At 44.6% G+C, this 252,240-nt stretch overlaps 1 long non-coding RNA gene and 1 pseudogene across 1 annotated transcript; one reads left to right on the top strand and one right to left on the bottom strand.

Moving 5' to 3' along the window:
• Window positions 1-49,488: 49,488 nt before the first annotated feature.
• On the bottom strand, window positions 49,489-174,651 carry LOC102947693 (annotated as a pseudogene).
• A 34,422-nt stretch (window positions 174,652-209,073) lies between these two features.
• On the top strand, window positions 209,074-210,423 carry LOC122466355. The gene is made up of 2 exons (XR_006291780.1): window positions 209,074-209,136; window positions 209,984-210,423. It is a non-coding gene; the product is annotated as an uncharacterized LOC122466355 (long non-coding RNA).
• Window positions 210,424-252,240: the final 41,817 nt, after the last annotated feature.

A 252,240-nucleotide genomic window follows, 5' to 3' on the forward strand; every position in this document is an offset into this window, starting at 1 on the left:
TCTATAAGGTCCCACAGGGATCGGTTCTTGGACTTGCATTATTTAATATTTTTAGCAATGAGCCAATAGGAAGCAAAATCATCACTGATAAAATGTATAGATGACACAAAAATTGGGGAGTGGTAAATAACGAACAGACTAGGTCACTGAAACAGAGCGATCTTGATTACTTGCTAAGCTGGGTGCAAACAAACAATGTGCATTTCAGTATGGCTAAATGTAAATATATACCTCTAGGAACAAAGAACATAGGAACTACTTATGGACTCATAGACTCACAGATATTAAGGTCAGAAGGGACCATTATGATCATCTAGTCTGACCTCCTGCACAACGCAGGCCACCAAATCTCACCCACCCACTCCTGCAATAAACCTCTTACCTATGCCTGAGCTATTGAAGTCCTCAAATCATGGTTTAAAGACTTCAAGGTGCAGAGAATCCTCCAGCAAGTGACCCGTGCCCCATGCTACAGAGGAAGGCGAAAACCCCCCAAGGCCTCTGCCAATCTGCCCTGGAGGAAAATTCCTTCCCGACCCCAAATATGGCGATCAGCTGACCACTGAGCATGCGGGGGTGGAGGACTTTACCCTGGGAAGCAGTGACCCTCAAAAACGGTTGGGAGTCTTTGCGGATAATCTGAAATATGAGCTTCCCGCGTGATTCTGTGGCCAAGGCGTTACTGTGGTCATGGGATGCCTGAACAGCGGACGAGAAGTAGCAGTAGAGAAGTTATTTTATCTCTGCATCTGGCCCTGGTATGATCAGTGCTCTAATACAGTGTCATGTTCTGGTGACCACAATTCAACAAAGATGTTGATACATTGGAGAGGGCTCAGAGAAGACCCACGAGAATGCTGCTTAAAGGATTGGAAAAATATCTCCTATAATGATAGACTCAATGAGCTCCATGTATTTAACTTAACAAAGAGAAGGTTAAGGGGTGATTTGATTACAATCTACAAGTACCTATCCAGGGACCAAATATATTGCCCAATGGCTGGAAGTTGAAGCTAGAAAAATTCAGACTGGAAATAAGTTTTTAACAGTGAGGATAACTAATCATTAGAACAACTTACCAAGACTCGTGGTGGATTCTCCATCACTGACAATTTTTAAATTAAGACTGGATGTTTTTTTCTGAAAGATCTGCTGTAGACTTTATTTTGGGGAAGTTCTATGCTCTGTGTTATACAGGAGGTCAGAATAAATGACCACAATGGTCCCTTTTGGCTTTGGTATCCATGCATGCATCTGTTAATTCAAATGATTTTCTGGTGCTGCAGAGATGCATTATTCATAATAACCAGAGGCAGGGCTTAGGAGTCAGGGAGTCACCTCTTCATTTCTTAACAAACCCCTGATCCCATACCCCGCCCCCCCCTTCCTCCTCATATTACGCTTGCAGGAATAATCTACAAATAGAAGATAACTGCAAAGCCAGAACTGGGGAAGACTGACTAGAGGCTCCTGCTAATGCTACTTTTGCAACTTTAATGTGAGTCTTTTTGGAGTTGGGGACATTTATGCTAGTTTTCTGCCTGCAGACAGAATTAAATGCTATAGATCTACGTAATTATAGAGCAACAATCGTACTGCTGGTCTTTGGGAGAGGTCATAGAATGTGATATTTTTGTATATAGACATTAAATGAGCTAGTACATCATGCATATGTGTTAACTTGGTCTTTTTTAATTGGAATTGATACTAATGGAAGAAGCTGTTTTTCTTCAGTTAGTTTCCCATGGAAGTGCTGGTAAAATGCATAGTATGCCCCACTTCTAGCCTGTCTTCTATTTCATTGTGTGAAGGAAAATCTAGTAGGCCTAAACTTCTAGGACTACATTTTTGGTCAAGCTAACTGTGTGTAGAAGCATAAGAAGAAAGTGAGGAAAATTCCATTAAGGGGCAAATTGCAAACAGCACAGCTTAAGAAATGTAACCATAACTGCCAGAAGTTAGAAAAACCATTAACCACAAAGGAAACACCTGTCAATAACAGGAAAAGTTTGCTTTTGCTAAACTCCAAGTAAGGGAAGGCTACTGTTGAAGCTTGCACTATATGCCAAATAAGAAAAATGCTGTTGAAGGAAGTGAGTTTAACAAATTGTGGTTTTCAGCAATATAATCTCCTGTATTTTCTGTTTACACCAGAGCAGCTCCGGTTGACTCTCCCTGTATGCGCATGCTTGAATAAAGTAACCTCAGGTTTGTTCTGATCCAAACACAACATGTGGTTAATTTTCCACGACAATTGACATTTCACTATAAATGCTAGTAAATTATTCCAAATTCCCTTGAAGAGAAGTAAAAAGCTGGAGCAGAGAGATGTGATCTCATATGTGGGACCCTCCCTCCAGATGATGCCATGGTATGAGGATACCCCTCTTGGGGAAGGAACCCCAGTTATTAAGGACAGGAAATACTAATGGGGAATTTGATTATTAGAAATATAGATAGTTGGGTTTGTGATGACCAGGAGAAGGGCATGGTGAATTGCCGGCCAAGTGACAAGATTAGGGACCTTTTCAGACATCTAGCTAGACTTAGGTGCAATATTAGGGAGGAGCTGGTGGTTGTGGTACAGGAAGGTACCACTGACATTGGGAAAGGTACAAGAGAGGTTCTGGAGGCCAAATTTAGGTTGCTAGGTAAGTGATTAAAGTCCAGCTGCACGGCCCTGTCCAATGTTGAGGGTTGGTGCTGGCACACCCATACGTTCTCCACCTTGCAAGAACTGTTCTAGGATCACCGCATGCATCACTTCCTCCACCCCCTGGCTCCCTGGTCACAAGCAGTGAGTGGCCCAGTCTGACAGCCACTGTGCACATGCTCTGGGACTCACTCCCTCCATCCATGTTACCTACATTTCTGGAAATACCTCTCTGCTGGCTCTCATCCTATCTGCGATGGTTGCCTTGACTGCATCAGAGTCCTGGGCGTGTTCTTCACTTGGGGATGCGTAGGCATTCAACTACCTGAGAGGTGGTTCCAAAGAGGATGGTTCTAGACTATTCTCAGTGGTAGAAGAGGACAGGACAAGGAGTAATGGTCTCAAGTTGCAGTGGGGGAGGTTTAGGTTGGATATTAGGAAAAACTTTTTCACTAGGAGGGTGGTGAAACACTGGAATGCATTACCTAGGGAGGTGGTAGAATCTCCTTCCTTAGAAGTTTTTAAGGTCAGGCTTGACAAAGCCCTGGCTGGGATGATTTAATTGGGGATTGGTCCTGCTTTGAGCAAGGGGTTGGACTAGATGACCTCCTGAGGTCCCTTCCAATCCTGATATTCTATGATTCTAGGCTGCTTTCAGATGGGGAGCCGTTCGCAGAGCCCGTGAAGCCTTATCCCAGCTGGAATCTAGAGCCACCCTTTCCAAAGTTCAAAGAAAAGCCTTGGGTCAGCTGTCAGAGCCACTTTATGCAGGCCGATTCCTTGGGCTCCACTGCTGGCCCCGGCCGCGGGAGTCGCCACACCCTGCAGCATCGGGTGCTCTACCACCGTTGGTTCCTTGGTCAAGTCTTGGAAAGCTATCTGGGGCTCTGCCTGCCACACCTTCTGCTCTGCTTCTAGGACAGTTGCAGCTCCACAATCCATTTCCAGATTTCTTCCAGTTCCTGGACCAGCGGCCCTCACACGGGTTCCCTCTCTGGCTTCCCACATGGATGAGAGACACTGCTCCCAGATAAGCCCCCACATGTGTCCTGGGGTGGTCCTCTCTGAGTCTTTCTCACCTTAAGTACAGATCGTTCACTCCAGGCCATCTTCACCACCACTGTGTTGTGCTGCTCTCCTAGCAGGCTGCGATGCTATTTACAAGTCCCAGCCAGCTCTCCCCTTGCTTCTGAGGGGAAGGGAGCAGTACTAGCAGCCGCCAGCTCTGCCTTACTTCCAGCTCTTCCTCCCTTCCAGGGCTTCCTTCCTCTCTATTTATCTCCTCCCAGCCAGCTGCTGCGGTTGCTTGCCCCTCTAGCTAGTCCATCAGCGGTGGCCCTACTTTTCACTGAACCTCTGTTTAGGCCCCAAACGACAGAGGCCTGAGTGACAGGCACTGAGTCAGCTCCTGACTCCGAACCCCACCACCCACCCCAATTTACAACATCTTTTCTTCCCCCAGACCTAACACTAATGCCCTCAGAACAAGAACAACAATTTATTAAACCACACTACAGGGTTTGGGAATGAAACGAAATGAGAAGCAGAAGGGACAAACTTCATTGTGCACCTTCCCAGGGAGGAGACCCTCAGGACCAACTTTTCAGCCAATCTCACATCAATCTCCAGTTCTGGGAGCATAAATTGGGGATCCTGACATTAGGCCTTTGCTAGAACACTTCTCTACTGACACTTAACTTCAAAACCCGTCTCCTTGTCATTGTAGGAGAGGTGCAGATACCATGGTAATGGACACAGTTTAATAATTCCTCAGTCTAATATAGTGATTTTCATCCGTAGATCTCAAAGCATTTTAAAAGGGCAGGGCCATTATCCCCATTTTACAGATGGAGAAACTGAGGCACAAGGAGGGGAAGGGACTTGCCTAAGTTCACCCAGCAGTGCACTGGCAAGACAGTAAATAAAGCCCACTTCTCCCATTTATCACTGTGGGTGGGTTGGTTTTTACTCAAGCTCATTGAAATGTTTCATTTGAAAAACATTTCTGTCAGCAAATGTGGTTTCATCAGAACGGACTGTTTTTCTGTGAAATATTTCTATTTTGAAGAAATGTTTCAATGTCCTGATTGAAAAGAATGAAACAAAAACATGTGTTGGATTGTCACTGTGATGTGAGAGGAAAATTCCCTTTCCATTTCTACCTAAAATGTCACTGTGTTGCCTTTTTTGAAGACAAAATTGGTTTCTCATTTTCCTGTGGGGGCATTTTTGCACCTCCCCCACCCCAATACTTTCTGAAAAGCCCTGAAAATCCACTTCACATGCACACAAACTCCTTCTTTTCCTGGGGGGAGTAAAAGGGGACGGGGATGGTAAGAAAGTGTACAAAAGTATGACCCCCCCCATAACACTTTTCATGATTTGTTGCTGGTCTCCTATTGGAAATGTAGCACAGGAGAACTGATGATGGTCTGACCAGCTCTGCTTTTTACCTGCACTCACTCACTGGAGGCAAGGTGCAGTAAGTCCTTCCCTGCTAGCACTGACCAAACACAATTCTGAAATGAAGCAGACAAAAATTTCCTCCTTCACGTAGGGCCCCACCCATGCTAGGAGGCTTTTTCTAGACCACCCATGATGCTTGTTCGCTGCGTGGGCAGCCTGCACTCCCCTCTCTGTGGGATGAAAGGCAGAAGAGCCCAGAAAATCCACTTCACACACACAGACTCCCGCCCCGGGATGGTGCTATTTTATCAACACTGAAAATGGCTTCATTATTAATAGAACACAAGAGAAGCTTTTTAATCAGGCCTGAGCCACTGGACCTATGCTGAGGAATCACAGAGAGGACAGGCAGGCAGACCTCCTTCATCGCGGCTGAGAAAAACGCCAGTTAATTGCAATTCCTCTAGGGACTCTGAATACATCTTCCCACAAACTAAGACCTCCTTTGCTTGCTAATGAACCAGGGGTCTGTGGAGAACGTGAATTACAGCTGCAGAGTGTGTGCTGGACCCTGCAAGGTGCTGAGCAGCCTTAGTTCCTCCTGTCTCCTGGGGGCGGGAATAACTTGGCATCCTCCAGGGTCAAGCCCGCATGGTGCCCGTCAGAGGAACTTCGCTGGAGCAGCCTGATTCCATTTTAACAAGCCGTCTTTAAAGTTCAGGTGAATGATCTTATCTCCCTCTTCCCATAGTCTGTGTTTCAACATTTAAAAGGCCATTATGTGACTGGAAATTCTCTGAACAATTAAGCACTCATGTTTTCCAATGTAAAAGCATAATGAATATGGATGGTGTGGCTGTCGTCAGTTTGCAGCATGTTAATACTAAATTATCAAAAGATTTTGAAAGTTGCTAGAACTGTGACTAGACGAGATGGTTAGCCAAAGAGAGCTGCAGTAATGAGGAGACTACTGCAAAATGATTTATGCTTGGCAGGGTGCGGGGGGGGGGTGGGGGATTGCTGTGTATTGTATTTTGCATAATACTTGAAAGTTTTCCAATCTTTTCTGCTGAGTTTCAAATGCTTAATCATTCAATTCATACTTCAGTTCATTTGTCTCGTTTCCATATGTATTCTTAATATTTAAATTTCAGGATTATAATAGAATCATTGAAATGTAAGATTGGAAGGGGCCTTGATAAATTATCTAGTCCAGTCCCCCACAGTGAGTATTATGTAGATCATCCCTGGCAGGTGTATGTCTAACCTGTTCGTAAAAACTTCCAAAGATGGAGATTCCACAGCCTCCCATGGTAATTTCTTCCAGTGTTTAACTACCCTCACAGTTAGGAAGTTTTTTTTTTCCTAATGTCCAACCTAAACCTCCCTTGCTGCAATTTAAGCCCATTGCTGCTTGCCCTGTGCTTAGTGGTTAAGGAGAACAATTTATCACCCACATCTTTATAACAACTTGTCATTTACTTGGAGTCTTACCACGTGCTCTGCTCAGTCTTCTCTTCTCCAGACTAAACAAACCCTATGATATTGTTAGCTTGTATTTAGTTTGTGATCCACTATAACCCACAGACCCTTTATGTAATGCAGCTTTTCCACTCGATCTCCACAAGGTATTTTCTATGCATCTGTGGTTTATTCAGAGATCTGGGGGATTTTAATCACCAAATGGTGAGTCCGAAGAGAAGGGAGAGCAGGATGAAGAGAAGCAGCAGTCAATAACTTTAGAGATTATGATGTATGCAACATACATTCTACATAAAAATGTTAAAACTAAAATGCCTCCATGCTGGCTAATAGGATTCTATGTTTCCAAAACTAAACTGGCTCATTTTTAAGAGAACTATACCCTGAGATGCTGTAACTGCAGCTGGCATTCCAGCCATGTGCACACAGACTAAATTCCCAGCATCTTCTCCAAACCTGTGCTCCTCCCTCCAAGTTCCATGCGACTGAGAGAAGGCTATTTAAACTACCACAGCCTCAGGGGAGCTGTGTCTCTGGCACTGTCAATTTACATATTTGTTTCTATTATTTACTACTAAAGATTCTCTTCTCTCCTTGCTTGGCAGAAATGTTTTCCATTAACTTGAACACTCATGTTTGTGGTTTGATGCTAAGCTATTTGCCTGCATACACACTTACTGTGATACCTGCTAGATTATGTAGTATTGAACTACAGACCCCTAAACTGCTTTATTATGAATGAAAACAATAAGATAAGTATTGTCATCATTTCGGGAAATACTCAGGCTTTGGCTAGACACACAAAGTTTCCAATGAAAATACCAATGTGTGTTATAAAAAATTTCTAGAAATATGTTCTTAAAATGTGTTTGGCAAGCAATGCATACGCACAGCCTGCCTTAGACAAAGGAAGGTGTATTTGCTTGTCTGACCGGCCTGGTCATCTGGCAGAGACAACGAAGGTCCATTTACACATAAATTAAACAAAGCTATCAAGCTAACCAGCAGGAAAGAAGACAGCATGGTGTCTGCACCCCAACAGGAGAGGGAAAATGTATCAGTGCAAAGGTTTACCGGTCTATAAAGACAGCGGGGTCTGAACCTCAAGTGATAAGCAATTGAATCAATTGATTGTATGCAATATTACTGTACTATCAAAGTGTATTGAGTATGGTCTTTTATGAAAGTCTGTTCCACACTGGTGATTAATACAATTGTGAAATGCATGCATTAACACCCTGTGAGGAAATATGGATGCTCACTGATAGTACCCTTTAAAGTCTGGGACCAAACACAGGGAGAAAAAGGTTCTACCCCAGACAGGAGGGAAGGCAGCTATCCAACTGTCTCCAATGTAAATTAAGCGTTATGAAATCAAACCAAGGGAAGCCTCATTTACATGCAAATCAGAAGGGGGCTGGGGAATTGTGATGCACTAGGGAGCAGGGTGGATTGACCTGGGAATGTCGCAGGGGAGTTTTACTGGGACTGTCTGCACTGGGGATGGGTTAGCAGGGCGTGACTTTACTTGAGGGACAATACCTGAGCCTGTAACCCGAGCCAGGAGGGGGGTTGGAGCCAGGTGACACCTTTGCCCGGGAAACTGGACAAAGGCTGGAGGAGGAGCCAGGGGGAGGGTGATGTGAGACGGCTGGAGGGGGTTTCAGTTTGGAGTGGTCTGGGGAAACGGAGGGAGCCCCAGGGCTGAGGTCTAAGCTCCCTGCCCCCCAGAGAGACCTGACTGAGGGGTCCTGTTTGTACCTACAAGCTGTGTTTGGGACTGTGTTCCTGTCATCCAATAAACCTTCCATTTTACTGGCTGGCTGAGAGTCACGGGGAATCGCAGGAAGAGGGGGGTGCAGGGCCCTGACTCCCCCACACTCCGTGACAGGAGTCCACAAGAATGGACGAAGAGCAGGAAGTCTTCTTACCTCTTGTAACGGGGCAATGAACACTGGGGTGATATAAGGGAGACAAAAGACACTTGAGTTGTCCATCGTTTGTGGGATTCCAGGGACCAGACCTCTTGAAATTAACTACTTCAGCCAAAGGGGTTGAAGTCCCTGGAACTGAGTTTTGGTGAGAAATGTGCCTAGGCAAAGATTGTAACTTGCTGAGATTAAGTTTTAGTCTTAGAAGGGTATTTTCACTCTTGTTTGCTCAGGGCTGGCCTACAACATTTTGGCACCTGAGGCAGGAAGCTCAAATGATGCCCCCATACTCCCTCACTTGGGCCAAAACTTTGAAAGGTCTCAATTCTGCCTTCTTCGTGTTCTACTCGTCTCGTGGTCCTGCTCTGCTACCTACCCCGATAAGGGAGAACTAACAACTTAAAATGCGTTGTTCAAAAATTTTAAGTAACACTTCACTTTCAAACTCCTGAACAGCAAACGTAACTGTTCTTGTCTGCATAGTAAACACCGGCATTTTCATCTGTTTGAATAATCAAAGTGGGGCTTTCCGTGCCTTCTTGGTTGCAAAGATTTGAACTGCTTCCTGCTGAAGGTCCACAGTCTGGGCCAGCTCATGCTCTATTGAGATAGTTGCAAGGCCGACCAGCCTCTCCTGTGTCACTGTGGAGCGTAGATGTGTTTTTTTTAACGTCAGCTTGGAGAAGCTGCGTTCTCCACTGGCAACTGGGTCAGGAAGTGTTAGAAGTACTAGAAGTATGTGTGCTTCCTGTGACAAGACCAAAAGGGATGGATGCAGCTGGCGTCCGGGCTTCCCTGGTTTAGAGACTTCCCTTAGAAGATTTTGTCACTTTAGGTTTTATTGCGGCTGCTACTCACCGTCCACTCTCCATCTGCTCTTCCTGGCAGTGCCGAGGCCCAGCGAAGAGTAGGAGTCAGGTTCAAGGATCCTGTATGCGTCCCCATGGCGACCCAGCACATGTCTGAGCAGCAGCTAATGAGCCCCGAAGGAGAATTGCTCCCTCTGGGTCCCTGGCTTAGGAGCTAGATGGGGAAGGGAAGTGAGGGCTGAGAGCAGAGAAATCAGAGATGCTGCTGGGCTGGTGATCACGAGTGGGGTGTGGAAGAGCCAGTGATACTGAAGGACAAGAAAAGAGCAGCTCAGAGGCCGTGCTGGGGAAAGAGGAGGGTCTGGCAAAGGCCAGGCCAGGGGGACACATGGGAGAGTCAGTGCAGAGGGGAGAACATTGCCGGAGGGTAAGGAGAGAAAGCGAGAGGCCACAGAGGATGAGAGCAGGAGACTGAGCCGAAAGAAGAAAGAGAGCCAGGCAAAGTCAGGGAGCCATGACGATCAGTGTTATACGCACCTGATGTCAGCCAGCCAGCCAGCCTCACGCTCCTCGCTGCTTCTCTCCCCGTCACTCCCCCGGTCATGTGGAGGGGCCAAGGGGGGCAGCGGGAAGCGCAGCTCTGCTGGCCGCATGGAACAACTTTTGCAAGTAACCAGGTCTCTGTCTGCCCCGCTGCTGCCTTGCTCCAGCCTGCATGGAGTGGATCCACGGGGGATGCTGAACGCAGTAGAGCCCTTCCCGTATCTACTCCCAGCCTGAATCCACACCGGGTCTCGCGGTACCTGCGGGGCATGGCCATGGCTCAGGTATTTCAATATCTGCACACTGCTCATTGGATGTCAGCTCCGTTGGATGGGAAGGAGCTGAACATGTGCTCAGTGCTGTGCTGGGAAACAGCAGCTAGCAGACAAGGCAGCGGAGTTCACGGTGAGCATCGTGACTTACAAACAAAGCATTACCGCCCGTTCCCCAGTCACCTGGCAGCTCCATTCCTTCAGAATCAACTCTCAGGGATCGACCGGGGATGATCCCACGCTAAGCCAGGAACAATTAGCAATGATCTTAAGGAAATATTGGTTATTCCTCTTTGAGGCCATCCCAAACTGACTGACACCTGTCAGGGTTTCAAGTCTTCTTTGTCCTAGTTTCCAAGCTGAATTGAATAAGTTAATATGAGGTGTCAAGCAAAGGCAGAGGGATAGATTGCTATGTATTGTGTAGGCAATGTGTGCTCGAGCCCACTGGGCAAATAACATGCTGTTCTCTCTCTTTAACAAACTCAAAGTCTGCCTCCAAAGTTGCGGCATGCACGATAACATCACAGCCCAGACTGTCCCTGGCAGAACAGTGGGCTGCTCGTCCCCATCTGCAGAGTACAAAGCAGAGAAAGGGGAGCAGGCTGCACAATCCCTAGAGATAGAGCAGTGAACGTACCCCTGGGTGTCCAGGAGACACTGCTGCAGAGCCTGCGTGAATCAGGAGCGTGCGCCATACCACAGTCTATCCATGTGTGAGGACTGTGCTGTGTCATGAACTGTACAACTGCCCCACAGGTATCCGTAACCTTTCCACTCATGAACTGAAATGCTATCTAGAAATGCTCAGTTGTTACAGGACCGCATATTGTACAGGACCACAAGATGTCAGCTCTGAGGACCTATTTTTAATTCTCAGCCTGTCAGTATCCAAGTTCTTCTTCTTCTTCATTATCCATATCACCATAGTTCCTGGAAGGCCTAGCCCAGATCACGGCACCATTCTGCTCAGTGCTGTGCAAACACACAGGGCCCGATCCAAGTGCCACTGTAACCAATGGGGCTCTGTCCAAGACCTTTAATGGGAGTTGGACCGTACTCACCTGGAGAGAGAGAGTCCCTGCCCCAAAACACTTGTCGAGACAGACCAAGGAAATCTTACAGATGAGCAGCTGTGGTACAGAAATACAGACTGGCTGGCTCATGGCCCCACGGGGATCTGATAGCAAGGCCAGGAACTGAGCTCAGCTCTCCTGCGTGCCTAGCCCGTGCCCGAACCACAAGACTATCCGTGCTTTCATCAAGTAGCTTGAGAGCCGTGGACCGGTTCTCTGATGATGCACTCGGTTCGCATTCGAGGTAGCCAAACTGATTTTTTTTTTTAATTTACCTTGTATTCCCTTCAATATTTCTAACTGTCTTATTTAAAAGTCTGGCATGAAAACCTGAAAATTAGGGCTGATAAATATCTTATCTTCTTTGCAGTGCAGTCGATCTTGGTAACATTCAAAAGTGGGGTGAGAATAAACTAATTAAAATGTTATCTGCCACATGGAAACTTTGAACTTGATAACACTTGGAAAGATAAAATTACTGCAGAAGACGAATGGAAATAGAAAAGTTTCAGAACTATCAAACTTATTAATTTTTTCTATGCCCAGCTTTTTCAAAGCCCTATATGGTAGGCAAGGGGGTGCAATATGCAAGTGGGAAGTAAGCTGTATGTAGTTTTTCATCACTGTAAACTCAAGTATTTGCTTCCTTGCATTTACTGAGATGTGTGCATTACTGTCAAGACCAAATGGCACCACTCATAAATAAATTAATAAACAAAAACAAATAAACTTTGGGAAGATATGATGCTGAGCTGCAAGACTGAGCCAGTAAGAGTGAGTTATGGTATAAATGATACCAACTAATGAGCTCCATGCACCCAGTGCAGACTCCCACTGCCATGAGTGGGGATGCGCTAATGCAGACAGACGGGTGCTTTATACGGAGCTCAGGATGTGAATCGTGTTTTCGACAAGCACTTTGTTGCAGGTTCTGTTTCATTCCACATGGAGAAGGTCTGTGGGTTTAGAGATGGAGGGCCCAGGTTCTATTCCCAGGTCAGACATGTGTGTGATTTAGGAGGAGAAGGAGTCCATTGTGCAGATGGAAGCACTGAAGAAAAATGCCCAGATTTTTTTTGAAACTGCAAAGTTTGAAGAAAGTCGGCCAAGAGTTTTGGAGATGCAGGTGAATAGAAACTATTCTGTCCTGTACTGTCTGTATCTTGCCCCTCACTACAGGGGCTCTAGCTATGAATAGCACATTATTCACACCTCGTACTTTCCATATGGAAGTCACTCAATAGCAAGCAATGTCCATCACAAACTCTAATTTTGTCTCCCTTATCATTTTGCACTGGTAAACTGTTCTCCACTAAAAATACTGTAATTGCTTTCAGGATACAGGAGAATTATTTCTAAGTTTGAAGGTCAAAGGTCCAAGTCTTTTAAAATGAGAGATGCTTGAAAATTACACTTTTCAAAAACTTTACCTGGAGTTACTTTTTCAGAAGGAATGTAGAGAGAGGTGGTGACTGCTAATTAAAGAAGGGTCCTGTTTAACTTTATGTAAAGTGATACAAACACTATTATCATTTTGTTCATGGTTTAATCGATAGATAGATAGATAGATAGATAGATAGATAGATAGATAGATAGATAGATAGACAGACTATGTGCCTCTGGGAAGACGGATAAAGGAGTTTGAGGTACAAGTTGTGTTCTCGTCCATCCTCCCTGTTGAAGGAAAAGGCGAGGCTAGGGACCATCGAATTCTGGAGGTAAATGCGTGGTTGTGCAGGTGGTGTTGGAGAGGGCTTTGGATTCTTCGACCACAAGATGTTGTCCTAGGAAGGAGGATTGCTAGAAAGAGATGGGATCCACCTAACAAAGAGAGGGAAGAGTATCTTCACAGGCAGGCTTGCTAACCTGGTGAGGAGGGCTTTAAACTAGGTTGACTGGGGGATGGTGATCCTAAGCCAGGAGCTAAGTGGGGAAGTGGGATACCGAGAGGAAACACATGGACGAGGGTGCAACAGAAGAGGCCTCCTGATTCATGCTGAAAAAGTAGGGCAATTGGCTAGTTATTTTAGGTGCCTGTACACGAACACAAGAAGCCTGGGAAACAAGCAGGAAGAATTGGAAGTCCTGGCACAGTCAAGGAACTATGATGTGACTGGAATAACAGAGAGTTGGTGGGGTAACTCACATGACTGGAGCACTGTCATGGATGGATATAAACTTTTCAGGAAGGTCGGAGGTGTGGGGGAGAAAAGGTGAAGGAGTTGCACTGTATGTAAGAGAGCAGTATGATTGTTCAGAGCTCCAGTGTGAAACTAGAGAAAAGCCTGCTGAGAGTCTTTGGGTTAAGTTTAGAGGTGAGAGCAACAAGGGTGATGCCGTGGTGGGCGTTTGCTATACACCACCAGACCAGGAGGATGAGGTAGACGAGGCTTTCTTCGGACAACTAACAGAAGTTTCCAGATCACATGTTCTCATGGGAGACTTCAATCACCCTGACATTTGCTGGGAGAACAATACAGCAGTGCACAGACAATCCAGGAAGTTTTTACAGAGTGTTGTGGACAACTTCCTGGGGCATGTGCTGGAGTCCATGAGATGGTCGAGTTCAGGATCCTGACACAAGGAAGAAAGGAAAGCAGCAGAATATGGACCCGGGGCTTCAGAAACGCAGACTTTGACTCCCTCGGAGAACTGATGGGCAAGATCTCCTGGGAGGCTAATATGAGGGGGAAAGGAGTCCAGGAAAGCTGGTTGTATTTTAAAGAAGCCTTATTGAGGGCGCAGGAACAAACCATCCCGATGTGTAGAAAAAATAGTAAATATGGCAGGCAACCAGCTTGGCTTAACAGTGAAATCTTCAGTGAGCTTAAAAATAAAAAGGAAACTTACCAGAAGTGGAAACTCGGACAGATGACTATGGAGGAGCATAAAAATATTGCTCGAGCATGCAGGGGTGTAATCAGGAAGGCCAAGGCACAACTGGAGTTGCAGCTAGCAAGGGATGTGAAGGGTAACAAGAAGGGTTTCTACAGGTATGTTACAACAAGTAGGGTGAACAGACAACAAGTGTGAAAAATTGGGAAAGGGAATGGGGGTTAATAGGAGCCTGTATAAGAAAAGGATCCCAAAATTGGGACTGTCCCTATAAAATCGGGACATCTGGTCACCCTAGCAACAAGAAGGTGATCAGGGAAAGCGTGGGACCTTTACTGAATGGGGGAGACAACCTAGTGACAGATGATGTGGAAAAAGCTGAAGTACCCAATGCTTTTTTTGCCTCGGTCTTCACAGACAAGGTCAGCTCCCAGACTGCTGCACTGGGCAGCACAGCATGGGGAGGAGGTGAGCATCACTCAGCAGTGAAAGAACAGGTTAAGGACTGTCAGGGTTCCCTCCCCACTCTGAACTTTAGGGTACAGATGTGGGGACCCACATGAAAGACCCCCTAAGCTTATTTCTACCAGCTTAGGTTAAAAAATCACCAGGCACAAATTTCCCCTTGTACTTTGGGTTTAAGTAACGCTGCCACCATCAAGTGGTTTAACAAAGAACCAGGGGAAAGGACCACTGGGAGTTCCTCTTCCCCCAGCAATCCCCCCAAGCCCTTACACCCCCTTTCCTGGGGAGGCTTGAGAATAATATCCTAACCAATTGGTTACAAAAATGATCAAAGACCCAAACCCCTGGGTCTTGGAACAACGGAAAAATCAGTCCGGTTCTTAAAAGAAGGATTTTATTTAAAGAAAAGGTAAAAGAATCACCTCTATAAAATCATGATGGTAAATACTTTACAGGGTAATCAGATTCCAAATACAGAGGATTCCCCTCTAGGCAAAACTTTAAAGTTACAAAAAACACGAGATAAACCTCCCTCTAGCAAAGGGAAGGTTCACAAGTTGAAAACAAAAGGTAACCTAAAGCGCCTTGCCTTATTTACTTACTCTTTGTAATAGCAGAGACTTGTACAGGATGGTTTATAGGAGAAGGAGTTTTTTTGACCTGATGCTTCTCTGCTTTCCCCAGAGAACACACCACAAAGCCTCCTCTCCCCCCCACCCCCAGATTTGAAAGTATCTTCTTTCCCCATTGGTCCCTTTGGTCAGGTGCCAACCAGGTTATTTGAGCTTCTTATCCCCTTACAGGTAAGGAGGAATTCTAAGCTACCCTTAGCTGTATGGTTATGACAAAGACTATTTAGAAAACCAGTCCATGCACAAGTCCATGGGTCCAGATCTAATACATCCGAGGGTGCTGACGGAGTTGGCTGATATGATTGCAGAGCCATTAGCCATTATCTTTGAAAACTCGTGGTGATCAGGGGAGGTCCCGGAAAATTGGAAAAAGACAAATAAAGTGCCCATCTTTAAAGAAGGGAAGAAGGAGAATCCAGGGAACTACAGACTGGTCAGCCTCACCTTAGTCCCTGGAAAAATCATGGAGCAAGTCCTGAAGGAATCCATTGTGAAGCACTTGGAGGAGAGGAAGGTGATCAGGAACAGTCAGCATGGATTCACCAAGGGCAAGTCATGCCTGACCAACCTGAATGCCTTCGATGATGAGATAACTGGCTCTGTGGATAGGGGGAAAGCGATGGATGTGATATACCTTGACTTTAGCAAAGATTTGATATGGTCTCCCACAGTATTCTTGCCAGCAAGTTAAAGAAGTATGGATTGGATGAATGAACTATAAGGTGGATAGAAAGCTGGCTATATTTTTGGGCTCAGCGAGTAGTGATCAACAGCTTGATGTCTAGTTGGCAGCAGGTATCAAGCAGAGTGCCCCAGGGGTCGGTCCTGGGGCCGATTTTGTTCAACATCTTCATTAATGATCTCGATGATGGGATGGATTGTACCCTCAGCAAGTTCGAAAATTTCACTAAGCTGGATGGAAAGGTAGATATGCTGGAGGGTAGGGATAAGGTCCAGAGGGACCTAGACAAATTGGAGGATTGGGCCAAAAAAAATCTGATGAGGTTCAACAAGGACAAGTGCAGAGTCCTGCACTTAGGACGGAAGAATCCCATGCACCGCTACAGACTGGGGACTGACTGGCTAAGCAGCATTTCTGCAGAAAAGGACCTGGGAATTACAGTGGATGAGAAGCTAGATATGAGTCAACACTGTGCCCTTGTTGCTAAGAAAGCTAATGGCACACTGGGCTGCATTAGTAGGAGAATTGCCAGCAGACCGAGGGAAGTGATTATTCCCCTCTATGCAGCACTGGTGAGGCCACATGTGGAGTACTGCATCCAATTTTGGCCCCCCACTACAGAAAGGATGTGGACAAATGGGAGAGAGTCCAGAAGAGGGCAGCGAAAAGGACTGGGGGGCTGGAGCACACGATTTATGAGGAGAGGCTGAGGGAACTGGGCTTATATAGTCTGCAGAAGAAAAGAGTGAGGGGAGATTTGATAGCAGCCTTAACTACCTGAAGTGGGGTTCCAAAGAGGATGGAGCTCAGCTGTTCTCAGTGTCACCAGATGACAGAACAAGGAGTAATGGTCTCAAGTTGCAGTGGGGGAGGTCTAGTTTGGATATCACGAAACACTATTTCACTAGGAGGGTGAAGCACTGGAATGCGTTACCTAGGGAGGCGGTAGAATCTCCATCCTTAGAGGTTTTAAGGCCCGGCTTGACAAAGCCCTGGCTGGGATTATTTAGTCGGGGATCGGTCCTGCTTTGAGCAGGGGGTTGGATTTGATGACCTCCTGAGGTCTCTTCCAACCCTAATCTTCTATGAGTCTATGATATAACCTATTTACAGAAATTGGCATGTATGCTATGATATAGCAATGCATGCCTTACCAATGTGCATGGGCCTACCCAGTGTTTTATAATGCCTACTCATATTTTGGGGAGAAGAATGAGTGAAAGGAGAGAGAGTGACAGGAACCCAAGGCATCTTTGAATTTCAGAGCTCAACAGGACAAAGCAGTGGGAAGCCAGGCACTACCCATGAAATTAGTGGTTTGCACTATGTCTTGGCAACAGCTCGGCAATTCTAACATGCTCGTGTCTTCCTAATTTCCCAAGTAATACTTACTGTACGATGAGCTATTTCTTTAAGAAGAATAGAAAATAAATATAGAAAATTACTGGAATATAAAGACAGTGGTTTGGAAATGGAAATGTTTTCAAAGGTCTCCAGGAGAACCCAGCAGCTCTTCAAGACTGACGTTAGTTTAAACTATGCTGGGTTCAGGACAGGTGCCCTTTTAATTGAGAGAAGCCTTCAGAAATATAATTTACTGAGGAATTCTGCATACTGCAGAGTGTCTTATTATCCATCCATTCAGTCCTCCAAATAATGATCTCAGTTAGAAATGCTAAGTCTCTCTTTAGAAGTTACACCTGCCAGTTTAAAATCTATCCACTCCTACTCTGATGGTCCCTGAAGAGCAGACTGCTACCGTGCTGGGTGAGAAATCATGAGGAGACAGATTTTTAAATGACAGTTCTAAAGATCCCCAGGATTTTACTGTAAAGGATGGAAGGTAAGGGTGAGGTATTTTGTTTTTCTCTCACTAAAGCTCTCCAGTTTCCTGAAGTGTCTTTCTCAGAGAAAAGGTGATCCTGGGAAGCTACATGGTCAGAGGCTTGTATCATAAGTAAAATAAATTTAAAAAGTCACAGCCAAATAAAAGAAGTCAGAGGTGATTCTCATGAGCAAGCAGAGGGCTATGTTTGTCTTTGTTATGCGTGTCTGAATCTTGTTTTTTACAGTTCAGATCTTTGATGAAAAGTTCATTACAACTCACATACGATACACTTGTTGCCCCTCTTCTACATGAAGACAGTGAATACACACAGAAAGAGGCAGATTCTTAAAGAAGAAACAGGAAAGCATGGCCACATTTTGATTTTTTAAAAGCCTTGCTTGAGACCTTCGTTTTTCACGCACACCATCAAAACCACCCCCAGGTTTGGAAGCAGCCTAGAGGAATATGGAATATTTTATTCTCTCCAGGGTGAGCAAGTTCCCTAATCACAGACTCAGACTAAAATAATCTCCTGCCCACTTTAATTGTTTCCCTAAATCTAAGGGGATTGAAATCAAACACATGCAAATCCAGCATTGGCCATATATACACAGGGATGTACAGCAAACCAGCCCATTAGCCCACTCCTCCTTAAAGTCTGAGGAGTCTAAAGCAGGAGGTGGTGGAGTCAGAGTATGATCTGGCTGTCAGGATCCTAGTTGATCACTCTAGCCGATGTAACTCAGAGTGACCCTTAGGCTGTTCTACATTAGGGGAGCAGGAATGTTGCTTCGATCCACTGTCCCCCAACACAGCTGGACCTGGGGATCCAATGTCAAGTTTAATAGTCAAACTTTCCCCTGTATATGTGTGTGTGTGGTGATTTAGTGCTGGTGAAACAGGCTGTTTTACACCTCACACAGGGATGTTGACGGGCTAACAATGTATCATGAGATGTTTGTTATACAGGTTGGGCTTTATTAATGCAGAAACTGAACAGTTGTCACAGGAGATACCCGGAGATATTACAAATTTTACTCCAATAGCTTGTGATAATTGTATTTTAGCCCGGAGAACAAAATACTACTTTTGCTTGTACATCACACCCAGGGGGGCCCCATCATGAACATTCGCTTGTTTGCACGCCGTCTGTAAACTCAGTATAAAAGATCCCCGGCATACATTTCAGACACTGAAATGGCTACAACATTTACCAGTGATCAGGAAACTGATCATGGAGAAATTTAAAAGGCCACATCAAAGAAGAGAGCCAGGATACATTTTGACCCCAGGAACCTCTCACGTTGCAGCTTGGTGTGTGCAGTAGAGTTATAACAGCAGCCAGGAAAATATCAGTGAAGATATTTTAAAAGCTCTAATGAGGGAACAACACACACATCTAGCTGAGAAAGCTAACAAGGATAGCAGAGAGGTGCTGAAGTGCTGACCGCCCATCATCACAATTAAGTAGAAAGAAAAGGAGTACTTGTGGCACCTTAGAGTCTAACCAATTTATTTGAGCATAAGCTGTAGCTCACGAAAGCTTATGCTCAAATAAATTGGTTAGTCTCTCTAAGGTGCCACAAGTCCTCCTTTTCTTTTTGCGAATACAGACTAACACGGCTGTTACTGTGAAACAATTAAGTAGGTTTGGGTTTGAAGAGACATAGAAGTGGATTGGAGCCTTGTAGAAATTATCAGCTAACTCACTTAACATCCTTCCCCCAACAGCCTGCGGCCTCTAAACCCATGTGTTAGAAGTACTGAACACGGGCGTATTTTCAGCTCTAATTTTCAGAGCTGAGGGGAAACAGGGTGTTCTTTAAAAGAGTGTTATTGGGATGGAGGGCAGGGTATCCTCCTGTGACATGGAAAACATAGAGGCATTTATCACCCAATATTATAGCTTACAAAATATTTGCTATACGGTGTACGTAGGAAATAAATTGTGCACAGCCCTTTTTGGCTGTATGTACGGGGAGGATGTCACCCTATTCAGACAGAGGACAATGAACACAACACTGGGATGGAGTGCTGAGAGAGAACCTAAGACAGAAGAATTTGCCTTTTATTTTTAAAGTTAAATATGTCAGCTTTGCATAAGAAATTACAAGTTCAAATGTTTCTTGGAGGTTTTTTCTGCAGTTTTACATATGGAGAACAATTCTCTTCAGATCCTCCATGGCCTCCTTTGAGAAACTGTCATTAGGAATGTAACTAGAAACGGTTGGGAAATTTTTGCTGAGTTTGTTTTGTCAAAAATGCTGATTTATTGAAATTGAAACTGTTTATGAATCAGGGCTGGTTATGATGAATTTTCCAGCTTGGGGGAAATAAAGTTGAAAACAAAAATTTTGAAATTGTTTAAATTAAAAATTCAGGGTTTTTTAATCCAAAATGTTTTTTCCCTTAGAAATGTAACCTGATTAAACTAAAATCCTTTAAAAAAAAAAAAAAGAAGGAAAGGAAAGGAAAGGAAAGGAAAGGAAAGGAAAGGTCAAAATCAAAAACCAATGTTTCAATGTTCAGTGTGATGGGGCATGCGCCTCTCATCACTGCTTCCTGTCCACTGAGTGTGGAGCTGCAATCTTTTCTGCTCCCGGCACCCGCTGTTGATCTCACTAGATGGGTTTTCAGTGACACAGTTAATAGGTGAACGGATAAACCCCTCCTGGGGTAACAAAACTCAACAAATGGTCGGCCCTCACCAGGGTTTTCAGCCCCATCTCTGGGTCTGTTTAAATTCCAGCCCCTTTCTTGGGCTTTTAGTAAAAAGTCTTGTCCCCTTTTCTGGACTTAGGTCACTTCCCCGGTGGCTGGTGAGAGGACCCAGGCCCACCCACTACTCTGGATCCCAACTCAGGGACCCTTTACACAGCAGTCACATACCACTTCCCTTAATATTTGCTGCTGCTGTCTTCCCTGGACTGCTTCCCAGTTGGTCCCATCACCTTCACCCATTACTTTAGGGTCCCAGTCCTGGGGTTCTCTCTCATACCCCTGCTTGAGCTGGGTCTCTCCCAGCTCTCCTTGCTCGGAGTGTTTCACCGTATTCCAGCCCTTTCTTACCCTTCTGGTCCCAGCCAGCAACTGACCTACTCAATCCCTGTAGCTCCTTTTAACTAGTCCTGCTGGACTCTGATTGGCTGATTCCTTCCAGCCTCTCTAGGCAGGCCTGGAGGACCCACCTTCACTGCTCCTTTGCTAGGGCACGATGTGGTTGGACTGCAAAGCCTCCAGCAGGGGGCCTCAAATAGCCTACGACACCCTGTCCTGGCCAAATTTCAGGTTTTCAATTCATGAATATTTTTGAGATTTTGAATTTTTGTTCTGATTCAAAGCAAAAAAAAAAAAAAAAAGTTTTGCACTCTCAAAAATATTCCAGGGATGGGAAAACCGTTTCCCACCCCTCACTCGGCAGACACAGACTCTCTTGCCAGAAGTCTAGCATGCATCCTTGGAACAATCAGCTGGCATACAGAGACACCTGGGATACCTGTATATCGAGTAGGGAAAAATAAGCTAGAGACAAAGAGCAGAGATACCTAAGCATGGGAGATGCTGGAAACTTTTTCAGAATATGATACACTCAGTGAGAGAAATTAATTCTGCTCCCATTTATGTCAGTGTAACCTGACTGACACCAGGAGAGTTACTGCTTTACACGGGCATATATGAGAGGAGAATCAAGTCCTCGTTATTTTCACAACACCTGTGTCATTGCTAAGGCTCTGGCCTAGCGACCTCAATGACCTTTGTTTTGTTTTGGTTTCCATCTCCTGGCTAAATCTTTTCCATTCTCCCCTTGAAATAAAGATGAAAAACAAAGCCTGGGAAAATGTAATGGCAGCTAACAGACTTCTGAATCTCAGCTGTCATTTCACTAGCAGCTGGGATGTAATCTGAGCCCAGGTTGGAGAGCACGCCTGGCAGAGAGTAACTGGAGTGGACATGCTTCTGCAGAGCTACAGATAAGACTGCAAGGCCCTGAGAAACACGGGAGGCCATGTAAGAATCATATACTAAGGCTGTGACAGAGTGATCCTAGTTCTTGACCTTTATTGTTGAATGGAAGGAAGACATTACTGATGGTGGCAGGTTCTTGATGTACTTCTGAATCTCAGGGATCATTTTTCTGGAGATGTAAAGTGAACCAGATTGCAATGAGCCCTGAGGGGTGGATCATCCATACAGAGTGAAGCTAGTATTGATGCAGCTAAGCAGAGCCATGAATACAACTCCAATGAACCTACAAAAACTGTAGGGAAGAGCTTAGGTGGGGACAATCGAGCCCCTTGGCAAAGTTACCGACAGGGTTCCATTGTGCAAGGGGGGTGCTGGGTGCCGAGGGGCCCATGCAGGGGTGCTGGTCTTATTCTGCTGCGTGAAACCTAGCTCCAGGCAAGGTCACTGCTCTGCAGTGTGGCGGGAACAGGAAGGGGTGGGAGATGGTCAGGATAGTGTAATGGCTGAGGTGGGGATTGAGAACCTACTTTTACCCAGATCCGCCCATCTTTACCACTGCAATGGGAATGGGCAGGGTGGCGGATAAGAGCACACGGAAGCTACTTAACCCAACAGCGAAGGCAGCATTCTCTGAACAGCTCTGCAACCTCCCCATAGTCTAGGGAGGGGAAGGAAGAAGGGTTCCTCCCCTCTGTGCATCTGCCCAGCTCCTCGCAGCTCCTCAGCAGCTCACCTGCTGTATTGATAGGGAGAAGGGAGCTCAGAAGTCCTGGGTCCCATGTACTCAGATGCACAATGTCTCAGCAATCTGGCCTCTCTTGCTCTGGGGCAGCCTATGGGGAGGAATGCCCCGGGGCCAGGGTTCCATCCCCTTGTGTGGAGAATTCCAAATGTTTGATTTTCTTTCCAAATCAGAATGAAACCAAATGTTGAAAAGTCAAAAATCCTCTGCAAAATGGAATTACTTTTTCCTCTCATAAGAATATTGCTGAGAAGCTGAATGATTTCTTTGTAACATTCTTAACCGATGAGGATGGTGGGGAGAGTTCTACCTTGGTAAGACAGATGAGGATCTTTAAGAGAGTGAGGTGTTAGAAGAAGAGGTCAAGCAGAAAACTAAAATGCAATGTCACCCGGTCCAGATGATCCATCCCAGATTTTGGAGCTAGATCAGGAAGTGGCTGAGCTGCTAACACAAACATTCAATCTGTCAAATTAAAAAACCAGTCACTGGTCCAGAAAATTGGGGAGAAGAAAGGCTGTTTCTGTGTTTAGGAAAGGCTCTCGGCGTGATCTGGGAAATTACAGACCAGTGAGCCTTACGGCTTTATCTGGCAAATTGGTTGTAATGACAATTAAAAACAGAATATAAAACCAAACAATGTGTGGAAGATTGTGATTTGATAAGGTCTGACTAGTATGGATCCTGTAAAGAAACTCGTGTCTCACTAATCTATTAGAATGCTTTGAACATGTTAATAAGTAAGGCTCAGATTTTGTCATGGATATTTTTAGTAAAAATCACCGACAGGTCACGGACAATAAACAAAATTCATGGAGGCCTGTGACCTGTCAGTGATTTTTACTAAAAATATCCCTAAGAACATGGGGAGGGAGGAGGGTCCAGTACTCACAGCGGTTGAGGGCTCTGGGGTTCCCCTGCCACCCACCACGGCTGGGCACCTGCGTGGTCCTCCCCCTGCTGCCTGCAGTGAATGGGAGCTCTGGGAGACCCCCACCACCCATGGGGGCTGGGAGCTCCGGGGTCCCCGTGCTGCCCGGAGGCTAGGAGCTGCCTGGGGCTCACTGCCAGCAGTGGCTGAGAGCTGTGGGGCTGCCTGCTGACAGCTCCAGCTCTGGGGCAGAAAATGTCACAGAGGTCTCGGGAAGGCATGGATTCCATGACTTTTGTGACCTCTGTGTGACATAACTGTAGCTTCATTAATAAGTAGTGGATAAAGGAGAACTGGTTGATAAACTTTATTTATATTTCCAAAAAAGCCTTTGACGAGGTCCCACACAAAGGACTACTACAGAACCGAAGCAGTCATAGGGAGAGAGACCAAGCATTGCCTTGGAGAGGGGAAACAAAGGGGAGGGTTAACTGGTCAACTCTGGTTCAGGCAATAGGGGAACAGCAGGGGTCTCAAGGTTCTGTGCTAGGTCCAGTGTTGTTTAATATATTTACTAATGTTTTGGAAAGTGGGATGGAGGGTAAATGAGTCCCTGCCTCCATTCAGGGTCTGAGAAGCTCCAGAGGATGGGAGCTGGTGGGGAGGGAAGTAAGGCACTGTGGTTGTACTGGGAGTTCTGGACTTTGTGGGGAGCCTGGACGATTGGCTTTGAAAAGTGGCCTTGAACCCCTCAGAAATGACTCCAGCCCCCCAATTTGGGGTTACAGGTGAGCCTATAGAAGGCTGCTGACAACCAGACCTAGAAAAGTCACAGGGACTCGCACCCTTCTTCCAGGACAATATGAACCAACACAACCAGCTCCCCCTAATCATAGCCTGATCCCCCGGCCCATCCTCCTGTGGAACGCTCTGTACACACTGCGCGCCTCCCAGGGTTGCATGAGGTAATTGTAGAACGTTGCTTCACGGAGCCAAGAAATTCTCCACAGAGCAACAGGACAGAGACCTGCATTTTCTTATGGTAAGTTCTTAAACATCCCCCTTTCACATGGCTGCCGATGTTCGATCATTGGGCACTTGCTATCACTGTGAACTTCATTTCTATGGGCAAAATTTCAGGGCTAGGAATGAGGCACTTGTCTGAAGCCATTATTCTTAGTTATACACCAATATCCAAACATCAATTGTCGCTGAATTATGTCAGCAATTAATCAGTACCCTGAGCGGAAGAAGAGCAGACATCTACAGCAATGCTGTCATTTAGCAGTAATTGCAGGGTATTTTGCATAGAATCCAACTACTGTACAGCAGATGTAATTAAATTCCAATTGTTATTAAACTTGGGCAAACGTAAGTACATGATAATGTCTAATAAAAGCAACTAATTATAAAGCATCGTTATAGAGGCATTGCTCATGCTGTTGTAGTTAGGAGTCTGTCTATACTTCCACTACCAGCCCCTCTTACACATTATTATCAAAGCGTTTCTAAACACCGCTCTAAAGGATCCACTGGAGGCTGCTATTTTAGTGTCCTGTTTTCACATAACAGCCTCATGGAAACTTTGGGAGAAGCTCTCTGTTTGGGATGAAATTGTCCAGCCTGAGTCCAGTGTTCATGCATTTACTGAACTGGAGTAAAATCCTCCAGCCAATGTCAAATTATGCCCGGGTGGGAGGTATGTTGCCCGGGCTAGTCACATTGTGACCTGGACCATGTCTAGTTCAAACACACTACACCTGGCTTTCCCTACTGGCTGGATTTCTGAGAACCGGCTGGTCCTTTTCCCACCTATCACCATGTTCTATCAGTACTTCCTTAGCTTGTCTCCGGTTCTTAGGGAATTGAGAACTGCTAATATTACACTTTCCTACCCCCACCAGCTTAATTTCCCATCCCACTGCCCACGGACATTAACAAGCCTCATCCTGTCACAAGTCCATGAGGCAAGGACAGGAGGTGCCACCCCAACCGCCACTGTATCTTTGCAGCAGAAAGAAGAGCAAACACATCAATCCCAAGCTGGTTGGGTCTCTGCCCCTCTTCCTTTAGGCTGGAGGTAGAAACAAAGGGAAGAAATAGCCTCTCAATGAGCCCTTCTCCCAATTTCCTTGAACTATTCCAGCAGGTGATTTGGTGTTTGAGCCCTTTAGCATTCCGGACACTAGTTTCATCTAAATACAACCCAGAATTCCAATCCCATGCTCAACAATGATACCAAGGAGCTTCTTTACACGTCTCCTTCTGCCAGCCAGCACTGCTCTGTCTTGAGAGAAGTGCTTTAAATGTGCTGGTCAGTAGCTGTGTAATAAACTGGCGATTGATTAAAATGACTTGTAAACCTATTTGCAGGAGGTAAGTCATTATTTTGCTTGAAAGACCTCAGTTTTCATCTCGTATTTTCCAAAGCAGATATTTATTATAATACAGGTTATAAAACAGCAACATTTACCTTGTCTTGAGACAATTTAGCATTTTTAAAGGCTCATAAATGCTTTATTGTGCATGATTCTGAATAAATATTAGATTGCTACAGCAGATCCATATTCAGTTCACCAGAATTTATAGTACTGCCAAAAGCAAAGAATGATCTTGGCTGGTTTGGATGGTCACATTAGGACCCAGGGGAAACTTTCAATGGAGCTGTCACCTTTCTGTGGACAGCACCTGTCAGGGAAGGGACATCTTAAAATCTGTCCTATTAACGTGAATTATTATGCACTAAACACCATAGTATAAACATTATCCAATACTGCTTCACTATATTCAGCTCTGAATCAGAAAAGCACTTTAGCATGTCCTTACGTGTGGTGCTTAGTAGGGCTGTTTTGCTGAATTGGGGACTACATGACCCCAGGAATATTCTGGGGGACAAGAAACTCCTTTCCAGTAGCCACTGCACCTCTCAACAAATGCCAGCAGGCAGCACAACCCGCCCATGTAATGGGCAAGAAGCAGCACTCAGGGGTGCCAGGAGAGAATAAACAACTCTTTAAAAATTTGCTGCCCAAGCTCCCTGCCCATCTGACTGTGCTAAGGCTTTGGGGAACGTCTTGTGCAAAGTGTTGTATTTCCACTCTTAACAGATAGCTAGCAGCGCCCCTCTCGCTGATCTTACACCCATCACAAGACAGAGGGGAGCTGGTGGCAGAGGACAGCACTCTGAAGAGTTTTCAGCCATGGGGGGAGCGAATTGTTCAATTCCATCTGTAGCTTGCAAGGCCTCTGGATTCCCCGCTAGCACTAAGCTTTCATGTAGCAGCATCCATGAGTTCTATCAACTCCGGCTGGCTTGGAGATTCTGCCCCATCCTGTCGGACGATGACCTATTCTCCGTTATTCATGCCTTTGTCACCTTCCATCTGCCCTACAGCAACGTGACATCCCTGGGCATGAAGCCTTCAGCACTTAGGAAATGCCAAATGGTACAAAACGCTGCAGCACGTCCCCTCAGCAACAATGGCTACTGCGAACAACCAAACCTGCTCTGTCCTCTCTACCCTGGCTTCCCAGAGAATATCAAATACAGTTCCAGGTCTTCATCCCTACCTAGGGGTGCCCAATGGCCTGGACCAGAGAATCTAAATGATCAACTAAAGCTCCAGGATGAAGGCTGCAGTTGACAGCTTTGCTCCTCTGGCACCAAGGTGATCTCTACCATATCTGTGCAGGAGGCAGCGGCCAGACTATGGAATGAAATCCCCAGGGACTAAGGACCATTGCAAACTTTGCCCCCTTCTGCTCCAAGTGCAAGGTACAAAGTTTTTTGGCCGGTTTTCCTCTAACTAATACACACACACACACACACACACACACACACACACACACACACACAGAGTATTCCAAAACAAGACACTCCACTGCACACACTGCTCCTGGTAACAGGATGAGAGAACAGAGTTGCGTAACGAGCTAATGAGGTGTTCAGATACCAGGGTGATGAGCACGGTCTGAGAACACAAATAGAATAGATCTTCTCATTGTTCCCATACTAGTCACTGGGTACCTATCCTTACAAAAGGGATTGATCATGTTACTAGGACCTCTCTCTGTGGAAAGGGGGCAACAGACTTTTCTTTTTGCCTTTTTTTTTCCACCCAAGGAATAAGGATGCAGTATTTACTAGCTGACTTCCCCAACCAGAGTAACTTACTCTCTAAAGTTTCAAGAGAACCATTTTATTTTTCCAGCTTCTTACTTGGTGTGCTCTGTTGGAATGAATCACATTGAACAGGTCATTTGTAGCACATGATGTAGTGTTATAAATAAAGGTAACATTTCACCTAAGGTGGTGATAAATCAGAAGTGAATGAAGAGGTAGGGTTTGCTTTTTTAAAACATGACTTTTAAATTGGTTTCAAACAGTCCTTGTTTCCCAGGTATAAAAAATTGAATCCACTATTTACAAGAAAAGGTTTCCAGAGGAAACATGCATTATATAAGACTCCAGAAAAACACAGAACTTTGCTCCATAGCCAGGCTGTTTTCTAGCTTCCTTCAAGAAATATGCAGCCATATTTGTAACCAGCCATAGTTGTAACCATGAGCAAAGCCAGAGAGGAATGCTTGTTTAATGTGAAGGTCACAGTTGAACAGGACTCCCCTTTCATTAGTGTTCAGGACGATATGCCAAAGGCAGAGCGATAGACAAAGCAGCCAAGATACATCTCTAGTCACCTTTTCTCTTGGAATCACTAACCCTGTGTTTCTGTGACTCTTTCTGTTCCCCTGCAGAAACATCAGTGCTACAACATATCTCTGGGTTGGGCACTGGGTCCCTTTGTATTTAAAAGGAAGTTGACATCTGAACCTATATCAGGTGAACAGCCTTCTAAATGCCTGCATTGTTTTCTCACTGCTTCCATCCTCTCTGAGAGGAACATGACACATTAGATTATAATGAGCCTGTCTCATAGGGAATTTCCATAAGCACTGGCTTGAGGCAAGTTTGAAAGTTCCCCATTGTCTTTGACCTAGCCACCAGGACACCCACACTGAAGAACTGGTGCTGATTTATAAAAGAGGATTCAGGGTGGAGAGATGGGCCATCATGTGACCAAACTGGGTTTCATCCCATGTTCTCTTCTTGTTTTAATTCATAATTAAAAACAGTGAGACATGGCACAGATAATACAAACAATCAATAATACTAGAAGTGCAGACAGAATGGAGAATGTGAACAACAACACCAGCTCTGGCTACAGTTATTTATTGCTTGTCTTTGTCCACAGTAAATCAAATAGCCCCTGTGTTTAGGAGGAATGACATGTACTGAACACGGGATGCTATGATGAGCATATTTGAACTGTTCTTTGTCATGTGACTATTTCTGTGTTTTGCTCGTTCTTGACGACCGTTCTTTTTCTAGCAAGGACATTCTCTGTCTGTAAAGGGGAATAGTAAAGAAGAGCATTTGTATTCTTACACGGTGCCAGATCACGACGCTGTCTAGGAGAGAGAACTTGCTGCCTGACCATCTCTTCCCCTCCTGAAGCCTGTTGTGATGCCATGCCCCCGTCAGACAGCAGGGGTCAGGATCCACTGACACTAGAAGCGAATCTTTTGTACCCCCCCAGCCCATTTCACGTGACTGGGGCCAGGAGATACAGAGCAATCTCTTCCCAGCACTGCAATGAGTGGCTGTCTAGATATGGCAGAGAACTGGGGAAGGTTGTTGCAGGTCTTTTCCCAGAAGCAAGTGGCATTGCACAGAAAGCAGAGAGGGTGGGATCCTGTCTCTGGCAGGTCCCAGAAATCTGCAGTCCTACCTGAGAGCCGTCTCTCTCCCCTCACCTTATCACTCTCGTTACAGTGTGTATGGTAACACCCATTGTTTCATGTTCTCTGTGTATATAAATCTCCCCACTGTATTTTCCACTGAATGCATCCGATGAAGTGAGCTGTAGCTCACGAAAGCTTATGCTCAAAGAAATTTGTTAGTCTCTAAGGTGCCGCAAGTCCTCCTTTTCTTCTTACTGCCATGGTGGCTTTCAGTGGAAATGCTGATGTTAGACCCTCCTTAATATATAAGTGAGGGTGCTCTTGAAAGGGCCCTGGAAACCTCTCCCACCCCAGTCCAAAATAGCCCAGATTTGATTTGTTTCAGCGCATGCTGCATGGTCCATTTGTTTTTTCTGGCCCTTGGAGAAGGCTGGGTGGACTGAGATACAGACCAATGCCTGGGGGCACTAGTATCTGAGTATGAGCTGCGGCTTGGTGGGAGGGGTGAGCTGACTGTATTGCATTTTGGTTTTGTAATTTTAACTAACTGGCAGGGTGCCCAGAGCATGGGGATGGGAGCATTTTATTTATGCTAAATAAAATAAAATATCCAGAAAGTGCATGAATGGGACTGAAGCCTGTTCGATGTCAAGAGAACTGTGATCCACACAATAAAGCCACTAGGGAAAGACGCTCCCCCCCCCCCCCCCCCAGGAAACCAGTGGCTGCCAAATGAGACCATTGTCCATTCATATATTACAGACTTGCTAAATCATGTGAAATTAGAAGTTAACAGATGGACTAATCACAGAAGGAGTTATTTGATAACCAGGTCAAAGCAGGATTATTGTGAACCCTGGACTTGACTATGCAAAGAACATTGGGTATAATCAAAGCTAATGAAACATTCATCCCAAAGGACAGTGTTAATGAGTAGTAAATAAACTCAAATGTATCTAATTAAAAATGCATGCCAAGGCACAATAAATGGATACAACAAATGCCAGGACCAGATTTCTTTGCCATGTGTGTGAAAACCGTTGTAGGATAGCACAACTCTGCTGTGTCTGTAGTATCATGCATATAATAGAAACAATCATTTTCCAAGAAGGCATTGCTCTCTGCTCAGATTACAAAGAAATGGAAAAAATGCAGCAAAACATTTCTGGAGAATTGCATCAGGGAAAATGCAAAACAAAGTTTTTGTTGGGTATCTAAATAAATGTACAAAGTAAGATTGGTTTGTGAGACTGGCAATGAAAAAGCTCCTGGAGCTCAGTACAGAGTACACACAGAACGCATGGACAGAAACAATACCAACTGCTGATGATCAAATAAAACGAAGCTTGTTTCTTAGAGCAGCCCCAAAATGAGCCCATGTGGCAAAGTCATGTTGGTGTGTGGTGTAATGATGAGAGGCAACACCCAGTGCTGGAAGCAGCAGATAGGAAGTCCTGTGAGGGCTGGGGTGGAAGAGGAGTGTAGTGTGCAGATGCCATCCTGAGCCCCAGTTTTATTTTCAGCTATTGGCGGGAATGTCCTTATTGTGTAGTCAACAACCAGTGGTTCTTCTGAAAAGAGTTTGCACCTCTCCCTTCCTAATGTGAGCTAATCAAGCTGAAATTTAGGGAAAGAAAGTAGGTTAAGTGCTGGTCAGAACCATCAAATTTTATCCTTCTCCAAAGGATTGCAGTTATAACATATATTAATGTCCTTCCTGCACACATAGGTGGCTTTCTGCATTTTCGCTGCTGCCTTCAGCATGAACCGAAAGTTTGGGGGATAATTTTGTTGAAATTCCAGGTTCATTGTTATTCAACCACTTTACATCCCTTCATGATGAGTGTAACGACAAGAACAAAGGATATGAATCCATTCCTCAGACAGTGCCTTAATTGGGAGTAAGCAGGATACTCGTCCTCTCTGCATCATTGTCCATCAACTTGTGATGAGATAGGGAGCATGTTGCAGGTGCCTGGCACCAGTTTCTCAAAATGTGGTGAAAATATGGGGTGTGTTTACCACATGGTTCTTTTCAGGAAGCTTAGAGGGAGGGCCCAGTGCTCTCCTTGATAGAATAACAGGCTCAGGCAGTCCCTCCCTCTCTGTCTCTCTATGAACAGCAGAGCCCGAGGCCCTGAGGCCCACCCAATTCTATAATTGGTTGACTTGGGGGTAACCCATAGGCAGCAGCTATCCCTGAGAAAATGATGCAGTCAGAGAGAGGCTCAGGTGGAACAGCGTTAAAGGGTGACACATTTGGGTTTAAAAAAAACTCAAGTAAGCACCCTCTTCTCTGCCTGGAAATTAACCCCTTAGGACAATTGACTGAGGGATTTGGTAAATCCGTCACCTATTGGTGTCATTAAATCTAGATGTGATGTCTGTCTGAAATATTCCTCCTTGTAACCGGACTGGAGAGCATCCAATTATGCGGCAGGGGTGGCTAATTCCCTCTGCTGGAGCGGGAGTCTCTGGCCTGTGTGATACAGCAGGTCAGACTAGGTGACCACAATGGTCCCTTCCGGGTTTGGACTCTCTGAGTTCCATCACTGGTAACGATAACAGCTGATGTCAAGCGCGAACTCTTCTGCATTCAGGGAAGCAGACCAGCAGGATCCGAGGCATTAGGTCCATCCATGGTCTGCTGACTGTGAATTTTATAAAAAATTGTGATTTTATAGTACAAAGTGAAATGTTCACCCCGTTAATACTCTCCTTTTGCAGCTGGGATCAGGGAGAGTACCTCAAACTCCCTGTGGTAAAAGAAGGGTGGGGGAGGGGGTAGCTCCCTGTTATGGACACCCAAGCCAGCCAGTGAGCTACAAAATCCTTCTTGGTAGCTGTTCTCTACTTGCTTTACCTGTAAAGGGTTAAACAGTCTCACTGCTATGCATAGGTAAAAGGAAGTGAGTAGGTATCTGGACAAAAGAGCCAATGGGAAGGCTAGAACTTTTAAAAATTGAAACAAGACTCCCCTTTTGTCTGTCTGTTGTTGTTCTCTGGAGAAAGGAGACACAGAGCAGCAATACTGTAAGAAGCTTTAAAACAGGTATGAAAAATCATCAAATCATACCTAGAATTTATTTATCTGAAACCCCAGATATGTAAATAGATCAGAGAATGTTTAGGAAGACGTGACTAGGTTTATCTCTTTTATTTCTTTGTGGCTTGTGGACTCCTCTGTGCTAACCCCCAAATGCTCTTGTTTTCTTCGTAACCATGAAGCTGGACCTCAAGAAAACCATTCTTGATGCTTGATTATTATATTTTCTCTTTTAAAATCTAGCAATAGCCTAAGTTCCAGATGTATTTTCTTTCTTTTTGTTTTTAATAAAACTAACCTTTTTTAAGAACAGGATGGGGGGTTTTGTGTCCTAAGAGGTTTGTGCATAAAGTGTTTAATTAGCTGGTGGCAAGAGCTGATTTTCCTTGTTTTATTTCTCAGCTCTTCCCCCGAGGGGGGCGTGAAAGGACTTGAGGGTGCCCACAGGGAGGAATTCCAAAGTGCTCGTGCCTGAGTCAAAACGGGTTTTTTGTACATGGGTGGTAGCAACATCTGCCCATCCAAGGTCAGAGAAAAGCTGTAACCTTGGGAGTTTAATACCAGCCTGGAGTGGCCAGTATTAATTTTTAGAATCCTTGTGGGCCCACCACCTTCTGCACTCAAAGTGCCAGAGTGGGGAATCAGCCTTGACACCCCCACAGAAGATCCTCTCAGAGTTATCACCTCAAAACTCAAACTCTTGTGTAATGTCAGGCAAACACCGCTTTTCATCCCCCCAGTGATCTGAATGAAAGTCATTTATCAAGTATTCTTTCCTCAGTACTATCAGCTTTGTCTTCGCCACCTCCCCCATACCAGTACATACAGATCAGGGAGAAAAAGAAGAAAAAAACCCACATAAAACAGAAGACTTCCTTCACTGTGACATTTATGGAATATATGTCAAAAGTTTTTTCTGTAAGATGATTGCCTATAAATCACTCTTTAGCTTTATATACACTGTCCTCCTGAGAAGACAAGGCCTTTGTCCCTAAAGACTGCAACTAACTCTTCACTGTTCTTTTGGAAGAAGTTTCCTTCAATATATCATTCGGTTTAACATGCCCATACTTTCAAATACAAGTAAATATGATAGAGTTTTCAGCTACTGATCATGAAGTCATGCATCATATGTGATACCCAGGGGCTACTTTTCAGCAGACATCTCATAAACAAGAATGCTTTTAGTGATCCAAAAATGTTATAGACCTAGAATTCCAAATCGTTACAAATAACAAATTAGCAAGATTGCAATATTGAAGAATAGTATTTAACAAATTTCATTATTGATTATTTCTTGGCATTTCTGTGTGGTAGTGGCACCAAACTGGGCATCTGCTCAATTCAAGTGTGATTCACTCATTTGCAGAGAGGTAGCACAAGATTTGTGTACCACGGACCTGCTTTCTCCCACTGGCCCTGTGCAGAGGGATGAATTTTGCTCCTCGTGAATAGAGAGAACAGCAAGACAGCCACGGGCATTCAGTCCATTTGCAAATTTTCCCTGAGAACTTTTGCACCCTCTTTACGGAATGTGCTTTCACTCCAGAAGCTCACAGCTTCCACCTGTATTTCATTTCATTTCCTAGTGATCAACACAAGGCGAGATCCCACTTCAAACATACTTTATGTGAAGGGATTACTTAGGGAAAGTACCAAATAGACCACCATCGAGACAGGAACGTTGGAGGCAGCAGGGCAGGGCAGGTTTCCACACGCTGCACTACCCATGAGCCTTAGCGCTGACCTGAACTGGGAATCTTTGGGAGTTAGAGGATAATTAATTCTCTGTGCTCCTTTGTATCCTTGGCCTCCCTGCTGAAACTATCAACTATCAACTGGCCCAGCTAGGGTGACCAGATAGCAAGTGTGAAAAATCGGGACAGGGGGTGAGGGGTAATAATGGCTCTATAAGAAAAAGCCCCGAATATCGGGACTGTCCCTATCAAATTGGGACATCTGGTCACCCTGGGCCCAGCCCACCTGTGCTCAATGCCGGGCCCAAGGCAGTGGGGCTGGGGGGAGTGATTTGGACAAAGGTGGCTGTATGCAGCCTTTATTCCTCTCCAAATCCAGGGCTCAGCTTGGCTCTTAGCACAAGTTAGAGCAGCCTCAGGGTTACATCAAGAGCCTCTTACATTGTGCAATCTCTTGCATCCATCCTGTTTTGTTCAGCTTGAAGCCCAGGGGAGAATCCCATTTGCCAGTTTGTACGTGTGAAACATAGCTGCTTGTTCAGTTTTTTCTTTGAGCTGTCAAAACATTTAGCGTAGTTGCCCTTCAGCAGTATTTGACTGGAATTAAGTTAAAAGGGCTTTTGAGTCTTTTCATGAATTAAAAGTCCAAACCCTAACCTGCCTAAAACCTTGCATGACATGGAGTTAGTTAAATACACTTCTAGCTCGGCATCTATGAAAAGACACTGGTCCCCGACATTATTTGGGCTGATGGCAGGTATAAAAGTTCACTGCATGTTTTATTTTGGATCAATCAGTAGCCATGATCACAGAACTTGGAGTGAACAGTTTTGATGAAATGGGTGCAGACTCTCCATCAAATGCAACCAAATCATCAGAGTTGGGTTAGACACCAAAATCCAGGTCTCAGGTTCTTAAATGCTGGTTGCTGAGCACCTCAGGCTGCACTGAAGTGGGGTGGGACAAGGTCGAGCCCCTCCTCCGCCACTCTGCAATCCACGGTGCTGACCTGGCCCACAAGGCAACCAAACCTGATTGACTTAAAACCTTGCAGGTGGACTGGCATGTGTTGGAGTGGCACTCCCCCCCAGCCAATGAACACACAGGGGGTGGGGAGGGCAAGAAGGAAGTGTGAAGTTTGGAGAGAAAGAAGGAGAAGCCCATGGCAACAAGGAGCAGAGGGACACCTCAATACAGTGGTGGGAAGTCAGAACTCAGGGCTGCCAGTGGGAGACCCAGCTGCTGCAGCGACGAATGCAAAGGGGACTCCTCCTGACTCGCGGTCTGGAGCCAACTGGACAGCAGAGAACATGCAGCAGGACCCCCCCGTCTGAGCACATGGGCCCCTTGGCCTGACCCATGGCGGGTTGCACTGATGGGGAGCAGCGAGTCTGCGTGTGCCTTCGTTTGTGCTAGGCACTGTGCCATGGGCCAGGGAGTCTGAGTGACCAGAGATCCCCCCCGGGTTTGTTCTGTACACTGTACTGGGGCCAGGGAGTCTGGATAGATCCTTCTCTGGCTTACTCCTGGCTGTTGGCTGTGGGGCTTGTTCCGGGGTTAACTCTGGCCCCTCTAGCAGGGAGGGTTGATGTTTGTGCAGAGGTACGTGGCTGGCACCTAGGACCCCTTCCCCAACCCTGGGACTCCTCCACAGGACAGCAGGATAGCAGGGCATTTATTTAGGTGCTCAAGTTTGAAAAATACATTGCGAGAGAGAGAAAGGGCGCACCCATGCTGTTGTTGGGAGCGGATTTTATCAGCACATTACTGTGGATGACTTTCCCCATTCTCAGAGTGGTAGCTGTGTTCGTCTGAATCAGCAAAAACAACAAGGAGTCCTTGTGGCACCTTAGAGACTAACAAATGTATTTGGGCATAAGCTTTCGTGTGCTAAAATCCACTTCATCAGATGCATGGAGTGGAAAATACAGTAGCAGGTATATATACACAGTACATGAAAAGATGGGAGTTGCCTTACCAAGTGGGAGGTCAGTGCTAACGAGACAATTCAATTAAAGTGGGCTATTCTCAACAGTAGCATACCAAGGGAGGAAAAATACTTTTGTAGTGGTAATGAGGGTGGCCCATTTTAAAAAGTTGACAAGAAGGTGTGAGTAATAGTAGGGGAAAATTAGTATGGGGAAATTAGTTTTTGTAATAACCCATCCACTCATAGTCTTTATTCAGGCCTAATTTGATGGTGTCCAGTTTGAAAATTAATTCCAGTTCTGCAGTTTCTGACTGGAGTCTGTTTTTAAAGTTTTTTTGTTGAAGAAATTGCCAATTTTAAGTCTATTACTGAGTGACCAGGGAGATTGAAGTGTTCTCCTATTGGTTTTTGAATGTTATAATTACTGATGTCAGATTTGTGTCCATTTATTCGTTTGCGTAGAGACTGTCCGGTTTGGCCAATGTACATGGCAGAGGGGCATTGCTGGCACATGATGGCATATATCACATTGGTAGATGTACAGGTGAACGAGCCCCTGATGGTGTGGCTGATGTGGTTAGGTCCTGTGATTGTGTCCCTTGAATAGATACGCGGACAGAGTTGGCACCGGGGTTTGTTGCAGGGTTTGGTTCCTAGGTTAGTGTTTTTGTTGTGTGGTGTGTAGTTGCTGGTGAGTATTTGCTTCAGGTTGGGGGGCTGTCTGTCTAATTTCCCCATACTAATTTTCCCCTACTGTTACTCACACCTTCTTGTCAACTGTTTGAAATGCGTCACCCTCAATACCACTATAAAAGTATTTTTTCTCCCTTGGTATTCTACTGTCGAGAATAGCCCACTTCAATTGAATTGTCTCGTTAGCACTGACCTCCCACTTGGTAAGGCAACTCCCATCTTTTCATGTACTGTGCATATATACCTGCTACTGTATTTTCCACTCCATGCATCTGATGAAGTGGGTTCTAGCCTACGAAAGCTTATGCCCAAATAAATTTGTTAGTCTCTAAGGTGCCACAAGGACTCCTCGTTGTTTTCCCTATTCTGTTCTCTTCAAAGGAGCCTTCCCTTCATCACAATGACACACACACTGGCTCCACTTTTCCCATAAGCCCCCATGAACAACAGAAGCAACAGAAGGAGAGAGAGACACAGAGGAAATTAAAATCTTTTAACAGAGCTGTTCCCTAAGCAGAGTCCTGACTCCAGCGGGGGAGAAGTGCCAGAGCCTCCAGGAAGCCTACTAGGAACTTCACAGTTGCTATGGATTTTTCATGAAATGCTCTCAGATACCACGGTGATGGGCAGCAACAGAAAACCCTGAGAGAGAGAGAGAGACTCTCCTCATCATGAGCAGCCCGGCCACCCCAACCGAGTGACAAACACTCCAGAGGTTGGGCACGTGCCTCAGATGCTGCAAGAAGAAAAAGGAAGGTAGGGACATTTTAAAAACGTTCTTAACAATTGCACTCGCTATTTTTCACACCCCTCTATCTGGAAAGAGAGTGACATTAGTTACCTGGAGATCAACTGTACAAGTCACAGAGGGAACCATAGAGAACCCCCAAAATAGCTAGGCTAGCTTTCCCATGCATGCAATGCCATGGTTTCCCATACGGAAATATCCAATCCTCATGTATGGCATGTATTAAATACTTATGGCGAGATCTACATCAGTGTGTGTGTATATGTATGTCTTAGAGCTGGTCAAAAATGGAGATTTCGTACTTTCCTGACTATACATTCGCAGTGTGACGAGACAAGTCAAATGGAGCCGCTTTTCACAGAACTCAGAAGTGCCCAAGTCTCCTTGTGACATCCCACATGAAGAGCTCTCTTCCAAATCATGCCCTGCAACTGCTCGTGTCAGTTTGCCAACCCCAAAATGGTACTTCCATTCCACTTAGACTATACGCTCTCCAGGGCAGAGACAGTGGGCTCAGTCCCCGCACAATGGGGCTCCGGTCTCTCCTCTCACATCCACTCCGGTAACAATCATTCCCTAGTGGTGAATGTGTCTGTGTAATTATTTGTATTGTTTTAAACAAAGCCTTTATTGGAAAGGCGCTGAGTCTAAAGAACATGTATTCTGTAATTAGTTGTATAGTGTTTATTACAAGAGTTGAAAACATGAAACAAAGTGATGAATGTCTTGAATAATAGAATCTTGATAAACCTGCATCCTGCAAATTTGGCTCACCATTCCCATTATGATCCAGCACCTGCAGCTGTAGGTTCTGCTTCACATAAATCATTTAGGCACCTGCGTGAGTACACTACTTCCCTTTGACTTGACACACTGCAGGCCTCCAGACTCCCACAGCCCAGCCCCAAATAGTTCTATTATGATGAGTTTGATATGTAGGTTATTTGACTTTTGCAGGGTTTTCTGTGAAAAACTGATCATCTAGGGAGGGTTTTTTTTTCAACGAACAGCACCATATTTTCACGTTATTCCTTAGCTTTCTGTAGCGTCTCAACAACGAAGAATACGTGTCCTAACAATGTAAACAAGAATAAAGAGCAAATCAACCAAACGTTGGCAGGCTGCCACCACTCCCATTCTGAGCCTACGCTAACACATTCACTTCATATTAGGGAGAAGAAAAAGGCACAATTTTATGTGAAACAGAACTTAGCATTTTATACTGCACATCGGATGGGCACAGGCCAGATATATGTTGCTATCAGTAAGTCCACCAGATTCACCAAGATAAAAAGATTCAACCCCACTAGACACAGTAGGCGAAATAATAACAAACAATGCATACAATAAATACACCAGCAGAACAATATTTTTTTCCAATTAACATCAATCAACTCGAAGCCTCAGCCATCATCAGGGCCCCATTGTGCTGGTTAGACCTGAATGAAATTTTTCAGCCAAAACTTTTTTCAGCGAAAAAGACATTCCGTGACACCAAAACTTTTGGTGACTTTGTGTTAGTTTTATCAAATTGTTTTATTTAAAAATAAAATTATAAAATGCAAGTTACAAAAAGATCAGAATGTTTTGTTTTTACATTTTTTAAATGAAATGTGTCATTTTTTTCCAGTTTGAAATGACTTTTTATTTCAAAATGCCCTTTATTATTATTTTTAAAACCAGAAACATTGAAAAATGGTCAGAACCTAAATGAAATGTTTCCTTTTTGTTAAGATCATCGCGTCATAGAATTCTATGATCTATGATCTTAACAGAACATTGTGCTTGACCTGAAATGATTTTTACATAATGATTTTTCTAAATTGCTATGAATCTGTTATTCACACAGCTGTAGTGCTAGGTGTATTACAAAGACACAGTGAGAGAATGTTCCTGCCCCAAAGAATGTCGTGTTTAAGTCCCAGATCTGCAAAGACTTATGCACATGTTTAGCTGTATGCATTGATTTGAATGGAACTATTCACTGTGGGTAAAGTTAAACACGTGCATAAGACTTTGCAGGATCAGGTCCGGTGCTTAATTTGTGTCTTCTTCCATTCTGTCCACTCTCCACAGAGGAGGGAAATTTAAAGTGTGACTAGGACAATGGGCTCTTGCACCTGGAATGCTTTGCTTGTGTGCTGTGTCCCATTCCCAGACATTTGTCGGGCTTTGCCTTTTGGACTGCAACAATACTAAGATAATACACACCGGGGCAAGGGTGGGGTCCTCCTCTGTGTTTGGAACATGCCTAAGGCAGTAGTAAGTAGCACTCCTCCCCATAGCCCCGTGACACAGGGAAATGACCAAGTGTCCGGCTCCCCATTACATTGAGGATACAGACACACTCACCTGAAAGCACACAAGTTAGTGGAAGAAACCTGACTGACACTCAACGTTCTGGGTCCTACTGAGATGTCTCTGTTTGTTTCTCCTGTGCCTCTCTCTCCCCCTTCTCCTTTTATCACAGTCACCCTGTATTCATAAAGTCATAGAATCATAGGACTGGAAGGGACCTTGAGAGGTCATCTAGTCCAGTCCCCTGCACTCATGGCAGGGCTAAGTATTATCTAAATCATCCCTGACACGTGTTGTCTAACCTACTCTTAAAAACCTCCAGTGATGGAGATTTCACAACCTCTCTATTTAATTTATTCCAGTGCTTACCTACACTTATGGTCAGGAAGTTTTCCTATGTCCGTCCTAAACCTCTCTTGCTGCAATTTAAGTCCATTGCATCTTGTTCTGCTGCCAGTTGTTAAGAAGAACAATTTCTCACCCTCCTCTTTTTAACAAGCTTTTTTCTTACTTGAAGAATGTTATCATGTCCGACCTCCGTCTTCTCTTCTCCAGACTAAACAAACCCACTTGTTTTCAATCTTTCCTGATAAGTCATGTTTTCTAGACCTTTACTATTTTTTTGCTCTTCTCTGGACTTTCTCCCATTTGTACACATCTTTCCCAAGCGTGGTGTCTACATCTGGACACAGAACTCCAGTTGAGGCCTAATCAGGACTGGCTAATAAACTTACACTGGTCAGGCTTCTGACAAGGTCTGCGGTGCCAGGGGAGAACTGGCTGGTGCCTTTCTCTGTATGAGTCACGAGTGGCTCTGGGAGCATTCATGCAATCTAGCTGGGTGTGGGGCAACATGCAATCTAGCTGGGTGATAACAGCACCCGGAGGGGTTTGCTGCTGGTCACTAGCAAAGCATTGTGAGAGACAGCCCAGGCTGGAGAGAGTTAAGGGGGAACAGCAATATCCCAGTTCCAGGTTGCACCCTGGGGATCCTGTCACGGAAGTCTTATCAGCGCTGAATCGAGTGGAATAATTATTTCTCATGTCTTGCTTACAACTCTCCTGCTAATACATCCCAGAAAGATGGTCTTTTATTTTTTTTTGCAACAGTACCAGATGGTTGACTCGTATTTAGTTTGTGATCCACTATGACACCCAAATCCTTCCTAACACTACTCCTTCCTAGACAGTCATTTCCCATTTTGTATGTGTGCATTTGATTCTTCCATCCTAAGAGGAGTACTTTGTATTGTTCTTATTGAATTTCATCCTGCTTACTTCAAACCATTTCTCCAGTTTATCCAGATCATTTTGAATTCTAATCCTGACCACCAAAGTGCTTCAGACCCCTCCCAGTTTGGTATTGTTAACAAACTTTATTCATGTATGCTCTATGCCATTATCCACATCATTTATGAAGGTATTGAATAGAACTGGACCCAGGACAGATCTCTGAAGGACCCCATTCAATATGCCTTTCCTGCTTGGTGAACCACCGATAACTACTCTCTAAGCAGGCTTTTCCAACCAGTTGTGTACTCACCTTACAGTAGGTTCATCTATGCTATATTTCTCTAGTTTGCTTATGAGATGGTACAAAAGCCTTACTAAAGTCAGGATATATCACTTCTACTTAGGGTGACCATACGTCCCGTTTTGGCTGAGAAAGTCCCTTTTTTTAAGCCCTGTCCTGACTTTTTTGGCAAAACTGGGCATTTGTTCCATTTGCCAGCGGTAACTTGAACTCACACTCTAAAGAGACCCAGCTCAGAGTTGAATGTAGAACCCACAATGTAGAGCTGGGCAAAACACACTCTCCTGTCCCAGCAGCAGCATATCACAATCCTCCCTGTGCCTCACAACTGTAGTGGAGTACAAATGCAAAGGTGACAAGTCGTGTGTACACATGTGGCTCAGAACACCTAGAACCACACTCAGCAAACTGGAATGTTTCTCCTGTTTAGACAATATTACCCTAATTGCATCTGTGATGGGTTGATCATAGATACCCCCTGGGGGCTGCCACCTGACGTGCCAAGACTACTTCTGTCCTTGCTTTCCTGCCCTGGCACTTGGGACTTCAGCGCCCTGCCTGGTTTGAGCCAAACCTGCTAGCCTGCTGCAAACCCAGACCCAGGTCTGAACCATGCCCCCTAACAGCTGTAGGCTTAAACTGAGAGCAACTTAAGAAGTGTTCCTGTCTTTAACACTCAGATGCCCAACTCCCAATGGGGTCCAAACCCCAAATAAATCCATTTTACCTTGCATAAAGCTTATACAGGGTAAACTCATACATTTTTCTCCCTCTATAACACTGATAGAGAGATATGCACAGATGTTTGCGTTCGCCCCCCCCCCCCAGGTATTAATACATACTCTGGGTTAATTAATACGTAAAAAGTGATTTTATTAAATACAGAAAGTAGGATTTAAGTGGTTCCAAGTAGTAATAGACAGAACAAGGTGAATTACCAAACAAAATAAAATAGAACACGCAAGTCTATGGCTAATACACTGCGAAAACTGAATACAGACAAAAACCTCACCCTCAGAGGAATTCCAGTAAGATTCCTTTTACAGACTAGTCTCTTTCTAGTCTGGGTCCAGCAATCACTCACACCCCCGGTAGTTACTGTCCTTTGTTCCAGTTTTTTTTTCAGATATCCTTGGAGAGGCTCTCTCTTGAACCAGCTGAAGAAAAAATGGAGGGGTCTCCCAAGGGTTTAAATAGACTTTCTCTTGTGGGTGGAGACCCCTCCTCTCTCCTATGCAAAGCCCAGCTCCAAGATGGAGTTTTGGAGTCACATGGGCAAGTCACATGTCCATGCATGACATAGTTTTTACAGGCAGCAGCCATTGTCCACATGCTACCTTGAATGTCCTCATGTAGACATCTTATGTGGATTGGAGCCTTCCAAGATCTATTGTCCATTTTTCAGTAATTAGGTGTAAGTAGTTAGGTATTTGGGACATTAGCTTCTATTCATTTTGGGATTGCTCTTTTTATTTTGTTTATTTTTGGTAAGGTAACAAGTTGGTTTCAACATTCTCTCTCATATCGCTGGGATGTTATTTTAGACCAGATCACTCTTCTATGGTTCACATGGAGCACGATCTCATCTTGTGCAACTTGTTCTTCCTGGTGTACATATTTTTAATTTGATTTTATTTTCAGTGTTTGATTTTAATTAATAATCTATAATTTCCCTAATTTATTTATGTACCTATGGATTTGGCATCTTCTTCTTTTATGGTGTTTCAAGCAATTTTATCTTTATTTTAAAAAAATACTTTTAATGGTGTTTGAAAGTCCTAAAGTTGTTAGCAATCGTATACGTACATCATGATGAAAACTGAAAGGATGTACAACTTTTATAGCTATATATTTTTATATATAAATTCTGCAGCAAATGACCTGTTAACAGCAATGACATAGTGCTGGCTCTGCTTTCTTCAATGCCCACAAATCAAACTTCATCTCCAAGAGATGATTAACAGCACAGTGCCTGGCTAGACAGTCTGTGAGTGAAGAGCAATGTCTGGAACTCAACTTTCTCTACCCTGCTCTGCAAATCAGCAGACACAGGTTCATGGTGACATACACTCCCACTCCCCTGAGAACCAAATGATGTGATGCCGTAGCTCTTTGTAATATCTTGGACCCCCCCCCCCACACACACAGAAAGTACACACCAATTTCTGACCTTGGTGTTAAGTGTGGAACTTTAAATAAAAGTGCAAACCCACTGTTGGTCAGCAGCAAACCCTTTGTTTGCTGGGTTCTACACAGAGAAAGACGTAAACTAGTTGGTGCTGTCCAATCCTTTCTCAAGTAGGTTGATAAAGGTGGACAAGTCATTTTCCATAAAGAGTGAAGTTCGCTCTAGGGCAGAGCCACCAGTTCTATGCAGCATTAAAGCCTCAGAGTCCCACTCGCATCCTGTGTCCCAAAATCCCATTAGAGACTATGTTACTATTTAACTGCTGCTCAGTAATGGGAGTAGAGAAAACAACACCCAGGAGAATGGTTGGCCGTTGGCTGACAGAAAATGGTCTGGGACAAACTTATGCTGTCGTCATGATAAATCCAGTGGGGAAATATTTTGCCACATTGATGCCTTTTCCCACCATGCTGACAAGACCAACGCCATGTTTTCCGAGCCAAAAAACTTGGTAAACTCCCAGAGCCTTAAAGCTTCTTGTAGGAAGAATATATTGCAAGAAACAACCCTCAGTCTAAGCACTGAACGGCTGTCCTAGAAGTTATTCCTCTCATTTATTGAATTTATGTAAAAGCAAATTGTGTTGTGTGTAATGGGGAAGTTCATGCTGTGCAAGAGACTGCCGTATAAATGAGAAATGCTCCGCTGGTGCGACTGCCCTAAGCCATGCTGGAGCTGTCAGGTGACGGCTCTTCTTGCCAGCTTCTAGCCTGTACAATGTGCTGTGTCGCAAAGCTCTCACATCCAGATGCTGATTGTTAATTTTATCAAGAACGGGGGTGGGGAAGAAAGTTTATTTTTATATCAGATAAAAACCAGAAATCGCCAGGTGTGCAGTGCCTAGACGAACCGCAGCATTTCAGCATTAGCCTGAACAGCGGGTGGTAATGAGCCACGGTTACTGCTCTCAGGGTGTGCAGGGTAATCTGTGCTCAGGTGTGCATGCACGTGGAGACTGAGTGTGTCTGGGAGAAAGGATAAGCCCTGGGCAGAGTCCTCCACCTGCTTGGAAGTGCCCAGGGTGAGAGAGAAGCTGGGCATGGCCAGAGATGAGCATCCCTGAGGAGACGTGGGGTTGAGTGTTATCCTCATTGTATTATTGAGTTCCCAATGCATGGAATGACTCTCATTTTCTTTAATTGGCACAGGACCAAGCACTTAGCCCTGGCTCGTGGTATGGGGTAGGAATACACTGGTGGCCCAGCAGCCGTGGTGTCATTAATGCACACCTGGTCTCCTCTATCATCTCTGTCTCTCTCTAGTTTATCGCTTTTTCCTTTCACTCCTGCATGCTGCGCTCCCTACCCTATAGCTACTGTCGACTCTTCTAGCCCACTCATCACCGCAGGCTCTCAGAACCTGCACTGTGCAGAATCCGAGCCCTAATGATGCCTTCCTCACTGGGACTGTACCAGCCGTACAAACCAGTGGGACCCTGAAGGCTGGGGCCCTATGGGGAGGTGGTGCTCCCATTGCAGTGAGAGTTGGGATGCAGCCCCTGTAAGCTCCCATCCCGGAGCAGGCAGGCCTGGCCTTCTGTCTGCAGCTGGGTGCTACATGTTCAGGAAGCTTCCAAAGGGAGCAGGGGAACATACCCTGGAATCAGCAGGCTCTGAGCAACCCTGGGATGTGTCTCATTGTGACAAGCAAGCCCCCAACTAAAACCTCTCCAACGCATCATCAAGGATCTACAATCTATCCTGAAGGACGACCCATCACTCTCACAGATCTTGGGAGACAGGCCAGTCCTTGCCTACAGACAGCCCCCCAACCTGAAGCAAATACTCACCAGCAACCACACACCACACAACAAAAACAGTAACCCAGGAACCTATCCTTGCAACAAAGCCCATTGCCAACTGTGCCCACATATCTATTCAGGGGACACCATCACAGGGCCTAATAACATCAGCCACACTATCAGAGGCTCGTTCACCTGCACATCCACCAATGTGATACATGCCATCATGTGCCAGCAACGCCCCTCTGCCATGTACATTGGCCAAACTGAACAGTCTCTACGTAAAAGAATAAATGGACACAAATCAGACGTCAAGAATTATAACATTCAAAAACCAGTCAGAGAACACTTCAATCTCTCTGGTCACGCGATTACAGACCTAAAAGTCGCAATATTACAACAAAAAGACTTCATAAACAGACTCCAACGAGAGACTGCTGAATTGGAATTCATTTGCAAACCGGATACAATTAACTTAGGCTTGAATAGAGACTGGGAGTGGATGGATCATTACACAAAGAAAAACTATTTCTGCATGTTCCCCCCACCCCCTACACTGTTCCTCAGACATTCTTGTCAACTGCTGGACATGGCCCACCTTGATTACCACTACAAAACCCCCCCCCCCCCCCCCCCCTCCCCCGAGCTCTCCTGCTGGTATTATCTCATCTTAAGTGATCACTCTCCTTACAGTGTGTAAGGTAACACCCATTGTTTCATGTTCTCTGTGTATATAAATCTCTCCACTGTATTTTTCCACTGAATGCATCCGATGAAGTGAGCTGTAGCTCATGAAAGCTTATGCTCAAATAAATTGGTTAGTCTCTAAGGTGCCACAAGTCCTCCTTTTCTTTTTGTGGATACAGACTAACACGGCTGTTACTCTGAAACTTGGAAGTAGGTGGCTGCAGCTCGCAGGCCAGCAGAGTGCCGGTTCTCTGGAAGAAGCCTGCAGCAGCCAGGGCAGGAGCTGACTGCAGTGAAGCCCCAGCCTGCATGGGAGAGGCTCAACTCAGACTCGGAGTCAGAGCAGTTCATTCAAATGGTGCAGCTGCAGCCGGCTTCCGATGGCAGCCCCGGCTCCTAGCTGACAAAGGGAGTCGGATTCATTTCAGCACTTTGTCTCCGGAGAGGCGTTCGCCGATCAACTGATGACCCTTCTACAGCGGGTGCTGCGGGCAGCGAATGTCCCTTCTGTGGTGCTGGCGACATGGCCTCTCTGCGCACTGGGCCTTGGCTTGTGGGATGAAGATTCCTCTTAGCTTTGCTTTCATGGAAGCCGCAGCAAGAGTGCAGGAAATGCACTACGGCTGCAGGCAGCCCCAGCATGCTGCAGCCCTGGTCCAGGGCCGTATTAACAGACTGGCCTACAGGGCCCAGAGCCATAGGCCTCTGAAGGCGAGGGGGCCCTTAGTTATGATCTTACAGATCTTCCTTTTTTTTTTTTTATTTACAGAGCCCTAAAACATATATCTGTCCTGCATACATCTCTGTAAATGTAGGAAATACTGTTCCTCCTTTTACATTTTAATTTAACAACATTTGACACCCTCCTCCCTTGACAAATAGTTTGAGTGTTTTTGACACGGAACCTGGTTGTTTTTAGACAAACACCAATGTGCTTGAATTGCAACCTGAATATAAAAATGAATGTGTGTACGGCTCTGTGTCTGCTCATGAGTGACAAATTTTAACTGCTCCTGACATGCTCGCTTGCAAATCAGGGCTTTGTATACCCGTCTCAGGTGGCGGTACTACAGGGAAACAAACCAACCAAAATGTTTAAAAGAATCAGATTTATTAGAAAAAAATCCACACGTTTAAGCTTGGCGTGTTTTGTCAAAAACCCAGAGAAGCCCCTACAAGAGAGTTGTGAAGTGGCTTAAAAAAACCCAACCCAGTACGTCGGGAGCTGGCAATGCTGGAAATTTGCAAGCAGAATTAAAGGCGGTAGCAACACAGCCGGGTATTCCTGCATCCCAAGGTGTGTGAGAAGAAAAGACACAAGGATCTGTCACTGACCAAGTTCCTACAGATCCTGCACTGTGGCGAAATGTGATGAAAACAACAGGCAGTTTGGGGTTCCTAAAGGTTCAGCTGCATGTAGGAGGATGGATGTAGAAAAATTCCTGACTTCTGCATCAGTGATTGCAGGGAAGAGATCAGTGCTTAATTTGTGCCAGGACTTGCCAGGGTTGAGCCCCAGCACCTCTGGGCTTGCCCCATCAGTTATGAAAGTGAAACACTATTGCTTGAGCCCTGGCACCTCTTTCATTACAAATTAAGCAGTGGAAGAGAGACCTGTTTTCTAAAGAACATTTTTTATTTTATCTGCACAATGGTGAAATTGTTGCATGAGATTAGCTTATTTACTCTCCATCTACTGGAAATGTTTACTGCTTTGCATATAAACTTCACTCCAGTAGATCACATGCTTTTATAGAAGGATTTAGCAATGAGAAACATCCCGAATGACACGTTCTTCCGTGCGTGGGACAGTTATAAAGTTTTCATGTGCTCGCGGGCATGGTGGAGTATTAGGATCGAAAAGCAATGGAAATGATTTGGAGATTTTGGAGCCAATATCACAGTTTGATCCATTTCTGGCTGACCACCTGTTTAAATCTGGACAGAAGAGGAAAGGTAAACTTTCCTACCTGTCCTCAGCTATATGTGATGAATTCATTGCATTGATGGGAAAGAAAATTTAAAATACCACAGATTTCAGAGTAGCAGCCGTGTTAGTCTGTATCTGCAAAAAAGAACAGGAGTCCTTGTGCCACCTCAGAGACGAACAAATTTACTAGAGCATAAGCTTTCGTGGGCTACAGCTCACTTCATCGATGCATAGAATGGAACAGAGTAAGAAGAGATATATATATATATATATACACACACATACAGAGAACATGAAAAGGTGGAGTAAGAGGCTAATTAATTAAGATGAGCTATTATCAGCAGGAGAAAAAAAACTTTTGTCGTGATAATCAAGGTGGCCCATTCAGACTGTTGACAAGAAGGTGTGAGGCTACTTAACATGGGGAAATAGATTTAATACGTGCAATGACCCGGCCACAGCAAGCCAAATAGTTCTAATTAATTGTTGATTCAGCACTTGGTGTCAGGAATATAGACCACCTCATATCTTCCGACTTGTCAGTTCAGAGGGGTAAATAACTGATTGATTTTTCTGCTTGGAGCTGGTTGAGAACCACACGGGTGCAAGCCTGGCTGAAGCTGTGCGGGCGATGATACATAACCTAGGTTTGGATGTGCCTAACTGCTGGGGACAATTGAATGATAATGGTAATAACACAGCTGGCCGTTACACTAGTCTGCAGGCCCCTCTGTCATGGGAAAGCCGACTAATACAGTCTGTGCCCCGCACGGAACCCTCCTTACATGTAGTTGGAGTCAGCAGTTGCTCAGATGCAGTAGATTTGGGGGGCTTATGGAACCCTGTGCTCTCTCTGCTCTGTGTTGACATATCAGGGAAGTCTGTTTTCCACAGTGAAAACACGGACATTAGCCAGAGATTGAGACTCTCTGAAGTTTGTCAGACGTGCCCTTTCTACCAAGGCTAAACTACAGTGCGATTCCACAAGCCGGGGAAGATTCTGTCACAGATGAAAATCCGGCCCCTGGGGCTCGTTTAAATGCAGCGTCTCTTCAGAAGAAAATGGAGTAACTGCAGGCAGTTTTCATGATACACTTACATCACTTTACTTCAGTGGTTCAAACTGACCAGCATCCAACCACAGAAAACAGTCCAAGCCCGGGTCTATAGACGTTATACACTGATATTTCCTCTTCCAAGTTTTTAAATGGTCTTTCTGTACCTTCCTGCCAGGCAGTGAATCCATCACACTCTACTCAAATGTTGACTTTTGGTGATCAAACCATGGCACTCTGTGTTTCTGTGCAGTGGCACTTGCTTCTGTAACCGCTGTCTCAAAAGCAGAGAACTCCACAGAGGTTTTCAGCAGAACTCAAACACTGCAGCAGCCACTGACCTATGAATTGTAAAAGCGAGGAAGAAAAAGAAGACTAAGTTGCAGAAATATTGTCGCGTGAGCAATAACAATCTCATCCATGGGTAATCAGTGCCTGCCCAGATGTGTGGATTACCAAGGCAACAGACAACAGCAGAAGATTGGGTAGGTGTTTGTAAGCAGAATTCAGATGTGAAACCCAAGCACACAAAATAGTCATATTTGAATACCTTGTAATTGTCATGGAGAAAAATATATTTCATTTCCAATGTACATGAATGTACAAATCCGAGATTAATCAGATGAGTCTGATTGTTCTTCTCGCTAGCTGATCCTCTGAACTTGGACTCAGGCTATTGGATTTCATTTCAATAAGCATTCACTCTACCATATGAGGAATAATGGAAACCACAGGTGGCCAACCAGCTTCACAGGACATTTGGTGTGGGTCACTCGGCACACATAACACAGTGGTGCTATACCAGCTGGTACGTGAGACCTTCAGTTTCGCACTCCAGCAGTGAGTTTCTTTTTTTCTTTTAGAACATTTTCCAAACACGTGTACTAGTAACATAATACAGTTCAGGAATTAACAATCCAGGCTGTGCTCTGGAGTTTCCCTGTGCAATAACAGTGCACAGGGACTTTTTCCTTCAAGTCTCACTAACAACATTCACAAAGAATTTTTAGCAGCTGGAGGAACGTCAGAGAGAGATTAATGTTGGGATTATTTTTGTTTGTGAGATAGATAATGACTCTCTGCTGCAGTGCTCATGAGCACAACGGAAAGAAGAAAGGAGGAAAGCAGCAGTGTCCCCAAAGTTTCTAGGAGTTGCCATCTTATTCAGGAGAGAATCACGTTTTACCCTTATGTATAAAATTAAATTAAATTAAGAAAGAGGTGATTGGCGAAGGTCAAGAAGAGGCTAAGCATCAAGTGATGTAAAGAAATGATTGCCCTCCTGCCTTTTCCCACTAGATTACAGAGCCATGTAGTACCTGTGATTTTCTCCCCATGAAGGTAATGGCACATTGTAGTCAAGTAACCTTGTGATCTCATTCATAAACTAAGCAGATTGAGCTCTGTAAGTTTCTCACAGTAAGACATTTTCTCCAGCCCCCAAATCATTTCTGTGGCTGCTTCTCTGCTTTCTCTCCAATTTTTCAACAACATTTTTAAAATGTGGACACCAGAACTAGACACAGTATTCCAGAATCAGGGTCCTCAAAACCATCAGACCATGGGGGACTTTCAGGATCTTCATCCTCTTTTGTGTGGGATGGGATCTTCTCTTTCTATGCCTTTGAAGCTGCGGAGCGGCCTGCCTTCCCTTTGCCTTTCACTCGACTGGGTGCTATGGTAGCCTTTAGCTGGGATTTGGCATTTTCTTTTCTTTCCTCTCTGACTTGGATTTCTTGGCCACTGTTTTATTCTTCTTTTTTGAACTGCTGTAGTCACTATGATCATCATCTTCCATGAGGAAGTCTTCATCACTTCATCTCCTGGAATGGTGTCTCCTCGTCTTCCTCCTCACTGCCCACATCATCCAAATGCATCTCTCTTTGCTTGGAAGCTGCTTTGGATGCTGCCTGCTGTTGGTGACCTGTTTTTGGTGGTCTTCTTTCTCATCTTCACTGTCCTCTTCAGCCCTTTTCCTGGATTTGGAGACTGTCTTGTTCTTTCAGGTTTGGCTTTTTTTCCCCTTTCAAGCGAGAGGTAGCTGTGCTGAAATACAGTTTGGAATTACTGGAGGTGAATTTTAAAGACCCAATGCCTCTAGGGTGAAGTGCCATAATAATAAAAGCAGCCTGTTTCTGCTCCTTTATATGGTATAAAGATGGCGTCAGAGACTTTAAAAACCCCACACCTACTTTTTCCTACCTTTCTTTTCCCAGTAAAACCCGTCTCCTTGCCCAAACTTTTCCCTAATAGTAACTTCACCCATGCTTTTAAATAAATAGTAATAAATCAAGCCTGTCTATTGCCTGCAAGGAGAGAAGCGAATGTGATCATTTGCTGTCCTTTTTAATCATGGGAGGTGTTCAGTTATTACCGCGATGAGTGCCAATATAAGAATTAGATGGATCTTAGAAATATCAACTCCAGAGGATGCTTTGGAAGTCTAGTAAAGTAACATCAAAGAAGGCAACAGCTATCCAGAGCCTCAAGTGGACTCAACGAGACACCCCTTCTTCCTCACTTGGGGCCTGGAGGTACCATAGCTCAGTTTTCAGCCTCTTTCTACACTAGCTCACCTTCCCAGCTTCCAAAGATTGCCAGAGTCATTTAGGAATAAATAGAAGTCAAGATATTTCAACTCCAGTAGCGTTACTAGGTCTCCTGAGATAAATGTGGGTGGGCTGGAAAGATGCAATATTTTTTCCTATTCATCGCTTTCCAGTCATAAAGGGAGGGTGAGTTTGTGGTCCGGATAGCAGGAGGCCTGCAGAAACAGGTGCTGGGTGAGTGCTACTGGTACTGTCCACTCACTGAGACTCTGTTGTGTGTTTTATTCTTGGGTTCTCTGTTCAGGTACCAATGTGGGGTTGAAGGTGTTAACTTATCCAAAAGAAGATCAAGATGTAATTTGATTACGGTGTATACATGAATTCAAGGGGGAAAATCCTAGGTATCAATGAGCTCCTTAATCTAGCAGAGAAAGGCATAACAAGAACCAACGGCTGGACATTAAAGAGAGACAAATTCAAGTTAGAAATAAGGCATACATTTTAACAGTGAGGGCGATTAACCTTTAGAACAAACTACCAAGGGAAGTGGTAGAGTCTCCATCACTTGATGAATTTCTGGAAGATGTTCTGGCCAAACATAAGTTACTGCTCACAAAACAGGAGTAACTGGATGATATTCTTTGGCCTGTGATATACAGGACATCAGAATAATTGATCCAGCAGTCCGTTCTGACCATCAAGTCTATCGCTCCATACTTTAGCTGAACTGGATGAACCTTTGTTTATTCAAAGGATGCTTTTTTTGTGACGATGCTGTATTTCCATTTTGTGTTCTGTTCAAAACGCCTCCAAATAAAGAGCAAAGGCACCACAGCGAGAGCACGGACTCATGAGGATAAATAGTTTGTGAAAAGTCAATCAAACTTTATTGAACCCTCTAAAAGACTGACTTTGTCTTTGAGTCAAAGGTTTAGTTGGGTTCTTGTTGGATCATATTAAAGAAGTTCTGTATTAAAATCACAAATGAGTTTGAGTCCCCATAGTTTAAATTCCAGGGTATTACTAATTAAGAGGTCTCTTGGTTTTTGGTCTCTTGTTTTTACTGTTTCTCTCCCTCTCTGTGTGAAACTTGCAAGCTGCTAATTGTGTTCGTACATCCTAAGACAGAGTCTGTTCTCAAAGCAATACTTTGTAACAACAGAAACAGCACACAGAGACGCCCCACCCTTTTGTTGTATTTATCTCGCTTTGTTAACAATTGTGATTAAAATAGAGATAGAGGATGTATGTGGATGGGTGTTTGGTGTGCATAATAAATGAACGATCAGGGAGGTGCCAGCCTAAGAATCCAGCCTAGATCGGCTGAAGAAGGCGTCAAGTGGAAATAACCAGAGGACCCCTGGGGGGCAGACTGGAATCCACCCAACAGCCTCAAGGATGGGAGAACTGAAGAACAAGATGACATCTGGAAGCACAGAGCCGTCAGGAATGTGCCATCTGTTGATAGATTCAGCAACAGCATGATGAAGCAATTCCCATAGACTGGCATAGGAAGAAATTCCTATAAAAATGGACTCTAGAAAGTGAGAACTTTGGGGTCTGATTCTGCAAACCAACTTCCAGGAGCATCAGATGTGCATCTGACAAGGCCCTGCTCCCTCATGTCCAGGCCATCTGGCCAGTGGCTTGGCATGAGCAACTCTAAGGCTGGTAACTATGATAACAACCTTGCAGAACCTGTGTGTGTGTGTATGAATGAATGTGTGAATAAATATGAAATTGAATTGAACATTATAGCTATAACTAACTGCTTTCTATGATTCCTTCTGTATTCACAATATATGCATTTTGCCTTATCCCCTTTAATCAGATCCTGCTGGTTTTTATTTTATTGTATAACATTCTTATTTTGTTCCAACTGGTTTGCCATTCCTATGGTCTGAATTTGCAGCCCTTTTTTCACTTTGGACACATAGTCCCATGACTATATTTGGGAAGAAGTTGATTATTTTAGACTATTGGGGGCATAAATTTCATACAACTTTTGTAGGTGAAAGTCACAGATAGTGTGTCTAGTTTGAATTGTTACTTCATGAACTGGGAGAAGACACTATATAAGACTAAGAGTAATACTGGAGAAACTAGAAATATTAGATTTCTAGGGAACTAGTTGTAAGAGTTGGTGCAAGCCAACATAGCCAAGGGTGGCAGGCTCAGGGCCTTAATTAGTCAGCTCATTTGAATACATAATCATTTAGGGAAAGTAATATATGACATGAAAGTAATGAACATGCATGGCTGATAACATTAATATACCACGAACACTTAATAGCCATGTTTGATGGTTTATTGAGCACATTAAAGATTGTAGCTTCTGTGCAATGAGGGTGGTGTGCGCTTTTGAAGTCACCTTTTACTTCTGATGAACTGAACTAGCAAATTAGACAAATTAAGTGTCCATTATCTGGTGGAACTACTCACACACTGTACTGTATATTCTTCATGTGTGATTCAGCTGGGTGATGCAACTGGTGAGTTAATATTGGAGGATCATGAACTGCTGGTGAGTGCCATATTTGCTTTGGTAGTAGCTGTCTTAAAATCTTGAATTGTATATTAGATTGAAATATACACAATTCAGAAGGTGTTGGTTAGTGAACAAGGCTGAACCAAAAGTCACTTTCAAATTTGAAAGGATATTCTGAGATTATTTTCCATGCCTCATGCAGCTCTGCTTCTACTAATGAGTTTGCCCACTGACGCTGATCAAATAAATAGATTGGTATCAAAATATCCAAGATATTCGTAGGTCACTAAATACCTCCTTGTTCAGTGTTGCCCAGGTCTCTGAGAAGGAGTATTAATAATATCTCAAGCTAAATATAGTTGGACTATAGCAATGCTGTGTCAGATTATTGCCATGGTTATAATTGGCCATTATTAAGCATTCTGCCACCTTAATTGGTATTGTTCATTGAAGGCAAATCCTCTTAGCAAACTGAAAGCCTTTTGGGCATGCATATATAATGAAGGGGCCTATACTCCAGGGAAATTAGTGCCTATGAATTTGGGGAAAAGTGGCTGGTATAATCTCAAATTGCAGGAAATACTTCTCATAGTACCCAATTTGTAATCTACAATGAAACACGCAGGTTAGACTCACTTTTATTTTTTTTTCTTCCTTGACACTTCCCTGTTACCTTTCTATAGACAGTAAAACCTCAAAGATACGAACACCAGAGTTTCGCACTGACAGGTCAACCGGACACCATGTGGAACAGGAAGTAAGCAGCCAGGCAGCAGCGGAGATAAAAAACAAAAACAAAACCAGCAAATACCGTTCTGTGCCTGTCCCTACCCCTACCCCCACCCCCTACTCACCACACGGCGGGCAGCCACTTACCCAGCATCCTCGCCTCCTACCTGTATCTGGCTGGTGAGTCTTGCCCACATGCTCAGGGTTCAGCTGATCGCCATATTTGGGGTCAGGAAGGAATTTTTCTCCAGGGCAGATTGGAAGAGGCCATGGGGGGTTTTCACCTTCCTCTGAAGCATGGGGCACGGGTCACTTGCTGGAGGATTCTCTGCACCGTGAAGTCTTTAAACCATGATTTGAGGACTTCAGTAGCTCAGACATAGGTGAGAGGTTTATTGCAGACGTGGATGAGTGAGATTCTGTGGCCTGCATTGTGCAGGAGGTCGGACTAGATGATCGTAATGGTCCCTTCTGACCTTAAAGTCTATGAGTTTCACAGGCAGAGCTGTGATCCCCTGAGCAGGCAGAGCAGGAGCAGTTCTGGGATCTGCAGCTTTCCTGGGAGCCACAAGCAGAGTTCTCCTGCTCACCCCCCTCCGGGAAGGAAATTTCCCAAGCTCCTGCTGGAACCTGTCCCAGAGTGTTTGCTGCTGGAGCTGGAGTCCAAGCTCCTGCCTGCACGCTGCACTCTGGAGGAGCAGCTCAGTTTTAAAGGGCCACAGGGTGTCTCACTCATCATCCTTGCCACCAAGGGGCTAGAACCAGCTGCCTGTCCCCACTCCCACTCACCGGGCAGCCACTTACAGATAGGAGGTGAAGACGCTGAAGTTTGCAGGCACAGCTTTGAGCAGTCTGCCCTGAGGAGCATCCCATAACGTCCTGTTCAGAGTTACGCACATTTCAGAGTTACGAACAGCCTCCATTCCTGAGGTGTCCGTAACTCTGTATAATGGTTTAGTGGTCCAGTCTTAGCCAGGAACAATAAAGTAATGAAACAGGGGTGTGATGCTGTGTATAAGAAAGGTGATCATTTATATCACCGTTGTCACTGTTATACAATTACCATAAATCTTGTACAAAGTGTATCATGTAAGAAAAGTTGTGAATTGCTAAGTATAATTATCTTGTTTATATGCATGTGTCATCTTTGTATCTGAAGTTATGAATATTGTCTATGTATTTGTACCTTAAACATACGTTTTATTCCTGGCTGACACACACCAGATAGATTTACATTAAGGCTGGACAGTTGTGTTGATGGCCCGTTAATGACACTCCACTCTGACAAGGGGCCATCAAAGAATCTCATCCCATCCAGTAGACCAGGGGTAGTCAATAGGCAGACCGTGGGCCAAATCCAGACTGCCATAGGCTTTTGGTCAGACCGTGAAACTCTGGGAGGCTGTAGTCAGTTAGTGCAAGTGGGGCTAGTGCGCGTAGAGGAGTGACTGGCTTCCTACTGGCAGGTTTGGGGGAGATGGAGTCCAGGGCTGACTTGTAACTGAGGGGGCAAGTATCCCCCCCAGCCTCCCAAAATAGAGCCCAGCCAGGCATGGTGGGGATCTGAGCCTCAGCACCTGCTGGACATGCCAGGCTTGGGTTTTCAGTTGAAACCCCAAACCCCAAGCAACTTCACAGGGCTGAAGCCCCACACCCCAGCTCCATTTAGGAACGGTGTGGGGGACACCTGTCCCTCCAGAGTTATGAATCAGCCCTGGGAGCCTGCTGGGCTCATGCTGTCAGTCCCGCGGGGGTGGGGAGCGTGGGGACCAGCTCTCCCAAGCCCACCAGCATGCAGCCAGTCACTCCTCTACCTAGACTAGCCCACCCCACACTACTGTCCACAGCCCTGCAGAGTTTTGCAGTCCAATCAAGAGCCACTAGCCGTCTGGATTTGGCCCACGATTCACCTACTGACTGCCCCTGCAATAGGCCCTGAACACGGCACCTTATGTGTTCATTGAACCGGGGCACTTGCGATGTGAAAAATGTTTCTCTGGAGTCTGGACCTTGACCAAGAAATCTGGACCTTGACAAAAATAACTGACTACCCCTGCAGTTGAGCTTTCCTGGGCATGCCTTAGACGGCAAGGAGCCAGTGACCACCCCCTGTGATTCAGCAAAACGTGTGAGATGCTCAAGTGATCCTGGTCTCCATCTTGGGCCAGTAACTTCCCATACACAGGGGCTGTGGGCTTTGTTTGGGACAGTAAATTTCCCTCCACATGGCAAAGGATATAAAAAACACCCAAGACAACTCCATTTTGCCTTTTCCTGCTCCAACTTCTCTGGACTGTGCATTTACAACTAAAAAGGATTATTTGAACTTTGGACTGAGGACCTTCCAATCTTTTGGAAGTTACCAGAGAGACTTTTGCAAGGCCGCAGTCTATCCCATCACTGCTATAAACCTGATAATAAGGACTTTGCAATCATTTATATGTATGCGATCTATTAACCATGTATAACTCTCTTCTTTTTTTTGATTAATAAATCTTTAGTTAGTTTACTAAGGATTGGCTGACAGCGTGATATTTGGTTAAGATCTGAAATATATATTGAGCTAGAGGTAAGTGTCCGATCCTTTGGACTGGCATAACTTTAAATATGGTGAAATGAGTTTTCAGTAACCTCTCACTATATTAGACCTGTTTGTCTGGATGGGGGACAAGGGCTGGAATGTTTAATGGGGACTGTGTTTGGCTTCTGGTTAACCAGTGTGGTACTGCAGAACCTTGGTGAATCTAATTATAGAATAAACCACCAGTTTTTGGGGATTGTCTGCCCTGATTCTTGCAGTCTTCCCTGACTGCAGACTTTCCAGTGTGGTCCATCCCAGGCACTCAGTCACAAGGGGTTGTCAAACTTGTTTGCCTTATTAATAAAGTTGTCTTCACTATTTAAGAATAGCACATAACAAGGAGAGGTATACAATACTCAATCTTTTTGGAACTGAAACTTGCAGCTGATGACTAGAATGACAGTCTGGTCACAGTACTGTCTGGTATGATTAATAAATCAGTTTTACAGTCTTTTATAGCCAGTCTCTTGACAATCTGTAAATTCCCTTTTTGCACATGTGACAAATGTACATATCCCCTTTTGTTCGGTACATGCTGAAAATTTCCAAGCACATATTACAATATTTAAACTACCCATATTAATATGGTTAGTGCATTTTGTGATTAGAACACTTGTTCTGTTAACTAGGACACTACGCTAAACTTTAGGCAACTAAACTTTCCATTCCCCCTAGATAAAATTTTCCATTCTTAAGTTATGTAACTTTTATTAACACTCTTATTACAAATTATTCTTAAAGCTTGCTAGGTGTTTGGTTCTCTTGTCTCAGGTTTTTACTTAACAATGGATCCTTTGGCCTAGTGGTCAATATCCCTATTCAGGGTCAATGACTTTTATAGCCTTTCTCCAAATCTCATGATTGTAGGTTTAACTGTGATGCAAACTGAGCTAAGGCCCGCTGATATCCGGTCCATGTACCAAGTGTTTATTCTCCCCCTTGGTCATCTTCCATGCATCATTGCAAGGTCCATCCCATCAATATAGCTCAGGTCTCCACTGAACATATCCATCCCAGTGCAACTTAGCCTCCCTCAACTTGTCTTCATCTGGGACAACTCACATTAGATCCCTCACAACCTCATTTTTCCCTATCATGGAGAGTCCAATCATTTGACCATCTCAACATCTTTGTTCCGTGGTGGAGAGCATCCTGATTTCTTCTCTTGTGACTGGTCGGATTTCTGTTCCATACATGAAGATTGGTTGAATTTCAGGTTTATACCGTAGCCCTTTATTTTATTTAAATTTAATTTAGTGATTTTGTATTACACCACCGTGGGTTCAGCTCCGGTTGCTACAGTTTCAAGCTCAACCGAGTGAAAATCACCTTTGGTACTTGTGTCAGATTTGGAGACTCTAGGAACATTAGAAGTCCAAGGAGAGTGATCGCTGACACAATCATAAGTAAAAAGTCTTCTCTGTCCTACAAGTTTTATTAAAGTAATAAGTAAAATGATAATTAACAACGCACATATAAATCCTATAAAACCCAGGCAAGAATTCATAATTCATAATCACATCTTCAAAGAGATTCTAGAGTCAGATGGATCTTTCACCAGATAATCATCAGTAGAGAGATGATTCCTGTTGGGGCTTTCTATGGGTCTTCCCTTTGGTCTTCCCACTCTTACCCAACAAGGGAACCTCTTTTTATATTGTAATTTTTGACCACATCTAACACCTTATGCGTATGCATGAAGATTTCAACTCTCTTTTCTTTATCTGTGCTTCCACACCCCTTGAATATTGGGGTACCCTGTTTTTCATAGGTTGTTTCTTAGTTCCTCTTATTCTCATTAGCATCTATGCACAACCTGTGATCAAGACAGAAAAGTCAAAGATTTTACAATTGGGTGTCTTTTGGTCTTGGACAATACATTGTGGTCTATTGCAATCTATTTTTCTGTAACATCACCTATTGGCACGTCTGTTACAGTAATCTTGTGATTTACTGGCATAGGGTTATTTCTCAGTCACTGACTCAAGTCAAGTGTTCTTAAGCTCATGGCCTAGTCTGGCCAAGTTAAAATCTTACAGGTCTCAGCCTGTAGGCCCTGTGTTCCAGTCATGCTTTACTTATATAACTAATACATACTCCACACTCTAAATATTTGTCAATCTTATACTTCTATAATCCTATCTCTTAAAGCTATTTAGCATATATTGATTATATAATAGCTATGAATTGGCCATAACACCACATAACACAATGATAAATGGGTGATAAAATGAACTAAGTGGTTACAATACACTCTACCTTTTAATTCTACTGGCATCATTTAATCACAGAGAATTGGGGTCAGCCCCCACCATTTGTAGCACACAGTTCTGGTATGATGCCAGGCATCATTCAGGAGGGCAACCATTGGTCCTAGGTATTTAAACTCTTTCACTCTTCTAAGCTCTCTCCCTGTAATATCATTTATGGTGAGTCCTCCTTGGCCTCAGTTATCATAGTCTCAGTCGAACCACCATTCGCTCTAAGTCCCGTCTGCTCAAAATGGTGTTGCCACCATTCAAAGCTGGTTTGCAGGGTTCCACAATCTTCTGCACGTATCATTAGCCATCAGCACACAGCATATTCCAAGGTTGCTCTATTCGCATATCCTCACATATCCCTTCCAAGGCAACCACACACACTTGTACGTTTGGTTTATAAAAACTAGGTGTATTCTTCAGAAGAATTTTCTCCAAAGTTAAATGACTTCCTTGCCATTCAGTTGTATAAAATCTACTCATCCCAGAACTCACTGCATTTAGAAACCCTAAAAGGCAGGACTGAATTTGATCATATATAAAACTTTGATTATCTTAAAAGCAAGGGGGAAAAGATGATGTATAACGGAAGAAATAGAACTGCATCAATTGTCGATAATTCTCCGACTGAAAGTTTCTTTTCTACAGATGGCAGCAGTGGAAGTGACAGTGCTGCACTCTGGGATAATCATAGCAACCCTTGAAACATGTAATCCAGGGGAGTTATTTTTTTTTCTGATATTAAATTTTAATATCCTGAATATATATATTTAACACTGTGTCACAAGAAACGGAGCATTATGCTCACACTTAGACCAACGTACGCCGGGGCTATTTCCATCCGCAGCAGAAAAGGAAAACAAAAGAGGTTTGCAATCATAAGAACATAGGAATTGCTGAACTGGCTCAGACTTGAGGCCTGTCTAGCCCGTATCCTGTCTCTGACACTGGCTAGCACCAGATGGTTTAGAGGAAGGGGGAAGAATCCCACAATAGCAGATGTAGGATAATCTGCCCCTTACATTAAGTCTCATCCTGGTCTCTAATAGTTAAAGACTAGTTTAAGATCTGAGGAATAAGGGTTAATAACCCTTCCAAAATTTAACTTTTATAACTCTGGATATTCTTGATATCCATATAAATGTCCAGTTTCTTACAGAATCTTGCTGAAGTCTTGACCTCAAATACTACCCATGGTAATGAGTTCTGCAGTCCAATGACTAATTAGTATGAACAAATATTTCCTCTCATGAATTTTGAATTTGTGATAATTCATTTCATTTAATGTCCCCCTCACCCCATTTTTGTGTTACGAGATGGAGGGAAAACAGAAGCTCCTGCTTTACCTTTTGTAGACCATTCACTATTTGATATCTTTGTATCATGTTCCCTCTTGTCTTCTTTCTAAATTAAACAAACAATCTCATTCATTTCAATCTTTTTTCAAAGGGGAGTTTTCCAGGCCCTTGAACATTGTCATCATGCTTCTCTGGACCCCATCTATTTCTGCAATTGCTTTTTGAGATGCAGTGACCAGCACTGCACACAGTAGACTGGCTGCCTATGCAATGCATTGTGGGAGATAGGCATGTCGGAATGGGATCCACAAAAGCCAGCTCTCTGAGCAGGGGGCCACCTAAACCAGCCAGTAGCAGCTGGATCTCAGGTGCCTAAACCCAACATTTAAGCACCACTAAGTCTGTTTGTGGATCTGGGCCCTTGTCATCCCTGTGCTGGCCACAATTTGGGATCACACTGTTGCAGAATCATTCAAATTGTTTCTGGTTTCTTGGTGAAAGAATGTTTTGTTTTTCACTTCTGGCAATTCAAGAGATGTTTACTTTCGTGGGTGGCACATAATGGAGGCTTGGGGAGGCTAAGCCTTCCCAAACCTCTGCTAATGCTCCCCACTGTGGACTGGAGCTGGGCTGTGGCTGGCCGCAGAGCTCCTCTAGGTGGCCAGAGTTTGGGGCTCCTTCAGGCAGCCAGGGCTCGGGGTAGCTCAGGATGGTGGGCCGAGTCTTAGGGCTGCTTGGACAGGCCAGTTGGGGTCTTCCAGCTGCAGTGGTGGGCTCGGGGCTCCTCTGGCCCCAGTGGGCAAGAGTGGGCACAAGGGGCAGAGTGGGGCGGAGCCTCAGGTGGAAGGGGCGGGGACTCAGGCAGAAGGGGCAGGGCCTCGGCAGAAGGGGCGGGCCAGGGCCTCGGCAGAAGGGGCAGGGCAGGAGCAAGCCTCCTCCAACGAGGCATTCACATGCTTCCCGTGTCTAGCTTCCAGTTAGAACTGTTTAAATGTATATCTCAGTATCACTTACTATGCTCCTTCAAGAACTAAAAGTTTAGTGAGTTCTCTGCTTCAATCGCCAATTAACAAAACAAACATAACTCACATAACAAAGCCATCATATGCTTGTTTACTGGAGTCATTCGGTAAATGCAGACCTACTAAAATCCTTAGTGTTTCGTTATTGTCTTCTCACAATTCAACCACCGGCCTGATACTTCTTTCAAAACGCCTTATGTGCAGAATATGTTGCTTCAGATAAGTTGACTATTTACAGGATACTGAATCTATTACAGGGCTGTAGTTTTAACAACAAATAATTTCTGAAAATAACATAAATCAAGGTTTGAAAAGTAACAAAGGACGTCTGATGTAAATCAACCTTTGTGCCTAGTTATTTTTCTTATTCTTCTAGACTCTGTATTTTCCTTCAATCAATTGTGCTAGTAAATTTTGCAGTGATACACTGTGGCTGCAGTGCTGTTATTGCTTGAATGTGGATAAAAATAACTAGTAGGGAATCGAGCTCTGAGATGCAGAATGCAAATCTTGTTTTGCTCTTGAAATCTGTAAATACAACTGATGCTGCATCAGCATGTCAGCTTCAACATAAAAAGAGCTTGATAAATAACATGCAAGGAAAGAGAAAATAAAGTTATAGACAATCTCTCAGCTGTGAGGTCTCCTTATAGCTCCCAGTGTGGGAGAATATTTATTTGTGGAGATGGAGAACTAGGGACCCAAAATATGGAGCTTTTATAAAGAGGATGAGAAGAGTATGGGGGTGGGAGACAGGTATATTTGCAAATACAGCAAAAGCAAAGAAATCAAGGGATAAAACACCTACCTAAGGTGCCCTGCTCTGATGTATGAAACACGGTTAAAGCAGCGAGGGGTGAGTATGAGGAAGTGGTACTGTGCTGGGAATGGGCAACAGGGGATGGATCACTCAATAATTGCCCTGTTTTGTTCATTCTCTCTGAAGCACCCGGCAAAATCAAGGAAAGGCTGAAACTGGCTCCACTGAGTGAAGAACAGGAATGTAATAAATGCCAGTCACATGGTTTTGTGTGAAATAGACTTTGTCAAACAAACTTGATATATTTTTTTGGATGAAATTACAAGTTTGGTTGATAAAGATAACTGCACTTAAAGCCGTTTGACTCAGCACCACCTGAAATACTGACGAAAGTTAGCACTGTACAGAATCAATGTGACCCACATCAAATGGATTAAAAACTTGTTAACTGATAGATCAATCCTATTCACTATCTTATCAATTATTTAGAAGAAAATATAGAAAGCTTGTCAGTAATGACAGGTTTCAGAGTAACAGCCGTGTTAGTCTGTATTCGCAAAAAGAAAAGGAGTACTTGTGGCACCTTAGAGACTAACCAATTTATCTGAGCATGAGCGTTCGTGAGCTACAGCTCACTTCATTGGATGCATAGCATATCGTGGAAACTGCAGAAGACATTATATACACACAGAGACCATGAAACAATACCTCCTCCCACCCCACTCTCCTGCTGGTAATAACTTATCTAAAGTGATCATCAAGTTGGGCCATTTCCAGCACAAATCCAGGTTTTCTCACCCTCTGCCCCCCCCCCCCCCCACACACACACAAACTCACTCTCCTGCTGGTAATAGCCCATCCAAAGTGACCACTCTCTTCACAATGTGTATGATAATCAAGTTGGGCCATTTCCAGCACAAATCCAGGTTTTCTCACCCCCCCCCCCTTTCCCAAAAACCACACACACAAACTCACTCTCCTGCTGGTAATAGCCTATCCAAAGTGACCACTCTCCTTACAACGTGCATGAAAATGAAGGTGGGCCATTTCCAGCACAAATACAGGTTTTCTCACCCCCCAACCCCCATACTCACACAAACTCACTCTCCTGCTGGTAATAGCCCATCCAAAGTGACCACTCTCTTCACAATGTGTATGATAATCAAGTTGGGCCATTTCCAGCACAAATCCAGGTTTTCTCACCCCCCCCCCTTTCCCAAAAACCACACACACAAACTCACTCTCCTGCTGGTAATAGCCTATCCAAAGTGACCACTCTCCTTACAACGTGCATGAAAATGAAGGTGGGCCATTTCCAGCACAAATACAGGTTTTCTCACCCCCCCCAACACACACACAAACTCACTCTCCTGCTGGCAATAGCTCATCCAAACTGACCAGTCTCCCCACAATGTGCATGACAATCAAGGTGGGCCATTTCCAGCATAAATCCAAGTTTAACCAGAACGTCTGGGGGAGGAGGGGTAGGAAAAAACAAGGGGAAACAGGCTACCTTGAATAATGACTTAGCCACTCCCAGTCTCTATTTAAGCCTAAATTAATAGTATCCAATTTGCAAATGAATTCCAATTCAGCAGTTTCTCGCTGGAGTCTGGATTTGAAGTTTTTTTGTTGTAAGATAGCGACCTTCATGTCTGTGATTGCGTGACCAGAGAGATTGAAGTGTTCTCCGACTGGTTTATGAATGTTATAATTCTTGACATCTGATTTGTGTCCATTTATTCTTTTACGTAGAGACTGTCCAGTTTGACCAATGTACATGGCAGAGGGGCATTGCTGGCACACGATGGCATATATCACACTGGTGGATGTGCAGGTGAACGAGCCTCTGATAGTGTGGCTGATGTGATTAGGCCCTGTGATGTGACCAGAGAGATTGAACACTTCAATCTCTCTGGTCACGCAATCACAGACATGAAGGTCGCTATCTTACAACAAAAAAACTTCAAATCCAGACTCCAGCGAGAAACTGCTGAATTGGAATTCATTTGCAAATTGGATACTATTAATTTAGGCTTAAAAAGAGACTGGGAGTGGCTAAGTCATTATGCAAGGTAGCCTATTTCCCCTTGTTTTTTCCTACCCCCCCCCCCCCCCAGACGTTCTGGTTAAACTTGGATTTATGCTGGAAATGGCCCACATTGATTGTCATGCACATTGTGGGGAGAGTGGTCAGTTTGGATGAGCTATTGCCAGCAGGAGAGTGAGTTTGTGTGTGTGTTGGGGGGTAGGGTGAGAAAACCTGGATTTGTGCTGGAAATGGCCCACCTTGATTATCATGCACATTAAAGGGAGAGTGGTTACTTTGGATGAGTTATTACCAGCAGGAGAGTGAGTTTGTGTGTGTATGGGGGTGCGGGGGGGTGAGAAAACCTGGATTTGTGCTGGAAATGGCCCACCTTGATTATCATGCACATTGTAGGGAGAGTGGTCACTTTGGATAAGCTATTACCAGCAGGAGAGTGAGTTTGTGTGTGTGGTTTTTGGAGGGGGGTGAGGGGGTGAGAGAACCTGGATTTGTGCAGGAAATGGCCCACCTTGATTATCATACACATTGTGAAGAGAGTGGTCACTTTGGATGGGCTATTACCAGCAGGAGAGTGAGTTTGGGGGGGGGGGGGCGGAGGGTGAGAAAACCTGGATTTGTGCTGGAAATGGCCCAACTTGATGATCACTTTAGATAAGCTATTACCAGCAGGAGAGTGGGGTGGGAGGAGGTATTGTTTCATGGTCTCTGTGTATATAATGTCTTCTGCAGTTTCCACAGTATGCATCCGATGAAGTGAGCTGTAGCTCACGAAAGCTCATGCTCAAATAAATTGGTTAGTCTCTAAGGTGCCACAAGTCCTCCTTTTCTTCTTGTCAGTAATGTTTGCAGAAGATAGAGATTGGTGAAGTGGTAAATAATGATGAGGACAGGTAGTTTATCCAGACATATCTGGATTGCTTGGTAAACAAGTCTTTTAATGCAGCCAAATGTCAGAGCACACATTTAAGAAAAGAGAATGCAGGTTATACTTACAGAATGGAGGACAGGATCAAGAAAGCAGCGACTCTGAGCTCCCAGCATAATGCGGCAGCTAAGGGGGCTCGCTCTATATCTGTGTGTACAAATAGGGGCAAACGGAGTAGCGCAGGGAGGCAGCATGAGCTCTGTGTGCAGCATTAGTGAGACCATTACTGTGGTACTTGGTCCAGCCCTGGGGTCCACAACTGAGCAACTGGAAAGGTTTCAGAAAAGAGCTGCAAGAATAATTTGATTTCTGGAAACCGGTCCTTATAGTAGGAAACTAAAGAAGATCAATCTATTTATTTATCCAAGGGAAGGTTTAGAAGTGACTTAAAAACAGTGTGTGTCTACCAGCACAGGGAGGTTTCTAATTATGGAGGGATCCTTGATATAACACAAAACAGCAAAACAAGATGGCTGACACATTCAGACTGAAAACAAGTGCATAGAACATTGAAGGTAATTTGCTATGGAAGCAATTTACCCAGGGTTGTGGTGAATTCTCCATCTCTGGAAATCTTTAAATCAGGACTCGCTGTTTCTCCAAAAAAGAGGCTCTTCTTCTATCACCAGGTATTAGGCTGGAGACAGCAATTACGGAGTGAAATTCTGTGTCCTGTATTATGCAGGATATGATTGTACTATTCCCTTCTGACCTTAAAAACCAAATAATTCTATATTAAATGAGGTGAGATGGTTAAAAAACCCTCTTGAAATTATATCCATTTTTATCAACTTCTTAAGACTTTCCAACATCTAACTTATTCAAAATTAGAAGATTCTGTGTATGTGCTCATTTCATCCTCTGAGCACTTTTCCCATAAATTAAAGCACAGTATAAAGCCAATAATTTAAACACTTGACCATACCCTTGTGCACATTTACATAGAAAGCTACTAGTCCTAAAGGGTTAAAGTGCCCTGAAGAGGGGGAAACATTGTAATCACCAGATTATTCTTTTGCTTTAAGTTTCCTTTTCTCTCCCCTTTGCACATTCATTACTGAAAAAGTTTCCCCTCACTCAATAAGCTCTGCATTTTCTTTCAGGGATGTTTACCACTGAACAAACTCTAAGTAATTAAACAATTCATTATACTGTTTTTAGAGAACATCTTTTTTTCTTTAGTGCTCGTTAGCCTGAAGAAATAGGCAAATCAATAATGTGTGTTTTCCTTTTAATGTAATATTTTTAGATACTGCTTTTAATTCCTCGTGGACTCATAGTCCCTTCTGGCCTTAATGTCCATCATGATCATCTAGTCTACTGATTCTCAAACTTTTGTACTGGTGACCCCTTTCCCATAGGAAGCCTCTGAGTGCGACCCCCCCTTATAAATTAAAAACACGTTTAAATATATTTAACACCATTATAAATGCTGGAGGCAAAGCGGGGTTGGGGTGGAGGCTGACAGCTCGCGACCCTCCACATAATAACCTCATGACCCCCTGAGGGGACCCGACCCACAGTTTGAGAACCCCTAATCTAGTCTTGTGGCACCTTAGAGACTAACCAATTTATTTGAGCATGAGCTTTCGTGAGCTACAGCTCACTTCATCGGATGCATACTGTGGAAATCGCAGAAGACATTTTATACACAGACACCATGAAACAATGCCTCCTCCCACCCCACTCTCCTGCTGGTAATAGCTTATCTATCACTTTAGATAGAGGAGGCATTGTTTCATGGTGTCTGTGTATAAAATGTCTTCTGCGATTTCCACAGTATGCATCCGATGAAGTGAGCTGTAGCTCACGAAAGCTTATGCTCAAATAAATGTGTTAGTCTCTAAGGTGCCACAAGTCCTCCTTTTCTTTTTGCGAATACAGACTAACACGGCTACTACTCTGAAACCTAATCTAGTCAGTTCTCCTGCAGATCGCAGGCCACAGAACCTCACCCACCCACTCCTGTCATAGGCCCATAACCTCTGGCTGAGTTACTGAAGTCCTCAAATCATGGCTTAAAGGCTTCAAATTACAGGGAATCCGCCATTTACTCTAGTTCAAACAAGCAAGTGACCTGCCATACTGCAGATGAAGGAAAACAAACAAACAAAAAAAACAGGGTCTCTGGCAATTTTCCCAGAAGGGAAAATTCCTTTCCAGCTCCAAATATGGTGATCAGTTAGACATTGAGCATGTGGGCGAGACCCATGACCCATAAAACTGGGAACGAATTCTCTGTAGTACCTCGAAGCCCGCCCCATCTATTGTCCCATCGCCAGCTGTTGGAGGTAGTTGCTAATAGCAGTTGAATATTGGGCCATACGTCATTATAGGCAGTCCCATCGTACCCTCCCCTCTACAAACTTATCAAACTCAGTCTTGAAACAAATTAGGTCTTCTGCCCCCACTGGTCCCCTTGGGAGGCTGTTCCAGAGCTTCACTCCTCTGATGGTTAGAAACCTTCATCTAATTTCAAACCTAAACCTGTTGATGGACAATTTATATTCATTTGTTCCTGTGCCTACATTGGACCTTAGTTTAAATAACTCCTCTCCCTCCCTCACGTTTATCCCTCTGATGTATTTATAGAGAGCTATCGAATCCCCCCTCAGCCTTTGTTTGGTTAGACTAAACAAGCCAAACTCGTTAAGTCTCCTCTCGTACAGTAAGTTCCCCATTCCTCTGATCATTCTAGTAGCCCTTCTCTGAACCTGTTCCCGTGTGAATTCATCTTTCCTAAACATGGGAGACCGGAACTGCACGCAGTATTCCAGATGAGTCTTTTGAGTCTTGCAGCATGTCTGTTACAGTAATAACATTTGTTATGATCACTTTTCTGCCCTTTCTTATATGTAGGTACTATATATGCAATTCTCTTGTCATCGGGTACAATCCCCGAGTTTACAGAGTCCTTAAAAATCCTTGCTATTGAGTTTGCAATTTCACTTGCCAGTTCCTTTAATATTCTTGGATGGAGATGATCTGGGGCCCCCAATTTGGTCCCATTTAGCTGCTTGAGTTTGGCTTCCACCTCAGATGTGGTAATTTATACCTCCGTATCTGCGTTCCCATTAGCCACCCTGTCACTGTCACCAAGCTCCTCTTTAAATAACCGAAGCCAAGTATTTGTTAAAGTGTTGGGCCAGGCCTAGATTATCTTTATTCTCCACCCCATTCTCAGTGCTTAGTGGTTACACTTCTTCTCTCCTTGTTTTCTTTGTATATGTACAGCTAAAGAGCTTTTTAACTATTGGTTTTAATTTTGAAGGCCCAGCTCCGCTTGGCTTTTGCCTATTCACCAATACAAGGAGCCTGGGAACCAAACAGGAGAAATTGGAATTGCTTATCTAGGAGCATAAATTCAACCTAGTTGGTGTTACTGTGACCTGGTGGAATCATTCGTGCTATCGGGAATAAACTGCTTAGGAAGGATCGAGTGTGCAAAAGGGGAGGAGGAGCAGCACGCTACATCGAAGCTAGCATTACCCATTTAAGGTCTCTGTTTCTCTTCATGTCTTTGGTTCTCAACATCTCAATTTCTTATCAATGCTGAGTACAGGGGCAGAATTACTTCTCGTGTCTTGCTTACAATACTCCTGCTAATACATCCCAGAATGTTGTTCGCTTTTTTGTAACTGTTGACTCATATTTAATTTGTGATACACTATAACCTCTATATGGTTTTCCGCAGTACTCCTTCCTAGTCAGCCATTTCTTATATTGTGTTGGCACAATTGATTATTTCTTCCTAAGTGGAGTACTTTACATTTGTGCTTATTGAATTTCATTCTATTTATTTCAGACCATCGATCCAATTTGTTAAGAACATTTTGAATTGTAATCCTGTCCTACAAAGCACTTGCAACCCCTCTTGTCTTGGTATTGTCCACAGACTTTGGAAATGCTCTCTCTATGCCATTATCCAAATCACTTATGGAGATATCGAATAGAACCGGATGTAGGACAGATCCATGCGGGACCCCACCTGACTTGCCCTTTCATTCTGTGAACCGTTGATAACCATTCCCTGAATACGGTTTTCCAACCAGTTGTGCACCACTTTACAGTAGTCTATATCTCCCGCATTTGCTTATGAGGGAAAATATATCCTAGAAGGCACACCATCCGTTTGTCTTCCTATCCCTTGCAGAATGTTATTTTGATTATTCTGACTATTGACACCCCAGCCAGCAAGGATTGTCTGTCTCCCTTGAACAGTTGGAGATCTCTTTTGGAGCAAAGCTTGGTTTACTTAACAGTTGGGACAAACACTTTTGGTTTTCAAGTTTGTGCTGAAAACTCAAAAATGTTTGTGGAAAACTTGGATGAAAACCAGTTTGTTTTTACTGTTGTTGTTGTTATGGGAGCTGTTTGTTTGGATTTATTTGTTATTTTGCAAACTTCTATGGGAAAAAAAACATTTGTGGATGAGCTCTACTTCTTATGTGTTTTCCCCATTCACACATGACAGAGTGGATGCCAGGCAGAGTGAAGCAGGCATATGATAATTAGGTCGATAAACTCCCCCACATCACCAGGAACAAGAAATATAAATAAGAACTGGAGAAAGTCTTAACTAAATTGCACATATATAAAGAGAGAAGGCTTTTGGTCGTCCTGAAACCATGTTCTTCTATGTTACAAAAATATGCTATAGAAACCAATTATCCACTGCACTGGCCAGTGTCACTGAAATCAGATATGTAGCAAATAAAGGTATTTTGACTAAGGCAACAAAACCAGCAGATTCTCAGACTACCAATTAAGGAAGTAATAGGCATCTGAAGTGGAAAGGAAAATAAAACATTTTAAGTAAAAGAAGACATTTAAACCATTTCTGCCTCGTTTGCTGTGTTTTACTAAAATTCTGTGCAGAAGAACAGGATAAATCAGAGAACATTGTCAAAATAACCTCAAAAGCAGCAGAAAGATAAACACAAGTAGAAAGCTGAAATCCCTAGCAAAACGTTGCACAATTGACATTACTACACAGTCACTTAAGAGACATTGTACAAAGCTATTAGGGATAGAATGATAACCTTATTAAAATGAATTTTAAAGGTGCACTCTCCATTCATTCTTCAAATGAGTTATAGACTTCATAGATAGTAATTGCTTAATTGGAAGACTGCCACTATATCAGTCTTTGCGAGGGAAGGACAAACAAGATGGGCATGTGACCCCTTTTTACTATTATTTCCTTGTACTGCGGTAGCACCTACAGGACCCAGCTGACACCAGGGCTCATGGCTCTCTTGTGCAAGGTGCTGTACATGCCCATACTAACAGACAGTACCTACCCCAAGGAGCTCACCATCTAAACAGACAAATTACATATTGTTATCTCCATTTTACAGATGGAGAATGGAGACACAAAGATTATGACTCTCACTCAACAAAGCAGTTAGGTGTGAGTAGTCCCGTTGGCTTAGAGTGCTTGTGTGCTTAATTGCTTTGCTGAACTGAGGCCTAAGTGACTTGACCAGTGTCACAGGAAGTCTGTGGTAGCACCAGGAACTGAATCTAAGTTCCTGAGTCCCATTCTGGTGCTTTATTCACAGGGCCCCGCCCCCTTCAAATAACAGAGCTATCTGAAATGATGAAGCATTATGGCTTGATTACTGATACTCTGCTGAAATGACATAACTCGAGAACCCGTCTGAGGGTGGCAAACTATGCAGTGGTAGGCAGAGACCCAGTAATGCTTCCAAATCGAATCCTCCAGAGAGCTAGGAGGAATTCTGGAGGAGACAGACAGAATGTCACGAGGCACCTGCTGCAAAGGTATCCTCTGCAAATCCCCCTCCCTGGACTCAGGCCATTTTGAACTTCTAGGCCCATGCGCCCTTGCAGAGAAATTGCAACAAACATTTCTTAACTCATTTCAGTCCAAAGTAGAAAGTGTTTGCACAGCACTGATTATGATTAAATATTCTGACATGCCACCCCTGCATAACAATATCCTCCTCAAATCGGAGCACGGCGCCATGGTACTTCCTCATCTCTTCTGGGAATCACCTGGGAACATCTTGGGAGATATCCAAGTCCCGGGGCTGCCTGAGAAATTTTCTTGTAGGCCTGTTCATGCTTGAACATCTGAGTTCTTCAGGAAAACTGGAGCAGATAAGAAGAGCTAATCCAAGTGAATTTCTGATATACCGCTTATCATGGCAGTACAGTATGTGTGCTTCCATTACCCCAGACTCCCTGAGCCTCATTGTGTTTTCTTGCTTTGTGCAACTAACAACATCTTCATTGGGCTAAACGTTGTCCATCAACCCACGTGCAGGCGTCCAGGGCCTGGAGGCCTGCAGCACCAGCTCTGTTACGCTTTGCACAGGGCCAGGCTTTGGAGAAGCCTCTCTGGGGAACTGGGTGTGTCCCATGGAGGCAGCTGGGCAAAATTTTTCATGGAAAACCTATTTATGTCCAAAATTGCTGATGTGGGTTGACCAAAACAAATGACATATTTGGGTCAAATTCCCTCAGTCAAACTACGAAACAAAATGAAAAAACAAAACAGGGAAGAGAAAGAAAATCTGTTTTGTTTTGACATTTTAGAAACAAAATGTGTTACGATTTTTCAATTCAAAATGCCTTTTCTCTTAGGATTTTACTGCAAATTTGTTTTTAAAAAAGTGAACCTCTCCTCCCCCAATTAAAAACAAAACCAAATGTTCAAACCGAAAAATTTAAAAAGGTTAAAAATATCATTTTAGGTTGACCTGAAACATTTAACAGTTCCTTTCCCTGCTCCCTGGTTTGTTTGGTTTGGCTATTAACCCTTGTGCTGCTCCATCTCCATGAGTCACAGCAGTGCTGTGGCCTCGATGATACAAGAGGTCAGACAAGATGATCACAATGGTCCCGTCTGGCCTTGGAATCTACGAATAAGGGGATTAGAGGATGGCCATTGCAGGGACCAACACACCAAAATGTGCGCACGCAGCCGGCTACACCTCGTAGTTCAATCCTGCGCTAGGCAACCATTGTCGTCCTGCACTTTGCCTCTGGGATGGAGAGAATAGTCTGTCCCTTCAGCACCTAGTCTCCCAAAACTCATGTAACTTGGACTTTAAATGGGAGGAGATGGGAGGCTGGGAAACATTTACTCCTGTAACTTCTCCATATTTTGTTTACCTATAAAAAAAATTAACTATCGAGTTGACATGTTCTGCAGTAACACAACATTGTACGTTGTTGAACAAATGCCAGAACTAAAATGTCAAACCGCATTTGGTACCATTGGCTTTATTTAAGACTTTTTTCCTGTCAAAACATTTTTAATAATTACTCTCTTTTTCCACCCTCCCTCTATGTAAATATGCCTATTGCTGGCACTTGTGAAGTAATCAAAATCTCATTAGCTGTGACTCCACAGTGTGTTACTGTGAAAAAAAATGGTGGAATTATACATAAACATCTGTGAAAGTCTCTGTTTTCCAATACCCAAACCAACCTGTGTGGGAAAATGCAAAAATGTGTATGAGAAGATTCCTCATTGTCCCACTCTCTCACAGCTCCTACACAGGAGAAGTGTGTGAATCCTGACATTACGCTCAGGTCAGTCCAGTCGCAGCCAAGTGATAATATGGTGTTAGTGATCATCATTTGGATGGGGAAAGGATTGTTTTGTTCATCTTGCTGATACACGGTCACTTGGGGACAGATATTCTGCTCTGTTAATGTGAGAGGCAAAGAGCCAAGTGAAACTAATTCTCTATAATTGATTTCATTACAGAACTAGCATGTAACTAGCACAGCTGTTGCAAGCTTTTACTTTTTGTAAAGTGCATCTTAATTGTAAGGAACGCAGGCATAATCTTTGCTAGTATATTGATACATATACAGTGCTACACATATTCATATACATTACCTTTTTTGTAAAGGAGGCCATATAATGCTCTAAGTGGTAAATTAGAGTGGGGTTTTGTATGATGTCTACATTTACAGAATGCCTTTTGGCACAATTTGTGTGGTCTCATGTAGGAGCTACTGCAATCTGTCCTGCCTTTTGTACAGTTATTCTGCTAAAATGGGCACTGCTGAATTCAGAGATCAGGCTTCGTCTCTGATTCTGTAATTCAAATATGTAAATAGTTCCGGCAAGTTGCTGTCCTACCCCACAGCTCCATGTGAAGGGAATGGGGGATAGAAAGGGGCGGTGATAACTTGAGGATAGCACCTCGAGATTAAAGACCAGGATGTGGGAACAACCCCAGGCTTTGGAACCAGTGACTTAATGGGGTTCTGTGTGGAGATCACTGCAAACATGGAAGAAGACACGGTCCCTGCCGTGAAGAGATCACAGGCTGGCTAGAGACAAGATGGAAAAAGTGAGAGTAACAAATAAATGGCACTCCCATAGCATGGTGATGGGTCCAGCGTACGACACAAGAGAAGAGAAGAGAAGAGAAGAGGGTTAGATTTACAATAATAATATGCAGGCTAACAATATGCACAGCTGAGTCTTAGGGGCTCTCAATCTGGCAGTTGTTGTGACCATCAGAAGGTTATTAAGACCAAGGGGCCTTTGGAAGCTAGACATGGGGGAATGTCCCAGAGGTGATGAGAGGACAATAGGTCTTGTATGAGGGACAAAGACTTTAGCTTAGGCTGGGCTCCCATGGGACGACCTTGTGAGGCTGGGCTCAACAGGAAGTCCCACCCATCAGGACCAGAGTGGCAGCCCCTCACATGCCTCTGATTGGCCGATACCAGTATATAAACCAGGAAGCCACGAAGGGGAGCTGTCTGAGCAACAGCACTCCAGACCCTGCCTGCTTGCGATAGACCCTAGACTTGGCTTCCGACCCTGGTTTGTCCTCGACTTCGCTATTCGATCACTGTAACCTGGTGCCTGACCCCAATCTCCTGGTAAGCTGACCCAGCCTGTCGTCTGCCTCTCGGTTCCCCCCCGGCTCACCTCGGATTCTGACCTCGGACCGACGCTCGCTCTGACACCAGGTCTGACCACCCTTGTCCTGGCTGTGACACAGAGGCTCTAAGGTAAGAGCCAGGAAAGTTTGGGTTGCTGAATTTTCTGGTGTAGGGGACAGATACGGGGAAGGGACTACTCAGCCTGCACAGAGGGAAGAGTCTGTGAGGTTTTTGATTCAGTTTGTTTAAAAAGGCTTGAAATAAAACAACTAACCCTGCTGGAAACTGCTTCCCTGAATTCTGTGAGAGCTTCACACAGAATTACCCCAGGGGTGACCTGGCTCAGCAAGAGCAACACCTGGTCAGGGAGGAGGAGGGTATTATAAGAGAGGCCCAAATCCTTCACAAGGACGAATGGCACTGATTAGTGAAACATACCTCACAGATACACGTTGTTCATTAGCAATTCACAAGATCAGAAAAAGAAATATATAATTTTAACAGTACAGATGCCATGGAAAAGCACTCTGGGAATCAGGTGCTATATTCAGAAAAAAATCCATTTTTTTTCTCACGTCTTATTTTCCCATATTGCATTTTAGGTTGTTTTCTGCACACATCCCCCTCGTCCTCATTTTAAAATATTAAATTATTTAGGAGGCAGTACAAATAATGGAGAAAAAATATAATTGTATCGTTTACAGAAATATGTTCCAAACTCTTGGCATCGCAGGACGTCACAATGGCTGTGAGGCTGTTTATTCCTTAACACTGCTTTAAAATTAAAAATGTGGATTTTGAAAATGGGATCAGCTGTAAAATGGGACTTGCTACTCTATATTTCAATGCTCATTTATTCCATTCCTCCTTTGCACTCATGTGTTGGTATTTACTCCTGCGTCCGTATTAGTCAATTTTCTTTGTTTCTCAGAGTGGCTTTTAAGATAGCTGTCAAAGCAATAGTAATGGGCAATGGACTGGCAGCAATCCAGGAGATGGAGGAGGGCAGTCAGATGGCCATGAAATCTCACATACATTTGAAAAGTAAACCTTTTATTTAGATTGCATGGACGTTAAAAGGGTATTTGTGGTACAAGTCACCATTGGCAGGTTGCGCACAGTAAACAAATCACTGAAACCCCTTGTGTGCAAGGCATTGATTAGCCATCTCAGACCTGGGATTCACTCAATTCTCTTGAAATCAGTTCCTGACCTCTAATAAGGGGAGCCATGCTACAGAGGTTTCCCTCCATGTAGCAGCTTCATTTCTTCACGTTCATTTTCCTGAGGAAACTCAAATGAGACACTAAGCCAAATTCATTGGTAGATAAATAAAAGGGATGCAGGGCCCTATTCAACATCCTCCTCCATTGTTGAACCACGTTTGTCATCTGTATTCCCAGTACATCTGGGCACCTGCTTAGCCTTTCTAAATTAGAGCAGCCTTGGGTTGGCTCTAATTTACACCCCGGGGGTCCATGCTACCCAGGAACTGTGAACAGCTGAGTGCATTGCAGTTGGGCCACACTCCTTCTCGCTTCCCCAAGCTTTGGTAGGTGCCTCACAGACCAATTACAGAGAGACGACCCTTGCTCCAAACAGATTGCAACCGGAAATCAGAGCAGACATGATGAAGGACTCAGGGAGAGTAGTGAGGGATGTGGGAGGGCAAGGCCAGGGTCAGGGGAGTCAGAGAATACTGAAGGCTGAAGCACTACATGGGTGGAGTCAAGAATTTTTTAAAGTCATAAAATAATGTTTTTAAGTTAAGTATAAACCAACTAGAATGGTTGAAAAAAATGGAACAATTTCTCTCTCTCGCTAAGTGGCCTCATGAAGATTTTTTCATTAAAAAGAAAGAATGGGTTTATATGATGGAAAGGAAAAGAAAAAAAAGAAAGAAATGACCGCATTTCAGTTTTCACTTTTTGCTTTTTCCTCTTGCTGCCCCTCAGTGCCCACCCATTTCTCAGAGGTAAAATTGAAAGAGAAAAAAACAGGAGATAAGGGAGGGTTTGGTGGGCCCGGGGGACAAAGAGAATAAACTGATAATTGTTTGTTGCACAGTAATTTTAATAAATGAAAAATCATCCCCTTCCAAAACCTGCACAATGAAAATTATGGATCAATTTTTAAAAAAGTTTCACTAAAAATCCTCATCAACACCAACAATAACCAGCTTTGAACCAGCTCTAAATACTAACAACATTGGCATGAAGCAAAATCCACAGACAACTCCCTAAAAGGTACCTAAATACCAGAAATGCACAGAACGTCCTTTAATATAGGCAAGGCCGGCAGTGACATGCTGCTGCCCCTTTCCCAGGGCACTCTGCAGCCTTCTTGGTGTTTGCTGCTAGGACACATGAGCAGTTACTTAGGGGTCATAGCACCACCCTCTTCATTTCCACCACAACCCACCGCCTCCAGAATTAAAAGCAGTGGCTGTGTCTCCATTCCACCCCGTTCCCCTCACCAATCGTTCTATTGCTAGGAAAAGTCACAATTCTCGCAAACATGCTGCTTAAACAATGTGCTCTGTGCAAATCGGAATGAAATGGCAGCATCTCCAATGCAGAGATCAGCACTCGATGCCAGACCCTGCAGTCGAAGCAAAATGCTATTGCGTGGGGAGTTACCCTGCTGAAGCATCATTCTACACCCAGAAAGGGGCCCATTACTGCACATCATATAGTGTTTAATGCACAAGCATATGGAAAAAGAACAGACAATGATTTGTACAACTGTAGCTAAAGCGCCATGACTACATTTTATCAGACGGACATAAACAGATTGAAACCATTTCCCTAAGTAACAAACCCATTGCATTACTGAACGATCAAAGGCACAACACTGACATTCAATTCAAGAAGAGTAGTATGTTTCTCTAAAGTTTTGCCAGTCTTTTCTGGGCATACTTTTCATTTAGTAACATCCTCGTGGCCACAACTATGGGAGAAACTTGCCTTCCCTACGCAAAGCTCAACTACAGAGGAAGAGAACCATGGGTTCCATGCTCTCCCCACCTCCCTCATGGACTCATTGCAGGAACATCATCTCCACATCCTGTGTAGGACCAAAAACGAGATGCCACTCCAGGGTTTTTACTGAGCCCAGTTCATCCTGCTTGGACAGGAGTATGGGAGCTTACTCAGTGTTGTGAGAAGACTGCTACTGTTCCAACATGGTCAATAAAGCTCATAGTTTATGTTCCTCACTATCACTGAAGGCCAAAACTATACCAGCTCCAAAAAAAAAGAACTAGATAAGTTCATGGAGGATAGGTCCATCGATGGCTATTAGCTGGGATGGGTAGGGATGCAATACCATGCTCTGAGTGTCCCTAGCCTCTGCTTGTCAAAAGCTGGGAATGGGCAACAGGGGATAATGTTTCCCTGTTATGTTCATTCCCTCTGGGCACCTGGCATTGGCCACTGTCGGAAGACAGGATACTGGGCTAGACGGACCTTTGGTCTGACCCATCTGGCCGTTCGTATGTTCTTAGCTCAGCTCTCAGTGCTTGGATAAACCAGCACATCCTTTCTGCAGCGCAGGGTATGGAAAGATTTAGTAGCCCAACTACCCACCCCAGAGCCTTTTCTGTGCCAGCCTATTTGGAGTTGGCACACAATGCTTTTCTGTGCCATGCAGAAAATGTGAAGCTCATGTATCCACACCTTCCCCCCAGGCAGAGATAACATGGGGTCTAAGCAGTGAGAGATCTACAGGGAGGACCTCTTAATTTCACACCAGGGGCTCAGATCCAAAGGCCCCTAACATCAGAAGAAAAAGACTCCCATTGGCTTCAGTGGGTTTTGGATCAATCCTTATGTCTTAAAATCCCATTGATTCCATGGAAATTCTGCAGGCAGAAAAGCTACAAGACTGAGCCATAAGAGTGACAATTTGGGGCTGAGGTTACTGCCTCGGCATTGTGGGGATGTCCGCTAGCAAAAACTAGATATTTTAAAATGTTTAAAAAGTATATTACGTTGATTCTGATGACCAAGCTTAACGCAGCCAATGGCCTAAGACAATAATCTTTCAGTCTCGGTGCTGATACACTGCAGCTAATGGAGAAATACATTTTTGAAGACCTCTTATATTGAATGTAAGTACTTTACCAAAGTTATTGTGACCCTGTTTACTACAGATATTTTCAATGTCAGGTTACAATTCTGGGAAATAAATAAAGCTTTTGTCTGGAGTTTGAAGACAAAAGCAAAATGCTTTCATTGTCTTATACGTTTTCTCTGATGTTCAGAAGACTTTTCTACCTTCCTGGGTTGTTGTGGATTTTTGTATGTTTGTAACCCACAGAACAACAGAAGTAGAAGAAAAACATTGACAGTCAAGCTAAGAAGCCGAACTCTTCAGCACTTCACAGACATTAGTTTGTTAGAACACTTTATTTAGAACAGAGCTTGAAAATCGAGTGACAAAAGAAAACTGCAGCATCTGCCTTTCCTCAGCCTGTTCCTGTTTTCCCATTCGTGCACCTGCTTTGCACAGTGTATGTTCCTGGTGAATGTGAAATATTCTCTCTTCCCTAGTACTGCCAGTGATTGCACTGGTATCTTTAACTGACAGTCTCTGACATGCTCAGGTTTCAAGGTCATTTCTCCTCTGTCTGTGTCTGGCAACAGAGTACCAATGACCTTTCTGCAGGCTAGACAGGGTCTCTTGCCAATACTCCTGGTGCCACTTGGGAGGTGGAGAAGGAGTTTGGATTAAAGGCCTGGTGGGAGGGTTTGATCTGTGAGACAGATATTGCAACCCCATGCAGAGTCATTGAGCACCATATTGTATTACATTTCTGAATGGTCTATGTATCACTGAGGGCCAGGGATTGTATGACACTCCAGAAGTGAGGGTTACCACAGGTCCACCAGGAATTAATCACAGTGGTGAGTAACTAAAGTGAATCACATAGTTACAATCCCCTCCAGAGAGGTGCCATCCCCTGGGGCAGCTTGCACATGTGGATTGAAAGTCATAAAATAATGTTTTTAAGTTAGGTATAAACCAGCTAGAATGGTTGAAAAAAACGGAACAATTTCTCTCTCTCGCTAAGTGGCCTCATGAAGATTTTTTCATTAAAAAGAAAAAATGGGTTTATTTGATGGAAAGGAAAAGAAAAAAAAAGAAAGAAATGACTGCATTTCAGTTTTCACTTTTTGCTTTTTCCTCTTGCTGCCCCTCAGTGCCCCTCAGCTTGCACATATGGATTGAAACTGGGTTTTCCAGAGATCAAGAGACAACAAAAGGGCTTTTGGATAAACTGCCCCAGGGCCTTCTTTCTGTTCCAGCAAATGGACAGGACCTTCTCATCAAAGGGGCCCCAACGTTTGTGGAAGGGTGGGAAAGACTTTGGGCTAGTAGGGCCCTAAGATTGATAGGTGAGTTCTGGTGAGCGTTTAGCATGTGTACAGGGTCCTCTGTTGTTTTTATAGGTTTCCTTTGTAATGCTTTTACCCTAAGAATAAATGTGCTTGCTTAGAAAGAGCTGTGTGGTCACTTGTAATGGCTGGCAATACGCTGGTCAGAGCCCTTCGAGAGAAAGCAAAGTGCAGCCTGGTTTCCTGAGAGTATCAAAGTGTAAGGCCAGGAGCTGTGCAGCCTTAAAACCCCCGGTCAGGAGGGAATGGGACATGGGTCCCTGCCCAGGAGAGGTGATGGCTGGCAGTCAGAGAGTGTGAGTGGGTGCCCTGGAATGAGCATGTACAGAGAATACCTGAAACTCTGCATCCCAGAGTTCTTCCCAGACAACCACATGGCTTTTCTCCCCTTTGAATCCATCAGAAGCATAAAATCATTCAGGAATGGGACTCTTCGGCTTACCAGCTGGGGAACCCCCAGGAGAAGTCCTGAGTTTTTCTGGCTATGAAAGCCTTCCATGTAATGGCAGACATTTTACTGTTTGCTAGAAAGGCCTTGGAGGTGGATAAGGTTTGATGCAGGATGTAGAGCTCAGGGCCATGACAGAAGCCGAGGAGCAAAGGAAGTAAGTTTGACTTGGCTCTTGGCACGCAGGGACTGGGAAAAGCGTTGGAATTAATTTAAACAAATGTCTCCTCATGAGAGGGGTTTAGTTTCTCATTGTGTCATGGGAGTCTGTCTAAGGTACTTGTATGACCCCATTTTCATGGTACCTGAGCACCTCAGAGTCTGTATGTATTGACCCTCACAGCACCTCTGTGAGGCAGGGCAGAGCTATGAGCTCCATTGCACAGATTGGAAACAGAGGCACTGAGATGCTAAGTGACATGCCCAAGGTCACATGGGAAGTCTGGCCAAGTGGGGAAATTAAGCTGGGTCTCCCAAGACCTAGGTTAGGGCTCTAACCACTGGACCACACTCCTGCCCTCCATACACCCGTTACAACCTTTGCTCTTCTACTCTGTGTTTTATGGTGAATAGCTCCTGATACCTGTTTTTCACCAACCTGGCATGAAAAGGAGAATGCTGACCTGGCTGGCTGCGCAGAACCAATCCACGTGTGGCAAGAGGGAGGGCCAGGGTCTGTGCTGCATGGCCAGAAAAATTAAACCACCACCACAAGAGGGACCTTGGTTTAAAATAGGGGTGTGTGGGTGTGCATGCACAAAGGGCTGGGAATCAGAGTAGAAAAGAGAGTGAGGAGTGCCCAGTGATGGGAGACAGGAGTCTGATTGCTGAGTGGAAGCAGTCACTCAGCCCACTCAGATATCGGCTAGAGAAACAAAAATCAAGCGGCCAGCAGCACAACACTGAGCAAAGGTTGGAATGACAATTTGAGCAAACAAGCCAGTGGAAGAATTCCTGCGCACGGTCACAGAAGAGCAAGAAAACCATCTGCTTGTTGAGACCTGAGAATTAACAGGGCTTATGGAGGCTGATCTGTAAGAACTGATGCATACTTCATGAGAAGGGACAACGTTCTTTAAGCCCGCGCTAAGAGTCAAGGGTTCAAGTCATTCTGCAGGCTGACAATATCATCTTATCTGCCAGCTAGTTTCTGTAGATAGACTGGCACACAGAATTTCACTGGCTATACGAGGCTCAAAGGGGATCTCAACCTTCTTGGATTGCTTTAGAGAAGCTGTCTGAGGCTCCATATGAATTCACAACTGACTGTTGTCCTAGGAAGACTTCAGTGCAGGAGGAACCTGGGGAGCAGGAGAGTAAATATGGCAAGCGACCAGCTTGGCTTAACTGTGAAATCCTTGCGGATCTTAAACATAAAAAAGAAGCTTACAAGAAGTGGAAGATTGGACAAATGACCAGGGAAGAGTATAAAAATATTGCTCGGGCATGTAGGAATGAAATCAGGAGGGCCAAATCATACCTGGAGCTGCAGCTAGCAAGAGATGTTAAGAGTAACAGGAAGGGTTTCTTCAGGTATGCTGGCAACAAGAAGAAAGCCAAGGAAAGTGTGGGCCCCTTACTGAATGAGGGAGGCAAGCTAGTGACAGAGGATGTGGAAAAAGCTAATGTGCTCAATGCTTTCTTTGCCTCTGTCTTCACGAACAAGGTCAGCTCCCAGACTGCTGCGCTGGGCATCACAGCATGGGGAGTAGGTGGCCAGCCCTCTGTGGAGAAAGAAGTGGTTAGGGACTATTTAGAAAAGCTGGACGTGCACAAGTCCATGGGGCCGGACGCGTTGCATCCGAGAGTGCTAAAGGAATTGGCGGCTGTCATTGCAGAGCCATTGGCCATTATCTTTGAAAACTCATGGCGATCGGGGGAAGTCCCGGATGACTGGAAAAAGGCTAATGTAGTGCCAATCTTTAAAAAAGGGAAGAAGGAGGATTCTGGGAACTACAGGCCAGTCAGCCTCACCTCAGTCCCCGGAAAAATCATGGAGCAGGTCCTCAAGGAATCAATCCTGAAGCACTTACATGAGAGGAAAGTGATCAGGAACAGTCAGCATGGATTCACCAAGGGTAGGTCATGCATGACTAATCTAATCGCCTTCTATGATGAGATTACTGGTTCTGTGGATGAAGGGAAAGCAGTGGATGTATTGTTTCTTGACTTTAGCAAAGCTTTTGACACTGTCTCCCACAGTATTCTTGTCAGCAAGTTAAAGAAGTATGGGCTGGATGAATGCACTATAAGGTGGGTAGAAAGTTGGCTACATTGTCAGGCTCAACGGGTAGTGATCAATGGCTCCATGTCTAGTTGGCAGCCGGTATCAAGTGGAGTGCCCCAAGGGTCGGTCCTGGGGCCGGATTTGTTCAATATCTTCATAAATGATCTGGAGGATGGTGTGGATTGCACTCTCAGCAAATTTGTGGATGACACTAAACTAGGAGGAGTGGTAGATACGCTGGAGGGCAGGGATAAGATACAGAGAGACCTAGACAAATTGGAGGATTGGGCCAAAAGAAATCTGATGAGGTTCAACAAGGATAAGTGCAGGGTCCTGCACTTAGGACGGAAGAACCCAATGCACCCCTACAGACTAGGGACCGAATGGCTAGGCAGCAGTTCTGCAGAAAAGGACCTAGGAGTGACAGTGGAGGTGAAGCTGGATATGAGTCAACAGTGTGCCCTTGTTGCCAAGAAGGCCAATGGCATTTTGGGATGTATAAGTAGGGGCATTGCCAGCAGATCGAGGGACGTGATCGTTTCCCCTGTATTCGACATTGGTGAGGCCTCATCTGGAGTACTGTGTCCAGTTTTGGGCCCCACACTACAAGAAGGATGTGGATAAATTGGAGAGAGTCCAGCGAAGGGCAACAAAAATGATTAGGGGTCTGGAACACATGGCTTCTGAGGAGAGGCTCAGGGAACTGGGATTGTTTAGTCTGCAGAAGAGAAGAATGAGGGGGGATTTGATAGCTGCTTTCAACTACCTGAGAGGTGGTTCCAAAGAGAATGGTTCTAGACTATTCTCAGTGATAGAAGAGGACAGGACAAGGAGTAGTGGTCTCAAGTTGCAGTGGGGGAGGTTTAGGTTGGATATTAGGAAAAAACTTTTTCACTAGGAGGGTGGTGAAACACTGGAATGCGTTACCTAGGGAGGTGGTAGAATCTCCTTCCTTAGAGGTTTTTAAGGTCAGGCTTGACAAAGCCCTGGCTGGGATGATTTGATTGGGGATTGGTCCTGCTTTGAGCAGGGGGTTGGACTAGATGACCTCTTGAGGTCCCTTCCAACCCTGATATTCTATGATTCTATGATTCTATGAGAACAAATATATGGGATTTTTTTTTCAGCTAAATGAAAGGAGTGGTATTATTTAAATGGAACTGTCACATAGCACAGCAATGAATTAGAACATGCTTTGTCCTGAAGGCTCAGACAATTATAAAGGGTACAATCTTCCATACCCCACCAAAAGGTAGACAGTCTGCAATGCAACGTCACGCATCAAACAGAAGGGGTGGGGCAGGCCCCTCTCTGCTGAAAGATGCTGTGGGACTGCCAATGTATACGCAAAAGGATCCAGGCTTTTGAGATGATCAGGGAATAGATCCCCACACAGACAATCTGATTACCATGCAATTTACTACCAGAGAATGACCCTGCCAGAATTTGAACCTATGGTCCTAGGTTTCTTAAACATCCCAAATCTAAGCATGGAGCACTAACCTCCTGGGAATGCCAGAGGTACAGGATGGGGAGGAAAGAAGGCTCAGCAAGCAGGATGCTAAACACAGTGGTAGTCTGCAGCTGTAGCCAGATATTAGAGTTGAACAAACCATGGGATTTGTACATCTATCTTATAGTGAGATCAAATAATCTCTCTGCAGATATCAGTACTTCCAAAATCAGGGTTTTTTTACATTTTGCGGACTTTCCATTCTTTGGTAAATTTCAGAATCACTCCACTCGATGGCACAGGATCCGGTTTGTGCAACATAGCAAGAGCTCTCTGTAAATGACCCACAGAGAGTGACAAAATGAACGACATTTACTTTGTGTCTGAGCTGCCTCCTTGTTAATTAAGATGTTTTCAGGGCTCAAATCCCTTCTCAAAAATAAACACATTAATTTTAAAAAATCCTACATTTTTCATGAAAATATCTTAGGTACGTTAAGTGGTCGGACACCTCAGAGCTGGTCACAATATAAGTGCCTGGAACAGCACAGAATAGAAAAAATATCATTATAGATTCTGATGCCTTTAGTTGTCTGAGTACCGCCTTGTTATGTGACTGTTTTCATTGACTTCCGTGGTGTTATTGCCTGACGTAAGGTACCAATCACTATCTCATCATGTACCAGTTTTCTAACATAAGAGGAAATGTATCTTACAGCAACACTATGACAAAAGCCTGAATAAATCAATTATGTTTTATTTTGCATTGTTTTATCCCTGTTCTCACACAGAGATATTGCCTTTATATGTGTGGAGGTATGAGTTAAACAGGTTAGGTGCTGTGATCCTGGTACAAAATTATGTCAAGCATCTGTTCTTGTGAGTTCCACCACACTTGAAGCCCTAAGCTTACAGAATGTTAAAGATGATGCTCAGATTTCATGCACACTATATTTCTTGGCTCAGAAGCTGATTGTGTGAAGACAAAAGTGCTTTGATTTTAATAGTACCTTAAATCTGTGTGCACTTGAAGATGCCTATGGGCAAATGTATGAAATACAGAACCATCATTCCTGACGCTAAAGGATGTTTGATGCATTTTTAAGGCTTCAGAATGTCAACCTCTGAATCTAAATGTGCCCATTCCTCAAGGTGCATCATGTGAACCGCTCCCTAGTGAATCATTCCTCAGCAGTTTTGCAGCATCTGCTGGGACTGAGACTGAGTCCAGCTTCTGAGAACCACCTTGGTCAGACATGCCATCCGAGAGTGCTAAAGGAATTGGCGGATGTGATTGCAGAGCCATTGGCCATTATCTTTGAAAACTCGTGGCGAACGGGGGAAGTCCCAGATGACTGGAAAAAGGCTAATGTAGTGCCAATCTTTAAAAAAGGGAAGAAGGAGGATCCTGGGAACTACAGGCCAGTCAGCAACACATCAGTCCCCGGAAAAATCATGGAGCAGGTCCTCAAGGAATCAATCCTGAAGCACTTACACGAGAGGAAAGTGATCAGGAACAGTCAGCATGGATTCACCAAGGGTAGGTCATGCATGACTAATCTAATCGCCTTCTATGATGAGATTACTGATTCTGTGGATGAAGGGAAAGCAGTGGATATATTGTTTCTTGACTTTAGCAAAGCTTTTGACACGGTCTCCCACTGTATTCTTGTCAGCAAGTTAAAGAAGTATGGGCTGGATGAATGCACTATAAGGTGGGTAGAAAGTTGGCTAGATTGTCAGGCTCAACGGGTAGTGATCAATGGCTCCATGTCTAGTTGGCAGCCGGTGTCAAGTGGAGTGCCCCAGGGGTCGGTCCTGGGGCTGGTTTTGTTCAATATCTTCATAAATGATCTGGAGGATGGTGTGGATTGCACTCTCAGCAAATTTGCAGATGATACTAAACTGGGAGGAGTGGTAGATACGGTGGCAGGTAGGGATAGGATACAGAGGGACCTAGACAAATTGGAGGATTGGGCCAAAAGGAACCTGATGCGGTTCAATAAGGATAAGGGCAGGGTCCTGCACTTAGGACGGAAGAACCCAATGCACAGCTACAGACTAGGGACCGAATGGCTAGGCAGCAGTTCTGCGGAAAAGGACCTAGGGGTTACAGTGGACGAGAAGCTGGATATGAGTCAGCAGTGTGCCCTTGTTGCCAAGAAAGCCAATGGCATTTTGGGATGTATAAGTAGGGGCATAGCGAGCAGATCGAGGGACGTGATCGTTCCCCTCTATTCGACACTGGTGAGGCCTCATCTGGAGTACTGTGTCCAGTTTTGGGCCCCACACTACAAGAAGGATGTGGATAAATTGGAGAGAGTCCAGCGAAGGGTAACAAAAATGATTAGGGGTCTGGAACACATGACTTATGAGGAGAGGCTGAGGGAACTGGGATTGTTTAGTCTGTGGAAGAGAAGAATGAGGGGGGATTTGATAGCTGCTTTCAACTACCTGAGAGGCGGTTCCAGAGAGGATGGTTCTAGACTATTCTCAGTGGTAGAAGAGGACTGGACAAGGAGTAATGGTCTCAAGTTGCAGTGGGGGAGGTTTAGGTTGGATATTAGGAAAAACTTTTTCACTAGGAGGGTGGTGAAACACCGGAATGCGTTACCTAGGGAGGTGGTAGAATCTCCTTCCTTAGAGGTTTTTAAGGTCAGGCTTGACAAAGCCCTGGCTGGGATGATTTGATTGGGGATTGGTCCTGCTTTGAGCAGGGAGTTGGACTAGATGACCTTCTGGGGTCCCTTCCCACCCTGATATTCTATGATTCTATGATTCTATGCCTGGGGGTAATGGGTTTGGAGAATAGGCTAATATAGATATTTTGTTCCCGTTCCTGTACCTCAGCTTACCTCTCTGCTGTGGTACAGACCAGAGCTTGTATATACAGGAAAGGGAACAAAGTATCGATATTACCCTATTCTCCTATATAAATCTCAGAGAGAATGGGAATGACACAATCTCTAAAGGAAAATTTTCATTAAATCTCTATATAAAAATGAATGACAGTTTACTTGTAATCCATGAACTAGCTAAATATTGTTAACACCTCTTGTAAAGACAACACTTTCAGGGAGGTTTTCCTTAAGTTTTATTATTTGTTACTACCGGGCTCAAAGGTAGTTTCAGCACATCAGGTGACAGTCCCAAGGGGGTTTCTATGACCGAACCCGTCGCAGTGGCGTAGTTGAGCAGGATCTGTGCACAGCTGACTGCTTTGAGACACTGATCGTGATTTTAAGTGAGTTTTAAGTGTGGTGGCTGGAGAATACTTTTTATACTTAATAAAATCACTTTTGTTTATTAAAGAACGCAGAGTAAGTGGTTAATACCTGGGGGAGCAAACAGCTGTGCATCTCTCTATCAGTGTTAGAGGGTCGACAATTTATGAGTTTACCCCGTATACACTTTATACAGAGTAAAACGGATTTATTTGGGGTTTGGATCCCATTGGGAGCTGGGTGCCTGGGTGCTGGAGACAGGAGTGCTTGCTGAGCTGTTTTCAGTTAAGTCTGCAGCTTTGGGAGCGTGGTTCAGACCCTGGGTCTCTCTTGCAGCAGGCTGGCGTGTCTGGCTCAACAAGGCAGGGTTCTGGAGTCCCAGGCCCACAGGGAAAATGGGCTCAGAGGTAGTTTCAGCACATCAGGTGACAATCCCAAGGGGGTCTCTGTGACTGAACCCATCACAAGCCCCACAGTCTCCTTGAAACTCCCTTTGAGTCTTTGCAATGACACTCGGCAATTTGCACAGCCTGCAGCAGCTCGAGTCCCCGTCTTCTCCAGCGGGGCAGGGAGCTTGCGGTCTAAATCCAACAAGCTGGCCCAGTCCCTGCAACACAATCCTCGCAGCGGAGCCCCCGGGCCCTGCACCGCTGCACGGCTGGGTTCTGTCAGTCTGAGAGTGACTCCTGCTCCTCCCTATTTATCAACTCCTCCCACCCCTTGAATTCCCATTGGTCCCATTCTCAGACAGTGACTTTAGGAGTGTCCGACTAGGCTGTTGACCTCAGTGGAAATCACCCAAGTTGCTTCAAACAGCTAATGGGCACACCTAGTTCCTGTGACACCCTATTTGCGGATGATTCAGGCACATGCACCCCACCCAGCTCTGGCAAATCTGCAGGCACAGAGAGTCCCCAAAACAGACACGAGAAACTGGGCATCCTGCCCACTTCCTTACACCACTAACGGCTGCAATGCAAGCATGTGGAGAGCACACACGCAACTGTACCCCAAGAAAGACACGAGCAAAGACAAGGCCCTCGGGACTGAACCTGATACCTGCCTTCAACACAGCCTGAGTCACTACTCAGCTCCCTCCCGTCATGTGACTTATTTACATCCTGTGACTGGTCTCAATAGCACCTCAACTCATGGACCACCCTCCCCTCAACTGGCCCTCCTGGGCTCTTCTCCTACCACTCTTTGTCTACAGCTACGTCCTCCATCACCAGAGCATGCAAGCACCTCACAAGCATCAATGGCTCTATTCCGACTGCCCCCCTGCGAGGCAGGGCAGAGCTATTGTTCTCGTTGGACAGATGGGGAACTAAGGCACAGACAGGCTAAGTGACATGACCAAGGACCGAGACCAGATCTCCGGAGTCCCAGGCCAGTGCCTTGACTATGAAACCATTCTTCTTCCCAGAATGTTTCCTGCCATGCAACTGGTCTGACATGGGCCTTAGATACCACAGCATTTCCTCTACGTGGTACAGGAATTACAAGAGTTTCTCTGTTAAGGCTATGTGGGAACTGAGAGTACATAGTCACATTTTAATGGTGTGCGTGTATATATGCACAGGCGTTGTGTATGTTCAGAGAGAGAGGGGCGGGGGGTGGTCTGGAGCAACCTGCCTGATTATAGTTATGGCCAAATATGATTCTTCTGTTATTTTTCAGACGGTGCCATAATACTCCCCTAGCAGAATACAATAAATACAGAACATATTCTCTCAAAACAATAAAAAACCTAGAGCAATATCCTGGAATCAGGTGTTTATTTTAGAACAGCCAGTAACTTCATAGAAAGCAATCTCCAGCAGTCTCCTCCTGGTAATATTTGCTTCTTAGTTTATTTAGAATTCAGTCCAACTCATAACCTGTGCGTGAGCTCCCTGCACTACTCACCCCACACTCCCATTGAAAGAGGCTGCTTGTGGCCTTCGTTAGCTGTAATAATCAAACAGCAAACGAAGATGTTCTGGTGCTAGTGTCATAGATTTTTATCAGACTTCATTAGCAGGCTTTGCTCTATCCAGCTAAAATTACACATATAAAGTACAACTGTAGAGATTAAGAGCCTAAAAGGACCTGATTCCGTGCCCAAGAAAACCAGTTCTTCACTGGTGTAACTCTGTAATGACATCAGTGAAGTTACTCCGATTTTCATCAGTATTCATGAGAGGAATCAAATTTGTCATTGAAGAAAAGGGAAGGGTCCTCCAATTACTGCAGAACCGTGTTTTCCGCACCCCAGAGCACAGAGCAGGTGAATGGCTTTTGCTTTTTCTAAAATAGTGACTATTTTTGAGCTACGTTCATGCCTACAAGCCCCAACTGAGATCATAGTCCCACTGAGCCAGGTGCTGTACATACCGGGTAAGAGACAGAGCTTACCATCTAAATCAATTAGAATTTTTTTAAAATAGCAAAATAGAAGGGGCCTAATAATTCTGTTTTTAATATTTCTGCCTTAGTTTGGACTCTTTTATTCTTCATCTACATGTGAGGATGACTTGAAAGGCAGTTCTGAACTTCCAAACAGCTGTTGACACTGCACACACAGCCAGCTCTGCAATAAGGTAGGTGTAAAATAAATGAAGTACAAAATACCTTTGACACTAAAAAGTAACTCCTGCCCCTTGCACTGAGTTTAAAGATGCTCTTGATCATTTCCATGTAGGTGGACAGACTCTTTATTGATTTCTCTCTAAAATCATCAGCAGATAACAAACAAGACAGGAACTGAGATCAAACTCAGAGGGGCTCTGGGATTCTCTCTGGATCAGTTCACATTTGGTTTAAATTGGGATATGTTTAAAGGGAGATGGAGTCTCAGACAGTACCACAGCTTTTCCACTCTTAGACAAGTCATTTAGTTATAAATACACCAGGTAAAACTGGGGAAGCAACTTCGAAAATAAATGAAAAACTACCCATTGGAACTGATGTGCTAAAACCAGAGGACAAACCAAACACACAAACAAAGGAGTGATGAACAAAGAGTAATATTTTCCTTGTCATTTTAAAATAGTTATTGAGGGTCCTAATTTTAAACAGAAATTCCAGGATCCAAGTTTTGCAGGTAGAAATACAAAAGTTATATAGCCTCAACTGAGAAATTGTGATTGGCAACTTTGTTTGCTCTGTGAGCCACAAGCATGTACCAAGTGCAGGATGGACTGACTTCTCCTTTGGTGTGATCTGAAGTGTGTGCGCATCTGCAGGACAAGCTCCCTGACATGTTAAGTAGTCTTGGTGTGGTGCTTACAGAAGGAAACAAGGATTTTGTAAAGGGAAATCATGCCTCATTAATTTATTCTCATTCTTTAAGGGGGTCAAAAAATTTGTGGACAAGCTCACGAAAGCTTATGCTCAAATAATTTTGTTAGTCTCTAAGGTGCCACACGTCCTCCTGTTCTTTTTGCAGATACAGACTAACATGGCTGCTACTCTGAAACCAGTGGATACAGTGTACTTGGACTTCCAGAAAACTTTTGACAAGTTCCCTCACCAAAGGCTCTTAAGCAAAGTTAGGGGAAAAGAGAGAAGGTCCTGTAACTCAGTAAATAGTTAAAAGAGAGAAAACAAAAGTAAATAACAGAGTCCCCAAAGGATCCGTACTGGGCCCAGTGCTGTTCAGCATATTCATAAATGATCATGGGAAAACGGATACACAATGAGGTGGCAAAGTTTGAAGACAATACAAAGTTACCCAAGATAGTTAAGTCCAAAGCTGACTGCTAAGGGTTACAAAAGGATCTCTCAAACTGGATGACTGAGCAAGAAAATGGCATATGAAATTCAATGTTGATAAATGAAAAGTAATGCACATTGGAACACATAATTCCAAATATACATACAAAATGATGGGGTCTACATTAGCTGATACCACTCAAGAAAGATTTGGAAACATTATTCTTTGGATAGCTCTCTGAAAACATCTGCTCAATGTGCAGTGTCAGTCAAAAAAGCAAGCAATGCTAGGAACCATGAGGAAAGGGTTAAAAAATAAGAGAGAAAATATCATAATGCTACTATGTAAATCCATTTTATGCCCACACCTTGAATAGGGCATGCAGTTCTGATGGCTCCAGATCAAAAAGACACATTAGTATTGGAAAAACTACAGAGAAAGGCAACAAAAATGATTAGGGATATGGAACAGCTACAATACCAGGAGAGATGAATAAGACTGGGAAGGTTCCTCCCACAGAAGAAACAACTAAGGGGGAATATAATAGAGGTTTATAAAATCATGACTGGTGTGAAGAAAGCGAATAAGGAAGTGTTATTTACTCCTTCACACAGCACAAGAACTAGGGGTCACCCAATGAAATCAATAGGCAGCTGGCAGGTTTAAAACAAATGAAAGGAAGTATTTCTTCACACAATGCACAGTCACCCTGTAGATCCCATTGCCAAGGGATGTTGCGAAGGCCAAAATTGTAACTGGGTTAAAAACAAAAAGAACCAGACCAATTCATGGATATTATGCCCATGAATGGCTAGCAGCCAGGATGGTCAGGGAAGTAACCCCATACTCTGGGTATCCCTAAATCTCTGATTGCCAGAAACTGGGACTGAGCAGTGGGGGGTGGATCGTTTGATGATTGCCTTGTTCTGTTCCCTCTGAGGCATCTGGCACAAACACTGTTGGAAGACAGACCAATGGTCCATCTAGCCCAGTATCCTGACATAGCATGGCAGGTTTTAGTTTCTTAATTTCACATATAATCCTAAAGAATTGATTAATAGAAATTGTCATCGATATTTACAAGAAGTGCTTGTTTAGGACTACTGTCTCCTTGTCTTCTATAACTTGCACAATAAACAGGGGAAGCAGAGGGTGGGGCTATGTGTGCACATGGAACTCAGTCTTGATGGTCCCATTCAGGAATGGCCTGTCACTTAACAAGCTGAGCACCATGCAGGGCTACTTTGGACTCATGCCATGGACAAGAGGGAATCATAGAATATCAGGGTTGGAAGGGACCTCAGGAGGTCATCTAGTCCAATCCCCTGCTCAAAGCAGGACCAATCCCCAACTAAACCATCCCAACCAGGGCTTTGTCAAGCCTGATGTTAAAAATATCTAAGGAAGGAGATTCTACCACCTCCCTAGGTAACGCATTCCAGTGTTTCACCACCCTCCTAGTGAAAAAGTTTTTCCTAATATCCAACCTAAACCTCCCCCACGGCAACTTGAGACCATTACTCCTTGTTCTGTCATCAGCTACCACTGAGAACAGTCTAGATCCATCCTCTTTGGAACCCCCTTTCAGGTAGTTGAAAGCAGCTATCAAATCCCCCCTCATTCTTCTCTTCCGTAAACTAAACAATCCCAGTTCCCTCAGCCTCTCCTCATAAATCACGTGCTCCAGCCCCCTAATCATTTTTCTTGCCCTCCGCTGGACTCTTTCTAATTTTTCCACATCCTTCTTGTAGTGTGGGGCCCAAAACTGGACCCAGTACAATATAGAGGGGAAATCTAATCTACATCTTAGATGTTTGTATTCTAATGCAGAAAGTATGGGAAATAGACAGGAAGAGCTAGACATGCAAATGAATAATCACGATTATGATATAACTGGCATCACAGAAACTTGGTAGCATAATTCACAGGACTGGAATACTGATATAGAAGAGTACATCTGATTCAGAAAGGAAAGGTAGGGAGAAAAGGGAGGAGGGTGTTGCCTTGTATATATATTTGCACTGAGGTTGAGATAGAAGTGGGAAGCAGACTTGTTGAGAGTCTCTGGGTGAGGATAAAAGGAGTAAAACCAAGGGTGATGCCAGGGTAGGGGTCTACTACAGACCACTGGACCAGGAAGAAGAGGTGGATGAGGCCTTTTTAAACAACAAACAAAATCATCCAAAGCCCAGGACTTGGTGGCGATGGGGGACTTCAGCTCGCCAGACATCTGTTCGGGAAAATAACCCAGCAGGGCCCAGAGTATCCGAGAAGTTCTTGGAAAGTATTGGAGGCGATTTTTTATGACGGAAGGTGGAGAAAGGGATTGCGGGGAGGCTGTTCCAGGTTTGATTCTGACAAATAGGGAGGAACTGGTTGAGAATTTGAAGGTGCAAGGCAGCGCGGGTGGAAGTGATCTTGAAATGAGTTCATGATTTTAAGGGATGGTAGGAGGGAAAACAACAGAATAAAGAAGGCCGACTTTAGCAAGCTCAGATAACTGGTAGGAAAGATCCCCTGGGAAGCAAATGTATTGAAAGAAGAGTTCAGGAGAGTTGGCAGTTTTTTTAAAGAGACATTATTAAGGGCTCAAGAGCAAATTATCCCAACGCATACGAACGACAGGAAATATAGTAGGAGACCACGCTCGCTTAACAGAAAGATCTTCAACAGTCTGAAACGCAAAAGAGGGTCATACAAAAATGGAAACTAGGTCAAACGATAATTATTATTATAAATTATGAATATTAAAATACACACACACAAGCATGTCAGGACAAAATTAGAAAGGCCAGTGCAAAAACAAGATTAAACTAGCTAGGGACAGAAAAGATAACAGAAAAACCTTTTTCAAATAAATGAGAAGGACAGGGCAGGCCCGTTACTCGATGAGACGGGAAAGACAGTAACAGAAAGCACAGCAATGACCTAAGCATTAAGTGCTTTTTGGTATCAATTTTCATCAAAAATCTTAGCCATTATTGGATGACTAACACAGTGAACATCAGTGTAAATGGAGGGGCTTGTGAGATTGAACTGAGAGTGCACATTTTGAGCCAACAAATGAATCCTGGAACATGAACTCCTGCCACAATGTTTGGAATCAATCCAGCCAGCAGGGTCAGGGAAAAGACAACAAGCTGGGCAGATTTTTGCCTTTTTGTCCACCAGCCTCATTCTGAATTGTGCTGGGGCTCTGTATTCAGTTCTGGCCGGGGAAGAGTAACAGGGTGGTTATGGTACACACAGCTCTGTCGCTCTCTGTGAGATCTGAAACCCACATGCCTGGCTGTTCAGTGCATAAAAATGGATCCCCAGATTCTGAACAGGGGCCATGAGCTCAGAACAGCAGCCCGGTGAATTTCAAGCACTCTGACACCTCTGTACATCCCATTTTGTACTACTCACTAGTCAGTTTGCATAGCAGCTTTGATTCTGATTCTTCTCTCAGACAACTTTTGCCGTCCAAGTTATATGTACATTTTAAGTATACTCATATGTCCAGTACTTTTATTTATTTCAACTGCCATAGCTCTCCAGGGTTGGCAGTCATGCCAAATAGCTTAACACCAGGATTACATCATTTGTCCATATATGCATGTGGGCAAGAGACCGGGGGGCCTGTAGAATTGTAACCCCAGTGCCATGCACCACCCTTGAGTAGGAGTAAGTGCATTAGTGCCCGATTTGTCTCTCAGCCACCACCATTTCAGCAAGCTGTCAAGAAGTCCTTCTCCACACAGGACGGTCCCACTTTTAACTTTCCTGCCAGCAACGTCTGACATAACCCAATTTCTTTCTTTTTTGTCCTTTCACAATTGTTAAAGCCCTCAGCAGTGGTGACGCCGCTCCTGCAAGGCTAGCTTTGCTGTCTGTGCACCCCGGATGAGATGTACGTTCGGTGTCTGATTGCCTTCACACTTGTCTCTAGCTTGAGCATTGTCTCTTAATACGGAATCCTGGAATTGTAGGACTGGAAGAGAACGGGAGAGGTCATCTAGTCCAGTCCCCTGAATTCATGGAAGGACTAAGTATCATCTAGACCAGTGGTCCCCAAACTTTTGAGGGCTATGCCTCCCCTTACCGCTGTCTGTGCACCCTGTCCCCCCCAAAGCCGGGCACGGCTGGGGGCAGGACATGGAGAGGGGTAAGGGGGCCAAGGCTGGGGCCACAGCTGGGGGTGGGGCTGGCTCTGGGAATGGGGCAGGGGACCCAGGGGCTGAGGCTGGGGAGGGAGTGAAGCCACAACCAGGCTGTGTTGGGGGCTGGCAGCTGGGAGAGGCTCCACTGTCAGCCCGGCCCCCACCCTGAGCGGAAATGGAGCCATGGCCAAGCACCGAGGCTGGGGGTGGGACTGGAGCCACACCCAGCCCATGGTGGGGGCCGGCAGCAGGGCCCCCATCAGGGTGTGGAGCCAAACGAGGCTGGGGACAGGGCCACGTTTGGGGCTTGGGGCTGGGAGAAGGACCAGAGCAGAGCTGGGGGTGGAGAGGTGCTGGGTGGTGCTCCCTCCCTGCCCCTGTGGGGTATGGCCTGGTCCAACCCCCCACGCCTCCGAAGGTCTCGCCATGCCCCGCTCTGATCTAGACCATCCCTGACAGGTGTTTGTCCAACCTTCTCTTAAAAATCCCCAATGATGGAGATTCCACAACCACCCTAGGCCATTTATTCCAGTGCCTAACCACCCTGACAGTTCGAAAGATTTTCCTATTGTCCAACCTAAGCCACCCTGGCTGCAATGTAAGCCGATTGCTTTGTGTCCTATCCTCAGAGGTTAAGGAGAATATTTTTTTTCTCCCTCCTCGTTGTAACAACCTTCATGTACTTGAAAACTGTTATCATGTCCATAGGCGCTGACTCCGTGGGTGCTCCCGGGATAGCCCCCTATCAGCTCCTCTTTCCCCCACAGCACCTCCCACTGACCAGCGGGTCCCACCAATCAGCACCTCTCCCTCCCCACACCTCCCACCTGCTGTGATCAGCTGTTTCATGGCATGCAGTAGGATCTGGGGAGGAGGATACAGGAGCAAGGGTGTGGCACGCTTAGGGGAGGGGGTGGAACGGGGCGGGAAGAGGCGGGGTCGGGGGTTCCTCCGTCACAGGAAGATGCGGGACAGGAATTGGGGAGCAGGAATGGAGTGGGGGCGGGGCCTGGGGCAGGGCCAGGGGTCAAGCATCCCTCAGCACATTGGAAAGTCAGCACCTGTGATCAGTCCCCCCTCGTTCTTCTCTTCTCCAGACTAAATAAAAGCAAATTTTTCAATATTCCCTCCTAGGTCATGTTTTCTAGACCTTTAATCATTTTTGTTGCTCTTCTCTGGACGTTCTCCAATTTGTCCACATCCTTCCTGAAATGTGGCGCCCAGAACGGGACACAATACTCCAGCTGAGGCCTAATCAGCGCATAGTAGAGCGGTAGAATTACTTCTCGTGTCATGCTTACAACACTCCTGCTAATGCATCCTAGAATGATGTTTGCTTTTTTGGCAACAGCGTTATACTGTTGACTCATATTTAGCTTGTGGTCGACCCCCAGATCCCTTTCTGCAGTTCTCCTTCCTAAGCCGTCATTTCCCATTTTGTATCTGTGCAATTTATTGGTCCTTCCTAAGTGGAGTACTTTGCATTTGTCGTTATTGAATTTCATCCTTTTTATTTCAGAGCATTTCTCCAGTTTGTCTAGATCATTTTGTCATACTATACTTTATTTCTTGAATGACAGAAAGAAGTAAGTAGCTTTAAGCCTTGAAAAACTGCTGAATTTCAAATACAGTTGCCAGTGTAACATACTTTTAGCTTTTTCAAAAGACTGTTGTTTTTAAACTGCATAAAAATACATAAAATGTACATTTCTGGATCCACCATATAGCTTCTTACAGTGTGCTGCAAATTTATTTAATTTTGCACTGAGATTTAGGACTGAGTTAATTAAACTATACTGAGTTAAATTGGTGTGACAAAGAATCTGACCCATAAATTCTTAGTTAATGCAGATCACACATCCAGTACTAAAGGAATCATAGTGTGAAAGCAAATTCCTAAACAACAGCATAAATACAGCACTTCCAGTGTCACTTATTTAGTTTGCTTTCTTTATCGTGTTTCTTCTATACAATATGGCCTTTGAAGTGACAGTCTCTTTGACACTACGTAATGCAGATGATGATTCTTTAAACTGAACAATATTTTTAATTTCTCTGGTAGCTTGTTGTCACTGTTGAGGTTGCAGTTTGATGGTTCAGTGACAATATTGATTTCAGTGTTCATGGATGTTTTCCCCAGAAAAGCCCAGTTTATCTGTGAGATGGGAGATATTTATTAGAATTGGACTAATATCAGGGGACTCATGGGAAATATAATTTACACTTTTATGTCGAGCTGGTTGGAAAATAGAAGAAAAAACCCTGACAAATTGTCACTTCTGTTTTTCATTTAAATTACTTATGATTGAAATTTTCCAGCGAGCTCCACAATTAGGTGGCATACAGGAGTGGGCTGGAACCCACTTTTCCCAAAGTTTGGGGATCATGGTTTCAGATTCGGTGTTTTAACTCAGCCCACAGAGATAGGGGAGATGTGTGGGAACCCAATCCAGATCCAAAGTACCCTAGAATCTGTGGAAACCTGGATCAAGACTTTTGGTTTAGGGACTTCTCCACTGAAATGAAACACAAACCTATACGATGGTTGTGACAGTCAGGGTCCAGGGACCCCAAGGGGGGAAGTGGGACCCTAAACCCCCCAAATAAGCAACTGAATCAACTGGTTGTAGATAATGTGATTGTGTATTAAAATATGTCAAGTAAGGCATTTTATGAGAGCTTGTAATGTCCTGAACTTCGTGCTCATTAGGCGGTAAGTATACAGGTTAAGGTTATGAATCCCTAACCAACATAGGGATGGCCACACAGCGGATCTGCCTGTATCTGTGTATAGAAAACTGTAATTGTAACTATCGTGGAACTACAGCAGCATCTCCCAGAAGTGCAGTGAGGCGGTAAGGGCACATCCTAGGCCGGGTGTTCACAGGAAAGGGGCTCCAAGCACCTAGCCTTGACCAACCAGGAAGAGACAATGGTGGACCATTAAAGTTGAACACTGAAACAACTTGAAACTGAAAACAAACCCTCAGTCTGGGAAACTCCCCTTCTCTGTGTAACCAGGAATTACCATAGTCTGAGAAAAAAAGGGAGGGGGAAACCCTGCACGGCCTGCTAAAATGGAAGGGGTTTGAAGTGAAGACTAGCCAGAAACTGAGGGACAGCATCTAAGCGGGGTGTTGTCCATCAAGCACTGGATCTCCTCAAGGACAGAGGGCATGCTGGGAAATGGTTCAGAGGCAATAGGTAACTCATATGAGAAAAGGGAATTTAGCTAATGTAGAAGTGTAAAGCCTGAGGTTGAGTCCAGGGGTTGGGAGGATTTTGGGGGGAAAGACGTGTCCAAACTCCGTTTTTTCAGGAACCCAGGTAAAGTTTGGTGGTGGCAGTGGAAATCCAAGGGCAAAGGGTAAAATTAATTTGTACCTTTGGGAAGTTTTAACCTAAGCTGGTAAAAGTAAGCTTAGGAGGTTTTCATGCAGGTCCCCACATCTGTACCCTAGAGTTCAGAGTGGGGAAGGAACCTTGACAACCTCCTTCACTAATATCTCAATCTGGGACATTTCCTTAGATTTGTCATGTAAAATAATAGCTCAAGTGTGGGAATCTCCCTCACATCCTCTGCAGTGAAGACCGATGCACTGACTTTTTCTTCCTTGACTGCCCCTTTAGCACCTTGGGAATCCGGGGGCCCCACTGTTTTTTTTGGCAGGCTTCCTTCTTCAAATGTAATTTAAAAAATGCTCTTCATTTTTCAGCCTTTTGCTAGTTACTCTTCAAATTATTTTTTGACCTGCCCAAATATACTTGATTTGCCAGAGTTTATGCTTCCTTTGCCAGCATTAACTGAAAATAGGGAGAAAACAGAAATAAGATTAATTAAATTGGTAAGAAATAGGATGGCAACAGTAGACTATAATATTAAAATGCATAAGTTAACAAATAAGCATGTGTATATACATACATATATATATATATACATAAGGTGATGGATTATAGTTTCAAAGTCTGGTAATTCTAAGTATGCAATCAATGTTGGCACACTGATGTACAGCCACGGAGAGTAGGACGGTGGTTCTAAGCAGGTCAGCCAATGACTGGTCTGTTGGTAGACGGGGTGTAGACTGAGGTTGGGTAAAGGTCACTCCACAGTTACAGGGAGGTGTCAGCAGTTGTGCTTGGTCTATAAGTATGGACAAATCAGAAGTGGTATGAAGGTGATTGGGGTGTGCTAATGTTGGGATTGAAAAATAAGGCAATCAGAACAGGCCAAAAACTGTCTATAAGACAGAGAGCAGGCAGGCAAAAGTGAGTTGATTAGGAGTAGGAGGAGGAGAAGAACAGAGAAAGAACAGCGAGGAAGAAGACCTGAAGGAAGAAGCAACTGCAGGATGGCAGCAGCAGCATTGGCTTTGCTGAGACACAGCAGAAGGACCTGGAAAGAGCAGAGGGGGAGAACCCTATGGAGTGTAAGCGTGCTAGACAGAGTATGGGGTATGGAACAGAAACAGGGTGAATGAGTGTGTATGCTTGGGGTAAGAAAGATGCGTGTCAGTGATGTGCATGTTTGTTACTATGTTTAAAGATTACAGTTTATTAAGATTGCTGTCAATGTCCCGCATATGATTGGTCACCATGTGCAGAACATAATCACATAAATCATTCCAACTGTATGACATTACAGTCTTGGGTACGTTAGCTTGTATACCTGTGCTAAGGAGGTTATGTTTATGTTTCAATTTAGGTTTAGATTAATTGTATTAGGAAAGGTTGGTTACAATACATTAAAAAAAACACTTTGTTTTGGAAAAGTACTGCCTGGGTGTCAATCCTTTGAGCTGAAGGCTGTATCCATGTCCTCCCAGGGGTGAACAGACCTAGTCTGTTCTGGGGAGATTCCTGAAGGGCATACGGAGATCTCTGGTAAACCCTGGAAATTTCACTAGGGCAGGCCCCCTCCTTTCACCTTGCGGGAACAGATGAATAGGTTAGCATCTACGGAACCTGGAAGTAAGCAATATGAGGGCTACTCTGGGATCCTTGAATCAGTTCTTGGGGTAACACTGTCAGTACCTTGTCCTCACCTCACACCCAGCTGTACATCTTTCTCCACCTGTTCGTGCTGTGGATGTCCCATCCGTAAGCTTTTGGGGGCTCGAACTGTCTTTTCATTACTTTGTACACAACAGAGAACAATGCTTGGGGCCTCTAGGCATTACCACAGTTCAATCAACAAAGAGGAGAAGAGGAATCAAAAGGTAAAGGGTTGTGGGTTTATCAGCCCTGTGCCAGAAGTAGCCTTAGTAGCTATTCATGCAGAAGGAGACACTGTTATTCCTAAACAAAGATTTTCACTCGTTACTGACATTTCACAGGTGAGATCAATTTAATTCGTTTAATTCTTAAATATACGTGATGTGAAAAAGTCTTTGTAAAACTTCCTCTGAGTGCTGGCAAAATAAACGTGTGGCACGTTTGGCTTTGCACTAGAGCAGACTGGTAATGCCTTTTTAATTGGTGGCTTTTTTGGAGAAGGAAGGAGATGGTGGCTTGCCAGTGCTGTGAAGTACTGTTTGGAAAAGGCCAGTAGCTACCAGCTGTCACACTCAGCAGTAGCACTCAGTGCCCTTGCCACAGCTGTGGCCTTGTTTCCTTGGCAATCGGTACTTTTGTTTGTTTGTTGTTTTTTTTTAATTTATTTTTCTTAGTTGGTGCACTACTTATTTCAGAGCTGGTCTGCTGCTTTTGTATTCTACTGATGTTACGTAAGTAATCTGAGGCGCACCTGCCTCTGGCTGTGAGACCGCAAATGCTCAAAGTGGCTGCTGCTGTTTTTTGATGGCTCTGGCTCACAGCTGTAATGGTGCTTGTGAAGGGATTAATGAATGACTTGCATTGAAAGGAGTACGTTTGTGCAGAAAAAATAGACTCTGGAGCTAAGGGCTCTGAAGTCTAGGAGCAGAGAGTAAATCAAATGCATGTCACATTTACAGGCTCAGTCATTTCAGCCACGAGGAAACACCGGCCTTTTGACTCTTTGGTGGTCTCCAAGTGAGAGGTGCTCTGCAAGAAACACAACAAAAATGATAAGAAGCTTGGTTTATGGGATGATGCCAATTATTAGATAATGTAACTTGGGACTGGTTTGCCAATTGAGATAAGAAACACAGACCTGAACTCAGAATTCAATCTGGACTCACACCAAAACTCTCTGGAGACATTCAAAATGTCATTGTCATTCGTTTCAGTTGTTTGAACCTCTATGTCCCCAACATATTTCCTCCTGGACAAGAAGCAAGGAAGGAACATACATCTCTGGAAATAACATGATCTGGTAAGATTTCCAGACCAATTTTTCCAAGATAGGCACCTGAAATTGTGACATTTGTATCACCCACTACTGTCAATACAAGATAGACGGGTGTGTGGGGAAGCAGGTATAAAAGACCAAATGAAACTACTGTTACATGGAATAATGATCAGATCACAAGAGCATGTCTGAATGTCTCTCACACACCGAAGTATTTGGGGACTTATCTGCGAAGCAACCTGTATCAGAGCAAGCTTGCTAAAAGTATGGAAAAACCATCACCTCTGACAGCAGACTCCAATAGAAAATAAAGATGTGCCATTCATACACTTTCAGGCCTGTGAGAGATCCAGCAGTGACATTTCAGCTGGGTAGGTCATATGACCAGACACACATGGGTACCTGCGGAAGGGCTGCAGGTGACAGGCAGGTATTTCAGAACGGGCCCAGCCCCCTGCCAGGATTAACCAAAAGGTATTTGTGAGGGTACATGCCAGGAATAGAAATGAAGATAGCAGACAACGTGAACTATAAGGCCCTCTTCAGGCTGTAGACATGTAGCACACAGCATACTAATGTGACCCCGGTTACGTTTTCCTCATTACATTGCATGTAAGGACACATGTTCTTTGCATGTAGCTTTAAAACCCAGGTAACCTGAACGTCCACAGATACAGTAAGATTGAAAGTTTAAGTCTGTTTGGCTGTCCTTACAGAGCCATACTGAGAAGGAAATATTTTAATCTCTGGGGTGAGGCTACACCTTGTTTTGCTGCAGATTTACTCGAGGGACAGTCAGTGAGCACGGTGCTTTCTGAAAAACAGAGGGCATCTCTTACGAGTGCCTACACTGAGCTGCTGCGGTTCAGCACTCTAAGAAGCAGTTTACGAATATCCAGGGAATTCAGCTGCCTTGATCTCAGCAAGTATGTGCTGTCAGCTTGCAACACACCCTAGCACTGACCTTCCTTCTCCTCCCTATACACATGGGCTAATACCTTGATCTATATTCTGGTAGCACCTACAGGCCTATCGGTACATAGGTGGGCATGACTCCATAATCATAGGACTGGAAGGGACCTTGAGAGGTCTCTAGTCCAGTCCCCTGCACTCATGGCAGGACTAAGTATTATCTAGACTACTCCTGACCGGTGTTTGTCCAACCTGCTCTTAAAAATCCCCAATGATGGAGATTCCACAACCTCCCTAAGCAATTTATTTCAGTGCTTAACCACTCTGACTCTTGAAGTTTTCCTAATCCAGCCTAAAGCGCCCTTGCTGCAATTTAAGCCCATTGCTTCTTGTCCTGTCCTCAGAGGTTAAGAAAAACAATTTTTCTCCCTCCTCCTTGTCACAACCTTTTATGTACTTGAAAACTGTTATCATGTCCCCTCTCAGTCTTCTCTTCTCCAGACTAAATAAACCCAGTTTTTTCAATCTTCCCTCATAGGTCATGTTTTCGAGACCTTTAATATTTTTGGTGCTTTTCTCTGAAATTCTCCACTTTGTCCAAATACTTCCTGAAATGTGGCACCCAGAGCTGGACACAATACTCCAGTTGAGGCCTAATCAGCGCGGAGTAGAGCGGAAGAATTACTTCTCATGTCGTGCTTGGTAATAGTGACCATAATATAATTAAATTTAATATCCTCGTGGCAGGAGAAACACAACAGCAGCCCAACACTGTAGCATTTAATTTCAGAAAGGAGAACTACACAAAAATGAGGAGGTTAGTTAAGCAGAAATTAAAGGGTCCAGTGCCAAAAGTGAAATCTCAACTTCAATGCATACCCCAAATTAAAAAACACAGTAAAAGAACTAAAAAAGAGCCACCGTGGCTAAACCACAAAGTAAAAGAAGCAGTGAGAGGCAAAAAGGCATCCTTTAAAAAGTGGAAGTAAAATCCTAGTGAGGAAAATAGAAAGGAGCATAAATACCGGCAAATGAAATGTAAAAATACAATTAGGAAGGCCAAAAATAATTTGAGGGACAGTTAGCTAAAGACTCAAAAAGTAATAGCAAATTGTTTTTTTTAAGTACATGAGAAGCAGGAAGCCTGCTAAACAACCAAAGTGGGGCCACTGGACGATTGAGGTGCTAAAGGAGCACTCAAGGACGATAAGGCCATTGTGGAGAAACTAAATGAATTCTTTGCATAGGTCTTCACGGCTGAGGATGTGAGGGAGATTCCCAAACCTGAGCCATGCTTTTTAGGTGACAGATCTGAGGAACTGTCCCAGATTGAGGTATCGTTAGAAGTGGTTTTGGAAAAAAATTGATAAATTAAACAGCAATAAGTCAATAAGACCAGATGATATTCACCCAACAGTTCTGAAGAAACTCAAATGTGAAATTGCAGAACTACTAACTGTAGTCTGTAACCTATCATTTAAATCAGCTTCTGTACCAGATGACTGGAGTGTAGCTAATGTGACGCCAATTTTTAAAAAGGGCTCCAGAGGTGATCCCAGCAATTACAGGCCTGTAAGCCTGATTTCAGTACCGGGCAAACTGGTTGAAACTATAATAAAGAACAATATTGTCAGACCTATAGATTAATATAATTTGTTGAGGAAGAGTCAACATGGTTTTAGTAATGGAAAATCATGCCTCACCAATCTACTAGAATTCTTTGAGGGGGTCAACAAGCATGTGAACCAAGGGGATCCAGTGGAGATAGTGTACTTAGATTTTCAGAAAGCCTCTGACAAGGTCCCTCACCAAAGGCTCTTACACAAATAAGCTGCACAGGATAAGAGGGAAGGTGCTCCTCATGGATTGGTAACTGGTTAAAAGATAGGAAACAAAGGGTAGGTACAAATGGCCAGTTTTCAGAATAGAGAGAGGTAAATAGTGGTGTCCCCCAGGGGTCTGTTCTGCGACCAGTCCTGTTCAACATATTCATAAATGATCTAGAAAAAGGGGTAAACAATGAGGTGGCAAAATTTGCAGATGGTACAAAATTACTAAAGATAGTTAAGACCCAGGCAGACTGCGAAGAGCTACAAAAGGATCTCTCAGAACTGGGTGACCGGGCAACAAAATGGCAGATGAAATTTAATGTTGATAAATGCAAAGTAATGCACACTGGAAAGCAAAATCCCAACTATATGTATACAATGATGGGGTCTAAATTAGCTGTTACCACTCAGGAAAGATCTTGGAGTCATTGTGGATAGTTCTCTGAAAACATCCACTCAATGCGCAGCAGCAGACAAAAAAGTGAACAGAATGCTGGGAATAATTAAGAAAGGGATAGATAATAAGACAGAAAATATCATGTTGCCTCTATATAAATCCATGGTACGCCCAGATCATGAATACTGTGTGCAGATGTGGTCGCCCCATCTCAAAAAAGATATATTGGAATTGGAAAAGGTTCAGAAAAGGGCAACAAAAATTATTAGGGGTATGGAATGGCTTTCGTATGAGGACAGGTTAATAAGACTGGGACTTTTCAGCTTGGAAAAGCGATGGCTAAGGGGAGATGTGATTGAGGTCTATAAAATCATGACTGGTGTAGAGAAAGTAGATAAGGAAGTGTTGTTTACTACTTCTCATAACACAAGAACTAGGGGTCACCAAATGAAATTAATAGGCAGCAGGTTTAAAAAAAATAAAAGGAAGTATTTCTTCACACAACGCACAGTCAACCTGTGGAACTCCTTGCTAGAGGATGTTGTGAAGGTCAAGACCATAACTGGGTTAAAAAAAACTAAACAAACTAGAGAAATTCATGGAGGATAGGTCCATCAATGCCTATTAACCAGGATGGGCAGGAATGGTTTCCCTCGTCTGTGTTTTCCAGAAGCTGGGAATGAGCGACAGGGGATGGATCACTTGATGATTCCCTGTTCTGTTCATTTCCTCTGGGGTACCGAGGACTAGCCACTGTCGGCAGACAGGTTACTGGACTCGATGGACCTTTGGTCTGAGCCAGTAGGGCCGTTCTTATGTTCTTGCTTACAACACTCCTGCTAATACATCCCAGAACGATGTTTCCTTTTTTAGTAACAGCATTACACTGTTGACTCATATTTAGCATGTGATCCACTCTGACCCCCAGATCCCGTTCCGCAGGACTCCTTTCTAGGCCGTCATTCCCCATTTTGTATGTTTGCAACTGATTGTTCCTTCCTAAGTGGAGTACTTTGCATTTGTCCTTATTGACAAATTTACTATTTACTTCAAACCATTTCTCCAGTTTGTCCAGATCATTTTGAATTTTAATCCTATCTCCCAAAGCACTTGCAACCCCTCCCAGCTTGGTATCATCCGCAAACTTTATAAGTGTACTTTCTATGCCATTATCTAAGTCATTGATGAAGATAGTGAATAGAACCGGACCCAGAACTGATCCCTGCAGGACACCACTCGTTATGCCCTTCCAGCATGACTGTAAACCACTGATAACTACTCTCTGGAAACAGTTTTCCAACCAGTTATGCACCCACCTTATAGTCGCTCCATCTAGGTCAGTGGTTTTCAAACTTTTTTCCTGGGGACTCAGTTAAAGAAAATTGTTGATGCCCGTGACATAATGGAGCTGGAGATGAAGGGTTTGGGGTGTGGGTGGGGCTCAGGGCTGGGACAGAGGGTTGGGTTGTGGGGGTTAGGACTGTGGGGTGGGGCTGGAAATGAGGGAGTCAGGTGTGGGAGGGGGTCAGGGCTCTGGGCTGGGGGTGTAGGCTCTAGGGTGGAGCCGGAGATGAGGGTTTTTGGGGAGCTCAGGGCTGGGACAGGGTGTTGGGGTGTGGGAGGGGGTCAGAGCTCTGAGCTGGGGGTGCAGGCTCTGGGGTGGGGCCAGGGATGTGAGATTTCACTGGCATTCACTATGTTAGACGTCCAATCGCCACCAACCTTCTTGGTGAAAACCGAAACAAAGAAGTCATTAAGCACCTCTGCCATTCCCACATTTTCTGTTATTGTCTTTTCCCACTCACTGAGTAACAGGCCTACCCTACCCTTGGTCTACCTCTTGCGTCTAATGTATTTGTAGAATGTTTTCTTGTTACCCTTTATGTCCCTAGCCAGTTTGATCTTGTTTTGAACCATCTTCACAAAGCCCCCTTTTGGGATGCTAATGCTAGCTAGCAGCAGTGTCTGCAGTCTTCACTGGGGACGGAGCACCCTCTCCCCACCCCCTGGGTGTCCATGTGCTGGGCTGGCCCCTGCCCTCCCTCGTTTAGTTTCAAATTTGTTGTAATGTGTGTGCACCTGCCAGCCTGAGCCCAAGCTGTTCTAGTCAGGAGAGCTGCACCCAGGCCTAGCCTGAGTCAGGAGCTGCACACGTGACCAGCACGCTGCGCTTTGGGGGCACCGGAACCGATTCAAATCTCAGGAGACCGGCTCAGTTTCCATCCCAGGAGGCAGCATCAGAGAGAACAGAAATGCTCTGGCAGAGCGTCCTGTCGGCTACTGGGACCAGAAAGGGCACTCAGAGCCCTTTGGGCACTGCAAATACAGCCGGTTGTGCCTGCCCCTTAGCTCTTGCTGAGGGTCACAGCTCTCACTGCCTGGCCATGAGCAAACTGCAGGAGTCTGCATACTCTTAACTGCCCTCGGTGTATTCACCTCTCTGCCTTTCCACAGTGACAGTGCCTCAGAATGGGAGCAGACACACGTCTGGCTGCTTGCAAATTACTGCCCAGACGCCTTGCCCTTTTAGCACTCGGCAAGTGAATTCAGGGTGCACAGCAAATTAGAAAATGATCATGGCATGAATTAAAGCAGGTACCACCCCCTGAAATGGGACAAAAGAACATAAAAATCCAAACGAATGGGGGTTGCACTTTGAAAGTGGATGCACTTTCCTTTGGCCTTGCCAATACAGACATAGCAATGCGGTTCCCACCTCTGCTTCTGGAGAGCTGAGGCCGAAGAGAGACTACTCCCCACTCTGGAGCAGGGGTGCTGCCCTTGGCCAGAGGAGCAGCGATGGGTATCAGAGTATTCTGCTGGGAGGATAGGTGCATTCAAAGGAAAGTCGATTTGTGCATTCAGGTAGAAGTTTGTGCCGAAAGGTGAAGCTGCGAATTGTGTTTCATTCGGTGACAGTGGCCGTGGATCAGCAAAGTCACCAGCAGAAGCCCTAACGACACGGTCTACACTTGCAGTGCAGCACTGGTGCAGCTGCACCGCTGTTAGGCAAGACACGGCCCACGCGAACGGGGGGGTGTTCTGGTGAATAAGTGGGGCAGGATTACACCACCAGGATTCGTTAGTCCTTTGCTTTAAAAAATGAAGTTAAATGAACATGTTCCCTATGGCAATATCAGATATAAGGTGTTTGCTCCAACACAGATGCGCCCTTTCACAGGAAAACCAGCAAAACGACTCCATCTGAGAATTCCAGATCTCCCTCCTTAGCTCCCCATTTACCACGGAACGGGGGAGGGATTGCTCAGTGGTTTGAGCCCTGGCCTGCTAAACCCAGGGTTGTGAGTTCGATCCTTGAGGGGGCCATTTAGGGATCTGGGGCAAAAAATTGGAGACTGGTCCTGCTTTGAGCAGGGGGTTGGACTAGATGACCTCCTGAGGTCCCTTCCAACCCTGATATTCTATGATTCTATCATCACTCTGCTGACCTATGAGGGAAGACAGTTAATGCTAAATCAGTTGAATGTGTTTATAATAAACCTCTATTTGGGGAAAATGAATACCAGACATGTCATTGGGCTAACACTTCATCCATTCCAAACTCAGCACAGATTTTGAGAACCAATTATTTGAATCCGTTAACAGCCCAGGTCTGCCATATTACTCCCAATGACGAGCGTGTTCCTCCATGCAGAGTCACACTGAGTCTGGTCCTAGATCAGGCTGCTTCCTACATTTTCAGAATGAGTTATGCTGGGTCTCAGGCAGCCGGTATTTAACCCGCTTGAGCTGAACACACAAACCCAGCACCTCCAGCACCTGAAAGGCAACAGTGACATTCATGGAGAGACCAGCCCAAAGCCAAGAATGGAAAGACTCCCATTGACTCTGCTAGACACAGGATCCGGCTCTAAATCTGGGCTGAATGGTGGAATTTCCATGGCATGCATGTCTGGTGTTGACCGTTCGACATAAGTATCCACATGAGCGACCAGGAAAAACTGGTTGAAGAGTAGAGATGATCTTGAAATAAAGAGTCAAACTAAATTGTACTGGAAACCTCTGAGATATTTTTCACACTTCCAAACAAGATCTTTAGTGTAGGTTTTAAATTCTTATCAGTGTTGCCCTCTCTCTTGTGTTTTACCTAAGGCATGCGGGACTGGGCTGCCACACATAATGTCGCCAATTAATGAAATCCACGTTAGTACCAAAGGGGCTCGCAAAAAATCAGCCTTTAGGTCAATGGTGTTTGTAAGTGAATAAAAGCGGCGAGACCGGGTCGACCAATGGTCCATCTAGCCCAGGGACCTGTCTTCCGACAGCAGCTAGTGCCAGATGCTCGAGAGGGAATTAAAAAAAACCCACCAGAGCAATTATTGAGTGATTCATCCCCTGGCAGATATTCCCAGCCCCAGGCAGGCAGAGTCTTAGGAACACCCGAAGGATGGGCTTGTGTCCCCATCTTGACTAACAGCCACCGATAGGCTCATCTTCCATGAACTTCTCTAATTCTTTTTTGAATCCAATTATACTTTTGGCCTTCCCAACTTCCCCTTTGCCTGGACAGATTTGAGTTCAGGCAGAGCTCCAAGCAAGGGCTGGGGTAAATTGCACCATCCCAGGACTAGTCCCTGAAGGCACTGTGCTTCCAACTCACCTTTGAACCACAATCCCTCTCTGGATCCCTCCTTGCCTGCGGGGAGAGCAATCTAATGATGTCCTGGACCAACAACGTGTTACCACCCACCTCACGCTGGCTCAGCAACCTGGACCCTGGCCATTCAGCTAGCTGGCCACCTGCTCTAGAGAGGGCAGCAGTGGTGAGTGGGTAGCTCTGTTCAGACTTACATGCCCAGATCCAGGGGGGAATCTTACACCCTTGTGCAGGCAGGTGGGCCACCTCACAATCTAGCCCCTAGTAATCATCATTTTTTAAGGTTCCTGAAAATGGATCATGACTAGGCCCTGCCTTTATCAAGGACAATGTTATAGCACATACCCAAAGAGCTCCTCTGCTCCCCTCTAAACACGCTGCTAGGGCAGGGTCGAATCTGTACGACTCGGAAGTTCACGGCTGAACTCAACTGCAAAGTTTGCATGGCGTTTGTATCCAGGGGCTGGCTTTGGGCCCAACTTGCTATAAACCATTGTTTCAGACACACAAACATTTAAAATCAATGTCTGCTATCATTACATAGTTGTCTGCGGCCCCCTTTGTCTGACACCCTTCCATAATTTCCCGCAACTCTGAACATTTAAATAGGTAAAATTTAAAATATGCCTAAACCCCCTAATTTTGTGCCACTGGTATAATTAAAAGCAAACACATATTGGGAAAATGGTTAAAAACTAACCAGTATTAGCTGCTGAGATTATAACAAAATAAAACTGAATTCTGCCAGCCTGCTTATTAGAGAGACAAGATGGGTGAGGTAATATCTTTTGTTGGTGAGAGAGACAAGCTTTCTAACGTACACAGAGCTCTTCTTCAGGGCTGGGACATGTAGGCAGAGCGTCACAGCTGAATGCAAGGTGGAACAGATTGTTTAGCAAAAGGAGTTAACACATTTCAAGGGACCAGTCAAGGTGAAGTAGTCCATTAACACCCCTCCAGTCATAGGGAGGAAAGGAAGGGGGTGGTGAACAGCTGCGGAGAGGTTGTTAGTGGGTTATAGATTGTTGTAATAAGCCATAAATCCAGTGTCTCTGCTCAGTCCATGATTTTTAGTGTCTAGCAAATATGAATTTCAGCTCCCAGGCTCGTCTTTTGAAAGTGTGGTGCAGGCTTCCTTTGAGGATGAGCTGTCAGAAAGTGATCACTTTGTGAAAGGTGTTCACGCAGCTGATGTGGTGTTTTTCTCTTATCGTTTTCCTGTGTGTGTTCATTCTGGAGCAGAGGGATTGTCTGGTTTCACCCATACAGTTGCTGTTGGGGCATTTAGCGCACTGTCTGAGGTGCACCACATGTTGTGATAGGCACGTGGATCTTGGATCTTGAAAGGTGTGTTGCAGGGGTGTTGATCACAGTCGCAGTGGAGAAATGTCCTCGGGTTTTGCATCTGTTGTCCTGGCAGGGTCTGGTGCCGCTTTAAGTTGATGTATCCTGGTCTGGGAGCTTGTTCTGATGATGAGCTTGGAGATATTAGAAGGTTGTTTGAAGGCCAGAAGAAGGGGTTCAAGAAAGATTTCCTTCAGGATGGGGTCCCCATCAAGCATAGGTTGTAAGCTGTTTGATACTCCATGTGGGTTCCCGTGCAGGGTGGTAGGTGACAACTCAGGGTATGTGGTCAGAAGCTGTTTTTCCCTGTATTGAAGCAGGTTCTCTCGGGGTATTTGGGAGGCCCATTTCAGGATGTGATCTACTTCTCTGGTGGGGTGCCCTTGTTTGGTGAAGGCAGTTCTGACTGTGTTAAGGTGCATATCCTGGACTTTCTCCAACCTCACCTACTTTGTTTCTCTAATATCCTGGGATGGACACAGCTACAACACCACTGCGTACAAGCCTAGTTGTAGTGTTATACCTTGTTCGTAGCAGGGGTTTACAACTATACAGCTACACAGGCACTTAGCTATGAGTAGGGCAAATTCCCAGTGGTGACGAGGCTTTGGCTTCCCTCCTTGCACAATGCAGACACTCTTGCCTCCTTCATAAAAGGGTATTAGTGAATATCTGCACAGATCTTTGAGGCTGCAATGTTTTATATAAATGCAGTGTCATTACTAATTGCTACTAACATCCCCTAGAGAAAAAAAAATGAAAATACGGCTTTCCTACATTGTGTGGACACAGCAGGCCAAATCTTCGTCTGGTGTAAATCAAAGTGTCTTCGGTGGAGCCATGCTGATGAGCTGAGGATCTGGCCCATTGTAAATGAGAATCTAAGTAATGACATCCCTCTGAAAGGCTGTAAATGGGCATGCTACTCTAAGAAAAGCTACCATGTATTGGATATATGTATTTGTTGATGAAAGATTATTGAAAAAACTCTTTCATAACTGTGATAAATTGAAGAATTACCCTATGCTTTAGAATAAATAACTTGGCTTATATCATTCCTATAAATTAGTTTATTCATGGGAAACTTCTTGACATAATTTATTCCTTAAAAGGCTTATTACTGAAATAAATGTATTTTTGATACTGACTGATGTTTCTATCTTTTAGCGTAGACACACTTTCGAGGAAATCCTGGCATATTACTCATTCACTAACACAACTTTATATCCTTCTACCTGGCACAAAAACAGTAACAGTAATGTGTCACATTAACATTCAAAAGAATTTGTTATTTCTTCCTTCTTCAGATCCAAAATTGTAGTCTATGTTGTCATTTTATTTTCTCTGGAAATTTAAAGGGACATCTTCAAAGGAAAGGAAGCCACACTCTGGGCAGAATCCGTGAGAAGGTAGACGCATGTATTTGCACAGCATTTGTAGATTCATAAATGCCAGGGGCAGAAGGTACATTAGAGGATCGCAGTCTGTGCTCCTGTACAGCACAGGCCAGAGAACTTCTCCCAAATAATCGCTAGAGCAGACGTTTTGGAGGGAAAAACCTGACCACATCCAATCTTGATTCAAAATGTATCAGTTCACATGGGGAATCTGTGGCAGTGTAGGATTTTTAAACTAGGTCTCCAAAGTCCCAGTCTAATGTCCTACCCACTGGACATGGGGCAAGGAAAAATCATACGGCTAACCTGGCCTGGCCTGCTTCTGGAGATAAGGACATGGCAGATCAATTGCTGGTGTATCATCCATGGGTATGCAGGCAGCGATTACCACCCTTTTTCTCCCTCTCAGTCCACGCTGTCTAAGAAGCTGTCAGAACAGCAAGGCTGGCTTCCTAGAAGCTAGAGAGATACTCCCCGTTGTGCGGTTCGTCATTATAATGCAGCTGCTATTTTAGCCAAAGGACAGTATCAGCCTCTTGGTAGAACAGAGTTTAACTTGAATAGGAAGCAGGAAAAATGCAAAATGTTGTGTCTAATCCCATACACATACACAGCCATAAATGATAGGTACAGCTTCTGGAAAGCCAGGAGTGGCATAGAAATGTAATTAACAAAAAAACCCAGCAAAGTTATTTACATTTCTGTGAGCTTTTATAGAATCTGTTTCATTAAAAATCGAATGCAGCCCTATGCTCTTAGCCCAGAATCCTGGGACGATAAGTTTTCTGTATAAAGGTCCACGATTCAAGACCGGTAGGAAGGTGAATTTAAAAAAGCATTAAAATAGCTTCAGGGACTTGGTATGGTCAGGCCTGTATAACTATAGTGTTCTAATTATACCAGTATAACTGGTAAAACGTTCCTGTGTAGATAAGCACTGAGAATCTCGATTGCCAGAAGTTGAAGAAAAAATTAAACTGGGAGGTGTAAGAGGGAAATGCAGAAGAAGAGTGGTGAGTGGCAAGCTAAAGAAAAGGTTCCAGACTCCACGGTTCCAGTGACCTAAAAAGGCAGTGTGAACCCTTAAACTGTGACGTTGAGCCATGTAACCTGCCAATGAAAACTCTAGCTAGATCAGTGATACTCACACTGAGTCTCAGGGGCTGCAAGTGGCTCTTTATTGCATCTCCTGTGGCTCTCTGCAGCACAGGATATTAAAACACTGTGATTTGATTGTTAACAGTGTAAGTTCTCAGGATGCTTTCACTGTGTTATTAACCAATTGTAGAATACTTGGTCAGTCATTTTGCCATGAGAAGAATTTATATCTAATAAGTGAAACAATGAATTCACATAACTGTGGCTCTTTTGGGTAAGGCTGATCGTTAAACTGGCTCCCGAACCACTGAAGTCTGAGCATCACTGATCTAGATACCTGTGTTCTGTCTCCCTTACCCCATTGAATAATCACAATAGAATTGTTGCATGCAAATTAGGAGGAAGCCAGGTGATAGGTTGGGTTACCACTGGTGTCATAATAGCCCGACTTTAAGGGATTTGATCTGTTTACATGACTTTCTCTGTAGCAAAGTTAATCACTATAATTAATTATAACAATTGTTAATAACCAGAGTTAGCTGGGAGAAAAATGCCTGCAGGACATTTTTACTTTTTGTTGAAAAACCCAAACCAACATTTTAGCCAAATACTTTAAATATTTTTTTAATTAAAAAACAAACAAACAAACAAAAAAAAGCACAACAAAATGTCTGTGGAAACTTCATTTTGTGAAAACCTCAATATTCCATCAAAACCAATTGACAGAAAACTCTTGACCAGCCTTATTAATAACCTCATTTCTTCAAATATAGCCTATAAATAAGTTTTCAATTAACTTTAACTCTATGGAAAGTTTGAAAACTCTGTTATATTTTTTTAAAAAGCTCATCTGGGACAGAGAAATCACTGGCATGCTCAATTGCTTAAAGGACCCAGTTTTCCATTAATTTTTACTCAAACTAACGAATGGATTTTCTTGTAAATTCTCAGAAAATACACTGTGTACTCCAAGAGTGAGAGCAGATGTTTGGGGAGAACAAGCTGTGTCCATGTCTAACAAAGAGGTTGAATCATTGCTTTTTTGGCGGGGGGGAGGGGGAGAGAATCAACCTCAACCTTAACAATGGAATTGCAACTAATGTCTCCATACTTATTATATGTTTTACTGTAGTTCTTAGAAACCCCAACCATGGTCTGGGCCTCAATGTAGTAGGGATGTTCAGATGAGATCTAGACAGTATTTCACAGCATGGAGTGTCATCCCTTAGCATTACGGAGGTGCTCAGAATGGTGGTGTTTTGTGTATTCTGAGGGCTGGGATGGGTTTCAGGGCAGTGTACTGTACGGTGAACCAAACTGAGAAGGGATAATTTTTCATCTACTTGAACGTGTCATAACATTATGGCGATTTAGTGTGATGATTTCATCCCAAAGTTCTACTTAAGTACATTTCCCTTGTCAATTACTCTTTTACACGATAACTGACTGTGCAGTGTGTTCTAATTAAATAAGATGGTCAGGAAATCCAGCATGTTTCTGGGAGAGCTCTAAGAACAAGTCGTTTTGGAGTTAGTATTACTGATATTGATTGTAGGCATCATCACCATTTAACAAAATGGATCCAAAAGGAAGCCACTCATTACGTGCACGGGCAATTGAAAAGCAGAGTTTCCTGCAGGAAGACTATTAATTGAAATTAAGTCAGATTGCCCCCTGAGGACAAAATTCTACACAATAAATGTGTGTTTAGCTTCTGCAAAGCGGAGATCCTGAATATGTGTTTATTTCCCCCCACTTTGCATGAAATTACACTACAGGGAATCCAAATATAGGCCCCAGATCCTCAGCTGTGTAAACTGGCTCGGCACCAGTGACGTGCAGTCAGCGGAGCTGGTTCCTGCTGAGGATCTGGCCTGGTGTATCGTTTGTGTTTGAATCGAGGCCTCGGAAGTGGCAGACCGTATTAATGCCAACGCCGCCTTTGTGCGCTGACACTCAATACATCCGGTATCTTTGCAAAGTTACATGCCGGTGAAAGCAGAGTACCACTGGCCTGCCGCTTTACATGGTGGACGTGTTTTCTGGCAGTTCTTTGCTCTGCTCTCTCTACCCACCCGGCATACAGCTGGTTAGAGATTGAGGTGTGTTAAATGTAAGTGCCCTTCTGGAAACCTGAGAGACATTCAGAGGCTGATGGATTTTAGGGCCAGAGGGGGCTGTTGGTTCATCTAGTCTGATCTCCTGTAGATCACAGGCCATTGAGTCTCACCCAGGTAGTCCTGTATTGAGCCCAGTAACTTAGGTTTGACTAAATCAGAACTTGTTTGGCTAAAGCATCTTCCAGGTGTCCAGTCTGGATTTGATGACATCAAAAGATGGAGGATCTGTCACTTCCTGTGGTATTTTGCTGCAATGGTTAAATCACCCTCCTCATCCTCAATTTGTGCCTGTCATGGGGGCTGGCCCTCTGAGGGGTCAGGCATACAGCCTCCCCGTGACAGACTCTGCTCAGGAGAATAAGCCAACTCAGATCCATGGATGGTTCACTGGATAAGTGGCTAGCCAGTAGTTGATTAATTAAGGAAAACCTGGTCCTTTCAAAGGGTCAGGAAGCCCCAGCTGAGTCGGAAGCTCCTTGCAGTGGAGGAGAGGCTCCCAGAGAGAGGAATGGCCCCCAGAACACCACGAGAAAGCTCCACAGAGAGACTAGAGAACTTTCCAGGCAGGGAAGCCTGGGAGATGTGCTGAGTTAACAGAGAAGAGACTGCAGAGCTCCAGCCAGTGGAGAAGCCTAGGCACTTACTGCTGAAGGAGAGGGCTTGTTTACATACAATGGGGTTTGGTTTAGTAAGATCGACCCAACAAGGGGAATTGCTCAATGTACACGACAAGTCTTGCTGAATTTATTGAAAGTCCACTAGGGCAACCTGAGGCAGAGAAGCAACTGCAGTTCCACACTGGCACCGGGGTTGGTTCAGGGGTGAGGGCCTGCCATTACAGAGCCTTATTTCTAATCGGAATAGGTCTGGCTTCAGCTTCTGATCATTCGTTCTCGTTATGCCTTCCTCTGTGAGATTAAAGAGCCCCTTCAAACCCTGCGGTTTCTCCCCGTGAAGGTCATAGAGTCAGAGTTTACGTCCAGAAGGGATGACTAGATCATCTAGTCTGACCTCCTTAAAGCACTGACCACCAACCCCACCCAGCCCCGCACACTAACCCCAACAACTGAAATTGGTCCTAAGTGCGACAGCCCACTGGACACTGGACTGTTCTGTGCCACAGCAGAGACTCGGAGCGACTGAGGTCTGCACCTTGGCGGGGGTTAGACTACATGACCCTAACAGTCCCTTCCAACCTGTGGTTCTTCGAGGTGCACCGGTGCCCGAGGCCCCACGATGGAAGGGAAATGATTGGTTGCCAGAAGCTGGGAATGGGCGACAGGGGATGGATCACTTGATTCCCTGTTCTGTTCACTCCTTCTGGGGAACCTGGGATTGACCAAGGTTGGAAGACAGGATACTGGCCTAGATGGACCCTTGGTCTAATCCTGTAGGGCAGTTCCTATGTTCTTATGAGCTATACCCAGATAATCCTGGCAAGCGACCCGCACCCACATGCTGCAGAGGAAGGTGGGAAACAACCATGGTCACTGCCAGTCTCACCTGGGGGGGGGGATCCTTCCTGACCCCCCCTAGGGCAATCGGACAGACACTGAGCATGTGAGCAAGCCAAGCACCAGAAAGAGACAATGCTCAGTGCCACCTCGGAGCCCTGGCCCATCCTGCTCAATGTGCCATCTCCATGTATGGCCATTCCGGATGCTTCATAGGAAGGAGATTAAAAAAACCCTCCCAGAAGATACTGCTGGTGGGGAGAATCCCTTCCTCACCCATGTTGTTGGCCAGCTGAAACCATGAGCTTCTAGGAACATATGACAAACCAGAAATGAAAACCAGGGCTGTTGAACTTTGCCCTTTACCATCACAAGCAACCCCATCACACAGTTGCAATTGTAAACATGGGATATATACAACTCGCACAGCTGATTGTTTATCTGTATTACTGTAGCACCCAATCCCTGGACTAGGACCCCATTGTGCTAAGGGTTGTACAAACACCAAACAAAAAGATGGCCCCTGTCTCAAAGAGCTTAAGGCAAGAAACAGATGGTGCAGTGAGACACAATCCTTGCAGCAGCATTCTGAATGGATAGGAGCGGGGTGAGGTTGCATTTATCTAGGCCAGAGAGCAGGACGTTGCAATAACCATGATGTGAAATGATGAGAGCCTATACAGTAGTTTATCTGGATGGATCAGAGATGCTGTATTTTAGAGACGTTATGCAGAAAGAGTCTGTAAAAGTTAGACATAGGCTGGACATGAGGAGCTAGAGAGAAGTCTGAGTTGCAGATGAAACCATGTCGTGGGCCTAAGTGACACAAGATGGTGGTGGGGTCCACAATGATAGAGGGAAAAAAGGTAGTGAGGAGGGTTTGGGGTGAGGCAAAGGGAGATTAAGATTCTGCTTTTGCCACATTGAGCTGGAGCCTATGGCTAGACAGACAGGAGGAGGTGTCAGAGAAACAGCTGATATTGTAGTTTGGACAGAAGGGACGCAAGCCTGGAGTTCAGCGGTAGAGCCATGAGTCGTCAGTACAGAGATGGCGGTTGAATTTCTGCTTGCGGAGGAGATTACCCAGAGAAAAGTGTAGAGAGAAAAGGGGACTGATGACAGAGCCCTATAGAATGACCACAGAAATTGAGAGGATGGATGAAGAGGATCCTCTGCAAGACAGGTTGAAGGAGCAATTAGAGAGTTTGGAAGAGAACCAGGAAAAAACAGAGTCCTGGAAGACAAGGGAGGACAAGGTTTCCAGAAAAGCATGGTTGACTGTGTCAAAGGCAGGGGACAGGTCAGGGAGGATGAAAATGGAGGATGGATTTGGAGCTTTAACTAGGAAAAGGTCATTAGAGACTTTGGCGAGAGCAGCTTCAGTGAAATGCGAAGGGTGAATGCCGGGCTAAGGGGGGCCTGGGATGGAATAGGCAGAGAGGAACTCAAGTTTGAAATCAGCCTAGTGGCTGGATTTCTGCCGGAGGTGCTCTGACACACAAGAGCAGGAGTGAAGGAAGCAGATGCTGGGGGCGAGAGCCTGGGCTGGGGTTTGGCAGGGCAGAGACCTTGTGATGGGAGAGATGGCCCAAAGGCTCATGAGTGGAGCAGCGTGAAGCATGGAGACAATCAAGAACCATCTCAATGGAAGAAAGGAAGAAGAGGCCAGAGGCCAGATGAGAAGTTATCCGATGGAATGGAAGTTATGGAAAGGCCAAAGGACAGGGCAGAGGAAGGGGCTGGTAGATGATGCTGAAAGAGACCAGGTGATGATTGGAGCGGGGAACTCTGCAATACAGGGATCAGAGAGAGAGCAGTGTTTGGTGAAGACCAGGTCCAGTGAATGGCCCTTTTGATGAGTGGGAGAGTTGAACCGATGCTACAGGGAGAAGGAAGAGGGGAGAGAGAGGAATCATGCAGCTCAGGGGTCGGGGTCTGATTGGGGTGGAAGTTGAAGTCACTGAGTGAGTGTGGGAGACTGTGAGGAGGGGGAGGGAGCCGTCTGTCACAGAAGAAGGATCTGGGTGGATGGAAGATCACAGCAACACGGAGGGGAGAGGAAGGAGTCAGATGCAGCGCTGTTCAAAGAAGAGACAGAATGGGAAAGGCAGGAGAGCATGTTTAGACGTGGCAAGAGCTATAAAGAAGAAGCCCAACAAGCCTAGCATGGTCTGATCCCCTATCACTTCCTCTGTAATCACATTTCTTTAGCCTCTGTTCTCTGGTAATTATTTGTGTAATTAGTTTTTAGCGCTTTTAATTGCAGCGATTACAGAGCCTTCAATATCCCACTGAAACCAGAGGAAATAAATTATATTGGTGATTTGTTGCACTGCTCAGGTGTGAGAATTCATTCCTGATTCATGCTCCACTCTTTAAAAGACCTCAGCAACTAATATCTTATGGAGAAATAACTCTCCCTGTTTCCATATTGACAAAAATACTCTAAGATGATTTTTCTCCCCAAGTACTAGAGAGATCCTCTTTTAATTATTTTTTTTCTAATGGTTTAGTTTGAGTTTCTCTCACACAAACTTTCAGGACAAAATGCAAAATAATTTAAAACTATACTTTCTTTTGCATGCCACAGAAATGTCTGATATGTGTTAGTGTGTTTTTTAAGTAATGGAGATAGATAATATCACATTTTCTAAGGCAACTGGAGAACAACATGTAAGCAGTGACTGGTGTGATACACAGGTAACCATTCTGTATTAGCAATGGGAAATGAAATTGAAGCCCGTGAATTTGGAGCCTGTGAAAAGAGTAATGAATAACATAGGAACTTCAGTAAATGCCATTCCTATTCTTTGCAGCATTTAATGTTACATTTCAGTAAATAGATGTAGTAATAGTTTGCAGTGGTGGATATTGTAAGAAAACAGAATAATTACAATGAGAATTCAATACATATAAGGCATCATTGTATATGGATTGAAAATTCAATTATTCCTAGAGTTATTTTTTTCACTTGAAATTACATAAGTATATGGATTTTTTTCAGTCCATTGCAACTGTGTACATGGAAAATATCAGCCCAGTTCCTATTTTCCAAATTCAGTCTAACTTCATCTGTGAGACCGAAAGAATTTGGGCAGGTAACAAACCTATTTGTAGACAAAGGCAGACTCTTTGCCAATATTTTTCTACCTTCAATCTTATTTTCTGTTTCTAGTCAGTTTGGTATTAATGCTCATTGAGCCAAATTCTCCCATGGACAACACGCTTGACTTCCATGGAACTGTGCAGGGGAATTCGGCATGCAGCATTTGGCCCTTTAGTTTATCTACAGACATTTCTCCACCTTGGTGGAGATAACACCAAACATGCACTAGGCTCCTACGTACTTAATGAGGTTACAAGAGTCCATGCAGCATATAAAATTGAAGCTTGAACCCAAGCCTGAATTTTTCCACCTAAAATAAATGAGATGCCAGTGCCCCTCACCGGACGGCACTGACCCCCGGAGAGGGGAAACTCAAATATAAAAAAATAATAGTATATTGATCAGAAGAAGGTTTTCTTCTCCCCCAAACTGCATCTTTGCCTGCCTGTAAAGCTACGCAAGGCCTCAGCAAGATCCACAGAGCAGGCCTCCCATCTTCCACCTCCTCTGAGTCACGAAGTGCGAGTGCTTCATACAGTAGCAGGCGTGCACCTCAGCCCTCTGTGGTGGTCTGTGAATAGAAAATAAACAGGCATGGGAACACGTTCACACTGAACAGCTGCATTGGGGATTTTGAGCACGGTTCCTGCAGCATTCAACCCGCTCTGGCCCGGCTTGGAGAAAGCCCACAACTCCCATAGGGCCACTCTTCACCCTGGGACTTGCAGAGATTTTCAGATGGATGAGAGTTCTCTAGCTCCTGTAGCTTGACAAAGCCCTGGCTGGGATGATTTAGTTGGGGATTGGTCCTGCTTTGAGCAGGGGGTTGGACTAGATGACCTCCTGAGGTCCTTTCCACCCCTAATCTTCAATGATACTATCTGAGCCTTGCTACATATCAAGAAGAGCCAGGTCAGTGCTGAAGGACAATAAAAGGGCTTTCAGAATTTGGAATTTGCATAACCAGCAGAGGCCCATGCATGGGTGTTAAGAAACAAGACCTGTATGGACTTTGATTCAGAAGAAAATACTCAGAACATGCTCTCTTTGCCCAAATATTCTGGCAAAACCCTTTTTACCTTTAAAATCCCATCATTTATGCTCTGTTTCTCACTTGCATTTTAAGTGGCAAATTTTGTTTTTTTGTTTGGAGAAAGAAGAGAGAAGGCTAAAACAGAGAAAATGTGGGATTTTGTGTATGCATGTGTGTTTATATATAGATAATTAATAGCCCTTATCATAATGTTAGATTCCTTAGCAATCTCTGCTCGACAGAAGCAAGCTACAAATTCATTCTTTTAACTGCATTTCTGGGTACTTGAACTGCCTTTCCCCCGACCTGAAGACCTCCCCCGGTGAAGAGCAATTTTACAGAACTCTGTACCATTCTGAAAATTATAGCTGTGTGGATGGTACAGCTATAGTTAGAGTTGATTTGTTTTTTTCTGTTGCAAACCCTCATTGTGTGTGTATGTGTCTGTGGAGTAACACTGGAAATACTTCAAAGCAAAGTCTCCTCTCACTCACTGATTCATCCCTGGAGGTGTCAATAGAGGTACTTGGGATTGGAATCTGTCTGAGAGCAGAATTTGGACCTCCTTTCTGTATCAAATCACACTTGGCAGAAAGTAAAACCTAGAAATTGCCGAATGTAATGATGTTAGTTTTTCTTTCTTATTAAAAAAAGTGCGAAAGTCACTGCACTGCTTTGTGAGCTCCAGAGCTTATTCCATTTGTCAACTCAGTTTGATATATATGGAAGCTGGAGACAGTAGAACTTGTCAAGACGATATTTTGTAGGGTTAAAGTTATGAAACCCCTGTGATTTTTAAAGGCTTGTAAGCAAGCAATTAATGCAGAGCAGTTGCTTTTCTTAACATTTACTGTACTATTATTTTTACTTTTCCTGGAAGGGGATTGTGATCTCTCTGGGGAAGGGACTGTCTTTGGTTTATTTGTTTCTACAGTGCCAGTCTAGTGAGATGGGGCTCTAATCCGTAACTGGACACTGGACTCTTGCAAGTGGAATAAAGATACAGCAGTAGGAGCCTCTTGTCCCTCTTATGGAGTACAAGAAATTCTCCCTTTTTCTCCTCCTATGAGTACCCTTGAATCTCTCTATCCTGATCAGTGCTCTTGAGTGGTATGAGGTACCTTCTACCAGTGGCATAGCCCCATTGAAATCAGCAAGATTACGCTCATGTGTGAAGTCACGTGAGTAAGGTTGGCAGAAACAGCATCTCCCGGCAATGTTGAGTGCACTGAAGCCATACAACTTCCATCCCTTCCTGACCAATATAAACAGCATTGAGGCTGATGCCAGGCATGATGTGCATCTGGTAATACTTCCAAAACTACTGTTGCAATTTATTTGTATTGCAGTAGGGGACCCAATCAAAGATCGGGGCCCCTGACTGGAAGTGCGTACAGTGTAATTGTAATATGACTCTGGGGCCAGCACAAGGCCACAATCAGACAATACCGGTCACATGGTAGGAAGCAGTCACAGCTCATTGGCTGCCTAGCCATGGTTGAGTTCTTTGTAGGCATTGTGGCAGAGGAGAGTTTTAAGGAGAGATGTGAAGGACAACGAGGTAGCTCTGCACATGTTTATGTAGAGCTCCTCCCATGCCTGGAGGAGTAAATACTACCCCAAGCATTGGTTCTATCCTAAGGGAGGTAAGGTATTGAGACTGTACCCATTTTTCACCATATAGTAGGAAGAGGTGATCAAGGTCACAGGTGAAGCAGGGATTTTTCACCTGAGCTAGGTGATAGATCTCATTGTTTCTCCTTCTCGGTCTGCCACTTGGAGCTAGGTGGTAGGAACTGGATGTGGGAAGGGTTTCCACATCTTCCCTTCCCTGAACCTGAGTCTTTCTGCTTAGGGATCACTGGATTATAAATAAGGACTTCAAATAACCAGCCTCAAGCAGCATTTATTAATCAAAGTTTAATACAGCATAATACAGAAAGAACATAAGAACGGCCAGACTGGGTCAGACCAGAGGTCCATCAAGCCCAGTATCCTGTCTTCTGAAGTGACCAATGCCAGATGCTTCAAAGGGAATGAACAGAACAGGGCAATTATCAAGTGATCCATCCCCTGTCGCCCATCCCCAGCTTCTGGCCGTCAAAGGTTTAGGGACAATAGAGCATAGGTTGTGTCCCTGACCATCTTGACTAAAAGCCATTAATGGACCTGTCCTCCATGAACTTCTCTAATTGTTTTTTGAACCCAGTTGTACTTTTGGCCTTCACAACACCACCTGGAAACGAGTTTCACAGGTTGGCTGTATGTTATGTGAAGTAACTCCTTATGTTTGTTTTAAATCTGCAGTCTATTAATTATATCGGATGACCCCTGGTTCTTGTGTGATGGGAAGGAGTAAATAACATGTCCCTAGTCACTGTCTCCACCCCAGTCATGATCTGATAGAGCTCCATCATCTCCCCCCTTAGTCGCCTCTTTTGTCAGCTGAACAGCCCTGGTCTTTTCAATCTCTCTGATTAAGGGAACTATTCCATACTCCTCATCATTTTGGCTGCTCTTTTCAGCACTCCCCTCCCCCCATTCTAATATTTAATGTTTTGAGATGGGGCTGTCAGAACTACATGAAATATTTGAGTGTGGGTGTACCAGGGATTTATATACAGGCAATATGATATTTTCTGTCTCATCATCTATCACTTTCCTAATGGCTCCTCACATTCCATTAGCATTTTTTGACGGCCGCTGCACACTGAGCAGATGTTTTCAGAGAACTAGTGACAATGACTCCAAGCTCTCTATCATGAGTGGTAATAGTTGGTTTAGCTCCCATCATTTTGTATGAACAGTTGGGATGTTTTCTAATGTACATTACTTTGCATTTATCAGCATTGATTTTCATCTGCCATTGTGTTGCCCGTCACCCAGTTATCTGAGGTCCCTCTGTAACTCTTCACAGTCAACTTTGCACTTAATGATCTTCAGTAATTTTGTACCATCTGCAAACTTTGCTACAAAACTGTTTATCACCTTTTCCACATTATTTATGAGCGTGTTGAACAGTACAAGTCCCAGTACTGATCCTTGGGGCATCCTGCTGTTTACCTCTCCTCTCTGAAAACGGACCATTGATTCCTACCCTTTGTTTCCTGTCTTTTAATCAGTTACTGGTCAATGAAAGAACTTCCCTCTTATCCCGTGACAGCCTATTTTATTTAAGAGCCTTTAGTGAGGGACTTTTCTGAAAGTCCAACACACTATAGCAACTGGATCAGCCTTGTCCACACTTATTGACTCCCTCAAAGAATTCAGATAGATTGGTGAGGCAGGATTTTCCTTTACAAAAGCCATGTTGCCTCTTTCCCAGCAGATCATGTTCCTCTATGCATCTGATAATTTTGTTCCTTACAGTAGCTTCACCCAATTTGCCTTACGCGGAAGTTAGGTTTATCAGCCTGTAATTAGCAAGCTCACCTCTGGAAACTTTTTTTTTAAATGGCATTACATTGGCTATGCTCAAGTCACCTGGTACATAGGCTGATTTAAATGCAAGGTTACATACCCCAGACTGTAATTCTGCAATTTCATAAAACCTCCTCTATTGACAGCTCAATCTGGGACAGTTCCTTAGATCAGTCACCTAAAAAGAATGGCTCAGGTGGGAGAATCTCCCTCACATCCTCCGCAGTGAAGTCCGATGCAAAGAATTAATTTAACTTCTCTGCAATGGCCTTGTCTTCCTTGAGTGCTTCTAAACAGCGGCCCCACTTATTGTTTGACAGGTTCCTGCTTCTGATATAATTTTTTTAAAAAAAGTACTGTTAGTTTTTGTGTCTTTTGCTAGTTGCTCTTCAAATTCTTTTTTTTTGACCTGCCTAATTATACTTTTACACTTGACTTGTCAGAATATATGCTTCTTTCTATTTTACTCAGTAGGATTTGACTTCCAAATTTTTAAGGGTGCATTTTACATCTAACTCCCTCTCTTACTCTGCTGTTTAGCCATGGTGACATTTTTTGGTTGGTTCTCTTACTTTAAATATATACCCACACATAAACAAATAAATAGTTTGAGCTTCTATTATGTTTTTTTTAAACTAGTTTCCATGCAGCTTGCAGGCATTTCACTCTTGTGACTGTTCCTCATAATTTCCATTTAAGTAGCTTCCTCATTTTTGTGTAGTCCCCTTTTTAAAGTTAAATGCTGCGGAGGTGGGTTTATTTGGCATTCCCCCCTACAGGGATGTTAAATTAATTACATTGTGGTCGCTATTACTGAGTGGTTCAGCATATCGCCTCTTGAACCAGGGCCAGTGATCCACTTAGGACTAAATCAGGAATTCAAGAAAGGGAGGTTATACGTTACTAAACCAAACTGGAGATGTGTTCCTGAAGCTCAGTTTGCTCCCAAGTAACTAACAGAAACTCTCTGCAAGGCATCCAATATTTTTAGGCCAAGAATATTCCTTTCCCATAAGTGATCTACCCAGGAGTTCCTTTTATGTTATCTCAGTTTACATAATCTATAAGATAAACATCTTCAACCCATCATTATTACAGAAGCACCTGTGCTAACAGGTAATTCCTGTTGCACTAAAACCGTCTCTCAATAACTCATTATCTGATCAATCACAGATCACATTGCAAGGGGTCCCTTTCTGAACACAATCTCCATGCGCCAATGGGGTCAGAGGAAAAGATTACAGACATTCCATCATTTGGTCACATGCTAAGGTTCAACCTAATTTCAGGGCACTTCGCACTTATAGATACAGATCATCAGCACTTTGGTTCATGCACAAAAGATTCTGCCAGTTTTCTATCAAAGAACTGTGGGAGTTTAACATCAGCTAACACCACTCTGGGGCTAAGTTAATTCATGTGTTCTTCTGTCAAGATGCCTTGTTCAGAGTTGCTAACACACAAGTCACTTCCTGCTCACCCCCCTTTACACAACGCACTCTAGCTAGGACTTACATCACCCGGAGTGCACATATATTTGTGATGGGGCCACAACTATTAAGCCAAAAGATTTTTCACTCATTGTTTTCCAACAATATTCTATAAATTACAGGCAAGCCAGAGATCACGTATCACCTTTCCTAGGACCTCTCTTGAGTCATGTTTTCTGTCACCAAGAAGTAATGCTTCAAAAGAAGAGCAGTGGACAGGGCAGCATTTTGGTGCATTTTACACAGCTGATTATGAAATACAAATAATGTTATGCTCTTGAGGTGTGTCTATTTTGTGTATGTATATTGAGGTAGCACCTAGAGGGACCAATCAAGATTGCAGAGTGTTGGGACTGACCACAAGTTGCCTTGGGCTGTTACAGCATGGTTCGAGGGGAGCTAGTCGTGAACTGGCTTTGACCCGCCAAGCTGGCTTGCAGCCACTCGACTGGGTAAACAAGTGGAGAGATAAGCGAGGACCAACACTGTGAAGTGTGCGAATAGGAAGCAATAGCGTTTCCTGCCAGAGCCTGCTTATGGGTGAATACGCTCCCCTGTTAGAAGGAGGTGATGATAAAACAGCTATGTGAATTGCCTTAGATGAAGAGTCTCACCTGTGGACCCTGGCCTTGTGGGTGCCCAGGAATTCCCCACATTGAAGCAGCGCCTGCTACGAGCCCTCAAGGACAAGGCAGGAGGGTCCAGGACTGTCCGTAGCAGAAGGGGCGTAAGCATTGCTTGCTTGCTGGCTAGAAAGCATGTATTTAGTAATGCATGAAGGCTGGGAGGCTTATTATGCTTTGGCAATAAAACCAGTTATTCTTATGTACCTGGCATGGCTTCACTGAGTGTGTCCCAGCCCCCACTTGGGACCGACACAAACCCCTTGCCCTGGGTGCTGTACGTACGTGTAAACTTGCAAGTTTACAATCTCAGTGGAATGATGATCCCATTTAACAGATGGAAGTTGAGGGTTAGAAAGATTAAGTGAGTGGCCTCTGGTCACATAGGAAGTCTGTGTCAGTACTAGGATTAAATCCAAATCTCCCGAGGCCCACTTCTGTGCCTAAACCAAAGCACCATGCCTTCTGGTTTATCTACAATCTGCCAAGCAGGATGGCAATGCCACAGGTTATCTGATGAGAACCACAAAGTGGAGAGTGGGGACGTGCTTTGCTCCTTTCACTCCATGTACCTGCACGTAGCATCCATTTACTGAATTAACACATTCTCCTTGCTGGCACAGCTGTAGGGAAATCTCAGCTGAGCTAGGGCACAAAAATGCCTTGAACCTTTTTTCACTTATGAAAGGCAATTTCTGCTAGTGGAAATATGCCATTTTGCTTCACAAAGCTCTTTCTGCTGAGGAAGATTAAATTTATCGATGAAAATCAAGTTTTAGCTAGCAACAAATTCAGGGTTTTTTTGAGAGAGGTGGAAAGTGAAATTTCACATTCCTAAAAGTGCTGTTCACTGCCAGAAATGGTGAAATATTCACAGACACAGCACCATTCTTCACATGAAAAGATCATTCTCACAGATCTGCCAGATTGGAGATGAGTTTTCTGTGAGGGCTAGCGATTTGGAATAAAAGCAACAAAAACTCTCCCTTAAAATGTTGCTAACAGAGCAGAAAAGTCAATTTAAAGAGGCACATAAAAGGCTATTTGAAGAAGCCAGTAGTCAAGGGCTTGGTACCTATAGAAAGCCACAAGAAATTCAAGATTTCTCTCTTATTACCTCCATATTGCCCCCACAGACCTGTGGTAATATAGGACTAGAATGGGGAATGGAAACATGCTGATTTATAGCTAAAACTCTGACCCATGATCTTAAATTTAGCACCTACCTCCTGATCCTTCCTTCTGTATATTTTCAGCATATTTAGGTTATAGATTATACTGAGAAATTGAGGCTATAAAGCACTCAGAAGAAAATGTGTAGTTTAGTTTTCACCTGCTGAGAAGTTAAATATACTTCCCAATCCCTTTGTTTGCTTTGCAGCTCTGTCTGTTCAATCTCTTTACCTTGCAGAGGGATCTGAAGCTTAACACTTCCCAACTCAACAGGCAGACTCTCTGCCTTATGTTCCTCGGGCACTGCCATGTCGCCAAAGTGTCTAGTATAGTTCAGTGCACGGTCAGAACCAACCTCTGCTTTCATTTTGGTCATGAAAACCCAAGTGTCACCTAAGGTGTTAAATGAAACAATATAATTATCAGCTTACGATTCCATTTCTTAAGCAACATTATTATCCAGTATTTCCTTTGTTAACTGGAGGGCAAGTTTTTTCTAAACTCCGCTATCCCTTCAAACTGTATCAGCAGCTGCATCTAGAGCAGGGCTGCAGGCACGGCCTTTCACTGCACCGGCTTCTTAGTCCCTTTGAATATTGGCTTCACCTTTTCGGAAGCAGCCACTGACACGACCCATGGCTGTGAGGCAGGGGTCTGCACTTTCACAGGTTTATGATGACAAGAGCCTGCTAGCCGCTCGAACCCAGAGATATGTCAGCAGCAGTAGAGGTTATCAGAGAGGGGTAACCCTCTTTCCTAGTTAAGAACAATTCTAAGCTTCACCTTCATTGTGGCAAAACATCAGGAAACCTCTTCATGGCAGCTGAGGTCTTGTCTATGCCGCAGTTGGGCAGTAAATCCAGGCGCTCTCATTAGCAAGTCACCAAGCTAACTCCAGCTGTGCTGTCTCTTTCCGCAGAGTAGATATTTAGGGGTGGGATCTGGATGGGTCTAGGGCACCTGCAACTCCCAAGGAGGTGCTCAGGAGTGAAGCCGGTGCCACCCCTCCCCAGCCTAGAGAAGAGATGTTCTGATTATGCTCCTGAGCGTAGATCTCCTAAATAGCAGCAACTAATGCCGTTATCACTTGTTCATCCGGTTGTTTCACATTAACAGAGCGGGTGGCTCATTGAGTAACAGCCTTAAAACCTTTAAAATAATCATGTGGTTAATTCTATTTGAACAGCTGAATAAGTTCTTTTTAGGAACGTTTGCTTCATTAGAATGAAATTGCACCCCCCCCCCCCCACTCCAGCGCAGACATCTGTGAGTCAAACAGCTGTCACCTCATAAACTCAGGCAAGCAGCTCCTCCCCTGCAGAAGGACTCCAGAGCTGATGGTATGGGTGGGCTTTTAAAGGAATGTGTGTTTAATGACACACGCTAGTGCCAGAATGGCAGCTTGTATTCCTGGTGCTTATGGGAGTGATTCTATTTAAATAATGCAGCCCACTCTAATTAATGATCAAAGAGCATAAACAAAGATATTTTTAGTTAACTGCTGTTTAGATTGGTGATTATACTTTGGATGGCAAATATATAAAAGGCCCTCTAAAGTATCTGTAACCTGCACTTTGGATTATAACTTCTGAATCATTCTGAAAGTGAAAGGGTAAATTCTCTAATATAGGTTAGGACATTTTATGTCTCCCTGTGTGCATGATATTTCTTCTGTTAGAAATAGTTAGAGCCGGCTGTCCAGATAAATTAATCTGCATGAATCAGGCAGGGGCCTGTATGGATAGCAACTATTCATCTGGCTGGTTACAGTCTGACGCACTATCTAAGGTAGGGATATTAGAAACCAAAAGCCCAGGTGCTGAAGAGAAAAGAGTGGCTCTCAGCTCGAGCTTCAAATCAGAAGTTCCAAGAAAGCTTCCTCCAGCCCCTGCTAAATCAGTCAAAGACTGGCTTTGTTCTACCAGGCTTTCTCTCGTTAACAGTTTCTCTTTCCCCATGGAAGGCTCGATCTCTCAGCCAGAGCTAAGAGCGACTGCCCTGAGCACATGCCCCTCTTACAGTGTCCTGGCGAAATGACCTTCTTCACGACAGCTGCGTCCAGCCACTGGGATTTCATTAGCGGGTTTTGACCTCTGCACCGATAGCTTTTAGTTGTGATCCTCCCTTTCCCCCCATCAGTAGCTGACTGGAGAGTATACACCCAAGCAGGGCAAATCAATGCTTTGCTACCAGGGGGCTGGGGGATGGGCTATTTCTTTTGCAGATGACCAATGTGAATCTTGCCAGGGTGACAGTGGCTGGAAGGAGTTAGGGCTCGATGCACAAAGGGACATCGGCGCTGCTGCGATCCACCAACCCCCCACTCAGCTGCTGCCAACATTTTTGCTGCAAAAGGTTCCTCTCCCCCCCCGACCCCGTTGCTGCCTCTGACTCACACCGATGCCCCTGTGAAACCCTCAGAGCAGATGTAGATAGGCAGGGTAGCACCTCTCTTGCTGCAGAGCCCCATGCACTAGGTGTGCTCAGAACACACCTAACAGCTGGGAGCGGGGCTGGTATTGCCCATGGCTCAGGTCGGGTGCTAACAGACCCGACTTCGAGTCCCCCCTCTGCCTGCTGGGGAGAAGAGGCTTGAACAGGGGTCTGCCCGCTTTCAGGTGCCACTACCAGCCCCTGTACTGTAGAGTTATTCGCTCTCCTTTTCGGGCCCAATTAATACTGAATTATTTACACACCGTGGAGCAGCTTCAGGAAGAGAACTCTGCCTCGGCCTGTCCTGCAGCCCCGGGGTCTGGGCACTCAGCTCAGAGCTAGCAGCAGCCTGTTCAAGTCCCTGCTTTCTGGATGGGGAGGCGACTGACCAGATGCTCCCCACACTGCGGGGAATGCCTTAACCAGCAGGCTGAGGGTTGTCAGGGTTGAGGGAAGAGGTTGATTTTGCCCTGGGAGCGTTGTTGTGCTGACATCATGTTGCTGGTCGGTTCCTTTGCTGGATTCCAGCCAACTGAGCCCAAGCCTGGGCTTGGGTTGACTTCGTTCACAGCGTCCCTGGGAACTCCCATGAGAGAGGGGGAGTATTGGGTGGTGACCTGATCTCTGGCCTTCTCACACCTATCATGGCTTCCGCGTCTGAGTGGTCAGTTGGAAACTGCCGCCCATTATGACCAGGCAAGGCAGGAGTGGGACAGTGCCCAGTGGGTGGGATGCATGTTTTCATGTGAGTGGCAGTGCATGAAGTGCGTAGCTAGGCGGCCTACCTAGCACCTGGTGTGCAGATGGCGCATGAAGAGAATCCCCCATGTGTCATAGAGGGATTGGCTTGTTTGTCGGGGGACGTGGTTTTTGTTATGCCCAATGCGCTCTGTTCTGCAGCCTGCAACTTGGGTTCCCAGCTGCAGCACCTGCTAATGGAAGCTAAGGGGATGGCAGAACATTGGGGGCTCTGAGGATCAGCAAGGTGAGATCCGTGATCGCTGGGGATACTGGTTTGGGGCAGCGAGTTGGAAACAGGCTGTTAGCGAATAGAACAGCAGCTGCCTGTCATTTATCTGCACTTCTGGTCTCACTATTGGCTTCCTCTCAGGATGCAGTAGTGAGAATAGATTCTCCTTCAGCTCGTGTTTAGTGCACAAACGGTCACTCTCATGAATCCATGAGCCATGGTCTGATGACAGTTGCAGCATGCGCTCCTGTCTCCATTACCATGGCGTGTGGGCTGACTGCAAACCCTGTGTTGGTGCAGCTTATTGAGACCTGGTACTCAGTTAAGCACAAGCCCAGCAGGAGCTAAGGAGCATTTTTGCATCTGGTCTCAGGCTTAGAAGGCCAGCCCCCAGGAGAGATTCATGTGAGTGGAAGTGTGTTGGGTCCCCTCAGCCTACGACTAACGGAAATGAGTGCACAAGCTCCAGCAGAGTGGACACAGCGGGTCTGGAGTTTGAAGCAACTGCTATTCATTCCACAACCATCCTCATTTAAAAAACTGGCAATAATCCCCAACTCATTCAGCAATGGCCACCTCTCTGCACTATCTGCAGGGCAATGATCTGAAGGATGGGGAGCAAAGGCTGGCAAGTTTCAGCCTGTAAGTATAGGTGCATCCTTGACACGCACATTTTATTGTATTTTTTATAACCTATGTCAGAGATGCCTATAGCCCGGGGTAGACTGTAGGAATCCAAAATAAAGAAATTATATAGATCTACATTAATAACTTCTTCAAGGTACAACCCTGTTGCTAATTGCCTGAGGTGAGAGGAAAACCTGCAGGTAGCTATTTCTTTGCCAGTGAGGGGGTTTCTGGTACCTCCTCCGAAGCGTTCCATGTTGGTGACTCTCCGAGACAGGATGCTGGGCCTGATCCAGCCTGGACTCGGTCATGGTGACCAGTGCTCAAGGGGGCCCAGCAGGAACACCGGGCTGGCAGACACAACACAGCATAAGTCTGGGCTCTGGGCAATGTGCTCATTGCAGGGTGGGGCCAGTGGGGCTCTGGAGTCAGTGCATGTTAGGTGCTGGCTTTGTGATGGTGGCTATTCTAGCTGTGACATCACAACCCAGGTGAATGCTGGGAAGCGGTAGCTGGGAGCCTTGATGTGGGTGGGGCAGGATGTGAAATTGAGGATAAAGAGCTCTTCTGTGAGTGTCTTGGTAATGAAATATTGTCAGGTCAGCTCAGAGATGACACACGTACGCCCCTGGGTTTGCCACAGGAGATTACCAAAGGGCAGTGTTCTCTAAGCAAGGCGGCTCCCGCGCTGGGCTCAGGAAATGCAGTGGCTTGCCTGGATGCTCTACACATGATTACTTTCAGCAGGTTAAGGGCCAGAACGATAATAACTCCTGAGGGAGCCTTCTTTGTGACACAGTCCTAATGTGGGAGGTGAGAACATATGGATGTGCTGACAGTGCGCTCCAGCATCACTGCTCCCACCTTCGGCTTCTGTTATTAAAGAGAATAATCACCGGGAGATGCTGCTGCTTTTGACTTTGCTGAACTTAGCCCTGCAACAGACTATACTGCAACGTTTCTCTCCTCGCCCCCTTTGCCTGTTGGAAACATGGCTGCTGGTCCTGTACCCAGAGAAACAACCACAGGAGTTAACATTCCTGTTTGGTGGCCAAGTATATTCAGACTTCGTTTTATTTTTTGCTATGTCTTAATGTCAATCAGTATGGGGACTGGTGTGTGTGTGAGAGAGAGAGAGAGAGTGAGTGAACGAGTGTGTGTGTGTTTCTCGCCTCATTAGCACTACAAAAGTGGTTTCCACCCCTTTCTGTCAACTGTTGAGAATATCTCACTCCCACCTGAACTGAATTGGCTCATTAGCACTGACCACCCCCCATCATTTGGTAAGGCAACTCCCATCTTTTCAGATGCTGTATATTTATACCTCCCTACTGTATGTTCCACTCCATGCATCTGATGAAGTGGGTTTTAGCCCATGAAAGCTTATGCCCAAATAAATGTGTTAGTCTCTAAAGTGCCACAAGGACTCCTCATTGTTTTTGCTGATACAGACTAACACGGCTACCACACTAAAACCTGTTTAAATAATTATGATCTGCAAATAATTTGTGGACATGCAGTATTAAATACTTGAAATTGCTATTTTCAGCTGCATTAGGTCCTTATCCTGCAACCCCTCATGCAGTTGCTTAACTTTTCTTCGGTGAGTAGCTCCATTGAAATTAATGAGACTACTCATGGTAGTAAAATAAAACAAGTATGTAAAGTATTGTTCATGCTGATTGTACCCACAGGCCACATGTAACTCTTAGAATTACTGTTCTTCTGCACATTTCCACTTTTGGAAAACTAGAAATCAATTTTTCCAAGTATCTCCAATATTTATTTAAAATTCACTGTGTCGGTGAACATTCCTGCTTGTAACATTGTTTCTTAAAATGTGCATGGAAAAGGAACACACAAGGACTGCAAACAGAGTACAGGAAAATTTTGTTTAAACTTCCCTGGAAATTGTCTGCAGAATTGTCCCTCTGGATTCATCTCTTGCAGCTATGTTGAATACTGCAGTTTCAAGGCACATCTTAAATGAGATACATAAAGGCTTAGAAAGGAATAAAAAAAGAAAACACTTACAAACGATGCCTATTGAAAGGTGAAAAGCTGATACAAAGATTTTCCCCTCTTGTCTGAGAAGTCAGAGAAGCGATGGGAAATATTATTAGTGGAGGTGGTTGAAAATTTCCCAGTGGAAAGTTTTTACCCTCAGAAATCACCATATTGTTGAAGTTGAAACATGCTGCTGGAATGTGCCTATTTTCACAAACTTTCATTTAGAAGAAAAATTAAATGAAGCATTTCAATCAGGGTGAAATGGAATGTTTCACTTTTTCTTTCAAATGTGGCTTTTCAGTTAGAAATGGGTGTTATTATACAGTATATTTAAACTGGTGAAGGCAAATTTATTCCTCAGGTTCCGACAGGAAAAAGAAGACACTCCTAACACGAGATACACTCGGGTGGTGTGAATTAAGGCTCCAACTTGAAGCCTTTTAAAGTCAATAGGAGATTTGCCAATTATTTCAATGTATTTTTGGATTAGGCCTCTAGTGAGAAACTAAGATGGCTGCAGGAAAAGTGGACGGCAGCGAATTCCATGCCAGTCATATTCAGCTCTAGAACTATGCAGCCTTTTTCCCCCTTTAACAGTGCAGCTGGATGAGACAACTTAATTTAGCATCACAGTGGTCTAGTTACTAGTTTAAATTTGACAGGAAATGAGTTATTACAGCATTTTCAAAGGGGGAACGTGTTTTTTGGAAAGATTGCACAGACCTGAGCAATTCAAATATAATGACATGGATAGAAGGTATTGTCCGGAGCATGTTACAATCATCGTCCTGAAGTTTGCAATGAGCAAGACTGTTAGGAGACGGATGTGAGCAGACAGTTTCATAGAGTTGTCAGTTCAGGGACAGACTCATCTTTAACTAGACTGAATAACTGTCTGTTTTCTGAGATTTACTGAGAGCAGGCACCTGCGGTGGCAGATTTTTAGCTTTTCCAGCACATCCAGTTGCCATATCTATAGTGTCAGCTAAATGAGCTCCAAGGAACTTCTCTTCGTCCTTCTCCAGGTTCTGCTTAATTGCACTCCAAAACAAAACCTTGTCTGGGGTCCTGCATACATGACAAAATAGCCAGTTTGCATCCATTGGTCTCCATGCTGACACTTGAGCCACCGGCTGTAGCTCTAAGAAAGTCTAACAAACGCACGAGGGCTAATTGTAAACTCTTGGGGCACGGATTTTATTTTTGTGTAATCTGTAGTACTTAAGACAGTGTCAGAGATAACGCATCTGATAGCACATATCACAACACTCAGAATAAAAACTATGGGCTTGTTTCAGCATTGCAAGCTTGCAGTTTCACACCAGTGCTGCTCCTTTGATATAAGTGAAAAACAGTTAAAACTTAGGTGGTGGGTCAGACCCCTAATTTACAGGACTATAGTTGGACTTGGGCTTAATTTAATAAGCCAATATTGGTATTAGCATCACAGGCAGATGATGTGCTTTATATAATCAGCATCTTGAGAAGCTGCTTCGGGAAATTTTCGGTATTATACATGAATTTCCATCTTTGAGGCTATGAAATACATTGGATAAAACCATAGAATCATACAATCATAGAATATCAGGGTTGGAAGGGACCTCAGGAGGTCATCTAGTCCAACCCCCTGCTCAAAGCAGGACCGATCCCCAATTAAATCATCCAGCCAGGGCTTTGTCAAGCCTGACCTTAAAAACTTCTAAGGAAGGAGATTCCACCACCGCCCTAGGTAATGCATTGCAGTGTTTCACCACCCTCCTAGTGAAAAAGTTTTTCCTAATATCCAGCCTAAATCTCCCCCACTGCAACTTGAGACCATTACTCCTTGTCCTGTCATCCGCTACCACTGAGAATAGTCTAGATACATCGTCTTTGTAACCACCTTTCAGGTAGTTGAAAGCAGCTATCAAATCTCCCCTCATTCTTCTCTTCTGTAGACTAAACAATCCCAGTTCCCTCAGCCTCTCCTCATAAGTCATGTGTTCCAGTCCCCTAATCATTTTTGTTGCCCTCCGCTGGACACTTTCCAATTTTTTCACATCCTTCTTGTAGCATGGGGCCCAAAACTGGACACAGGACTCCAGATGAGGCCTCACCAATGTTGAATAGAGGGAAACGATCACGTCCCTCGATCTGCTGGCAAGGCCCCTACTTATATAGCCCAAAATGCCATTGGCCTTCTTGGCAACAAGGGCACACTGTTGACTCATATCCAGCTTCTCGTCCACTGTCACCCCTAGGTCCTTTTCTCCAGAACTGCTGCCGAGCCATTTGGTCCCTAGTCTGTAGCAGTGCATTGGATTCTTCCGTCCTAAGTGCAGGACTCTGCACTTGTCCTTGATGAACCTCATCAGATTTCTTTTGGCCCAATCCTCCAATTTGTCTAGGTCCCTCTGTATCCTATCCCTGTCCTCCAGCATATCTAGCTCTCCTCCCAGTTTAGTGTCCTCTGCAAACTTGCTGAGGGTGCAATCCACACCATCCTCCAGATCATTTATGAAGATATTGAACAAAACCGGCCCCAGGACCAACCCTTGGGGCACTCCGCTTGATAGCGACTGCCAACTAGACATGGAGCCATTGATCACTACCCGTTGAGCCCGACAATCTAGCCAATTTTCTACCCACCTTATAGTGCATTCATCCAGCCCATATTTCTTTAACTTACTGACAAGAATACTGTGGGAGACAGTGTCAAAAGCTTTGCTAAAGTCAAGGAACACCATGTCCACATCTTCCCCCTCATCCACAGAGCCAGTTATCTCGTCATAGAAGGCAATTAGATTAGTCAGGCATGACTTGCCCTTGGTGAATCCATGCTGACTGTTCCCGATCACTTTCCTCTCATCTAAGTGCTTCAGAATTGATTCCTTGAGGACCTGCTCCATGATTTTTCCGGGGACTGAGGTGAGGCTGACTGGCCTGTAGTTCCCAGGATCCTCCTTCTTCCCTTTTTTAAAGATGGGCACTACATTAGCCTTTTTCCAGTCGTCCGGGACTTCCCCCGATCGCCATGAGATTTCAAAGATAATGGACAATGGCTCTGCAATCATATCCGCCAACTCCTTTAGCACTCTCAGATGCAATGCATCCGGCCCCATGGACTTGTGCACGTCCAGCTTTTCTAAATAGTCCCGAACCACTTCTTTCTCCACAGAGGGCTGGTCACCTTCTCCCCATGCTGTGCTGCCCAGTGCAGTAGTCTGGGAGCTGACCTTGTTCGTGAAGACAGAGGCAAAGAAAGCATTGAGTATATTAGCTTTTTCCACATCCTCTGTCACGAGGTTGCCTCCCTCATTCAGTAAGGGGCCCACCCTTTCCTTGACTTTCTTCTCGTTGCCAACATACCTGAAGAAACCCTTCTTGTTACTCTTAACATCTCTTGCTAGCTGCAACTCCAGGTGTGATTTGGCCTTCCTGATTTCACTCCTGCATGCCCGAGCAATATTTTTATACTCATCCCTGGTCATTTGTCCAATCTTCCACTTCTTGTAAGCTTCTTTTTTGTGTTTAAGATCAGCAAGGATTTCACTGTTAAGCCAAGCTGGCCGCCTGCCATATTTACTATTTTTTCTACACATCGGGATGGTTTGCCCCTGTGACGTCAGTAAGGATTCTTTAAAATACAGCCAGCTCTCCTGGACTCCTTTCCCCCTCATGTTATTCTTCCAGGGGATCTTGCCCATCAGTTCCCTGAGGGAGTCAAAGTCTGCTTTTCTGAAGTCCAGGGTCTGTATTCTGCTGCTCTCCTTTCCTTCCTGTGTCAGGATCCTGAACTCGACCATCTCATGGTCACTGACTCCCAGGTTCCCATCCACTTTTGCTTCCCCTACTAATTCTTCCCGGTTTGTGAGCAGCAGGTCAAGAAGAGCTCTGCCCGTAGTTGGTTCCTTCAGCACTTGCACCAGGAAATTGTCCCCTACATTTTCCAGAAACTTCCTGGATTGTCTGTGCACTGCTGTATTGCTCTCCCAGCAGAGATCAGGGTGATTGAAGTCTCCCATGAGAACCAGGGCCTGCGATCTAGTAGCTTCTGCGAGTTGCCGGAAGAAAACCTCGTTTATTCCAGTATGAACTGCCACAAAGATGAGAGAGCCTAACTTTATCCCACTCAATAGACCACAAGTCAAGTATATTGACATAAATGAACCTCAGAAATTAAGGACATGACGTTTCCTCATGTTAGGTCAAGTAAATAGCAGAATAGTAGCAATCTGGAGAGAAAAGTGGAATAGCATTTCTAAACCTCAAAACATGCCAATCACCATGCAGTGTGAAGTATGCCAAAAACCTGGGATATTCCCTGAAGAAGTGCCCTTTCAGCTAAGTTTACGACACTGAGAGGCCCATCAACAGTTTAGACAACAGTAAAAAGGACCCAAATAGCTACGTAATGAGACACTTGGTAACGTTCTGTCAGGAGATGCTCATGAAAAGAAAGACCCCAATGAAGCAGAGGTCAGCCTTGCTTTTATTTGATAACCTTCACATCACTAGAGGTGATCAAATTCTGAGATGTTGTGAGAATTCATGACTAAAGGGCATGTAACTGATGTGCTTTGCAAGCTGTGCTTGCCTGGAGAACTCAGACCCATAAACACACTTTCTAATAAACCTTTTTCTTAGGTATTTAGAAATCAGTTTACAGCTCCTAACACAGCCTCAAGCCTGTCATTTAGGGCCCATTTGAGGAATCATTACCACACACTGGAGAGCATTTACTCAACTGAGAAGACCCAACAAGGTCTTTAAAATTCTTAAGAGAATTCTATACAAACAGGTATCCAGCCCTATGAATTTAAATTCAGGTTGGTTTAGAGTTGGTCAAAATATTGATTATTATTAATAATATTCCTTACAAAGTACCTCATTTTCTAGGAATGTCTGTTATTTGTAAGTATTTGTCAAATAGTATACATAATGTGTACTATCTTTGGGTTGTTTATGAATTACTCTCATTGACTATAAATTATTAATTCATAGAATCATAGAAGATTAGGGTTGGAATAGAACTCAGGAGGTCATCTAGTCCAACCCCCTGCTCAAAGCAGGTGCAACTCCAAATAAAACATCCCAGCCAGGATTTTGTCAAGCTGTGCCTTAAAAACCTCTAAGGAAGGAGATTCCACCACCTCTCTGGGGAACGCATTCCAGTGCTTCATCACCCTCCTAGTGAAATAGTTTTTCCTCATATCCAACCTAAACCTCCCCCACTGCAACTTGAGACCATGGCTCGTCGTTCTGTCATCTGCCACCACTGAGAACAGCCTACCTCCATCCTTTGTGGAACGCCCCTTCAGGAAGTTGAAGGCTGCTATCAAATCCCCCCTCACTCTTCTCTTCTGCACACTAAACAATCCCAGTTCCCTCAGCCTCTCCTCATAAGTCATGTGCCCCAGACCCCTAATAATTGTCGTTGCCCTCCGCTGGACTCTCTCCAATTTGGCTACATCCTTTCTGTAGTGGGGGGACCAAAACTGGACGCAATACTCCAGGTGTGGCCTCACCAGTGCCAAATAGAGGGGAATAATCACTTCCCTCGATCTGCTGGCAATACTCCTACTAATGCAGCCCAGTATGCCGTTGGTCTTCTTGGCAACAAGGGCACACTGCTGACTCATATCCAGCTTCTCATCCTTTGTAGTCCCCAGGTCCTTTTCTGCAGAACTGCTGCTTAGCCACTCAGTCCCCACCCTGTAGCAGTGCATGGGATTCTTCCCTCCTAAATTCAGGACTCTGCACTTGTCCTTGTTGAACCTCATCAGATTTCTTTTGTCCCAATCGTCCAATGTGTCTAGGTCACTCTGGACCCTATCCCTACCCTCTAGCGTACCTACCTCTCCCCTACTACTACTAACCCTAAGCTTCATTTCATCCTTGAACTTGCTGAGGGTGCAATCCATCCCATCCTCCAGATCATTAATGAAGATGTTGAACAAAACTGGCCACAGGACTGACCCCTGGGGCACTCCACTTGATACCGGCTGCCAACTAGACATCAATTCGTTGATCACTTCCCGTTGAGCCCAACGATCTAGCCAGATTTCTATCCACCTTATAGTCCATTCATCCAGCCCATACTTCTTTAACTTGCTGGCAAGAATACTGTGAGAGACCGTGTCAAAAGCTTTGCTAAAGTCAAGATATATCACATCCGCCACTTTCCCCATATCCACAGAGCCAGTCATCTCATCGTAGAAGCCAATCAGGTTGGTCAGACCTGCCCTTGGTAAATCTATGTTGATGGTTCCTGATCACCTTCCTCTCCTCCAAGTGCTTCAAAGTGCTTCAAGGATTCCTTGAGGACGTGCTCCATGATTTTTCTAGGGACTGAGGTGAGGCTGACCAGTCTGTAGTGCTCCAGAGTCTCCTTCTTCCCCTTTTTAAAGATGGGCACTATATTTGTCTTTTTCCAATAATCTTGGACCTCCCCTGATCGCAATGAGTCCTCAAAGATAATGGCCAATGGCTCTGCAATCACATCAGCCAACTCCTTCAGCACCCTTGGATGCAACGCATCCGGCCCCATGGACTTGTGCATGTCCAGCTTTTCTAATAGTGTTGTGTGATTGGCTACATAAGACGCATGGTATTATTTCTGTTCACTGATTGACTAACAATTTTCAAAGCTACAGAATAACTAACAAGAAACATATCTTTGGTACAAATTTTCAGATAAATAATTACATGATAAAATTCTTAAAACTGGAAGCTGCCCAAATATTTGTGAATAATCATAGTGAGATTTAATTTTTGGAACTTTAATTGACATAATTATTTGAAAATCAGTTATTTTCTAACTATTCAGCCAGCTCTAGCTCTAATGACAATAAAGATATGCCCCAATTACTGCATTTTGAGAGCTTACGCAATATTGGGGAAAATCTGTTGTCACTGATTAGTTTTACCAGACCTGAGAACTGTGTGGCAGAGATATACCAGGATCCACACTAAAGTAAATTTGCTTGAACTATTTTGCCATATTAAAGTACCATTTATATCAGAAGACTACAGAACTTTCACTTAATACACTGCCTCTTATCTCTGCATGAATAAAATCTCTAGCCCCAGAGCTTGTCAGAAATGTAGGTCCCATGTGCTGGCCTGTGTTCCCAAAATTAGGAATGTCCATACATCCAGTTAACCGGGATAAAGGTCTCCACAGTGCCCCGCGCCCACATCAGTCCATGTCTGATGGTCATATGGGATTGTACATATAAATGACTGTCTGCTTGAGCAATTTGCTTTGCTGTCAGAATTATTAATAGCCCGACAATTCATTCCTTGCAATGGGCTGGTACCAGTTGCTCCACTGCGGACAGAAGTGCTGCAAAATGTGGAACGGTAAAAAAAAAAAAAGGGCTTTGTGTGTTCTGCACAAAATAACTATTTATGGTACTATGGTGTGATATTGGACTGGTTTCTCCTGCAAAAGGGGTTGGAGACTCCTCAGGTTTCACTCCTGAACCTTTGTCCCTGTCCGGCTGTTGGACAGCGGGGTTTGCCAGCACTCCACCACCCCGGAATATGTAGGTGGTTTCACCCCACAAACCAGCAGACGCTGAGAAAAGAAGGCTGAAAAGGGACTGATAACAGCCCTTCACATGTGAAGACTATTATAAAGAGGACAGTGATAAATTGTTCTCCAAGTCCACTGAAAATAGGACAAGAAGTAATGGGTTTAATCTGCAGCAAGGGAGATTTAGGTTAGATATTAGGAAAAACTTTCTAACTCTAAGGGTAGTTACACTCTGGGATAGGCTTCTGAGGGAGTCTGAGAGTCCCCATCATTGAAGGTTTTTATGAACAGACTGGACAAACACCTGGCAGGGAGGGTCTAGGGTTACTTGGTCCTGTTTCAGTGCAGGAGGCTCGACTTGATGACCTCTCAATGTCTCTTCCAGCCCAGCAGTTCTGTCATTCTATGAAGATGGAAAAGTAAAGTTCTGACTGTAATAAAATGACTCCAACTTTTCCTGGCTCTTTACTTGTTTCCAAGATGACAAATAGGTTTAATTCCAAAGCTCTCTAGGAAACCTCTTCAATATTTAAACGAATCTCCTAGGGGAACTTTGCAAATGTAAATCTCCTTCCCCCCCGTATCAGCGGTGAACAACCCATTGAATTAAAATAAATGATGATTCAAATGTCAGAAAATGTTTGGTTATTAAAAACTCATCAAATGCAGGTTGTTGGAATGAATGTTACCGAATCTGACACCATTTCAAAGGCTTTGAAACCAGCAAGCAGCCCATATTTTAACAACCCCGGAACTCTTGGTTAGTAGGGTTACAGAAAAAGCTTGTGTATCAGGGCTGGAGTATTGTGTGCTGACGTCACCCCCGCTCCTGTGCGTGAGCAAACCGGGTCATATCAGCCGCTGGTGTAAGTCAGCGTTACCCCCTTTCAATCATCTGCATCTTATTTCTTCCAGGTTTCAGAGTAACAGCCGTGTTAGTCTGTATTCGCAAAAAGAAAAGGAGGACTTGTGGCACCTTAGAGACTAACTGATTTATTTGAGCATGAGCTTTCGTGAGCTGCATCCGATGAAGTGAGCTGTAGCTCACGAAAGCTTATGCTCAAATAAATTGGTTAGTCTCTAAGGTTCCACAAGTCCTCCTTTTCTTATTTCTTCCAGTAAATTAAGATTAAGACCAGGAAAGTGAGAACCTCTGATAGGCTACTATATGAAACAAACCTAAGTGAGTCCATCAGCAACATAGGCTAAAACATGTAACACTGCCACTTGGACATTTTCAGAACCTCCCGTTGTACTCATTAGAACAGCCACACCTCAATCTGGACAGTTCCTCAGATTTGTCCCCTAAAAAGAATGACTCAGGTTTGGGAATCTCCATCAGATCCTCAGCTGTGAAGACTGATGCAGAGAATTCATTGAGTTTCTCCACAATGACCGTATCGTTCTTGTGTGCTCCTTTAGCACTTCCATCGTCCAGTGGCTGCATTGGTTGTTTAGCAGGGTCCCTGCTTCTGATGTACTTAAAAAATGTTTTGCTCTTACTTTGGGTCTTTGGCCAGCTGTTCTTCAAATTCTTTTTTGGCCTTCCTAATTATATTTTTACACTTCATTTGCCAGAGTTTATGCTCCTTTCTATTTTCCTCACTAGGATTTAACTTCCACTTTTTAAACGATGCCTTTTTGCCTCTCGCTGCTTCTTTTACTTTATTGTTTAGCCATGGTGGTGCTTTTTGGGTTCTTTTATTATGTTTTTTTTTTTATTTGGGGTATACATTTAAGGTGAACCTCTATTATGGTGTTTTTAAAAAGTTTCCATGCAGCTTGCAGGGATTTCACTTTTGGTGCTGGGCCTTTTAATTTCTGTTTAATTACCCTCCTCATTTTTGTGTAGTTCCCCTTTCTGAAATTAAATGCTACAGTGCTGGGCTGCTGTGGTGTTTCCCCTGTCACATGGATGTTAAATTTAATTATATTATGGTCACTATTACCCAGCAGTCCAGCCATATTCACCTCTTGGACCAGATCCTGTGCTCCACTTAGGACTAAATCAAGAACTGCCTCTCCTCTTGTGGGTTCCAGGACTAGCTGCTCCAAGAAGCAGGCATTTAAGGTGTCAAGAAACTTTATCTCTGCATCCTGTCCTGAGGAGACCTGTATCCCGTCAATATGGGGAGAGTTGAAATCCCCCATTTATTATTGAGTTTTTTATTTTAATAGCCTCTCTAATGTCCCTGAGCATTTCCCAGTCACTATCACCATCCTGGTCAGGTGGTCGGTAACATATCCCTACTGCTATATTCTTATTACTCAAGCATGGAATTACTATACCTAGAGATTCTATGGCACAGTTTGGTTCATTTAAGATTTTTACTTCATTTGATTCTACACTTTCTTTCACATATAGTGCCACTCCCCCCACAGCATGACCTATTCTGTCCTTCTGATATATTTTGTACCCTGGTATTACTGTGTCCCATTGATTATCCGCATTCCACCAAATTTCTGTGATGCCTATTACATCAATATCCCCATGTAATACTAGGCACTGTAGTTCATCCATCTTATTATTTAGACTCCTAGCATTAGTATATAAGCACTTTAAAAACTTGTCACTTATTAGCTATCTGCTATTACATAATGTAATTGAATGGGACTTTTTTCATTATCCCTAGCCTGTTTCTTGCTTGCATATTTATACCTGCCTCTGGAAATTTCCGCTACATGCCTCCGACGAAGTGGGTATTCAGCCACGAAAGCTCCTGCTCCAGTATGTCTGTTAGTCTATAAGGTTCCCTGGGACTCTTTGCTGCTTTCATTAGACTGTTTCTCATCAGAGCCTACCTGTATTTTATCATCTTCCATCCTCTTCTCCTTACTAGGACATAGAGAATCTCCATTAATAGATCCTCCCCTAAGGGATGTCTCTGTCTGAACCACGTGCTCCTCCGCACCTGTCGGCTTTCCCCCAGCCCTGAGTTTAAAAACTGCTCTAGGACCTTTTTAATGTTAAGTGCCAGCAATCTGGTTCCATTCTGATTTAGGTGGAGCCCATCCTTCCCATATAGAATCTCCCTTTCCCAAAGCTTTCCCCAGTTCCTAATAAATCTAAACCCCTCCTCCCTACACACCGTCTCATCATGCCTTGAGACCCTGCAGTTCTGCCTGTCTAACCGGCCCTGCACGTGGAACTGGAAGCATGTCAGAGAATGCCACCATGGAGGTCCTGGACTTCAGTCTCTTCCTTAGCAGCCTAAATTTAGCTTCCAGGGCCTCTCTCCTCTCCTTCCCTGTGTCATTGGTACCTACATGTACGACGACCACCGGCTCCTCCCCAGCACTACACATAAGTCTGTGTAGATGTCTCAAGAAATCTGCAACCTTCACACCAGGCAGGCAAGTCACCATGCAGTTCTCCTGGTCATTGCAAACCCAGCTCTCCATTTCTAATGATCAAATTTCCCATTACTAACAACTGTCTCTTCCCAATAACTGGAGTTCCCTCCCCTGGAGAGGTATCCTCAGTTCAAGAGGATACCACCATATCATCTGGAAGGAGGGTCCCGACTATGGGATCGTTTCCCTCTGCTCCAGTTGAATGTTCTCCTTGCCTGAGACTTTCATCCTCCTCAACAGCACAGAGGCTGTCAGATGGGGGCTGGGACCGTTCTGCTGTGTCCTGGAAAGTCTCATCTATGTACCTCTCTGTCTCCCTCAGTTCCTCCAGCTCAGCCAGCCTGGTCTCCAAAGCCCGTACACGGTCTCTGAGGGCCAGGAGCTCCTTGTACCAAATGCACACACATGCCACCCGCCCATAGTGCAGATGAGAATGACATTTTCACATCACTGTCTCCTTCTACTCATTGTTATTCCAACCTTCTTCTGCAGTCATCCCTGCAGACTGAAGCCAGAATTCCTTCGGAAAGGCTCAGCCCCCAGATTGGGACGAGATTTCCAGAGGATCTTAACACACTGGGTGCACAGTGGGTGTGGGGCTCCATTGAAAACCTGCCAGCTGGTGTCAGAGGGGAAACTTGTGGGTGTTTAGCACTTACAGAAATCTCACCCTTCTTCAGGAGCTTAACTTGGAGCAGAGCTCTTTGAGAAACCCAGCCCCACTTCTGGACTCTGTGCACAAGTGAACCTGGCCCTGAAATTCCTTTTGTGGCGACAAGTCACACCAGATTTTCAGGGAGCTGTCACTGAGCCAAGAACTGAACCTGGGTCTCTGGAGCCCTGTCCACTGTCTTATCCCCTCCACCATCCTTCTCACCGACAAGGCCCCTGAAGTGTGCTTCAGTTGTATTTATCATTCTCACGGCCTATGTTTCCTCCTGAGGCCTTTCCGTTCTGCCCAGGAATGTATTTGTATATCAGTTCCTCTTAAACACCCACTCTAATGTCATCAATTATTGATCTCACTTTGTTCTATAAAAGCCAGTTCCAGTGTAAACAAGTAGGATCACACTTCAGTTAGAGCTGCTAAATAATATTTTCCTCTGTTATTTGTACCTGGTATTAGGTATTCTGTGAGGAGAGACTGCACCTGTATTTAATTTAGGTGGACATGAAGTATTATAGAATCATAGAGTTGGAAGGGACCTCAGGAGGTCATCTAGTCCAACCCCCTGCTCAAAGCAGGACCAATCCCCACCTAAATCATCCCAGCCAGGGCTTTGTCAAGCCTGACCTTAAAAACCTCTAAGGAAGGAGATTCCACCACCTCCCTAGGTAACCCATTCCAGTGCTTCACAACCCTCCTAGTGAAAAAAGTTTTTCCTAATATCCAACCTAAACTTCCCCCACTGCAACTTGGGACCATTACTCCTCGTTCTGTCATATGCTACCATTGAGAACAGTCTAGAGCCATCCTCTTTGGAACCCCCTTTCAGGTCGTTGAAAGCAGCTATCAAATCCCCCCTCATTCTTCTCTTCCGCAGACTAAACAATCCCAGTTCCCTCAGCCTCTCCTCATAAGTCATGTGTTCCAGTCCCCTAATCATTTTTGTTGCCCTCCGCTGGACTCTTTTGAATTTTTCCACATCCTTCTTGTAGTGTGGGGCCCAAAACTGGACACAGTACTCCAGATGAGGCCTCACCAATGTCGAATAGAGGGGAACGATCACGTCCCTCGATTTGCTGGCAATCATAGAATTGCTGGGCTGGAAGGGACCTCGAGAGATCATCTTGTCCATACCATGCTCTGAGGCAGGACCAAGGAAATCTAGATCATCCCTGACATGTGTTTGTCCAACCTCATCTTAAAAACCTCCAATTACCGGCATTCCACAACCTCCCTTGAAAGCCTTTTCCAGAGCTTAACTATCCTTATAGTTAGAAAGTTTTCTCCTAATATCTCACCTAAATCTCCTTGCTGTAGATTGAGCTGATTACTTTTTGTTGTACCTTGTGTGGACACGGAGAACAGTTGATCACCATCCTTTTTATATCTGCCCTTAACACAGTTGAAGACTATTATCAGGTCCTCCCACAGTTTTCTTAAGACTGGACGTGGTGATTTTTTAACCTGTCTTCATAGGTCTGTTTTTCTAAACCTATCATTTTTTGTTGCTCTCCTCTGGACTTTCTCCAATTTGTCCATATCCTTCCTAATGTGTGGTGCCCAGAACTGGACACAGCACTCCAGCCAATGCCAATTAAATTCTGTGTCGTGCATACAACACTCTTGCTAATATACCTCAGAATATTAGCTTTTTCACAGATACAGCACATTGTTGGTTCATACTCATTTAGTTAAAGTCCCCCATTCCTACCAGGTCTTGTGTTCTGGATTATTTCTCTTATTTGTTTAAAAATGTCTCATCTGCCCCTGCTTATTTGGTCATCTATGGTAGACTTCTACCTTGATGTCACTCCTGTTTTTTTCTCCCTTTTATCCTCAGAGACCTTCAGGAGCCATGCCTCTCACCTCTTTCTGGACTTCAGAACAAGTGTATATATTCTTGATGTATACTGTAATACCTCCTCCCTTTCCCCCTTCACTTTCTGAACAAGCTATACTCTTCTACACCAATTTTTCATTGATGAGATTTGTCTCACTACGTCTCAGTGGTTCCAATTTAGCTTGTGTACTTAGACTTCCACTTATTTCTGTTTATTCTCCATATTCCTTGCACTGTGTTGGAGAGGAGTTGTGAAGGGAAAGTCTGTATTGTTTAACAGCACACTCCCTGTCTATAGAGCAGTCATACTGCTTGTGTAAACCCCAGTAATCTATATGACACACAGCACCGTATATCCCCTGAATGGAGTGCGTTAGTGTTACAATTACCTATCCAATATGTCTCAAAACCAGCATATCAGGCTGACTGATGCACATGGCATTTATTAAAATGTAAGGATTTGTTTTAAAATTATTTTAATTTTAAAATTGTTCTGGGACTTTTTTCCCCTCATAATTTGAAGCTTTCTTGCCTGGTCTCTCTTGCCCCCTTTCCCACAGAAGGAGCAGTGCCCTCTTCAAAGAGCTTTGTTTGGTGGTGGGAAAAGGCCTCCACCGGGGCTAAGGAATGAGCCCTCAGTGTCAGGTACCTGCAGAGCTGAACAGTAGCACTTGTATAAAACAGAAAGAACAACCCTGGCTGCACCGTCTTCCCCCATTGCCCGCATTGCCAGCTGCTGGCTGAGTGGTTCCACTTACTATCATAATCCGAATACAGGGGTGTCCATGAAAAGACTCCCTCTGAGTTCAGTCGGATCTGGGTCTGGCGCTAACTGAATAGGTTAGAAATTAAGTAATTGCTATGCTTTGCCCTCATTGCTTTGAGGAGGGGACTTATCAAACACTGTTGTAACCACCTCACTCTTTGATGAAGCACTGTAAGATGCTGAAGGCGTTGCTAGGAAAGGCCACATCTGGTGGTAACACAGAGGAAGCACAAATATTATAAGAGAGTTTACTCTGTAGACAAGAGTCTGTTTTTTCTACCCTACCTGCTGCTGCCAGAGCTGTTCTGCTCTGTTGCCACAATAAGGGCCCTATCAGAGACCAAATTAATGGGGGGAAATGTGAAATATTACTCCCATCAGGTGGCTGCTTCTGATTATTTATCACAATGAGATATCAGAGGGGCTCCTGGGGCCCTGGCATACTCAGGCTCTCACATACCAGTATTAATTACAAACCTTATTAAGACACATTTAAAACCCATATTAAATACAATCAAGTCTGATTTAGAGAGACTGGGAAGGTAAACATAATTAAAATGAATGCATTACCGAGAATATAAATTCCCTCCCACCCAGCACTTGCAAGTTATATTCTGAGAGGATCAGCAACACTTCCCAGTAATCCTTGTGTCGCATGGTGAGAAAAGAAAAGCTTAGGTTACCTGTGAAACTTCTGTGGCTTCTTCCAAAGGGGAATTTTGAACCCCTGTGTGATTTTGTCTTCCCCCCAGGAGACAAGAATACAGGGGGGTATTTAAAAAGAGAGGTCTGGTCTGAACAGTGGTGGCTGACTAGGGAGTATCAAAAGAAAGGGATGGGAAGATTTAACATTGAGGAAATCTACTGCCACGGTTTAGCTGACACAGAGTTTGTATCAAGAAAAGGAGGACTTGTGGCACCTTAGAGACTAACCAATTTATTTGAGTATAAGCTTTCGTGAGCTACAGCTCACTTCAGCGGATCCGTCATTATGCAAGAGTTTGTATCGACAGCATCTACTGAGGCCTAGCAAACCCTACAGGAGCTGGGCAAAGGCTGCAAATGTCTTTCCAGGAATTTGTGGATAGTTTAGAGACAGGCATGCCGAGTGCCCTGCCTGTGAGAGAGTGAGTGCATTTCCCAGGGTCCGTTTGGACCAGGAGGTTGCAGGGAGGGTTGCTCACAGACACAGCACGTTTTCAGGCCTAGATAGTTTCTTTAGGCCCTGCCCTCAGCATGGGATGACGGAGCAGCCCTGAGGGGAATGGGGATTCAGAGACACCCTCTGACCCACACTTCCCTCTTGGCTCCCCATTGACCAGGGGGTGCAGATGGCTGGAGCAATTTGTAGCTGCCTATATCAGCAAATGTAATCACCTGCGCCGGCTTAGCTGCCCTTCCCCTTCCCTGCTGGTGGGGAGTGCTCACTTGCTCCTGCACATACAGAGTTAAGGTCTGGGTGACCTGTGCACGTGCATAAAGCGGGGTGTGGGGGAGGGTTCCCCTGGCTTCATTATGAAGGCACCAGTATTTGCACAGGAAGGTTACGTGCACCCAATCAAGGGCCAAAAGGAGAGCATTCAACCTCTCTAGACAATTGAAGTAACCAACCTGGCTCAGATATGGAACAGCAGATGCTGACTAGGACCAACTTGCAAATCATCTCTAGAACAAGCATTATTCACCAAGATGATTGTAATAATTTCAAATACACCTGAGCAAAATAAGAAACATCATTTGCTTCTGGCCAATTTGGGAACAGAAATAGAAAAGACTCACCCAGTACATTATTCCTTATGATTCCCCGCTCCCCATCAGCTGTAGTCTTTGTGGACACTAGATTATTTAAAAATAACAAAGCAGAAATTACCCAGCAAAACTGCTTAACGTCGGAGATGTTGAGAAGCTCACAAAGTCATTTCATGGTAGAGTACACGGAGTCCTTTGTCTTGCCTTTAAACTCAATATCCAAATCCTACTACCTGAAAAATTAACTAGGTCAGTATTCACGTTAGTGATGGGTGACTCTTTACCTGAGTGTTTGATCTTGTGGTCGCTCTTGGAAAGCTGAAGAGAGAACTCGATATACTTGCAGAGTGGAGGGTTACAAAGCCCAGTGAAGGGTAATAAGAGCTGACAGGTCTTTGACCAGCCTGCCATTTCATGTGCGCACCTGCATAATAAGTTTTGCAATCAAGTTGCTGCTTGGTAATACTTTTGTGTTATTGTTTTATTTTCCCGGTTATAGAAGAGGCAACAGTTGCCAGATGGCAGTGAAGGCAAAAAAATCTACTTCCATTGAAAACAAGTTAATTTCTTCACTCTTTTTTTTTAAATGTTATTTTCTTGAAAGCGGTTAAATACAAAATGCTAATCTCTCCTTAATCCATCATAATCCCATTTGTATAAAGTCCTATTTTCAGTGCTAATTGTATTCCTGAAACTAAACGCTGACACCATCAGTCAGCATCATTTTCAAGGGACCACAACAAATCCAGGGTTAATCTCTCAAAGCTGGTTTAATGTCCCCTACTACTGCTACCATTTTATTACTATTAGCATTTCCCCTTTCTTTCATGTACTAAATGTGCTCACATATCAGGTGAAGTGAAGAAAGGACACCCCATAGATCGTACTATTTGAGGCTGTTTCAGCCTATTCTTTGGGCAAAATAGAGTGTGGGGAGTTTTCTCAGGATTTCTCTGTGTACCCTGTGATTCCAAAGCAAGAATTCTTCAATTTGCTACTTAAAACTAAATGCAAAGTAGATTTGAGTTGTGAAGATTATATTTAGAGAAGATATAATTCCCTCCTAATTCATATGTATGCACAAAACAAGAGGTGGATGTAGCTAATTTTAAGTTCAATAAAGTGAGAAACTTCAATGATCCACATTTGTAAAATATCAATAAAAAGTTTTTAAACAATATGAAATTGGTCTAAAATGAAAGCTTAAACCATGAGGGTTTTATTGGTTTCTGTTGGTGAAAGAGGCAAGCTTTCTAGCTACAGAAAGCTTTTCTTCAGCTCTGTGTATCTTGAAAACTTGCCAATTTCACCACCAGGAATTGGTCCAATAAAATATATTACCTCACACACCTTTTCTCTAATATTCTGGGACCAACAGAGCTACGTTACTACAAAGTTTAAACCATGACATTTAGTTTAGATAATGTCTGAGACAAAGGTGGCAAAGATTGTAATGCAGGAGGGAAATACTAAGGTAACATTATATATAACCAAAGGAAAAGGAGTACTTGTGGCACCTTAGAGACTAACCAGTTTATTTGAGCATGAGCTTTCGTGAGCTACAGCTCACTTCATCTATGCATCCGATGAAGTGAGCTGTAGCTCACGAAAGCTCATGCTCAAATAAACTGGTTAGTCTCTAAGGTGACACAAGTACTCCTTTTCTTTTTACGAATACAGACTAACACGGCTGTTACTCTGAAACCTGTCATTATATATAACCATTACACTCCCCATCTTCCTGCATGAAATCTTAACTCTTTCCTAAGGCATAGGCCAGAGTTCTGTCTTTTCAAACTTTTTAGAAAGCATTACACAGAATTAAATCTCAGGATTATTGTATGTAAAATCCTGAGAAGAAAGCGTTAATGCTTCCCAGCCAACTTCAAAGACAGAGTACCACACAGATTCTTAGTACATAAAACATAAGAACAGCCAGACGGGGTCAGATTAATGGTCCTTCTAGCCCAATATCCTCTCGTCCAACAGTGGCCAGTGCCAGATGCTTCAGAGGGAATGAACCAAACAGGGTAATTTATCAACTGTCGTCTGGTCCCAGTTTCTGGCAGTCAGAGGCTTAGGGACATCCAGAGCATGAGTTTGCATCCCTGACCATCTTGGCTAATAGCGATTGCTGGACCTATCCTCTATGAATTTATCTAATTCTTTTTGAACCCTGTAGAAGTTTTGGCCTTCACAACATCCCCTGGTAATGAGTTCCAGGGGTTTACTCTGTGTTGCGTTAAGTACTTCCTTATGTATGTTTTAACCCTGCTGCCTACTAATTTCATTGGGTGACCCCTGGTCAGGGGTTCTGTGAAGGAGTAAATAACACTTTTGTTCTCTCAGATGAACAGTCCCAGTCTTTTTAATCTCTCCTCAGATGGAAGATGTTCCATATCCCAATAATTTTTGTTGCCCCTTCGCTGTACTTTTTTCTAATTCTAAGATATCTTTTTTTGTAGTGAGGTGATCAGAACTGTATGCAGTATTCACAGTGTCGGAATACCCTGGATTTATGTCATGGCATTATAGTATTTTATATCTTATTATTTATCCCTTTTCTAATGTTTCCTAACATTCTGTTCGCTTTTTTAACAGCTGCTGCACATTGAGTGGATGTTTTCAGAGAACAATCCACGATGACGCCAAGGTCTCTTTCTTGAGTGGTAACAGCTAATTTAGACGCCATCATTTTGTATGTAAAGTTGTGATTATGTTTTCCAATGTGCATTACTTTGCATTTATCAGCATTGAATTTCATCTGCATTTTGTTGCCCAGTCACCCAGTTTTGTGAGTTCCCTTTGTAACTCTTCATAGTCAGCTTTGTATTTTACTATCTTGAGAAATTTTTTTTTTTATTATCTGCAAACTTTGCTACGGCACTGCTTTCCTCTTTTTCCTGATCATTTATGAATTTGGTGAACACCACTCGTCCCAGTACAGATCCTTCAGAGACTCTGCTATTAACCTCTCTCCACTGTGAAAACTGATCGTTTGTTCCTGCCTTTGTTTTCTACCTTTTAACCAGCTACTGATCCATGAGACCACCTTCCCTCTTACCCTATGACTGCCTACTTTGCTTAAGAGCTTTTGGTGAGGGACCTCATCAAAGGCTTTCTGAAAGTCCAAGTTCACTATATCCACTGGATCCCCCTTTTTCCACATGTTTGTTGAAACCCTCAAAGAATTCTAATAGATTGGCGAGGCATGATTTTCCTTCACAAAAGCCACATTGACTCTTCCCCAACATATTATGTTCATCTGGATGTCTCATAATTCTGTTCTTTACTATAATTTCAAACCAATTATCTGGTACTGAAGTTAGGCTAACTGGCCTGTAATTGCCTCTGATACCTTTTTAAAAAAATAGCATTACATTAGCTATCCTCCAGTCACCTGTTATAGGGTCTGATTTAAGTGACAAGTTACCTTCCACCATTAGTAGTTCTGCAATTTCATGTTTGATTTTCTTCAATTCTTGGGGGAATATCTTCTGGTCCTGGTATCTTATTGCTGTTTAATTTATTAAATTGGTTCCAAAATCTCCCCTAGTAAACAGACATTTAATGCTCACAGAAAACATTGTAAATAGTATCTGGAATACTATGAAAACCTTTTAAACAAAATATACTAAACAGTAAATCTACAGGTTTCAGAGTAACAGCCGTGTTAGTCTGTATTCGCAAAAAGAAAAGGAGGACTTGTGGCACCTTAGAGACTAACCAATTTATTTGAGCATGAGCTTTCGTGAGCCACAGCTCACTTCATCGGATGCATACTGTGGAAATTGCAGAAGACATTATATACACAGACACCATGAAACAATACCTCCTCCCACCCCACTTTCCTGCTGGTAATAGCTTATCTAAAGTGATCATCAAGTTGGGCCATTGTGAAGACAGTGGTCACTTTGGATGGGCTATTACCAGCAAGATAGTGAGTTTGTCTGTGGGGGGGCGGAGGGTGAGAAAACCTGGATTTGTGCTGGAAATGGCCCAACTTGATGATCACTTTAGATAAGCTATTACCAGCAGGAAAGTGGGGTGGGAGGATGTATTGTTTCATGGTGTCTGTGTATATAATGTCTTCTGCAATTTCCACAGTATGCGTCCGATGAAGTGAGCTGTGGCTCACGAAAGCTCATGCTCAAATAAATTAGTAAATCTACGTGTTCTTCATACAAACTTTTGTTGTTGTTGTTGTTACAGAGCAAATGTAAGCTTTCAACATAGTATTTTGTGCTTAGTGTTTTCTATACTTTAGCACACCCATCTAACAACACATTCCCCTCTGATCTTCTCTCAGATATGATTTCTTAATTTTTATAGCATGATAACAATGTGTGGTGTGTGTCACCTGAGCTCTTCAAAGCTAGGAAAAAGGCAGCAGATACTCTGGAATTTCCACAGCTATCAGCATTCCAGCCCTTGGGTTAAGAGCTGACTGGTCCTCTCAGTTATTGGTGAAACCGAAGTCTGTAGCATATGGGATACATTAAAGATTTTAATTTAGCTTAAGTACAGAGATAAGATATAGCAGACAGCAGTAATGCAAGGAATCTGCAGCCCCAAGCCTGTAGGTTATTAGCTTAAGCAGTTAGCATAAGGATGTCAGGCCCGTAGCCATTGGGGTTATTGCTGGTCAACTTACTCATGCTATGTCACAAGATGACAGAAGATATTATTTTGCTTATTTTGAAATATTTTTTGCATACAATGTTGACAGGTAACAACAACAAGACAGTTGATGCTAGTTTGGGTATTTGGGGATAAGAACATCAGCAGATGCATAACGGCAAGATTGCCATAGTAACCAAGTGATCTATATGCTCATGCATTTGGGATACTTAACATACCAATCGATAGGAAAATGAAACCCCAACGTTAGGGGGTGAGGAAGTTTTGGGCAAGGAGGCCAAACACTCTTATAAATAAGGCTACATTTTAGTCACAGGTATTTTTAGGAAGAGTAATGGACAGGTCACGGGCAGTAAACAAAAATTCACGACCCATGTCCTGTCCATGACTTGTACTATATACCCTTGACCAAAACTTGGATGCTCTGGGGTGGCGTCGGGCAGCCTGAGGACACTGTGGGTGCTCTGAGGGGGTGGCCCGGGGCTGCCGCTGCTGCTGGGGGGGTGCGGGGGGCGGTGCGTGACCTGGTGCTGAAAGGGGGGGGGACTGTCAGGCTTCCTACCCAGCTCCCTGAAGTGGCCAGCATGTCCCTGTGGCCCCTAGGCAGAGGTACAGCCAGGGGAGCTCTGCGTGCTGCCCCTGCCTGGATCGCCCGCTCTGCAGCTCCAATTCGCTGGGGACTGTGGCCAATGGGAGCTGGGGGTGGTGGTGCCTGTGGATGGAGGCAGCATGCGGAGCCACCTGGCTGCTCCTCCGCCTACGAGCCAGACATGACAGCCACTTCTGGGGAGCCCCTCCCACCCCCAAGGTAAGTGCTGCCCAGAGCCCTCACCCCCTCCCACACCCCAAACCCTTGCCTCAGCCCTGAGCCCCCTCCCACACCCAAACTCCTGCTGCTGCTGGGTGGGAGGGGCGCGGTGGCCTGAGACTGCCCCAGCAGCAGCTGGTGCGGCTGGACCAGGGGTCACCCGAGCTGCTCAGATGGCCCCCAGGCCAGCCGCACCAGCCACTGCAGAAGTCACAGAGGTCCCAGAAAGTCACAGAATCTGTGACTTGTGTGACAACTGTGACAGACTCGCAGCCTGATTTATGAATATTCATGGTAGCTATCAGATCCTATTAAAGGGCCAACCACAGTCTAGTGCAACCGCACCTTGATCACTGGACTCACCTGGCAGGCCAGAGACAGGGTAGGACCCCCGTGGACCACTACCTGCCTTCACACCTCTAGGTCGCCACAAGAATTGTGTGAGTATGCGTATGATATGACACTGGTCATCAAATCAGTATTGCATTATTGTAACATTTTTGTTTGGATCAGAACCTTTGTTTGTTTATTTTTTACTAGCAATGTAAATGAAACTATTGCAAATTCAAAAGCTTTTTCCTAACTGTGAGCGCTGCAACTGTGCACGTCGGGGTTCCCAATCAAAGAGCAATTCTAACACTACTGTGTCTGATTTTGAGACTAGAATTTATCAAACCTCAGATGTTTAATTTGCTAGTTGGGGATTCTTAAGTAATCAATATAATCAAGTGATCAGGTAACATGCCTGTATCCAAAGTGATGCAGGGATTGGGATGAGTGTACAGAACATCCATTCCCTGGATCTCTATGCGGCTCACACAAAAGGACCCTTTCTTCTGCCCATTAGCCCATCTAAGTCAGGCAAGAATTTACAGACTCTCCCCTCACTTAGTGCTGCCCCGTTCACACTCTTTACCTGAGACGCCGTCCCAGTAGAGAGCAGGGAGCAGATTGCTCAACGTAAGTTCCACGGCTCAAGGGGTAACAAACGTCCCAGCCCCCCAGCTTTCCCACTAGGTCTACAAAACACACCATGGTGGAGCAAGCCTTCTTCTGACGGAGCGCTTCCCTGGCATGTAAAGCTGGAGCAGCACTCACCGGTTTCCAACATGGCCCAGGGATTGGGACCCAGCCCTGACAGCAGACCTGGGTAGATCAGCCATTAAGTGCACAGATCTGTCTTTAATGCCTGTATTTATTAACCTCCCCTGCCCCCCTCCCATACTCTGATTGGCTGAGCGCTCAGAGGGTGACTGGGTGGGACCTGCCAGGCAGATTGCCCACGATGAAAACTTTCTATACAGCCTCAGAAACAGCTACTGAGTAATGGTCACACCCTATTTCCGGATGTTTCTTGGCCCTTGTAGATGAGTTACTGTGACCTGTACTCAGCACATGTGCAGAGTCAAAGAGTATCCAACTAAACCCCATGTCTCCTCCTCACTGCTTCTCTCCCCTTCTTTGGGCCAAACAAATTCAAATGCCTCAGTACAAAACTTGTGGGTTCACACGTAGAAATGCATCAGAGACAAACTCATAACGTCAGTGAGGGTGTTGTGGATATACCTATTGCCAGTTCTGTGCATTTGATTCAAAGAAAAAAAAATAAATAATTTCAAAGTTTTCCATCAGTAAATGACACAGGTTGAAGTCTCCCCCTATTTGTTTTCACATTTTTCATGAAACATACATTTTGATCAGCTGTATTGCGTCTCCTGGCTCAGAGAATACGCTGCCAGACTTTCCAAATGGGACAGTTAGTGTAAGCCTGCTTTTGAGACCCGACAGTTCTCTGCACGCATCAGCCAGCTGGGTGCATGTGTGACAGCCAGCACATTGGCCAATGCCAGGGATTAAAAACCCACATTTACAGAGCTGAGTGCATGAGCCCTCTGCAAGGTCAGCTCAAGAGCCAGGCTTTGTGCCTGGGGGCTGTCACAGAGTCACATCGCGGTACCAGCTTCGGTGGTCGGGCACAGAGCGAGACATACTGACCAGAGGGTAACATGGACGTGGAGCGTTCTGGCACCTCAAGGCCAATCTGCAAATGCAGTTACCCAGTTTACATGTCAAAAACGGGCTTGTTCCTTATTTCTGCTGGCAAACACATTAAGGCAAATCTTGCCCTTGGCTCTGGGATCAAACGTGGTCCTAGCAACAGAACCAGTGCAAATCTGTGTGCTGTGCAGGTCGTGGGGAGCGGTGCACTTTGCCCTATTGGGGGTGCCACAGAGGTAAAGGGGGGAGGCTCCAGATACACTCTTCTGTCTGGGGAGGGAATTCATCCCCTCTGCCCAGATCTTTGCTCTGGGTACTGGCACAAGGATTTTGCATTAAGAATATACCTCTCCCCTACCCATGAGTCCCTGGTTTTCAATAGCCCAGAAGTGTTTCTCCATTATCGAAACTGTGGTCAAGAAAAACATTGTTTTCCCAAAGAGTTAACCTGGCACCAACATCCCCCAGGCAGCCTCTTGAGCAAAAACAAATGGTCATTTCCTGATGATGTATAACAGCAAACTGAGAAAGATGCAGATCACAGAGAGATTTGCCACATGGTTCCGCATGATTTTGACGTAGCTGCAAGGTCGCTGTGACAGAAGAGCTGAAGTTGTTTTGCTGTGGTTATGCAAGTCATTAGAGCAGAAATATAACAACATAAGTCGCACACAGAGAAACGACGGCTGCGGAGGTGTGGCAGAAGCTGCACTCGTCGCGCTTTCGGTACCATTATGCGGCAAATCTGTGTTCTAGTGGAACACGCGACTGAGTGAGTGATCGCCACATTATCTAAATAGCAATACCGGTATTTCAGTAGCATGTGCTCTGCAGCGGGGGCTTGAAGACTGATCGCCACCCAGATATCAAAAGAACACCATCTTTTCCATGTGCTAGGTATCAAGCAATTCAGGCCTTCTCAGTATAGTTCCTCTCTGCTTCCTTTCTTCTGAAAATCCAAGTGTAAGCGAAGCCATCGGCACAAGGAAAAGGAACCAGTGAAACAGCAAGAAGACAGCGGGAAATGCCAGCTACTCTAATACCCACTTTATTCTCCTGGCCATTTTAAAATTAAGCCATTTATTCCAGGCGTCTGTTGTACTTCAGGGTAGCTCAGTAGCTTGTGACTATGAAAGGATCCAGGTGTTTGTGTCTCAAATCATCGGTTGCCAGGACTCATCAGAAGCCTGTTTCAATATATATATGTTTATAAAGGCTGATCACAACCTGACATCGACGTAGTGTCATCCAATCACCAGACGTCCCTGCATCACACTGACATCTGTGCGGAACAAACCACAGCAAATCATGGACAGGTGTTCCAGTCCCACCAGAGCTCATCACCACACCGTCTCTGAAGCAGTTCTGGTTCATGTGTGAGCACAAGACAGGCTCAGAGTGGGATTCTTTTCCATTACATGCATCACTGCAACCCTGCCCTTAAAAACTTGTCAGTTGCCTTAGTTCATGCCTTAGCGGAATAAATAACTTTGCTTTACTACTTTCAATATTCTAGGTATTCTCCATAAAAAGCAGAGGAGAGTTTAATATTGGAAATAACAAGGCAATCTTAATTATTTATTTGTAGAAAGGAAATGGTGATTTTTAAGGCTGATTCCTGTATTTTCTGTTAATTTTTATTTTAAAAGTACAGGTTTTCTTTAAGAATATAAGGAAACACTTGGTGAAAGAGCGGCTTGTGAGCCCTTTTATTAGTTAGTGTCCAAAACATGGCCAACCCAGCCTAGCTTCACTGATTTTCACTAATTTACACCAGCTCAGGATCTGCTCTGTAGACTGAAAACTTTGGCTCTGTAGTACATTTTCTTGGTCACATTTTTGAACATTGCCTTGTTTGGTGGCTTTGCAGAGATGTCCTGGACTCTCTCCAAAAACAGATCCATTAAATTCTACTTTGAATCTTGCTTCTCCTGCTAGTTCCTTCTATTTAAACGTTGTGGTTCTCTCATTATCATTAGCTCCACACTGTTCCCTGTAACTCCCTGAAGATTTCGGTCACATCTTCCTGCTAAGTGTTTTACATGCGTTGACTTGTCCAGCCCTTGCATTATTATTTTATTTTGCTGTTACTTTGCCTTTTTCTGCTGCGCCCCCCTGATTCACCTGCAGTGACTTCCCAGACCTGTCGATGGCCCGGGGAGTTTTGCCGTTGGGGTCAGTGGGGCCAGGATTTCAGTAACTTTCTCTGTGCGTAGCTCCGTTGAATTCTCACACGAGAAGAGGCTACTGGAGGTGACTAATGGTGAGGCATCTAGTGAGAGGCCTGACATGGCGACAGCGCAGCGGCAGCCCCCCCGGGGATGGAGGGAGGTAAGGAGGGCAGGGATATGTGTCATCTCTTTAAGGGGGCAGCACACTTCGCTGGCGTGGGGGGAGAGCATTCTCCTCTCTTCATTCCAGTCTGGGGTTCCCAGGAAGGTGGAGTTTGGCAGCTTCTGAGCTACCCCGAGAGCAGGGACACGATTGCCCTGTAAGATTAGGGAAGGCTGTTCCCCATCCACAGGGATCCATCCTGCTCCAGCTGCGTTATCAGCTTCTCAGGGGAACATGGACTGCACTGTCTGTGCCTTGTCTCATCCATCCTGGTATCTGGCCTTCCACTTTCGAGTCCAGCAGCCCCTGATGCTGATCTGTTCTTGTCCGGCCCAGGGTGCCCCCACTCTGTCCGGCAGGATCTGCTCATCCCAGGCCTGCCTCTCTCTCTCTCCTCTTTTGCGTTCCAGCCCGATGGTTACAAAGGGTGTAACTTCTGAGCCGTCCTTCCATCCACACTTTTGTCCCCCCTCTCGTGGATCCATTTCCTCTTCCTCATTTGCTGGCCTGCTTAGTTTTGTGCCATCTGCAGAGGCGATGCTCTCCATTGCCAGTGAAAAGCATCCATCCTACGGCTGATGTCTGTGATACCCCACTGATTGTTTCTCTCTTCTCTGAACGCTAAGATGTTACAGCTACAAATGCCTTTGTCCTTTCTGCTGCACCTTTGGCTTCTCAAAAAAAGCATCTTGAATCCCAGATAATCTGACTCCTTACGCAAATGTACCTCGCTGCATCTGATATTTGCTGCGAGAGCCAAGCCTGCTGCCAGCATTGCTTTCTTTCAAATTTCAAGCATATTTTATCTGTCACAATCCCCTCTTCAAGAAGACAGGACAGTTTTTCTGTAGCTTTTTATGATCACACAGTTCCTCACTATAAGAGACTCTCTCCCAAAAGAAAAGATTTGACCTGGATTCTGGATCTTTACTAGTATCTTAGGCACCACCTGTCCTATGGAGCTGTCTCCTCTCCTGTCTTTGGTGTCTCCGTCTAATTATATTCTAATGCAACTCTGTATTTTGGCACATTTGTGGAGACTGGCATTTTAAAAATATGAGAGACAGACAGACTCCTGCCTGGATTCTTTCTTGTAGTTAAAGCTGAAGCACCCAGGTGTTTAAATCCTTAGGAAAACAGAGCTCACAAATACAGCATGCAATTAACAGTACATCTTCTGAGAGAGCATAATGGTCACTTTTACTTATTGTACGTATTTGCCTGAGCTGCAGATGAACAGGCCGATAGCACCTCTGGGCTTCCTGCTACAGCATACATTCACATATTTTACACCATCCACATATTTTCTGTTGGAAAATGAAATTAATGTTAATTGCACATAAATTTTGTTTCAGAAATAATGAAAAGCACAAACATTTTTAGAAAGAAAAGATTTGATTATTTTTTAATTTTGAAATCACTTTTTGTTTAAAATTTTAAATATATTATATTATATTACATTATGTTACACTTATTTATTAAAGTTGAAATTGAAACAAAACTTTTGAAATGGTCCAAAATGTTTTTTTCCCTTCTAGAATTTTCCTTCATGAAAAAAAAAATAATTTTTGAGATTTTCTTCCCATTTGCAACAAAGTCAAACGCTGAAATCTCAAAATCCTTCACAAATCAGAATGTCTGTCCACTGCCCAGGTCTATAAAAGCCAGTCTGAGCTGTATACAGTACTCTCGCTCTCGCTCTCTATGTTGGGTGTATAAACATAAGCCCACATTTTTCACTTGAGTCAGTAGCCACGCGCTACGAAGTCAGCAAGGAATGCGGTTTTCACGGTCATGCAAAGCCGAGCGTTTCCCTCTCTCTTGCTATTTTCACGGAACATGTGACAAGAAAAAAATGCTATTCTTTCCTTCACGTTTACAGACCCGTTTCCAAATATAGCTGCCTTCCCCTCCGTATTTCCCTCTTATATTGGGACACCTCTTTCTTCAGATGAATTCCTGGATTTCCTTTTTGTCTGCTTTTATTTGTTTTTCATGACTGAATACTCTGGGTCTGATCATGGCAAATTCTGCTTCAAAACTGATTGCACAATATGGCTTTTGCTGCTCTTCTGTTCAGTCCAATTCCACCTCTTCTGTTGGATTTTGCCTGGCATGCCTGGTTTTCTCAATTCTTTTCTTCACTCTCAGCTCTGAAGAAATACACTCTCCTTTTTCCATTACCACAGACCAGGGAAAATTCATTTTATTTTCCCAGTTGTTCCTGCACATGTCACTGTAACATTAACATTACCATCCTCACAGTGCTCATTTAGCTCTCTGTCCAATGGGATTCTCTGGAGGATACTGCTCACCGTACAGCAAGCTGGAGTTGGGGGCGAGTCTCCATTGTAATTATTATAGGGCCAGATTCTGATCTCACTTCAACCTGAGTAAATGCAAAATCAGAGGAGTTGCTTTGGATTTACTCCAGCATAACTGATATCAAAGTCTGGTGCCTGACATTTTGTTTGGGTTTAAACTTTCTGCTTTGTTGTTTTTCATTTTTAAATCTATTTCATTCATTTAGGATGGTGATTGCTTGGAAAGCTTTGCAGTACACATGAACCACCTTGTTTTCACGGGGTCCTAGAGTAGCAGTTGTAGCAATTAAACTTGGATTGAACCTGACTCCTTCCTTTTGCCCATGGCTAGCTGCACCGCAAGTGCCAAGCAGGATTTTGCAATAATGAATGATTTTCTTGTGAGAGGGAAAATAAGACCTTTCTTGCTTGTTGCTATGTGCGCATATGTTTTGAGAAAGAAATGGTTTAGTTTGCCTACTTATGCCAGGATAATACAGCATGGAGCGGTACATGCCAATTAGCTTTATTTAATGCCAGTTATCAATTAGCAGTGCAAGGGCTGCTACTGCAGATATGCTGATACCCGGTGGGAGGCCAGTCACTGGCTGCTATCTGCCGCCACATTGCAGGGGAGCATTTGCTGACAGTGTCGCTACTGTGAAATATCAGTGCTGACTAGCTACTATTTCATGGCTGAACGCAATTCCAGTGGCTGCTGGCTGTGTACACCCCTCTGCTTGACTGCACTGTCAGAGACCAGCAGCTGCAATCTCAGATGCTGTATTGGAAGCGGTGAAGAAATTATTGTTACTTTCAGACAGAATTTGCATTTCCTTTGAGAAATTAAAAAATGCATTTTTAGGTGATCATGGAGAGAACATATTGTGGCACTGATTCTGAACCCGAGAATCCCATTAGGAGGCTAATTCGCTGCTGTGCACAATCCAAAAAAATGAATTATGCGATTACAATCATGCTTATCTGATTGCACAATGAGAAAGCCGTTTGGAAATAGAATTACATTTTAATGATTTAAGTACATAAACACATGAAGAGAAAATTTTCAAGTAACAGGTTTGCATCTTCCCTTTTATGTGCAACCTGCTTGCAGACTGTATACTAGGCAGGAGAATGACACCCCACGAGTGCGTTACTGGGCTTCTCCCTTCAAAGGGGAAGACAAAGGTCATAGCATTAGTCAGCAGTAATTACTCATGCATGTGCACGTATGTACCTTGTTTTCATACAGACACAGACACACGCACACTGCATGTAATACATGGTGCTGAGGGATAACAATTGTCTCAGCATGAGTTGGAGACACATTACTCATGAGTAAGGTTAAGATTTTGTCATGGCTATTTTTAGTGAAAGTCTTGGACAGGTCACGGGCAATAAATAAAAATTCACAGAAGCCCATGACCTGCCTGTGACTTGTACTAAAAATAAGGAGGGAGGCTGACTGCTGGGGGGAGGACTAATGGCTCCATCCCTCAATGCCTGGGAAGACTGCTGAGAGCTGTGCAGTATGTCACCTGCAGCAGCTGGGAGCTCCGGAGGCAGATGACAGCTCCAGGGCCCCAGTTGGGAGCTCCAGGGCCCCCATCACCCCTGGTGACTGAGAGCTTCACTCCTGCCACCCCAGGGCACGGGGCTGAAGCAGAAAATGTCACAGCGGTCTCTGAAAGTCACAGAATCCATGACTTCCGTGACCTCCACGACAAATTCGTATCCTTTCTCATGAGTGCCAAAATCAAAATAATGTCCACCTAAACAAGTGTCAACAAAGCTTTATTCATCGAATCATAGAATATCAGGTTGGAAGGGACCTCAGGAGCTCATCTAGTCCAACCCCCTGCTCAAAACAGGTCCAATGCCCAACTAAATCATCCCAGCCAGGGCTTTGTCAAGCCTGACCTTAAAAACCTCAAAGGAAGGAGATTCCACAAGCACCCTAGGTAACACATTCCAGTGATTCACCACCCTCCTAGTGAAAAAGTTTTTCCTAATATCCAACCTAAACCTCACCCACTTCAACTTGAGACCATTACTCCTTGTTCTGTCATCTGCCACCACTGTGAACAGTCTAGATCCATCATCTTTGGAACCTCCTTTCAGGTAGTTAAAAGCAGCTATCAAATCCCCCCTCATTCTTCTCTTCCGCAGATTAAACAATCCCAGTTCCCTCAGCCTCTCCTCATAAGTCATGTGTTCCAGTCCCCTAATCATTTTTGTTGCCCTCCACTGGACTCTTTCCAATTTTTTCACAACCTTCTTGTAGCATGGAGCCCAAAACTGGACACAATACTCCAGATGAGGCCTCACCAATGTTGAATAGAGGGAAACGATCACGTCCCTCGATCTGCTGGCAAGGCCCCTACTTATACAGCCCAAAATGCCATTGGCCTTCTTGGCAACAAGGGCACACTGTTGACTCATATCCAGCTTCTCATCCACTGTAACCCCTAGGTCCTTTTCTGCAGAACTGCTGCCGAGCCATTCGGTCCCTAGTCTGTAGCGGTGCATGGGATTCTTCCATCCTAAGTGCAGGACCCTGCACTTGTCCTTGTTGAACCTCATCAGATTTCTTATGGCCCAATCCTCTCATTTGTATAGGGCCCTCTGTATCCTATCCCTACCCTCCAGTGTATCTACCACTCCTCCAAGTTTAGTGTCATCTGCAAACTTGCTGAGGGTGCAATCCACACCATCCTCCAGATCATTAAGGAAGATATTGAACAAAACTGCCCCAGGACCGACCCTTGGGGCACTCTGCATGATACCGGATGCCAGCTAGACATGGAGCCATTGATCACTACCTGTTGAGCCCGGTGATCTAGCCAGCTTTCTATCCACCTTATCGTCCATTCATCCAGCCCATACTTCTTTAACTTGCTGGCAAGAATACTGTGGGAGACCATGTCAAAAGCTTTGCTAAAGTCAAGGAATAACACGTCCACATCTTCCCCCTCATCCACAGAGCCAGTTATCTCGTCATAGAAGGCAATTAGATTAGTCAGGCATGACTTGCCCTTGGTGAATCCATGCTGACTGTTCCTGATCACTTTCCTCTCCTCCAAGTGCTTCAGAATTGATTCCTTGAGGTGAGGCTGACCGGCCTGTAGTTCCCCGGATCCTCCTTCTTCCCTTTTTTAAAGATGGGCACTACATTAGCCTTTTTCCAGTCATCCGGGACTTCCCCCGATCGCCATGAGTTTTCAAAGATAATGGCCAATGGCTCTGCAATCACATCCGCCAACTCCTTTAGCACTCTCGGGTGCAGCGCATCCAGCCCCATGGACTTGTGCTCGTCCAGCTTTTCTAAATAGTCCCAAACCACTTCTTTCTCCGCAGAGGGCTGGTCACCTCCTCCCCATGCTGTGTGCCCAGTTCAACTGCATATTTTCCCATTCTTCACGTAAATTACAGTGAGTTGTTGTTTTTCCCCAAATTTTCACCTGTGACTTTATTTTGTATTTCTCCATCTATAAAACTGTGTCTTAGCCAACATGAAACCAACTGTCCAGATCTTGGAGGATGTTTGAAAAAAAATAACCTGAAATACACATAAAAGTGCCCCACAAGTAAGCTTCAGTACTGCAGGATTTCCCAGGGCTGAGTAAATGTTGTCACATGCTGAGGGGCAATTAATGATTTACAAATCCTAATTGAGGGTCAATGAATATGAGACCTCAAACTTGTCACTGCTTGAAGACTGGATATTACCTATGCTGGGATTCTGGCCAGCATCATTTGGGGAAGAAAGTAATATTTCCAGGGCAGGATTTTATTTTATTTATTTATTTGAGATCATGAAACTTGCGATCTTGTTTTTCAATTTCTCTCAGTTTTCCCATGTTCTCCTCACAGCATACTTTGCTGACAGTGGTGTGACCTCTCGATGGTGTTTGTAAGGTGCTCACCTCTAACAGAAAAGCCTCTGTTTTCCCAGAGCTGCGACGTTTTCATCCAAGTGAGCAACATTAGTTCCTCTACCCCAACATTTTATTTTAATGGTAGGGCTTTTCTCAGGCATGCCTGGCCAGTAGGGAGACCCAAAGCATTTCCCAGGGACCATGGGTCAATCCCCTGCTTGGTACAGGGTTGGGCACTGGAGCATCCAGAAAAAATCCAAGGAGTGGAGAAAGAAAGTGGGAAGGCTGTATCTGCTGCTGCGGGGCACAAGGAGAGATGGTGGGGCCCTGATCTCATTGCTAGCTGTACCTCAGGGGGAGCGAGAGGCCTCAGGAACTCTGAAGCTTTTGTTTTAATAGATTCATAGAGTTTCATAGAGTTTAAGGCCAGAAGGGACCATTAGATCACCCAGTGCGACCTCCTGTATAACACATTACACTTCACCCAGTTACCCCTGCACTGATCCCAACAAGTTGTGTTTGACTAAAGCATGGCTTACGGAAAGACATCAAAACTTGATCTGAAGACACCCAGAGCTGGAGAATCCACCACTGCCCTTGGTAGTTTGTTCCAATGGTTAATCACCTTCATAAAAAAAAATGTCTTATATCTACTTTGAATTTTTCTGGTTTCAGCTTTCAGCCATTGCTTCTAACTGTGCCTTTCTCCATGCCATAACAGAGCCCTTTAGTACCTGGTGTTTTCTCTCCATGAAGGTACTTGTAAACTGGAATCAAGTCACCTCTCAGTCTACTTTTGTGATCAGTTAACAGATTGAGATCTTTATGTCTCTCACTGTGAGGTATTTTTCTCCAACCCTTGAATTATTTCTGAGGTTCTTTTCTGCACCCTCTCCAATATTTCAGTGTCCTTTTTCAGACGTGGCCCCCCAGAACTGGACTCAGTATTCCAGTGTCAATCTCACCAATGCTGCATGGAGAAGTATAATCACCGCCTCATACCCACTCACTACTGCCCTGTTTATACATCCAAAGTTTGCATTGACTCTTCCTGCAGAGCATGGCCCTGGCAGTTCATCTTGGGATGCCTTTCACCTCAAATATCAATTTTCTACACCTTATACCTGTAACTTATAAGTGACATTGATTGATATCTAATTTCCACTTTTCCACATGTTATATATTACTTTTTCATTTATAATTGCTGCCCCAACCAACATCACCACTGAATCAGGTTGGCCTTTCAGTTAAAGATGTCCTCTTTCTTGACTATGGACTCATGGATTTTTGGCCATCTCATAAATTCTTCTTAAAGAACTCCCAACTGTCATTCATAGGTCTCTGAGTAATTTTTTTCTTCCAATCAGTTTCTTTCATAATTTCCCCCAGCTTTGGGAAATTATCCCTTTTGATGCACCCAGTGTATAGATTGCTGGTTGGGACTGTCCTCTGCTTGTCCATATTAGATATAATCAGGTCATGATCACTGGTTCACAGGCAACCCCATCCCATGATGAATTCATCTTTATCCATCATAGCGAGGTCCCAGATAGTTACTTCATGTTGAGTGCAGCCTTTGTGTTAGAAAATCGTCATCCATAATATTTAGAAATTCAAATGATGTTTTACTACTGGCTGCATGCAACCCCCGCCATATGTCTCCCAGATTGAAGTCCCCCCCCCCAAAAAAAAACAAAAATTTCCTTTCCACACTTTACAGACAGGTGCTTAAAGAGTAATACATCCCGTTCTCTAGTTTGATTTGATGGTCTTTAGCACATCCCTTCCAGTACCCCCTCCTGGACATTGTTAGTTAGAACATTGATCCATATGCATTCAAGATCCGGTGGGTTCTCAGTTACCAGTAACTATAAAACTGGTAATGGTGCCTTTAATATAGAGTGCCACCCCCCCTTTACCCACTCTATCCTTCACGGACAGTTTATAAGTGGCAATTATAACAGTCCAAACATGTGAATCATCCCACCAGGTTTCTGTAATGCCAACTATATCAGATTTCTTCTCCTCGGTGAGAATTTCCAATTCCTCTTGCTTGTTTCCCAGACTCTCAGCACTAGTATAGAAGCAACTCGGAAGATTCTTCACTTTACATCCTTTGTTACGTCAGATCAATTTGTTCACGACATGCTGAGTTGGAGTTTGTACCACACTGGCCTTTTTATCATCTGTTCCTGGCATTGTTAGTTTAACGCTTTCCTGGCTGTTCCAGCTCGTCTTCAATCAATGAGATTAGTTCTCCTACCTGAGAGGTGGAACCCGTCCCATTCGTGCAGCCCTCTTTCCCACTGCAGTGTGGCTCATTGCGCCGCCAAACCAAAACCATCAGTTTCACATCAGCTTTGCAGCCATTGGGCATCAGTATTCTTTGCCTTCTCCCTTCCCTCAGCTGTGGGACTCAAAGGATCTCCCAGAATGCCACCTGGACTCTCTGCTTCTTCAGCTCCCTTCCAAGGTCCCTGAAGTCTCTGTCATTGTGTGTGATGTAAAACCATTGGTTCCATTGTATTTCATCACCAAAGAGATTTGCCAGACTTCATAATTCCATCCAGTCCTGGGTTTACATCTTGCTTTTTTTACTCCAGGGAAACAGCACATTGTCCTGTGTCCTTGTGTCCCTTGTGAATGTTCTATCCACTCTCCTTAATACGCAGTCAGCAATGGTGATTGCTTGCCTTTTTAGGATGGTTGAAGAACCTCTCTTGGCAGCTGATTACTTCATATCACAAGGACACCCATCAGATATGTCGCCTATAGCGTTGTGTTGTGCTCCTCCAAAGACAGGCTCCTCCGTAGTTGACTTGCTGAATGTCTGATAATGACTTGATATTTTTAGCTGGGTTGAATGGCTCCTGGTTCTCTTTCACAGCCACAGAACACAGGTCTGCTTCTTTGTTGTAGACTCTCCCCTTCCCTTGTTGGTGATCGTTCACCTTGTGGCATGCGTGGCAACAATTTCTGAAGGTGATTGTCCAAGAAGTCTTTGTTTTCTTGCATACCGCACAGTGTTTGAACTTGTGTTTCCACATCACGTTTTTTCTCCGCCACTGTGGCCATCAGCTTACTTTTCAGACAGCAGAATTCTCTTCTTCTTCCTTGAGAAAGGAGAACATTGCACGTCTTTTCATCTTCCCAAACTCACAAGCCCTGATCCTGCAACTAGTCCATGATAGGCAGATGCCTGATGCCAGGCCAAGGCTCCTAGGCATACAGAGCCAGCTCCAGGATTGGGACTGCCGTTATCTTGCTAGATCCCCCTTGTTCAGTGAGCAGATGCTCATATATAGATGATACTCAGGGCATAAACAATATAAAACAATGAAGCTGGATTTATAAGTTATGAAAACAAACATACATGGAAATTATTTGGAATAAAGATATCTCATTATATTTGGAAACAGAATCAGAGATATTTGGGACAGCTAGTCCTTGCTTGTATTTTTTTTAACAATTTATTTGAGATTTGTTTTTTTAGCTTTACAGGCATTTCTATTAAATGTGGGCATTGCGCCTGTGTAGCACTCACGAGAGAGAATGTCTCTCTTAGTCTCAATGCATTGTTTTGGGGGGTGCAAAGATTCTGTTTTAAACAGAACTGGATGGAATGCCAAGGCTAGGTTTTCCGGTGCCCAAAAAGGACCTGGATCTGGTGGGCAAGGTGTGGCTGCAGCAGCGGAGTGCCATAGAGTCATAGACGTTAAGGTCAGAAGGGACCATTATGATCATCTAGTCCGACCTCCTGCACAACGCAGGCCACAGAATCTCACCCACCCTCTCCTGTAGCAAACCTCTAACCTATGTCTGAACTACTGAAGTCCTCAAATCATGGTTTAAAGACTTCAAGGTGCAGAGAATCCTCCAGCAAGTGACCCGTGCCCCACGCTGCAGAGGACGGCGATAAACTCCCAGGGCTTCTGCCAATCTGCCCTGGAAGAAAATTCCTTCCTGACCCCAAATATGGCGATCAGCTAAACCCTGAGCATGTGAGCAAGATTCACCAGCCAGACACCTAGGACAGAACTCTCTGTAGTAACTCAGATCCTACCCCATCTAACATCCCATCAAGCTCCTGGAAACCACTGCCAGGTGGGGCTGGGGCAAGTTGGGTGAACTGTTTTTTTTTATTTATTTGTTTCTGTCAGAAAACGTAATCAAATGCTCCTGGTTGAAGCTGCACCCGGATCTGTGAGTGTAACTCTGAATGCATCCGATGAAGTGAGCTGTAGCTCACGAAAGCTTATGCTCAAATAAATTTGTTAGTCTCTAAGGTGCCACAAGTCCTCCTTTCTTCATCCCCTAGAATGAGAGAGGGAGAGAATTATGTGATAGGTTCCGATAAATACATGAATAACCCTTTCAAATGTTAGTGGTTTCAGATATTTCTTATGTAGACCCTGGAAGAGAAAGGGGTGGGGGGGGGTGCTGTCTGAACAGTGCAACCGGGAAACCTGAGATAAGTGACAGTCCAAAATCAAATCAATGTTCATGCCAACCACAAACATCTTTCTTTCTTTCTTTCTTTCTTTCTTTCTTTCTTTCTTTCTTTCTTTCTTTCTTTCTTTCTCCTTAACACCTCAGAGAGAAATAACTCGGATGTCAGTATGCTGCAATGGGGAGAAATGAACTCCATGCCAAAATATCTAATGTTAATTATACCCATGTGGCTAAATCTTTGTGCACCACACTTAATATTTACCCACAGACTCTTCTGTCTCATTAACTTTGCTTAGCCTGCTGACTTCAGTGTACTGCAAATGATGTATGAAATTAAATACTCCTGCCCACCCCAGGGACTTCCCCCTCACTGCTCACGGTGGTAATATTTAGCTCAGGACAGACATAGCTCGACAGGAATTCCTCAGGCATAGACGTGTCAATTGAAGGGACTGCTGTAGCAGTGCAGCGGCTTGGTAATAATCCGTTATTACTCTCTGACTCCCTACAGCGTGCACGGCCCTGTACAAGAACTACAGAAGACGTAGCCCGTGTCTCAGATATATTCCGGTGGCTGATTACTCTCTGCTGCACCTGCTGCATCTTTCACAAGCACCAACAACTTGAACGTTAAAAATAGAGTGAAGCAGCAGTGCCGAAATGAATCCATTTTCAAAAATACTGAGCTAGGCTCTCCGCCGGTGTCAGCTTTGTGGAGGTCAAGGAAGAGGCTGATTCACACTGCTGAGTGTTAGGGCCACTATTTTAAAATGTCCGTCTGTATTCTTCTTGTCTTACCCTAGTTTGCTCCTTTCCTTCCAGAGAACAAGAGCAGGTTTGGGCTGAAAATACCCCAACTCACAAACAATCCTCACCACCATCCCCCTCAAAAATATATATCTATTGTTTTAACAGAACCCCAGGAACGGACTTGTCTTTAGAAATTCTTTTTATCCCATTTGTATAAGCCTTTATGAGCGGTTAGGTGGCTGGTGTGCAAAGCTTACTGCCCATCATGCTGGCCAGTATCATTTCCTTGTGTTCCCCCTCATCTGTCTGTCTGTGTCCATCTGTTGTCTCTTGTCTTATTCTTAGATAGAGAGCTCGTTGGGGCAGACACTGTGTTTTTGTTCTGTATCTGTGCAACTTCTCCCCCTGTGGGGTCCTGGTCCACGATTTGGCTCCTAGGTCCTATGGTGATACCAATAATAATGTTGAAAATCCTGGGACTTTTCTATCCATTATGTCAGAGGCAACCTGCAATGATAATCTGTGAAGCTCTCTTACAGGGGGTTTAGGACCTCAGCCAATGGGAAGCCTTGGCAGGTTTCATGCAGAATATTTGTTTTAATATTTGTTCTTCCCAAGCTAGTTTGGGAAAGAGTTTTTCTGTTAAACATTCTAGCCTGGTGATGATAATGGGTAGGTGGTGTGTTGTTCATTATGAACCCATAATGAACCCATTAGGGAGTTCAATGCTGTTAATTTTTTTTGACCATTTTATTTCACATCCTCACGGGTCTGCTTCCAGTTATGAGCAAACCTTAATGACAACATGCTAGAGTGTGATACAATTACTCACACTCAGAAGTATTCTGCTCCATCAAGAACTTTATGGACTTCAATGGATGGCTCAAGGTATAACATGCTATTCAACAGGGATAAAAATATCACAATCTGGCCCTTAAGAATCAGGTGAAGTAGAGCAGGTGTACTTGCACAAGAGAGATCCCTGCACAATGGTTTGTCCCATTAACAACACGTAATGAGATATGATCAGCTATACCATCTGTGACTATTTGGTGGATCTGTCCATGTACGATTTATGTGTTCTGGTTGATTTATTAAATTGCTGTACCATTGAATGTCTCAGTGTATAAGTCATTCATCTGCCATCTGGACTGGCATCACATTCCTTCCATACCAAGGACAATGGATAGTCATTAACATGAAGAGTTGCCATTCAATAGGGAATGAACACCTTAGGACAATGGGATAGCTGAAACCCCGGGAAAGCAGTTGGACCAAAGCTGTCTGCAGGGGGTGGCTTGAAGCAATGGAATTGCCCCAGCAAAACAGGTGTTAGTGCTAGCATTGAAAATATTCAGAGGGACTCTCCAAGGTCTAGGGGGAAAGGAGCAAAGAGACCAGCTTGTGGAGGGAGAAGGAACTTGTGACTTCAAGGCCAACCAAGGCTCGAGGAAGCTGACTGAAAAGGTCCAAGAATAACACCATGATTCCACTGAAAAGCTGGACCTGGAGGCCTGGAGGCCTGGAGGCCTGGACGAGCACTTGCAGCTTGAAAGGACGATGACCCTAACTCACAAAATGCTCAAGAGTGGTGAGAACCCGAGGCAGGGAGCCACATGCAGGTGTTTCTTGTTTTCCTAGAGCTGCATCTCTCTTCTGCTGTCTCAAGCAAAGAGTGACTTTGTTAAATACCCCATGCAAAGTGTGTGTCTATTTGCTTTAACTGTGATGTGTCCCTGAAGGGGTAAAATGTTATCCGGAGTGCCCACATGATGGAGCCCTGGGGAGAGAGTGCTTAAGCTACTGGGGAGTTGCGGGAGCCAGCTCTAGTCTAGGGGGCTAGGCAGTGGGGCTGCCAAGTCCCATCTCTTAGAAGAGGTTGCTAGATGAAGTATCTGCACCCCAGGAGTGGGCCTAGCGATCCACAACAGAGGCAGTTCCTGGACTCTTCCCAGGCTCAGAAAGCCAAGAGTACCCAGGTCCAGTGCTGGGATCCAAACACAGCAGCCTGGTGGCGTGTGCCGGGGGAGACCAATGAGGGCTGTGACAGCATCCGTCGTTTCATTGTTACTGCCGTTTGCAAAGAGAAATGAAGGTCAGGCTGAAATGCCACGTTAGACGCCTTACTGCTAGGAGTACTTATCGGTTAGTCTCTAAGGTGCCACAAGTCCTCCTTTTCTTTTTGCGAATACAGACTAACACGGCTGCTACTCTGAAACCTGACTGCTAGGGAGTCTGCAGAGGACTGGAAACAAACAGGGAGGCTTGTCTGAAGACTACAGCGTGAAATGCTGCAATATATTTACATGGGCATGGCCCCTGAGGCTTTGATGAACTCCGTGTGTTTGCAGAGAAGGCCGGGGAGGGGGGAGCGGGAGACAGGGAATCCATTCATTCATTTTCCGAAATGCCTTCTCATAAACATAGCTCAGGACAAGAGCAGCGCCGATGGGCAAACAGCCGCTTTGTACCTGAACTACTGGAAGGGTTTGGATTTTGTCCCTGACCAATGCGCCCACATATATGTGAAAGGTGCAAAAATGGGGACAAACAAGCCCTGTGCTTTAGTGTTGCATTGAGCTGTTTCTCTTGTGAAGTGTATCCTCCTCCAATCCTACGGCAAAACAAGGGACACAGGTATCCTCAGGTCAGCACAAATCTCCAGAGCATCCTGACAGTTCCTGCACAAGGGTTATTTATCTCTCCAGGCTGCAAAGTTGTCAGAGGCACTTATTGATCTCATTGTCTCTTCTTTAAGCAGTGCCTGCTTTTTTAACCTGGTTAGAAACCTGGAGTGGAGAAGAGCAGATGGGATTTGACATATTTAGGGTAATTCACTATAGGAAAAAAATATGTATATCAGCACGGAAACAAAACATGTATGCGGAGGTGATTGCTTTGCTCAGGGAGATGTTAAATGTCATGAAAAGGGAGCCCAGTCGCATTGGTTCCTGTGGGGCCCAAGCTGGAATGCAGCTTTGACTATGCTAGGTTCTGTGCAGACACACAGTCCCTGCCTCTCAAAGTTTGCAGTCTAAAAGGGCAAAACTCAGGTGAAGGGTGGAGGGTGAGAATGGCAGGACATTCTGTGCCTTTCCTTAACTGTGGATCGGCTATTTCTTAAGCAGGGGCTAGCTTGAGTGTGGAGGAGGGGTGGTTTTTGTTTGGGGTTGAAGCAGGGAGAGAAGAAGGCTTATTGGAGAACATAAGAATGGCCATACTTAGGGTTACCAACCCTCCAGAATTGGGCTGGAGTCTCCAGGAATTAAAGATTCATCTTTAATTAAAGATGATGTCATGTGATGAAATCTCTAGAAAAACATCCGACCAAAATTGGCAACCCTAAGCATACTGCGTCAGATCAAAGGTCCATCTATCCCAGTGTCTTGTTTTCCAATAGTGGCCAATGCCAGGTGCCCCAGAAGGAAGGCACAGAACAGGTAATCATCAAGTGATACATCCCTAGTCTCCAATTCCCAGCTTTTGACAAACAGAGGCTAGGGACACCATCCCTGCCCATCCTGGCTAATATCCATTGATGGGCCTATCTTTCCTGAACTTATCTAAGGGGAGGGGGGTTGTTTGTTTTCTTTTTTGGACCCTGTTAGTCTCGGCCTTGACAACATCCTCTGGCAAAGAGTTCCACAGGTTGACTGTGTGCTGTGTGAAAAAAATACTTCCTTTTGTTTGTTTTAAACCTGCTGCCTGTTAATTTCATTTGGTGACCCCTAGTTTGTGTGTTATGCAAAGGAGTAAACAACATTTCCTTATTTACATTCTCCACACCAGTCATGATTTTATAGACCTCTATCCTATCCTCCCTTAGTCGTCTCTTTTCCAAGCTAAAAAGTCCCAGTCTTATTACTCACTCCACATATGGAAGCTGATAGAGACAGCGTGGGTAAAGGGAGAGGGACATGGGATAGAGACGGAAGAGGGAAGGATGGAGAGGTGGGTGTGGGGCATGATGAGCAGGGAGTGGAGGGCTGGGGAGATGGAGACCTCCCGTGTTAAAAGAGGGGGGGGTGCCCTGATGGGGGGCCAGTGACCAATGGCAATGCAGCATGTGAAAAGGAGACTCCGGCTGCTCCCCAGATCTGGGAGCATGCGCTGGATGTCCTACCATCTCCCATGTGTGTTTGGCTGCAGCTGGGGCTGGCTGCACTGGGGAACCCTGGGTATCTGGAAGGTCCCAGATAGGGCTGGTCACAAATATAAAGGGAAGGGTAACAACCTTTATGTATGCAGTTTTCAAGGTTCCTTCCCCACTCTGAACTCTAGGGTACAGATGTGGGGACCTGCATGAAAGGCCCCCCTAGCTTATTCTTACCAGGTTAGGTTAAAAACTTCCTCAAGGTACAAACTTTGCCTTGTCCTTGAACCCTATGCTGCTGGTGCATAATGGCCACAGCTGAGGCCCTGAGCACTACTTGCTTGAGCTAAGTATATGCAAATTCTGCGGGGGCTTTTCACTCTTTGTCCATGTCTGATCAAAACAATAGCAAGGATTATGTGTACAGAGACCACGCTGAGCCTGTGCTGCTCTTTTCTCTGTCCACCTGGAGGTCTCTCACCTTTTCACTGCTTGCCAGCTGAGACTGCTCCTCTGGGCCCAATTTACAACAGGAGCTAGACACATGGCTGGTGTAGGACATTTCGTTCAAGTCAAGGTTGTGGAGAGGAATTTGGCTGCAGAAGTTTAAACATTTAACAGGGTGTTTTCAATAGTCAGAACAGACACTATTGACTCCAGTGTTCCCTGACTTTATTATCCTTTCATGTCTCTGTAAACGGATTACCACCTGCAATTCTAGTTCAACACTGCAATCGTGTTTTCTCTCCAATTAGAATGTTTTAACTTGTATTTTATACTCACAGCTCCATCCATCATGAGCTAACTTATTCCACTTGAGGCAAAAGCTTCTTCAGCAGGGCTCCTGCCATCATGAAGCTCAAACTGGAATGTCACCAGGCTTGGACAATCAGTGTAGGTCATGACACGGCTCGCCAAATGTGTCTTCTTCTAGAAGGACTGTGATGTAGTGTCTTCAAGTTTTCAATGTGAAATCTAAGTTTAACTTCTGAGTCAGCAAGACAGCTTACGCTGAAGCGTGTGTGTCCATCTAGAGGGATCTTGGCCTAAGAATTGTGTCTAGCCGACCTTTAATAATTTATTGCCAAATTTGGCTCTTGAAGCCGGTGAGAATTGTATGCACCTATCCAATAGGACCTATGTTTGTGTAACTCAGAAATAATTTAGCCCTGAGAGTATCATATTTGCTGCTAGAATAACAGAGCTAACAACACTGCACAGCATTGCTAGCAATTCATTCCACATTTTGGGATGAGTTTATCTCCACTTTAAGTTGCATCATGCTGGGAATTGATGCCAAATGCTTGTTTTCTGCTTCTGAAGGAATGTTTTCACTCAGTTATGTAGCACCTATTGATTTCCTAGAATCCCACATGGAAAAGCAAAGGGAAATGTACTAAATGAACCTACCGAGGTCCCTCTTATACAATGCTAATTGTAATGTGTGTGTGCGTCTCCATTGTATTTATTTTTGCTACACTTCAGTAAAAATGTGACCATGATCCCAATCCAAATGCTTTGGTTTTGATAGAGGACGGTACATCAAACCCTTCTTTAGCTGTGGATCTTTGTACCACAGCAGCTCAGCAAATAAAGGGGGGGTTGGCCTGCCTCTTTCCCGCACAACTTGGCGATGGCGCACTGAGGATGGAAGATCTTGCACAGACACAAGCCATTGCATTTATAGCTGCATCTCTGCAGAGGGCAGGACTCTCGTGTCTCCTCTCAGAATGCTCCTCTGCAGGCGGTTTCTCTTTCAAAGTTTCTTTTGTTATTGACCTGGGGTTTCGGAAATTTCAGCTTGAATTCCTGGGCATCGCTTTGATTTCTCGTCACTGTAAGTCTTAGTCATAAAGAGGCCGTGTCCATGTATTGTCATATCCAGGCCATCAGCTTGTTCACCAACTTCTTACCCTCTGTGACAAAAGACTATTTCAGACGTCCCCCCAATCCCCAAACAAAGGCTGTTCTCAGTGGTGGTAGATGACAGGACAAGGAGCAATGGTCTCAAGTTGCAGTGGGGGAGGTCCAGGTTGGATATTAGGAAAAACTATTTCACTAGGAGGGTGGTGAAACACTGGAATGGATTCCCTAGGGACATGGTGGCATCTCCATCCTTAGAGGTTTTTAAGGTCAGGCTTGACAAAGCCCTGGCCGGGATGATTTAGTTGGTGTTGGTCCTGCTTTGAGCAGGGGGCTGGACTAGATGACCTCCTGAGGTCTCTTCCAACCCTAATCTTCCGTGATTCTATTCTATGAGAGGTTTCTCCAGGCCCCTAATTATTCTCATCATTCTTATTTGAACTCTCTCTAGTTCTGCAGTGTTCTTGAAAAGGGGTGAGCAAGAATGCACTGTTGGTCAGGGGAGAGAATCCGGGGTTGGGGAGGGTGTGTATGTGTGGGGTGGAGGGTAGGAGACAGACCCTGGCAGGAGCAGAAGGTGTATGTGTGTGGGGGAGAGAGGGCACCAAGATGGGGGGCAGGTTCTGGGGTAAAGGAGGGCCAGCCATCTTGTGGCACAGAAGATATTATGTATGTACATCCTCAAAGCACTGAATGAGATTTTAGCTTTAATCCTCCCATTTAAGTAAATGGGAGTCATGCTGTTAGATCCCTGCCTCTCTGAGGATTCACTTTCTTAGTGTTGTTAATGCATAAAACAGAGGAGCTTAAAACATCCTGCACTGTAAATAGATAACACAGTGAGCCGCGCTGCTCTAACGTGCATGTTAAAATCAGAGAGAGTCTCCAGAGCTTCAAGTAATTGACATTATGCATATTCTTGACAAGTCTCTATTAATTCCCAGGTGAAAACTCCATTTTAATTAAATCTGTAGCCCCTCTTAGTCCAGTAGTCAGGGGGTTCAACCAGTGATCACTCACAATGTCAGTTATTATGCATTAAAGGCCATACAAAGAAAAAATGATTGGGAAATACCCTTTGGATTTCAATTAAATTAAGAGTAAAGAAGGCTTTAGTGAAGTATAACAAATAACCCACTGCAGCAAGTGCAGGGCTGGAGAGCAAGATGACGAGGGTGATTTATTTATTTTATTACAGTCGTGTCTAGAGATGATATTGTGGCCCAGCGCTGAGTGATAAGGATAGTTTTCCTGACCCTGTGTTTATCTTTTCCCCTTGGAGCAACAGATTGATACATAAGCTGTGCTGTACTAACATATAGTAAGAGACAGTCCCTGCCCCAGAGAGCTTGCCGTCTAAATAGACCAGATGTGGGAGAGGAAACAGAAGTGAAATAACTTGCCACAGGTCGGTAGTAGGTATGAGATAGAGCCAAGGTCACCTGAATTCCAAGACAATACACTGTCCATTGGCCCCCAGTGCCTATTTCGTAGGCAAATTGAATTTTCCATGCAGCACTGGTATGATGCCAGTGACTTCACTGAATTAACCCTGATTTGCACCAGTGTAATCAGGTCCCTTGTCTTCAATACAGTTTTTCTCTGATTATTTTATAATTTGCCTTTGCTTTAGTCCTGTGGGTTTGTCTGCAATGTTCCTAAATCTAGTGACATGCCAGAAAAACAGACAGGCCAAAAGGTGTCATGTTGGGGCAGTTCTTATTTGGAAACTGCTCTTCACTGGTGCTGCAGAGTCCAAGATTGCTTTGGAGAAAAAAAAAAAAAACACCCTTCACAATGTGAGCTAAGGATGAAGAGATGCACTAATGCCTGCCTGGATGTCCAGAGAGCCTGAAATTGTGGTTCTGAGGATGCGCGCCTTCCTTTATCTCGGGGGTGAGGGGGTACTCTGAAACCTAGTAACTGCAATGGGTGACTATTTTTCAAAGCCCACGGGAAGGAAGAAGCAACACGTCATGATTAAGAGCTGCTCAGTCTGTGGGGAATAGTGTCTCCTTTGGTGGAACTCATGCTGTGGCCAGGGTCTGGGAAAATACCACCACTTACATACAAAATCAGATCCCCTGGGGGAAACAGGTATCCATTGAAATTCACACCATCCTGGTAACAGCAAATGAGCTCCACAGTGAATCTCACGGAGTGCAGATTTCATATTAATTATCATCAGCACAAAGGATCTCTGGGGGTGCCAGTAGTGCTATGAAATGTCTCCCGAGTGGCTACTTAATAGCAGTGCCTTAATGGAGCAATTCTTCAGCTTGTTAGGACTTGTGCGTCGTGAAGTAACGTCTGTCCTCTGGCAGGAACAGAGTCCAGTCAGCATTTTCTGAGTGATAACTTTCCTGACCCTGACTATGTTTAACTTTTCCCCTTGGAGCCACAGACAGATACATGAACTTTTTACTGGTTTGAAAAGGGAGTGATGCCTGGCTTGGAGTCTGAGCTCTGCCGCAGAAGTGTCTGTGATTACAGCACCAAAAAAGAGACCTCCCCCAGTTTCCCTGAGAATCTTCCCTGTTGTTATTTGTCAGTCAGAGAGAAGCAGTGTAAAAAGAAAGAGAGAGAGTCAAAAATACACTGCTGTTCCTCCCTCCCTCCAACAAACCCCAAATCAAAGCAGATTATAGATAGCCTGCCAGAATTTCTATTGTTATAAATGATTGCAGCGAGAAATCAATGGCCAGGGTGCATAAACGTACGTTTAAGAAGCTAGGCTATTGTTAGAGTTTGGGGTGGAATCCTCCTGTCAATTCTCTCGTGTGGAGCTGCAGGGTTAGCTCAACGTGAAGACTCAGATGTGCAAGTGAAAAGCATCCTGGGTTTTCCCTAGTGGTTAACACAAATGTTTGAAGCAGTTTGATTTATAATACAACCTTGTACGTGACAGGCCCCAGCTTTATAACGAGTTCAGCAGCTAAACACTCGTAGGAGACTGACTGAGAGAGACAGTTCTTAGTTCACCTTTCCAATGGTCAGTCATTTTGGGGGTTACATGTTACCAGCAGACTGTTCAGCTAATACAACACATTTCCTGAGCTTCGGCTATTAAACACCATCAGTCACCTACACAGATCTGTTCTCATAAGTTCGGCTGGAGAAACAAGAGTACAGCTTCTAAAAATAAAATAAAATTACATTCTTGCTTCCAAAGCTGGAAGCAGTGTAATATGTTATATGATATAACGAGGCTCAGAAGGATTAGACTTTTAAGGGTAAATGTCATTAAACGTCGATTTCACTGCATACACACAAACTGACGAAGCAAATTTCAATCGATAATAATCAAAATGTACTGCGAGACAAAGTAAGAGAAATGCTGCTTGAGAACTTATAAGAGTTTGCCTAGACCTCAGTGGTTCCCAAACTTGGGGGGCCACTTGTGCAGGGAAAGTCCCTGGCGGGCCGGGCCGGTTTGTTTACCTGCCGCGTCCGCGGGATCGGCCGATTGCGGCTCCCACTGGCCATGGTTTGCCCTTGCAGGGCGATGGAGGCTGCGGGAAGCAGTGTGGGCCGAGGGACGTACCGGCTTCAGCTTCCCGCAGCCCCCATTGGCCTGGAGCAGGGAACCGTGGCAAGTGGGAGCCGCGATCGGCCGAACCCACGGACGCGGCAGGTAAACAAACCAGCCCAGCCCGCCAGGGGCATTCCCTGCACTAGTGGCCTCCCAAGTTTGGGAAACACTGGCCTAAAGGATATTTACTCTGTATGTTTTGACATGTGATGCTTTGTGTTTAAAGCTTTAACTCTTTGAATCTCAACATCTACTGTCATTAAACAATTGACTGACTCCCCCATTGTGTGACCCCCATAATTTCCCACAATCAGTAATTTTAAAAAAATTACTGAAAAGCAAACATCAATATTTCCATATAAATTATATTGAATTAAATTAAAATTGAATTCTGGCGAGTGTGACTATAACTCTCCGTGCAATGTAGTCAGACAGGGATAGTGCTAGCTCCCCAGCTATAAACTAGAGTTTATATTCCCTTTCTCAAACTGTTTTTCTTTCTTGGCTATATGGAACATAACCTTTTCAGAGCAGAGACAATGTAGCATGATACGTATGTACAGGGCCAAGCTAAATGGGGCCCCAATATGAGTTTGGGACCTCTAGTGCAATACAAATAATAATAAAAATTATTAATAAAGGAGCCATGTAATCATAGTGTTACCAGAGAAATGAGAGGAAATTTGATTTCACTAGAAATAAAGCAAAAACACATCTTCAGGCCAACAGTTTCATGGGATCAAAAGCAATAAACTGCTTGTTTCCTATAAAATGCCCCATCCCATCCTGAAGAAAGGTTATTTTTGTTTTCTAAGCTGAAGCAAAGGTCCAATTAAATATTAACTGTCCAAAGGGAAGCTGAGAGGATGTTTCATAATAGCAAAGCAAAGAACCAAAGAAGACAACTATATAGCCAATGATGGGGCCTCTGATTCTAAAAGCATAGACAGCAGGGCAACTGACAATGGGATGCTATTCAACAAAGTGCTTGGATTTGGTCTGTTTTAGCATTAAATCCTGAAGACTTGATTTAAAAAACAACAACAAAAAACAAACAAACAAAAAACCCTTGAAGGGATTGGGAAACGAAATAGAATCAAATAGGCTGGCTCCCAGCTGGTTTGAAAGTGCAAGCACAGCATCTCCACAGACACAAATTAATCTCAGCTGAAGGACTGCTGAGTTGAAATGTAGTCCGATATCCTGCCAGGGAGTCATGACCACTTGAACCCCCGACATTTATATCTTCTGTAATGGAGAAGGAAGGACAGAGGCTAAGCCAGTGGGTGCGGAAAAGAAAGTGAACATTTTAATGATACTCTGTTTGTGTTTGACACAGAGCTGGAGCAGTTTGGATGGAAATGCTGTAAATGAAGGATGTATTTTAATTGCAAAGCAATGTATGAATAATGAAGGACACAAATGCATTAAGGTTTTGCTACACTGAGCATCCAAAGCAAACCAACCAAAAGAAAGACATTCTCTCTCCACACCACACCCTGCTGTGTGGCTCGACCACAACCCAGCCAGGCAGATGTGTGCCTCTGGCAATATCTAAGTACGCTAGGGCATTTGGAAGGGAGTTTCACTCATACCAATACTGCAGCCCTTTCCTCTGCGGTGTATGACCAATTGCCCTGTTTCCTCAATTCAAAGGGTTAAAATTGACAGCATTAAGCCATGCCCATATACAGCATTACCAAAGCAGTGGGGACATGTGTGCTTAAAGTCCATGGTCATTCCCATTCAGGAACAGTGGCAGAGAAATGGCTTCAGAGAAGTGTGTCTTTAATGAGGATCACATTGGCCAAGAATCACGATCCCCCCAACACCTCCCTAGTGCACAGGGAGGAAGCTGGCTGCTAGTTACTCCTGGTGGCAGGCAGTGCTCCACTCCTGCTCCCAACCCACTGCAGAGAGAGAAAAACCCAGTATGCTGCCCTGCGAACGAGGGATGAGATATTGCCCCCAAAGGTGAAGGAGGAGAAGCCATGTACCCCAAGGCTGGGAGGATCGTGACCACCACTCCCAAGAGGAAACAAAGGGTGGTGATGGTCAGTGACTCCTTTCTAGGAGAGAGTGGGGGATGATACCTTTAAGGGCTGAGCTTCCCAAACATAAAGCCTGGGCTGGGATCTGTGACTGTCTTATCGTGCACAGCTACTGAATGAGGCAGAGCTGTCTGAGTGGTTACTGAACACCACACCGTGGGAACAAGCACAGTGCATGCTCCCTGGGGACACCGCAGACAGCTCTGCCTAGAGTTCCAGGCTAACTGCTGTGTCTCCTTCCTGCATCTCCCTGCCCTCTTCGTGGCAAATCCATAGCCCCGGGGGTGTACACAGCCCCTGTGCTCTCGTGAGTGCAGGAGACTGGATTGTCCCAGGCATGCGCTTTTGCCCTCACTGCGCTCCAGGGCTAAGGACAGTCTGGCTCCAGGGGCAGTTACTCATACCCTCCAGTGCAGGCAGGGTGAGTGGGCCCCTGTGATTACCTCAGGCCCCTCTGATTGTCGCAGATGTCTGCTCCATCACTAGCTCCCTCCGTTCTCTAATATCATCACACTTTGGGGGGTGAGTACTTCCGATACACGGGACCGCCCTTTGCCTGTGCGACGTGTGCTCAGCCCTTTCCCTGTGGGACACAGAACACCCAGCCCTGCAGGTGCTCCCCTTGTGAGAATCACCCCTCAGAGGTGCACAGACCCACCCCAACTGCAGGGATTCCTGGGGGAAGTTCTCTGGCCTGTGCTGCCGGAGGTTAGAGGGGGTGATCGCAGTGCTCCCTTCTGGCCTTAAAGCTCTGTGGATCTATGAACAAGTTTCCTTTGTGTCCAGACAGTCACTTAGGAGTCTGCCCAGCTCACCACTACCCCTGTGCATGCGTGCGCACATGGGCACTGATATTCCCCCATTAATTTATTATGCATGATCCAATTTAATATTTTATTGGTCCTCTGTGGCAGCCTTCTCTCTTGCTGTTTAAGGGCCCGGCCCTGCTCCCAGTGACCAAAAAGGGAGTTTTGCCTTTGGTTTCACTGGGAGCGGGATTGGGCTCTGGATCAGCTCCGATGAGGTTCTGCATGGTGACAGATCCGGAATAAAGTGGCTCCCCTCCAACATACACAAGAGGTCCCTCCTTATCAGTTTTCTCACAACACCTGCACAGCTGCCCCATGAAAACATGGCCTCAATTATCATTAGCATTATCATTGGTTTTCAGTTCTGTTATTAATGATCAGTACCGGCTCCAGTCATGCTCATTAGCTGAATGAGCAGTGATGCACATTAGGCCTCTATCTGTTCATAATATTCTCCAATGGATTAAATATGTGTCATTTGACATTGATAAATTAGCCAATATTATGAGCTGGATGTCTTAAATGCTACACAGACAGGGAGTGTATTAACTTATGGAAATGTTATTAAGTGTTTAAGGAGGGTAATTATGAGCAGCCTTCTCACTTGACACCTGTGTGGCGTCTTTATTTGTGAGATAAAGTTAAGGGAAAAAGAACAGGGAAATGGCTTTCAAACTGACCATTTTTATTTCCCCTCCTTCTCTTTTGATTTCCTTCCAGATTCATTTATTTCCAACACAGAATTCATGAGTCTGAAGCAATGCTACCTGAAAACAATCTCTGACATGCAGGATTGAAGAATCCTAATTTTAATATTATTAATCCCTAGCAATGCCCATTTCCTTGAGCAAGACCTTAATCTCAAGTTTGTGTGACATGTGGGTGAACACTTACCCATGTAACTCCTTTGGAGTCAATGGGACCACTCCTGTGAACGAGGACTCTCCAGTGGAGGGGGGGGGGGGGGGGGCTATCTTGTCCTTGACACAGGCCATTGGACTTCCCTGAATTAATTCTTGCTTCAACTAGGGCATCATTTATGAGTGACTTTTAGTTCAAACTCTCCCTTCGAAATATGAAATCCAGTTCTTATCACTTTGTGCATGTTTGCCATCTATTCTTTTGATTAATTTTGGATTAGAAATTTTCTATCCTTCATCCTGCAAAAAAATGTCACATGAATGGGACTGGTCGTCCAGCTATGCGTCGTAGTTGGCAGTTATCATTGTTAGAAATGAAAATGCTGCCTTTCTATTATCGGCTTGTTGTGATTGATTTGCCCTGGGTATGACCATCAGTACGGAAACAGTGGAGTAAGCTTGTGCAGAAGACGTCTGTATGCTGTTATCAGCATCTGCAGGCCATACTTGAGATCCGAACCACATAGCGCTAGGCGCTTCACATAGACACCGCAAGAAACAGTCCTCTCTCTGAGGAGTTTACAGTTTAAATAGACAAGACAGACCAACGGTGGGAGAAAGGACGATCAATAGCTCTGGGTCACACAGAATGTCTGGTAGAGGCAGGAACTGAACCCAGCTCTCCAGAGTCCCAAGACTGTCCTTCCTCCCCATTACATTCTCCAGCGCCACGTGACACTGTGTGGTCAGTAACCTAATATGCAACAGGGAGAAGCTACGGAGTCACTCGGGGGCTGCATCGTGGAATTGGTACACATTGCACCACACTGCATGGTGCATAGATAATTAAGAGCATGGGAGGAGGAGGGGAGGCTGACAGAGTAATGAGAACATATATACATCTGCAGCAGCTTTCTGCAAAAGAAGGCTTGACTTTCTCCCATGAATATTTTGAGGTTTTATTTTAATGCCTTTTTTCACATTAATTGCAACTCCCCGGCTAGCATGGTAGGACGCTACTGTCTGGTGAGGTAGATCCATATCAGCCAAGGGATTTACACCACCATAACACTCGAGTAATGCACTGGTCACTCAGGCATCATGCACCATTTTCATATAGGCCTCAATTCAGGACAGCAGTTAAGTGCAGGCTTAACTTGAAGAACATGCTTAAGTCCTGTGGACTTTAATTGGACTTAAGCATGTGCTTTAAGTTAAGCAAATGTCTAAACTCCTCTTCCTGAATGGAGATGCTTTTCGGAATCTGGGGCAAAATCAGGAAATATTTCGTGGAAGCTATTTATAAGACCTCTGCACAAACACCTCAACATGCCTGAATTTCTTATTAATGCAATATTCCCTTTGATCTTTGGACCCACTGTTCCTCGTGTAGAAATGCCCTGTTACAATGGTCTAAATTAGACAGATTTGTGGAGGAGTCTGGGGACAAAAGCAGGTTTAATCAACGTTGAAATGCAAAGTGAAATGATGCAGTCAGCATCCCTGCAACCCTTGGAATCCAAGCACACGCACCGGAAGCATTCTGTCCCATTACCTGTATTTTTTCTTCAGAATTATCTATTCCCTGGGCGGCTTGTGATCATCTTAAATGGAACCGTTTGCAGTTGAGTTGTTTGGAAGAGATACAGTAATAGAATCAAACACATGTGACCCCAATCTAGTGTTGAATTTACACCTAATTATGAGAAACAGGCACCAGGTGGCCCCAGCTCTGTAAGGCTGGCATCATGATACCAGCCAAGCTTTAGCTTTGCTTCACATAGAGCTTCAAGAGCCATATTTAAATGCAGTCAAATCCCCAAACAAGAGCCCCCCTGACCGGTTGCACAGACTGCTACACTGAGCTCTTGTATTTGTGCTGTTTTATTTATTAATATTATTAATTAATTCATTTTTAGTTATCACCAGGATGAGTGGGGCCAACTTTTACCCTTTGCAGAATTTGCTTATAACAATTCTGATCACAACTCTACCCACTGGAGCCCTTTCTTCTCCAGCTTTCACTCCCTGGTTCCACCCATCCCTATGACCAACTTCCCACATCCCTGAACCTCAAGAATTGAACTCAAGTCTGTCTGTATATTGATCTTTTAACCAACACTCTCTCTCTTTTCTTTTTTAATAAAATTTAGTTTGTTAGGGGGCTTATTCCTTCAGCCACTTACTTCCCTGGTCTTTCTCGCATGAACAGAGAGCAACGATACCCGAAGTCCAAAGGTGCAAACAATTAGATGTTTATTGGGGTGAACTTCCAGCAAGCATGATTCCAGTTTCCTTCCTTAGTGTCCCCCTTCCCAGCTCTGACACCACAGAGCATTACCTGTGTCCCTGTTCCCATTCCTGCCCTTAGCCAAACATGATTACAATTTCCCCATCCCCATCCCCATTCCCTGTTCCCATTTCCCCACCACACACCCACCCACTCACTTCCTGATTGACTGCAGACTATATAGTAAAACTTGAGTTCTGCTTAGCTATACCTTAACCAATCATTTTCCTGAAATTTAACTAACCAATCCTAACATATTGTAACATGATTATGTAACCAATTATATCCCACCACCTTAATTAGTTTACACCCAGCAAAATTAATTATACAGCAGACAGGAACAATCACAGAACCAGACAGAGACAATGCAAATAAACAACAGCAAAGTGGGAACTATAATGACAAAACAATACAGAAATGAGGATTTCACATCCCAGCTATTGATAAGTGAGTTCTTGCCAGACAGGTTGCTATCAAACTAAGTTTCCTTTTACATTTTCTAGGCCCTTCCCTTTCTCTGGAGGCGATAGGAATACAATCCTGGCCTAACAGCCCAATAGCACCTGATTTCAATGTGACTAGGTCGGGATGTGAGGAGGTGACCGGTCGCTTCCCAGCTTAAGCCAAAGGCCTTAGCCTAAGCACAGGGCCTCAGACTGTCACAGTAAGAGAAGGCCCTTACACCAGCAGACAGTGATTTTGATTCTTTCTTTTATACCTCTAGAACTAGCCAAGTGATAAGAACACACCTAAATTCTTAGAGTTTGGCCTTTACAGACAGGCCTGAATATCTATATCCTAACATAGTTTAGTTCATAAGAATTGGCTATAAGCGTGTATTTGGGATAAGATCTGAGTTATTATTTGACCGGGGTCTGGGGCTTGGTCCCTTGGGGTCAGGAGAACCTTTTCTTTTCTATGATGAAATAAGATTTTCAGAATTTATCATCATATGTTTGACGTGTGTGTCTGGATGGAGGCCTGCGGCTGGGCACTTTAAGGGAACTGCATTATTTGGACGTCTGAGTACCCAGGGAGGTACTAGAGAAGCTGTTTTGGGCTGGCTGGGTAAATCTAAGTAGTGGAATAGCCACCAGCTTTGGGGGTTTGTTTGCCCCGGTCTGTTTGCAGTTCACCCTGCTTGAGTGACCTCAGCTGGCTCCTACAGGTAGCACCATCCCACGGGAACAGTCTTCAGATATGTTAAGGGCCGTTGTAAAGAAGAGTGTGATCAATTGTTCTCCATGTCCTCTGATGTTCAGACAAGAAGCAAAGGGGTTTATCTGCAGCAAGGGAGATTTGCATTAGATATCAGGAAAAGCTCTCTAACTCTCGGGGAGTTAAGCTCTGGAACAGGCTTCCAAGGGAGGTTGTGGAATTCCTGTCATTCGGAGTTTTTAAGACCAGGTTGGACAAACACCTGTCCAAGATGGTCTTGGGTTACTTGGTCCTGCCTCAGAGCAGGGGGCTGGAGCCCTGGGTGACTCCTCGAGGGTCCTTCCAGCCTAGCATTGCCATGACTCTATATAGGCCCTGAGCAGGGACAGCAGCGACTTCTCTACACTGCCCAAGGGCAGCTGTGCTGGTGTTCCAGCTCCTGTGGAGACGGAGGAGGCTCCATCCAGTTTACACCAAGATACCACACGTGGAGCCTGTTTCTAGGCCTTTATCTAGGGTACCGGGTTTGACCCAAGGTATTTACAGTTTAAAATATGAAAGGTATTTACACATCAGACTCCGAAGAGACACTTCCTCTTCATTTAGGCTCTGATTCAGAATAGCACTAACACATGCTTAAATTCATCTCTGTTCAGAACAGCACTTATGCGTGTGTTTAACTTTATGTGAGTGCTGAAATCCCATTGACTTCATAGGGAATTTAACCATGTGCTTAAAAGTTGCACTCACTAGCCATTGCTTCTTGACTGGGCCTTGGTGCTCAGCTCAAACTTTCCCAGCATGGAGAAACTCCTTCGCAACAGGTGAGCAGTTCACTTCAAGGTACTGCCTGGTGGTTTCAGTTGAAAAGTTGGCCACTTTTGTCTGTTGGAAATGAGTGTTCATGCTCTAGTTTATGTTAAATAGAATAAATAAACTCACTGTTAGTCCTTAGCACCTTGAAGTAATGGTGAAAATGATTGTCAAAAGCAACAAGTCCTTACCGTTGCTGTCTGGTTTATGGTGGAATCCGGAGAGGTTCCCAAATTTCAGTGGTGAGGTCTGGCTCTAAACTTAACTGAAGTTTGCTGGAGCTCAGACCCAGTATGTGCTAGTCTGGGCCCATTTCTGGAGGATTCCAAGGGTCTTTCCAGCTCCTGAGGTGACCTGCATTGAGAGATGGCAACAGGACTATAGAAGGCCATCTGCACAGTAGTGGAAAGGATAAAAGAGGAACATAAACATAGGTCTTTATAGGTTAGTTTAGGCAAATGGAGACTCACTTGACATTTATCTTCACTTCTGAAAGGGGCAGAGACAGTCTCTGTTCAGACCAGGCCATGCAAGTAGAAAGCTAAGCACTGGCTATGCTGGAAAGTGAACACACTAATCAAACATAACTAAATCCTTGAAGTTTGGGCACTACAGCCAAAGCAATCAGACACAGTCACAAAACCACCAAGGGAAGCCGTACTGTTCAGTGAAACCTGAGGGCAAGCACCCTTACAGCATACACAAGGACACTGAGATAAAGGCAACAGCACCAAAATAAATGGCAGACTCAATCGCTCTACTTTATTAGATGCTGACAAGGGAACATAAATCCCTATCTGCAAAAAGCTGCTCTGTGCATTTGGACAACTGAATAAGGAGGGCTGAAATACCGTTCTGTTTTCCTGCAAGGCACAGAACCAAGAAGACTCTTTGTTACATCATAAAATGCACCATTGTGAAGTTAATACGTCTCTGACAAAAGCTTTCTGTAGCCACAGACACCCTCCAATTCTGAGGCTGCATCGTCACCCCGGCAGTTACCACGAGCTGAGTTTTTAGGCACTTCTGTATTCTGGGTCCATGAGAGATAAAAGACATAGATCAGCCCAGGTTCTGACATGTGTCCTAGCAGTGCTCAGCACTATTCAGGTGAGGAGAGGGTTGCAAAGGTGACTTTAAACTATGTTTTTCACCAATCCCCTGCCAGCACGCTCCTGTTCCCAGAGGGCAAGGCTATACCATGTAAGCAGGGAATCCGCTGAAGTGGTTGTGTGTGGCTGTAAGATTTGCCTGGGCAGGGAAATAAGTGGTACTCTGCACCACTGGAGGGTGCTTACAGATCTGGCAGGGAGAGGAGGACGGAGTCTAAGAGACAGTTCCTGTTCCTTTTTGTTTTCCACCTCTCGCTTTGCTGATGCATTTCTGGGTCTTTGGCGGCTGCGCTTTTTGTTGTAAGGGCTCTTGACAGCTGAATAACCATGAAAATCAACTGAACGTTTGCGATTTTGGTCCCTGTCCTATCTTCATTTCCCAGCGTTAGCTCTGTGACTCACCTTCACGTGAATACCAGATCAAAGGCTTTCCATGGAGTCTAAATTAAACAGGAGAACCTGGTAAAAGTTCTCTCTCCAATCTTACTCCGATGAGACCCAGTACTGGAGAACATCAGAGCTGGGTGAATGATTCATAGCCAATGATTTGTTCAACAAATCTGACCTAATTTTCTGTTTGATTAATAACTGTGAGCAGAACTTCAGTTCCTCCAACACAAAAAATCTGGGACTATTTAACTTTGTGGATTGATTGTGAATATTCAGAATCTGAGAAGGGTTGGTTGGGAAGATAAGTCACATGGCATTGTTTCTGCTCTATAGTGGGATGAGCACACAAGCCTGCCAGAATTTATCAGTGAGCGTCTTGCGCCAAAAGCTGATTCACATGAATGCCCATGGAAAGTGACCATAAAATGGCGTGAACATGGCACAGCCAATTAATTTGGAAATTCAAACAAATAGCCCTGAAGAGGTTTTTTGCCTTATTTTCTCAGCTGTAGGAAAAGCTCTCTATATGCAATGGGATCACAGAAGATTAGGATTGGGAGAGACCTCAGGAGGTCACCTAGTCCAACCCCCTACTCAAAGCAGGACCAAACACCAGCTAAATCATCCAAGCCAGGGCTTTGTCAAGCTGAGCCTTAAAAACCTCTAAGGATGGAGATTAGACCACCTCCCTAGGGAACCCATTCCAGTGCTTCACCACCCTCCTAATGAAATAGTGTTTCCCAATATCCAACCTAGACCTCCCCCACTGCAACTTGAGACTATTACTCCTTGTTCTGTCATCTGGTACCACTGAGAACAGCCGAGCTGCATCCCCTTTGGAACCCCCCTTCAGATAGTTGAAGGCTGCTATCAAATCCCCCCTCACTCTTCTTTTCTGCAGAATAAATAAGCCCAATTCCCTCAGCCTCTCCTTATAAATCATGTGCCCCAGCCCCTTAATCATTTTTGTTGCCCTCCGCTGGACTCTCTCCAATTTGTCCACATCCTTCTTGTAGTGTAGGGCCCAAAACTGGATGCAATACTCCAGATGTGGCCTCACCAGTGCCAAATAGAGGGGAATAATCACTTAGCTCTATCTGCTGGCAATGTTCCTACTAATGCAGCCCAAAATGCCGTTAGCCTTCTTGGCAACAAGGGCACAGTGTTGACTCATATCCAGACTTGTGCTTGGTGAATCCATGTTGACTGTTCCTGATCACCTTCCTCTCCTCCAAGTGCTTCAAAATGGATTCCTTCAGGACCTGCTCTATGACTTTTCCAGTGACTGAGGTGAGGCTGACCGGTCTGTAGTTCCCCAGATTTTCCTTCTTCCCTTTTTTAAAGATGGGCACTACATTAGCCTTTTTTTAATTGTCTGGGTCCTGCCCCAATCACCAAGAGTTTTCAAAGATAATGGCCAATGGCTCTGCAATCGCATCCGCCAACTCCCTCAGCACCCTCGGATGCATTGCATCTGGCCCCAGGGACTTGTGCACGTCCAGCTTTTTTAAATAGTCCTTAACCTGTTCCTTCACCATTGAGGGCTGGTCACCTCCTCCCCATGCTGTGCTGCCCAGTGCAGCAGTCTGGGAGCTGACCTTGTCTGTTCAGACTGAGGCAAAAAAAGCATTGAGTACTTCAGCTTTTTCCACATCATCTGTCACTAGGTTCCCTCCCCATTCAGTAAGGGTCCCACACTTTGCCTGAACTTCTTCTTGGTGCTAACATACCTGTAGAAACCCTTCTTGTTACCCTTCACATCCCTTGCTAGCTTTAACTCCAATTGTGCTTTGGCCTTCCTGATTTCACTCCTGCATTCTCTAGCAATATTTTTATACTCCTCCCTAGTCATCTGTCCAAGTTTCCACTTCTTGTAAGCTTTCTTTTTGTGTTTAATCTCAGTGAAGATTTCTCTGTCAAGCCAAGCTGGTCGCCTGCCATATTTACTGTTCTTTCTGCATATTGGGATGGTTTGTTCCTGTGCCTTCAGTAAGGCTTTTCTCTCCTTTCCCTCCCCATATTAGCCTCCCAGGGGATGATATGGGGAAGTAAGGACAACTATACCCCAGCCCACAACAAAGAAGTTACTCTCATTCTTTGATTTGAGCAGGCAAGTTACCCAAGACGCGTAATATATGCTCTGCTGGTGGTCCGATCTATCTGCCTCCTGTCTCTCTCATTCCCTCCAATCATAATTCCTCTTTTTTTTCTCAGTACACACACATTGGACCAAGTAAACATAAAAAGCATGGATTGGCCCGACAATCTATTGTCAATTATTCATACTGAAGTACTGCACAAACCTCATATATGCCAAGCACCATGCAGTTATGAGCACAGGAAAAACTGAGCCTACATTACTAGATCTAAACTTTCAATTTGGACACAACAGTTTGCATAATTCCTTAATTGAAATTTTGCTAAACTTCACTCCTCAGTTTTCATTGATTCTTGTAAGAATGAAGCATAGCTAGTACTTCCAAAACCTCCAAATTGCAATCTCATTAGCAGCTCAGCATGTTTTATCTTATGCATAATAAATGAGGCACCACTGTGCATGCATCACACTCCCTTCACATCCACGCATTAAAACCACAGTTATTTTTGTGATTTTTTTCCCCATTGTTTTTCTCACCTCTCTTCCTACAGCTACCTTGTGATTATAGGATGCACATACACTGGAACTCTCCCTATGTACTGATTCCCAGCTGTGTCAGATCTTCAAGCAAAATGGGTGGGTTTATAGAAACTTCGGAAGATGGTATAGCATATTCATACAAACAACACAAATAATGACATTTCTTCGCTTAAAATATGAATCTCAGGATCAGACCCCGCCCTGACACAATAATCAAATGCTTGGGTCAGATTGTAAAAAGGGCCTAAACCACTTAGTGCACAACTTGCTTTAATTTAAACAGGAGTCGAAATTTAGATGTAAGTGTGGAAGCCCTGCCTGCTAAGGCACTTTTGTAAATTCTACCAGTTTCCTCTGCTTCTTTAGGTGCCTAAACACCTTTGGACCTCGTCCTGCAAACAGCCTCCCTGCCGGGGATGGTCAAACTGGGTAAATGACGCAAGAACCCCACTGCTTCCCTATTCTCCACCTGTAGCAATTTTCAGAATAAAGCTGCCGAGCTGAGGGTCCATTTTATTCCCTCCCATTTCCACCAGGAGCCAGCAGTGATAGGATAATAGACATGAGATGGGATTTGAACCAGCTGCCTCTGCCCGGTTCTGTTTAACGGATTCAGACCCAATGCACTCCATTGCTTTGGATTCTGGACTGGAACCGATACATGGCAGAGGCTGGCATTTTCCTGTTCCAATTTATTCCGGCCAATATTTCAAGAGATCGAAGGATTTTCAGAAATTCCTGTTCTGTTTATTATTTAACAATTACATTGCCGTAGTCCCTCAAGGCCTCAGTCAGCTTGGAGCCTATTGTGGTAGGTGCTGTACGAGCATCCAGTGAAGACAGTCCTCACCCCAGTGAGTTCACGTTCTAACAGACAAGACAAAGCAGGTGGATGAGACAGGAGCCGACTCTGAGCATGCCGGGGAGGGCCGGGGGGCTCCGACTCGCTCAGCCGCAGTCCCACAAGCCCGGGCGGGAGGCATCCCTCTGCTACCGCAGCCAGACACTCTCCCAGGCAGCTGCTGCACTGCCCCAGGCAGCATCCGGGGGTGGCTCCGGGGCCTGGCTGCCAGGAAGAGCAGCCGAACATGCCGGGGGAGCCGGCGCAGCAGAGGACAGAGCCCCCCCGCCAGGTAACGTGGATGGGAGGGGACGGGGAGAGCACGGGGGCCCAGTGCTGGGGGCGGGATGGGGAGGAGTCACGTAGGGAGGTCACGTGTCCTCCCCTTTAGCTGGTGCCCCCCAGTATGGGGAGGCACCAGTCGTCTTTGGATGCCTGTTGTCATGGCCACAAGGTGTACAGCGCCTAACACTGCGTCCCTGGCTGGGAGGCACAGACTATCCTGCTTGTGGCCTGTTCTTTCGGTCTCCCGGTGTTCTCTCCAGGCTGCCAGCTTTCGCTGACCCTCACGCAGCCCCCCTCTTCTCCACAGTCCTCTGAGGTTCCCCCGGGTCGCTCTCATCTCAGCCCTGGCCAAACAGCCGCGCCTCCGGGGTCGAGGTGGACCAGCCTTTCCTTCGGGCTAGGAGCTGGGCTGGGTGTCTGGGCGTTTGCTGTGGCTCTGTTTCGAGGCCATCGTACTGCCCTCCTACCCGGCTCCTCACAACCTCTCGTGGTCTAACTCCAGACTAAATACCAGCCTAAGCACCATACTCCTAACAAATAATACGGACATTCCCCAGCACGGCATATTTGTGCTTAACTTTACTCACGTGAGTAGCTGCACTGGAGTCCAGTGAGTAAAGTGCTAGCAGGGGAGGGGGATCTTACGGCACTTTTCAGCAGAGGGTCCTTTACAAAGGTGGGCAAGCACCATGCTCCCCCCGCCCCACCCTGCGACTTCTAGGCAACACCAAGAGGGTAAGTATTGCAGTGGCCTAATGAAGAACAGAACCCACAGCTCCTCACACCCAGTCCAGAGCCATGAGCCCACAACGCTGCCCAGCCGGCACCAGCCGTGAGCCAGTCTCTTTACTGAAATAAACCATATTCTGCTACTGATAGAATCTGCCAGTGACACAGGGCTGGATTCTCCTTGTGCCCAGAGTCCCTCTCCCAACATGGAGAGCAAGGCCATCATGCATGGAGGGCTCCCTCCCCATCCCTTTCTGCCCTGGGCCAAGTCAGGCTAGCCTGGGGCCAATACCTATGGTGCTTAGGGGTTGCTCACTCCTTACTGCTGTGCACAGCAGGGCAAGGATTTGGCTGCAGGGTTGCAAGGATCTTTGACACTAAACTTTAGTTGATTATGTACAGGCCGCATTGTTTTCCTGTCCTGTAGGGATAATTTTACAAAAGAGCCAGACCTGGGGGAACAAGGTAGGTTGCGCCCTGTGCCCAGGATGTGCAGGTGGGTTGGAGGGAAGGCTCTGTGTGTGCACGGGTAACTTAGACACCGGAGATTTAATTACAGAATTGCCTAACTTTTTAGTGCCTGTGCTTTCCAACCATGATGTGTTTTTTGACCACTGACCCCAACCTGACTGTGGCGGGTATATGCTCTGGGGTAACAATAATCTATTTGCCAAGCACGTGTATAGCAATAATAATGGACATTATTGAAGCTGTAACAGCAAGTAGAAGAACCAAAATATAGGAATTAAAAATAGGCTTTGCCATATGTCTTAAGCATTAAGTGTTAAGGGCTTAGAGAGAAGCCCATTAAAAGTTGGCAGCTGGCATAAGCTAGCATGAATATTATGTGCTTGACCTAGTGTTATAAAATTTAGCAGAATAAAACATGGGACAACTGGGTAGGAAGCCTGGCGCAGCACCTTCCTTTTGGGGTGGTCTCCCCTTTTCCTTCTATCTTTGCTTCTAATGGTCTCCATAAGGTGGTAGGTACGCACAATGTAAGATTGTAAGTATGAACAATGCAGGAAATCACTTTACTGTACCTAACTTATTCTTATACTTCTCTATATTGATTTTTTCTATGATTTCAATTAACTTTGTCTTTATTAACTAAAGATCATAAAGTGTCTGTGTGTGCTTCACCAAATTCATCTTCTTAATTGACCCTGAGTAGCTGCCTGAGAAAGAATGTGTTATTTGTGACAGGTGCACTTAAATTAATCCAAGACTACATAACACAGTGCTTTGCATGCAATATTCTTTGTACATTAGTGAAGCCGAGAGGACCAATATCAGATCAGGGACCCTCTGTGCCATACTGAATGTAATTAAAGATAACTGCTCATTCTTACTTTTTATAACATATGGTAATCACCATCTGTTACATTTTAGGCAGCTACTCCTGTAGTGGGTGTGTCTTGGTATATGCCACAATGTTGCTGTGGAAAGATTGTGGATTGCAGGAGTTTTGCCACTTTACTATTATGTTATGCTTATGTCCCCTACCTTTTATCCTTTTCTGTGTCTTTTAGGCCCCCTGCTATGCCCCCACAGGTCTCAATTCAGGAACGGGGCTCTAGGGAAGCCACTGTGCTGTCTGTTGTGTTTGATGAGCACGGGTGGGTACTAGGAGAAATGGACACTAAATACATCAATACAGAATTATTTTAATAGTGCACATTGCAAGTCAGAGCAATAGCACACTCTGTGAAGAGATTCCTCTAAAAAAATATCCTACATATAACTAATAAATTTTATCACCGTGTGTGGACTCTTTCAATGGAGATTGTATCTAGGTACTGAATTAAGCATACACTACCTAACTGGGAAATGTGTACGCTTCATTTTTTCTCATTAATGTTTTAAAATATTTGGAGAGTGGGAAGACGGAATCCCCTTTCCAGAATATGAATTTGAAACATCAGTTTGGCTACTAGCTCACAAGCTCCAACAGAAAGTTAATTTGCTTTACATAATTAGAAATGTCATATTAAATAGCACTTTCTGATCCTTTGAAAAAGAGTATTAAAAATAATTTGCTGTAATATATTTGTATTGATTCTTATTTGGAACTATAGATCAGGCAATTAGACCTAATGGAAAGAAGAGAAGAGAGAAGGAAACAAGATTACTGGAGCTGGAGTGCTTGGCTCTTATACAGCAATGCTTCTATTGATCCCCTTTACTTTCCTGAAGCCCTCCTTTCCAAGGAGGTGCAGAATAATGGCATTGCATTCACCTGTCAGCCTTCCTGGGCCTGTAGGTGTAAAAGGGTCCTGCAGGGCTGCCTCCTTTGGGGGAGACGAGTGGAGGCCAAGAGGCCAGACTGGACCACCAGGGTGTGAGGTGTCAATCGTGGGGAGAGGCAGTGAGAGCAGGGAAGGTCTTTTCCCACTTCACAAATGAACCCATGTGTGGGCTGATGCCATAACAGGAGGGAAGGAGCAGGTAGCTTATTCAAAGCAGCCTCCCTCCACCCATGGGACGAGCATCTGTGAGCAGGCAGCTCCCTGCCTCCTCCGTGCTGGGAGTACATGACTCCCTAGGCCTCCCAAGCTCTTCTGCCTAGAGAGCCACCCATGGACATGGTAGGTGGGGGATGTGGGAGGGTCCCCCATGGAGCTACCAGGGAGAAGGAGGGAGTGATGGGGAGCTGTCGGGCACTGAAGGGACAATAAGGGAACCCGGGGGGTGGGATGAGTGGGGTTAGGCTGGGCTGGGAAACACTAAGAGGAGTCGTCGGAGAACAAGGAGAGGAGGGGACAAGGTGGCCCGGGCTATGACAGCTTCGGGGATCTCTCATACGTGAGGCAGGGCCTGGGAAGGAGGCACTTTGAAGTTATGTAGGAAAGGGGCCCGCTCTTGGGTCATTGCCCCTCTGGGCATCAGAGCAGAAAACAGAGAACGTCATCAGCCTGCAGGGTGCAGAGCATAGTGGCCCAGGGGTTCACCCCAGACCAGGACTGCGCTGAAGGAAATGTGTCGTGGGGCTGCGTCTGCCAGAGATGCCACTGCCCTGTAGTGAATCGGCTGCGGGGCACTCCCACTCTGGCTGATTCTCTCCTACAGGATAGTCACAAAGCAGCACAATGAGGGCTAGATGCTGTTGTCAGATGTGGGCTGCATGTGTGTGTTCTCCCTGCGTGCCGCTCTACCTCTGCACAGAGAGCTGGCACGGCAGACCTCGAGCAACCCACCCAATCACCACAAGATCCGTTTCCGTCATGAAGGCGCTTGGTCAGGTTTATTGTCAACGAAGCACGGTCCAAATGCCCTGGCTCAATGGTTACAGGTACACTAACACATGTATGCCCATTGCAATGGACTAGCTCAGTTAGTGGTGGGACCTTCCACTATCCCCTAGGCCAGCCAGAGACTCTCCCTCTGAGATACCTCTTCATACGCCGATACAAACATGTCTCAGGCTCCCTTCCTACCACAGATGCTGTCCACCTGGATGGTGTGAAAGCACCAGGAAGTGCTGTGATCACCCCTCATCTCCTGTAATCCCTGTGTGGGGCAATAAGGTTGGGTAGCAACAAGGGATCATGATGCTTCCTACACCCATTCAGCTGCGCGACCCAGTATGGTGGGTGAGGGGACGCCCCAGCTCTGCCTCTCTCCCATCACCTCCTCTGTACTCATCACACCTGGACTCAAGGCCTGGGTATCCCGGGCAGGGCTGTAAACAAGGGTCCTGTTTCCCCCCGGTGCAGAATATAGTCCCAGTCTCAGGGACTGGAGAGTAAATGAAATTGCCCTGCTGAACTGCAGCGTAAGTGGGCAGGAAGCTGCCATTGAGGGTCTATGCGACAATTGCCTTGCCATGCTTTGCATGAACAGGAATCGCAATGAAATCACATGGAGTGTCGCAGTGTCATGGCCACGGTGCACTGGCTCTCCAAAGGGGGGTTGTGTGGAGCTGCAGTTACAGTACTTTGAACCTTTGAAACATGATAAAAGGTGACACGTTTCCTAAAGTAATTCGTTTTTTTCTTTTACTGTGTGCCTCAGAGGAAAACCCTGACAACATTACAATACCGTAGAGTGCTACTAAAAATAGCACCTACCATACAAATGTACTTACATTAAGGAGCTTGGTTGCATCAGAGCATGTGTTGCTTTGGAATTTTAGCTCTAAGTAGCACTTAAGAGTTCTATGCACAATCCCATTATTTGTTAACAGGATTTGTGCATTTAACTTGCATGCACTACTTTGAATATTTCCCACGAGTCTCTCTGTTTCTGACACCAGAATTACAGAACTGGGCAGCCTCTCTCTTCCCTTTCTTCTTTTCTACAGTCTATTTCTTCTAAGTGACCTAGAAAGACAAATAAGCTCAGACACTCGTCTTCCTTTCTCAGATCTGAAAAAGAGCTCTCTGTAGCTTGACAAATCTGTACCTTCCACCAGCAGAAGTTGGTTCAATAGAAGATATTACCTCACCCGCCTTGTTTTTCTCGTATTCTGGGACCAACATGGCAACAACACAGCCAACTACAGGGGAAAAGGCTGTTTCAAATGTGCCTCATAGCTGGCTTTTATGCTCAAGTATTAAAGAACTGTTCTGTGATTGGCTGAGCCACTCTAATTTCAGTGTGCAGTAGACTGAATAAAAATGACACATGAAAGAAAGGGAAACCCAGAAGTATCCATATTTGTGTATATTGGAAACTGCTGTAAGTGGGAAACAAATATGTGCAGGTTGCTTCACCAGGTCATTGCATTAACCCCTCTGTGCAGATGAGTTTAGCTAGGAAAAGACCCTGATGATCCTAGCCTCAGGCACATCCTCATACTTCAGGGCTTAAACCAACCTCTAACTAATGGGACTTGTGAAAACATTTCCCCTGGCAGCACATTATTGCATAATTCATAGAGTCATAGATTATAAACCAGAAGGGACAACTGTGATCATCTGGCCTGACCTCCTGTGTAATTATAATAATTCCAGTTTGAACTACAGCATAACTTTTAGATGAAAATAAAAATATTCAATTGTGATTTAAGAATAGTCAGTGATGGAGAATCCATCACAATCCTTTGTAAGTTGTTCCAATGGCTCATTACCCTCACATGTCTGAATTTGACTAGTTTCAGCTCCCCACCCTTGGATATTGTTATGCCTTTGCTAGATTGAAGAGCCCATTATCAAATTTTCATTCTCCATGTAGGTACTTATAAATTGTGATCAAGTCACATTTAACCTTTTCTGTATTAAGCTAAATAGATTGAGTTCCTTAAATCTTTTATTATAAGACATGTTTTCCAATCCTTTAATAATTCTCGTGGCTCGTCTCTGAACCCTCTCCAACTTATCAACATCTTTCTTGAATTATAGCAACCAGAACTGGGCCAATAAACACCTCGGCCATCTCTTTTAAAACTCTTGAATGAGAGATGTCTGGATTTACTGATTTAAAAATGTCTAAAGTTTAGTAGCTGCTGTTTAACTGCCCCCCGGGATATTAGCAGAATGGAAAGAGTGTTATCACCACATGATGAAACTATATCATCTGTTTTTTCTCCCAAATACAGAACAGAAGTTACTGAAACTACCTTTTCTGCATTGTAACTGATAATTCTGTCATTTCCATTTAGTAATGGACCAATACTAGTTAGGAATATTTTTGTTCCTAATACACTTTAAAAAGTCCTTCTTGCTGTCCTTAATTCTGCTATCCACAGGTGTTTCCTTGTGTCTTTCTGCTTCCCTTACAAATTTCTACAATTCTTAGCTTGGGATTTATATTTATTTATTACTCTCAGCTTCTCCTTTGCTGCCTTTACTTCCCATCTAAGCCAGGTTGTTTTCTTAACCAGTGTAGCCTTCTTTCTTGAATGTGGGATTGTGGTTTTGGAGCATCCAACAAAATGTTCTTAAACAATTCCGAATTATCATTTATATTTTTCTGTTTAAATTATCTCTCCCAGCCGATTTGGCTCACACTTGTTTTCAGCTTAATGAAATTGTTCTGTTTCAAATCAACTATATATACAGTATTAGCAGTTTGGAATTCATTCTGTTTGCAGATAACATTGCAAGTCATGATCACTTGTACCTAAACTATCACTCATTTTTTCTTCTGTGATCAGTTCCTCTTTATTTGTGAAGACCAGGTCTAATATAATTACCTCTACACCTTTTGAGTTAGGAAATTTCTATAAATAGAAATTCCAAGGATGTTTTAGTACCGGCAACATGAGACTTCCAGCTTGTGTCACTTACATTGAAACCACCCATGATCACACAGCTTTTTTCCCCTACTTATTATAGACAGTTTCTTAAGCAGGCGGCCATCCTCTTCTCTAGTCTGATTTGGGGGTCTGTAGCAGACACCAGTGAATAACCCATCTTGTGCTTTATCTGTTAGGACATTGATCCATAAGCTTTCAGGATCATTTGCTTTCAGCTTGTCCACTATGGCATTTCTTGCACCTTCCTCTAGAGAACCTAGTGCTGGCCGCTGCTGAAGACAGGATATGGGACTAGATAGATCCCCGGGCTGATCTGGTCTGGCAATTCCTATATTTAAAACAAGATCCACAAGGATGTTTCTGTTGCAGAAGAACCAGAGATACATAGTATAACTGCACACTGTATAATCACTTAAACTATATCTCCATATTCAAAGCAATTTATTTTGTTTTTAAAGTATTTCCTGTGATAGCAATTTTATTGCTAAATCTGTTCCTGGCAGGGAGCCTATCCCAGAAGAGACATGGCTGGTGATGCTCGGTCTTGTATCTCTTGCTGTGTACTGCCTGTGTAAGGTGCGCTCTCAGTTATTCATCAGAATAATAGCGCGACAAATCCCACCCTGGGTGCTCCAGGGGTGCAGAGCCCTGCCCCACCCCTGCAGCCTGGCTGGGCTCTAAGCCTCTGTCACAGCCTGGAGAGGGAGGCCTCTCTTGGGAAGCAGCTACAGAGCTGTTCTGCAGCCACCCGCCACCATTCTCTCCCTCAAAGGAAGAGCTCTGGACTGTATGCCCCTGTGGCCCGGCTGCATCGGGCAGGGGGGCAGTGGGCAGGGACAGGAGGGGACAGCGCCCATGAATTAGGGATGGGAGCTGAGAGGCTGAGCAGTGCTCTCAGCACCTTGCCCTGAGCTCCAGAGAGTCAGGGTCTGAGGTACCCCTTGTCCTGCGCGGCCTCAGGTGTGGGCACAGCAAAGCCCCCATCACGCCTCACAGCCGGGCCGTAAGTGCTGCACGAAGGCTCCCGCTGTGCCCTGCAGTCACCAGGCACAGAGCGGTAGCTGGGGTAGGCAGTAGAACCCCCTAGAATCCCCCCCCCCCTCCAGTCTTAGCTCCCAGCCCCCTCCCCCAGCCATCTGCCCCAGGCCTGGGACTTTTTCCCCCTCTGGGCTTGTTTTGTTTTCTGAAGCAGGGTGTTCAAGCCAGGGGCCAGATCCTCAGCTGGAGTAAATTAGTTTATCCTCAGCTGGAAGAGCTGCTCTGACTCCCAAGGAGTGACGTGGATCCACGCCAGCCGAGGATGTGGCCCTTCAACGGTTAGCAGGTCCTATGATGGTGTCTGCTGAACACGCAGTGCCCAGGTCACAACTCTTCGCCACGTACATCTGCTTGGTGATGGGGTAACCCTATGGATTTCAGAGGTACTGCTGCTGAGCTAGCCTGCTGAAAGTGAGCTCACAGAACGGCCCCCTGTGATTTCACACCTGCAGAATGGTTTGCGTGCATTCTAGGAAATGCTTCCTACTTTTGCACTTAATTGTTGAAGGAAAATATTTTTAGGGGAAGAGAGGAATTAATAGGTTTGAGAGGTTGAATTGGTGATTGTGAAAGTAGCTAAAAATAAATATATATTTCCATTTGTGTTTCCAAATGATAAGGACATGATGCAAAGCAGATGTGAACAGAAAATTACTGTGATAAATGTATCTTCTCTGCACAGATTCATAGGGAATTCCTCTTGCAATCTTCCATTTTTGCATGCAGATTTTGTTTTCTGAGTTCATCTAATACAAAACCTATCATAAAGTATTTTAAACTGTTTAAATATTCAGTGCAAGATTTCACATTAGGAATGCAGGGTGTGTGGCGCTAGCTTGAAATGGTACAAAAAAACCCAGTTTCTATTCCCTCGGGTTGCCATAACATTTTGTGAGTCTGGAACTTTTCAACTATTAATTAATACTGAATATTATAAATATTCATATAGAGGCTCATACTGAAATAAAATTAAATGAGCTCATCATGGGTTTTTTTTTTTTTTTTTTTACTGCAATGAATTTAGGGAATAAGGAGAACCTAAAGAAATTAGGGTTTCCTCTAGAACATTCCAAAAGGATCTGTCTAGACGTTGCTTTTGTGAACTTTATTATATTATAACTTCTAGAACTTTATTTGAAGAACTTTTTATGGAAAGGGAAATATAAGGTGTTTACTCCAAGATGAGAAACAGTTCCTGCCTGGTCTAAATTAAACTGGAGAAGGAGAATGCCTTGGAGATGTGAAAACAGCCACTTTGGGTATGTCTGCACAGCGAATGACAATGAGTCTCAGAGTCCTGGTCAGCAGACTCAGGCTTGTGGATGTTACGCTACGGTGCTAAATGTACCGGTGTGGCTGAGACTGCAGCTCAGACTCAGAAGCCCACCCCCTCCTGTGTCTACACTGAGCTGCTGGTTCTTCTGGGGTTTCTTTCCCCACCCGCAATGTGGAAGGGTTAAAAAAAAAAAAAAGGAATCTCAAACATTTTCTTGGGTGGGGAAACCATTCCACCCCAGCTGCAGAGACCGTTACTGAGTCATAGTTTCCAGGGAGCCGGGAGTGACTATAAGAGATAACGTGCCATTCTGCTTTTTACAGCCAACCAGGAAGCTACCCTTTATAGCCTGGGGTCCCAAACGAAGGCCGCACACAGATGGGTGACGGATGTGACATTTTAATTGCAGTCTTTGGTCGCTTATATTGAACTATTTTTAATTCCCTTTTATTTTGGAGTCATTGTCTGGAACCATGAAGGGTGAAAATCCAAGAATCCAAGGTAATCCCAAAATATACAAAGTGAGGCTGCTAGCCAGAAAATGGAGGAACAAAGGAACACCACCAAAGCAACATTACGGCCTCAGTTGTCTTTCTTTGATTTAGTTGGAAGAGAGGAGATTAGGGACACCTCCCTCAATGATATTAGCCTGAAATAGAGTCAAAGGTACAGAGCCAAATCTGCACACATCCTGGGCCTGAATTTGTCTTGTGCTTGTATCCGACTTTTGTTGCTATGCTACTCATCAGAAGTTTATTTTGTTTTGCACCCAAGGGATCTCACATTCAGATTATGAATAATTTTTCAAAGACTGAAGGCTGATGTCCACCAGGGCAGAGTTATAGACGGTTCATTCATGCTCTGGGAAGAGGGGTAAGAACACACAAAAAGGTTCACGTTCCAGACAGCTGAAAGGGAGATTAGCATAAGACTGCATAGGAAAAGCATTGCTGGTGACACTGAACTTGTGTTATTTTTCTTATGTCCTATTCCTTCCTACCTGTTGGATTTTAAATCATTTACTTTGCTCCTGAGGCAAAAGCACAGACGTGCCATTTCCCAGCAGTTTATGATTAGGTTTTGTTTTGGTTTTTCCATGTGACGTAACTTACGTACTAGATGCAGTGCATTCGGTCTGGGAGTGTGTTGAATCATAAATTAGGAATGTCTTTTTTAATAGTAATTGTGAGTTGCCAAAGGTAACTAAATGCCCTTCTTGTCAACTGCATGCAGGCTCGATGCCTATTAACACTAATTTGCTGGTTATAGTCAACACAGAAAAACTGTTTATGGTCTAAGAATAAAACTTAAAAATACAATAAGAAACAAGATATTTAAGTATCACACTGAAAAAAGTACTTTATTTATGAATATGTGGCATCCTGTTTGTTTATACACGAACAAATATGAATACGCCATTACAAGTTATTCCAAGCTATGGTTCCCCATGTTTCAAAAGCATTTACTTATAAAGATGTATTCTGTGTTTTCATTCTTCATCTTCAAAGTTGCTAGCCTGAATTCTGACTAGCATCAGCCTGGTTCTCGTTTAGGCTGAAGTGGGAAGACCAGTACATTTGGAGAAAGTGAAACAGCGTCGGCCAAATATTTTACAGAACTGATTGGAAAAATGTTGGAACTATTCATAGATTATAAGGCCAGAAGGGACCATTGTGATCATCTTGTCTGACCTCCTGTTCAACACAGGCCAGAGGAGCTCATCAGGTGATTCCTGCACCCAGCCCAGAACTTCGGGTTGAACTAGAGTGTATCTTTTAGAAAATCATCCAGTCTTGATTTAAATATTTTAAGTGATGGAAAATCCACCCCATGTCCTGTGTAAGTCATTCCAGTGGCTAACTGCCCTCATTGGTAAAAATGTACACTTGATTTCTAGTCTGAACTTGTCTTTTTGGAGCTTCCGGCCACTGGATCTGCTACATTAATGGGCCCTCTGCTGTCAGAACCTTCACCCCAAATAAATAGTTCTAGACCATAATGAAGTCACCTCTTAACCTTCTCTTTGGTGAGCTAAAGAGATTGAGCATCTTTAGTCTCACTAAGTCAGGTTTGCTAGATCTTGACTCATTCTTGCAGCTCTTCTCTGAGCTCTATCCAATTTTCCAACATCCCTTTTGAAGTGCGGACACCAGTGCGGACACCCAGATATCAGCAGTGGTCTCACTAGTGCTGTATGGAGCAGTAATAAGATTTCCCCGCTCCTGCGTTTCGTTCCCGTTTGTACCTCTGAGAATCACGTTACTCTCTGAGCTGCCACAGTACGCTCGGAACTCCTGCTCAGTTAGTTTCTACCATGACCTGCTATATTTCCCTGTCATTGGCAATGCAAAGCCAGAGTCCCCTGGGCCGGCTCCCCCAGGGATGTGTGGGTAGAAGGGACGGTCATGTCTGGGTTGTGGGCTTGGGCTGTGCCCAAATATGAGCGCAATAGGGCTGAGTCAGAACAGAGCTAGTTCAGGGCACCTGTGTCCAAGGGGACGTGCAGACACAACCCTCTGGTGAAATCCCATTGTGAGTAAGGGGTCAGAGGAGCGACTTTGGCTGGGGATTCCCTGTTCTTTATCCTGGTCTCTTGGGGAGAGACTGGGAGCACTTTCATGTTCTTCTGGGCTGCAGGGGAACTGAGGCAGAGGGCGTGCACGGGAGTAACTCCTGGGCTGCAGAAAGGGACGTGTCACAGGCAGCAAAGACACCACAATTCCAGGCAGTTTGGGAATGGGGTCCTGACTGAGATACACCACCTATGGGCAGCTCATCACCCCTATATCCCCACTCATGGCACTGGCTCCCATAGATTGTAGGGGTTAACCCTCAAGGCCCTCCAGGGAAGTGGCCCAAGATACCTCAGAGAGTGGCCCTCTCTTCACAAGGATGAGCTCCCTCCCTGGGGACTCTGAAGCTGTGCAGGGCCTGGGCTTTGGATCTCCGCAGCAGAGACGATAACGAACGCGAGTCTCAAGCCTTCAGGGCCGAAGGTCGCCCTCACTGCTTCACCTCAGCTTCCCCCACAGCCGCAGGTCAAAGCTGACAAAACCAAGAGAGGAAGGAAAAGACGGGGGGGGGGGCGGGGGGCAAGAAGGAAGAAAGACAAGGAGGAGGAGGAGAGAGGAAATCAGCGACTACAAGAGTAACAGTGCTGGCCTGGGGGGAAGTGGTGCTGGCCTAGGGGGATTTTAGTTCTGTACTTTCGGAGGAGCTCGAACGCTACAATGATGGGAGCAGGGACCTCGATGGAGTGGGCTGGGAAGGCCTCTCCCAGCTGCCCAGGATGCACTCAGAGCAATGCCAGTGGCCCCATTCCCTTGAGAAGTGGCAACTGGTTTTTCTTTCAAATCTTTTTTAGTTGATTTCTTTTTCCTTGGGCTGCTAGGAACCATGGTTCCGTCGACCGCAGTCATTGTATCGGAAGTGAAATCACAGGAGAGTGTTTGGGGTTTTTTTTAAACAAGTTTAAACAGGCAGTAAATCCAAATACCGGTGAAGAGTCATTTAGGGCCATCCCATGTGGAGGTGGTTTTTTTAGAACAACAACAACTCTGTTTCATATCTGAATGGCTCTACAAGAGGAATGTGCTGTGTTCAGCTCTTAACAGAAAACCAGCCTCAGTGTAAATGTTTTCTCATAACAAGAGAACAAAGCTAGTGTAACGACCGTATCCCAGTATTAGCAGGTGGCAGGTAATGTCACCCCTTATTAGTTTGTAGCACACGTTGCACGGTAAGCCAGCCATGCTCACCAAGCTCTACACAGGTAAGATCAAAAGGCCCCAAATATGAAGTTTGTATCACACGGACGATCGTTCCTGAGGGGCTTATACTATTCCGTTCTATTGGGGTTCTTATACCATCCTCATCAGCACACTGTCTGGTCACCTTCCCGCAGTGCATTCTGGGATGTGACTAATGTCTCTCATGTGTGGTTCATTCTTTCCATCAGTCGCTCCCCAGGGGTATAACTGGAGGTGCAGTAGAGTGTTTTGTTTTGTGAGGGTTCTTTATTAAATGAATATGTACATCTTGTTCTATGCACGTTGTTTTGTATCTGTATTAGCCAAGGCAAGTGAAAGAAATGTGCCTTGCACTTTGAGCAGAAGGTAGTGAGGTTTGTGAAGGTGCCTGGCCTCAGGCCGATCCCCAAGAAAGTTCTCCTGTGCAGATGAGCTTTACCCTTCTTGTGGAGTGTTCCACTGGGCCAGAGGAACAAAGCTATCGGAGCTTTAGGTCTTCGTCCTAGAGTGGTAGGTTCTTTAGATGCACTGTGCCCAGGCCCTTACGCACCTTGAAGATAAAGTTCACTCACTATTCTATGGGAGCCGGCATAGAGAGTGGGGGGCAGGAGTGACATGCTCACCGTAGTTTGTGCTACTGAGGAGATGCACTGCAGTCTTAGCTGGCGTTTCCTAAGAGCTGATGGCATCATGCCCAGGTATATTGTGTTGCTCAAGTCCAGAGCAGCAAACAGGTAACAAAAGTGTGTATAAGCTAGGCCAGGTCAGCATCACCAGGATTCAATGGGGTCTCCTAAACCAACCAGGGATGGTACAAAGCACTAATCCCAGATGCTGTTTAGCATCAGCATGGAATCCAGAATCACTGCAGAATGACAGACTGAATGGATCAATTGTGTGTGTGCACCTTCAACACAAGGAGACATCTACAACCAGAGGAGGTCTTCCTGCATGCTCACGGCTCATCCTGAGAAGAAAAAGCTACTGAGAGTGGGACTGGAATTTGTTATATAATTGAATGAAAACCACTGAACAAAGCTAAAAAATAAAAGTTTCCTAAAAGAAATCAAGCGTTGTTTGCCTAGAAATAAACACTGAATCAGAAAAAGTACCCTAATCCAAAACTCTAGCTATGGTCTATGGACAGACCGTTCTTCCCTCCAATCTCCTTGTTGAGTGTGATACTTGAATGACTGGTAAAGTAATTCTGGTGAGGGAGTCAGACAATGGTTTACTTCAATATACACCACGTGCTCTTCAGTGCTCACACAGTTGATGCAGATCTCACCTCAGCTTTTCATTCAAGACTCAATATGTTCTGAAAGGTACCCGGCCAGTTACTGACGAGAGGCTGCGCTCCGCACCCTGGTATGTATTTTGCAATCACACTAGTGCTACTGATAGAAGATGGAAAACCTGCAAGAAGGGAGCAGGATCAGTGGTTTCTAATCCGTTAAGCATTTTATGACTCATTCATATGCAAATGATTAAAAAGGGAATCCAAGTCTGAAAATGACTTTGGCCCTGACAGACTTTAAGCCAGTGGAGGGAAGTACATTGCTGTGGGGCTGGAGCAGGAACCGTGGAGCAGGGGCACAGATGTCTGTGGCAGGATCTTTCCCTGTCTCTGTGAGGCTGGAGTGTCCAAAGTAGATCAAATCCTGCACAGCCCAAGCTCTACGGCTTCTCAGAGGTCCTGATGGACTGGCCAGAGCTATGACCCGGGACAGCAGCCACGCACCAACATGGAAGAGACTAAAAGTGGAAATTGAGGAGCCCTCTGCAGCCTTAATGAGGAGGGAGGTCAACAGGGCACTAAAGTATCTAGGAGCATCTTCCTTTCACCACCACCAGTTACTGCATTGACGGTGCTCCTGACTCGGCATCCTCCTCCCAAGCAACTAGCACATCAAGGGAATCAAGGCTGGTTGTGAGCAGCCCCAAGCCATGTGAAGTACAATGGTGGTCTGAGATATCAACCAGACTGCTAGGAGTAGTCGTTATAGACTGGAGATGCTGGGTGACAGCACCAACGAGTGGCTAAAAATAATGAGGCACCTTCATATAAGGCTATAGCACGAAAACATCCAATTGTTCTTTCTGTGCTAGTTCCCGATCCCTGTTAGGGAAACTCAATCACACAAGGTAACTAGGCTGAGGGGAAAAGGTTAACTGCAATATATCCTAGCAACAGTGGGCAGACAAAAATGCACCGTCCCTCGTGCATGTGATTTTAACATAAGAAACACACTGGATTTAACCAGAGGAGCTGATCTTGGTTAGGTTTGAGCTTTTTTTAAAAAATAACTTTCCAGCATCCTAGTTCCTCCAAGGTAATATGTTAATAGTTTCCAGCAAGAAGAGGTCCACTCTTCTAGCTCTTTCACTCCTGTGGTACCTGACTGATCTTCTAGTCGTTAATATAAATGAAGAAACAGATTAGAACTGTTCTGTTTCATTTGAAATAGAAGCTATATAAGGGAAGACTTTAGCACAATATTATCTTGGAAGATAAAACAAGTCAGACTGTAAAACATGCAATCACCATGCTTATTACATAATACTTCATATCTTAAAGAAAATATAATTTCCAGATAATCTCATACGTTTTGAATACAAACTATTAGGAAAGAGTGATTATAACCAATTGTCATTTGCAGTTCATATAGATCTTCCTTAAAAAAACGTATTGCACAGATGCAATAGAAATCCACTCCATTATGGTAAATACTGGACAAATTTCACCTACAGTGGCTTACATTAAAAAGGAGCCAGTTATTGTATTGCACTCACACTAGCTGTCTCAGAGACTAAAGGAAAAGGACAAACTTTATGCTATTATGATATTGAACTCATTGTGAGAATTTGTGACACTTTAACCTTCTCCTGGAAGGTAGCATCCCCCACTTCTTTTATAGTGTATGCGAATGTCATGTCAGCCCTCCCACATCCTGACCCGGAATTTGGGACAACCCAAACCAAGATTTTCAAAAATAGGAACCTAAAGTTAGGCTCTTAAAGCCATATTTAGGCATTTAAATAAGTGACCGGATTTTCAAAAGGGAAGAACACCCAGAATTTCACACTGGTTACTTTTCAAAAGAAAAAGTGAATTCCAGAACAGAACTTTGGCAGTTTCGATTCAAGCTGGCCCCTGTGCAGAGAAGCGTACATGCCACTGTAGCGGGGTGCTTACCTGCTGCACCCCTGGAAAGGGTTAAAGCTAGCCCTGGGAGAGGGCTGGGGCTGCCAGAAGTGGCTAGGCTGATGGGGAAGGCAGCCACAGCTGGGGCCACACCCCAATCAGGTTGGAGCTGGCCCTGTAAAAGGCCAGTGAGCTAGGAGCTTAAGACTCTCTCTCTAGCGTTTGAGAGGGAAGGACCTGGCTGCCTGGGAGTTGAGCAGGGACCTGAGGTAGGGCAGCGCTGGGGGAAAGGCAAGAGGGGCTGGGGAGCTCCAGCCTGACAACCCCCAGGCTGCAGGGCCTTGTGCAGGCCCTAAACCAGGTGCTGAGGCTGCAAAGGGGCAGCCTGGGACTAGGCAGAGGCAGCAGGTCCTACCCCCCTTGCCAATGATGAGTGGCCATTACGGGCTGCAGTCAGCCCCAGTGAGCAGGGGCTAAATGATGACTGGCAGTGGGCACTGAGGCAAGGTGGGATTAGGGGGCTGGGGGTTCCCTGGGGATAGGAGACCCAGAGACTGAGGGGATACTGCTGGGGCAGAACCCCCAGACAAAGGGGCACCGGGGTCTGGAAGGGACATGGGGGCCAGCGGCGGTGACGACACCGGCCTGCAGAGGGCGCTCCGGAGCTGGAAAACGAGCTAATTCCCAGACAGCCAGCAGGAGGCGCCGCAGGAGTGAGTCACGCCTCGTTACAACCACTCATGTTCTACCTGACCCTGCAAAATATGCTTGGATTTGGGCAGCTCTCAGTCACCTGAGACATCACCTACAGCTGATAATGGGCAGGCCAGATGGTGCTCTTGCTTTTCTCATGCCAGGTTCAATTCAAATGGCTCATAAGAGAGCCCATAAATCCACTGAGACAGAGAGGAGCATGGCACTGCTCGCTGACTAACGTCAAGGCTTGCTTTCCAGGAAGGTCAAAGGATGTTATTTGTGGCTTGACGTTTCTGTCTGAGTCTTGCTGGTGCCAAAACTACCAGATCACTCTACGGTGGGCTTATGAAAAATGAACATTTGTCATTTTTGCCTCAAATTCTGTTCTAAAGGAAAGGATGTTTTTTTTTTTTTTTACAGGCAGGAAAGTGTTATTTGGCCACAACAAGCTATTTTCAATATAAAACAATGGCAAGTGTCCAGTTGGGGATAATGCCTGAAAAATCACAGTGGTGCCCACAGGGCAGAGAACGGTGCAACATGGCAGATTCTTCCTTTGGGCCTCACTCGGCAGCTGCTCTCAGAGGAGTCCCTTGGCCCTGCACACAGGTTTAAGTACTGCGATGCGTGAGCCAAGGGGTGCAAAAGCATGCTCCGGTTCCACCAGCAAAATGAACTTGTTACACCCTGCATCTACTGGAGACGTATTGATCAGCCTTAGCCTGGACGTGGAGCTGGATCACTGTGCCCGCTGGATGTTCTTTTCACAAAGTTTTTTTTATTTATTGAATTACTCTTCCAAAGGATTTTGAGATCTTTACAGCTTAATTTCTTTAAAAATAAATACAACTAAAGGCTAATCATGACATGTAACAAAGCTCAAGGAGCTACACAAAGGTTCACTGCGGGTAGTACAGAAATCGCATGGCATATGTGTTGATAAGGGCAGCGTTATTAAAGTGACAGCATCATCACTGAAGTCCTTTTCAATTAGTGAAGCCTGTACTGTCAGAAAAAGCCTGAAGTAGCTTGGGTCCCACATCACTAGCAGATATTGATGGTATTTCCACAGCATTGAGAGGAAAGGGTTACTTTGGGAGATGAGATGTAGAATTCTCATAGATTTTGTTCAAGTTTAAAGAGAATGTTCCCCTAATTCCACAAATACTTTCCCACTGTGTACTATAGAATCCAAGACAGGGCTAAAGTTAACTGGATTTCACCATATGTGGGTCACCCCCTCTTAAAGAACAGAAGTGTTGCCTGGATGACTCATTACCCGAACATCTGATACTGGCTATTCTCAAAGACAGGATACTGAATTAGATGGAACTCGGATCTGATCCAATCTGGCCATTCCCATGTTTCTATGACTCACCAATGTCAACAATCACTTTAAAAGAAGATTAAAATCTCCAATTCTTAATGAGTAGGAAGCAGGTTCTCACTGGGCAGGCGTAAGGGGAAGGACAAAGACACTGAAGTCAAAATAAGGCTTTCCGTTGACTTCAATGGCTTTTGTATCAGACTTTTAAACTCCTGCCGTTACCATCTTTAACTGTTTCAATGATTACTGATTATTAGCAATAATGTTCAATATGTATATAGGGAATACTATAAATACCCTAAACACAGTAAATGGCAAGTGTGTACAGATACTCGCTACAAGCAGATATTACAGTGCAAAAATATAAACAGGTGATTTGGCAGTCCTCTTTTTCTTGGGAAGTAGAACATCCACTGATAGAGTGAATTTTGGTTCTCTGTGGGTTTTGTTAATTTTTCCAGCACCTAGAGCGTTCTTTTCCATGCCTAGGCTTTTGTCTGTGAAAACAGCCTCCTATCCCACACTGGCTGCAGCCAGTCAGACCAAATCAAAAAAAGGGAATGAAGAGCAGACAGTCACCTAAGTAGGGTGTAAATTGGAAGTGTGGCTGGGAGTGCTGTCCCAAATGGGGGTGAAAACAAGACTTGTGTCAACTTATGGTCTATGAGACATCCAAGAGGTCTAATTTGGACAAGGCAGCTTTCATACCATGCCCTGAAATGAACGATGAACAAACGATAGTTTATATAGATGTTGGAATTGCTTCTACGTTGCTGTTCCATTGGTTATTTAGCTTATCAAGGAGGGGAAAAAAAAAGCCCTCCAGATGTCAGAAGCAGCTGAGAGTGCTCAGCACTTTGCAGGATCGAGCCCATTGTGAGCTGCAGATAAAATGTCCCAGGGGTGAGTGAAATTCTTCCTGCTGTGTAGGGCCCCTTGTAGCAGGTGCTGAGATGGCCCTGGCACCCCTCCCCCCCCCCGTGTCCTGCTGAGGCCGGCCCTGGCGTGCTGGTTCTGAGCATTTGGATAGTAACAGCACAGTGAAGAGGACACTGAACCTGGCCTCTCCCCACAGGCAGATCTATTGACTACAGCTCCCACCATGAGGGGTGGACATTGTTCTCCCAGCCTCCACTGACACGGAGCCTGTAGGTCGGTTTCCTGACTCTCATCCCGGTAAATATCTAATGCTGGGATGATGGGAACAGAGAATCCCTTTAGCTATGAACAGGTGGGACAGTAGAGAGAAGCATGAGAGATCTCCTTAACAGGAGACCTCTCTTGCGTCAGATATGTAGGGGGTCTCTATAAATGTAACCTTTGCAGACGCACCCATTTGTAGGCCTCAAACTCCACTTTTTGGGTTGGAAAAGCTGCAGTTGTCACAGAAACTCAGTGGGGTGATAATTTGTAGGATGTGATGGGGGTGTATAAGCCCCACACTGGAACTGAAGGGGTTAAGAAGCCGTTCTGGGCCCAGGGGTTAGAATCATAGAATCACAGAATATCAGGGTTGGAAGGGACCTCAGGAGGTCATCTAGTCCAACCCCCTGCTCAAAGCAGGACCAATCCCCAATTAAATCATCCCAGCCAAGGCTTTGTCAAGCCTGACCTTAAAAACTTCTAAGGAAGGAGATTCTACCACCTCCTTAGGTAACACATTCCAGTGTTTCACCACCCTCTTAGTGAAAAAGTTTTTCCTAATATCCAACCTAAACCTCCCCCACTGCAACTTGAGACCATTACTCCTTGTCCTGTCCTCTTCTACCACTGAGAATAGTCTAGAACCATCCTCTCTGGAACCACCTCTCAGGTAGTTGAAAGCAGCTATCAAATCCCCTCTCATTCTTCCCTTCCGCAGACTAAACAATCCCAGTTCCCTCAGCCTCTCCTCATAAGTCATGTGTTCCAGTCCCCTAATCATTTTTGTTGCCCTTCGCTGGACTCTCTCCAATTTATCCACGTCCTTCTTGTATTGTGGGGCCCAAAACTGGACACAGTACTCCAGATGAGGTCTCACCAATGTCGAATAGAGGGGAACGATCACGTCCCTCGATCTGCTTGCTATGCCCCTACTTATACATCCCAAAATGCCATTGGCCTTCTTGGCAACAAGGGCACACTGCTGACTCATATCCAGCTTCTCATCCACTGTAACCCCTAGGTCCTTTTCCGCAGAACTGCTGCCTAGCCATTCGGTCCCTAGTCTGTAGCGGTGCATTGGGTTCTTCCGTCCTAAGTGCAGGACCCTGCACTTATCCTTGTTGAACCGCATCAGGTTTCTTTTGGCCCAATCCTCCAATTTGTCTAGGTCCCTCTGTATCCTATCCCTGCCATCCAGCGTATCTACCACTCCTCCCAGTTTAGTATCATCTGCAAATTTGCTGAGAGTGCATCCACACCATCCTCCAGATCATTTATGAAGATACTGAACAAAACCGGCCCCAGGACCGACCCCTGGGGCACTCCACTTGCCAACTAGACATGGAGCCATTGATCACTACCCTTTGAGCCCGACAAACTAGCCAACTTTCTACCCACCTTATAGTGCATTCATCCAGCCCATACTTCTTTAACTTGCTGACAAGAATACTGTGGGAGACCGTGTCAAAAGCTTTGCTAAAGTCAAGAAACAATACATCCACTGCTTTCCCTTCATCCAGAGAATCAGCAATCTCATCATAGAAGGCTATTAGATTAGTCAGGCATGACCTTCCCTTGGTGAATCCATGCTGACTGTTCCTGATCACTTTCCTCTCGTGTAAGTGCTTCAGGATTGATTCCTTGAGGACCTGCTCCATGATTTTTCCGGGGACTGAGGTGAGGCTGACTGGCCTGTAGTTCCCAGGATCCTCCTTCTTCCCTTTTTTAAAGATTGGCACTACATTAGCCTTTTTCCAGTCATCCGGGACTTCCCCCGTTCGCCACGAGTTTTCAAAGATAATGGCCAATGGCTCTGCAATCACATCCGCCAATTCCTTCAGCACTCTCGGATGCAACTCGTCCGGCCCCGTAGACTTGTGCACGTCCAGCTTTTCTAAATAGTCCCTAACCACCTCTTTCTCCACAGAGGGCTGGCCATCTACTCCCCATGTTGCGATGCCCAGCGCAGCAGTCTGGGAGCTGTCCTTGTTAGTGAAGACAGAGGCAAAAAAAGCATTGAGCACATTAGCTTTTTCCACATCCTCTGTCACTAGGTTGCCTCCCTCATTCAGTAAGGGGCCCACACTTTCCTTGGCTTTCTTCTTGTTGCCAACATACCTGAAGAAACCCTTCTTGTTACTCTTGACATCTCTTGCTAGCTGCAGCTCCAGGTGCGATTTGGCGCTCCTGATTTCATTCCTACATGCCTGAGCAATATTTTTATACTCTTCCCTGGTCATATGTCCAACCTTCCACTTCTTGTAAGCTTCTTTTTTATGTTTCAGATCCGCTAGGATTTCACCGTTAAGCCAAGCTGGTCGCCTGGCATATTTACTATTCTTTCGACTCATCGGGATGGTTTGTCCCTGTAACCTCAACAGGGATTCCTTGAAATACAGCCAGCTCTCCTGGACTCCTTTCCCCTTCATGTTAGTCCCCCAGGGGATCCTACCCATCCGCTCCCTGAGGGAGTCGAAGTCTGCTTTCCTGAAGTCCAGGGTCTGTATCCTGCTGCTTACCTTTCTTCCCTGCGTCAGGATCCTGAACTCAACCAACTCATGGTCACTGCCTCCCAGATTCCCGTCCACTTTTGCTTCCCCCACTAATTCTTCCCTGTTTGTGAGCAGCAGGTCAAGAAAAGCTCCCCCCCTAGTTGGCTCTTCTAGCACTTGCACCAGGAAATTGTCCCCTACGCTTTCCAAAAACTTCCTGGATTGTCTATGCACCGCTGTATTGCTCTCCCAGCAAATATCAGGAAAATTAAAGTCACCCATGAGAACCAGGGCGTGCGATCTAGTAGCTTCTGCGAGTTGCCGGAAGAAAGCCTCATCCACCTCATCCCCCTGGTCCGGTGGTCTATAGCAGACTCCCACCACTACATCACCCTTGGTTCTACCTGCAGAGCTGAAGGATGAGTCTAAAAGAGAGCCAGGCAGAAGAGGAGCAGACAGGAGGAGGAAAGACCTGTTTTGGGAGCTCCTGAGTAAGGACAAAGCTGCAGTCCTGGCTGCAGGGAACAGCTCAGCAAGCAGCAGCTACCCCAGCAAGCAGAAGAGGAACTAGCCTTTCCCTCTGACTAGGGAATCCTTCGCTCTAACTCCTGGTGGATCATTTGCTCTTGGTCACGCCCTGGACTGGGAAAGTAAGTGGTAGCAAGAGGCTCAAGAAGGCAGTCCTGGAGTACTCTGGGTGGTTGTTATTGCTGCCCCTCATAGAGTCCTGGGCCAGGGGCTGATGGAGAGGGAGGGTCCTGGTTCCTCTACCAACCATTCCCTCAGGAAAGGGGCAGAAACCTCAGGGTGATGAGAGATGGTATTGCTGCTGGTCTCACGATGGGCAGCCACGAATGTGTGTTCAAATTATAGACAACCATGTGAAGAAACACAAGAATGTTGCACCCTGCTAGTTGCACTGGCAATTCTATGTACACATTTGTGGGAGTCTTTTGCATCACAAATAGTTGAGCAAATTATCAGTTTTTCTTAATATATTTTACATGTAAACATATTTTGTGAACTTTCATATACAAATGCCTCTCTTTTGGGGAAAAAAAAATGGAACAAGATAGAAATTTTCACATATTTACGCAGGAAGAACAGCTTTTCAAGACAAAATGTAACTAAAGAGCAATACAAGACAAAACTGTCCGTTCCTTTGTTTTAATAGCAATGAGAATTTATTCTTCAATCACTCTCCTATCAAAGCTATAGTGTTGTGATAAATTAGCAGCTATTAAAATGCTCTTCACATATTCTATTGGCGAACTCAACAATTAATGGGCTTGACTGTATTCAAAATGGTGGTAATCTTCAGGGTGTGTGTGTGTGTGTATTTTATATATATATATATATATATATATATATATATATATATATATATAGGATGGAGGTTCAATACAATTAATACACTTTCGGAATGATGTTTGGCTAAATAATTTGCCCCATAGAAGCAAAATTAGCTTCTTTGTTATTCCTTCTCCTGTTCAGTCATAGTGTAATATCACTTACTTGGCACCAGGGAGACTTGGTGAGATAAAACTCATGACTGGAGTATTGGTATAGAAGGATATAACTTGTTCAGGAAGGACAGAGAGACAAAAAAGGGAGGAACGGTTATACTTATTCTGAGGTCCAAAAGGAGGTGAGACACACACTAGCTGAAAGTTTCTGGATAAAGTTAAAAGGGGAGAAAATACGGGTCATGTCAGGGTAGGCATCTATTACAGACCACCAAGTCAGGAAGGGGAGTTGAATGAGGCATTTCTAGGACAAATAACAGAAATATCAAAAATACAATACAATACTACTTAGACATCTGTTGGAGAAGTAACATGGAAAAAACAAAATGCCCAATAAGTTCTTGGAATGTGGTGGGGGCAACAGCTTATTCCAGAGGGTGGAGGAAGTAATCAGTGGGACAGCCATTTCCAGCTTGATTCTAACAGGGAGGAATTGGGTGTGAATCTGAGGATGGAAGGCAATTTGGATGAAAGTGGTCATGAAATAAGAGATTTCATGATTCTAGGGAAAGGAAGGAGCGAGAGCAGCAAATTAAAAGACAATGAACTTCAAAAAAGCAGACTTTAAAAATGCAGAGAATTGATAGGTAACGTACCATGAGCATAAAATCTAAGGGGTAATGGATTTAATCAGAGATGCCAGTTTCTCAAAGAGACAATGTTAAAGCAAGGGAAGAAAGAACGTGGGGAACTACAGACCAGTCAGCCTCACTTCAGTTCCTGGCAAAATCATGGAGCAGGTCCTCAAGGAATCCATTTTGAAGTGCTTGGAGGAGAGGAAGGTAACCAGGAACAGTCAACATGGATTCACCAAGGGCAAGCCATGCCTGACCAACCTGATTGCCTTCTATGATGAGATAACTGGCTCTGTGGATATGGGGAAAGTGGTGGACATGATATATCTTGATGATCATTATATACCCTAATATTCTATGATTCCATGATTCTATGAAATGTCCTAATGTGAAAGAAGAATAGGAAGAATAGTCAGAGGGCAATATGGCTCCATCAGGAGCTGTTTAATGACCTGAAAATAAAAAAAAAAATCTCCAAAAAGTGGAAACATGGATGAATTGCTAAGGAGGAGTACTAACTATAACAAAAGCATGTTGGGCCAAAATCAGAAAGATTAAGGCACAGAATGAGCTACACTCAGCAAGAGACATAAAGCAGTACGAAGAGGTTTTCAAAATATTTTGGGAGCAATAGGAAGACAAAAGAATGCATAGGTCCTCCAGTTAGCAGGGAAGGAGAGCTAATAATGCATGAAATCAAGAAGGCCGGGTTGTTTAATTCTTATTTTGCTTCAGTCATCACTAAAAAGATTAATGTCAACCAGATACTCAACACAATTAATATTAACAACATGGGAGAAGGGAACACAAGACAAAATAAGGAAAGAACAGATTAAAGAATATTTAGATACATTAAATGCATTCAAGATGGCATGGCCTGATAAAATTCATCCTAGGGACTTAATTAGGTGATTCAATCTCTGAACCATTAGCAGTTACCTTTGAGAACTCATGGAGAATGGCTGAAGTCCCAGAAGACTGGAGAAGGGCAAACATACTTATCTTTAAAAGAGGGAACAAAAAGGACCCAAGGAATTATAAATCAGTCAGCCTAATTTTTAATACCTGTAAAGATACTGGCACAAATTATTAAATCAAGTTGTAAGCACCTAATGGATAATAGGGTTATAATGAATAACCAGCATAGATTTGTCAAGAACAAATCATGCCAACCCAACTTAATCTCTATATATGACAGACTTACTGGCCTAATGGATAGGGGGGAAGTAGTAGACATGATATAGCTTGATTTTTACTAAGGCTTTTGACATGGTCCCACATGAGATTTTCATAAGCAAACTAGGGAAATGTGCCTTAAATGAAATTACTCTACCTATCCTGAAGGATGACCCATCACTCTCACAGATCTTGGGAGTCCGGCCAGTCCTTGCTTACAGACAGCCCCCCAACCTGAAGCAAATACTCACTAGCAACCACACACCACACAACAGAACCACTAACCCAGGAACCTATCCTTGCAACAAAGCCCGTTGCCAACTGTGTCCACATATCTATTCAGGGGATACCATCACAGGGCCTAATCACATCAGCCACACCATCAGAGGCTCGTTCACCTGCACATCTACCAATGTGATATTTGCCAGCAATGCCCCTCTGCTATGTACATTGGCCAAACTGGACAGTCTCTACATAAACGAATAAATGGACACAAATCAGACATCAAGAATTATAACATTCAAACACCAGTTGGAGAACACTTCAATCTCTTTGGTCACTTGATTACAGACCTAAAAGTGGCAATTCTTCAACAAAAAAACTTCAAAAACAGACTCCAATGAGAGACTGCTGAATTGGAATTAATTTGCAAACTGGATACAATTAACTGAGGCTTGAATAGAGACTGGGAGTGGATGGGTCATTACACAAAGTAAAACTATTTCCCCATGTTTATTTCCCCCCTACTGTTCCTCATACATTCTTGTCAACTGCTGGAAATGGCCCACCTTGATTATCACTACAAAAAGGTTTCCGCCCCCCGCCCCCCCTGCTCTCCTGCTGGTAATAGCTCACCTTACCTGATCACTCTCATTACAGTGTGTATGGTAACACCCATTGTTTCCTGTTCTCTGTGTATATAAATCTCCCCACTGTATTTTCCACCTCATGCGTCCGATGAAGTGAGCTGTAGCTCACGAAAGCTTATGCTCAAATAAATTTGTTAGTCTCTAAGGTGCCACAAGTCCTCCTTTTCTTTTTTGCAGATATAGACTAACATGGCTGCTACTCTGAAAACTACTCTAAGATGGGTGCACAATTGGTTGAAAGACTGTACTCCAAGAGTAGTTATCAATGGTTTGCTATCATACTGGGAAGGCATATCTAGTGGGGTCCACAGGGTACAGTCCTGGGTCCGGAACTATTCAGTATTATCATTAATGACCTGGATGATGGAGTGTAGAGTACACTTATCATATGTGTAGATGACACCAAGCTGGGAGAGGCTGCAAGCACTTTGGAGGATCACAACCTCAACATGAATCAACAATGTGATTCTGCTGCAAAAAAAGAAAATGCAATTTGGGATTCTATTAACAGAGACGTAGCATGCAATTCAGCGGAGGTGATAGCACCACTCTCCTCAGCACTGGTTACGCCTCAGCTGGAGGATTGTGTCCAATTTTGGTACCAATGTGTAGAAAGGATGTAGAGAAACTGGAAATATCCAGAGGCAAGTGACAAAGATGATCAAACCGTATAAGCAGAGGCTGCAGGAACTGGGTATGTTTAGTTTGGAAAAGAGGACATGATAGCAGTCATCAAATACTTGAAAGGCAGCCATTAAAAAGATGGAGAAAAATTGTTCTCTTTTGCCACAGAAGGCAGGACAAGAGGCAAAAGGTTCGAACTACAGCAGAGCAGATTTATATTAAATTTTAGGAGAAACTTCCTAACTGTAAGCACAGCAGGCCAGTGGAACAGACTGCCTCAGGAGGTTGTGGAAGCTCCTGCACTGGAGGTTTTCCAAAGGAGGCTGGATAGCCATCTGTCTTGCATGGTTTAGACCAGTGGTTCTCAAACTGGACTTGACCACGATCCCCATATGACAACAAAAATGATTACATGTCCCCAGGAGGGGAACCGAAGTCTGAGCCCACCTAGAGCCCCGCTGCCCTGGGCAGGGGAGCCAAAGTTCAAGGGATTCACCTTTGGCTGGGGGTACTGTAATCTGAGCCCTGCCATCCTGGACAGCAGGGCTCAGGCTTCAGCTTCAGTGCCAGGCGGTGGGGCTCAGGCTTTGGACCCAGGCCCCAGCAAGTCTAGTGCTAGCCCTGGCGACCCAATTAAAACAAAGTCGCGACCCACTTTGTGGTCATGACCCACAGTTTGAGAACCGCTGGTTTAGACACAACAAATCCTACATCTTGGCAGGGGCCTAGACTAGATGACCCTTGTGGTCCCTTCTAACCCTATGGTTCTATGATTCTATGTATATGGGGGGAAATGTTGTGACTAATAAAATAAAACTTTTTCCTGGCTTTTTACTTGCTTCCAAGATGACAAATAGATTTAATTTCAAAGCTTTCTAGGAAATCTCTTCAATATTTAAACTAATCTCCTAGGGTAACTTTGCAAATGTAAATCTTCTCCTTTCCCCCTTTATCAGTGGTGAACACCCCCTTTGAAATAAAATGAGGGATGACTCAAACCTCAGGAAATAATTCTGGTTATTAAAAACTCAGCCCATTCAAATTGTCGGAATGAATTTTTCTGAACTTGACATCATTTTTAGAGATGTTAAATCAGCAGCAAGTCCTTATTTCAAACAGATGGACCATTTGGTTACTAGGTTACAACCCCCCCCATCCACAACAAAGTTAGAGGGTTAGAGTATGGTGCCCTGAAGTCTCCGCCCCTCCCCCCCCCCACACACAACTCCTGTACATGAGGATACAGGTGAAGATCATCCACTGGTGTAAATCAGTGTTACTCCATTTCAGTCATCTGCATCTGATCCCTAATTTCCTACAGTAAATTAAGATGAAGACCAGGAAATTGAGACTCTCTGGTAGGCGACTATATGTAACACACATAAGTGAGGCTACTCACAGCATAGGATACACCATTTAACAGGGCCACATGGGACATGTTCAAAAATTCCCCTTGTAGCCCGGATAAGACTGACATGTTCCCAATCAGACTTTTCTACTCATTGTTCCTGCAACATTCCCCTTCAATCAGCCCTTCAGCAAAAATCTCATCCCTGACACACTCTGCTGGTGGGTGTCTTACAGAAATGCAGTTGTCCTACAATTATACTGTAGATTAGACCACATCTGAATCATTAATTGGTACATAAGTTTGGAGCCATCTTCATTAGAAGAATTCATTGAGCCTCCGTCACTAAACAATTTGTGTAGCTCTTGTCAGGGTTGGGGTAATTGTCTCTTAGAGCTGAATCCTGTACCTTGCATTCAGCGTGAGGGAACAGCCTGTGCAAATGGCCCGGGAAAGCGATGACTTGCGCGGTTGGTGGTGGACCATGGAATCCTCACTGTAGGCCCCAGGCTGCACTAACTTCAACAGCTGTTGTGCTCTCTGTCCCAAGAGTGAGTGTGCAAAGATAATGAACCACACTCATCCCTAGTGTAACCCTGCTGAAACCAGTGGAGTTGTACCAAGAGATGACTTTGATCCTGTGGTCCCCGGTGCTGTGGTCCATGCTGCTTTAAACTTTAGATTAAGTTAGGAGATTAGTAAAGCAAATAACAGATTCGTTTGTGGTATTGCTATGCTGGGGCTCTGTGTTCTGCTGCTCCGTGGTGCAAGCAATTCATAATGAAAAATGTCCAGTGGGAAGGTGGGTGGGAGTTAGGCACTTTGGAAGTGGCTGTGCCAGGATTTCCAAAGCATTCTCCATCCCTCACGCACAGAAGAAGGCGGTGATTGTTTAAAGTACAAGAGCGCTTCCTCGTTAGACTCTGCGTGAAGTGTCTCTCCGCAGGTTAACCACTCCACAACTGCTGTGCGCCCCCGGGAAAGCTGCACTGTCACCAGAAGCCTGGCGCCCAGGGTGGAGTTCTGGGAGAGGCTGTGCTGACATAACTTGGCTACCTTGGGGGTCAGCGCCAGCCCGGGGGCCTAGACAAGGGGGCAGAGGAACTCCATTTCCAGCCTGAGAGTCAGTGCCCAGGAAGTAGGCCAGAGGGGCCCAGGGAGGACTCAGAACTGCAGCCAGCCAAGGCTCTTGAATCTGAGCACACCCCTGGGAGAACCAGAGCCCAGGTGCTTGGACTCCCCTCACAGCCTTCCTAGTGGTGGCCAGGAGAGGCGCTCGCTGGGGTCTATGCCAGGCTCTAACAAGGATACGCCATATGCAGTGGGTCTAGGAGTAAAAGTGATGAGCATTTTAGGAGGTCCAGGCAGCCCTGGAGGAAGGAAAACCTCTCTCTGATGACTGGCTTTGGTATTGCACCGGTGTCAGCCTGCCCTGTAGTTACTTATTATTCAGTTGGGGTGAAAGCCACTCCTGTGCAGGGGGCCAGAACAAGGCCTAAGTGCTTAGGGCCTGGGTACGGCCTGTTTTCAGCATGGCCCCCCTGCACACTAGTGAATTTCATCCTGGATACTTTTGTCCTTAACACAGGCCGTAAAGGAACGTTACAGGCTGATTACACTGTGATGACCTTTCACCTCTGGGATGAATTTCACCAGCCGGGCCTGGAGCCTGCTTGCTTCTGGCCCCCGTAACTTCGGCCAAACAATAGCACATTGGCCAATAGTTCCAGCAAGCTGTTCACTGCTCGTGCTCATAGAAAGGAAAATGTCCCACTGCGCTCATTAAGAGCTTGTCCTAACAGGAAAGTGTTTCCGTTTACACCTGGTACAGTGCAACTGCTCTAGTTATCCTGCCAGAACACCCCAGGGTGAGCATATTTTCCCAAAGAGAAAATGGGACCCCCCACAGGGCTGGTCCAAGGCCTCCCTCTCCCCCGCGTGTGCAGGGCCGGCCCGAGCGCCCCTGCCACCTGCCTGCACGGGGCCAGCCTGAGGCCGTCCTCTCTTCCCCATGCACAGGGCTGGCCTGAGCCCCCGCTGCCGCCCGCCTGTGGGGGGGCTGGCATTGCCGCTCGCCCTCCCCCCTCATGTTCCTCCACATCCCGGTAGGGGTTGCACACCACGTTTTTGGCAAAACTGGGCATTTGTCCAGTTTGCTCTTGCCAAGTGATGATCAGCTGGCAAGAGGAAATGGGACAAATCCTGGTTTTGCCAAAAAAGTCGGGACAGTTGGCACAGGGCTTAAAAAAGGCACTATCCCGGCCAAAACAGTCCATATGGTCACCCTACACATGGATGCTCTGAATGTGGAATAAAATTGGCTTTTTTTAGTTTAGTTTAAACCCCTTCCAATATTCATAAGCTAAAATAACACCCCACTCTTATTCTGGACTAAGAGTGCCCACGTGGGGGCTATACCATTAAAACTGGAGTGGTTTAAATTCACACCGTAGCTTATACCAATATAAATCCCCCATGCAGAGAAGTTCTCAGGAGGAAATTCACCCCTTTGGGCTTACATAAGACATAAGTGGCGCAGAGGCCTCCTGGTTTTCAGCACCAGGGTGAATTTGATGTCAAATCCACATCTCCATTCAGAGAGAGAATAGATGCTGTGGGCAAATTGCCTTTATCAAGCTGTTACAGTAAAAGTTGTCTGACAAAATCCTCTGTTCCTTGCTCTATTGCTTAACACCAGGAGTATAGCAAAAGTGTTCAAAAGGCATAAACTATATCAACTTCTCCATCCTAAAAGATTGTACCTGAGTGTTTTGACAAAGGTATAATTGGTATTACTATGGAAGTCCTATGGACATGGACTTCATGTGAAACACACTCAAACTGGTGACTCACCTTCCTTAGAGATTCTTTAGAGTGCTTAATATGTCCAGGGGAGTTTTCAGGGGCTGCTATATAAATGAAAGGGAAGAGTCTATTGTTCAATCGCAATGGAACACCCATGGATATCGTCCTTCCCCCGAGAACTGCAAAGAGGCAGTGTTCAATCCACTCCATCTATTCATGATGAGGGCTCATGCTGTAACTGCTCTGCCACCTCAATAAAGGAGCTATAGCATTTTTCAAACAATGAATAAGCAACTTCAGAATGAATGTCTCTGGGGTTTTGCATGTGTTTCTTATTAATTTGCACTGAGGCTGACAGTATGCTAATGGTTAAGAAACAACACAAATATTCATCTACCCTCCCCAGAGGACAAAAAAAAAATAAAAATCAAATTTCTGTTGAATGATGAGAGGCAGATCCTCTGCCATTGTCCCGGTCAGACCTCAGTAATATCTCTCCTCCTTTCATCCCACCTTGCAGACAGCAAAGGAAATATATCATGGAAAATAGGGCTGTATTTTACTGTTAAGTACCTTAGCTTTTTCAAATTCAACTGACTTAATCATTTGCAAAATGTAATGAGTGCAACTAAGCCACTTTTCAGTTAGAATGTGTAAGAAGATGTTAGGAATATTTTAGCGCCTGCATGCCGGTGCTGGGACGTGATAATCTTCAGCTATTCACCCTGTTGCTCTGGGAATCTTGTATCTTTTATACCATGGTTTAGTCAGTTGAGATTTCAGTCAGCTGATAAATTAAGAGCCCCTAAAATGAGGAGTTTAGGCTGGAAAGCCTGAAATAAATCCGTATTGACCATCCCTCTGGACCAACACCTGGAAGAGTGTTCAAGCGAGTCTTGGGGGAAGCCCCAGGCAGGTGTTACTGTGGGAAGCGGCAAACAGGCCTATTGCTCTTAACACAATTCCGTCACTTGGGGGCCAAGTCCCGCTCTGCCCTATTACTTAGGTCCTACCAAATTCACGGTCCATTTTGGTCAATTTCCTGGTCATAAGATTTAAAAAATCATAAATTTTCATTATTTCAGCTATTTGAAATTTCACTGTGTTATAATTGTAGGGGTCCTGACCCGTAAAAGAGTTGTGTGTGTGTGTGGGGGGGGTGGTACTGTGACTCTTACTTCCGTGCTGCTGCGGGTGGCGGCGCTGCCTTCAGAGCTGGGCGGCTGGCGAGCGGCTGCTGGATGGGAGCCCGGCTCTGAAGGCAGAGCCACGGCCAGGCCGGCAGCAGTGCAGAAGTAAGGATGGCCTGGTCTGGTATCGCCACCCTTCTGCGCTGCTGCCTGCGAGCTGGGCCCTCGGTCAGCAGCCGCCGCTCTGCGGCCGCCCAGCTCCGAAGGGAGCAGCACAGAAGTCGGGGTGGCATGGCAGGGTAGTGCCCCCCTTCACCTGTGCCGCGGCTGGCGGGGCGCCACTTTCAGAGCTGGGCACCTGGCCCACAGCCGCCGCTCTGCGGCCGCCCCGCCTTGGAGGCGGTGCAGAAGTAAGGGGGGCAATACCCCCCCCATGACCTTGCAAGCCCCTGCAACTCCCTTTGGGATCAGGCCCCCCAGTTTGATCAAAGCTGGTTTCCCCCTGTGAAATCTGCTCTTTTTTGTGCTTTGATCTATACTATGCAGATTTCACAGGGGGAGACCGGATTTCATGGTCCATGATGCATTTTTCATGGCTGAGAATTTGATAGGGCCCTACCTATGACCACTAGGTGCAGCTGAGGTTTGAGGGGAGGGATCCTTGTGCCCACCAGGTCCCGGGATCAATCAGCCGAGTCCCCAGAATAGACAGAGCAGCCTCAAGACCAACAGCCACCTGATGTCCAGAGATGCACCAACAGCCTGACCACAGCCTGCCTTTTGCTAACTATGCCTCGTATGCTGGGCCTGGGTAGGGAAATGGCCTACGAATCCCCAGTGGCTGTAGGGTTGCCCTTCAGACTGAGACTCCTCCACTGGCCGGAGCCTCTGGCTTTAGAGCATCCATGGTCTGCCAGAGTACTGCATGATTTCCCGGAAGGACCAGCTCAGTAGTTTTAGAGTCTTTAAAGCCAATGAGCAAAGCAAGTTCACCCACCATGCGATAAAAGAAATCAGAGCGAGGTCTCTCTTGCAAGGTGCTGGGCGAGGGAAGTTAGCCCAGCACCAGGAGAGATATGATCATGGTGTCCTGTACTGCGTCCACTCATCAGACTGTAGTTATACAGCATGTAGTGTCTCTCTCTCTTTCTTTTTTCACTCTCTCTTTGATAGGTAAAATAAATACGTTTATAAACAATACCAATTCAGATCCCCCCATTCCACAGTACGTTCTGAAGTCATAAAGGCAGTGTGAGCTGGAGCCGGTTCGCACTGGTTCGCGCGAACCGGTTGTTAAATTTTGAAGTCGGTTTAGAACCGGTTGTTAAAGGGGTGGGCAAACTCCCCAGCAGCGCTCCGGGTCTTCGGCGGCACTTTGGCGGCGGGTCCTTTGAAGTGCCACCGAAGGCCCGGAGCGACTGAAGGACCCGGTTCTTCAGCTTTTGGCAGCTCATCACTGAATAAAGGGCTTATGGTGCAAATACTGAGACAATCTTTCCTATTAAAAAGAACAGGAGGACTTGTGGCACCTTAGAGACTAACCAATTTATTTGAGCATAAGCTTTCGTGAGCTACAGCTCACTTCATCGGATGCATTCAGTGGAAAATACAGTGGGGAGATTTATATACACAGAGAACATGAAACAATGGGTGTTACCATGCACACTGTAAGGAGAGTGATCAGGTAAGGTGAGCTATTACCAGCAGGAGAGCAGGGTGGGGGGGGGAGCCTTTTGTAGTGATAATCAAGGTGGGCCTTTTCCAGCAGTTGACAAGAATGTGTGAGGAACAGTAGGGGGGGAAATAAACATGGGGAAATAGTTTTACTTTGTTTCAGAGTAACAGCCGTGTTAGTCTGTATTCGTAAAAAGAAAAGGAGTACTTGTGGCACCTTAGAGACTAACCAGTTTATTTGAGCATGAGCTTTCGTGAGCTACAGTTCACTTCATCGGATGCATAGCATATCGTGGAAACTGCAGAAGACATATACACACAGAGACCATGAAACAAAACTTCCTCCCACCTCACTCCCCCGGATGACATCTTCATCATCTGGACCCATGGAAAAGAAGCCCTTGAGGAATTCCACCATGATTTCAACAATTTCCATCCCACCATCAACCTCAGCCTGGTCCAGTCCACACAAGAGATCCACTTCCTGGACACTACAGTGCTAATAAACGATGGTCACATCAACACCACCCTATACCGGAAACCTACTGACCGCTATTCCTACCTACATGCCTCCAGCTTTCACCCTGACCACACCACACGATCCATCGTCTACAGCCAAGCTCTGCGATACAACCGCATTTGCTCCAACCCCTCAGACAGAGACAAACACCTACAAGATCTCTATCAAGCATTCTTACAACTACAATACACACCTGCGGAAGTGAAGAAACAGATTGATAGAGCCAGAAGAGTTCCCAGAAGTCACCTACTACAGGACAGGCCTAACAAAGAAAATAACAGAACGCCACTAGCCGTCACCTTCAGCCCCCAACTAAAACCCCTCCAACGCATTATTAAGGATCTACAACCTATCCTGAAGGATGACCCAACACTCTCACAAATCTTGGGAGAAAGGCCAGTCCTTGCCTACAGACAGCCCCCCAACCTGAAGCGAATACTCACCAACAACCACATACCACACAACAGAACCACTAGCCCAGGAACCTATCCTTGCAACAAAGCCCGTTGCCAACTGTGCCCACATATCTATTCAGGGGACACCATCACAGGGCCTAACAACATCAGCCACACTATCAGAGGCTCGTTCACCTGCACATCCACCAATGTGATATATGCCATCATGTGCCAGCAATGCCCCTCTGCCATGTACATTGGTCAAACTGGACAGTCTCTACGTAAAAGAATAAATGGACACAAATCAGATGTCAAGAATTATAACATTCATAAACCAGTCGGAGAACACTTCAATCTCTCTGGTCACACAATCACAGACATGAGGGTCGCTATCTTAAAGCAAAAAAACTTCAAATCCAGACTCCAGCGAGAAACTGCTGAATTGGAATTCATTTGCAAATTGGATACTATTAATTTGGGCTTGAATAGAGACTGGGAGTGGCTAAGTCATTATGCAAGGTAGCCTGTCTCCCCTTGTTTTTTTCCTGCAAACCCCCCCCCAAGACGTTCTGGTTAAACTTGGATTATTGCTGTGCACATTGTAAGATGAGCTGTTGCCAGCAGGAGAATGAGTTTGTGTGTGTGGCTTTTGGAAAAAAAAAAGGGGGTGGTGTGTTGGGGGGGGGGGTGAGAAAACCTGGATTAGTGCTGGAGGTGACCCACCTTGATTATCATGCGCATTATAAAGAGGGGTTTCAAAGGGGGATGGGCTGTTGCCAGCAGGAGAGTGAGTTTGTATGTGTGGGGGGGGGGGGGGGGGGAAGGGTGAGAAAACCTGGATTTGTGCTGGAAATGGCTCTACTTGATGATCACTTTAGATAAGCTGTTGCCAGCGGGGGAGTGGGGTGGGAGGAAGTTTTGTTTCATGGTCTCTGTGTGTATATAATGTCTTCTGCAGTTTCCACGATATGCTATGCATCCAATGAAGTGAGCTGTAGCTCACGAAAGCTCATGCTCAAATAAACTGGTTAGTCTCTAAGGTGCCACAAGTACTCCTTTTCTTTTTATAAAGACTGTTCCTCTCACATTCTTGTCAACTGCTGGAAATGGCCCACATTGATTATCACTACAAAGGGGTTTTTTGTTTTGTTTTTCTTTTTTCTCTCCTGCTGGTAATAGCTCACCTTACCTGATCACTCTGGTTACAGTGTGTATGGTAACACCCATTGTTTCATGTTCTCTGTGTATATAAGTCTCCCCACTGTATTTTCCACTGCATGCATCCGATGAAGTGGGCTGTAGCTCACGAAAGCTTGTGCTCAAATAAATTTGTTAGTCTCTACAGTGCCACAAGTCCTCCTTTTCTTTTTGCGAATACAGACTAACACGGCTGCTACTCTGAAACCAATCTTACCGATTGTGGTACAATTGCATGAACTTGTTTCATTCATCATTGCAAAAACTCAAAGTATGGCTGTTGCTGGGAGGGGGGGGGTTATCTCTAAAGAAGAAAATTCACATTAATTTATAATGTCGTTAGGAGCCAAGCTGACAACAGATATGTTTTTTTTTTTTTAAATCTGGGGTAATTATATGAATGAGAATATGTCTCAATTTTTACCTTTTCCAAACATAGATTTCTTATCTGATTCCAAAATGTAATTAGTGGAACTAAGCCACTTTTCCGCTAGAACATGTAAAAAGGTGTTAGGAATATCTTAGCACCTGCATACTGGTGCTGTGGAATGATAATGCTCAGCCGTTCACCCTCTTTCTGAAGGATTCTTGTATCTTTTATGCCCTGGCTATACATGGTTTCAGTGAAGTAAATGACAAAATCCTGACTGAAGCTGGAATTTAACCCATAGTGAATAGTAGAGAAATATAAATATGAATTAAATAAAATAGCACAATTTCTCACCAAAATATATATGATATGAAATGAGATATATTATAAGAGAAAGAAATACATGTTTTAGTTCTGTTTTTTTTTTTTTTTACTAATTAAACCATATTTATCTTTACATACTCTTTATTGTTGCCAAGAAGGCCAATGGCATTTTCGGATGTATAAGTAGGGGCATATCGAGCAGATCGAGGGACGTGATCGTTCCCCTCTATTCGACATTGGTGAGGCCTCATCTGGAGTACTGTGTCCAGTTTTGGGCCCCACACTACAAGAAGGATGTGGATAAACTGGAGAGAGTCCAGCGAAGGGCAACAAAAATGATTAGGGGTCTGGAACACATGACTTATGAGGAGAGGCTGAGGGAACTGGGAATGTTTCGTCTGCAGAAGAGAAGAATGAGCGGGGATTTGATAGCTGCCTTCAACTACCTGAGAGGTGGTTCCAAAGAGGATGGTTCTAGACTATTCTCAGTGGTAGAAGAGGACAGGACAAGGAGTAATGGTCTCAAGTTGCAGTGGGGGAGGTTTAGGTTGGATATTAGGAAAAACTTTTTCACTAGGAGGGTGGTGAAACACTGGAATGCGTTACCTAGGGAGGTGGTGGAATCTCCTTCCTTAGAAGTTTTTAAGTTCAGGCTTGACAAAGCCCTGGCTGGGATGATTTAATTGGGGATTGGTCCTGCTTTGAGCAGGGGGTTGGACTAGATGACCTCCTGAGGTCCCTTCCAACCCTGATATTCTATGATTTATGACAGTACTACAGCTGTATGAATAAAGCATATCATGCATTTAGGTAAAATAGTCCATACATTTAGACTGACTTTTAAAGGGCAGCAGTGTCTAGTACAGGGTGTGCATAGTGGGGGAAATGCCCCCCTTACTCCCACAAATAGTGAGCTGTGGGCGGTGCAAAGGCCCCGTGCTAGACCTCTGCACAAGGAGGAATTTCACCCAGGTTCTCCTAGTGAACGAATTTGCTCATGCACGGCTCACAGACGAGTGAAGAGAAGGGCCAAGCCGGAATGCTGCACTAATAGTGGCCGGGGGGGGTGCATATTAAATATTTTATTTTATATAAACTAGATACATATTCAGTGCCACATAGGCCAGGAAATGTATAAATCAGTGTCATATTTTTGTCACGTTTCTTTCCTGAGGTCTTGCTTTTGAATGGCCTCAGGAGGCAATGAATAAAACCAACACTTTGGGATCCAGCCAGCAAAGATCGAGAAAGGGGAAAAATCCGTAATGAGGAGGGGGATTTGCTGGAGTAACAGATGCATTGCTGCACACATTTGATTCCACCTTTAGAAACCACCAATGCTTTCTCAGTGAAGGAGCATCAGTAAAACAATAAGCTCCTTTTCTATTTATTGACGATGGTCCGGTATTCAACAACCAGCACACACGAAGTTGTTGTGCATACAGCATAAATGGCTGATTACATCCAGACCATGTTCCGTAGTGCAAACGGTTAGAGTCTGGCCTTCTCCTGGCACATACAAGGCAGAAAAAGCTACCCTCACAGCCCAGCTGGGAATTCCCCTTGCATAAGGGGAACCCTTTCCTGGCAGCAACAGGGCATGCCAGGACAGGATGAACTGGGGCTGGAGTGTATTGCATAGGAGGCCATTGCAAACTGGAATGAGTTAGAGCAGCCCAGGAGCAGCTTGAAGTTGTGCAAAGACCAAACTGACCTTTGGCTGCCCCCAGGACTGCCAGACCCCCTGCCCTACACCTCACTGGTATGCAAGCACTGCTCAAGTGTCCTTGTGGATCTGTCACCTTGCCACAGGCCCCTCTGACAAAGGGATGGAGACTTCCAGGTGGTGAAGGAATCGCTTCTAGGCAACACTTAGTAAACTCCAAGTGAGCAGACAAGAGAACAGCTAATAATACCACCTGACAACGGGACTGATCTGTAATGGGAGGCACAGCTTCAGCAAACAGACTCCATAATAAAGAGGAAATTGCTGCGGATTCTAATATAACCAACAATAAACTACAGAGAGACAAAAAAATCATAGACAGTAATAATCTAGGAAGAACATAAGAAAAGAGAAATGGTCAGACTTTCTGTCAGCACAGTACCAGCTCTTTACAACCAGCCCATCAAATCGGACATCGGGACACAAAGCACTACCTCTGCTCGGCAGCTGGGGGGATTTCATAAACGTCCACACAAATACATGCATCCCACCTGCACCCGCCTCATTTTCAGAGGAACGTATTGACCTATGTGCATTCATAGCATAGCCAATACATCCTGAAAGGGAACATCGCACAGATGCATATGCGCGGTAATAGCATTTGCTCGAGTTCCCTGAGCCTGGCTCCTAGCACTGGAGTAGCAGCATTGTAGTGTTTGTCAAGGACGGAAAGACCTGACCAGTTCCTGGTGGAAATGGTTAATCTCATGGGGGACTGGTGGGCACTGAAAAGCTGGACCATCCCTGGTTGTCTGGGGGGAGGGGGAGGGGGAGGGAGCCTCAGCCCAGAGCAAACTCTCGCCCCATCCTCTGAACCACTTGAGACTAGAACCAGGGGGCACCTGCCCTTTGTGAATACAAGGCAGAAAGAAGGATTCAAGCAGCCTGATCCTTCTTTGAGCCCCCTGAGGCACAAATCACTCACGGAGGGTAAGGGGGCATCAGGAAGATATAGGGCTTGTGGCAGTGGCCCTGAGAGGCGGCTGAGTGTGGGGTGTGGGTGTGGGTGTTAATGCTCCCCCAATGAGCTGGGTTGCTAAGGGACCCATTATGCCCATGTGGGCCAGTGGCTAAATCCCAGAGTTTTATCTTAATGTACAACTTAAATTGAGACTAGCTGGCACAGAATCATAGAATATCAGGGTTGGAAGGGACCTCAGGAGGTCATCTAGTCCAACCCCCTGCTCAAAGCAGGACCAATCCCCAACTAAATCATCCCAGCCAGGGCTTTGTCAAGCCTGACCTTAAAAACTTCTAAGGAAGGAGATTCTACCACCTCCCTAGGGCACCCATTCCAGTGCTTCACCACTCTCCTAGTGAAATAGTGTTTCCTAATATCCAACCTAGACCTCCCCCACTGCAACTTGAGACCATTGCTCCTTGTTTTGTCATCTGCCACCACTGAGAACAGTCTAGAGACATCCTCTTTGGAACCCCCGTTCAGGGAGTTGAACGCTGCTATCAAATCCCCCCTCACTTTTCTCTTCTGCAGACTAAATAATCCCAGTTCCCTCAGCCTCTCTTCATAAGTCATGTGCCCCAGCTCCCTAATCATTTTTGTTGCCCTCCAGCTGGACTCTCTCCAATTTTTCCACATCCCTTCTGTAGTGGGGGGACCAAAACTGGACACAGTACTCCAGATGTGGCCTCACCAGTGCTGAAAAGAGGGGAATAATCACTTCCCTCGATCTGCTGGCAATGCTTCTGCTAATGCAGCCGAATATGCCATTAGCCTTCTAGGCAACACTGCTGACTCATATCCAGCTTCTTATCCGCTGCAATCCCCAGGTCCTTTTCTGCAGACTTGCTGCTTAGCCATTCTGTCCCTAGTCTGTAGCGGTGCATGGGATTCTTCCATCCTAAGTGCAGGACTCTGCACTTGTCCTTGTTGAACCTCATCAGATTTCGTTTGGCCCAATCCTCCAATTTGGCATCTTATGGGGGCCTTCTTCACCATGGTAATGTACACTCTCCAGGAACAGACCTACTTTAAATGTTGGGCCTCAATTATTTTGTGTCAGGTCAAGCACAAGTGCAGACCCCATCCTTAGCCACGCACGTACGAGGGGAGAGGTGCGTGAGGGCAGGGTGAAGGAAGAAGTGTTTCTTTTGACTCTTTCCCCTCAACTAAATAAACAAACACATAAAAATACCCTGTCCGTTTGGGCTCAATAGTTTCTTTGCCTTTCTGTGGCACTGGGGGACTGCTGTGTTCACACCCTGCGCCTGACTCAATGAGAAGTGTACAGAAGGTACCTAGCGAGGCAGCAATTAAAGCTAATGAAACACTGATTAATAACATCACCGTGGAATGCAGGTGGCAATGCCGTGTGTGGAATTATGGATACTCACTGATAGCAGGCTTTAAAGGCTGAGGCTAAAAGGTGTTTAAAGCAGGCTTGACCGGGGAATATATAAACAGGTTTTCTCAAGACAAAGGCAAGGAATTTCTCAGTTTCAGTAGGTTGTTCTTTTGTACGGGAGGCTGCAGAAGGAGAACATTTACCTTGTGCAACTGCAGCAGGAAGCTTTGCATTGGAACATACCAGGGGACACCGTAAAGAAGATGGATTAGCCCCACTGCTCCCCTCCAGAGCAGAAAGGAGACTGAACCCTAGGGAATCAACTTGACCCTTGAAAAAAGGCAGACTTTGAGAGATAAGGACACAGAGAAAGACTTTGGATTGTCCTTCACCTGAGGACACAGCGCCTGGGACTCTGTAGGGATCTGGCTAAGAGTCAATCAGCCATTGCTGGAAAAGGAAGTTTGGTGAGAAAACTATCTTGAAGAAAGACTGTAGCTTGCTAAGTTAGGTCTTAGCCATTAGAAAGTGTATGTGTGTGTGTGTAACCATTTCTGCCTTTATTCCTTCTACTTGCTATCACTTAACCTATGTTTTTTTTGTTATTAAACTTTATTATTTCTACTGTACACCAAGACAGTGCTGTATTTGAAGGGAAAGGTGTGTTTACCCCAGTTGCACTGAACGGCTTCAATGTAGTGACTCTTTAAAAGAGCAGCAAACTAAATATCATCTCTGGCATGTACAGCGGTAGTGACTGTGCATTGCAGAGGAACATCTCTGGGGAGCTGGGGGCCTGGAGTTCACCGCTTATTATCTGCTAGGGAGAACCTGGAGGAGTTCGCTGGTGGGGGAGACAGGCTGGTGTGGCAGGGAGCTGACCCAGTCTGATCTCCAGCAAAGCTCGCTCTTGCTGAGACAGAGAGGTAATACGGGGCTCACAGTTCTGGGTAGTCGCAGCAGGGTATTACAATGTCCCCTTCACTTCTGACAATAAGGAACAGTGCCAACAACATGATCCAAAGCCCAGTGAAATGAATGCAGCCTCCCTTCGACTTTGGCATTGGATCAGGGTCTAGAATAAAAGGCTTCACTGTCTCTCTTCTTTCTTCTAGCCTGCCACTGCTAGGCCACTGCCCCGCACCAGTGCCAGCAGCTCTCATACTCAGCTGAGTGCAGCTGAAGTGTAACCCATTTTCAGTCTGAATTATCAGCCAACGGGCTAACCATGGCACAACTTTTTTTTTCTGTTTTGTGTTTCTTTCTGTCTAGGTTAGGCTGCAACAGCATAAGGGGCCTGCCCTTTTCAGTGTCTCGGCTATGGTTTGTATAAATGAGACCAAAGCCCTCTAGTGCCAGGGGCTATAGAGACACAAAACAAGACACAGTCCCTGTCCTGAAAAGCCGACACCTAAATCAACAACACAGACAGAGATAGAGGGCAAACAGAGGCACAGAAAGGGGAAGTATCTTGCCCAAGGTCACGGGTAGGCCTTGCTGGAGCCCTAACCATAATTAAGAGTGTAAACCAACGGTTGTTAACCAGAGTAAGCCTGTCCTTAGCAAAAGAGTAACACATAAGGTGTCAGCTAACCAAGTAAGCAATCCTGACCGGAGAGAATGGTTCAAGAATACACAGATCTCTCAAGTAACTGCGTAAATGGATTCCTAAGAGATAGCACAGGAACACACCGACCCCTCGTAAGATAAGGAGGGGATGACAGGATAACGGATGAGGATGTTTTGTTCGAACTAGCAGGGACAAGGATAAGGGTGGTAACTAACCACATCTGGAGTGTGATACGTAATTCCTTTGTATCGTCATATGAAAGGAGAAGTCCTAGGAGGGGCCTCTGTGCGCTGGTCATGGGGACAGGATCCTGGTGTGCTGAGTGAGCTGGCACCATTGTCCTGCACGCACGTGCACTAGTGTACCTCCAGCTCCTACAGTGCACTACAACCGTATTTTTCTGGTGCCTTCACCACCCAACCGAGCCTGTGGTCTTTCTAATGACTAACACTGAGGTCTGCTGAATTAACAGGCTGCCCTGTCTGCTAGCGCAGCTGACATCAGACCTCCAAGAACAGCAACACTAACAGCATCAGCAACACTGTGCACGAAAACATCACCCCACCAGGTAAAGTGCAGGGACAGGGCTAGAACCCAGCTGCCCTGACTGCCAGCCCAGAGCCCTCACCTATGCAGCTCTGTTGCCCCTGCAATAAAATAACAACACTGGTTTTATGAGAGAGCATAGCTTTTAGCCCAGCTAGCTAGGGTGAGCATTTTAAAGTATGCCATCAGGTTCTAAAAATATCTGTTCTGCTAATTAGCATTACAGAAGCAAAATCACAGAAGTCTCAGCAGTAGTTTTTATATAGATCATTTGCAATATAGAAAAAAGTTTGGTGTTACTTTTGTCATAAAGAATAAATCTATATTCCCAAACAATGCTTAATCAGAGCATTTGTCAAGGTTCCTTCCCCACTCTGAACTCTAGGGTACAGATGTGGGGACCTGCATGAAAGACCCCCTAAGCTTATTCTTACCAGCTTATGTTAAAGCTTCCCCAAGGTACAAACTATTTTTGTTTTTCCCTTGGACTTTATTGCTGCCACCACCAAGCATCTAACAGATATATAACTGGGAAAGAGCCCATTTGGAAACGTCTTTCCCCCAAAAATCTTCCCCAAGCCCTACACCCCCTTTCCTGGGGAAGGCTTGATAAAAATCCTCACCAATTTGCATAGGTGAACACAGACCCAAACCCTTGGATCTCAAGAACAGTGAAAAAGCAATCAGGATCTTAAAAGAAGAATTTTAATTGAAGAAAAAGTAAAAGAATCACCTCTGTAAAATCAGGGTGGTAAATACCTTACAGGGTAATCAGATTCAAAACATAGAGAATCCCTCTAGGCAAAACATTAAGTTATAAAAAGACACAAAAACAGGAATATCCATTCCATTCAGCACAGTTTATTTTCTCAGCCCTTTAAACAAACAGAATCTAATGCCTCTCTAGCTAGATTACTTACTAAATTCTAAGACTCCATTCCTGTTCTGTCCCCGGCAAAAGCATCACACAGACACAGAGAGAGAGGCTTTGTGTCTCCCCCCTTCCAGCTTTTGAAAGTATCTTGTCTCCTCATTGATCATTTTGGTCAAGTGCCAGCGAGGTTATCCTAGCTTCTTAACCCTTTACAGGTGAAAGGGTTTTTCCTCTGGCCAGGAGGGATTTTAAAGGTGTTTACCCTTCCCTTTATATTTATGACAACATTGATAAGGCTTAATGAGCTGTGACTTATAATAAAAGTCATTTTTTTTTTAAATGATGATGACACCTTGAGTTGAGAAAAAAATTGCTTGTCTTTTCCAATGACTAATTCACCTTCTGTTCAGATTATTTATAGAAAAATGAGATAAGATAAATGTTAGGATTAAAAAAAAGGCGGTTGGAGGGAGGTTACTAATGGAGTTACTCAGGATTAGTCTTGGGACCAACCTTATTTAACATTTTCATTAACATCCTTGGAACAAAAAGTGGGAGTGTGATAATAAAATTTGTAGATGACACAAAGTTGGGGGGTATTGTCAATATGGAGGAGGACCAGAATATCATACAAGAAGATTTGGATGACCTTGAAAATTGGGGTAATAGAAATGGGATGAAATTTAATAGTGCAAAGTCATGGATTTAGGGACTAACAACAAGAAATGTTGCTGTAAACGGGCGATTTATCAGTTGGAAATGAGAGAGGTGGGAAAACCCTGGGTATATTGGTCAATCACAGGATGGATATGATGAGTTGGCAATGTGATGTGGCCATGAAAAAGGCTAATGCAGTCCTACGATGCATCAGCCAAGGTATTTCCAGTAAAAACAGGGAAGTGTTAGTATCATTATACCAGTGAGACCTCATCTGGAATACTGAGTGGAATTCTGGGTTCCCATGTTAAAGAAAGATGAATTCAAAGCAGAAGAGGTGCAGAGAGGGGTCCTAGGCTGATCAAAGGATGGAGAACCTACCTTACATGAAGAGACTCATGAAGAGACTTGGCTTGTTTAGCCTAACCAAATGAAGGCTGAGGGGAACTATGATTGCTCTCTATAAATACATCTAAGGAATAAACAGCAGGGAGGGAGAGCAGTTATTTAAGTTAAGAGCTGATGCTGGCACTGGAACAAATGGATATCAATTGTCCATCAGTAAATTTAGGCTTGAAATTAGATGAAGGTTTTTAACCATCAGAGGAGTGAAGTTCTGGAACAGCCTTCCAAGGGGAGCAGTGGGGGCAAAAAAACCTATGATGGGATTGCCTGCAATGAGATATGGCCCATCTGCAACTATTATTTGCAAATATGCCCAATGGCCTGTGATGGGACACTAGATGGGGAGGGCTCTGAGTTACTACAGAGAATTCTTCCCCCGGTGTCTCTCTGGGTGGGTCTCGCCCATGTACTCAGAGTCTAACTGATCAATATTTGGGGACGGGAAGGAATTTTTTCCCCAGGTCAGACTGGCAGAGACTGGTGGTGGTGGGGGGGGTGGGCGGGGGAGAACAACACGACGACGGGGGTTTCCCTTCCTCTACAGCATGGATTACAGGTCACTTGCTGGTTTAAACTAGACTAAATGGTGGATTTTTTGTTATTTGAAGTCTTTAAATCAAGATTGGAGGACTTCAGTAACTCAGCCAGAGGTTAGGGATCTATTACAGGCCTGGGCAGGTGAGGTTCTGTGGCCTGCAACGTGCAGGAGGTCAGACGAGATGATCATGATGGTCCCTTCTGGCCTTAAAAATCTCTAACTCTATAATGCAACAAAAAGAAAAGGAGGACTTGTGGCACCTTAGAGACTAACCAATTTATTAGAGCATAAGCTTTACATTGTACATTGTACATTGTACATTGTAAGGAGAGTGATCACTTTAGATAAGCTATTACCAGCAGGAGAGTGGGGGGCGGGGGGAGAGAAAACCTTTTGTAGTGGTAAACACCCATTTTTTCATGGTTTGTATGTATAAGAACATCCTCTGTATTTTCCACAGTAAGTGCATCCGATGCAGTGAGCTGCAGCTCACGAAAGCTTATGCTCAAATAAATTGGTTAGTCTCTAAGGTGCCACAAGTCCTCCTTTTCTTTTTATGGATAAAGACTAACACGGCTGCTACTCTGAAACCTGTCATAATGCAACAGTGAACCAGATCCTCCTTAATTTATCTGAGTTAGTCGGTAGCGGTGAGCTGGTACCATAGCTAATGCACCAAAACAGTCTCCAGTACAAACCCCTTTTTCCACACCCTTGTAACTTTTGGAAACATTCATCTCTTTCCCTAGAAAATCATGAAAAAACAACCATTAAGTTGTATTACTATTTTTGCTAAGTGCTGGCAAGTGAGTTGGAGCTCTGTGGGACACAGAGGCAGGCCTGATCCTTTCCTAGGGCAGTTTATAATATACACAGATGCTACCTGTGACATTGTCTAATTAAAATATAACCATGCAAGCAATTATTACTACCACCGTTATATACTTGCAATGACTGTTATACAAAATATAACTCAAAATATACAAAATATAACTCATGGCCAGAAGGGGTTAAACAGCTTGCAGGCTAACTAACTCAAAGCAACCTTTAAAGACATGCTACAAAAGTGTGGGAATGGAAATTAGGGCCATTCATGCTAAAAAGCCTAGAACTTTGAAATGCAAAGTTCTCTATTGTTAGAAGTGATACTAGTTGTGTGTATCTTTAATTCTAGCCATGTAAACAGACAGTTCCTGTCTGTCACTACAACTATTGATTCAGAGATCAAAAGGGAATATTAACATTTAGATGAATCTTTGATAAAATAATGTCATTGTCTATATGCTCTTTGAAGTTTGTGATGGACTGCCTAATGGATACATTGTCCTATGTTAATTTGTGTAACTAATTCCTGGTGGTGTTTAGGATGCAGAAGGTTACATCAAAAGCATATTGTTTACCCAAGACTGTGTGGTCATGTGGATGCTAGAACACTGTCTAAAAGACCATTGGGTCCTGATTTTGTCATCTCAGATCTGCTTGAGGCTTCATACAGGGGAAGCTTGAGCCATAAGGACTGAGATCCTAGTTCGAACTGGATCGCCCTGAAATGTAAACATTGGACTATAACCTAGGGACCATTTCTGAAAGAACTCTGTGCAACTACAAAGCTCACCGTCTCTGCTATGAATCTGAACTCAATGGACAGAACTCATGTCTGTATGTATATTGATCTTTTAACCATATTCTCTCTCTCTTTTATTTTGTAATAAATTTTAGTTTAGTTAATAATAAGAATTGGCTGCAGCATGTATTTGGGCAAGATCTGGAATATTCAATAACCTGGGAGGTAATGTGTCTGGTCCCTTGGGATTGGTAGAACCTGTTCTTGTATATAATAAGAAGCTGTTTTATGCTGGCTTGGTGAATCTAAGTATTGGAATATCCACCAGTTTTGTGGGGATTGTCTGCCCAATTCTTTGCAGTTCACCTTAATTGAGTGACCACAGCTGGCCCCCACTAGGACCCCGGTCACAATACCAATCAGGACACACAAAGCAAGGATCTATGAGAGCTGCATGAAACTTTTTGGGAGGGGATGAAAAATGACTTTTCAATCAAAACAAACCATTCTGTGAAAAAATTGTATTGACATTTTTTTACCAAGTAATTTTAAAACAGCCAATTTCAAAAATGATAAAAACATTTCACTTTTTTTAAATGGGGGAAAGAAAATATTCTCCCATTTTTTAATCACCTCCCCTACACCTTTTCTAGTGGAGAAAAGGAGAAAAATGTGTGGGATTTTCCCTCCACCAATATGAAACCATTTATAAATAAAAAAAAATCCAAAAACTGAATTGAAAAAATGAAAACATTTCATGAAAAGATTTAAAAAAAAAAAAATCAGTTATTAGAATTTTTGGGTGCGGGCAGTTAGCATTTTGACTGGTCATTGTGCATTTGTGTTTATATATATTTTCCCCTAACCCCAAACATTTCTTTGCTTTTAACTTCACTGGACAGTTGTAACTTCCTGAAATTTCTTTTTTTGCCAGCTCTTTATTATTTTAGCAACCCCTTGTCACATAGACACTCAGAGTCGGATATTTTAATGCTTGATACCATTTGAAAGCTAGCATTGTGTGGCATGAGGGATCACAGATTGAATTTGAATTCGAACAGCTTTTCAGATAATGTTCAAGAAAGAGAATTGAAGAGGTTGAAGAACAACAACAACATTGTCTGAATAATGTGCACATGGGATCAGATATCTTGTCAACTCTTAAGGCTCAAAAAATACTCTAGACATCTTTGGAAAGTGGGGGCTCCCAGTGTCCAGCAGTGTATAGCATTAGCTCCTATCCCCGGGGGTTCATAAGTAGAACTGGTCAAAACTGTGAATTTCCATTCTGTGGGGATTCTGACATTTCAGGAAAAAAATGTTCGGAACTTTTTCATTGTCAGATTATTAATTTTGGTTTTATTATTTTTATATTACTTTATGTTTTATTATTTGAATTTTATTTTACATTATTTGTGCTGATTCCTGCCCTCCTCTCTTCCTGACTCACCGAGAGCAGTTCCAGACACAACAGCCTGCCAGTGCCTAACCTCAAACCTTTAGAGGGTGTAGAGTGGTGGAGTAATACTGCTCTCCCTGGTCCAACAACAGGCTCATGCCAACCCAGTCCGTGTCGCTGTCACCATCTTCTGACCCATCCCACGTGGTTTCAAACCTCTCCAAAGATTCATGGAATCCTGCACATTCCTTCTCCCCAGCCCTCAGTCCCTTGGCGCCGCTGCCCGGTCTGACTGGAACATTTTCTTTCACTGCCTCACATTCCCGGACTGTTGTGTCCGCTTTGTCCTTCAGTTATTTTGCAATAAAGTTTAGATGTTAACACCATCCTCTTTTCCCTTCCTTTCATTGGCGCATCTTTCCATTGCCCCCTCAGGATAACCCCCTCCGCAATTTAATACATCCCAGATTTAGCACTCTCTCATTTTTATTCTTCAGTGCACCAATGACTGGCATGAAGGGTGGGGTTGTACCCAGTGAGACAGCCCGGTACTAAGGGCAGGGTGGAACTGCACTGCCCCAGGGGTAGCTCTGCGTCTGAATGTGCTTCGGGAGGCACAATCCTTGCTCTGTTTTCCTTCCCACTCTTCCCTAACCATGTGGAAGATGCAAGCCATGATGCACCCATGCAGACATTTCCATAGGCCTGAGCAGGGTGACAGCTAGAGCAGTGACAAGTCTTCTGGGGTACACATTTGCATCTCTACTGCTTTTAAGTGTTGGCGTCTTTCATTCTGCCACATGTCTTCATAGGCTGGGCTTTCCTTCCTGTAGGAAGCTGCTGCACCCTGGTCCATAAAGTGTTTTCTCTCGGTTCTGCCTCTGCAAAGCATCTTATGACGGATAAGATCTGCATAAAAACCCAAACCCCTTTGTAATTCTCTGTTGTGTTTCTTTATAAGGTGTTGTGTGGAGGAGGTACATCAGGGTCCCCATCAGCTAGAAGAATCCACTTCCTCATGGATCAAACATGAAATGACACACTTTTAGCTAGGGGATGAAACCGTCTTTTTGTGGTACTAGGAGATACAGGAATTGACGAGCATACAGGCAAGCAGCTGTACATTTAGCATGCAACACTTCTGCACGTACGGCATCCATAGATGTTATGTACAACTGGGGAAATGAATAGGGGTTCATAAAGATCTTAGAAAGTGGGGAAAAAAGTTTAACCCAGTGTGCAGGGGGGCTTTATGGATCCCAAGCAAATGTGAACTGGCTTGCAGTGAGCAGTATTTAGGATATGGTCGTGCAGTGGTAAAGTGTCACATTGTGAGGGTCATGAAAATGCTCCTTGAAAAAAAATCAAACCAAATCATACAACAATAACCTCTATATACAGGGGAAAGATTGAGAGTGAGAGTTCCTGGCAATACCCGTTGAACTTAGAGGAGAATATTGACACAACAACTAATGGGTCACTTTTCTTAGTTCAACCACTCGTCTGAAGTCCTCAGCAAACAGCAATGCAAGAATTCCAGGTGGTTTAATATTTACTTTATATTAGTTTCTTCTATCCATTTCCCCTCACCCCCCCACCCCCCAAAAATTGTCTGACTGAAAAGGAGGCTACAGCTGTGTAAATAATGTGTGTGTGTATGTTTTTTTTTTTTTTTTAATTAGCTGGCAAATCTGAACAGAATTGAAAAACAAATTCTTGTTAACCTTCAAATGAATTTTTCAGAAATTTTGGTGAATCACAAAATGTGGGTGGGGGGGGAAATGTTGTTATGGGTAAGACAAAACATTTCATTTCAGATTGAACAGAATGTTTTGTTTCAATTTTGACCATTTTAAAAGGTTTTGTATCATTTTTAATAAATGAAAGGAAATTTTAAAGTGAAAAATCATTTAGAACCAAAAAATAAAAATGTTTTGTTTTAGAAATGTCAGAACAAAATGTTTCAGTTCTTTAGATTTTTTTAAACTAAACAAATCAGCAAAACTGACACGAATACACAGCATGGTTCTGCGTCACCAAATCTGCATCATAAGATGATTTTTGGAACAGGATCCAGCCATCTGGCCCAGAACGCCTTTCCTTTATTAATGTATTTTCCCTCTACATTCCTGATTTTTGATCATGTGCTCCAATTCTCTGCCTTACCAGAAATAAAACTGTAGAAATCACTTTTGCTCTTTGCTTCAGTCACTTTCACTGGAAACTCAGCCCATGTTCCTCTGTGTGAATCACTTCTCCCTGAGTTTCCTGTTTACTTCCTGTTCCCCAGTTTTCACATTTTGATCCTTATTGGATCACCTTGATCTGAAGTCGGGTTTCTTCATTGCTTAGGCTGAAACGCTTGCCTGGACAAGGAATGGAAATCCATGTGCTTTCACTTCGCCTCATGCTCAGTTCTAGCTGAGATGGGCTCAATGTAGTTCGGGTGTGTGTGTGTGTGTTTAGAAGGGCTCAATGTAGCTCTGGTGTGTGTGTGTGTGTGTGTGTTTGTGTGTGTGTGTGTGCTCAGTTCTAGCTGAGAAGGGCTCAATGTAGCTCGGGTGTGTGTGTGTGTGTTTAGAAGGGCTCAATGTAGCTCCGGGGTGTGTGTGTGTGTATGTTTGTGTGTGTGTGTGTGCTCAGTTCTAGCTGAGAAGGGCTCAATGTAGCTCAGTGTGTGTGTGTGTGTGTGTGTGTGTGTGTGTGCTCAGTTCTAGCTGAGAAGGGCTCAATGTAGCTCAGTGTGTGTGTGTGTTTGTGTGTGCATACACACAAAAGTATCTTTAAACCCCCTTTTCTCTTTAAAGGAAATAAGTGAATGTAGGTCTTTTTTCACAAGCACTGATTACAGTCATGTATTTATCACAGAAAAGACACTGAAAGATGATAAATGAAACTTACTGAACATGCCCTTTCCACAGCCTAGGTCAGAACATGTTCCGTTTGCCATTATTTTTATTTTTTAAATAAGCCATTGCCACATTATGGATTAAGGAAATCTAAGATTTCCTTTTAAACTAAGTATTTTGATCTTTAAAGGAATAGAACACACCCCCTTGGCCAAAGCTGGATGGAACATGTTTAGCATTTACAGAATTAAAAATAAAATAGTTAAATTTGAGAGGGGAAATTATTTTTGTAAAGATTTCTTAAAATCATTTCACTGCCAGAATGTACCACCACGCTAAGCGAACCCTTTCATAGCCCCTTTGCTTTAGAGGAGCACCCTGGATGACAACACTTTACAATCTCACATGCAAAGCCTGGCACCCAGTTAGCTCCCTCTTAGGGGCATCAGGTGCAGCCACGAAGCAGACTGTGGTCCAGCTGGCACGCGGAAGCTCTCGAGCATCATTTAACGTGCAGGTGAGCTATGTGAGGACTTTTCCCATTCCTGAGTGTTCCTGTTCACAGCCCACTGAACTCAGGGGAAGGGCTCCTATTGACATGCGTGGGCTCTGGATCTGACCCTAACTTCCTGATGCCACAGCTAGGACTGGGCAGCGGGGTGGGGAGCAGGTTCTTTATTATTATTTTTTACGAAAGTCCATGCATGATTTCTCACTGGTTCATTTTGTGCAATTTCAGAAGCCTCTGGATGTTGATAAGGTAAATTCAGATTGCAAGTAAGGTACATTTTTAACAGTGAGGGTAATTAACCACTGAAACAATTGACTCAGGGTCACGGTGGATTCTCCATCACTGATCATTTTTTTAAATCAAGACTGGACACTTTGCTAAAAGCCTTGCTGTAGGAATTATTTGGGGGCAAGTCTCTGGCCTGTGTTGTGCAGCAGGTCAGACTAGATGGTCATGATGGTCCCTTCCAGCGTTGCAATCTATAACATATGACATTTACAGCCTTTGGGGGAAATGATGCTGGGAAAACACAAAGTGACATGAAAGCCTGAAAGCCACTGGGAGCTGCTGTTGTCCCTAGGCTCTGGCCCCTGTTCCCCACCTCTGGAAACTAAAGGTTCGAGGTTAGGCACTGGCAGGCTGTTGTGTCTGGAACTGCTCTCGGTGAGTCAGGAAGAGAGGAGGGCAGGAATCAGCACAAATAATGTAGAATAAAATTCAAATAATAAAACATAAAGTAATATAAAAATAATAAAACCAAAATTAATAATCTGACAATGAAAAAGTTCTGAACATTTTTTTCCTGAAATGTCAGAATCCCCACAGAACGGAAATTCACAGTTTTGACCAGCTCTACTTATGAACCCCCAGGGATAGGAGCTAATGCTATACACTGCTGGACACTGGGAGCCCCCACTTTCCAAAGATGTCTAGAGCATTTTTTGAGCCTTAAGAGTTGACAAGATATCTGATCCCATGTGCACATTATTCAGACAATGTTGTTGTTGTTCTTCAACCTCTTCAATTCTCTTTCTTGAACATTATCTGAAAAGCTGTTCGAATTCGCACCAATCTGTGATCCCTCATGACACACAATGCTAGCTTTCAAATGGTATCAAGCATTAAAATATCCGACTCTGAGTGTCTATGTGACAAGGGGTTGCTAAAATAATAAAGAGCTGGCAAAAAAAGAAATTTCAGGAAGTTACAACTGTCCAGTGAAGTTAAAAGCAAAGAAATGTTTGGGGTTAGGGGAAAATATATAAAAACACAAATGTACAATGACCAGTCAAAATGCTAACTACCCCGCACCCAAAAATTCTAATAACTGATTTTTTTTTTCAAAATCTTTTCATGAAATGTTTTCATTTTTTCAATTCAGTTTTTGGATTTTTTTTTTATTTAAAAATGGTTTCATATTGGTGGAGGGAAAATCCCACACATTTTTCTCCTTTTCTCCACTAGAAAAGGTGTAGGGTAGGTGGTTAAAAAATGGGAGAATATTTTCTTTCCCCCATTTAAAAAAAGTGAAATGTTTTTATCATTTTTGAAATTGGCTGTTTTAAAATTACTTGGTAAAAAAATGTCAATACAATTTTTTCACAGAATGGTTTGTTTTGATTGAAAAGTCATTTTTCATCCCCTCCCAAAAAGTTTCATGCAGCTCTCATAGATCCTTGCTTTGTGTGTCCTGATTGGTATTGTGACTGGGGTCCTAGTGGGGGCCAGCTGTGGGCACTCAATTAAGGTGAACTGCAAAGAATTGGGCAGACAATCCCCACAAAACTGGTGGATATTCCAATACTTAGATTCACCAAGCCAGCATAAAACAGCTTCTTATTATATACAAGAACAGGTTCTACCAATCCCAAGGGACCAGACACATTACCTCCCAGGTTATTGAATATTCCAGATCTTGCCCAAATACATGCTGCAGCCAATTCTTATTATTAACTAAACTAAAATTTATTACAAAATACATTCCCGGACTGTTGTGTCCGCTTTGTCTTGCAGTTATTTTGCAATAAAGTTCGAGTTTCGCTTCTACCTCAGATATGGTAATATCTACCGTCATATTCTCATTCCCATTTGTCATGCTACCATTATCCCCAAGATCCTCATTAGCCTCATTAAAGACTGAGGCAAAGTATTTGTTTAGATACTGGGCCATGCCTAGATTATCCTTAACCTCCACTCCATCCTCAGTGTTTAGCAGTCCCACTTCTTCTTTCTTTGTTTTCTTCTTATTTATATGGATATAGAATCTTTTACTATTTGTTTTAATTCCCTTTGCAAGGTCCAACTCTACATGGCTTTTGGCCTTTCTCACTTTATCCTTACATGTTCTGACCTCAATAAGGTAGCTTTCCTTGCTGATCCCTCCCATCTTCCACTCCCTGTATGCTTTCTGCTTTTTCTTAATCACCTCTCTGAGATGCTTGCTCATCCAGCTTGGTCTACAACTCCTGCCTATGAATTTCCCCCCCCTTTCTTGGGATGCAGGCTTCCGATAGGGAATCATAGCTGATATAGACACTTTACAGAGTCACTGGAGTTTACCTGGACTCTGCTTTGAGTTGTCACTGGAGTAGCACCTGGAGTGCAGCTAACTATTTAAGTGTGCCATGCGACATAATTAGCTTTCAGAGCTCAAGGGAAAAGGAGATTTTTTTTTATTTGTTGCAAAACAGAAGTGTAGTTTGTTTTGCTTTGTTTTACAACTCTTCAATTAATCAAAAGATAAACAGATCTTTACCTGAGTAAAAATATGCCTGCTGGAGATTCAATCTGTCATATCTCTCAGAAATGAGATGGGAGAGTTCCTTATTTGTAACTCAATATCTATTGCAAAATGAAAGCAACAGGGACGAGTCCTTTGTTCTCACATACGATGATGTCCCAAAGCTCTGGCTGTGCCTTTCAGCTCCAGCCAGGCACAAAGGGTCCATGCTTTTTACTTGGCTCACAGTTCACATTTCAGAAGTGCTGAAAAGACACTTTTTTATTTGCATTCTTTGTTACTGTTAAATTTCATATTCAGACTGGATGAAAATGATGAATCTTAAATGTGCGCATTACAGTTTATTGTAGGGCTGTTGATTAACCGCAGTTAAATCACAGGAATAACTCAAAAAGTTGTTCGTGATTAAAAAATAAATTGCGATTCATGGCAGTTTTAATCGCAGTGTTGAACAATCGAATTCCAATGGAAATGAATGAAAAATTTTTGGATGTTTTTCTACATTTTCAAATATATCGATTTCAATTACAACACGGAACAGAAAGTGCACAGTGCTTGCTTGATATTATTTTTATTACAAATATTTGCACTGTAAAATGGTCAACAAAAGCGATATCACCGCATACAAGTACCGTCGCGCAATCCCTTTACCATGAAAGTGCAACTGACAAAGGTAGATTTTTTCATTACATAACTTCACTCAATAATAAAACAATGTAAAACTTTAGAGCCTCCAAGTCCACTCAGTCCTACTTCTTGTTCAGCCACTCGTTTGTTTACATTTATGGGAGAAAATGCTGCCTGCTTCTTATTTACAAGGGCACCTACATGTGAACACAGACATTCACGTGACCCGTTTGTAGCTGGCATTGGAAGATAGTTACGTGCCAGGTATGTTTCACACTTCAGTCACCATTCCAGAGGACATGATTCCACGCTGATGATGCTCATAAAAAAATAATATGTTAATTAAATTTGTGACTAAACTCCTTGGGGGAGAATTGTATGTCCCCTGCTCTGTTTTACCTACATTCTGCCTAAATTTCATGTTCTAGCAGTCTTGGATGATGACCCAGCACATGTTGTTTGTTTTAAGAACACTGTCACTGCAGAGTTGACAAAACACAAAGAAGGTACCAATGTGAGATTTCTAAAGATAGCTACACCACTCGACCCAAGGTTTAAGGATCTGAAGTTCCTTCCAAAATCTGAGAGGGATGAGGTGTGGAGCATGCTTTCAGAAGTCTTAAAAGAGCAACACTCTGATGTGGAATCTACAGAACTCAAACCACCAAAAAAGAAATCAAGCTTCTGCTGGTGGCATCTGACTCAGATGATGAAAGTGAACGTACATCGATCTGCACTGCTTTGGATGATTATTGAGCAGAACCCATCATCAGCATGGACACATGTCCCCTGGAATGGTGGTTGAAGCATGAAGGGACATATGAATCTTTAGTGCATCTGGCACGTAAATATCTTGAGACCCTGGCTACAACAGTGCCATGCGACCACCTATTCTCCCTTTCAGGTGACATTGTGAACAAGAAGCGGGAAGCATTATCTCCTGCAAATGTAAACAGACTTGTTTGTCTGAACAATTGGCTGAACAAGAAATAGGACTGAGTGGACTTGTAGGCTCTAAAGTTTTACATTGTTTTATTTTTTGAATGCAGTTTTTTTGTACATAATTCTACCTTTGTAAGTTCAACTTTCATGATAAAGAGATTTCACGACAGTACTTGTATAAGGTGAATAGAGAAATAAAATTTCTTTTGTTTTTTACAGGTTTTTATAGTCTTTTGTTCCATCCATTCCTCAGACTAAGAAAAGGGCATCCCCTCCAGCACTGACCAATTTTTCAAAATGAGCAGATATGTTTAACCTCCATGTTACATGAGAAACAGGTATGTTGTATGAACGTACATCGTTGTTTCAAATGCTCTGCACTGAATGCAAGCTATGGAAAGTCTTACTCTAGCTTGACCAAAGGTTTTGAAAGCTCCTTAAACAGCACATGATCTGCTTTTCAAACTGGCTGCTGCTACATTATCCCTAGCCCTGTATGCTCAGTGGGCCTTAAACTTATTCTCTTTTCCAGCCTTCAAAGCTAACAATCCGTGGCCCTTGGGAATGGATTATTACCTCCACAAAACATATTCCATAAAACTTCACCAGTATTCTAAGCCAGAAATCTTACTACATTTATTTTTTGCTTTCATTTTCCTGTCTTACTTGACGCCCCTTACTTCAATTCTTGGATGATTTATAGGCCTATGAATACTATGCTCACAGGGCAAGAATTATGTAGAGGCAGCAGTTGCTGTGATGCAAGGTCTTGGTCACGAACAGAAAAACAACACACTAAAAGATCAGACTCACACGGGCAGTCCCAGTCTTGAACCAGCATTACCAAGGGGAGCATGTTTCAAGGTGGGAGCCTGCTGTTGAAGGAGGTCTTAATCTGCACTTGTTCACTAGTGCTTTCCCCAGTCTGGTCTAAGACAATATATTTAAGTCTTAACTGATGACGAAGGTAGAAGAGTCTGAGCTGGGGTATTCTGTGTGACCACCTGTGACGATGGTCTATGTGACAAAAAGACGTATTTTAAGTTTATTAGGAACACAAGAAATCCTAGCAATGAGCATAGGCCCATGACTGGATGGAGAAGGTAACATTGTTAATAATGATGCAGAAAAGGCAAAAATTTTCACTAAATATTTTTGTTCCATATTTGGGACAAAACAGGGTGATATACACCTATCACATGAGGGGGATGAAGTATTTTCAAGCCCTTTTGTGACCAAGAAGAAAACTAAGTAGAATATCTATGAAGGATAACCAGGCTTAAGATTCCTAAAATGGGCTGAGGTGCTTTTCGACCTGCTGATGTTCATTTTTAATAAGTCCTGGAATACTGGGGAAAATCCAGAAGACTGGAAGAGGGCTAATATTGTGCCAATATTCAGAAAGGGCTAGTGGATAACTGGAAAAATAAAGGAAAAGCTGATACAGATACAACTGATAACAAATTAAAGGATAGGCATATAATTAATGCCAGTCAACCTGGTTTTATGGGAAATAGGTCTTGTCAAACCACCTGATTTCATTTGTTCATGAAGTGACACATTTGGTTGATGACTGTAACTGGGTAGATGTAATATGATTCAAATTTTGTCAGGCGTTGGACATGTGAAATGGATTAAGATCTAGCTGGCAGACCTCAGAAAACACTTGTCAGTGGGGAATCATCATTGAATGGGGGGGGGGGGGGGGTTCTAGTGAGGTTCACAGGGATCAGTTCCACGACTGATGTCATTCACCATTTTATCAACCATCTGAAAATAAATATATCAGCACTGCTGATGAAATATGACACAAAGGTTGGCAGAGTGGTAACTAATGAGGAGGCCACGGAAGTTGTATGGAGTGATATGGATTGCTGGGCCCATTCAAGCAAAATGCATTTTAATACAGACACATGCAAAGTTCTGTAAAGCATAATGCAGGCCAAACCTCCCAAATTGCATCCTGGAAAGCAGAGATTCTGGAAAGGATTTTTGACTCATAGAGGACAAACAATTAAACACGAGCTCTCGGTGTGATGCTGTAGTAACAATGGCTAAGTGATCCGGGGATGTATAAACAGGGGTGTCATGAGTAAGAACAGGGAGGTGATTTTATGTCTGGACATGGCATTAACGAGACAACTACCATGTATAATTCTGGCACCACATTTTAACAACAGAGTTGCGAAATTGGAGAGGGTACAGAAAAGAACCAGACAATGATTTGAGGGGTGGGAACGATGCGGCATACAGAATTTAATCTGTTTATTTTATCGAAAGGAAGTGTGAGAGGTGTAAGGACGTTCACAGGGAGAAAATATGAGGTACTAAAGGGCTCTTCAATCGAGCAAAAAAAGGCAGAAAAAGAACTGGTGTCTGGAAGCTGAAGCCAGATGAACTCCAAGAAGAAATAAGGCGACATGTTTAACAGTGAGGGTGACTGACCACTCCCAAGGGAAGTGGTGGATTCTGCATCTCTTGTTGTCTCAGACCCAGAGTGGATGCCTTTCTGGAAGACGGGCTTTAGTCAAGTACACGTTCTGCTTTGCTCCTGCCCAGCAGGACAGTAGATTTACCTGGCCAAGAGCACATACTGTGCCTTAGGGATGCGTCGTACAGCCTACTAGGGTGGGTCTCAACCTGTTTACCACTGTGGCCCGCAGGCTGAGAACCACTGCGCCCCCCTTTAAGCCCCTTCACAATCCCTTATGTCCAGCACCCCCGCCCAGAGGCAGGCCAGGAGCAGAGCCCTGGGCACTGGGCCGGGCAGCCGAGACCCGATCCCTGCATGGGCCCAGGCAGTTGGACCCCACCGCTGCCAGGGGCTGGACGGCCAGGCCCCAGGACCCCCCATGCAAGGCCAGGCTGCCTGCAGCTGGACCTGGGAGTACTCCCCCCCCCCCCCCCGCTGCTGGATCCGACCCCTGGAGCTGAGCCCCACCTAAAACCTGGGGGTGCTACAGCACCCCCTCCCTGCCCAGAGCCACGCCCCCCAAACCTACCCACAGACACACCCTCTCCCACCCCCTGCGCCACTCACCAGCCCCCCGCCGCAGCAGCACTCCTGCACGCTGCCTGATTCGCTCTCTCTCCCCCGCAGCCAGCCCTGCCCTGCCAGACCAGCGCAGTAAATGCCGAATACCATTTTTAGCACACAGCCGGGCCGCAGCTCTGTGCTAATCGGGCCGCATGCGGCCCGTGGGCCATAGGCTGAGAACCGCTGGTCTAATACAATGGAGCAGTCAGTGTAACCTCTGGGCTCCAGCTGCATGTCCACAGGGCCATAAAGAAGCCACTGCACGCCGAACGCGGTGTTGAGTCATTGCTTTGTGAAGCAATGAAGTGGCTAAACTGAAGGGCTTCCCACAGCGCTGCTCTGGTCTTGTTTATCATTCCCTGAAACGAAATGCTGCACAATGCAGTGGATGCTCTGAGAAGCACGGTGACGTTCCGAGTGTGCACTGAACGTGGTGGTCAAAGGCTTACAGAGTTAGAAAATAGGACTTTGGGTTTTGACTAAATATTTGACTAAACAACCCATGGCTTCCCCATCCAGTAGATCAGTGTTTAGTCCAAGTATAAGGTCAAATGACTGAACCTTCCTTCGCATAAGAGGTGGATGGGAAATCTGTTTCTTCCACTCGATTAGAGATATAGTCAGGCACCTATGACTCAGGGATATTTAATACTGTTATTTTCCTCAAAATTAAATCTACTGTGGTTTAGCTATCTTTTGCCGAGGATTTCTGCAGCCAGTCGAGAAGAATTACCTATTGCCCTGTAGGAGCGTTGAAGAAAATTTTTAATTCTAGCAATCGTATTTGTAATCGATACAAACAGGATGTAAGCTGCAGGAGCTTGTCTTTGGACTCTGCTCCTTTATATGAGGTTGATTGGTGGGAGGGTTTTGTCTGTTAACAGGCGTGAAAAC

The sequence above is a fragment of the Chelonia mydas genome, chromosome 6, assembly GCF_015237465.2.
Source record: "Chelonia mydas isolate rCheMyd1 chromosome 6, rCheMyd1.pri.v2, whole genome shotgun sequence".
Lineage (NCBI taxonomy): Eukaryota > Metazoa > Chordata > Testudines > Cheloniidae > Chelonia > Chelonia mydas.